The sequence below is a fragment of the Neolamprologus brichardi genome, chromosome 13 (genome assembly GCF_056152115.1).
Source record: "Neolamprologus brichardi isolate AB-2024 chromosome 13, ASM5615211v1, whole genome shotgun sequence".
Taxonomy (NCBI): Eukaryota; Metazoa; Chordata; class Actinopteri; order Cichliformes; family Cichlidae; genus Neolamprologus; species Neolamprologus brichardi.
Genome location: NC_142116.1, coordinates 18,515,865 through 18,804,222, shown reverse-complemented (window position 1 = coordinate 18,804,222; position 288,358 = coordinate 18,515,865). Strand labels below are relative to the sequence as shown.

The 288,358-nt window shown below is 40.3% G+C and overlaps 11 protein-coding genes across 20 annotated transcripts; 5 read left to right on the top strand and 6 right to left on the bottom strand.

Annotated features, from left to right (window-relative positions):
• The first annotated feature begins 2,059 nt into the window (after positions 1-2,059).
• On the top strand, positions 2,060-8,327 carry agpat4 (1-acylglycerol-3-phosphate O-acyltransferase 4 (lysophosphatidic acid acyltransferase, delta)). 2 transcript variants are annotated; one of them, XR_004843946.2, is made up of 9 exons: positions 2,060-2,821; positions 4,657-4,837; positions 5,081-5,250; positions 5,336-5,497; positions 5,616-5,769; positions 5,896-5,998; positions 6,077-6,152; positions 7,014-7,339; positions 7,868-7,956. XR_004843946.2 is itself a non-coding variant. In XM_006800779.3 (9 exons), exons 2-9 carry the CDS (start codon positions 4,660-4,662, stop codon positions 7,957-7,959), a joined length of 1,134 nt encoding a protein of 377 aa, XP_006800842.1. In that variant the 5' UTR covers positions 2,063-2,821; positions 4,657-4,659; the 3' UTR covers positions 7,960-8,327. The 2 variants fall into 2 exon arrangements, 1 of the variants encoding a protein (XP_006800842.1); XM_006800779.3 differs by having other exon boundaries at positions 2,063-2,821; positions 7,014-7,212; positions 7,868-8,327.
• Positions 8,328-13,648: 5,321 nt separating this feature from the next.
• Positions 13,649-36,601, bottom strand: map3k4 (mitogen-activated protein kinase kinase kinase 4). Of its 3 annotated transcripts, none has more exons than XM_006800776.3 (27): positions 36,378-36,601; positions 29,041-29,231; positions 27,529-28,934; positions 25,874-26,134; positions 25,555-25,707; positions 25,317-25,474; positions 25,063-25,179; positions 24,854-24,953; positions 24,594-24,677; positions 24,221-24,490; positions 23,970-24,119; positions 23,447-23,608; positions 22,761-22,894; positions 22,165-22,243; positions 21,996-22,074; positions 19,673-19,769; positions 19,256-19,378; positions 17,872-17,972; positions 17,699-17,779; positions 17,386-17,577; positions 17,228-17,298; positions 17,009-17,125; positions 16,771-16,930; positions 16,550-16,672; positions 16,062-16,168; positions 14,655-14,834; positions 13,649-14,564 (listed from the first exon to the last, which is right to left on the bottom strand). In XM_006800776.3, exons 1-27 carry the CDS (start codon positions 36,407-36,409, stop codon positions 14,544-14,546), a joined length of 4,749 nt encoding a protein of 1,582 aa, XP_006800839.1. In that variant the 5' UTR covers positions 36,410-36,601; the 3' UTR covers positions 13,649-14,543. The 3 variants fall into 3 exon arrangements, with proteins under 3 accessions (XP_006800839.1, XP_006800840.1, XP_006800841.1); XM_006800777.3 differs by lacking the exon at positions 36,378-36,601 and adding an exon at positions 36,105-36,269; XM_006800778.3 differs by lacking the exon at positions 19,256-19,378.
• Positions 36,602-41,680: 5,079 nt separating this feature from the next.
• kcnk1b (potassium channel, subfamily K, member 1b) lies at positions 41,681-50,310 on the top strand. Its single transcript, XM_006800775.3, has 3 exons — positions 41,681-42,559; positions 45,058-45,453; positions 47,539-50,310. Exons 1-3 carry the CDS (start codon positions 42,205-42,207, stop codon positions 47,793-47,795), a joined length of 1,008 nt encoding a protein of 335 aa, XP_006800838.2. The 5' UTR covers positions 41,681-42,204; the 3' UTR covers positions 47,796-50,310.
• An 11,732-nt stretch (positions 50,311-62,042) lies between these two features.
• On the top strand, positions 62,043-113,224 carry slc35f3b (solute carrier family 35 member F3b). Its single transcript, XM_087850506.1, has 8 exons — positions 62,043-62,221; positions 63,255-63,469; positions 99,437-99,776; positions 105,582-105,801; positions 109,334-109,459; positions 110,375-110,567; positions 110,677-110,766; positions 111,050-113,224. The coding sequence occupies exons 1-8, from the start codon at positions 62,043-62,045 to the stop codon at positions 111,289-111,291; spliced, it is 1,605 nt and encodes a 534-aa protein (XP_087706632.1). The 3' UTR covers positions 111,292-113,224.
• On the bottom strand, positions 113,096-117,074 carry LOC118454909 (5-hydroxytryptamine receptor 1D). 2 transcript variants are annotated; one of them, XM_035912067.2, is made up of 2 exons: positions 116,978-117,074; positions 113,096-115,213 (listed from the first exon to the last, which is right to left on the bottom strand). In XM_035912067.2, exons 1-2 carry the CDS (start codon positions 117,068-117,070, stop codon positions 113,918-113,920), a joined length of 1,389 nt encoding a protein of 462 aa, XP_035767960.2. In that variant the 5' UTR covers positions 117,071-117,074; the 3' UTR covers positions 113,096-113,917. The 2 variants fall into 2 exon arrangements, 1 of the variants encoding a protein (XP_035767960.2); XR_015719917.1 differs by lacking the exon at positions 116,978-117,074 and adding an exon at positions 115,853-115,904 and having other exon boundaries at positions 115,147-115,213.
• An 858-nt stretch (positions 117,075-117,932) lies between these two features.
• tarbp1 (TAR (HIV-1) RNA binding protein 1) lies at positions 117,933-131,174 on the bottom strand. Its single transcript, XM_087850266.1, has 29 exons — positions 130,174-131,174; positions 129,967-130,064; positions 129,803-129,872; positions 129,471-129,619; positions 129,321-129,373; positions 129,113-129,210; positions 128,873-129,008; positions 128,688-128,784; positions 128,339-128,428; positions 128,105-128,252; positions 127,760-128,026; positions 127,218-127,315; positions 126,958-127,116; positions 126,651-126,874; positions 126,293-126,524; positions 125,982-126,170; positions 125,675-125,874; positions 125,523-125,594; positions 125,287-125,407; positions 124,663-124,773; positions 124,434-124,583; positions 124,250-124,336; positions 123,951-124,153; positions 123,780-123,861; positions 123,524-123,695; positions 123,243-123,428; positions 122,154-122,278; positions 120,721-120,857; positions 117,933-118,501 (listed from the first exon to the last, which is right to left on the bottom strand). The coding sequence occupies exons 1-29, from the start codon at positions 131,096-131,098 to the stop codon at positions 118,321-118,323; spliced, it is 4,860 nt and encodes a 1,619-aa protein (XP_087706392.1). The 5' UTR covers positions 131,099-131,174; the 3' UTR covers positions 117,933-118,320.
• Positions 131,175-131,364: 190 nt separating this feature from the next.
• zgc:172136 (FERM domain-containing protein 6) lies at positions 131,365-140,985 on the bottom strand. The gene is made up of 14 exons (XM_006800773.3): positions 140,847-140,985; positions 138,388-138,573; positions 138,146-138,236; positions 136,879-136,958; positions 136,655-136,731; positions 136,279-136,474; positions 136,030-136,185; positions 135,578-135,643; positions 135,050-135,118; positions 134,768-134,942; positions 134,011-134,295; positions 132,818-132,949; positions 132,650-132,720; positions 131,365-132,566 (listed from the first exon to the last, which is right to left on the bottom strand). Exons 2-14 carry the CDS (start codon positions 138,463-138,465, stop codon positions 132,276-132,278), a joined length of 1,767 nt encoding a protein of 588 aa, XP_006800836.2. The 5' UTR covers positions 138,466-138,573; positions 140,847-140,985; the 3' UTR covers positions 131,365-132,275.
• Positions 140,986-142,126: 1,141 nt separating this feature from the next.
• fam135a (family with sequence similarity 135 member A) lies at positions 142,127-158,597 on the bottom strand. 2 transcript variants are annotated; one of them, XM_006800770.3, is made up of 21 exons: positions 158,336-158,597; positions 156,301-156,430; positions 154,014-154,093; positions 153,381-153,520; positions 152,312-152,382; positions 152,027-152,200; positions 151,629-151,755; positions 150,506-150,659; positions 149,869-149,946; positions 149,494-149,543; positions 148,878-149,036; positions 148,677-148,750; positions 148,366-148,520; positions 146,276-148,217; positions 145,994-146,154; positions 145,811-145,902; positions 145,607-145,704; positions 145,230-145,381; positions 144,961-145,071; positions 144,730-144,843; positions 142,127-143,268 (listed from the first exon to the last, which is right to left on the bottom strand). In XM_006800770.3, the coding sequence occupies exons 2-21, from the start codon at positions 156,375-156,377 to the stop codon at positions 143,063-143,065; spliced, it is 4,215 nt and encodes a 1,404-aa protein (XP_006800833.1). In that variant the 5' UTR covers positions 156,378-156,430; positions 158,336-158,597; the 3' UTR covers positions 142,127-143,062. The 2 variants fall into 2 exon arrangements, with proteins under 2 accessions (XP_006800833.1, XP_006800835.1); XM_006800772.3 differs by lacking the exon at positions 149,869-149,946.
• A 1,750-nt stretch (positions 158,598-160,347) lies between these two features.
• LOC148099932 (collagen alpha-1(IX) chain-like) lies at positions 160,348-163,718 on the top strand. Its single transcript, XM_087850505.1, has 6 exons — positions 160,348-160,359; positions 161,345-161,431; positions 161,624-161,756; positions 162,092-162,488; positions 163,471-163,554; positions 163,695-163,718. Exons 2-6 carry the CDS (start codon positions 161,392-161,394, stop codon positions 163,716-163,718), a joined length of 678 nt encoding a protein of 225 aa, XP_087706631.1. The 5' UTR covers positions 160,348-160,359; positions 161,345-161,391.
• Positions 163,719-163,844: 126 nt separating this feature from the next.
• On the top strand, positions 163,845-178,832 carry col9a1b (collagen, type IX, alpha 1b). Its single transcript, XM_006800769.3, has 32 exons — positions 163,845-164,081; positions 164,499-164,561; positions 164,666-164,701; positions 164,784-164,846; positions 165,778-165,831; positions 166,178-166,213; positions 166,382-166,405; positions 166,515-166,568; positions 167,477-167,530; positions 167,729-167,761; positions 167,843-167,899; positions 167,992-168,045; positions 169,576-169,629; positions 169,749-169,802; positions 170,877-170,930; positions 171,491-171,544; positions 171,667-171,720; positions 171,819-171,872; positions 171,990-172,043; positions 172,478-172,522; positions 172,646-172,699; positions 172,779-172,832; positions 172,935-172,988; positions 173,586-173,657; positions 173,827-173,862; positions 173,967-174,011; positions 174,125-174,157; positions 174,278-174,424; positions 176,137-176,191; positions 177,100-177,288; positions 177,410-177,487; positions 177,716-178,832. Exons 1-32 carry the CDS (start codon positions 164,007-164,009, stop codon positions 177,910-177,912), a joined length of 2,040 nt encoding a protein of 679 aa, XP_006800832.2. The 5' UTR covers positions 163,845-164,006; the 3' UTR covers positions 177,913-178,832.
• Positions 178,833-179,396: 564 nt separating this feature from the next.
• col19a1 (collagen, type XIX, alpha 1) lies at positions 179,397-280,998 on the bottom strand. 5 transcript variants are annotated; one of them, XM_035912041.2, is made up of 54 exons: positions 280,908-280,998; positions 277,918-278,039; positions 277,230-277,304; positions 277,042-277,141; positions 272,221-272,344; positions 271,855-272,130; positions 269,486-269,566; positions 268,761-268,880; positions 266,314-266,370; positions 258,769-258,813; positions 256,140-256,184; positions 247,613-247,666; positions 245,817-245,852; positions 242,066-242,095; positions 241,935-241,961; positions 241,401-241,454; positions 225,374-225,418; positions 223,771-223,806; positions 219,580-219,642; positions 219,454-219,498; positions 217,322-217,354; positions 214,053-214,091; positions 213,848-213,892; positions 212,015-212,050; positions 211,484-211,528; positions 210,743-210,796; positions 210,211-210,264; positions 208,476-208,556; positions 206,681-206,722; positions 205,278-205,355; positions 204,878-204,913; positions 204,645-204,698; positions 204,344-204,397; positions 203,538-203,579; positions 201,102-201,206; positions 200,885-200,938; positions 200,370-200,423; positions 198,336-198,389; positions 198,191-198,244; positions 197,659-197,703; positions 196,729-196,761; positions 196,535-196,579; positions 195,577-195,603; positions 194,386-194,439; positions 193,745-193,789; positions 193,357-193,401; positions 193,197-193,259; positions 192,726-192,761; positions 191,227-191,271; positions 190,585-190,728; positions 189,555-189,621; positions 189,330-189,458; positions 186,181-186,258; positions 179,397-182,552 (listed from the first exon to the last, which is right to left on the bottom strand). In XM_035912041.2, exons 2-54 carry the CDS (start codon positions 278,003-278,005, stop codon positions 182,452-182,454), a joined length of 3,372 nt encoding a protein of 1,123 aa, XP_035767934.1. In that variant the 5' UTR covers positions 278,006-278,039; positions 280,908-280,998; the 3' UTR covers positions 179,397-182,451. The 5 variants fall into 5 exon arrangements, 4 of the variants coding, with proteins under 4 accessions (XP_035767934.1, XP_006800827.1, XP_006800829.1 ...); XM_006800764.3 differs by lacking the exon at positions 280,908-280,998 and adding an exon at positions 280,402-280,590; XR_004843943.2 differs by lacking the exon at positions 280,908-280,998 and adding an exon at positions 280,402-280,590 and having other exon boundaries at positions 182,493-182,552; positions 186,181-188,944.
• Positions 280,999-288,358: the final 7,360 nt, after the last annotated feature.

Genomic DNA, 288,358 nt, shown 5'->3' with positions numbered 1-288,358 from the left:
ACCGAGGCATCCAAAATGTCTGTCACTGTGAAATAATTAGTTGAAGTGTGCTGTTATTAAGTCCCCATATACTCAGAAATATGTTTTGTCTATTTTTACTTCGCTGCCATGTTTCACCTTCACTGCACATAATGATTTTTTCTCAGACTCTCTCTGCAGAGCTTAAACCCGAGTTTAACACACACATATGGAAGAAGGATTTTTATGGAAACACAAAATGACTGGAAATTAGTCCAATGTGCTGCTTGTGGTGAAATCTGAGAAAAGCATTTCAAGAAAGTGGGAAAAAATCTCAATAATTGTTGCTTATGAGTATTTTAAATATGTAGTAGTGCAGACTAAGATTCTGAGATGCTTTGCCTCATAATTTCTGTGGTTACAAAGTGGCCTGCGTATCCTAGACTTCCCTACAGCCCCTTTGCTCGGCTTGTGTTTAGCATTTGACATGCCATGTGGATCTGATGCATTATAGGACCTTAAAATGAGAGCCAGAAACACCTCATCAACCCACTAGGTCGGACTGTAATAAAACACCATCAGTCTTCTTACCGAAGCTTTGGGTTACAAAAGAAAAAAATAGAAAAAAGAAATGTATGTTTGTTGGCTTGATGGGTCCATTAAGGATGGCATATCACACTTTTGCAGATTAAATAGAAAACAGATTTGGTATTTATAGCATAGGGAATGACAGGACTATCTATCCTGAGACACTTTTCTTTTCTAATGGAGTCGTGTTTAGTGAATCTTTACTACCCTCTGGTGTCAGCAAGTGGTATTACGTATGTACGTGTATGACGTATTCTTTTTGCGTTTTCCACATTCCAGCTAATCAACAGATGCAAGGATACTGATGGTTACACCCATTTAAGGAGGATGTACACTGTATCACAAGATACAATAAGATAGTTGATCAAACTGTTCACTAACTCATCTACACAAAGGATTTTGTAGAGGGTGCAGGAGCTGTGGCAGTTGTTGGAGGCAGTTGTTTCACTTAAAACGACAACTTTAATTGCTACATTTTGACTTTACTCTCAAATAGTGCTTTGAGTTTAATCTAAAAATTTCTGTGCTGTGCACAGCAACGGGGGAACTGTAGCTGAACTGAGCAGAGAGTCCAGAGTTTGGAGAACTAATACAAGCAGGGTGAAAGAGTTAAATCTAAAGTATATTAGCTGAATCAAATGGGTTTCAGGCAGAGGAGCAGAGCTGAGACAGAGCAGAAGTAGTGGTTGGGTGGAGTGGTGGAGTTGAGGCAGTTGTGGACAAGATGTTAAACTTTTTTCTTCTGCTCAAATTTAGTTTTTTAAGGGGGCTGGAGCCCTGCTGCCACGGGTGACAGGGCAAGGTTCACCATGGACAGGTCTCCAATCCGTCGCAGCCAACCTGTGCTTAAACTGCCTATGTATATCAGATTGATAGCAGACTTACTTCGTATGATAGGAAAATTTATGGCAGGTTTTAGGTACAATGTTGGTATGCCTGACAGTCTCATTTTGCAACAGAAAAATAAAGTGAGATAACTTTATCTTACTGGATAAAACAGACACTGACAAAGTCTAACTTTGCAGATATAATAGTTAAAGAAGGAGATAAATTGCAATATAGTTTAATAACTGTTAAAGTTGGATGCAAACCCAGAACCACATGTGCTACTTTTACGATAATAAATTTACTAAAATATAATATTTAATTAAAGTCATTAAAATGTATTTATTATGTTTTCATCAGTGTTGACATACATTTTAAACAGTTGTTCTGTTTTGTTCATAAAAATGTGATATATTTTACCTTTGTGACCTGTAATTAAATGATATAAATAATTTCTAAAACTAATAAAATCCCTTAAATTTGACAGTTAATGAGTCCAGATATTTATTCACTGCATTTATTTTAAGATCGATTGCTCCTTTAAGTAAACTTTTTTCTTCTACGTACATACACTGCATTACCAGCAGGGGGAGCTGGCCGCATGCACTCCATTAGCTAGTGGCAACGAAAGTGATTTCAGCCAATTACATTCAAGGGACGCCCACTCTGTGTGCTGCTAAATGCTACATTAAAAGACACGAGGACGCCTCGCCGTCGTTACTACTCTTACCCACCCAAATCGAAACAAGGAAGCGACTTACGACGTTTCTTGGGTTTTAGAAGAATTTATTACGTGTATGACGAAGGCGTTGCGCCGCCCGTGCCTCCCACGCGCTTCCCGCTTTACCTGTGACCAAATTTGGCATCGGAGCTGGAAGGGAAAAGAAGAGGTCTCACTCAGCCCGAGTTTGTGAGACCAACAACAAAAAAGAGTGTAACCGCACCAGGAAATGTTGGGATATAGTATAACTTTCTGTTAAAAACATTTTGTTTTTTAAAGATTATGTCAGACATAATAACTATATGAGAAGAAAAAGTCTATTATTACTACGTCATATGTGTCGTTGTATTAGTCATATGTTCCACTTCATTATGTAGAGAAAATCCTGTGTTTTTATTGGGCCAACAAAGAATAGACGATCTTCGCGCGAGGCTGTTTCTAGAAGGTGGCGCAGGTTCACACATGTCTTCATCCCGCGATCCAGGTTTGGCCGGCGGATGGGTGTGGTTCCTCATGCTGAGGGAAGTTTCATCAGATGGTCGGGTTGGTGCATAGTTCTAGGCCTGCGCACTAACAGCTGAAGGACGAGTGACATCGCGAACTAGAGGTGCCATGGACGCGTAGTGGGATAGTGGTGTTTGGTTGTCTTTTAAATTTGTTCATTTACACTGTTTGGAAAGGTAGAAAGGTGTCTGAGGCAGGAACATTGGGCGCTAATACAGAATCAAGGTAAGTGTCACGTGTTTGCAGGTGTGTGGGTTTTGTGTTTAAGCAGTTTGGTCATTTTCCAGTCTTAGAGTGTTTCTCTGTGGTCTGAAACAGCCGTTAACCTAACAGTTTGCGTAAGGAAAACTCAGTAAACACAGAGATGGCCGTTGTGGGATTGACTATGAATAGTTGGTGATACGGTTTTCCCTGTTCCTGAAAAGGTCATGTGTTGTTAGGAGCAAACACTTGCCCTCTGATTGGCTGTTTGGCTCTGGAATGCATCTCAAAGACACTATTCAGAGGGGAGGGGAGTAAAAACGTTCAAAGAAATCCTTTATGTCAGACTCGATCCATGTTTTAAAAACTCTGAAAACAGTTTTGATCACAGCCTGGCTTTGTGTGGAACAAATTAATAATAGTATATAACATATTTTGCTTCTTTGTATTTTATATCCTGGTTGCTTGTGCCTCAAAGGTGGAGAATGTACATATTATTCTTTATTATTGTTTTTCAAACGTTTTAAAACAGGAACTATTAGAAAGAAAGAGTTGGGAAATAGGCTAATATACCGAATCATGTGTCTTATGTATGGAAAGACAGTATATGAGACAAAAACACAAGTTGATAATTGGTATGATCATCTTTACTCTTCAACACAGCGTGAACGCTTTTATGAAAGATTTCTTGTATTTTATTAAGCAGTCTTCAGGAATAGTTCTTCAGAGTTCTTGAAGGGCATCCAAAGCTCTCTTTTTTTGGATGTTGGCTGCCTTTTGTTACATTTTCAGTCAGGATGATCTCACGCTGCTTCAGTGTCGAGGTCCAGCCTCTGGGGAGATCAGTCTCTTGATCGAAGCTGCTGTCATTTAGAAACTTCCCAGATGGTACTTTGTTGTGGATCAAAGTCTGATGCCACTTTTTTGTCTTTATAATTCAAGTCATTCCTACACCACTGTCGGAAATGCAGCCCCAGACCATGACAGAGCCTCTGCCATGTTTCGCAGATAGCTGTTGATACTCCCGGTTGTACATCTGTCTACTGATCACTGAAGCCTCATGAAAAGATCTCAGTTAAAGGGTGGCTTTCATTCTTAAGGAAACAGGGAGAAAAGGACTATAATGTGGATTGGACTGAAAGAAATATGGCCCGATGGCATGATGAATCCAGATTTGAAAATTTTGGTTCAAATCGTTGTCAGTTGAGGAAGGCCCACATGCATCTCTCAGGTCCTGTGTCTGGTCATTTATCTTTTGTTTTTTTTTTTTTTTAATATTTCTCAAGGACACAATTTTCGAGTGCTGTCACTGTTTGCTATTTGGTTTTTTTAGTCCTGTCATTACTTCTTTTGTCCTACACTCGTCCAGTTTCCTCATTTGTTTGTTGATTCTTTTTTCCCCTCCTTGATGGTGCAAAGATACTGTTTTTATCCCTGTCAAACGGTGTTATCTTTGACATGTTTCATAGTTTCAACAAAAGAAATGGGGACACATTATGTGTGTTTGCAACAGGCTGCTAGAATCAGAGAGACACGGCACTGGTTCTAGAGTTGGATCCTTTTTTTAGTGGCTTGACAAGCAAAAAAACGGAAGAACGCTTATTTTAAAGTGGTCATGTACAAGGACTGAAAAGCCTGGTGAATTGTTGCTCAAAGCTTCTTTTTAAAATATAAAAAGGTCGGGCTACTTGCAAAGTATAAAAAAATGAGGTTGGTTCCAGACTTTAGGACAGTACAGTACTGTACATAGTTTCTCTATCTTTGAGACACAAGCAATCAGAAGCCAACAAAAAAAAGAGATGATTTTAATTTATTGTTGTTACCTGATGTAATTAAATGTGTCTTATGAACTTTTACAGAACATGGGGCTTCTTCAGCTGCTAAAATCCCAGTTCTTGTGCCACCTGATCATCTGCTATGTCTTCCTGGTCAGCGGCCTTATTATCAACCTGTTGCAGCTTTGTACTTTACCTGTGTGGCTGGTCAGTAAGCAGCTGGCCCGCAGAATCAACATCAGACTGGCCTACTGCATCTCCAGCCGTATGTATAACCTTAGCTGTACCATTACAACCTGGCTGTTTCCCAGAAGCAGAAAAGTTTCTTCTTCTGCTTCTGGGAAGAAGAAACTTTTATTTTCAGTGGTTTCAGTGGTGGTGTTGGTGTGATGTTGTGATAACCCTCTGCTGCACGAGTTCCCAGAACTCTGTACTGCATGGCATCGTTTCACAAAAGCAATCCAGGCGCCCTTTACTCACATGTACCTGTTTGCGTCTTTGTCCTTAGAGATGGTTGCTATCTTGGAGTGGTGGTCTGGGACAGAGTGCACACTCTACACTGACCCAAAGAGTTATCCACTGTATGGAGAAGAAAATGCCATTGTGGTTCTCAACCACGCTTTCGAGATAGACTTCCTGTGTGGTTGGACCTTCTGTGAGAGATTTGGAGTTCTTGGGGTAAGTGAAAGTAACCCAGAAAACTTCACCCACCCTTCAATTCAATGCTTCGCTCCAGTTCTTTCAATGTGTTCTCAACTTCCAGAGCTCAAAAGTGTTAGCCAAAAAACAGCTGGCTTATGTGCCGATCATCGGCTGGATGTGGTACTTCTTGGAGATAGTTTTCTGCAAAAGAAAATGGGAGGAAGATCGAAGGACGGTGAATGAGAGTCTTGAGAAACTGCGGGATTACCCAGAAAACTTCTGGGTGGGTTTCAGTCTGTGGTAATTTTAGAATCAAGAGAAGTGAGAGTGATATTTTTGTGGCCATAATTATAATATAATTATATAACACCCAACTTTTTTTTTTTCTTTTTTGTCAAAAGTTCTTGCTTTATTGCGAAGGGACACGCTTCACACCAGAGAAGCACCAGGTCAGCATGCAGGTGGCTGAAAGCAAAGGGTTGCCCAAACTAAAGTATCATCTTTTGCCCAGAACCAAAGGATTCTGGGTAACAGTTCAGAGCCTCAGAGGGACGGGTGAGTGTCTCTTTGTCTATGTATTTAAATGTGGCCACCCGATCAGTTTTATGGGGCGAGGGGGTGGATTTGCAAATCAAATGAAAAGTGGCGCTGACTAACCGCCGCATGTTCCATGTTGTGCAGCTGCGGCTGTTTACGATTCCACACTGAACTTCAGAAACAATGAAATGCCGACTTTGCTGGGGCTTCTTAACGGGAAAAAATATCACGCAGATTTATATGTGAGGTAGGAACTGATGTTTGACACACTTGTTGCTTTTCATTTCCTGTGTGCTGGTGTAACCTTCATCTCTGTGACATGCAGGAGAATTCCTCTAGAGTTGATCCCAGAAGATGAGAAGGAGTGTGCTGAGTGGCTCCACAAACTTTACCAGGAGAAGGTGAGAGTCTTAAATATTCTGATGGATGCATGATTTCCAAAAGAGACGCATTAGGTAGAGGTACTAAATCACCCAGTTTCTTATTACTGAAATAGAAGCCATACTGATTAAATATGTAGCCTAAAATAAGTGCCTCTTCTTTTTTTTTCCCCCTGAAGGCTGATGCACTGTTTCACACTGAATAGTAGTACTATAAATAAATGGGTGGCTCCATCCTCTTGTAGGGGTATTTTTGGTGCTGCAGGAACTGGTAAACAGTGTCTTTGAAATTTTTGATCCAGCCACTGATCTTGCAGATATGCCCAGAGAGCCAAAACCTGGATCTGGAATCATCTCGGATTTGAATTCCACATGAAAACATAAAGATTTTGGTGTAATTTAAAGAAAGCAGCTCCAGCAGAGAACACAAACAATATTAAAAAGCTGGAAGCTTTTGCACTTGAGTGAAAGATTAATGTGAGGAAACATTTATTGCTCACCACAAATGGCATTAGTGGTAAAAAATTAACTTTGAGGGTAGGAACAGTTTGGCTCGCGGACCTTTTTATGGAGATAGAGTCAATGTCATTTAACAAATTGACCTATTATTATACACAGTTTTGAAGGTGTGGTGAGCTTATCTGTGTTTTTGGCTGACGGCCATGCCACCTTTTAATTACTTTTCAATCCATGCACTTTATAACTGAACTCTTGAATCTGAACTTGGGAATGTTAAACTTTGTACACATTTGGTTCCATTTTAGCTCTTACTGTTTTTTTTAGACACACGGCAGCCACGTGGCTTTAAAAGAACCAACTTTAGCCGTGCTTCCCTGTTGTGGGTTTTGGTATTGAGCTGCCATTGCATTAATTTGTTAACAGGATAGCTTTCAAGAGCACTACGCAAAGACTGGGCGCTTCCCGGGCCCCATAATGAGTCCTCCTCGTCGACCATGGTCCTTGATCAACTGGCTATTCTGGTCCTGCCTGCTCCTGTACCCTCTAGGCCTGCTGCTCACTCAGCTGATCAGCTCTGGATCAGTATTTACCATCGTAGCTTCCGTGGCTGTCTGCTCTGCAGGTTTGTGTCATCCATTCACAGGCAAGGTCAAGCCACCCTAATATGGCCTAATACGGCCCATCCCTCACTTTAACCAGCTCCTTTTTGTCCAAATGTTACATAAAGCAGCAGATTTGACACCTCCAATGTAAGTCTCCCTCTTTTATGTTATTAATTTATCAGTATTGGGAGCATGTCCATAACAGCATTCAGGCATGTGCTTAAAATATCAAAGTTAGATATCAAGTCATCCACCTGATTCTTTTTATTATTATTATTATTTCACCGGTTTCACTGTTAAATGGAATTAATCACTCTAACAGCACGGGCATGTTGCAGTTTCCACAATAAATAAGAGGCCTTGATACAGACTTGGAGGAGATGGCTTAGGTGTTATCAGTTATTTAAAAAAACCAGTTAATGTGCAGCTAAATGTTAACAGTTGTAACACCTTGCTTCTCATTTCAAAGTGACTATTCAGCCACGTCACTAAATTGTCATAATAAAAACGCTTGATAATTAAAGAGCATATGCACCACATTCAAAGTCAAATTTACTGTGGAAATAAAAATGTCCCATTTCAAAACCTGTCAGCACTTCTTTGTGACTCACTCAAACAATGCTGTAGCTTCTCTGAATCCTGTGGTGATTTTTTTCTTTTCTTTTCTTCCCACAGCTTCACTGGGAGTTCGCTGGATGATTGGCCAGACTGAGATAAAAAGAGCCTCAAACTATGGGAATAAGGAGGTTTCTCTAAACAACAACTAGTGGATTCTGGAAACGGCCTCTTTTTATTGCAGAGCTACTAATCTGCAAACTGCCGTCAGGAAAACTTGTGCCAACACAGTCCTGCCAGACTGCCATTTACAAGTGCAGACCTGCTTCAAAGCAAGCGCAGACAGAATAGTTTTACACTAACGCTATGCTGCGAAAGGCTGGAGACTTAGTAAGCAGGTTAAACGAAGGAGTGCTAAGATGAAATGCAGATTAAAATCAGAGTATATTTGAGAACAGCCAAGACCAACATTTGCTATAGAAACAAATTTAATTCAACCAAAAGGCAAGTGGACTACCTCTATGATTGCACTGTAATGCACAGATGACATTTAGGAGGTGAGAGAAAATAAAAATTTTGCACAAAAAAGTGGCCTTTGTTGTTGTTTGTACTTAAAAAAAAAAAAAAAAGTAGTGAATGAATGTTATGACGAAGATCAGGGCCTTTTTTTTTCTGCTCAAATTTGGCCACAATCCAGACTGCACTACACTGGACGTAATGTAGAAACTCGTAGTCAGTTTATATTCTTCAGGTAATGAGTGAGATTGACCAGCTAAATTACATCTAATCTACACGTGTGGCTTTCTTTTTTTGTAAATAAATCAGTAAGTGAACCGATGTGCCGCACGGTTCCATAAATATAGTCCGTCTGTTTATATGTTGGCAGTAAAAACAAAAGTTCCAGTAACTTTTTGTTGACATTCATTGTCTTTCCATCTACGGCTGTGTGACAAAGTAATTGAAGTTGGTGCGATTTGCATGGTCTGAGAGGACAAAGCTCAAACTCCATGTGTCTCCTGTTTGCCCACGACCATCATCCTTAGCGCTTGTCCTGACCTTTCATTCGGCGTATGCTGATAAAGAATGAGAAAAGGGTAAACCACAGAGACACCTGGTGGTAACACGCCAGCAGGACGCAAGCTAAAATTTCTTACCTGCTGATCCTGATGTCCTCAGGTGCTGGTTTAATGTAAATAAATAAACAGTGAATCAATATCTTCAATAACAGAATTAAAAATATTAATAGGGAGGCTGATGCTGAACGCCTCAATTTAGACATATATGAGAAAGAAGTGTATCAATAAGTTTGGATACAAACTCAAAGCTCAAGCCTCATATTAGCTGATGTTATGAAAGATGGTATCTCTGCACAGCTCCATCAACTTTATTTTTGGGAAAAGTGACCTACATGTGTAGGCAATGGTTAAATTAATAAATCAGTATGAATAATTTTATACAGGAAATGGTAACTAAAAATCAAAACAAAAGATGAGTAAACCTCTTGACCTTTGAGAAAAAATCACTTAAAAAATTACTAAATTTGAGCCACTTGAAGCACATTAACACATGAGCTCTGTATGCATCACAGGTCTTTTAAAGTTCACACATTTGCAGGTCAGGCCTCTGAACGTTTTCCAATGCAAACAAACGTGCCCACAGTCCAGTAGTGATTCATCATAATGTAAACCCATTTTCCATTTACACAATATAAAACATGTAGTTAAACTCTCAAAATCTAACCTTAACCTGGAGGAAATTCTCAGAACATTTCACAGCATAGACATAGGTTGTTTTCTGATTAACTCTTAATCAAAAGATAAGATATGAAACCCTGGTCAAGTGCATAAAACAGAAATCTCTCACACAAAGTAAAAAGCCTTAGAGAACTCCTCATTTCTGTATATTTAACTAAAAAATTAGGACTGTGTGCAGCACTGTACTGAATCATTTTCCAACATTTGTGGAAACACAGTATAAAAGGCAAAAACAGAGTTTGTACAATTCCAGCAAGCAGGAAAGTCAATATTCGGCATTACTGCCTTTATTCTTAAACACGGCCTGAACTCTCTTATGCAAGCTTTCTTCTAATTTCTTTAAGCACTCTTCAGGAATAGTTCTCCAGGCTTCTTGAAGCTCATCTTTGGATGTTTCTGCCTTTTGTTCAGTTATGTGTTAAGACCATCGCACACTGGTTCATTAATATTAAGGTCCGTTCACCACTGACTTTCACAATTACAGTGTTACACAAGAACTGCTGTTGTGTAACTTGACACAACAACCATATTATTTTTTTCTTTTGAGAAACTGTAAACTGTAAATTATTGAATTTCTGTCTTATTTTTAAGGACATGAGAAACTGTCCATCTGCTGCAGATAATTGGAACTGGACTGAAAATGAGTGAAAAAGAAGCCAATGTCCGAAGAGAAACTTTGGACATTTGGAAACCTGGAGAACTATTGCTCAAAACCACAAAAAAGAGCCTGGCTTCTTGCAACCAAAACAAAAAGAAATGAGTAGTGACTCACAACAAATGGTGTCAGATTTGTCCTTTCTTCGAGTTTAATCTGTAGCTTTATGTCATAGTGGCCTGAGGTGCTGTCACACCTTATGAAAGCACTAGCCTTGAGCTGATAATGCTGTGCCTCGCCCATCAGTTCAGGCGTGTGACATGAAGACGTGGCTGTGTTTTACAGCTTTGATTCGTGCAGTAAAGCACAATAGACCTACTGCAGCTGCTAAAATCCCTCTTCCTGTGCAGTATAATCAGCATCAGAATGGCCTATTGCATCACAAGCTGTGTACACTAATGCCATTCTCAGCTACACAGATCACACTTGGATGTTAGGTGTTGTTGCTTAAAGGAAGACTTGTGTAATTTTATCTTGTTGCAGTAAACAAGTCCAAAAACAGTTTTGTATCCAAAGACATCAGTTTGCATAACACATGACACCAGTTAAACGACTTTAACAGCAGTACTCTAAAATAAAACCTTTAAAGTGATAGCAGGATTTCCAGCTTAGTGGTGGTTCATTTCAGAATGTTCACTATTCCCAGATTGTTTATGGAAATTCCTGTGAATATCGTCACAGGTCTTTGAGCAGAAAATGCTAGCTGTATATGTAAATCAAATGAATTTAACAAATGGTACTTCCAGTTGTGGTCAGAAATTTATGTGCACTTGTCATGGGCATGAATGTCATGGTAATTTGGGGTTTTTGATGATTTCTTTGAACTTTTATTTTTCCAGAAGTCAGGAAGCTCTTTCAGAGACATTTCTAAACAACTGCAGATTCCAAAATCATCAGTTCAAATAATCCTGCATAAGTAAAAGTTATGCAGATGTGTCACAACTTTGTCATGGTCTGGAAGAAACTGTTACCCTTAGAGAAGAGAGAGGAAATTGGTTAGGAAAGTTCAAGCGCGCCATGAAATACAAACGTGTAGAATGGCACCAGTCACTGTCCAAAATGAAGCAAGTTTTACATAACTGTGGTCTGAGAGGGTGTTTCAAGAAAGAAACCCCTGCTCCAAAATAGACAGATTCAAGCGCAACTGAAATTTGCAGCTGCCCACATGGACAAACCAAATGTTTGCTGGAGGACCGTTTTATGGTGAGATGAGACAAAGATTATGCTGTTTGGCCACAATGATGAGGCATGTTTGGAGTGAGGCTATCAAACCTAAGAACAATGTGCCAGATGTCAAGCATGGCAGTAGTAGCATCATGCTCCGGGACTGTTTTGCTGGCACTGGTGAAGTGGATGAAATAATAAAGAAAGAGGAGTGCCTCCAAATTCACCTCAAATCAAAAGCCACATAACTAAAACTGGGACACAGTTGAGTGTTCCAGCAGGGCAATTATCCCAAACACACATCAAAACTGGTTTTGGAGTGGAGAAAGCAGGCTAAAATTAAGCTTCAGGAGTGGACTCCCAAAGCCCTAAAATCCTATTGAAAATTCTTTTGACTATGAACTAACTTCAAAGTTGGGCCCGTGCCAGGAAACCAAAAAGTTTAAATAAAACTTAGGGATTCTGCCAAAAGGAGTGGTCAAATATGCAACCAAAATCATGCCAGAAGCTTGTTGATTGCTACCAAAAGCCATACTAAGTTGGTTGAGATCCAACTTAGTATGGGACATTTTAACCACACTTCTGTGCGGGTCTATGTATATATTTGACCCTGTGTGGATTATGGCCAACCTAAAATAATGCATTTTAATTCTCATTTTCTAAAGTCATTAAAGATCTATCATTCCACCCTGGAAAAGAACAGTTCAAAGAAACCATTAAAAATCCGAAATTACAACATTCCCATGATGAGCGTATGTAAACTTCTGACCACTTCTGTAGCTGCTGCTGTCTTCGCTTGGGGGGCTACATCTGTTTGCAATTGCGTGCTAAACATCTGAATCAAAAGATGGCTCATTGGGGTAAAATACAGCAAACACTATCATACAGAAAATAAGACCAGCGAATTAAGGTCTATTCTTATCTGTTTATCTTATTTATTCACGTGAAATGTAGTTTTCTAATGTCATTAGCTTGAGGAAACACAGAGTATTTATTGTAAATGCAAGGTCAAGGACACATTAAACTGATGGGTTATTAAGAGTTGATACAGGCACAGACATAACTGGGTTCTTGGCGCTATATTTTCTTCATGTATTGTAGGAAAAATTCACATAAAGAAATTTACTGTGGGAAACGTCCCGTGCAAAACTGTCCTCCCTTCATTCTGATTTGCTCATGTGAAATTCTAAATATACTCTCAGCTCCCCTGGAAGTTTGACTGAGACTGGCAGAGGCACTTTGGTAATACAAAGTTCAACACTTTCCTCCAACTCAGAGATGATTTTACATTAACAGCTACCAGTTTCACCACTTGTGTTTTTCTTGGCACTGGTCTTCAGATGTTGAAAATGTAAGAAGAAGAAAAAGCACAGAGCTGTTTTGCTATGGATCAAAGATTGCATTATGAAATACACTCACGGTTCCACTGCTTGTTCACCAGTCACATGGCAACAGCTCAATGCAATTTGCCATGCAGGTCAAGATGACCGAACATCACAATAAGGAAGAAAGGTGATTTCAGTGACTTTTAATGTGGCACGGTTGGTTGTTGGTGACAGATTTGCTGGTCTGAGTATTTCAGAAACAGCTCATCTACTAGGATTTTCCTGCCCAGCCATCTCTAGGGTTTATAGTTGATAGAAAGGCAACAGCAACTCTAACAACCCCTTGCTGCAAACAAGGTATGAGGTAAAGTATCTCTGAATGCACAACACATCAAACCTTGAAGCAGATGGGCTACAACAGCAGCAGAAGACCACACCCCAACCCCTCCTGTCAGCTAAGAGCAGGAAACTGAGGCTCTAATTCACACGGGTTCACCAAATCTAGACAACTAAAGTTCAGAAAATATTGCCTGGTATAATGAGTCTCAATATCTGCTGCGACATTCAGATGGTACGCCCAGAATTAGTCCTAAACAACATAAGGTGGGGGATATTTTCTAAGCACATAGCCTACCTGAGTATATTCGTTCCCCATTTCTATCCCCTTATAATGAAAGCGCATCAATCTTCTTATGGCTACTTCAAACACGTCACAAAGCCTAAATTATGTCTGTTTCTTTTGAACATGACAAAGAGTTCACTGTAGTCAGATCTCAATCCAATAGCGCACATTTGGGTGTGGTAGGAGGGGAGAGTCATGTCGTGGTTATAGAGCCAAAATGTCTGAGGAAAGTTTCCATCACTTTGTTGAATCTAGGCCACAAAGAATTGAGGTATTTCTGAAGACTATTTCTGAAGACTAAGTCTGACCCAGTACTAGTTACTGGTGAGTGGATAACACATAATAAGTTAAAATTTCACGGCGAGAGACAGACAGAACAAATTCTTTAAAAAAAGAGAGTTCATTTATTAATATTGTTTGTACATGGCAAACACCGTGAGAGCAGCAGAGAACCAGAAGTTGTGTGTCAGTGTCTGTGTTCGGCCGTGAGGATGTTTTATGTTCAGCAGCAGGGAGGAAGAGCAGGCCCCGTTTCTCCTTTTCTTTGTAACGCCTTAGTCACATGAACAGCTCTTCACTGGCGGCCAGTAGACTTGAACATTGCTCCAACTTGACATTTTCTCCTCAGCAAAGGCAAAGAAAAATAGAATAACAAAAAAAATATCCTTCCCAGTGCCCACGCTTGCCAAATAGCAAGCAATACGATTTGTTGATTACATTTGGATGGTTCGTTTCATAAAGGTAAAGCAGCCTCTCCTTCCATTCTGAGGCCTACCACACCTTTTCAGTCTCAGAGGGACAGACAAGCAGTAACTCCACTGTCCCCATGGGTAAACAGTTTAAAAGTGCTATAGGTTTTGCCCCACCCCCAACCACCTGTCCATTCCCCTTTGTTAAAAAAATGAAAGGAAAAAAACAAGTATTCTTCAATGCCTTTTCAGAGATCTCTTCACCAGTGAGACCAAACAAATGTGGCAATAGGTATTTAACTTTACAATATTGTTTATACAGGAATTAAAACTAATTCTTTTTTCTGTTTTTACAGTATATACAGTCCCACCCGTCCTCTCTCAGTCCATAGATAAAGACACAACAAATCAATACTATATAGATCCAGTTGTCCTCTGAAATGATACTGTATTACTTCCTCAGTTTAAATCCATGTGCCTTCAGCAGTAACCTCCTGCTTCTCCGTGTCCACAGTTCTCTTTTCTTATTTGAACATGTACAGTAGTGCTTTAACTTGTAAACTTTAAAGCCACACAGGAGGTTTCGTTTATTCTTCATCCGTGCAGACCTGAAACAGATGCGAGGTCGGGATATAATGTGAATTCCATGGAAATATTTAATTACAACTTAGAAATGTTTAACCTTCTCAGCATCTCACCTTAACAAATGGGTGGTCAAGCAGCATGCTAGCTGTCCAGCGTCGTTTGGGTTCACTCTCCAGACAGTGACCGAGGAAGTCCTTCCCTTCTGTGCTCAGCTTCTCGGGGATGGGAGGTTTGTGGCCCATGCCCACTTTGTACATGATCTGAAAGTTGTGCTCGTACTCATGCCAGGGCCTCTGCAGATAGAAAAGTACAAACACGAGTTACTTTTTTTTACTTGTGGTTTTGAATTTTGTTAGGTGAGTTTCCTGAAGTGGTTTACAAAAAAAAAAAAAAAAGGTTAAATCATGCTTAACAAGCAATATGTTTTGTAGTTTGGGGACAAACATGTCATTAGCAACAGTAACCATGCTCACTTCACTCTGGAAGTGGTTTTTGCACAAGTGGTCACAGCTCAGACTGAAACAGCACCCTATAGCTAAACACTAGAGCTGCCAAAGTGGGTCATTTTGACCCCCTTACGCAGTTTCAAAATTGTGTAACTTTTCCTAAAATAGTATTATTCAAAAATACTGAATTTTAGACTTTAGACTTCAAAAAATAAGAAATGATGACCTTTACCTCAAACCATGGAGGATGACATTTTGACGCCATAGAAAATAATGTAAAACCACTACTACGGCATGCAGGTTTACAGATTGTTTACAAACATGATGTGCTGCCATAACATGAGCTACAGCTACATGTGATTGATAAATAAATATGGAGAGGACTGTAGTTAATAATTGCTGCCAGGCTGAGGATGGGATTTTGAGCCAGAGCAGAGCGGGTCAGAGCGGAGGAGTGTGTGACTAAACATGTGGAGAACCGGGCGAGTTGCTGGCTTTTCTGAACAGCGGGGGAACCGTAGCTGAGTCCACAGTGTGGAGAACAAATCTGAGCAAATAAAGAGTAAAATCCACAGAGCAGGGGCAAGGTGGAGCAGTGTGGAGGCTGGATGAGGTTGCATGTTTGGTGGCAGATGTGGTGGATGTGGACAAGATGATAGGCTCTGATTTTTGTTTTTTTTTTACTTTTCATTTTTTCCATTGTAATAATGTAATTGTTTAGATGTGTTAGCTGTTGTGTTATATGTTATATGCTTTGTTTATTAGTTTATTCTAATGTGTATTTTAACGTTGCAATCAATGATCTAAAACATTGATAAAACTAATAAAACCTCTAAAAATTTAAACTTAAAACACTCATTTTGTAAAATTCTAAGTTAAAATTAGAAAAGTTAAAATTAGAAAACAACAGCAGTGGTGGTCACTGCCACCAGGATGGCTCAAAATGACCCCTGCGGGCAAGCTCAACATTAAACTTAATTTCCTTTCTAATGAAGTAGCTTACTAAAACTTGGAAAAATACCAGAGTGAAGCTTTGAAAGTGTGAAAAGGAAAACCCTCTCTTTAGCTTATTACCTTTCCAGTCACCATCTCAATAAGGACGCAGCCCAAACTCCAAATGTCTGCTGCCCGCCCGTGACCTTCTCCCTTCGCTCTGGTGATAACTTCAGGTGCCATGTATGCTGAAAGAATATCAACACACCTGATATTAATAGCAATAGTATGATATAATGCATAATAACAATGCAATAATGATTTGACAGAAATATTAATGCAGCACACGAAAATGTGAAAATTATGCAAAACTGTAAAAATCACACATTTTCTACAGGAGACTGCGAAAAAACAAGAACTTTCTGTTATTTAATTGTTTATCTATTACTTTTTTACTTTGGTGTTGTATTAATGTTCATGGGGGAGGTCTTTATCAGAAGCAAAAGCTGCAAAATGAATGAAAACACAGTGCTCTTTCACATTTTTCAAAGCCGTCCAGTGAGCCAGACTGAAGTCTGTGGCGGGACGATTATCATATTTTGACACTGCAGGTTTATGTAATGTGTTACCTGCTGTTCCCAGAGTGCTGTTCACCTCTCCTGGCATTGTGTGAGTGTTATTTCTCAACTTCACTGAGCAGCCAAAGTCACCCAGCTTAATCAGGCCTGATGATGTCAGAAAGATGTTGGCTCCTGATGGGGACGAAAAAACAAAGAGGAGGGTCAGGAAACGGTTGCTGATCATAAAAGGGAAAAACAACAGCGAGATAGAATAAGTGCATGGCGCTGACCCTTAATATCCCGGTGGACAATGCCGTGTTCATGCAGGACGTTGATGGCTATAGTGATCTGTTTGCTGTAAAGCCTGATGACATGCTCCTGCAGCCCCAGCCGGGATACCTCCTCCAGAGTGCCCTCGTCACAGTACTCCATGAAGATGTACATCTCCTCCTACAGGTGAGCAAACAAGCATTAATACCACACCACTTCCACGTGCCACAGGTGGCTTCCTGAACTGACGCTTCTTACCCGGTGAAGCTCGACTCCGAAGTAGCGCACGAGATTCGGGTGTTTAATGCCTTCGAATATTTTCAGCTCGTCTGCAGTCTCCTTGATTGTTTTGTGATCGTTTGGTTGGAATCGGATCTTAGTGGAGGCAAAAAAAAAGAGAATGAGAAATGTCTGTTAACATCAACAGTCACTATGATCTGTTAATACGATTGAATTCCAACTACATGAAGCGCATACCTCCTTCATAGCCATCAGCTCGCCGGTGTCAACATTGATACAGGTATACACCTTCCCATACTGGCCCTCACCTGTGATCAAGCACAATGGCATCACATTTGTGTTTGCAAGAGTGTTAAACTGCATCGTAATCAACAACAGTCACACCAAAGTCGTACCTATCTTATTGCCCCTCTGCCACTTGAAGGTCACTTTCCTGAGCCCAACTTGCATGACGTTGTCGTACGACTTGGGTGTGTGGCACACCTGGCCGATGATGTTGCGTTGCTTCATCACGGCGTAGCGTTTCTCTTCGAATTTGCGAATGGAGAGACGGACGGCCTCCATGGGGCTTTGCCGCGCTGCTGTGTCTGAGAAAGGAGACAGGATTAATGTTTAAACCTCGGAAACATTTCTGCTGTGTGATTTAGTTAATAGTAGTTCTGTGACTTGTAGCACCAGATTTTGGTACCTATCCCTAAATAATCTCACCCTTGGACTGGCTGATGAAGGTACGGAGCTCCCAGCTTCTGCGTGAAGAACTGTTAGGGTCTCCCTTAGGATACGAAGGTTCTAAAGTAAGAAAGGAAAAGAAAAGACGATTCAGACAAGGAAGGCTAATATGCAAAGCAGATCAAACAGCATAGATCGCTGAAAGCTCCCACCTTCTCTGTCCTCTGTAGGGCTGGAGTGGCGGCTCAGAGACCTGAAATTCAACTCTGCTGCAACTGATGACAGCCGGTCATTCTCATGGAAACTGGATCCTCTGCAAAGACAAAGAAGAAACTGATGCAATGCTGTGATTCAATCAAAAACTACTTATTCAGATGGAGTGTTTCGCTCTGGCGCAAGTTAGTGCAATCTCATCTACCAAGAAGGAACTTTACTTTATAAGCTTTTTAACAGTACACTCTAGATACATTTTGCACTGAATGTTTTCTTTATCTTTAAATAAACGGAGGAAAATGTAACATTTTTTTCTAAAGGCATCTTAATTAAAGCATTTTTCCCAGACTTGCGTGCATAATGAAACTTAATACTGTAAATTACATGATTTAACAGATTACTAAAAATTCAGAGGAAAAGAATCTGAATTCAGGAGATGTTGAAGATTTAGATTAATTAGAGAGGGCCTTATGAAAGCCATTAACAGCTCAGCATTCATCAGTGGCATTCACACTTGAAGATAAGACCTTTAGTATGCATGCTCTGATTTCTGTACTAATGCACCAGGAATTCTAAAAGCAGTCAGTCACCAGCATCAAAGCAAGACAGATGTGGATAACACTAAAAAGCAGAATTCATAGCCAACTCCTTCAGTGAGGTAGTGTTCATTTTCACACCATGCACAACAATCACAGCCTCTTCCCTTAATCAGTAGACCTGTGGAAGTCTTCTTTTTTTGGAGTTGTTGACATTTTTGCAGGACTACATTTTAGGAGGCTACATTTTAAATCTGTTTTTTTTATAGCCATGCAAATCACTGTGTATCAAGCCTCGAGACTAGAATAATTGTAATCTTACAGGCATGCTATGAATTAATTACAAATACTTTAAGGTAAAATGGAAATGCCTTGTTATTTCATTTGATCTGAAGTCAAATAGCTTAAAAACGTAAGCAATTAAACTAAAACAAACAGACTGATCATCTGCATCTGTGATGCCCTGGTGTGGAGCCTGTGCGTGACTTTCATTGTACAACAGTCAATCGAATATTTCACAAAATTTCTCAAATATTGTTGGTTTATATGCAATCAGAAGGTTAGAAGTGTTTCATTCTTTACATTTTTTTAATTCACCGTTAAGGACATACACTGGCAGGACATCCCAGATTTGATAAGTGGGTAAACTACGTTTTGGCTTTAAACTCTTCAGTACAGAACGAAATGTCCTGGATCTTGCAGTTAATAAATAACATGAAGCATTTCCTCCTCCATTTACAGAAGCCTTACAAAAACATTTCTGACAGCTTTTGGGTTTTTTCCCCCTTTTTTTTGACCGAGCTGAGCTCTGACAACAGTTTCTTCTTTGGGAGGGGGGCAAAGCTACCTGACGTCATTGGGGGTGCTGCCGGGTGCTTTGGTGTGGCTCTGTTCCCCCGGTCCCTGAGGGACAGGGCGAGGGCCGTTTGGGAACAGCTGGTTCCGGAGATCACAGGGGAGACTTCGAGAGCTGTGTGGTGAAAAAACAAACTGAGGAGCGCTGCCTTGGGAGGTAAGGTGGCTTGCATGGGATGTGTGTAGTTATATGTAGGTATGTGACTGGGTGGCTGGTTCACGGACAGATATGCACACTCACTTACACACACACAGAGCACACCACACACACACACGCACAAACAAAGAAGCTCAAATGTTTCACAAGCTTAACTAGCCAGAAAAAACATTAGAAGGTAAAAAAGCAAAGCCATGCAGGACAGAGTTTAAACATTAAAAGAAAAAGTGTTGAAAAACTGCAGTCACCCACCTGAACCCTTCAGCATTAGGGATGATCAGAGGGGGGTTTGGTGGATCACTATGGCAACGACCCACCAACTTTACAGGACGAGGACTATTTCTGGGACCTGAAAAGAAAAACAACAAATGCTAAATTTATTCAATTGTCCAAACCCTCCCCCCAAAAACAGATCATCACTGGGTTTAAATCATGGGAATGAAAAATTAGTTAGCAGCAACAAGATATCTAAGTCATGTTTTTATAACTCCAGTGTGAAAAAAGTTGGAACACTGTATTAAACTGCAATGATTTACTAATCTCATAAAGCCATATTTTATCCTCAATAAAACACAGAAAACATATCAAATGTTGAAAGTGAGGCATTTTACTATTTCATAAAAGTATTAGCTCATCAATTTGATGGCAGAAATACATCTCAAAGATATTATATTGGGGTGAGAGGTAGACGCAGCTGGAAAGGTAAGTGGTAATAAAATAAAACTGCTTGAGAAAGCTTTGCTTCTAATGAGATTAATTGGCAGCAGGTCAGTAAAGTATTTTAGAGAGGCAGGATTTCTCAAAAGTGAAGATCAGCAGAGGTTCACCAATCTGCAAAAGACTGTCTACAAATTACAGAGCAAAAATCTAACTTAATGTATTGGAAGTAATTTAACTGATGATGTAATTTAATGTAAACTTTGAATATCTCATTATCTGCAGTTCATAATATCATCAAAGGATTCAAAGGGCACAAAGAGCAAGGTTGAAAATCAACTGGATACCGGTAAACTTTGGGCCCTGTGCCCCAAAAACAGACATGATCCTGTCTGGCTGTGAACACAGTTTACTGTAGGAGTCACAAAAGCAGGTTAAAGCTTTAACACGCAAACATGAAGACGTGAACATCGACGTGTGATCTGGAGATGCTGTCGTCTTCTTTGGGCCAGAAATCTTTTTAAATGAATTGAAGCAAAGCACTAAACTGTTCTGGGATCAGATGAATCATAATGTGAAAGTCTTTTAGAAAACCATGGATGCCACATCTTCTGGATTAAAGAGGAGAGGGGCCATCTGCCTTGTTATCCATGCGCTGTTCATATCTGATGGGTAATTTCAGCGCCTATGGAACTGGCAGCATCAATGCAGGTTTTGGAGTAACATATGCTCCCATCCATATGACTTCTTTTCAGGAATATTTCAGCAAGACAATGCTGAAGCGCATACTGCAGCTATTACAACAGTGTAGCTTTCTAAAAGAAGAATCTAGGTGCTGAACTGGCCTCCCTGCTGCCCGGACCTTTCTCCAGCATAAAGCATTTGGCACACCATGAAACAAAAAATATGACAAATAAGACCCAGGACTGTGGAGCAGCTAGAATCCAGACAGGACAATATCAGACAAGAATGGGACAATAGAGCATTTGTACAGGAAGAGGGGATGTTATGACTGTCCCCACTTTTTTGATTCATGTTGCTGTCATCAAAGTTAGTTAATCAATTTCATCAAATTAGCTTTTTTTCTACGCTTGATTGTAAATAAAATCTGGGTTTATGAGAGGTTTTCTTTACATTTTACACAACATCCCAACTTTAATTGATGGTCTATAATCAAATACCACTGTGCTGAACTACTTTACTCCATCAAAGACATGCATGTAGCAACATTTTGCTTTATTCTGGTACTAGTTTGCCAACTTCATATCTAATTTTCCAATAACATAACACCTTTTCCATAAAAACATTATTTGGTGGTAGAATTATTTTTCCATAAACACTTAATGTGCATTATGTAACAAGTAATGTCATAACAGGACTCCTCAGATTTTCATATTTTTACTCATTTACTTTAACCTCCTAGGACCTGGCGCCCACATATGTGGACAATCACATTTTGGGTTATTTAGACCAAAATACTCAATTTTGCTCTACAAGGGCCTGATATCCACTTACGAGAACATTATGCTGCTACTGTTCTATCAAAATTTTAAATGAATATCCTCATGTGGCTCTTATTTTTCCTAAAAACAAAAATTAGGTAAAAAAATAAATTTAAAAATCTGGTAATTCTTTGTTTTTACATTCATCGGGTCCCAATATGCCCAAATATCAAAGAGAAATCAAAAATGCATGCCGTGGAAGAGTTCAGCACTGAGGAGGTTAAAGAAGTTAAAGTCAACTTCAAGTCACACACACACTTTTTTAATATTCTATGTGAACTGAACTGTAATGTCACTGCTGCTGTGTCTGCTTTGTGTAGCAGTGTCCTCTCCATGGCATCCAGATTGTAAACTTGCAGCGTATAACCTGAAATCAATCCTGATATGGAAGATGCTATCGTGGAAAAGCTTCTTACCAAAGTACAGGCCAGTAACAGGGCTATGGGGTTTTCCAATCACATGTCCAATACATTCATTCATCAAGGCTTGTAAGTTCTGAAGAAACAAAACATAAATTTTCAGTTAGTATAAAAATACTGTATTCCAAGCATGCCTATTGTTTATGTCGTAGGAAACTATACTTACCAGGAAGTCATCCTCTGGTAATGCTGATATAAAGGCAGGCTCAATAGCTTGAAGAAAGTCAAAACCCTGAGTCGCCCACCTGTGGAAGCGAAACATTGTTAATCCGTGCATGCAAAAACAAACAACAACAGAATGTTTAGTTAATGATTTATGGGGGGGGGGAGGTTGGTTTTTTTAAGCATTTAAGACAGGAAGCACTAATATGACAACTGACTCATACCCAGAGTTAAGCGGGACTGTTTTTGTTTTGAGTATTTGTCACACTATTATTAGACACTATCCAAAATGTCATGCTTCTGTCAAATTCTTCACAGCATTAAGAGTGCAAGGTTGCCATAGTAACGAGTCATGGCTCAAAGGAAAAGCTCTTGACAAAGAGGACATCTTTAATGAACATTGTGATTTTTCCACAGTAAATAAATATGGCAGCAGCAGAATAAAAATCTTATAGCTTAATACTCCACCAGTAGGCCTGGATTTAGCTACAAAAAGCATCCCTGAGTAGCATATTGCAAACCAGAAGACTACCAAGCAGAGCAGATACTCAGGAAGGAGCACAGTGAACAATGTGTGTTCAGCTGATAGGAACATCTTACCTGGGTTTGGTGCCCCTGCCACTCTCACATTTGGTCAGAACATAGGTCATCCATTTGCGGGCAAAAGCTATGTAACGTTCCCCGATCCTCTGCCTGAACTCTCCTGACATCAGACGCACCACCTCCTTGTGATACTGGAAGCAAAAAAAGAGACTGATAAGATGCTAAACAACTGTGCAAAAGTCCTGAGTCATTCCTTCATTTCTTTGTATTTTGCTTCTAGGGAGCCAGACTACATTACAGTTACATTACAGTGGTTCTCCTGGCTTTTTGAAGGTCTTTCAAAGTTTTTCTTTGGGCACTGGCTCCTTTTTTCATTCATTTTCAGTCCAGTCTTTATACCTGACTGTTTTCAGAGGAAATTTGTTTCGTTATATTTATGAAATAAGTCATAAAAAACTGAAAGATTATCAAAGTACAGTCAAGTTGATTGAGAATGGAACAAAAGGCAGCCAACATCCAAAGAATGCCCTTCAAAAAGCCTGAAAAACTATTCCTATGCCTTACCATGCATTTCCATGTATGTTTCAATAAATCACTGCTTCTGCTCAAAGAGTTTGCACAGTACTGTATGTAGCTGTACTTCTCCGTTTGAGTGCATTTATGTACTTAAAATAGCAAGCGTGCGGCAACAGGAATTGAGACACAGCATCTGCCACACTTTTCCATTTTTTCCAGTCTTTTACCTCGAAGGCAAAGTTGTAGCCTTGTGTCATCGCCTCCCTGTAGTAATGATTCAGAGTGGCTGACTCGGACTCGTCGATCTCGGCCTTAAACTCTGTGGTAAACATGTTATCTACGCGGTCAATGGCATGCCTTATCTTAATGCATAGCTGCAGTGCCTCATTCTGTGAAAGGAGAGAGAAACACGAGAAAAGAAAGAGACATGTTTAAAACCTTTTTCATAAAAATGATTATTAACGCATGTGTTTATTATCAAGTGCAACCGCGTGAGATTTTTATTTTGAAAGTAACAGATAAAGTTGCTGAAAGTTTAGTGGCTTCCATTTAGGAAGCACTTCTAAAATATGACCTGAAAATGACTCTGTTTCTTCTTTTTATCTAATGTTAATAGGGCAGAAATTCAGGGTAGCTGACAGCAGTTGCTATAAAAACAGATTTGAAAGTAGGACACCGACATGCACCTGTCTGCACAACAACACAGAATAAACCATGGGTTAGATGTCAAGCATGTGGTTATATAAGCACCTTGAGCTCTTCCAGAGCGCCCGCGATGAGGGGCTGACTCGATGTTTGCTCTCGGTTAGGAGTAAGCACATCCTCCATGGACTGCTGAAAAACCTTTCTCTGAACCACCAGGTGAGCTGACTGCATCACTATCAACAGCATGTTCTCTACCTGAAAGCATATCGAACCATCGTGAGGCACATAAACGTCAGGTACAAACAGGCAGATGCACACACTTGCACGCAGAGACTGAATTTAGAAATGCCACAAACCTTCATGGCCCTTAAAGTGTCAACAGTTTCCATCTGTGGGACCAGCTTGAGAAGCTCTCCATCCCACTGAGCCCAGTCAGAATCAGTAGTGGAATCCCCAGCTTTGTGTTTACTCATGAGCAGGTAGGCCTCGTCCTCAGCGATTTCATCTGGCTCTTTAGAACAGTCTTTGCCAGCTGCAGCATTAAGAAGCTGCAGGATGACGGGTCGCTGATTCATCAAGCCGCAGGGGACAAAAACCTGAAGCTCTTCCAAGCCCGGAATCTGAACCTGAGGGGGGGGAGGTTAAACAGTTACATAAATAACCCCAGGGCAGAAGGAAGATCAGAAACTGGCAAAATAAAATGTAATAAAAGCAAAACAAAATAAACACCTTGACATAGTTTCTTTTCTTCAGTGCCTCGAGGAGACAAGTAACACCGTTAGTGATAGTGAAATCTGCAGCAACCTCCAAGTCCTGCAGAGAAGGGTGCAAACAAACTATGTGTCAAAACACACAATCCCGGTGCTTCGGTAAACAGAGAAAACAGGGTCACAGACAAACTGCAAAGCCAGTACTGTTGCATCTTCTTTTTTTCTTTTTAAGTCAAGGAAGTGAATATTCTGTCAGTTTGTCAGTTGTCAGTTTCTCACCTTACGAAGCATTTTGGCAAAGCCCAGGGCCTTAGATGCTCGCTCTCTGGCCTCGTGGAACAGCTCTTTAAGAGACCGACTAGTCTCAACAACGGACCGCCTGCAAAAATCAAAAGCTTCAGAGTTTAAAATCAAAATGCACTGGGACAAAAACATCAATAAAAACTTGATGAAATCTTGAAATCTAACAACTCCATCATCGTCCTCACCTGATCTCATCTGAGGCGGTGCTGTCATCCGCACTTTCCCAGAATTCATTATCGCTCTTTTTCAGACCAGCATCGAGGAACTCTCCAGTGGATTTGAGCAGCATCCCAGCAATGTCACTGCAGAGAGCAGAACACTGCTCAGTTTTATATAAATGATTAATAAACTTCTGCAAGCAGGCGCCGTGACTAAAACAAGAATGCGGTCACTCGGTTTTAAAAATGGCACATTTCTGACCAACTGCGGGTTCACTCACCAGAAAAGCTTCCCAGACTGGGCCTCTCCTCCACGGATGTAAGGAGTGATGACCTTGGTGAAGTGCCACTCCTCTTCCAACAGGTTCTTCAAGCTATGAGAGGCCTGAGGCAGCTGCTGCAACATCTGGATCCAGCTGTGCATGTAGTCAAAGTAAACCTGCACAAAAAGCAGCACACGGTGAATAATCACAAACTACAGTTTGAAAATAGAGGCGGGAGAATGGCTGGGAAACTTACCACCAACATCTTGTGAAGATCTTCTTCAAACTCATCAATATTGGCGTTTATTTGCAAGCCCTGAGCGTCAGTCACCACACCATGCAGCATGAACTGATAATACTGCTTCATCAGAAGACCTCCTTTAAGGACCTCTTTACACTCGCGCACCAACTGCAGAGGACAAGCAAATGCATGTAAGAACACTTGTGTACAACAAATGTTAAGGCTAATTGTTCACCAAAAGTTTAAACTGCATGTTTGCAGGCATCACAGGACTGTTGAGAAGTTATAAACTAAAACCGAGGAGAAAAAAGCAAGGACTTGGACAGCTGCTTGCCTGTTTGATACTGAGCAGCGAGGGCTCTCCAGCGGGCCTCTGTTCAAGTCGCAGTTTAAGGCATTCATGAATGACGTTGAGGAGGACTCTACACAGTACGAGGAACGCTGGCCGGAAGGATGGAAGATCCATGTCCAGCAGATCCGCCCAGGACACCTGGTCCGCTCCGAGCTCAGGGTCAGCAGGACCGCTGCACTGACCATGTCGTGACAGCTCAGGCAGGTAATCGCTGTACAGCATTGGGTCTGGAAAGTCTGCAAACTACAAGTGGAAGAGGAGTGTGAACTTAATTAAGAAAGTCTCGGGGGAAGGGGACTTCTCGTAAGCTCCTACCTGTAAGAACTTCTCGAAATGAGGTTTCCTCAAGTGACTAATTAAATTATATTAACATACAAACAATATAACGAGTTGCTACACTGCTTCTGTGGACAAAAATGCTATTCAGCTGTTTAGAACTAATTTACTGTATCATTGCTTTAACTGGGAAAAACACACACACACACACACTGAATTCTACTTCTGTCTGCTCTGTTATTCACAATGGGTTGCAACGGCAGGCAGCTCTGCATGTTTGATTTTTCTCACTGATGGAAACCCTAAAAGGAATTGTTTCTCCGCGTGGGGTCAAATCAGGGATCTTTTGCTAGTGCAAAGCTCTATACTACGTACCCTTTTGTCTACAAAGAACGTTGTTACTGAAAAATGCATTTGATTATCTTATCTACCTGGATGACTGAGAACCTTCACAGACATTTGATTATCTTGTTTCACTGTTAACAATAAATTATGATTGAACAGATGTTTGGGAAATAGTCTGTTACAATCCACAGCATGCAAACAATGCATAATATAAACCAATATATTAATTGGCAGAACCTCAAAGTATTTTACTTTAAATAAATTAAACAAAGGAAATAATTAGCCTTTCATCAGCATCTGAAAAAAAGTTGGCAAGCAGATGTCCAGCTAACCACATCTCACAGACTACACTCCTTAAGGGCAGCGCAAACATAACCCCCCTACTTAAAACTCTATACATATGCTAACGACGTGCCAGGTAATGCAGATGAGACAAGTCAGCCCAATTGTTTGTGACTTGACGTGAGTAGGGGGTTTTACCTGGGCTGACTTGTGAACCCCTTTTGAGTATTTGGTGTTTACAAGCCATTACTATTCTCAATGACAACTTAAACTACCAATCCAATTTTAGAAATCAATGTATCAGTATCTATCAGTAGAATGATACTGATAAATCTTTTATATCTTTTTAATCTTTTCTTCTTTTATATTAAAGATTCAAATGACCAAAACAGTCACAGCAGCTTAATTAACCAATTATATTTAACATACAATGACGATCACACTTCAAATAATTCTGTTGCAGAGCTTGTGGTAAAATTAATTTGGTTTTAATTTGTTTAATCATTTCTATAACTTGGTTCTATTTTTATTTTGTTTATAAATATTTTGTAAACAAGAAAAGGCTCGATCAGTAAAAAATAAAAAACAAACAAAACATCATATGGCTTTTAATTGATTTATAGAAAAGTAACTAAGTCATTAACCAGCAGGGCCTGGATATATGACACACCCAGATGTAGCTTTACTAATGGGACTCCTTTTTATTACTAGATTTCTTAAAATAACAGCCTCACCTCTAGTGCAAGAGTGTGGCGGAGCAGTGCTGCTCTGGACCTCTGAAGAGAGCGATCCATCAGTTTGTGCAGTCTGAGGATCAGTTTACGTAGTCCCATCTGTTTTAGAGCTTTATCCACAAATGGTCTGTAGATGGATGTTGGGCAGAACACCCCTCCTCCCACGGATGCTTCTGCATTTCCTGAAGTAGCATTTGGAAGAAATTCATCTTCGGACAACAAACGGGCAAATTTAGGAGTCAGGGTGGGAGACAACTCGCCCTCTGTGACAGGACTCGCTTCTCCATTGTCCTCGCCATATCTGTCCTCGACGTCACTTTCTGTGGTAAAAGTGGTTATCGAGTCGTTCTCGTCGTCGTCGTCATTCTCTTCATCTTCGTTTCCGCGAGAACAGCGAGGTGAAGGGATCTCAAAGACGGGCCACCCGATACGGGATAAGTCATGGATGCCCAACACTGTGGCCATAACGCGCAGCTTCTGGTTTAGGTCCTGGGTGATATTGAGCCACAGACAGAGCGCCTGCACCCTGCCTTGAAAGTCTCGTGCTGCATACTTTTCGTAGTCCCTTTGTAAGGCCTGCAAAGAGGGGTACAAAGCTTCCACAGACTCCAGCAGTTCCATAACTCGCTTGACCTGCTCAAATGCCAGCCGCTGACGTTGAAGATGCTCCCTGCAATCAGCGCCAGAGCCAAGAGGCTCTGCTGCATTCATTGTTGATGAGGGGCAGGCCCTAAAGCCCCAGGGATCTACTCCACAGTGGTTGCTCTCTGCTACAGTAGGCTCCCTCTTCTCTTCACAAACTAGATCAGGGACTCTCTGATAGTCCTCCTGAATTGCTTGAGACTCTGAACACTGAGCCCCTCTCAGGCTGTCATAGTTGACTTTAAAGTGCAGAACCTCGTTAATGATGTCAGGGATAGCTTGGCGGGCAGTGAAAAGGAAAAGGTCTTGGTCACCGGTGGAACGCCGTGCGTGCCATGCCTGCAGCTCCAGCCAAATAACCTCATTATTGTGACCCAAGTAAGGCATGTTCTCCAGGCCTCTCTGCTCCTTCTCTTTCCTCTTGGAGGACATAGACGTGAGCTTGAGCAGCAGCCGCAGAGTTTCAAAGAATTTGAGGCGATCAGCAGGACAGTCTGTCCTTGAGGTCTGCCGGTGGGTGCGGGACATATGGGGCATAGACACAGGAAGACTGCGACTGCAGCCCAAACTCAAGTAATGTTTTCTGGTTTCCATGAGGGGCTTTGAGAGGGGATCCAGCATAAATGAGCCTTCAAATGTCTTCTTGTGGTCTCTCTCTGTGGAGCGCTGTGCAGACCTCTGCTTCTTGCCCTGTTTGTAGCTGTGCTCCTTAGATGTCTCCACTGCCTTGGGACTGTCCTTCAGGGCAGATGAGCTGGCGTCAGCTGGGAAAAGAAGCAGACTTCCAGTCAGAACACTGTGTGCAAAACCTACATGTAATGTGGGGTTTCTAAGTACACATTTATCTGTAAAATCGATTTACTAACTTACATTTGTTTGGAGACCCCCCAGCGCTCCTCCCCTGACTGTTCCTCAGGTGTTTGCTAGACATGTGTTTCACCTGACGGGCGTTATATGGAGGTGATGTCCCATACAGAGCTTCCTCTTCCTCACTGGGAGAGTCACAGGATTCAGCCACTTCTTGGCTCCGTAGGGATGCATCTTCCACTGGCTTGGCCTGCCTGTCAGGCATGAATGACAACAGAAAAGACAACCCATTGGTCTGAGCAAGATCTGCATATTTAAATTAGACTGGCCTATATGCATAAGAACTGTTACTGGAACAGAAACTAGATTTGGAGACACAACGACTTGGCATTATGAAACCATTTCATTCATATCACAAGCACGACCTAAGAAATGTGTGCACAAGGTCAAACAGTGCTTGTCTGTTTGCACCAATAACAGACTGTGCAGCAAATCCCGAATGCCACAGGAGACAGGCTGCTAAAATGCAGCTAGACTGAACGTCTGCTACTACCCACAGCAGTGACGACTTGTCTGCCCTGGAGGGGGAATCTCTCTGGCTGCAATAGTCTGTGCATGACCACAGGCATCCAGGTGCAGGATATCAAACTGTTTGTGTGTGTCTTGGTAAACATATAGCTTGACCAAAAAGGGAGTTATAGTAACCCATCATTAAATCTGTCTAAGTCATACTGCACAGTCGCATGCAAATATGGTTCTTATGCAAAACAGCATAACACCCCCAGGAGATTCCAGTAAATCTTGAGGAAACAATAAATATTGGATACCACAGGCGCTTACCAGCATTCTGAAAGGCTGTAGCAGCTAATTCTGCAGAAAGGAAAGATTACAAACACTCGAAACACTCCCTTGTGGGAAAAAAGGGGGAAAAGGGGAGGGGTAGTAATGTGGAAGAGCACCACGCCTTTCCAGATTACAATGTCAAAGCTCTGTGCCCTAAGACCTTTCTGAGAGGTTTTTTTTAATAGGATTAGAGAGAAAGGTTACAAGGGCTGACCCAGCCAAAATAAAACAATGGGGAAGAAGGGGAGGCAAATGAAAACAGGTGATATCTATTATATTTATGCAAGTCACCATGTGTGCCTCTGCTGATCACCTGACTCAAAGGCATTCCCCTACACGTGCCTGTTAGCCTGTGTGCCAGCAGCTTCAAACGGGGGATGGGTGTGTCGCTGTCACCTGGGGAGTGTGACAGCCCCCCCCCGCAGAATGCCTATCACACATACACATGCAGAGAGAGAGAGTGTGGGAGTAGCTGTGGAGCTACAGTGGGGCAAAAAAGTATTTAGTCAGCCACCGATTGTGCAAGTTCCCCCACTTAAAATGATGACAGAGGTCAGTAATTTGCACCAGAGGTACACTTCAACTGTGAGAGACAGAATGTGAAAAAAAAAAATCCATGAATTCACATGGTAGGATTTGTAAAGAATTTATTCGTAAATCAGGGTGGAAAATAAGTATTTGGTCAATAACAAAAATACAACTCAATACTTTGTAACATAACCTTTGTTGGCAATAACAGAGGTCAAACGTTTACTATAGGTCTTTACCAGGTTTGCACACACAGTAGCTGGTATTTTGGCCCATTCCTCCATGCAGATCTCCTCAAGAGCAGTGATGTTTTGGGGCTGTCGCCGAGCAACACGGACTTTCAACTCCCGCCACAGATTTTCTATGGGGTTGAGGTCTGGAGACTGGCTAGGCCACTCCAGGACTTTCAAATGCTTCTTACGGAGCCACTCCTTTGTTGCCCGGGCGGTGTGTTTTGGATCATTGTCATGTTGGAAGACCCAGCCTCGTTTCATCTTCAAAGTTCTCACTGATGGAAGGAGGTTTTGGCTCAAAATCTCACGATACTTGGCCCCATTCATTCTGTCCTTAACACGGATCAGTCGTCCTGTCCCCTTGGCAGAAAAACAGCCCCATAGCATGATGTTTCCACCCCCATGCTTCACAGTAGGTATGGTGTTCTTGGGATGCAACTCAGTATTCTTCTTCCTCCAAACACGACGAGTTGAGTTTATACCAAAAAGTTCTACTTTGGTTTCATCTGACCACATGACATTCTCCCAATCCTCTGCTGTATCATCCATGTGCTCTCTGGCAAACTTCAGACGGGCCTGGACATGCACTGGCTTCAGCAGCGGAACACGTCTGGCACTGCGGGATTTGATTCCCTGCCGTTGTAGTGTGTTACTGATGGTGACCTTTGTTACTTTGGTCCCAGCTCTCTGCAGGTCATTCACCAGGTCCCCCCGTGTGGTTCTGGGATCTTTGCTCACCGTTCTCATGATCATTTTGACCCCACGGGATGAGATCTTGCGTGGAGCCCCAGATCGAGGGAGATTATCAGTGGTCTTGTATGTCTTCCATTTTCTGATGATTGCTCCCACAGTTGATTTTTTCACACCAAGCTGCTTGCCTATTGTAGATTCACTCTTCCCAGTCTGGTGCAGGTCTACAATTCTTTTCCTGGTGTCCTTCGAAAGCTCTTTGGTCTTGGCCATGGCGGAGTTTGGAGTCTGACTGGTTGAGGCTGTGGACAGGTGTCTTTTATACAGATGATGAGGTCAAACAGGTGCCATTCATACAGGTAACGAGTGGGGGACAGAAAAGCTTCCTACAGAAGACGTTACAGGTCTGTGAGAGCCAGGGATTTTCCTTGTTTGAGGTGACCAAATACTTATTTTCCACCCTGATTTACGAATAAATTCTTTACAAATCCTACCATGTGAATTCATGGATTTTTTTTTCACATTCTGTCTCTCACAGTTGAAGTGTACCTCTGGTGCAAATTACTGACCTCTGTCATCATTTTAAGTGGGGGAACTTGCACAATCGGTGGCTGACTAAATACTTTTTTGCCCCACTGTACATGCAGGCAGACACAGGTCAGAACACCTGCTGAAAATGCTGCATGTGCAAGATTAGCTGCAATCACGAATACCTGTTCTCACAAAACAACCGTCATTCTCAGGGTCACTGCAATAGTACAGCCAGTTTCTGTTCATGGAAAATGTCTCGAATTATTTAAGCACTTAGAAGCTCCCATCTTGTGAAACAGCCTATAAACTCAGATGTTAACTTGTTGGACCTACCGACTTGAATGCTTTAGATATGTTCTCGTAACTTCACTGGAAATAAGCCCTTTTGTTTTAAAATATTTGAAATTTTTTGTCAATATCTCTAACAACCCATTAATCTCTGTGACAGCACAACCAGCTTACCCAGAACAGTCGCAGAACAAATCGCAGATCAACCCTTAAATGAAAGCACACTGACTTCATTATGAATGTACTCTATGAGTGTACTGTGAGGGAACTTGTTCTGCAAGAGACGGACAAAACGCCGTGCAGTACTTTTCAGTGTGCATGCACAGTAGGCAACTGTGTTCCTTACAATAAAGGCATTAATCACAACAACAGACACATGAGTTTGGTTTTTGTTATGCGATAATTGAGACAGGTATCAGGAAGCTGCAAGAAGAAAGCAGATTTACAAAAACTGCTGAATGCTGAAATACACACCGTACTCCTGCATTAGTACAAGAACGCGTTTAAAAACCTGTAATGCTTCAAAAACTCCTACGGCATTGTGTGTGCGTGCGTGTGTCACAAGTGATCACATTGTGTGCGCATTTGTAAACATTCGAACGCCTGGATGTGTGTGTGTGTCCATGTGAGAAAGAGGACAGAAATAGTACATACATGTGAGCGAGGGAATGAGACCAAGTTTTAAAAACGTACTCCTCTACGCAGAACAGAGTGATTCAATCATTCAGGAATGAGAGCGGAACCAATGACGCAACTGGGGCCGGTTGTTTGTTAGGTTGCCATGACACGCTTCGAGCACAGGCTGTGCCGTTGCAGGAAGGGATACGCAAATTTGTCTTGTGAATTTCTTAACCTACTTACAGGCTGCACAAAGTTACCAGCATGTGTGTCCTGCAGTTAACCATAGCAGCACTGTGGTCTTCAAGCTGTCCCTGCCTGGCTGCTGATAGTGAATAATCACTGCAGATGGTGTCTGGCTGCTCTCAATGGCTCATCTGATGGCTCATTGGGGCTCCCATAAAGGCCAGTGGAATGCTAAAGCCCCAGGCAGAACACTAAGTGAATAATAAACGGCACAAAAATCGAGAGTCTTTTCTGTATAGTGACTGAAGCAGAGATACCAAGGGCTGCCAGAGTCGCGGGGGGGCTGACCTTTGACACCAACCATCCACACTATTGTACCAGCAAGGGGCTCTCTATTGTATAACGGTGACACGTGGCCCGTGAGGCCCACGGCTGAATACCACACAGCTGGTTAGTGAGCACACTTGCTCACAATGCCCAAACTAAAGGGGACTTTTGTTTTTGTTTTTTTTTCCACAGAGAGGAAAAGGAGGAGAAGGTGGTCGGGTTTTTGTAAGAGCACACTTTGCTTTAATTAGGTCATGCTGCCATAACTGATGCCTAACTGGTAGGCTAAATACAGTTTTGAATTACCCCCCCACCACTGTAAAAAGCATGCATCTGCGGGGTACTAATTTCAAACCATCGTTCACCGCTCAGCGCATAAGATTAAAAAGCAATTGGTGTGCTCCGTGGAAATGCATCACACGTGTGCGCAACATTAAGCATTCCTGATGTGCTGTTAACGCCTGATAAACTGGCAGAGCTGAAGCAGCAATCAGTTTTTGCATCGTAAGCTGACAGAATTCAGAAACAATGAACAAGATGTACTTCACCACACCCTTTGCTGGAACAGCGTGACCTCCCAACTTCTCCTGCATGCACTAACTATGCAAAGCACACTGTTAATGCACAGCTAAGAAGTTTGATTTTGTCACTAAACGCACCCTGATTCATAGCTCCAGAAAAAAAAAGTGAACTTATTTCTAAAACACTGCTTTGATTACTATCTGGACTTGTACTTTGCTCACCACAGGGAACAGTCTTGGTCTAAGAAAAGACTGCACCAGCGGCAGCTAAAGCAGACGCTGTTTGCACACTGTCGGCTGGAGCGCGAGTTAAATGCTAAATGGTGTAATGACATGTTTTTCACCTTATGACGCATGCATTATAAATGCGGTGAAAGCAGCAGTCTGCTCCACCTTTGAAACGTAATCTGAAACTGCAGAGAGAAACAAGCAACACCTCTTTTAGTTTCAAACTTGCACCCTGTCCTGCAGCTGTGCACATTATAAAGCATGTATTCAAAATAGACAAACATGGTATTCAGCGGTGCTTAATCATTTTTATTACACGGTCGCTCTCCTGCATTAGCAACATCAGTTGCCAAAGTTCAGCAGTTACAAAAGTGCTATTGTTTAAAAGGAAATGACAGATGAGAGTGGCAGCCTGTGAGAGTGTTAGTTTCTTTCTCTAAAGCAGGTGTGGGCAAAGACAGGATGCAGATAGGAAATGCTAGAGGATGGTCCATCTGTATTCTACAGCCTGTGCTCCTGGCAAAAGCGAGGCATTAATGAGTTCTGCCCAATGCGCGCCTACGGGGCTCCAGGCAGCTATCTACTGCACATAGCACACCACATCCTGAAATCTCTGGAATGCTTGTGAGCCACAGTGTCTTCAGACTGACTTTGAGAACAAGACATTATTGACAAAGGACCTCTGTACTTGCAAAGATAGGGATAGCCTTCAACTGCAGAGAGAACACATAACTGATGTTTCTTAAAATAGCTGTTGGTGCGAAACAATCTTATATAAGCTCAAAGAGGTAGATAGCTGAGAAGACTAAAAGCAAACTTATTTGTTGTTGTCTTTTCAGTCTGCAGTTTAAATGTATATGCAGAGCCATGCATCATGGAGCATGCTAGAGACTGAACTAATGTTGCTTCTGTGCAAACCTTGCAGCCTGGAACATGTAAACTCTGCTGTTTACAAGTTTTGCTGGCAGTTTATAGTAGTCCCATTACTATAGAAACAGCAGGAAATCAAACTCTGCAGGAGAGACAGATTTAGACTCACTTAAAACATTTGTTAACTAGTAAAACACCGCTGAGCGTTTGCGTGAGCTCCCCTAGAGCAACGGTTACCTTTTCATCTGCTGATGCACAAACTAAACGTGGCCTAATAAGCATGTAAGTAACATCAACATAACCAACATGCTCTCAGCAATAATGTGGCCACTGGCTCATCAACTTTCTTCATGCAGTCATGTCGGACAGCAATAACCCTAACTCAGGGCCAATGTTGCACAATCACGCGAGCTGTTTGTGTATCCACTTCGACTGAGTGACCACAAAAGCGCAAGGTAATAACAAGTGGCTGCTACGCAATCATTACCGAAATAGCCACCAAAAAGGAAAAGACTGGCTATTTACTCAAAAAATGGGATTATAGCAGATGACAAGAGCTGATCCAACATGAAAAATGCTTCTCGCTCTGCCCCCCCCCCCCCCCCCCCCCCTCCCAAAAAAAACTGCATGAGAGGAGGAGGAGGAGGAGAGGGGAAGACACAACAGCAGATTCCTGAGGGTCTGTCGCCAGCGGTCAGGGGCAAACACTGCGGCATTTCGATTACCAGATGCGCCCATATTGAAATCTCCTGAGACTCTGGTTAAAACGCGGTCTCCTGCGCGATTGCACAAAATATATCGCGCACTAACTTTGCACTTGAGTGCATACAGTACGCCCAAACATCCGCAGCGCGGCACGTTTGCGACATGTTATCAACCACACTCTTATTCCTGCAGTAATAGTGAGCCAACATGAAATGCACCAAGTCTGAAAGCGCAGATTCAACGTCCAGCACCGGCGCCGAATGTACCCACGGAGTTAACAATAACAGTGAAGCAACATGCTAGCTACAGTAGCGAAGTTTTTGCTTTTCTGTTACTGGAAGGGAAATGCACAGCTCGGCGAGACAAAATAATAAAAAAAAATATATTCAAGTCCCCATTTAGAGCCCTGCAGTGCAAAACTAACGCAGTTTCAGCCTCCTCAGTTTCTGTCAACAAACTTGCGCCTGAACAATAAACTGACCAGCGGCGGCTAATGTGGATGTTAGCTAGCTGGGACTGTTGCACTGTTATAGCGGTTGGTAATTGTTAATAACGCTACCTCAGCATTTGATGAGCATTTTTGCCTCTCTCACGGCCAACAGAGGACTGCTTGGGAATAAATTATATGCGGCAAGCTCCCCCGGAAAGTGTTTCTCCAAAAAGTTTACAACTAGTGTTCTGCAAATGCATTAACTGCACGGGTATCACTATTTGACAGGAAGTCGATTTCAGCTGGATGCGCAAGCGCTCCGACTGCAGTGTCATGGCTAGCTCACTATTCGGCAACTGCGAAATCCTGGCGATAAAGTGTCTGTTCAACGAAATCGCTTACCTGCTGGGCTTGTTCCGATCCGGCGGCTCCATAACAAAGCGGTGGCTCCTTATTTCAAGCTGTGCATGGGCTATACCATGTCTTAGCTATATCAAATACACTTTGCACCGCTAAATCTCTGCAAAGGAGGTGGATTTTGTCTCTTTACAGCACTTTTTATCCGCCGGTACAGTCGACTCTCGCTTGTGCGTATGCTGTCGCCATCTTTCCACCGTTCATTGAAGGAGGAGTGCCACAGCCTTGCAGCGCTACGGCAACTCGGAGTGATCATCTTCGGCCATCAGTGCAGGGTCGGAGTGCTCGTTTTTATCCTCAGAGAGCAATCGCAGTTGTCGCACTTACAACAGTCATCACATTGTCACCACTTGACTGATATGATGAATCCTCGAAACCACTTGTTATACAGAGCTGTGAAAAAAAAGTGTTCATTGCGTGAAAAGACTGTGGTTGCGTTTGGTTATTTTTAATTAAAAGTCCACGAGTGGGTGTGTTTGCGACAGGATAGAAAAAAATAAATAAATGAATTATTATTAATGAATTTCATCTTCATTGTCATGGATCCTGTGTAAAATCTGGTGAACATTCATATGTAATTCGTGGACTAATGCGAGAATTACCTAAATAAAGACAATATAAAAATACATGGCTTCCTTTCTTTCTCCTTTGTAAAATGTATAAAATGTAATGTACTAATGTATGAATCACAACACTGAGAATGACTGGATCAGTACCATATGTTCTTTCTCTTTAAGCAGGAAAGTGAACTGCTGACATTACTGCTGAGATAAACAGCCCTCCCATTTTCCAGAGAAGACTGCAGTGATTACTTCTCTGTGTGTGTGTGTGTGTGTGTGTGTGTGTGTGTGTGTGTGTGTGTGTGTGTGTGTGTGTGTGTGTGTGTTCATGTGGAGACGCTTCACTTTTGCTCTGTAAAAACTTAAAAAATTTTAACATTGATATTATGAATATATGATATATGAGTATGAATAAGAATAAGCACAAATCAAATCAAGTGCCTTTTGAATTAAGGAATGGCACAGGGAAACATGTTTTAAGGCAAGATAACAATCAGATTAGTCCTCATTAAAGAAGAAAATGGGCACAGTTTCATGAATGAAGTGTTAGTCTCCTTCTTCAGTGATTATTAACTTCATCTGTAACCAGATAAGGGGACTAGGCCATCTTCATGGCTACCAAGGTCTCCATAATCATGTTGTGTAATGAAATCAAAAGTTGTTTTCCTGTGATTAATCACCTTCTTATCTGTGTTTTCTTGAGATAAGAAGATGACTCTCTTGCCTCATCAAGAGAACATGCATGGCAATAGATAATGTAATTAAGAAAATCATTCCAACCAATCTCAAACCCAAACTCCGTCTGCATCAGTTCTACTTGTCCATCTGTGAGAGTACAAGAGCATCTGATAAAGTTATAAGGCTTATCCCGGATTGTTACCGCAGCTTTATTAGCTGGAAGTTTAGTAGGAAATCACTTCAGTGTGAACTGCTGACACACAAAAACACGAGTTATAAACCTGGAGTTGTCAAAATTAGAATCCACTGAGCACATCATTATGTTCTTATTCACACTGATAGAAAACTTCCTTGCTGACCAACTTAAATAAAATGTAGTGTTTATTTTTGCATAGGATTATTATGCAGATCTTAATCTATAGTCTTTGTATAACAGTTTTCTTTAAAAAATAAATAAAAGTAAAGTCAGCTCAGTTCTATTTTTTTCTTTGGTCTTTGTACTGGAGTGTTTAATATATTTTACTTTTTATATTACTCAAAGTGATATCCTGCTTTTTTTGCAACTCATTACTTTTGACTTGCATGAGAACATGAGATCATCTGATCCTTGTGAATTTAGGAACTGGCCTTACTCATGGTGTCACGGATTTGCTGATGCAGGAAAATAAATCATCTGACCCGAGCAACTGAAATGTAAACACAATATTTATGAGGACAGTTTCCTTAAGCTTTTATCCACAATGTTTTTTTTCTTTACCTTTAAAATAAGACAGAATATCCTGGAATTTAAAAAAAATTAATTCAAATAATTCAAATAATTACCGGCAACTGCAGAATTTTAGCAGAAAATGTGATCCAGGACAATCCCATCATATTCTCCCAGTTAGCAATTATACTGTAAAAGAGTAGGTTGAACAAGAGACTGTGTGTGTACCTGAAATGATTAGGATTACACATATCAATCGTCTTGTTTTTTCAAGAAATAAAGGTAACATATAAAAAAACGGTACATTCATGTAATTATACAGTAAGTATCTTTAATTTTGTGACAAAAACTCCCAGTGCCACAGTAAATGTTGCATGTAAAAATAGGTTAGGTTAAGATTAAGGAAGTTTTTGTAAAGTAAACTGTCTCTAGGGGTGTAAGAAAAAAACAAACAAACCAAAAAAACCTTCTGTGAGCAAAAGTGTAACAGGAACAAAAAAAAAACCACCCAAACAAACAAAAACACCCAGAAGCTGTTGGTGCTGATATGGTTAAAGAAAACATTTGAGATCCATATGTTAGACGAAAATTTAAAAAAAAAAAATGCTAATTTTGCAGAAGATCTAATGATCTGTCATTATTTTTACTTTCTCAGTTTTGACAGCAACAGTTTTGGTTGCATAGAACTGAAGAAAGCCCTTCTAATTGTTGACTCATGCCTGCCACCTGCAGGTCTCTTGCTGGTATGCCTCGCCTCTCAGTGACAATAGATTTGTGCTCTCTGCGTTCAGGTTTTGCAGCCGTGTACCTTGGTAGCCCAATGTTCGCTCTGCTGTTCCAGTATTACCTGGTATGTCATCTAATAGAGTTATTACTGTTTCATATCAAACCCAGCAGCATCTTCAATATCCTTCATCCGGCGCCTGTGTCTCTGGTAGTAGAGCAGGTTGTCTACCAATCAGACTGATGGTTTGATCTCTAGTCCATATATCCTCAGGTAAGATACTGAAACCCAAGTTACCCCCACTGCATCCATCAAAGAGTGAGTTTGTGTGTGAATGTAAGAAAAAGTGCTTAGATGTAAAGGAAAAGGATTGGGTGAATGAGACTTGCAAATAGAAAGTGGTCTGGGTGCTCAAACTGAGTACAAAGGTTGTCACTCGGTTTACTTTCTAGCTGATATAATTATGTTATCTACATATTGCTAACTCAAGGCATCAACACCCTGCTGTATTTCAGATTGTAGTTAAATATTTTTATTTTGCAAACACAACATGGAGCCTCAAGATATAAATTCATATTTTAAATTAATGCTTTATTAGGAGATTGGATGTATGCAACTGTATTCAAGATTCAAAGTGTTTATTGTCATGTGTCACAAGAAAAAAGGCATTTCTCTGTGCAATGAAATTCTTTCTTTGCTGTCCATCCACAGATGCCGATTAATATATACAATAGAAATAGAACATATAAATACAAATAGTACAAATAAATAAATGAAGACAGAAAAGCAGACAAAATATGGAGATGTGAAACAGAGATGTGTGCAAAAGAGCTTTAGCTTAATATGCTGGCTTAATTTGCAGGATGACTTGATGTGCAAAAAATTTTAATATTACTCTTCAAAAAAAGGTCAGCTGTTCAAGAGTCTGATGGCAGTGGGGAAGAAGGAGTTGTTGAGTCGAGATGTTCTGGATTTCACACTTCTAAACCTTCGTCTCGAGGGCAGAAGTGTGAACAGTCCATGTTGGGGGGGTGTGGGGTCTTTGAGGATGGAGACAGCTCTCCTCCGGACTCTGCGATGGTAGATGCTCTGCAGAGAGGGCAGCGGAGTCCTGAGGATCTTCTCCACAGTTGTTATCACTCTCTGCAGGTGTTTGCGGTCCATAGCAGTAGTGCTGCCGTACCATGCAGTGATGCAGCTGGTCAGTGTGCTCTCCACAATGCAGCTGTAGAACCTGCTGAGGATCTTGGCTGACATACCAAATTTCCTCAGCCTCCCCAGGAAATACAGCCACTGCTGAGCCTTCTTGATCAGCTGTGTAGTGTTCAGTGACCAGGTGAGGTCCTCAGAGAATTAGACACCCAGGTACCTAAAGCTGATCACCCTCTCCACTTCAAGGCCCTGGATTAATAGCGGCTGATGAGGCCTCCTCTTCTTCCTCGTGTCCACTATCATGTAATGTAATTCCTGCACTTGTTACAAAGTGTGTATGATGCAAAATCTGAGCCCTCATGCAGGAATAACACTGGGTGACTATCAGAAATGCCAATTTTTAACTGGGTGCACAGTTCTCAGTATTTATACACTCGAAACTAACTATTTATGCCCAAAATGATGATTTTATGAAATTTAAGTACATGTAAATTTAGTAATTTTTTCCATTAGTACTATGGAAAACGTTAAATTAAATGGAATCTGGGTGCTCTACCGGTCTTATTTGGATAGGTGGCGCTCTTATTTGAATTTGTGTTAACCTAGGTTAATTGCATAGTCTTTTAATAAATAATTTATTGTCATTCCTCTCCCATCGGTCTCAGTTACGTGACCAGGATCTCTCCTGTTCTGTGGAAAAAGAGAAGCAATTAAAGATTTAGCTACTCATTGCTCAGGCGTTGGAAACAAAGTGAAGAGTTTTATATAATCTGATTTTAAACGGTATATTGTACAAGCAATCCCGCAAAAACTTTTAAAAACTTGAAAAACTTTTAAAAAATGCTGTGTGACAGGAAAACACTTCCAGTAACGCAAAAACATATTTTCGAAGGGCAGGTAACTTTAAAGAAACAAAAGTAGATGTTTGACAGGGTAATCCATGCATAATGACGGTTGATGCATCGTTGTAAACCATACCACACCTTTGACTCAGTATTTTTCCTTTCTATGTCATCAATGCAAAGAACACTCTTCAGTAAGTACAACTGTGAGTCGCCCTTGCGTATTTCGGCTGTATGTTGCCTGATGGTGATATATATATATTTACAATGGAACATATTGGACATGTCACTTCTATCTGACATATTTAGTTGTTATGTCTTCCAAAATATTCTTGTTTCATTTTTAATAACAATGATGTAACACCCATTCTACCTGCATTAGCTTTAACTTTGATATTTTAGGTATTATGTCACTACAAACCTCAGTTCATGTGATTGAGATCTGGCAGCCAGGAGTGGACCAGCAATGGGCCGTCATTCTGTATGTAGGACAGAATAAGTGTTGGCTGTCACAGAACTGGGCCAATAATAATTTAGCCGTTTGGGACCTGAGTCTCCACGCCTCAGTTAACCCCAAGCCCCCCTGTGGGTACACTGGGGCGTTTCTTCATCTACCCAACATGACAGCCATCTCTGGTTAGCGAAAATATCTTTTCTGACGTCTCTCGATTGTTTTGACTAGAAATCGAAAGACAGGCTCGGCTACCTGCGGGGGGAGAAAGGGGAAGTTCTTGCGTCACACGCCGTTTGTCGCCGCCACATCATTTGATGCTTTCAGAAGCGCTTGAAGCTCGGATTTTTTCCCATAGAGTAAAAGCTAAACGCTTAGATTAGGAGTCAGCCTCTTAACAGTGTGCCTTTTGGGGGTTTTATCCAAAGGATCTCCAGTGACGACAGCGTACCAACTCGATACGCGTTTGTAGTATAAACACTCTTTTTGTAAAGATATTACGTCGAGATTACCGACTGCACTTGAAAGCACCAAGTGGCAGGTTTCAGTCAGGGGAAAGCGGTTCCTCGTTTTGCTCTTTGTCTCTATTACATCCCTAAGTGTAGGATATATGCTGTCAATTTAGGACGTTAGACGGTCAAATTAACACCGTAGACAAACGTAGCTTAGTATCATACCGGTGTGATACACCTCTTAAAAATGCTCCAGTCTTTAGCCAGCAATTCCTGTGTGCGTTTGATACAGACTCACAAATCGACGTGGTATTTCGTCTCCCTGGTGGTGGGCTACCTCCTCTATCTCATATTCGGCGCAGTTGTTTTCTCATCGGTCGAGCTGCCCTACGAAGACCTCCTGCGGCAGGATCTGAGGACCATTAAGAAGCAGTTCCTCCAGGAAAATGACTGCCTCTCCAAGGAGCGGCTGGAGCAGTTTCTTAGGAAGGCGCTGGAGGCGAGCAATTACGGGGTATCCATCCTCAATAACGCCTCGGCCAACTGGAACTGGGACTTCACCTCAGCGCTGTTTTTCGCCAGCACGGTGCTGTCCACCACAGGTAGGTCCTGGGCAGGCCGGGTGATGTTGCAGCCGAGCATGGCGCAGAATAGCGCAGAAAAGGCGCCTGACAAGGCCACACAAACCACGGGTCTTAGTACAAATGGGACTTTATATTTTTAAATATATAATTTTTGTGTTTTGCGTTTATGTCGACACCGGAAACCCCGTTTACAAACATTAACCCACTCTGAAAGAGCAACACTTGCTGCAATACACACACACACACACACACACACACACCATATATATATATATATATATATTTACAGCTAGAAATTTAGATAGAAATTTAAATATCTTCTTCTAACAGCTATGGCTGTAGAAGCAGGCCTTAACCCTCCCAGACAGCCACACATATTCTGCTTTAGGCAAGTGCATCACACACGTGGTTTTCTGTCATTTTTTTCAAGGTGTAAGAAATAGCTTTGTTAAGTTAGAAGTTGTGTATTTCTTTTCCCATATAACTCCACAAAGGGCGTGCCTTGCTGATCAGTCAGCGCACAGGAAGAACTTTAGCCTGACAGATTGGCAGTAGTGAGGTTACAACATACACGGTAGTAAAGGTACCCTGTGCCCCAGTTGCTTCCTAAATGAGAAAAAATTATCGCATTATCTTGTTTTAAGTCTCAACAGAACTGATGACTGTAAACAGGACCTGACTGAGGTCTGCGTTTTTGCCTGCGTGTCATTATCCCATTCAGTGTCAGACACTCCCTGTTATTGTTGGATATTTTCTGTTGCCTTTGTTACCTTAAAAAAAAAAAACACATTACTCAATAGATGTGCAGTGACAATTATGGTATTACCTAGGGCAGGTCTTATTCTGAAGTGATGTAGTTACACTGTAGCTGCTAACTAACAAGCGGAAAGTGGAGGTGAACTATTTTGGATTTTTGTCACAAGGAAACAGTTTTATCATTTGCATGTTTTGAGGCGGTAGTCCTGTGTTTTCAGGCTCTTTTTAGGTGTGGTATGTTTTCACACCAATGCAAGTTTAGAAAAGTCAGCCCAAAGTTGTTCAGCATGACTTAAACTAGACCGCAGATACTGATAAAGCTTAAGCAGACAGAAACATGACTGCAGAGAAGGTGTAGGAATGACTGTATGCATACATATAAAGCGTGATTAAAATATAAATGCTGGAACTGGAATTTGCAAATCTCATGGGCTCATGTTTAATTCACAATAAAACACAGAAAAAAATAAAATGTTTAAAAATGCATCATTTTAGGAAAAATGTTTGCTCATTTTGAATTTGGTTTGCAGCAACATGTCTCCAAAAGGTCGCAAAGGTTCCATGTTTTCCAGTGTTTAGCCTCCCCTCTTCTTTTAATATAAGTCTAAACATCTGGAGACCAGCTGCAGAGACATACTTTTTGGCATTTGTGGTGCTTTCCCAGATGTGCGCAATGTCAATTCCATAGTCACTGATTCGCACCCCCATACCATCAGAGATGCAGGTTTTTGAACTGATCACAATCCAGATGGTCCCTCTCCTCTGTAGTCCAGAGGATCCAGTGTCCATGTTTTTTTGTTTGTTTTTTTAAAAAAAAAACATAACAATTTTTTTGTTACATTTGTTACAAACTTACAAAATGAGATTTGGCTCAGACAGGACCTACTTTAACCTGAAAACTGTGTTCGCAGACAATGATTTCTGGAAGTGTTCCTGAGCAGATTCAGTGATTGTGACAACAAAATCATTCCTGTTTTTATTGCAGTTTCACCTGAGTGCTTGAACATTATAGAAGTCTGCTACTGGTTTGTAGCCTTGTCTCTTGCACACAGAGACTTCTTCAGACTCTTTTGATGATGCTATGTACTGTGTAGATAATAGGATGTTTATAGCCGTCACAGTCTTACGTTTAGGAATATTATTCTGAGATTGTTCCACAGATTACAGATGCAATTTCTTGCATCTTTACTTCTGAGAAACTGTGCCGCTATAAGATGCTCTTTTTATACCCAAGCATGTTATCTACCTGTTGCCAAATAATGTAATTAGTTGGAATAAAATACTACTCACTTTTCAGACTTTTGAGATCTGTTGCTGCTATAAAAGCCAAAATTAGCTCATATATATACTTTTTTTAATGAAATAAAAAAAATGTTCAGTTATCTTAAATCTAGATTGAAGTCCAAGACAAACTGCGTTAAAAAAAAAAAAGGAAATTTGTTGCGTGCCACAAAATGCTAAAAAAAGAAGTCACAACTTTTATATCCTCCATATTTTTGGTTTACTCAGTAACTGTGATGCAGGATGTTGCTGTTAGTTAAATTGAGCTCTCTTCCAATGAAATACAAACAAGCTACAATCTTACAGTGCATTTACGGATCGCCTTTCATGGTAAATATTTGCGTGGTTCCTTCCTGCAGTCACACCTGACGTGGCAGGAGAAAGAACAACAGACTATGATTTATAGAAGTGATTACAGAAGCGTTGAAATCCTACATTATTCTGCAGCAGTTGATGGTCGTAATGTTTTTCCTCTGCAGGGTATGGGCACACAGCACCACTCTCAGACGGCGGGAAGGCCTTCTGCATTATTTACTCCGTGATCGGCATCCCCTTCACCCTTCTATTCCTCACTGCTGTGGTGCAACGGATCATGGTATTTAGCACACGGAGGCCCATCACGTACATCCACACACACTGGGGCCTGTCCAAGCCACTGGTGGCCATTGTTCATGCCACTGTGCTCGCCATGTTGGCCGTCTCTTGCTTCTTCCTTATCCCTGCTGCCATCTTCTCGGCGCTGGAAGAAAACTGGAACTTCCTGGAGTCTTTCTATTTCTGCTTCATTTCGCTCAGCACCATTGGCCTCGGAGACTACGTGCCCGGAGAGGCTGCCAATCAGAAGTTCAGGGAGCTCTACAAAGTGGGCATCACTGGTGAGTGTCGCTTTTGAGAGTGTTATTAGCTGACTGTCCACTTTGATTCTTATCAGAGGTTTTTTAGTGATATTATATAACAAAATTATTCTGTAGATCTATTATTTTGGTCTAATCACTATTAAGAAAATACATTTTTGGATTACGGTATCGTTCTTAGTGCCTCTGATTCTCAAAATTACAACATCCTTCATAAACTAGGACCTGCTTTGTTTGCACTTAAAAACAGCACTCGCTTCCTAATTAAGCTATAAAGTGAGGAAAGAGCCTCAACAAGTCACACATAGTGCCAGAATGTGTAACATATGCTAAAGGGATAGTCTTTATTTGTTCAACTCTCATTTGGAAATAACAGCTGTAGAATACGGCCAGAGTTTGAGCTCATTATCACGGATGGATTAAATTGAGGGTGGTGTAAGGGATAAAACAGCAGATAATGCAGGACAGCAACAGGACTAACACGTCAGCGGGTGAGACAGGAACTTATGCTGTTTAAATAGACCAGCAGATCAGAAGGGCGTGTTTGGTACGATGAAAGCAGGGCAGTGTTATGTGTGGGTGAGCCAGTTGCCTGCCCAAATTAGCTCACAGGCTTCGCTTCATTTAAATTGCAAATGTGTCAGAACGAATGCTGTTATTTTTCCGATGTGAGAAAAATCACTTTTAGCGGGTTTTAATATGGCCAACTTTGATCTGCCTCTTTGTGACACAGTTAGCTGGGTCTGTCTTTGACCTGTTTGTGAAAATTACACCATGCACCGTGTTGGGAGTGCATGCATCAGAATTACAGGCACACACGTTAGGATTTACAGTGCAGCTGTAGGTTTTATGTCATCATCAAAGAAGGGCCATATACACGTGGTGTCTAGGATATAGTTTTTCTACAGTAAAGTAGAAGTAATCACTGCCTTCTACTTGAGTCTGCACATTCAATTTCTTAAAACCTTCAGTTAAAATTGGCAGTTATATGCATGTTTTTTTTATGTGTTTAAATAAACAAGGTTAGAGGAGTTTTAAATCTGGATGATAACCTACTGGAGAAAGCAGGAAGGTCTTGCCTGCATTTTCTGGTTGTCTTGTGCAGCATATTCTTAGCAGCACCGTTAAAGTTAAGAGTGCAAAAAAGTGAAACTCAGTTTAAACCCATAGAGTCTCGGCAGGGAGTGCGTGCACACGAATGTCAAATGTTACTCCACTCGACTGTCTCCAGCATTTGTGATGTGGGTGTGTGGTCAGAGAGCCAGAGAGAGAGAGAAAAATAGACGTCAGTTTGTAGGCACAATGTGCCAGTCTGTAGGAGGAGACGAGGCAGGAACAGAACGTGTCTGTTTGCATGAATGGCTCCAGACACATTTGTACAACTTCCTCTGTGAAGAATTACATGCAACGGAAGTGATGTGACCATAACTGTGTTACCGTTGTGATGTAAGAGGAACAACTAAAAAACAGCAGGCGTTTTGTTCAGTATATACTGAACAAACTACCTCATTTGCTAAAATCTCTTCAGTCTTGCCTTTGGGGTTAAGCAGCCACTCCTTCTGTGAGTTGCACTGTTCAGTGCATTCTGTATGTGTGCATTTTGCCCCTACTTGAGGCTGAAGAAAATGCTGTTACTTAAACTGATAAAAACAGTAAAGAATAGCATTTCCTACAAATGCCAGGCTCTGTTTTGATATGGAAAAAAACACCAACTATCAGTGTTACACTATCCTTTCCATTTTCTTTTTGTTTCAGTATTCTAAAGCATGCTCCATGTTTTTGTTAACATGGATGGTTTGCACTGCCCTCTTGTGTTGATCCATAAAACAACAGTGTTTATGAGTAAATCCACTGGGTTTGTATCAAGTAGCAAAACATCATCTGCAGCTACCATGCTGAAAAAATATGCTGCATTATAAATTATAAATATGCTGCAGGTATGCGATTAAGTCAGGCTTTAAACCTCTATTTAAATCCAGGGGAAGTGATTTCACATCAGGATTAAAGAAAATGCTTTTAATATGGTGTTAATTACACTAAGCACTGCAGATCATTACACATATGCCTCCTAATCCTTGCCTGTTCTTATTTTTTTTGTCTCATCAGTCTACCTGATCTTGGGCCTCATAGTCATGCTAGTGGTGCTGGAGACCTTCTGTGAGCTGCAACAACTGAAGCAGCTCAGGAAAATGTTCTACCTGAAGAAGGAGAAGCCGGTCGACCGCCTCGCCATTTTGGAACACGATCAACTCTCCTTCACTACAGTGTCCAACAGCGGCACAACCCAGGGCCAGGACAAATCCCAGATGTTTGTTAGCGTCCCAACTCTGGCCTCTCCCAACGACGATCCTATGATCCAGTAAAATTCACTTATTAAGGGATTAAAAATGTAGAAGTGAGGCTGAGAGAATGAGTAGATCTTAGCTGTAGGCTTTGTTTAACACTCAGCCCTGCAAATTTTAGTCGTAAAAGAAAAAAAGAGACTTCTCAGATCAAGCAAACGTTTTCCTTTAGTGAACCACAATACTGACAATAGTGTTACGCAGCAGAGATTAAAATTATGTATATTAATAAGGCAGAAAATGAATATTGTAACAGTGGCTATAAATACAGAGGCAGTGATAAAAGAGAAAAAAAACCTTCTGCTGTATTTCTGTCCTACAGACGCTCAGCACCATTGAAAGCTGCATTATTTATTGCATATTTAGGAATACTTTCAAAGTTAGGCTTTTTTGAATTTAGCTAAAATGCAGGACAAATCTCTGTTGTCTGTCTTAAAATAGTACATAAACATGTGTGCATCTTGTAAATAAAGATGCTTGACAGATATGTGGAATGTACATAATCAGGTTAATGTTTGAAAATGTAAATGTGACACCTCCAATTATTCCACGCCGTGAAGATGATTCAAAGTGATGTTGATACATCTAAAAGGAAACTAATTATTTTAAGCTGTTTACTTGAAACGTGTCATCACATTTTTATTTCAAAGTTGTTTTTTTAAAAGTCAAATTAGATTATTGCTCGGCACAGTTTGTGGCGCTCCTCGATGTTGAATTGGCTCCTGCTGAGTTTCAGGTTCCTGTTTCCATTGCATATTATGTTTTTCACGATTGATTTATGAGGTTGACATCAGAATACATCCTGAGGACATGATCGTTTTGAGAAAGCTTTTTAAAAAACAGGCTTTTTTTCCCACAGCGGACTTCCAATTAGAAACACTTTACAAGCATGTTGTTTCTCTTTTTAAGTGTGCTTGGGTCATTTTCATAGAGGTGTTAAATATTCCGGTCGCAATCCACATTGTCATATTACATTGGGAAAAACATCGGGAAAAACATTTGTGGATTTTCTCATGCTGCAGCTCTGTTTGGGAGTTGTTACTGTGTTAAGCACTATAATTTATTGATTCATCTGAATGACTTAACGTGTGCTAAAGTGTCTGAAAAGGGATGTGACGCTAGCCCGGTTCGAACAGAGAACTGCAGAGGGCTGACCCATGGCATTTTACTTTCAACAAAGAGAGCTCAGTTTGCACAAAGACCTGAGTACAAGAATTCCTGAAAACCTTAGATTTTTTTTATTTTTTTATTGGAAAGACTTTTTTTTTGTTCATGGATACTTCGTAAAACTTGAGAGTTGCTCTAAGCTAGAAAAGAATAGTGTTGAACAGCACATTTTTTAGCGTATGTACAAAGTTTGAATAAAGAAGGGTACGTTTTTGAATATTAACTGGGGAAGGTTTACAAAATATTCTCGGTAATTAATTCAAGCAATTCATTTCTATACACGGTGCAATAGGAAAAGAGGAAATTATGAACTCCAGAGTAGGAGCGCAGCTAAATCCCAGTTTTTATCCATTGTCTCAGATTTAAATTGAATTAAGTGACTTTAAATGAGCGAGTTTTAGGACTGAGGGAAAGTGTTATGTCAGATACAGTAGTTTCATGGTCATCATCCGTCCTCTAATCTGTTTGGTGCAAACAGACGACCGCTCAAACAGTGACGCATGCTGCTGTAATGAAAAACCTCGTTTTCAATCACAGCACCTCCCGTTTCTGTGAACAGTGACACCGGCACAATCTGTTTTATAAAGTTCTGACCTCATCTTTCGCATCAGGTTACAGCTTTTCATCAGGTTTTGAATGTAATGTTTTTCAATGCTTTTTTTTTTTTTGGCTACATGACATTTAAAGCCCCGTGAAAGTGCAGAAAAACTGACTCCTCTGCTGACTCTAAATTCAGTTTCATTTGTTTGGAACAGTGCATACAGGTGTCATGACCTGAAAGATTACCACTTGAGTTGGTTCACTGATCTGCAACAGTGTGTTCTGTAGATCAGTGGTTTTCTCTCTTTCTATTTTTATGCCAGTCTGATCCTTCCTGTGAACTGTGAAACACTGATCTTGTTCAGATTTCTTCAGGAGAAGAACAAGAACTTGTAACTTTGGGGTTACTCGCCTTATTTTTACTGTAAGATGTTTAATTGCTTTGTAGACAGATTAAGCTAATTGATGCTAAGGCTTTGATCCTACATGTTATATCAAAGGCAAAGGCTGTCAGGTGAGGTAGTTCTAGCTTTGATTCGGGAATAAACATTGTATGAATTATTACAAATGGAAGTACACTGACGTTATTTATTCATGCTGAGAAATGGCATGTTTGGAGTATTTGTATTCATGAGTTTTTGTACATATCTCTTCAGTGGTGGATGCTATAGATTCACATTTCTTGTTAAGTATTTTAGTGTTGCTAGACTACGATTGTACATGAATACCATTGTGTATCAAGGTTTTACATGAACTTCATTTCAGCATAGGAATAAGAAACAAATAAACTGTAAAAGTGTGTCTTAAATAAAGTGTTTGTTATTGATTAATTGGATTTCTTTGTTTTGTGTCATGAATTGCAAAGTACAGACCCAAAATGCTGGCTATCAGGATGACACAAGTAAGATAAGATAAGATAAGACGACTCTTTGTTGTCATTTTACAGTCGTACTTAGTACAACAGTACAACAAAATTGGAAACTGTCCATGTTGGCACTAAGCACAATTAAACACAACAAAAATGCAACACAACACTTTAAAGTCGTGTTTTTAAAAAGTGTAAAAATGTAACAAAACACTAACCTTTTGCAATTGCAATGTCCAAAGCCAACAAAGTTAATAACAAAATCCAACACAAAGTTGGGCAAGCTAACTGATTCTAAAGTACAAAGAGGCTGGTTGAGAATAGTGGTTAGTACTGTTTTCTCACAGCAAGGTCCTTGGTTCAAATACACCATCTGGCCGGAGTTTATTGTCTCCCCATGTCAGTGTGAGTTCTCTCGGGATGCCTCTGCAGTTATTGGGATTAGCTTAAGTGGTGATTCTACATTGGATGTTGGTGTGAATGCAAGTATGAGTGGTTGTCTGTCTCTTTGTGTTAGCCCCAAAACAGGCTGGCAACTCTCAGCCTACGGCGGCCAGGATAGGTTACAGCCACCTACCCGCAACCCTGAAATGGATAAGCAGAGGCGATTGGATAGCTGGGAGAACACGATGTGACAAAGACTAAAGGGGACACTGACCTCCCTTTACACAAGACAGCAATTAAGGGGGTAAGTGAACACAGCTGGGTAACGAGATGTAGGTGATAGTAATCAAAGACAACGAGACAGGAGAGAAGGTAAAACTAAACGTAAGATCCTAGAAATAAAAAACTGCCACAAGTGACTGAAGAGAGAATGGAAGTGATAACTAAACAGGGAAACACAAACATGTAAGCGAACTTAATATAGGGGAAGTGACACATGAGGATGGAACAAAAAGCACTGCGGGAACAATTAAACTGTTATGCAAAGAGGATGTAAGAACTTACGAGTAAATTCCCTAAACAAATACATAAAGTTGCAAATATAACCACCAAGCAAACTCAAATGGAAAATATATAAATAAACAAAAGTTGTAATAAACTCAAAAACACTTGTTCAAAGACCCAGGACCATGAGAGGCATTTCATGCAAAATGCTGTAAAATTTAAACACAGGAAAATTAAGTGTTAGCTCATAGGAAATGTGCCGCGACACCTGTGTTCTCTTGTAGAAACACATGATTATATGAAGGGGAAATTTGCAGTCAGTTTCTGCTGGTTTTGTGTAGGAGGAATTGGAAAGTAAAAGCAGAACAAATAACCACAGGGTCTTTTCTAGGCTTTTTATATATTGATGCTTGAATGCACCATTATGACCTTAAAAATGGATATGGGTGTTCATCACACTTTGTTTCTGCCAGTAATTCAAGCTGGAGGTGAATACGAGGCTCTGCAGGATCTGAAAGAAGTGATTAATCTGAAACTATTTCTCATTTCAGAAAAAAAAAATATATAGTTAGGCTCCTGGGAAACTTTATGAGAGAAAGGACATTGGTAGCTGTTGAAAGTGATTACAATCAAAATCTTCCCACAACATCATGCAAAAGATTTGAATTTGCATAACATATAGAGACTTTAGGACCAGACAATATCCGATACAATGAAATATATAAAGCAAACACAGCAAAACTCTTGAAATATTTGTTTTGCATCTTGGTTTGTCCGTGATTTTGTGATGCCCTCCAGCCTCACCATCGATCCTACCTATTATATTGCTGTATTGTTGTTGTTGTTGTTGCTGTTTTTTTTCCTAGCTGCAGGTGGCACATATCTAAGGAAAGTCAATTTAATTGTGCAGTGCTTCTGTTTTATTAAGCAGCTGTAAGCAGCTTCTTGTCAAAGAGAAGTGTAACCAACTTTGACATGCAGGCACCTCTCACTTCAGCAGCCAATGAGCTGACATCCATGTTATTAACTCCATGAATATAGAATACGCGCTTGAAGCAAGTATTTATTCGAAGCCAATTGTGAGAGTGCAATTATCTGTCTTCAAACTGTAACAGGAATAGCTGTGTCTTATCTATCTATCTATCTATCTATCTATCTATCTATCTATCTATCTATCTATCTATCTATCTATCTATCTATCTATCCGTCCATCCGTCCGTCCATCCGTCCATCTTCACTTTAATCAAATTCTCCATCTCCGTTGTTAAATAATGCCTGTAAATTATGGATGACATTTAACTGCCAACACAGAGAAAACAGTGCTGAATAAAAAGTAGCGAGATCGCCCCCTCACTGAAAATGAAGCATTGTGCATGCACAAGCAACATCTGTGCTTACAGCAAAATGAGATTGGAGTCACTCCAGACTCCAGATACTCCAACCAAATAGCTTCCATCTTTGGCTAAAGCTTTACTTTCCCCTCTGTATTTGCCTATTACCAGTTAAGATGCTTCATCCATTGTTTCAGTTTGTGTGTTTTTTTATTGCTATTAATTTGTACCCACGCTGGCTGCGTCTTTTGACATACGTATGATTGTCAGAAGACGCAGCCAGGCTGTCAGTCAAGAATGTAACGGGGCAGAACAGAAGCATCCCCTGAAGGTTCATCTCTACACACTTGACTGAAATTTACCAGCAGTTTCTTGTCATTAATATTGCCATTTGACCTTTTTGTTTTTAACATGATTTATGAGCATACGGGAAGCTGTCTGAGGGATCCAGATCCAAACAACCAGATATGAAGTCTCATCCTGACAGTGTTACCTATCATGTAAAGTTTGTTTTTAAACAGTCCTCATCTGGTGTTAATTGCACGTCATTTAAGACTGATATGTTTCAGCTTAAATTAAACACTCGTTCTCACATAACTTAAAAGTAAAACTTGTTGTAGTAGCACCCAGTCATATATTGCATACTGCTTGACATTTCATCTTGTTTGCTTTTAGAACAATTTTGGTCCTCATATGCTCACAGTGCCGGCACTCAGGGGTCAGGCAGGACAGGGGTGGGTTGGGCTAGATTGAGGCGACGACTGGCATCTACCCTATAGCACCGCTTTCTGATGGTGGAGCAACTCTATTTATATCCTGAAACACACGCTCAGACACACAAACACACACACTGGGACAATGTGAACGCGAGAGGCCTCCAGCACAACTATTCCCCACTGCTAAGTCTGCAACTGCTCTCATTTGCTACAGCAAACACAACATGTTCATTTTACTGACATACAGTGGGTGTTATTTATACTTAAAAGGTACTCAAGATTGATACCACTGATTAAAATCACACCAAGCAATGTCTTTCAGGTTGCAGTTTTTTTTTAAAGCTGTGTATATGTAAAGACATTTGCAGATTGCTCCAGTTAACTATGTGTTGAATGAATAAGAGGGGAGACAGACTGACAGTACCAGAAGGGAGGAGAGAAGAGAGGAAAGATGCTAATTGGATGATGTAGCCACAGGCGTTTGTTCTCTCACAACTATTCTGAAGTGAAAAACTATCTCTGTGGAGTGTGATTTTTGGAGGACATCAAGACTGAGCTCACATCAAGATTCGTGCAGGCACATATACTATATAACAAACATGAGTGGATGGGGAGGGAAAAAGCAACTGGGAGAAATTATTTGTAATCTGCTCTGGTTTTCATAGGAGATGAAAAACAAAACATGAAATATACTGGCAGTCGGATTAAATAGATATGAATACCCAGGGAATACAAAAAAACTCTTGGGAAAGCAACAGCAGAGGGCTCCTATTCTGTGTTTTCCTCCTTTATATCCCTGTAAGGAAGAGGACTCCCTTACTACATTTATTTATATAATATTATCTGTATAGCACTTTAGAGCACACCTTTCACTTTATTAAAAGCACCTTATCAAGCACTTTATTTAGCATTGCACTTTAAGCATGGATTTGCACACAAGAAGTTTAAATATTTATTGCCTATTTATTGGGAATTTTAAAATCAGTTGGTAGCCTTATTTCAAATCCTGCACAGCTGCTCCTCATCAAGGAATGTGGTGGTCGTCTGTCAGGAGAGAAGAATGGTGATTGAGATTGTAATTAAGGTTTACCAGTAAGCAAAACTAATGCAAATGTGTGTGTGAAATCTAGGAATAAAAGTGGTGCAAATAAGTGTTTGTAAGATGTTTCCCTGGGGGTCCATACACCATTTAAAGGTTCCGGGAGAGACCATTGGTGAAGAGAGTGTGGTGAATCTTTTTGTGCTTGGGGTTTCTGGGTTTTTATAATATTGGGTTTGGTGTAAAATTAAAGTGTGAAATATTTAGAATATTTATGTATTTATTTATTCTATTTGATATATTGTATACTGTGGTGGAAGGTTGGGATTTAAGAATTTACCTGAGAGTGGAAGAATGGGTTAGTCTGTGACAGCTGAACATATTTAAGGCTGCCAGTTGTCATTAGAGAGCGGGGATTTGTGCTGTGAAGAAGCTCAATGAGTTAATTGTTGTAAGGAGAGCTGTATAGCAAATAAATACTTTTTGTTGCCTTGGTCCATCTCACTGTGTTTCCAGCCGCTAAGGGCCGCCCTGTTACAATCCCACTAAAGCTGTACTGAGATTTGATGTAGAGAAGATGCTGTGGACATTAATTAGATGACAAAAGTTACAAAATGCTCTGATTTGCAGACTATCCTCACTCCCCACAACTTGCAAAAAAAGAAGAAATGAATAAAATAATTAACAATTGGCTATAAATATGAAGCCATTTGTCATACGCCTTTCTGGACCTGAAGCATGCTGCTAAGTGTTCCTTGTGCAGCATGGGGCGATTAGTTGTGACCAGCTATCAATAATACTAACATGGCTGTAATGGACATAATAATGTGTTTCAGCTGGGAGAGGCTAAAGTTCTGCCATTAACTGAATGACTGCTGTCTGACTGAATCTATAGAGGCATTTGTTTGTTGACTGTATACAACACAGAGGGAACTTTCTGTGGTTACTTTATTCATTTGTTTGTCAGCAAAAGTAAAAAGAGAATATCTAATAATGGAAATCAGGGCAGTTCAGTTTTGCCAGAAAAAGAAGACGGTTGATGCCAATCTTTTCGTCCCATCGGAGCTGTGCTGCGGCACACTGGTCCATGATGCTGACGCATAGTAGCATCAGCAGGAACTCTAATCCTTCAGGAATCTGCTTCTTCTCTCCAGCTGTGTGTCAGCCTTACCAGTAATGGCAGATGAATAACAATTGCACCCTAAAGAAATAACACACGCCTTTGGAACTGCAGGGGTCCCGCCAAAAGTTGTGACAGAATTCAGGGTTTTAAAATCAGAGAATATTTTACATCTGCTTTCGACAGGTGTGGGAGAGACGGTCAGTGGGCCACCATATTACTTTGTTTCTTTTCATAGCTATGATTATGTAAATTATATTTTAAATGCACCTAATTCACTCACACAACAGACAGATAAAGTCAATAGTTATTGATTAAATGATAATAAATATATTTATCTATTTTATTCATTCCAGTTTTAAACTTAAACCTTCAAGATGATGGTAAATGGACTCATTCTTATATATTCTAACTCAGCTATTCACACAATCACTTTTTTTTTAATGCCATGCTTTCTATCTAACATTCACACTCCAGTATTAGCATTATTATATATACATATATACATATTAGCATTAGAAGGCACACAGACTGGAGCAGACGGGGATCGAACCACCAACCGTTTGAACAGTAGGTGACATGCTCTAACTCCTGAGCCACAGCCACCCCTGATGATGTGAAACGATGCGTGTCAGATTTTGGTAGCAGAGTAAATAGATCACAGAAGATCACAGAAGAAAATTCTTCTTGGGAAGAAGGGGCAGCTTTGACTGGATGCAGAGACTGCAGCACACATGACTAGATGTGTTAAGATCTCAGAGTGGAAACGATTAATAACAAAGCACTCAGGGAAACAAAAAGGAAATTAAATATGACCACTCGGAATGAGAAAAAGAACAAGGCCTAAGGAAGAAAATCGCACATCAGTCCATGCTCCCCTGAGCCTATGCCATTTAAATGTCATGAAAAAAACATTCAGTGCACCACAAATAATGCCTTTCTACAGTAACAAAAACGAGAGACGCCAATGTCAAAATGTCATCTGTTTTTTAATGCTTTTGAGAACAATGTCAGTGGTACAGTTTCCTGCAGCAGTACATTAAAGGTCAATCAAAGGAACTTGTGAGATGCCGCCAGCACATCACTCCAGAGAGAGGATATGTTAGAAGCATATTACAGGAAAATGAGTAGGAAGTTGCATGTGCATTGAAAAGGGTCTCGGTCATCAGAATGGAAGATGAAGAGCTGTTTCTTCAGAGACTGCTCTGCACAAGTTAAACGAGCTTTAGCTCAAGGAGGAGTGGAGAACTTCAGAAGAGATCCCACCAGAAAGCCATATTCAATTACATCACACACACATTCATTAAGAGACAAAGTGAATGGTGCAGCGTACCCACTGTTTAGTGATATAAACAATATTTCTTCCCCTTTTGACAGCAAACAAAAGGGGAAGAAAAACAAACAGCTTCACCGCAAGTGGAAAACAAAGAAAACTCTGCACAGAACCAAAGAAAATGAACATATTGAAACAGAGAGGATGACGTGACTCTGCTGCCGGGGACACAGACTGCATTTGCGTCACAGACACGAAGGCATGCAAAATAAACATATGTTTCGTGATGTAAAATGCTTTGTGCTTCGATCGTTTGTGGACGTACCAGCACAAATTGCGAAAGCAGATCTGCTCCGCACGATGTGGTCTCCAGCATCCAACTGCACTGCAGATTCATACATAAGAAAAGAGGCGTAAGAGACAAAGAATATATGTTTCGTGATACGTGCTGGTTTCTGTTCTGATTGTGTGTTCTGAACGCATCAGGAAAGACTGTCAAAAAAACAGATCTGCTCTGCACCATGTGGTCTCGAGCATCCAACCATAAACAAAAAAGACAAAAGACTTTTAATAAACAAACGATGAAACCAGATGTGCCAGTGGGCAGCACACTGATCCAAATCAAGTCCAAGGAGGGCAGCTGGGATGTTACCAGCCGTGCTTTCTCAAAGCAAGTGAGTGCAGTGGAATCACCTGAAGAGGGCTTGATTAGCTTAGAGTACTATTTTCCTTATGGAAAATAGATAAGGAGAAAATTGTAAGGACTGGAGGCGACTAATTTATTGGAACTGCCAAAGGCTTAAACAGAGGAGTGCTGGGGGAACCATTCTGAGACACAGCTCTTCAAGGACAGCCTCATTTGAAACGTATGTAGTTTTAAATGGAGATAAATGTTTTTCATTTCAGCCTCTCAGCAGCTCTTAGTTTGTTTCCCTGAGTCTCTACTGTGCGTCCTTCATAAAAGTTATGAGCCCTACTGGTTGAAATAACTGTGTAACAGATGATGCCTTCTTTAGCGATGGAGAAATAGATATGTCTGTTTTCATTAGAACAAACCAAAATGCTCCTCGGTCAAACTACAGCGTGATAAGAAATGTAAAATGTCCATAAATCCTCTTAAATGCACAGTAATAAGTGTGACCTTTTTACTGGTTCAGGGTTTGTCTTCACTCTCATCATCGGCCAATCAGCAGTGGCCTGTCGCACTGTTTCCAGGCTGAATGTTGCATTAAATATTGATATTGAGCAGAGACAGGGTTTGCATCATTCTTTTTTTAATGGTATGAAGCTGGACACCGAATGAGGAATAACACAAAAGAGTGAGAAAGTAGATCAAAGCTCATAACGTGCAGAACAGAAAATAGCTCAAATTGAGCTTCTGCTGAAGGATGGGAAAATCTATGACTACTTTTCTATCACTGCATCAGTGCTGCTACTTTTCCAGGAGCACCTTGTATTCAGGGAGAACAGTAATTTTGGATTCAGTGTCCTTTATTTTGCAGTCATTCACAAGGTCCACTGAGAAATTCGCCTTAAGAAAATAGACCTGAGTGGAAAAGAGAAGGTGTAAATCGAGAAATTCTTAGCTGATTTCCATTTTTCACTGGCTCACTTGCTCTCTTTCTTTCTAGGACACTCGAACAGCGAGGATTCATGATTAATGCACCAGTAACACCTGTGCTTCTCACAATTAAATCTGTTCTCCTGTTGCATTCATGAAAACCACTGCGTACTTTCTAAGAGGATTTCTGAGTCCTTTATTAGAACCACAAACTACAAAACCAAGTTACCAAAAAGACTTGTCACTTTAAAAAGGAGAAAAACAAAAACATACTGGGGCAATATGGGTCACCTCACAGCAAGATGTTCCTGGGTTTGAATCCACCAGAAAGCTGGGGACCTTTCTTTGTGGAGTTTACGTGTTCTCCAAGTGATCATGCTGGTTCCTCCCACTGTCCGAAAACATGCATGGGGTTAGGTTAACTGATCATTTTTAAGTGGCGCTAAATGTCTCTCTGTGTTAATCCAGTGATAGACTGGCGAACTGCCCAGGGTGTCCCCTGCCTTTTGTCCAGTGACAGCAGGGATAGGTTCCAGTAACCCTGAACTGGATAAGTGGAAGAAAATGGATGGATGGATGGATGGATGGATGGATGGATGGATGGACGGGGGAAATGTGTTGCTTAATTTACACACGCATATCCTTATTAAGCCAAAGAAGCTTTTTTAATTCAATTCAATTCAATTCAATTTTATTTATATATTGCCAAATCACAACAAAAGTTGCCTCAAGGCGCTTTATATTGTACAGTAGAAACAGAGAAAAGCCCAACAATCATATGACCCCCTATGAGCAAGCACTTTGGTGAGAGTGGGAAGGAAAAACTCCCTTTTAACAGGAAGAAACCTCCGGCAGAACCAGGCTCAGGGAGGGGCGGCTATTTGCTGCGACCGGTTGGGGTGAGAGAAGGAAAACAGGATAAAGACATGCTGTGGAAGAGAGACAGAGGTTAATAACAGATATGATTCAATGCAGAGAGGTCTATTAACACATAGTGAGTGAGAAAGGTGACTGGAAAGGAAAAACTCAATGCATCATGGGAATCCCCCGGCAGCCAACGTCTATTGCAGCATAACTAAGGGAGGATTGAGGGTCACCTGGTCCAGCCCTAACTATATGCTTTAGCAAAAAGGAAAGTTTTAAGCCTAATCTTAAAAGTAGAGATAGTGTCTGTCTCCCGAATCCAAACTGGAAGCTGGTTCCACAGAAGAGGGGCCTGAAAACTGAAGGCTCTCCCTCCCATTCTACTTTTAAATACTCTAGGAACAACAAGTAGGCCTGCAGAGCGGGAGCGAAGTGCTCTAATAGGGTGATATGGTACTACAAGGTCATTAAGATAAGATGGGGCCTGATTATTTAAGACTTTGTATGTGAGGAGCAGGATTTTGAATTCAATTCTGGATTTAAGAGAAAGCCAATGAAGGGAAGCCAAAACAGGAGAAATATGCTCTCTCTTTCTAGTCCCTGTCAGTACTCTTGCTGCAGCATTTTGGATTAACTGAAGGCTTTTCAGCGAGTTTTTGGACATCCTGATAATAATGAATTGCAGTAGTCCAGCCTGGAAGTAATAAATGCATGAACTAGTTTTTCAGCGTCACTCTGAGACAGGATATTTCTAACTTTAGAGATGTTGCGCAAATGGAAGAAAGCAGTCTTACATATTTGTTTAATATGTGCGTTGAAGGACATATCCTGGTCAAAAATTACTCCAAGGTTCCTCACAGGTTCTTTTTAAGATTAAATCTAATCCACAAAAGTAATATACTCTCTCTCTCAAGGTTAGAAATGTAACATAAGATGATTTAAGGGAGCAGGAACTATGAAATAATAGTACACCTTTCTCTGTGAAAAAACTGTAGATACTTTTTTCATGACTTACTATTCGACGTGTTACGTAGCAACAAAACCCACCACAGACGTCACATATTATTAATGACTGTGCTCTATTAAAGTGGGGCAGCTCCATGCAGGGCCCTGCCACTATGAAGGCGGGCTTTGACATTTAATGGAAGGGAGAAATTGTAAGTAACACCTCTGCTTTTCTTGAAATGGCAGGACAAAATGTCAGCTATGTAAAGGTTGATTGGACCTGCTTTTAGGGAAATAAATAGATTGTTTAAGAATTTTCTTTTAGCAAAAAAAAAAACCTGGGCTAATTTTATGTTTCTTGGCCTTGAGCTTTGGCTCTCATTTCAAGACAGAGCCATATTTAGAAACGAGTGCAGTGTCCTGTAGATCGGGGCATCAATTAGATCACTATCAGAGGTCTGCTGGAGTGGAAGATGGTGTACTGGATAGCACAGAATGACTGCTTTGATATGTACGACCCACGCATCACAGGGATTTTGCCCACATGATTACGTTTTGGCAAAGACGAAAGTCAAACTGTGAGAATCGATTTGGCCTGGGCTGAGCTGTGAAGTTGAGAGGTGCATTATACAAGATGAACTTGAGCCTCTCCTCCCTGAGGCTGTCAATGAGAGGTGTTGACCTCCTTATCGATGACTCGACTCTACTTTCTTTTTGCCTCAAGTAAAGGCAGGTGCCCTTGCCAACCACCTACCACAACTCTGTGTGAGGTGTGGCTGCATTGATCCATGCAAAACCCGTCTTCAAAACACAGTCGGCACACTGCAGTGAGGAGCGCACAGCATGCAGATGCAATGCAGCGGGTGGAGAACAGACCTAAGAGGTATGGACAACACTACCCAATTTAAGCAAGGTAGAGTTTCAGTCTCCGTGACTGCTTGACCTGCATGTACTGTTTCAGTTTATTTAGGAAGAAGAAGAAAATGAAAGACTTCATTTAAACTTTGTCAGATGTTTAGAGAATGAGCATCATGTTTAGGCTGAACAGTGAAGACGTTTCTCATTTAATAAATCCACATTCATCTTATACCTTGATCGTCAGGACTATTCTAGTAAGTTGATTTGAATTTCCTAGTTGATACAATCACCATCAGTGAGCAATTATCTCACTGGCTATACTTCTGATTGGATGTAATCAACCACATCAGACTGTGTTTGATTCTGTGTTCGTGGAAATAAGCCAGATTTCTCCTCTTTTTGAATTTCTACCACTGTTCACTCAGAAATTTGAAGCGCAGGCCTTGCTATCGCCTTAAAACATTGTTGGAGATCTTCGGTAAAGTACTTATGAATAATAGAACAAAGCGAACCCCAGAGGCTTGTCAAATCCGCAGTAATAGTTGCTGGACAAGATAGCCTGGTAAAGATGTTGGCAGCGTGCTAAGAAGCATCTTGAACAGCCTGGATGTGTGTAGCTTATATTTCTGTGACAGCCCAAAAATTCAAGAAGGAAAATTCAATCTATCCCCTGTACTGGAAAAACAATGCAGGAAAGAAAAGCAGTACTGCTGGGAAAATAACTGAGACTATGTCAGATTTTTGTGCATTTCTGTAGGAAAAACACTTTTGTTCTGACAGTTGGGTTGATTTATTATTATTCTGCTTCACTGTCATTTTAAAAAAAAAAAAAGCTTCAGAGGAGTTGATAAGGCTCTGAGACAGAAATAGCTGACACAATTAATAAATACAAGAAACACTTCACATTTAAAGCAGGTTTATTTGTCTTTTTTTCCATCTTGAGCTTGGGGAGACTGACTGGTCCTGTTTGAACTATTTAGGGGAACTGTTAAAAAAGGAGAGACTAGCTCTAAAGCATTGTAGTTGCTACAACCTGTAAGCTGCAAACCGTGCTGCAATGTACAGCTGCCACACAAATGTCCACTCTGCATGTTCCACATGATGATGCTTCCCGTGAATCCGGCAGATGACGCTGTTGCTGTGCCTCCAGGACTCGGCATCATCCAGAGCGCAGCACTACCTTTTAATGTTGAGACAGTGTGTGCTGTAGAAGCCAGGCAGGCATGTGTTTGTGGTGATGGGAAGAAGCAGGACGATGCTACTTGTTTCCGTAAGCCTTGGTGAGGATTTGGATTCACAGTAGCTCCCTGCTGCATGGCCCTGAGGATGTACGGCGATGGAGAGGGCACTGTGTGGGACCGGGTCGGACGGCCCCATCGGGACTGTATGTGCTACCTTGGACCTCCTACCACTTTAATGCCGCTGTAAGACATTTAAACTTTTACTAATGCAGTGAAGCCAATCGATAGGAGACAGGGCGACCTGTTGCGCACTCGATTTCATAGCTACAACGATCAAATAAATTTACTTTATTGAGCTGAGATGTAAAAAATACAAAAACAAAAACATATCCAAATCCCGATCGATGCTTTATACTTAACTGCTTTTGCTGCCTCGTAGTAATTGTTTGGAGCCATATTACAATTCTGCAATGGTTATACGGTCTGTGCTTTAAGAGATGTCTGCACAGGGGCACATTTTCCACACCAATTTTCTCTGAGTGGGTCAGTAAATCATGTTTTGTTGTCACATTATGCCAGTAGAAGCTGTCAGGTCGTCGTTACTTTTTGCCAGGTACTCCATAGAGCAGAGCCACAGTGCAGATTTCGACCGTTCTTCTTTGTGGTGTACAGACGGCACCAAGTATGCATCTCGTTTGCGTGATAAAAGCACATTTGTTGTAGGGTAGGCGCAGTTTTGTGGTCCAGTGCCTACATGAAGCTGTCACAAATGTCGCTTCTCCATCTCTACAAATCACTCGAGATCGATTCATTAGTTTCACACTCATATAAGTTTATAATAGGCGCTGCACAGTGCATAGTATACAACAAGTGCAGGAGCCGTCACTCTTGCTTAGTGTCTTCACAGTGTTGCCGAGCGCAGGGCCACTGAAGGATGATGATTTCTGTACTGCACGAAGGAGGCGTTGCAGCGGCCCTTAACCCCGGCCTCTGTGGAATATGCAACACCGACTTTCCTGTTTTACCCAAGGAGAAGTCTTACATCATCGACTCATATACACGCTTTACGGACCCACTTCCCTTTGCCAATTGGCCTCACTTTGTCTCAACACCCCTTGTGCTCTCTTTCCAGCGGGATGCGCAAGTCACCCGACGTGAGCCCGAGAAGGCTTTCGGACATCAGCCCTCAGCTCAGGCAGCTCAAGTACCTGGTGGTTGACGAGGCTATCAAAGAAGACCTCAAATCCTCCCGCTCAGTTGAGGACATCAACAGCGCGTCGATAGAGGAGCGAATATTGCGCATCACCGGATATTATGGATATCAGCCTTGGAGTGCAAGCTACAAGAGTGAGTTACACCTGGAGCTGTTAAATTTCTCTAGCTGTCATGACTGTAGGGGTTTGTGTAGTGGCCAGAGAGGTCAGGTAGGCCAAATATAAGTACTACCAGATTATAAAGTCCTTCTTATCTTGGACACTGGCTTGGCTTTAAGACTATGCTAATGTTGAGTCTTGACAGATTTAAGATCAGCCTGGTGTGTTCCCTTGAGTCCAACCCTCTGTTTCCCTTATGGTGACTCGGAACTTGGTACTATAGCATGTCCAAGCACTGTACACTATGAGGCCTTCACAGAGAAAGCTCATCAGTCGGCATCTTCGTTATTATTTACACTAATATGAATGCAGTTTTGTTCCATTCAGAGAATTAACTGTTAAAATCTATGTTTCTGGTTGCTGCAGAAGGCGGAGCTGATGTTTGCTTCAGTGGAGCTGGCTGAGCTTGAAGTCAAACAGGGAGAATTTTGCTCAGAGCAATTCATTCTTTGAAGAAAGAAAAGTTGCTAACGTGGCTTTTATTTTCATCTTTCATTTCCTTCTCTGCATAGCTTCACTAGATTTGCATATTTTCTTTTACACAGAACATCAATTGCTTGTAACTGCTCTATAGCCTGTTACTGATGATGGCTTGATGGTGTGCTGGATTGCAGTCTTGCTTCACCTGCTCTGTGGCCTCCTGGACTTCCTTGGCATGGTAGTGTCATGACAAACCAGTTTCTCTCCATTTATCTTAATGAATGTTTCACTGGGGTGACTATTTAGTAGATAACATTATGCTGACTGACACCAGTCAGCATAATGTCAGCATAAATTTCACAAGAGACTGCAATGTAAATCAGCTGCAAGGCTCCTTTAAAATTCACAGACCTATAGCCACCCTGAACTCAGAGCACTATAAAATTCAAAAGACAGCTTCTCTTCACATTCAAATATATCCTTACAAAAATAACATCTATATAGTATGAAAAAATATGCATGTTGATCAAAGGGGGCATGTGAGATGCTTCAATTATTCAAATAAAAAGTTTCAGGTAAATAATGGAATAAAAACACAGATATCAATAACTGACCCTACGTAAATTATTATTATTATTTTTTAAAAAGCCTACATTTTCTTCATAAAATCTTATCATCCATCCTTTTCTGCTTATTCAGTTCATGGCTGCGGTGAGCGTGGGGTAGGGGGGCATCGAAGCCTATCCCAGCTATGATAGGGCGAGAGGGCAGGGTGCATGCTTGAACAGGCCGCCACCTTATCACAGGGCTAACATGCAGAGACAGAGAACCATTCACACTCAAATTCACACCTATAGCTAATTTAGAATCACCAATTAAACTAACCCCATGCATGTGTTTGGCTGTGGAAGAAAGCAGGTGAAAACCATGCTGAACATGCAAGGCAGAACGGCAGCAGAATGGGTTCAAACCCAGGACTTTCTTGCTGTGAGGCAACAGTACTCAACACTGAGTGCTAACCCGGCCATACCAAGAGTAAACAAGACAATAAACAAAGACAAAGCAAATATAGAGAAATATTGGACTTGAGAACCTTATATTCATATAGCAGTAAGTCTCAAGCCTCCCTTTATTTCTTCTTCATTTCAATCATTTTGAATTTATCTTGTCATTTTTTAAAGTGGTCTTGAGCAATATTCTTCAGGATTTCTGAAAGTTTTTCTAGGGTTTGGTTTTGATTGTTTGCTTGTTTTTTTGGACATTGGCTATTATTTGCTCAGTTTCAGTCTAGTTCACATATCCAAACATTTTTTTGTTTGTTTGTTTGTTTGCCACACTGACCTATGAGTGAATAAAAAACCACCTATCTCAAGCGATGAACCAATTTAAAAAATTGTCTTTAGACACTTTGTTTCTAGCAGCCTGTTTCAAATCACATATTTATATAAAACCCATTTTGCAAGCAATGCTTTTTGTGTGCAGGTGACTTAAATACATCATTAAGAACTACGATTTAAACAATTTCAGCATTTCATTCTGCTCTATACAACTGTAGCTGCATAATTTTAATGTAATGTAATTATAATTATAGTAGCTGTTCTGGAACGACATTACTAAAAATTGCTTTTTAAACTGGAACTGTTTTTATATCAATTGATTGGTACCACAAATTGGATTCTTTTAGCTTTCTTCTGTTTCTGACAAAGCAGTCCAAAAGTAAAATTATTACAGGCCAAATCAATACAGCCTTCAGATCCTCTGAGACCACCGTGTCACAGGTGTTTTTCATGGGGTCAGAGGTCCCACTAGCCATCCTTTGCACACAGCTGCAGGCTACGTGTTGATTGGAGAGCAGCTCAAAAATCTGTAGCTAATGGCTAAAGAGTGGAGGACTGATGCTGAAAGCAGCCAATTTCAAGACAGGTGGGGGGACTGAGTACATCTCAGCAGAGTGCAAAGAGTTGCCTGTTTGTTTCATTTACCACCAGCCTTACCAAACTGGCACATGTGCTCTTTAACACAGGAGTGAGCACAGAGAGAGAGGGAAAGAGAGAAAGTGGGAGCTAGTAGTAAGGCTGGGAATGAAAGCTGTGTGTGTGACTTAATGGATCATAGCAATATCCTGAATATGAGTCTGCAGGGATCACACACATGCAGGATGCTGTAATAGCCCTCTGAGAATTACTGCATGTGCAACAGAGCACAGCATGAAAACCTTGCTTGTTTTTCAGGCCTGGCTCTGAGTTACTTTCCTTTTAGTGGTGTACATGCAAACTCACACTAGACACATTAATCTAGTGTTTTGCTTTTGATGTGTTAGATGCGCGTAATTTAGTTTTCCAGTTTATTCCTTATTAGCGTGTGATGGAGCTACAGCCGGGCTGTGTTTAACACGTGTTGATGTTCACACTTCATGCTCGTTTGGCTGCATACCATGTATCTTGAATCTCTTTTTAACTAATGTGGCATCTTTCACTTTAACCTTTTGTCAAACATGTAAATACCACTAATCAATTCCCCTCTTAGTGAAGATCAACAAATCGTTCCATTTTCCCTGCTTGGGATAAAAACACACTTACTCTGGCCACAGATGGAGAAATTGATGTCTGGATCAAAGGAAAGGTCACTGGTTACTGGGGAGAATATATTAAGCCGCGATATCTACAGTCAATACATCATCATAAAAATTTTCCTATGGTTTTTAGTAGGAAGTCCATATAATTGTGTACTTTGTAACTCAGATTAAAGAAGCCGTTACTGGACAGCACAGAAAGGAAAAAGACACTTTAACCAACTTCCTTTGGAACAAAGTGGAAGAGCAAATGTAATATCTTTTGACTTACCGCACTCATTTATGTGCACCACCAAGGGGCATTGCTTCTGCTGACTTTGAACAAAATGTGCATTTATAAAACCTGCCCTCATCATGATTAATTAACCGTAACTGAATGTCCTCTTCTAAGACTGATTAAAATTTTGAGTGAAGAGCGACTCCCTGAAGCAGAATAACTCTCAAAGGTACAAGAAAACTTTATTAAGAGAGTATCATCGCTTTCTTCTTTACCTCAGGAGCCTGCGAAACACACGCTAACAAAAAATAGACATATTTTATGTTTAATACCATTTAAACCATTTTAAACTATTTTTTTTGCAGTTACTTAAACTTCTTTCACCTTTGCTGGATATATAAAATGTGCTAAAATGTGAGGTGGTAGCTTTTGAACATGTTGAGGATATTTTAATGCGCCATCATAAAAAGAGAGTTTGCTTGCTGCTGATGCTCCTTTCAGAGTTTTGCTAAGACGTGTTTTCCAGGCGTAAGTTTGGTCTGCTTGTCATACTTCATCCCCACAGAGAGAAGTGCTGTTCTCTAAGATTAGACCGTTTCTTTTTCTGCGTAATTGCCTCCTTTGGTTTCTCAGGTTCCACAGAGAAGGGAACAATTTGTCAGACAAACAGACTTTGCTCTTTCTTCTAATATACTTGCACTATCTATCACAAATGTAGTGTCCCCTCTGGTGCAAATTTAGAGCTTCACGAGGCATGAAATGAGGTTAGATTCTATTTTGAGCTCAGGGTTTGGGCATGGTGAGACACAAACGCTGGAGCAGGTTGGAGAAAGCGCAGTCTATGCGCATATACAGATTCGCTACTCGCTGTAACAGGACAGCTGGAAGGGGTGGGCGAGGTGTGGCTTTACTGTGAGAATGACTCCTTTCAACTCTCTCTAAGCTGAGGGGAAAGATGGAAATAGTTTTGCAGATGCACTGTCTCACCTGCCCAGCTGCCTATGGATGAATGCAGCTTGCACACCAGCTTAAAACTCCTAAAAGACAGCTAAAGATTTCCTTTCCACATTAGTGTTCAACAAATGATGGAAGGCGTAAATGCAGTAAATGCAGCTTTCAATCAACAAAGCAAAAAATAGACATAGTGTACTTATCCTTAGGTTACAGCAATGTAGGGACCAGACTTTGATATCAGCTGATATCATCCCTGTTCATATTGATATCATATCTATCTGCAAATGACAATTTACAGACTTTGTCATTTCACCAATTTGTTGTTGGAAACATGTTCAAAGCTGCTGTGATGAAGAACTGACGCAAGAACCAACAAAAATGAAAAACAAACAAACAAACAAACAAACGGGAAAAAACTGGCATTGGCAACTCTCCATCACATTTTGCACGTCAGCAGTGATGTCGCCCCAGAATTGGTGCAGTCCAACTTTTTTTTTCTTATTTTAATATTTTATTTCTTGATTTTTATCCTGCCACAGCATACACAAACACACCGACACTGCCAGACACTAAAATACAGGCGACTGAAGATGTTGTGACCACCACGACAGTACTGACATTAAAGACATTATTTCATCTATTAAGGTGTCCAAACCCACCTGGCCATATGTTCAATTCAATTCAATTTTATTTATATAGCGCCAAATTACAACAGCAGTCACCTCAAGGCGCTTTATATTGTACAGTAGATCCTACAATAAAACATACAGAGAAAAACCCAACAATCATATGACCACCTATGAGCAAGCACTTTGGCAACAGTGGGAAGGAAAAACTCCCTTTTAACAGGAAGAAACCTCCAGCAGAACCAGGCTCAGGGAGGGGCGGCCAAAGACATGCTGCGGAAGAGAGACAGAGATTAGTAACAGATACGATTCAATGCAGAGAGGTCTATTAATACATAGTGATTGAGAATGGAAAGGAAAAACTCAATGCATCATGGGAATCCCCCAGCAGCCTACATCTATTGCAGCACAAAGTAGGATTCAGGGTCACCTGGTCCAGCCCTAACTATATGCTTTAGCAAAAAGGAAAGTTTAAGCCTGATCTTAAAAGTAGAGATAGAGATGTGAAAAAGTAACTGTCCCCTAAACCTAATAACTGGTTGTCCTAACCTTGGCCCAATCTTTTTTGCTGAATTGTTTGAATTCAGTCACATTGAAGGGTTTTTGAGGATGGACGACTTGTTTAAGGTCATATCAAAGCAACTCAATCACATTTAAGGTCCGCCTCCCAAGCCTTCAATGTTTTGAACCATTCACAGGTGGACTTGCTGGTTTGTTTTGGATCATTATGATATATATTTATATATACCATCTCATTAATCCAGTGTGATAAGGTGCTTGGAGAGATAGACTTCCAGTTTAAAAGAATAAGCCACTTGGCATCATTCCTAGATGCAGAGCAATGCAGGTTTTGATCAGATTTAGTCAGTCTTTATTTTTATGTAGAAGTCTTGTCCACAGATGAGTAAAACGGGTTTAAGGTTTTGTCTTAGAATTTTGAAAGGTACTCTGGGAAAGTCAATCATTAGCTGGAAAAAAATGAATAAATGAAATCAGATTTTTCTTATTTTATTCTCTGTGCCAAGTGGAATTATCACTGTGAAACCTCAGCTTTCTCCAATCCTGTAGCCCCTTTTCAGGTCAAGGGACTCGGCGCACAGAGCAGGCACGGGTCGTGATCGTGCTCAGTCAAAGGAGAACATCTGTTTACAGATTCACTATTAAATTTCTGCCTGTTCACATGCAGAGTCATCCACAAAGAAGCATAAAGGGGTAACAGGAAATGAGAGGGCAGCAGAGCAGTGCTTAGGTAAACATTGGGTACCCTGCACAGCTTCTTCTGTGAACTATTCTTCTTCTTTCGTGCATTCATTATTAAAACACTGCTTTATGTTTTAGTGATATGCATAACATAGAACACACTATAAAAAACCTAGATACCCAGAGGACTTTAAAATCATGACATATTTATTATTTTATTATGTAAATGGTCTAACAGTGGAGCATGTACAGTATTTATGAGTTTGAAGCAACTATTAGATCGTTGTGGTGCAAATGCTACAGTGGGATTGTTGGCACGCGCAGTGGGATTTGCTACAATTCTGGGTATTTAAGAATCTATAACAGTGCAGTCTTACAAATAACCAAAGCAGCAGAGGCATTGTGTCTGCAGGAGTACCAGCACTTAACAGCAAATTACCCCGCTCGGCTCTCAGTCAGCCAAAGAGACTGAGAAATGAAGAGTAAAAAGAATTGGCTCACTATTCAGTCCGAGAGACATTTCTGACAGTTTGTCCTTATTTAAAACAAGGTATGTGTATTTTTAACACAGTTTTTTGGGCTGATTCTGTTGGAATATATCAGGAACACATTTTTTATTTTGGTCCAACATGATCTAATTGGGCTACAGCCAAAAGTTTCAAATTGCTGTCCCCGCGCAAAACAATGTCCCTACTGTGTTTCAACAAAACATACGTTGACTCGAATGTTTCTAGTCTTACGTTGCGCCCAAGTGCTGCAAGCAAAAGCTCCCCTGAACAAGTGTATTTTTGGCTTTTTACCATCTCCAGTACAGTAGATGCAGCTCCTCTTGCGTAACATCGCATCCATAATTGAGGAGGATGCATAGATCATCACACACCTGCTCCTGAAGTCCAGCTTGTGCTTATTGAATGGGTGGCGCTGCAGTTCAGCTACTGAAGAAACACTTTGAAGATGGGAAAAAAAAAAGAAAAAAAAATCCAATCTTGTCTCTGCTCTCAGTGTCATCCAAAGTGGTGCAGATTACTGCAGAGAAGTGGTGGATGCAGAGGAGTAAATGAGTGTGCAGGTCCAGTGGGTTTTGACATAGTATAGTGTTAGGATTTGGTGCTTCATGCAGAGGGACTCAGAGAGAGGAGAGAGTTTCAAATGTATTGCATGCATGTGCAGTGTAGCTGTATAGCTGTTGTTGGTGGTGCTTGTGTTTTAAAGAATTAATCCTGACAACAACAGCCCAAACTGAAGTACAGCTGTAGTGCTCGGTTCTCAGTGCTCGCTCTTCCTTGTAATGGAAATCCTGCCAGTTGAATGCCAAATCCGTTCTGCTGTCAGCCCTTTCTTCTTCTCACTCCTTTTATCTGCTGTTAATTAGAAGTTGGGAAATGATGACTCCTACCTCTGCGTAATTAATCCAGGGTCTGCTGCGGCCTTGCACAGTGCATCATTGTCTGCGCTGGCCACAGAAGAGCAGTGCCTGAGAGCCAGAAGAGCAAAGTGTAAATGGGGTTGTGCGAGTAATTAGGAGGCTTATTTTGGGCAGCTTGATATACAAGATGAATACAGATGGCAGCTGATACACACAAACACAACGGTTCAGTAACTTCTCCAAACCACAACATGTTGATACATTGGACTTGTGTTTCCACTCACTCTGCTCATTGCCTTTAGACATCATTAAAAAACTGGTGCCTCATTAAAAAACAAGACTGGAATTTAATCTTGATGCTTGGCACAGATGTAAGAGTCAAGAGTGAAAGTGTGGAAAACTTAGAAAGGAAGAAGTTCCTTCCTTGTCAGTCCTGTGGTTTTAGGGAGCAGTGTTATATCTAGTTATAAAAGTCCTGGACTGTGTAATATCCTGCGGCCTCTTTTCTCACCTATTTCCATTTCTCACATTAAACGAAGATTCCTTTCATGTTCTGCCGGTTTTGCATGATCACCACATTATTCTCCCGAGTGCTCACTTTCTGACTACAGTCAGGCCTAAGAGTGCTGTAAAATCCAGCAATGACTCGGAGAAGTTAGTTACATACATGGAAGAGAAGTATGTCTCAAAAAAATTGAGGAAAACATTCAAGCTGGTTGCAAAACAACTAACACAGTTTATCATCTTTGGATTTTTTAAAAAAATATTCCAATCTTTTTCGAAACACTTAGAGACACAAACATGTTCGTACGTACTTTTATTTCTTCGCGCCTTAGCAGAAAATCTGTTGAATGACTGCAGCTGGCAGGCTTGCAGTCGTTCAACAGATGCTGGCAACAAAGAGATGGTATTACATCACCCCCCCTCCCATTTTGGTGTTTTTACGCTGTCTGCCAGTTTGTTTCCGAATCAATTTTAATACATTGATTATCTTTGAGACCCTACGTGGCCTTGCTCCCGGCTACACGCCTGACCTCTTAGCACCATATGCACTTTTGTTTTATTCTGTTGCTCTTGTAAAGCACTTTGCACATGGATTTTGAAAGTGCTATATAAATAAAGTCATTATTATTATTTTTATTTATTAATTTGTTTTAATGGATCAAACAGCTATGTACTATATAAACTGCAAAATTTAGATTTTATATAAAAGATAGTTGTAGTCACCCTGACATCACCCACTGGCGGTCTAATATGTTAAGCTAGCATAGAAACATATGAGAAACGTGTTTACAATAAAGTGAGATCTAATGTGCTTTCTAACAAAAAATACATAAAACTGTGCTTTCGCAACCAGATAAGTGCTCTCTGCTGCATATTAGAAGGAATGCAGGTTTAAGCCGCTTGCACATTGTCATTGCATTTCATTGCAGACCTGGAATTGACCTTTTTCTGTACTAGCCATGCAGACTATCTGCCTAAAAATGAGAGGAAAACTAAAGTATCAACCAACTAATAAACATGGTTAAAAAGTTATTTTCCTGAGGATAAGAGAGGTAAAAGGGAAGGATGGATTTTTAGAAGTGGAATCACAAAATAATAAATATATTTGTGTATGTACTAAAATACTGCAAGAGTTTTGAAAACCTTCTTTTGTGAGTATAGTGGCCTAAAGATAATACTGTAGATAAATATATTACATGTGGAGGTACATTTTTAGCCAGCTTCCAGGAGCAGGACCACAGTTAATGCTGTCATAAATCTATAAATGCCTACTTGTCCTGCACACCTGCTTAATATCAGTTTAGAGTTTCCTACCTTCCCCCTCCCTGACTCTTTTTTCTTTCTTATGGGATTCCCAGCAACACTTGGCAGCTGCATGCATCACTTCTCAGCATCACACTAAAGTCTGCTTCAAAGATCAGCTGTGTGCGAGCATTAAGGCTTTATCAGTGAAAAAACATGCAGTAATGTGTGTCATCTACACCAAAAACAAGGTAATTATCCAATAAGCAGAAAATGCGAAACGAGCCCGTTTACCACCAGCGAATCAAAACAAAGGGCAGCGAATCTGCTGAACACTGTTGTGAGCACACTATCTACACACTCTGTGCAGTTTCTCCAGGGTCAGCGCTCCTCTCATCTGCATTAGTGAGTCACGTTAACCAGAGGCACACCGCAAAGAGCTGATGACTCATTTTCAAGTTCTAATTTGTGTTTGTTTTAAACCTGATACTTTGTCCCCGGGAATAAACACCGATGTTGATAAATTGCACGAAGTGTTTCAGCAGGATAAAGGGACAGCTTTTAAAGGTCATAGCTGATTATGATCACTTTAAGTAAGCGAATAGTAATATTGTGCTTGAGTGTGCTAAATTGATGTGTTGCTGCAGATATACGGTCAGTATTTAACTGTTTGTTAGAAATGGATACAACTTTGTTGATCATTAACATCGGGCTGTGAGACTGCATCATTGCAATCAAGACTGTGTGAAGGGACCGGTTCTTATAAAGCGCTTTTCTACTCTACTTGAGCACTTTTATACAACGTGTCTCATCCACTCATTCATAAGAATTTTTTTTCCTATCTAACATTCACACACATTCATACATAGAGCATCCTGGGGTTCAGTACCTGCACAGGTTCTCCTAGTTTTGAGAGCACAGTTACATCAAACCTTATTATACAGATTAAAAATACAGTATTTCATAATGGATCTGTAGTTTTTATTTGGCAGCATTGCTGATTTACAAGCAACTTAAAAATGCCCAACGACTGAACCAGTTATTGACTGACCTTAGCGGTGGCATTGACACACTCGGCATCGCTTTACCATACCAGAGGGCGTTATATGTTTGGATTACATACGGTCCAGATACAAGACTTTGCTGGTAGCAAAGATGCACAAAGCCATGGCCATATAGTTTATGGTGCATGATTATCCACAAAACTAAAGAACCTTTTCTTTTCTGGCACTGTAGTCATGCAAAATCTGCATACACCTCTTTCTTATTTACCTATTTAATGTATCTGGAAGTTATTTGTTATATATGTTAATGTATTTGTGACTGAAGCTTTGTAACAGAGAGAGAGCTGCAGTTTTATTGCACAAATGCCAGTAATATACTCTTGAAACTTGAAGTCCAGCCACTCCCAGCCACAAGCTCATCTGGCTTAGTGTCTTTACTCTTAAAGAGAAACTGGTCTGTACCATCACTGCTGTTGATCTCAGAATACAGTATGACACTTGAATGCATGTTCTGTGGTCTTTTGCAAGGGAGAGAACAGCCATGAATGCTGCAAGGTCTGGTAAACAGACTCATTTGGCACAATGTTTATTTATCAGCTGGTCTTAGCTGTGCTTTCTGTTGTCTTTAAAAGATGGCGAACAGTTAGTGCTCTGGGGCTTGAGGGTTGTAATCGTGCAGCCCGGGGAGAAGCAGGGATAAAACATTACAGTGAAAGCACAAGGAAGCTGTTGCAACTGACGGATAATTTTTCATGCTAACACTGTACATCACTCTTCACAATGAAGCAGCTTCACTCTTTGTCACTTTTCTAAATCCCAGGATTAATGGGCTTGTTTGACATTTTGGGAAATTTGCATACTGTTTTTTTCACCTAGGCATAAAACCCCACATTTTCCTGCCTCTGTGTTTTGTACAGATTTGTTTACACAGACATCCGTTTGGGTAATCCTCTTACCTGACTCTTAGGAAGAATGCGAGTAAGCACATCTCACCAAATGTCAAACTGTTCCTTCCAGTGTTACCTGATGATACTCGATGTGCAAGCTACTTGTGAATCTGTGAGACAGACTTGCTTCCTAAGAGAGGAACAAAAGCCACGAAAAGCCTGAACAGATCTGTCAGAGAAAAAGAGCGTGCTTTGGAAGAATAGCAACAATAAAGACTAACAGGATGAATCTATTTCTATATCTAGATGATAGAGACCTCCTATACACCCTGCATAACGTGTGATAGGCCACAGGCTATGATAGGCCAGCTAATGGGTGTCTCTGCAAGAGAAAATGATCACCGCTTATTACTGGTAAAACATTTGACAGCTGATTCCTTTTGTCTAAAATTGTTCAGAGGAGAATAATCATCAGTGAGCACTGCACAGGCAGCGCCTTTAATCTGTTTTGAAAGCGATATTTTGGTTTTATGGCCTGCTTAGAACGAGATCTAATTACAGTATTACAAGTTTGGACTTCAACCAGCCGAAAGGTTCAACCTAAATAGAAGGATGGCGGTGGTAAACTGAAATAGATAAGATTATACAGATGTAATACCACATCAGAATCACACTTATAAGGAGCACGCTGCTGTCAAGGCAAGTCTCTCAATCTCCTCATCCATCTCACAGATTATTGGCACGCTCGCAGGAGTATCACTAATGAGTGAGTGTAAGCAGTTGATTTTCTGTGGACTCTAGAAGCTATGAGCCACCAGACATCCAGCTATCTCTCTGGTTTCTCACTGCTTGAGTTCCTCAATGAGTTTCTCAGTGATGAATGATAACCCAATGTAAGCTTCGAAAACTCCCCAGATGACTGGTTTTTATGAGTGTTGCTGTGCTTTAAAGTCTCAGTGCAGTATATTAATACATAATTGAAAGAAAATGATCTGTACTGTGATTAAAGCAATATCAATGCATCTCAGTTGTCTTTAAAACATGCAGAAAGATTCAGTTTTATGCAAAGTCTGCACAGGGGGGATTAAAAAAGTATCTTCCTTGATTTGGTTCAGATGGTTTCATCTGAACTGAAACTTTTTGGTGTCTTCCAACAAAGTATATTTTCTGTGAGAAACACTCTTCTACAGCATAATGGGAGGATTTAAGTATTAAATTAAGAGGTCTGTAATGGGGCTGTAGTTGGATGGTGAGAGATGCGATAGCTGAGGGAGTGAATCTTCCCCGTGCATGTCACTATAAGTCATTATTATAGCCTTCCAGCCCTCAGCGCACAAAGTATCCAACGCTGGGTCAGGAAATCAGGCAATTAAAGGAGCTGTGGACGTGGATCAGAACTGACAACCAATCGGGGAGCGCAGAAGGAGCCAGGAAGGCTTAAACCTCCTCTACCCTCAGGGAACTGACTGGTCCACATCTCTCAGCCCACTACATGTACAGAGCAGCTACTTAATCAGAATGCTTATTCAAATCAAAGAAAGAAAAAGCCTCCATTTGCCCAAGTATCACACCGTCATTTAAAACCAGTACTCTGACAGATCAGTTCACAGGAGGAAAACTGTGTTGAGAATTTGTTGCTATTATTGTTTCCTGATCAAGAATAAATATGGTAACATATAATGAAATGTGCAAAAGTCTCACGCCTTAATTTCTTTATATTTTGTTTCCAAGGAGTCAGACTATCTTGTAACTTTTTAAAGTGGCCAAGCTTATAGAGGGATTTTTCCACATTTTTCTTTGGACATTGGCTACTTTTTCACTCATTTCAGCCTAATTCTTGTACCCGACCACTTTCAGAGGAATTTAAGTTTTGTTTTCCTTTGTTAAACAACTTAACACTGACCTATGAATCCCTCAAGCATGGAAAAAGTAACTCAAAGGACGGACCAATCTTGTGTCTACACCTAACAGACAACTTAGCAAAGAACCAATGTTAAATTGTATATTTAAATACCTGCAAACAAGCATGTTTATTTAGTGAAGCCTATGAAAAATGACAAAGATAAGACAGTTTAACGGGCATGAAGGAGAGACCTAAAGAATGATATTAGCGAAAAGCTTCATATATTGGCGTGCCATGTGGACAAAGGAGAAACAGCAGATGAACAGTATCTAAAATGAACTCGAGAAATACGCGGGACACCTCCAGGGATCTGCCCTTCAGTTGATCCATCTACTGTTCGCTGAAGCTTCGTCAGAAATGGTCTTGAGTCGTTCTTAAGGAAGGAAATCAGGGCGAGGTATTCCAAATTACACAAGAACTGGATGAAAATAACAGTCTTGTGGAGTGATGAATACCAATATGAAATTTCTGGCTCAAATATTTGTTAGTATGTATGGTAGATTTTTCCACAACACTAAATGGAACACCACCTCGAAAGCATTTAATGGGCAGACAACATCCAAAGAAGAGCTTTGAATGTCCTTCAAGCAGCCTGGAGAACTATTCCTGAAGACTACTTAAAGAAACTACAAGAAAGCTTGGCTAAGAGATTCAGTGTTTTGCCTTATTTATATTCTGTATTTCCATATAGGTTCCAGCAAAATGCTGCACCTATTTCCCATTTTCCTAGAGAACTTTAGATTATATCAGTTTAATGATTTGTGCATTGAATTAGTGAGGAGCATAGTGTTTATGACAGGCTATTGAGTTTATTGAGTTGTTTGCTATTTTTAAACAAGAGTTTTACATTTCCCCAGCTTGAAAATGATCACTTTATATCCTGGCTAAATGGCGTAAATGGTCTGAAAATCAGATAAGTCCTGAAATGCAGCACACCTCTCTTTCCTTTCCTCAGACTGAATCCAGGGTAATTACTGCAAAGAATGAAACATGATATTTTTCGCATATCTTTCTTACGCTGCGTTTATAATGAGGAGACTACCCTGTAATAAGATCTACTTTCAATTGAAGGATGAATTGCCTCATTTAGGAAACTCCATCAGCAGCTGATGAAGAAAGCAGCTCCTCCATAAATGCTATAACACGCAGACAAAGCTGTGCATTTTACAGCTATGGGAACACAAAGGCATCAAGCTCTATTTTTGTCCAGCACTGACTGCTCACTCACTGACTGGCTGCTCTTGGTGTTTGAGGTTGGAGTGAAAAAGGGGAGCTGGAGGAGAAAAAGAGTGTGAATATTACACTGATGACAGCACGCACACCTGCTGGTCTTTTGAAGGCTCTCCAAACACCTTCTGCTGTAGTGGATGGGATGATAGGTTTTGCTAGTGTTCAGAGAACCAGTTTGATCAGTGGTGCAAGCGATCTAGTTGGACCCGGCAACTAATCAACACTTCAAAGACAAAGACTAACAGATCAGAAGCTAAATAATAAATCTCTTTTTTTCGTTTGGCCTCTAACAAGAAAACACTTTTCCCTCCCTGGGAAAGGCTATTATATTGTTGCTGCTGCAACTGACAACTGTTTTTAACTGCTGCTTTCTGTTGTTTGAGCCTGTTCCCCGTCTTTGCATTATTAACCACAGACGATAGAGCCCTATGCCCAGTTTGTGTGAGTCTGTCAGCCTCAATTACGTTCAAGCAAATCTGGGTTTTACGTTCACCAAATCTGGGTGTAATTGAAGTGTAGAGTCTCAGGTGTATTGTTTCACTATTATTCACCGTTCTCATTTTGTGCCGAGGATGGGCGCACAGCTGTCGGGAGTCTCCATCGCACCATTTGGAACAAAGATGAAGATTAGTTGAATCCCTCATCTAAGGTCTCATGTTAAAGGCTGTTTCTGTCGGAGCACCGAGTGAAAGTTTTCAACAGGTTCTCCATTTCATATGCAGGATCCTAGGCTTAGCAGCTGATTGTCACTGTCATTTAAAGCCGATGTGCAGGATATGACTGGCAGCGAGCCAGGGTGTTTTCTAATTTGCATGTTTGGGGTTTGATCACCTGCCTATAAGTGTTGGGGAGACATAAATAACTCCTCACGCCTTCTGCAACCCTTTTAATCGACTGTGGTTTCCCAGTTTTTCGGTGCTGCATGTCAAATGAGAGAGAGAGGGTAAAATGCTTATGCTTTATGCTTGAGGGATCAATAAAACTATATCAAAAGTTCTGGGGATAAAAGACAGTCAGCGAAGCCTTATTTTGAAATTCGACTTGCCAAACTCTATTCATGTTATAATGAATCTTTTATTCAACTGCAACTTGGTGTAAAATAACTTTCAGCGTGCCTGTGCATGAAAGCTGCTGAGATACATGAAGATTCCTCACATATCCAGGGTGCAACAGTTATATCTTATATATCCATAATGTACTTGTTATTTATTTATTACCTTGTTATGCAGTTTTTTTAGTTAGGGATATGATATCTCTTATTTTTTTTTATTATTATTCTATTTTTTTTATAAGCAAACCCATGAAAAGGTGAATACAAGCATGAATTGTCTCTGGAGCTGCAGTGTGATATTGCTTTTTTCTCTGTGCCAGACTGTGCTGCAACCATATGTGCAACATTTGATTAACATCTACTGTGTCAAGCTGTTTCAATTAAGCTGTTTGACCTTTTAAATACATTTTGCTAATGCCACATTTGGCTGCCAATAGACTAAAATCTAACGTTATGTTCTTTTTTGGTACTGAAAGCTGTAAGGTTATTGTTTATTATATGTATATAACTGTTTTCCATTTATAGAAACTCATTAAAATTCATCTGTCTCTGTTTTATTGTGTCGATCTGGAGTCTCTGTAGCCTTTATGTCACCTCACCTCAATGTCTGGTGGAAAAGAGAAAGAAACACAAACCCTCAAATACAAAATGGGAGTGATTCCCTCACAGCATGACAGAGCTTTAACCGTGTCCCCAGAAAGGACAAGAAAGTGAGTACAAAGAGCTGACATGGCTTTTGTTACTATTTTTACCTGTGTGTGCCTGTGTGTGCATGTGTGTATTAATTTAGGATCTTGTCTTTTCTTCACCGTGTGCTAAAGGTGTTTATTGGTTCTTACACAAGTGAAGGCTATATGTGTGTGTGTCTCTGTCTGCTGTTTCCTGTGTATGTGGGTCACTTCATCACCTTTCATTACTGCTATTCCACTTTTTTTTTCTTCTCCACTGCTGGGCTGTATTTGGATTTTTTGGTCATTTTTCATCCACAGATTGAGCAAGTGTCATTTATGTATCAGCGAGTAGACGTGGTCACAGTGCCCCCTGCAGGCGCGAGGAGCACTTTGCAACGTGAGGATGTTACTGAGCGTCTAAACAACTGTTGTCAAATCAATTATCAGCAGGCTATACCCAATATTTTCAATATTTATTATTTATACATTAAAACGGGAATTTAAAAATACTACATGGCAGCATTATATACAAAATATGCTATTTGGTCCATGCATTTAGAGACTCAGCTTGGCGTAAGAGCTCATAGCCTTGAAATAATATTCAATTTTTTTAACAGTTTTATGCTTAATAAAGACTCATGTATAATAATGTTTTAGAATTTCATGCCCACACGTTTCCGGTTTGGGTAACAGCCTGATATGAATGCAAGTGGCAACGAGACGCTTTTGGTAATGCTGCCCCGTAATTACAGCAATTTAGAGCAATCTGAATAATTTCAAGCACTGCGGGATAAGTGCAGTCAAAAGAAGAGCAGCTTCAGCAAAAAATAGCTGTTGACAGCTCGGAAAATGAAAATGCATTAAAGGATATTTTTTTCTGCTTTTTTTTCCCAATTAAACACCGGACGGGTTTAAAATGAAAATCAGTTTAACATGTCCCAAAGTTTACTTTTTCCCCAGCTAAGCTACCCAGTAAGGCTTAGAGATGAATTATTCATAAATGGTAAATGGACTGATTCTTATATAGCGCTTTTCTACTCTCTCGGAGCACTCAAAGCGCTCTATACAACATGCCACATTCACCCAATCACACACATTCTCACAAGCACTTTATTTATACTTAGTGCTATCTAATTACATTCACACACATTCATACTCCGATGGACGCATCGGAGAGCAACTTGGGGTTAGTATCTTGCCCAAGGATACTTGACATGCAGACTGGAGGAGCCAAGGATCGAACCACCAACCTTCTGATCAGTAGGTGACCTGCTCTACCTCCTGAGCTACAGCTCATACTGTAACCTGACAACAGAGGGAGCCAGTGCCATTTAGTGGAGGTAAAATATCTTTCTCAGCAGACATAAACCGTCTCCTAAGGGAAACTTCTCACTCTAACCGGTAAGCGTGGTACAAGGATTAACGTCTCTGCTCATGTAGTGTGTCATGGTTAAATAACTTCCTCGAGCAGAGGAAGCAAATACAATCATGCAAATTATGAAACCAGAGCTCGTGGCAGTGGTGAGGCAACCTCAAACCGAGGTAACCTGCTCTTTTCATCAGTAGCTTTGTTAAGAAATGTGATGAAGATTGCAGTTAGAGACTAAGACCATAGAACCGGATGCTGAAAGCCATTAAAACAGATGCACAATGTTTCTGTAAATGAGAATAATAACAGTGATCTCATTAATAATATTAAGCTCAACCCTCAAAAATGCCTTCTTTACATCCTGCTTAGTGGCCACACACCTGAAGCAGAAATTGAAGCTGAACCAACATTACGATCCCTACTGCATCTCTTATATCCTCACCGCCGATGCCCTTGGTCTCTCAGAACATTCCTATCCGGTGAGGATTCTCCGCACTGTTCTTGATTTCAGTGATGTTTGCCATAAAAAGATGAATGCTTGTTTTATTTCTGTCACTGTCTGTCACATTTATTATACGTGTAAATAACAGATGGATTGTTATGTAGGTGAAACAATATCAATTCAGTTCACTTCAGTTCAATTAAATTTTGTTTTTAATAATGTCAAATCACACCAGCAGTTGCCTGAAGGTGCTTTATATCGTAAGGTAAAGAAACTACAAAATTCTGAGAGAAAACCCCAAAAAATAACATGACCCCCTGTTAGCAATCACTTGGCAACAGTGGGAAGGAAAAACTTCATTTTGAAAGGAAGAAACCTCCAGCAGAACCAGGCTCAGGGAGGGGCCATTTCCTGTGACTGGTTGGGCATGAGGTGAGTGAGACAGTGTGTGGAGGAGAGCCAGAGATGAGCAATAACTAATGCTTAAATGCAAAGTAGTAAAAAAGGCATGGAAGGTCAATGGCTCAGTGCCCTCAGCAGTCTAGACCTATTTCAGCATAACTAAGGGAGGATTCAGGGACACCTGACCCAGCCCTAACTATAAGCTTTAACAAAAAGGAAAGTTTTAATCCCAAACTTTAGAGAGGATGTCTGTCTCCTGAATCCAAAGGAGGAGCTGTTTCCACAGATGAAGGGCCTGAAGCTGAAGGCTCTGCCTCCATTTCACTGTTAGGAACCACAAGTAAGCCTGCAGTCTGAGAGTGGAGTGCTCTACTGAAATGAAATAGCACTATGAGGTCTTCAAGACAAGGCAAGACCAATTATCTATTAATAAGGATAGGAGTCAAGTTACATTTACAAGTAACCGTCAATATACCTGCCTTAGCATCAGTTTAAATTTTTGGCCCAAATCCTTCGTGTTTCACCACTGCCCAGTGTGCTGGGCTGTTTACAGGATTATAAAACCTTTTGGTGTTCGTGCACAGCTGCACAACAAATAAGACTTTTACACTTCACATGTGGTGAACTTGAAACATCCTTAATTAGGAAGGAGAAATGTGCTGGCAGGAGCTGATTCCTCTGGTGGGTTGTAAATTTAATGGAGACTCACTCTTCCTGATTAAGCGTGGGCCACCAGGACAGAGTGTGATTACAATCACTGGGTGGTATAACTTGATGGCATTTAAGAGATGCGGACGGACTTTATTAGCTGTGGTTGTAATTAAGAGGTAGTCCCACATTTTAAAGTGGCTCCCCGTCTGGCTCTCTGTGACAGTGTTTTGAGTGGTTGGAGGTCATAATCTCTTTGACCTGTTTACAACCTTTGCAAAGTGCTAGTCAGACTGTTTATTTTGATTTGCAAATGTTATTGGGCACTAATAAGCTGCTGAGAAATTAAACGAATAAAGTAAATATATTTGAATTTTTATGTAATTTGGCAGCTTTGATGTAATCATAAATAGATAAAGAACTAACCTGCTATCGGGATAATAGGATAATCAAGGTCACATGTGAGAATATGGGTTATTAGTTATTAGTAGTCCATTTTTATCAAACTCTATGATTATTTTTCCATAACTTCAGTAAAACAAATCATCCTGCCAGCCAAAAAATGAACAAGTCCACTGAAGAAAGATGTTGTGTTTGCATACTCTCAGACTGCACACACATTGCTACTGTGGGGAGTGCCAGACACTGTGGATGGCAACACCACAGATGCTTAATTATGTAGAAGCGCTGGATCAGAATATTATTGTTTATTCTATCATGAAATATTTATGGTGCTTTTGTCCTGCACAGAGAAAGAAAAGCAATAAGACTGCAATGCACCGAGGCAACAAGGGATTTGCAAAATCCATTAAAAATCATTTTGAATTTATATGTTGTGTAAACACATATTTTCAATGACTTTCAGTCTGTATTTTAACAAAAATGTCCCTGCAGCTGTGTTTTTAGTTACACTATGGCAGCAGAGATTTATAGTCCCAAGAGTGTATCTGAGATTATGTGAAAGACCAGCGCGAGCCTGTGCTGCCAAGTAGCTCTGCAGTGTCACAAAAACAGGGAAAGTGGTTTTGGCAGTGGTTTTCTAATTCTCAGAGGACCCCACTAAAGCCATTAATCCTGTGAATTGCCACTGTTTGCGGTACCTCGACAGCCACTTGCCTTTAGAGATGAGCTGTGTCTTTCTCTGAAGATGTAAAGGACCTCAGAAGAGGGAAAGTTAATTTGACTTGACCTTTCCGGTGCTGGGAACAAGCTGTTATTTAGGACTCTATGCCACAACCTCATCTTCTGTTTCCACACCCTGGGAGGTATTATTGCATAGCAAGACATGCTCTTTCAGATTTGTAATGAAGTCCCAGCCTCTATGTTTGCTGCTTTGCCCCGTATTCTTCTCTGATAATCAGGAGTCAGAAATCACCTGGGAGACAGAAATGGGAAGATTTAAAAAAAAAAAAAAGGAAACAAAGAACGAAAACACAGCCAGTACTTTACATCAATAATAATGAATCATTAATATTTATGGCAACATTAAATTTAATTGTCCTATTTTTTGTTTGTTTTGTATGTGTGTACTAAACCCCATTATCTTTGGGTGTACTGTGATTGTGCTCGATCATTTTAATGAAGTGGAAAAAGTTTGCAAAAAAGTGAACTTCTGGAAATTATCCAGTTTACTGCTGAATCATGAACCATCCCTGTGACGGCATCTAACACAGCAAGTTTAACTTGCAACATTTTCCACCTTTTTCCTTTACTTTTGTTGTAAAGACATTTAAAGACATGACTAATCTTTGATATATATTTAGGAAAACAAGTGCAATTTCAAAAGCATGTCTCAGCTTTTCTACATTATTAGAAAATGCTGCTGTACTAAACCAAAGAAACATGTCAGCGCAGCTCTTTTGGCTTAAATGTCAAGAAATAAAAGTGCAAAATTACAATACGGGCAGCTCATTCAGTTTTTATTTTCAGTACTTTGTCCTGTAATGAAAAAAACTAAGTTTTCTGTTAATTCACAGGAAATGTCGTTTTTCATTTTTATTTTGAGCTACTAAGGTCACAAAAAAATCATATTTCCCATGGTAAATGGTAAGAAAATGGTTTCTGTTACTTGATGGTTTATCTGTTACTTTTTTACTTTACTGTAGTGTACCAGGCTGTGGCTCTTTGTCAGTAGGAAGATTGTAAAACTGACCAAAATAAATTGACAGGCTAGTTCTGGCTCCTGGGTCATGTGTTTAATAAAATTACATAATGAACTGCATCACGTCCTTTAGGAGGTGACTGGGCGCCTCCAATATTCCCTTATTTCAGCAAACTGAGGCTTTCATGGTGTGAAGACAAGGAATTGATTTGTTTTGAATCAGGGTTTGCAGTGTCATTGGATAAGGAAATGCCGTTAACAAATCTGGCAGTGTCTGGCAAAGATGCACTACAACAGCTTGGATTGTCTGTAAGAAAAAAAACAGCTGTGCACAAATTAATCTGGGCACTTTTACTCATGCTGCCACTGTTACTTTGTTTAGGTAAGACAAGAAATCATTGAAACTTTTACTCTTGGACACCTTTTAGCAGTCCGAGTCAATCATCTTCCAATATCAAGTCCAACTTTTACTCCTTCCCATCCAGCTCCAAGTTTACACAGTCTGGAAACTGTAAAAGGGGTGAATACATGTTATATCAAGTAGGGAGTTAATATCAAAAGATTTGCTTCTTGTTTCTTCTTAATCCAAATCAAAAACTGCCCTTTGGTTATGAAGGTAGGTCAGTTTTCATGAACTTTGTTCCCCAGAGATTCTGCTTCAAACTACTTTCCTGTTATGATTTTTGCTGGCTACAAGGAAAACTTCTAGCTGGATTTCTGTGTCTTCCTTGCATAGCTGTAGATGTTTTCCCCAAGGCCACCACATTTTTTTTTTTTTTTTTTGGGGGGGGGGGGGGGGGGGGGGGTTGCAGTATCTCATTTCTTTATATTTTTCTTTCAAATGGTGACTTTTTGTGTGTGTAATTTTATGAAGTGGTAACCCCCCAGACTTTCTAGGAGCATTTGGAAGTTTTTCTTTGGACATGCTGTTTTTTTCACTCATATTCCATCCTGGCTCCTATGACTATTTTCAGAGGGCACACAGTAGCTTGGTGGTTAGCACTGTTGCCTCACAGGAAGGACTTCATGCGTTTGCATCTTCTCCCTCCGTCTGTGTGGGTTCTTTCCAAATACTCCAGCTTCACCCCACAGTCCAAAGAAATGCATGAACTTAGTTTAATAGCTGATTCTAAATTGACTGCAAGATGGATGGAAAGGAACATAATTCAAGGGAAGATCTGGTGTTGTGCATATATATAACAGGGAATTTAACAAAGAACCAATTTTGATTAGTCACTTTGTTACCAGCGGCCTGTTGCAAAAACACTCAGTTTGTTCCAATGTCTTTAGTTGAATCTACAGAAAATGCCAAAAGATAGCACAGTTTAACTGGCATAAAATAGTATTTTTGCACCAACAATTGATTCCCGAAGAGCTAATAGTTAAAAATTGGCATGTCTTCGCGTGCTGCACTGTGTGACCTTCAAAAACATAAAAAAAAAAAAATCAGACAAAAACAGGAAAAAGAAACAGGAAAAAGTCCAGTGAATACCTGACACAGGATGTGAGAGAAGAGGGAGAAAATGCTGAGTTATGCCAAATTACGCAAGAGCTAGATGTAAAATCTGTGATATATCCAAATTTTAAATGATTGTCAATAAGTATGGAGGAGTTCAGGAGAGAGGTACAACAGTGACTGTCTACTATGTTTCAATAATCTGCTACATGTATTTCCCAATTTCTTAGCAAAATATACAAAAATGAGTGGAGGCTCAAGATTTTTGCACACTACTATATGTGTTAATGTTGTTTTAGATCAAATATTTCCCTGATCTTTCAACACACAGTGGTGTTTGACGCTGCTAAACTGTGTTGTTTGAGCTGGAAAATGGCTACTGTAGCTTCCCCCATTATTCAGCATGAATAAACAAAAGGAAGGAAAGTACAAGCCGCTCTTTGGAGCACACTAGAACATTCCTGTGTACGTGGAAGAATAATCGCCTCTCTTTGCAGATCTGCTTCTTTTAGGGATAAAAGGATTCATACGGCTGTGTTGGTGCAGGGACAGGACCTCAAAGGATTTGGCTTTTTACGTGCCGTTACAGCTCATGCACACTGATTGCTGTAGATTGTTTGTTAGAGAGAGGGAGTTGTCATGTGATGTCTCAGAGCATGGACTGGTTTGATCCTCCTCCGTGTTTGCAGATAAAAGTCTGTGAGTCACTGACTGGGATCTGTTAATGATCTCACCCACTCCACCTGTTTCCACCTCCCTGTCTTTCCTATTGGTAATAACATGTATACAGTCTCTGAATCGTCATGTCTTTAACACACAAAGGCACCGAGAGCTGAAAACATCAGCTCGCAAAGACATCTGGCAGCTGCAGAGCCTTAAATACACACACCACAAGCACACACACACATACACGCTGTGGAATTTTTTACTGTGACACACAATAATATAATTCACAGGTGACATGTTTATAATGTTTATCCATCAAGCATCCTGTTCTGCTCTTTTAGTTCATTCATGGTGAGCTCTTGCACTTCATCCATTAGCCCTCATCCGCTCTCCCTGACATTTCCCTTTTTCAAACCCAAACACAGGAGGTATGTGTAGCAGTGGAAAATAGTAAAGGATCCAGTAGATCCAGTGCAGCATTTCCAGTGGTTGCTGAGGGATGCCAGAATGCGTCTGGGCAGAGTGTTTTTAGAGCTCCCTGTCCTAGTTAGCCACGGTCAAGGGATTGTTGCTTGACTGTGGATCTAAAAAGTGAATTATTCAGCACAGTTTCCTTTAGCTGGATCACACTCACATGTGAAGAGCCTACGCAGACACACTCTTGTATGTCTACAAAGACATTAACTCTGATAGTCACAGGGATCAGAGGCACTCTCTGAGAAGTATGGAGCTGGATAATTTGAACCGCTGACAGCTCTTCTCTGACGTATCCACCAATGGTTGCTCAGGAATAAAACACAAGCAAAACATGGAATGACATGACACAGATACACCGAGGCACAATTTCAGCTGACCAGCTGCTGCAACAGCAGCAGTTTAAGGACAGCTTTCAGTTTAAGAGAGTTATGAAACACACACAAGTCTGAATTGTCACTCCAGGCTTTAGAGCCAAGTTTTGTCGTTGATAGATCAAAAAGACAAGAGTCCAAGGAACTGGAAATGGTTTCAGCGCCTCTCGTGAGTCGTTCACCTGAAGAATCCAGATATCCTCGGCTCATTTCTGTTATCAGAAGAATGCAAACGGTGACGTCTTTATCAAATCACAGATGTGACAAGCACAGAGAAGAAGTATTAGGAGAACAACTTAGGTCACTCAGTTTATTTGTACACCTACCTGCTAATATGGTAATGATATGCTACGATATAATGTGCAATTTATTCATGGCTATGTAATAACGGGTGCAGACCATGTGCATTTACGTAGGTATCACAATGTTCTTAGTTTTCTTAGGTAGACGCTGATATGTCAGCTTGGTATCAGTGCAACTTATTAATTATTAGCCCTGACAACACCAATCCACAATAAGGTCATCAGTGTCTGGACGGTTGGAAGATGGGAAACTAGAAAAGAAAAGACTGGGTGGGTGCATTCCTCCTAAGAAGTTTGCAGTAAATGCAAAAACATGCAATTCCCTGTGCAATTTTGAGATTACATAAGACAACTAAATCACAAATAAAAATCATGAGCGTGTAAAACCACCGCGTTAAAAGCCCATCAGCAAGCTGTATTACAGAGATACTGGAAGCTTCATTAAGCTTTAATTGTGAGGATTTTACTTCATCAAGAGGGGAAAAAACATCATGTCATTTAATTATAATCATGAGCTATAGCTGCAGTATTTATAGACTAAACACACCCACACCAGCCTCCCACTTAAACTGTACTGGTCCCATCATATCTGTCACGGGCCATTTATAGCCCAGAGTTTTAACGCACGCCTCCGGGTCAGCGACTGCGTCTACTCACTCCCATGCAGACTTTGCTTTGTCCCGGAGGGATCGCAGCTGCTGGGAGTGGGGGGGTGGGGGGGAAGCCGAGCTTCGCGACGGAGGGTGGTGGGTGGATGGGCGTGGGACGTGGTTATGAAGCTGATTGCTGCGTGACGTTGGCGAATTGCAGCAATCTCCAAACTGTACGTGAAGGAGAGACCGGCCAGGACGCACTGGATACAGCAGATCTGGGGAGGGAAGTGGAGGAAGGGGGTGGGGGGAACCGACAGAGGTAGAGAGAGAGAGGGAGAGAGGGAAGAGGGAGAGAGAGAAAAATTAAAAACAGGAGGTTGGATGGATGTGAGGGGACAGACAGCAGGACACCGGCTCTAGAAACATCAAGGGTCCCATCAAGAGGTCTGGTGTCTGCACCAAATCAGCCTCAGGGATGTAGTCGAAGCGGTTCGGAGCTCTGCCCATCCGAGCTCATCATCATGAAGAAACACTCTGCAAGGGTTGCCCCGCTGTCCGCCTGCAACAGTCCGGTGCTTACCCTCACCAAAGTGGAAGGTAGGGAGTTCCGTTGAGACCGCCTGTACCCCCGCAAACTGGGGGCTGCCGGTGTGCCTCTGACAGAGACCGGAGCTCAGCTCAAATATTTCTGTTCACGAATCGGTTTTTTTTTTTTTTTTTTTTTTTTTTTTTAAAGACAAGGATCAACTTTAGAAAATCTCACTGTGAGCAACACGAAGCGACGGGAATCAGTCAAGCGCTCAACTTCAAATCAATGATGCAATATTTGTGGGTTGTTTTGACATCAAGGCTCAAGATCCATTTTCTTTACATGAGTGATGTCAGATGCTTCACTTGGATGTTAGGCTGTTTTATTCCTCTCGTTAAACGACAACGATGACAAATTTGTTCCGTTGCGTTTAAATGATTGCGTTATTGACGCACTGATTTTTGGGAATGAGCGCGACTCGCGAAGGCTGTGCCAAAAAAATTACTGGTCCTTGGGGAGGGTCTTAAGTTGTTATTGCAGCAGGGATTCCCCTCGCACTCTCCCCCCTGTACCCATCATCACAGGCTGCAGGAGTCTCTGCTTAAAATGCCAGCGGATAATGCCAGGGCAGCTGGGACATGAACCCAGCAGCAAGCGTGTTATCGGTGGTCCCATTAAACGCTCCGTGGCAGTGTCCTTCAGTCTTCCTCATAGCTTGATGTTGGGTCTCACTGGGTCTCCCCTGTCTCGTCTGAAAATCCCTCTGATCTGCAGGAGCGCTGGCATTTCCTGCTGACATCATTAAGAGACAACACCTCTTGGAGTTCTTGTGTGTGTTGAGTGTGTGTGTGTCTGCTGCAGCATTCTCAACACCTTCTTGAAAGAGTATAGTGTGATAGTCCCTTTGATGCCTGTACAGTATCCCTCCTATGATGTTCTCCTCTGCCTGATTCTTGTGCAAAGAGCTGATGTTATGCTCCCCCTCCCATCTATTACTCGAGACTACTGAACATCAGTGTTTTTGCAGAAAAGATGTTCACCTTTCAGCTGGATCAAATAGAGAAATAACTGCAATTATTTTGGTGAGTTTCATAGAGCCTCATTATGACAAACTCACAACATGAAACTAGAACCTCAGAGCTTTTATAGACAAACTCATTGTGTGACCATGACGGGTTTGGTGGCGGCTGTACTTTTGTGCAGTGCAGTATTGAAGCTCAAGGTGACTGATCATCAGTGAAGCCACTAAAAAAAGCTATTAGGTTACATAAAACACATAGATTTAAGAGGACAGTCACATAAATACTTGTTAAAATGTTTACCTCTCTGCCTCCGTCACGCAGGACTTGAGTTGTTGCTGACTCAGACTTAACTCTGTCTCTGCTCCTGTTGTTTGGGAGTTTGCTATAGTCTCGAGCGTTAATGTGAAACCCTCTGGAAATGCTTCATTATTCATAATCGATCACTCAACCAGCAGATGGAAGGTGAGTGGCCAATTTTTATGCAGGTTTTTAAATGGACATGGATGAAATCGACGCCCGAGGTGTTTAGTTTGCATTGCATACACTCAGACAAGGCGCCCCGGGTAACTTCAGAATAATCCGTGCTGCTGGATTACCAAAGATTTTAAGCTCATTAGTGTAAATTTCAGGCTCGACGGGTTTTATTTTCAGAATAGCTGGGATGGCGGGGTGTTATTTGACAAGCTTGTGTATACAGACTTGACAAAAACTCTGCTGTGACACGAGGCAGCGAGGAGAGAAAACGTGCATATAGGCGTCTTGTGTTGGGGATGAAATGGTATTGTAAATTTTTGAGGGGAGTCAAAGCGGTAAAGTTTGTGATGTGAGCGCTCGGCTGCTCGTTTTTAGCAGCTGCTTTGAAGGAGTGGTGGTGGTGGTGGTGGAGGAGGGGGGGATCACAGGGGGCCACAGCATATCAACATGCAGCTTTTCAGAGTCTCTCATGCTTATGTAACACCAGCACTGAAAACTCTGTTCTCCTCACTAACAACCTGCAGCAAACTGTCAAAGACTTTTTATCCCCCAGTCTTGAATTGTCAGTGGTCTGTCTTTTCTCTTCTTTTTTGTGTCCAGTGAACAGGCACACTTCCACGCAGCGTGAAGCAACAAGTACAGTATCTGATTTGAACATGAAATTCTATTTTTTCCTTACATTTATTGCTTAAATTGATACATTTACTGGATAGTAACCAATCTGTTCTTCATCACAAACCATTTCCATAGTCGTCCTATGATCTCCTCTTTGTTGGTTGACTCATGGTTCTGGTTATACAGTTCAATGTTGTCTCTTACAGCTTTAATTCATTCCTTTGGAGTATTTACTGCTTCCTCTGTGTTTTCTTCTCATAGACAATAATTATTATTGATTTCTCTTTTAAACGTATTTCTATCCATGGCGTCTTTCGGGAATGTCGGTCCCTTTATCATCATAAGCAGGGGTAAGAAGTTCATAAACGTCCCTGTAATCTCAGCAATTTAATTATATCCTCTGAAACTGTGCAGGCACGTTTTCAGAGTGATTCAGCACACATATGCCCCCCCCCCCCCCGGAAGCTGGTCACCAGCTGCCGTTATGGGCACACTAAATCTTTCCCAAAAGGCTTCATGCACTTTGACCATGAGTTTCTGTATGTGTGCCACTCGGACGATAGAAAATTAAAAGCCTTTGTTAGGAGTTCTTATTTTGACCTTACTGCTCTGCTTTTTTACGCCTGTGCATCTATCTGATCCAAGTATATTCATACGGGCCAACTTTAAAACATAAATGATTTGGACGATTCAAGACAGAGAACATAAAAAACTGAATTGCAATCATTGCTCTACAGAAAGCGAACACCGCATGTTTGCTTCAAGGACAAAATCTTGAATCTTGTACTCATTTGCATGTGTCTTATTTGTATGTAAATGTGCAGCAGCACCCTCAGTATGGAGATCAGGCTACATGTGCCAGACAGAGGTCAACATATTGCATGTACATATTGTGCATGTATTAGATACATCAGTAAAAAGATTACTGGGTGTATTAGTGGGATTCGTCTTACAGTTTCTTCCTCAGCCTTATTAAATTCTTCACATTCATTCTTTGAGCGTAATTGGAGTTGAAATTGTTGGTTGTCAGAGGAGCAAAAGTAAATCTTGATCTTTGTGCTAAATGTATTTTAAAAGCCAGTGAAACGGGTCTTTGGGCCTTGATAAGTGTGCATTGAATACACAGTGACAGGGCTTTTGTTTTATTAAGAGGCCAAGCTTTTGCTTAGGTTTATCAAGTACAGCATGCGTGTGTGCAGAGAGGGCTGTGAGCTGAAGCTGAACGTTATTGGAGGTTTGTTGCACGATTTCTTTTCTGTATGTTATATTTGTAATTTATATAGTAAAAGCAGTGCGTTTAAGCAAAGCCCGCTACAAATATGTGTAAAGACGAAGCTCCTCAGCGGTAATCCTAAATCGAGTGAGCTGATCCAAAAGCTTTTCGGTGAGAAGGAAGACTGCCTGTCTTCTCCAAATACACAATGCACCCAGCAGACTAGATGCTACAGCTGTGGTTGGGTTAACACGCTGTTTATGACAAATAATTTAACAACAAAAATGTAAAAAATTATATTTATTTGAGCCATTTCGACAGAAATTTGAATACTTGAGTGTGCAAACGTGCGTTTCATCTGTGAAAGCGAGTAAGCAGTTAGTTTGTTGAACATACTTTTTGATGCCATTAAAAACTCAATTGCCAAACTGCGAGTGTCTCACAGCAGTGAAACAATAAAAGGGTTAAGATGTGTTAAAAAAAAGGTGCAGTCGTGACTCAGGTTTGTGAAATTTGATAGAGTCCCTGTGTCATCAGTGGCCTTGGGGTGCAATAAAGGGAGTAAAACCACAGTTTGGGCAGACACTCAGCATACACCTGCTGTGGTTGCCTTTCCATTACCTTAACAGGAATGCTGTGGCCAATCTCTTAAATATTGATTTGTCGCAGAAAGTGCTGGGACTCTTGCCAGTCTGTTAAACTGCGGGTACATCACAGTGCAGTCACTGGTATAAGGCACTGCAAGCGAGGGAGGGCTGCTTCAGAACAGGGTTATCCTGTAGCGTACCCGATGCCAAATATGATTGCTATTACTCTGCTGCAAAACACAGTGCGCAGACCTGCACAATCACTCTCTGCTTGCATGCACGCAGTGTAACCAATAAGGCATGAAGGGGGCTGCAGCATTGACCTCTATCATGAGCATCTGTTGAACCAGCTGGGCAGGTCAAGGCAGACACAAACAACAAGTGCTCCTGGGTGAGGAAGTCGCCGCGCTGTCCTTTGAGGTTGAAGGAGAAACCGAGAACGAAGGAGAGCAGGATTAGTAACAGCTGACCCACCCTTGTCTGCCCTTCTGGGCCTTTAGTCCCCTCAGCCCATGTGGTCCTACCTATCAGCTGGTTGACGCAGCAGGGTGTGTTTTCCGCCTGTCTCTCTTTTGTGTTATTGAGTGGGACAGGCTTGTCAGATGAGCCTGCTCTGGTGTGTTGAAAGGACGCTGACTGACAGCTTGGCCTGACCAAGTTGTCACAGTCAAGTATCACAGACTCACACTGTCTGTCAGACTCTGAGGCCACAAAGACAGTAACTGCTGTCTGTGTGCTGCTTGTCTTTCTAGCTGTCTCTGCGATTAAATTACCATCCTTCTTTATAAAAGTACAGTTAATGGTTTATTTTTTTAAAAAAAAATGTATATATATATAAATTGCCTTTTTTTCCCAAGCAAAAAGAAAACAGTATTTCTAAAACACTCTGCCTCTGACTTATGTCAGACCTGACAAACCAAATAAGTCAACATGGATCTGAAGGATTTATTTTTATTGAGGTATTTATTGAGTGATTGATGCTGTGTGACAGCAATAAACTAGTTTAAAGAAGAAGAACTGTGATTGTGAATTTGTTTGCTTATTTTTTATTATTATTTTTCAGAGAATTACAAAAATGTGAAAGGTTCAGTTCAACCTACTTAAAGACACCTCAGTCATACCTTACTATGCAGGTAACTTTATTTAAAAATGAGAGATTTTCTTCCCTCAGTTTTGTACAATGACACTAAAAAGTACATGTGTCAAAATTAAGATGATCTGACTCCTTAAAGTTTTTACACAAAGACTTCATGCTGTAATGTTGACTTGAGTAAGTTGAACTACTTAATTTGTATTCATCACCAAGCAAAACCAAAGACAGTAAATAAAAGGAGAAGAGTTTCTCTGAAGTGTGTGTGTGTATGATTGATCTGTTTACCCTCTTGAATCGCTGAGGCAGAGCACTGCAGAGCACTCTTGCTCCCACGGAGGTGTTGCCAAACAGACAAAACTCTCCTACCTCTACGTCTCCCCTTGTTGAGGCCCCAGGTAAACACTCCCTACTGTTGCACCCTGCCGCCCTGGCAAACCAGGCTTGGGCGGTGGCCCGTTCAGGGAGCAAAGACAGGGACGTATCGAGACTTTCTCAGCCTGTCACGGCCAGGTTCTGTGAAGTGTGAGAGCAAGCAGTCAGGCAGGGCTCTGCTGGCACGTTTGGGATTTGCAGCTATCAGCAGGAGAGATCTGCACTGCAGAGACTGCAGAGGGAGGGAGGATAGCAGAAGTGGGAAGGCTGGCTGGGAAGCAGGGAAACACAGACTTATGAGGGAGACGAGCTGGAAAACTGGCTCAATAGTGACAAGATTAATCTCAACATCCACTGGAGTCCTCTACTGGGAGTGGGATGTATGTTCAGTATCCGGCATACGAGGTGCTCAGTGAACTAAAATACTTAAGGCAGATATATGAGCTTGCAGCACAAAGATTGATTTACTGTGCAATATTTTAACAAATATACACTTGTAGATAGATAGATAGTAGGGGTGCAACAATACCCGTATTGATATTGAACCGTTCGATACAGCGCTTTCGGTTTGGTATGCATATGTATCAAACAATAAAAAAATTTAAATTTATTTTATCAACTTTTCTTCTGACGATGCTGTCTGTGTTGAGAGCTCAGTGGATCTGCATTCGACTACTCTGCCTAGGCTGCACTATTGAGCGCAGATCCACTGAGCGCAGCACAAGCTAGCAAGACAGAAGCGAAGCTCGTTGCAACATGGCAAATTTAACCTCCCCCACCCTCATTCAGATCTGGCCTTTGGAACTATTTTGGTCTTCATGTGAAGTATGACCCTGAAGGTAAGCGCATCATGGACAAAAGTAAAACAGTATGTCGGATGTGCCATGCAATGCTCAATTACATGGGTGGGAACTACTGCGTTAGCGCAGTTTGCTGTTAACATGTTGACACCGTCCAGCCCCACCCAGGGGGCGATCCACGGTAGCTCGTTAACGGATATTTGCCGTGTTGTGGCGTTAACGTCATTTCATATTAACGCAGACAGCACTAGTGGGAACAAAATGAATATGACTGCACATTTACTACGACATCATCCTAGTGCAAAGACAAGTGGAAGCAGACAAAAACAACAAGCACTCATGCTACAAACTTTACCCGAGTCATTTAGACAGCCGTTAGCACATGATTCTCCTTATGGGGCCTGATATGTTTAATATGCTGCTGAGAGTATAGCCCAGAAGAAGCTTATAGTATAGCTTTTATTTTGGAAAGAGCCATTTCTCTGTAATAAACTCTCTTTTCCAAAGATGAGTGATTTCTCAATCAGATAGATTTATTATTTTATCCCTTTGTTGTTTCAGCAACATTAAATTTAAAACTGTACGTTTGAGTTAAAAAATATATTTATAATTTTAATAAATGACAAATTAAAAAATCATGAACATTTTTTTTGTATCGCAAAAATATCAAACCGTGACACCAAAGTGTCAAACCGAAACGTGAATTTTGTGTATTGTTGCACTCCTAATAGATAGATAGATAGATAGATAGATGCTAATAGGCTACTAGTTTACCTGTGCTTATTAAATCCTATGATTCTAGCATGCTTTCATTCTACCGAGCAGTAGGGATGACTGTATCTGAGGAAGCAACAACAAGAAGAAGCCATACACAGCTGTCAGAGCAGATCACAAGCTGCCCCTAGAAACACTTTCTTCTTGTCTCCAGCAATTTTGCAGATGTCCGTTAGCATCCAATGAAGTACATTTGGACATAGAATGGGTTGAATAAATGTAGACATTTTCATCCAGGGTTTAATTTTTCTATCACAGTAATCTAAAACTAAAACTAATTTGCGATCCAGTGCAGGCGAAGGCTGAGATTAATTATTAAAACGTCAGAAATGCACTGTTCCTGTGCTACAGACAGCTTAGTGTGACAGACTCACCTTGACAGTTGACATTAGATTATGAATTAAAAAGGTGAATCATTTAACACTTTAAGAAGACTCGGTCTGAGTATTTCATCTATGGTCATAATAGCTTCAAATGTCATTAGCGGAGAGGCCCTTCGATTTTGCCGGTCCACTCCATCAACTCAGATCCAGCACACGGATGAGTTCACTCGATATGTTAGTTACTGGCATTCAGGGTTCATAGAGCATCATTAGTCACCGTCAGTCTAAGTGTAAAAGAAGTGCACTCTGTTTTAAGTCATTAGTCTGGGAAGATGTACTTGAAGCTCTGCATTTAATTACAGGGGCTTTAATTAGTATTTTATTGCATGACACATTTTTATTTAATAAGAGACATACTATTGTATTTAAGTATTGTGGTAACTGCCACAACCTGGAGTACAGGCTGTATAATATCACTAATGTTGTCACTTCACTAAGTGTGCCAGAGCTGATAATGCTTAGCTAGGCCCCAGAGTCTGCCTGGGGGCTGATTGGCTTGGTCCATTATCACATTTGAGAGATTAAACTGCAGTGTAGTCCAGAGATGTGGTCAGAGCCACGGGATGCGGGACGGAGGCCCAGGAAGGACACAAAATGGGCAGCACCAACAAAGAGATGACCTTCAGAAGAAGACAAAGAGGCCTCAGAGCTCAGAATAGAGAAACTTAATTCTCACCCCTGTGCACAAGACTTTGATAAACATCCATGTGTGCCTGTTTCTTTTTTTGGCCACTGCTGATTCATCACTTCATTGCGGTGACAATGACAACGATCTCGAATCATCTTTAGTTTTTTTTTGTGCCTCCGTGCTGTCAGATCCGTCAGTTGCTTTCGCAGCAGCTGGGAACATTGTTCAGGTTCCTCTAACAGCGCTGCATCTTAACTCCATCTCTTTTTGACGTTTGCGATAGATAAACAGAACGTGAATCTCTCGTGCAGCCAGTATAGGTAGCCCGGGGAAGCCGGGGCATTAGCATAAGAGGCGATAGTCATCAGGGGAGTTAATCTATGGTATGATGAGACCACCTGGAAAGGTCAGAGTCAGCTCTTCCAGTAGCAGTGAATTGCCTCATTGGGTGTGATGGATGACCCCTTACACAGCTCTTTTGTAAAATATGCAGGTTATATTTGACAAGGTGGTTTTATTTGTTTTGTTTTTTTAATTTTTTTTATTATTACACAGATCACATTCACAGAACTGCAGACAGTGCCTCGTATACAGCAACAACTGATACGGCACAGCTACAATATTATGAGAGCCGACTGTCCTGTTGATGCCGTCAGACAATCATTTCCACAGCATAATCAAATCAAGTTAAATTTATTCTTCCTCACCGAGGCCCTTTGACGTGCATTCAGTATTCCAGTCAAGAGCATACAGTGTAGTGATGAATTGGCAAAAGGCTCCCCGCAGCACATCATTACCACTGGACGCACCATTAGGGAGATCGCTCATTTTCAACATTTTGGAAGGTAGGAAGCGACCGAAGATGCATGATGCCTATTATGCAGCTGTTATGAAGTAGAGCTGATATGAGGTTGTGCTGTTTATTGTGTTGAACTCTCACTAAACCGATTGCAGAGTTGCGGTCATGTAGTTTTGCTCTAGGTGGTGCGGGTTTAGCTACACGGTCAAAAAGACAGCCTAAAATGATTTTAGGACTCTGCCAGGGATAAAGGGAGGGAGTATGTTCTGTTTGTTTGTCTGTTTGTTAGCAGTCCAGCATCCACGGCTCCAGCTGACTTAAGTGTGGTCAAGGTCGCAACAAATGTGAAAATCAGTAAAAACTTTATGTTACTCACAATTTTTTACTGATTGTCTTTGAACATCACAACAATATTATAGGCCTCGGGGACGTCAGTACATAAGTTGGCTAAGCGTTTGACTTTGACTGTGGTTTTTGACTTTCAAGGTCAAAGTAGACCTTTAAAAAAAATTCAAGAAACCATATTGAGTAATATGTCATATGAAAGGGCATGGAGAGGGCTGTACAATACACTTTTTAGTTTTTCAGTTTGACGCCATATAATGTCATAATCGCGCCATAACAGGCTGACGTCAGCATGAATAAAAATATCATCGGGGGGAATTGTGCTATCTGAGTGAGAATTAACCCCCTTAATGCCCAGTGTGTCATATTTGATACATGAATTTTTGTTCTGTTTTTAAGCAATAATTTTTTTTTTAAAAAAAGGTCAAAAGTAGCGAATATGATACAATTAAAACTCATATATGTAAATTAATATTAATACATTTTTATTTTATTTTTTTTAAGGTTCAATAACTCCTCCCATAGTCAACAAATTTGAATTTTATGGCAATTATTTAATTGTTCTGGCTTTAACGGGTTAAGAGCTCCCATAAATGTTGCATTTGACTGTCATATTTTTGTAAAACACTGTGTGTCATATCCATGATCATGCAGCAGTGTCTGAACTTTGTAGAGGACACAAAGTTTGTAAGTTCAGTGATTCAAGAGAACAAAATGATCTTGGTAAGCAAATTGGTTTTGAAGCACAGAGTGGGTGAGAGTGGGGCCGAAAACTGTACGCAAACACTTCGCTTCAGTTCTCACATTAGTGAAGAAGTATGGAGGCTATCAGGTTTTGACAAGAGAAATAGAAAAGTTAAGTGTTGCGGTGTGTGTCTTTGCACGCTAGGGCAAACACACATGCCGCTGCAGCTCATGCGGTGGAGAAGAGGTCATCTTGGATTGGATATCACGTCTGCCCTCATATGCCCTCTGTTTCACTGCCGCCTGTCACACTTGATCGCCACATTTCTAACTCGGATTGATTACTTTCAAGTTCAGTTTAAGTTTGAAAGCAGCTATTTTTATCCGGAAAATGATGACAAGACTGGTATGATCTGGAGTCAGTTTTGCTGCAAAAGATAATATACTATATCCACATGATGCTTAGGGAGAGAGAAAAAGCCACAACTTGGCAACCCCTGAAGGCTGTGACAAAAAGCACTTTATGTGACATTTTATCAAAATAATTTGATCAAATCAGGTGTAAAAGTAGGCGTCAGTGAAGCAGGATGTGCATGGGAGTGGAAATAGTGTGGAAGTGCTACAAGGTGCTGAAAAACAGCATGAAAGAACTGAAAAGAAAGTAAGTACACGCAGAAACTCAGACGCCAGGCAGGAGAGAAAAAATCAAGTGGCATGCCAGCAACGGTTTCATAGTCTGGAAACACCAGGCCCAGATGTTCCCATTTGGCATTGATGATTTCCTGCCCACCAGGCACCCAAAGCACATGCAGAGGAAGAGGAAGTTGAGAAAAATTCAGTAATAAGCAAGGACAAATATGTTAAAATGTGTCAAATAATGAATGAGCGTACAGGTCTGCAGCATCGGTGTGTTTGGACATCAGTCTGTCATGTATGTGTCCGTCTTTAGGGGAAGATCGCTCCAGAGAGAATGTGGTGGGCACCACAGACGCGCAGTCGGCCGGTGCTGCAGGAGCAGAGTCCGGCTCCAGCAGACGGCGGCTTCACTGCTGCATCCGAGTGACAGCTGTACAAGTGCGGAAGGCTCTATGGGGAGTCGCCATGGTGATGTGCGTGTGTTCCTCCTGGGCAGGCTCCACCCAGCTGGCCAAGCTGACCTTTAAGCAGTTTGATGCTCCCTTCACCCTCACCTGGTTCGCCACCACGTGGAACTGCCTCTTCTTCCCTCTCTACTACATCGGCCACCTGTGCAAGAGTCCGGAGAGGCAGACAGCCAGGCAGAGGTTAAGGTTAGAAGACACTCTCTCCTTTAGAGTGAGCTCCATTAGAGGTCCAAGCACTAAAGCTGCTGTCACATTATGATCATTCTTTTTATATATATATATAAATCGGCTTTTGTGCTCTGACATGTTGTGATCATCCTTTTAATCTCAGAATTTTCCACATATCCTCCTTCTTTACATCCATGAATCTTCTCCATGATCTTCTTTCATATCACCTCCATATTCAGCATCCCCTTTTTGTTTAATTTATGGGCTGGTCCATGGCAGCGACACCAGCCTGGGTGCTGTAACTCTGTTATAACTTTAGCCAAGACTAGTCATCCTGTGACCAGTCTTACAGATGGTGGATTTTAGATGAATTAACACTTGTTTGACAGATTTTGATGCACTTAAAGTAGGCGATAGCAGTAGGTTGTCATCAATTCTAGTCACCGTTTCTCTTTTTTCTGTCTCGCCTTTCCTGGTGCACATGGACTGTGAATAAAGTCTATACGGGTCTGTGCCCCTACCCACCGACATGCACAGTGACAGCGGAGGAAACAAACGATATAAAAAAACCCTTAAGTGACTGTAAAGTGCAGTACAGGCTCTCACACTAATTCTGACTTCAGTCAAAGGGCATTGTTTCTTTTCTAAGGTCAGAACATAAATCAATTTTTGCAACAGCAACAGCAGACCAGCACAGCACAGTCATTAAAAATTAAAAATCAAAATCAAATCAAAGTAAAGTTTCCTGTTGATATATTGATAAAACCTACAACCTTTAAAAATATTATCTCAAGTCAGACCTGAGGGGTCATCAGATCATTAACAAACAATTAATCTATCTGTATCAGCATTTGTAATGGCCCATAAGTTAAAAGCTGAAGTTTTGGCTACGCAGCCAAATGTTTGGAAACATCAACCAGCTGATCCGAGCAAAGTTGGGCTTCGAAATTTAAATGTCAGTGAAATTTGTGCCTAGCATCAAAAAATATCCTCCGATATGAAGGAATATCTAATGTTTAGATTGCCCAATATTGGTATCAGTATCTGTATTAAAAATCCCATATGAGTTTTATTCTCTCTTTTTATTTTCTATCCAGTTTTTCTAGTTACAACAAGTATACAACTAATCGGGATTTACCAAAAAATCCATTCAAAAGGTCAGTTTGATTCCCCAACGAAATTAACCACCACGTAACATCTAGCAGTGTACCAGTGAGATGATAGAGATGTACTAATTGAATTTTTTCAAACACTGTGTGACAGTTTCTATCCTCTTTGTATTTCACGGAACAAACGCCACATGTTCAGCCTGTTTCACCAGCTGCTTACAGTTTATCATTTAGGTCCATTGTCAATCTCGCTGAATAAGCTAATTCTGTTTTTGCTTGTCAGGTAAACACAGTCATCCTCTCTTCAGATTTTATTTGCAAAACGCCGCCACACATTTACCTGTTTGGAAGAGCAGGCCGTGCCGTCTCACATACCCTGCTGACGAGACTGTAATCCTAATTGTGTTACAGTGGCTTTCACAGTTGAAGCAGTCCATTAATCATGGTCTTTAGACAAAAGTTTTATCTCTGCTACCTGCAATGCTACGTTAGTGCAAAGAGAAAAAAGAGAGCGGTAGTTTAGAAGCTGTGGTGTGCTGGTGAGCTCGGGGGATTGGCTCTGTATTTCAGATGCTCCTCTGTGATGTAATCCTTCCTTTTTTTCTAAAGGCCTACATGAGGATGTGGGTCTCCCACTCCTCAGTTGGAGCTCATGTGAACTGACTACAAATTACAATACCGTTTTCTGTGAACCTGACAGTGCAGAGAAATAGAAAGGACTTGACTTTAGCAGTATATCTGTGAGGAGAGGATTTTAGTGCACTCATCAGCCCTGTTGTTGAATAGACTTGATATTTACGGACAGATCGTAGCAGCAGTGGAAGGATTTATCTCTTAACTCACAAAGTGTCATTTTGCACGTTCATCTTTTAAATTCAAGCTTGTAGTTTGAGACCCTCTGGCTGCTCTTGGGTAATGTTAAGTCAGTTTAGATGTAAGTATAAAAAGGATGGATTAACTCTGTTTGTGCCAAATTCTAAAGAAACCAAGTAAAAGTTCTGTGCAGGCACTAGAAAGTGATACTAAATCATTCTGGAAGTGCAGCGCTTAACTGTTTAATCCACTCGCTGCTGGGTGTATTAATATCCGCTGCTGCAACACTTTATTTGGCAGCTTTGCAGAGGTTTGACATATCTTAAAAATCACTGCGGGTTACAGTGCACAAGTACACAAGTGCAGGAATAATGCGTGAACAGTCACCGGTTTGGCTTTAAGGTGGTGTAACCAGTGTCTGTAATGAAACGCCGATAAATTGGTTGTCGCAGAATTAGTGTCGTGTCCACAGAGGAGGTTTGAGCAGTGTGTTCTTAGTGCAGACTCAGCTCTCTGGAGCTGATTCATAGCAGCGCTGCTCTACAGTATCCAGCAGGACACCCTGGCAAATATGCTACCTGCCACTCTTCACTTATTGCTGCTTCATCACTTTTCACTGAGCCAGATGCGCTCAGGGTAAACGGTACAACTCTGTAGTAATTATAACAATAGCAGTCCGGTGTGGGTGGAGTCACTCAAGTTGAGGGTGAAACAGAAAATTCTTGTCGTCACAGCAGAGCAACGCAAGGTCTGACTCAGCAGACGATGTAGTAACACGACAGAGCAGGACCACTATGCAGTATTCTGATACTGATACATAATGTCATGGTTTGGTTCCTCTGTTGCATTACTGACTCATGCCAATAGCTTTTGGACCGTCAGCTTTTATTCAAGGGTATTTTCATTTAGCTTCTTGTGCGTAGTTACAGCGCCTGAAAAACATGAATAGTGGATGACTAAGCCTCATGCAGAAGCACTTAAAGATTAATCATTTCTTCAACATAGCAGACTGCCAGACTGACTGTTAATCATACGTCTCCAGATTTAGTGGTTTTTTTCTCAGTATTTTCTGTTAAAACTTGACTGGTTAGAATTCCTCACACAATCAAGGTATCGCTTTTAGCAGCAATAATTTGAAGTAAACATTTTCTGCGTGACTTTATCAGTCTCTTACCTTGTTGTGGAGGACTCTTGGCCCACTGTTGCTTCAGTTCATTGAGGTTTGTGGGCATTTATGCTCAGCTCTGTTAAGGCCCCAACACAGCATTTCAATCACACTGAGGTCTGGACTTTGACTGGACCATTGCAGCACCTTGATTCTTTTCTTTTTCTGCTGTTTGCTGTTGTGCTTGGGATCAATGTCCAAGTGCATGACCCATTTGACCGTAGAATACTTTGGTATACAGAGGAGTTCATGGTCGACACAACAACCACAAGGTTTCCAAGTCCTGTGGCTGCAAAACAAGCTCAAATCACCACCCCTCTACCCCCGTGCTTGACAGCTGGTTTGAGGTGTTTGTGCTGATATGTGCTTGGTTACTACTAAACATGGTGCTGTGCATTATATCCAAACATCTCCACTTATCTGTCCAAAGGACATTGTTACAGAAGTCTGGTCGTTTGTTTAGATGCAACTTTGCACACCTAAGCTGTGGGTAGGGGTGCAACAATACTCGTATCGTATTGAACTGTTCGATACAGTGCTTTCGTTTCGGTACACATATGTATGAACAATACAACATTTTAAGTTTATTTTATCAACTTTTCTTCTGATGATGCTGTCTGTGTTGAGAGCTAGGTGGATCTGCGTTCGACTACTCCGCCTAGGCTGCACTGTCGAGCGCAGATCCACTGAGCCCAGCGCAAGCTAGCAAGACAGAAGCGAAGCTCGTTGCAACATGGCAAATTAAACCTCCCCCACCCTTATTCAGATCTGGCCTTTGGAACTATTTTGGTCTTCATGTGAAGTATGACCCTGAAGGTAAGCGCGTCATGGACAAAAGTAAAACAGTATGTCGGATGTGCCAAGCAATGCTCAATTACATGGGTGGGAACTAGTGCGTTAGCGCAGTTTGCTCGTTAACGTGTTGACGCCGTCCAGCCCCATGCATGGGGTGATCGGCGGTAACTCGTTGACGGAGATTTGCGGCGTTATGGCGTTAATGTCATTTTAACGAGATTAACGCTGACAGCACTAGTGGGAACACAACGAATATGACTGCACATTTACTCCGACATCATCCTAGTGCAAAGACAAGTGGAAGCAGACAAAAACAACAAGCACTCATGCTACAAACTTTACCCGAGTCATTTAGACAGCCGTTAGCACATGATTCTCCTTATGGGGACCTGATATGTTTAATATGCTGCTGAGAATATAGCCCAGAAGAAGCTTATAGTATAGCTTTTCTTTTGGAAAGAGCCATTTCTCTGTAATAAACTCTCTTTTCCAAAGATGAGTGATTTCTCAATCAGATAGATTTATTTATTTTTTATCCCTTTGTTGTTTCAGCAACATTACATTTTAAAAACTGTACTTTTGAGTTAAAATATATATAATTATAATTTTAATTAATGACAAATTAAAAAGGAATGAACATTTTTTTGTATCGAAAAAATATCGAACCGTGACACCAAAGTATCCAACCGAACCATGAATTATGTGTATCGTTGCACCCCTAGCCTAGCTGTGGGGTCACGTTCTTTTTGTAACAAAGAGGCTTTCTCTCCAAACAAGCCATATTTGTTCAGTCCTTTTCTGATTGTAGCATAAACCTCAACATTTAACTAACTCAGACCTGAAAATTTTGAGATGTAGCTCCCAGAGTCTTTTTTGAGGTTTCTCTGAGCATTGCATGGTCTGACCTTGGGGTGAATTTGCTAGGATGTCCGCTCCTAGGAAGACTAACAGCTGCCTTGAATATTTCCACTTGTGAATAAACTTTCTCACTGTAGAATGAAGGATTTAAATTGATTGCCAGCAATAGTTGCTTCTCTAAGATCGCTGCTGATGTCGTTCCTCTTTGGCATTGTGTTAATACAACGTCTTAATTCCTTTGGAAGCGATAAAGGTGTAGTTAGTTTTTCACACACATCTTCTACATTTTAGCTCAATTTTAGTTAAATAAATAATGTCATGGTGTAATATGTCATGCTTTGTAATTCACCTGAGGTTTCATTCAACTAAATCTAAGACCAGATGTTTTTTTTTATCATATCATTATCATACATCAATTGCATGGCTGTTATCTGAGTCATTACAAATTTGCCTGAGTTATTCATCACATGCATCAGTTACAGCAACATTTATTTCTGTCCCCATTTTCCCTTCATGTTTAAGTCCATACGGAAACGCATACCCAGAAGCTGAACCCCCACAAGTAATGCTGAGAACGGAGGAAGATGAAAGAAGACTTTTCTGAGTACATTAAATACATTTCTGCCTGTTGTCACTATGAAATACCAAACAGCTTTTTTCTTCGATTTAGTCATTCAATATGTCCTGTTGTATCCCATTTCTTTGCTTTACTGAGATATTTGTCAGATGTAACCAGACAAAACACCTGAGGACCAAACAGGTTGTTTAATTTCTTAATGGGGACAGTTGAATATTTAACTTTAATGCCTTGCCGCAGATCTTAATTTGCAATTAAATATTAAATCATTCTTCTAGTAGGGTAGCATTGGTCCCACGTGTCTATAATGTGGGACAAACATAATTTAGATGTAACTGTTGAAGTGGGAATTACTGCAGTCACTCATTGGCATTAAGTGTGTTTTTCAGATTGTGCTGTTTGTGTTCACTGGTGTTAATTGGTCCCAGAGTGATAATACTTATCAGCTTTAAAATCATACTGCATTTTTAGAAGGTTAACAGTCTTCATTTTGGTCGTGCACACAGGGAGTGCTGCAGGTTTTTCGGTGACGATGGCCTGACACCGAAGGTGTTTTTCACCAAGGTAGCTCCTTTTGGCCTGCTGTGGATCCTCACCAACTACCTGTACCTGCAGGCCCTCAGGAAGATCAACACAACAGATGTGTCAGCGCTATTCTGTTGTAACAAGGCCTTCGTCTTCCTGCTGTCATGGATCGTGCTCAGAGACCGCTTCATGGGGGTCAGGGTGAGTATATCTGCATGCCTGTGTTTTTTTTCTTCCAAGGGAAAATTATGAGTCTTTAGTTAAGATGTCTAACTCGAGCACAGGACACAGAAAGCAAGGATTTTCACACTGTCCCCTCTTGGCTTGTAAGTTTTATTTGCAGTAAACAAGCTAATAACCAAAAGCGTGTCTTTTGAATTCGTTTTTAGGCAACAGCTGTAACCACAACTCACCCCCCAGACAGCCAATGAATGATTTATAATTACATCATTGTAGGTAATCGACGAGCTGTGGGATGAGCACATCAATATATATATATATATATATATATATATATATATCTCAGTATTGTATGTTGTAAAGCAGTTTTGCACTATCATCTGTCCCACCATCCTGTTTTTAGTGGAGTTGTTCTGTAAAACAGGGAATTAATAAACTGGAGTTTCTGTTCGATTTTTCATCAGTGGCCAGATACGTTAATGTTATAACATCTGCTCAGGCTTTCATTGGGTCTTTGTTGTCTATGAGAAAAAGTAGATCCATAACAAATGACAGCAAAAAGGAATAGAGGCACACTGAGTGTAAATGAAATGATTGTAAAGTCTAAATATCTTTGCTTTTCCGTGGGTGTGCATGGTGAGCTGCGACGAATGGCTTTAGTCGCTCGCTGATGCGGTTGTGAAGAATACTGCAAGCTGCTATCAGCCCGTTCTTCACTCCCACGTTTAGAACGGGCACTGCACTTGTATATTTTTTGGTGAGATGTTTGAGCGTCCCATTTATCTTGAATCTCACTGATTATGACGAAACTTATTTAAGATAAGAGCGTGGCCAATATTGGCCCCACAGGCGGACTGTCACACGTTGATTTATGTGATTTATAACTAGGTCCACCAAACATTTTATTTTTTTTCCTTCCTAGATTGAATCAGTTTGATTATGTTCAGATTCCCAAAGATACAAAAGTATCCTGTTCATCATGAGACACGAGACAAGATTGGGGGGGGGGCAAATTTTTCATTTTGTGTAGCAGGAATTTTTCTTTCTTCTCTCTTCCTTACAGGAATGTAAATGTCATCAGGGCTTATCTTGTAAACCGATGCACAAGTTTGGGTCCTGAACCCAAGTTTGATATGGACAGATTAAAAATTTATCTTTGTTTTTCTGTATTGTTTATTATATTTTGAATATTACAGTATAATCTTATGAAAGCTACTCTTTAACAAGGTTCAAGGTTCTTTATTTGTCACATGCATAGTTATACAAGTATAACACACAGTGAAATGTAACCTGACACGCTCCTGGACATGTGCAAAAATTGTGGCATGACATGACTCTACATGAGATGGCAACATACCTGTGATTAGTTTATGACTAGACCAAAAAGAAAATATGTATTTTCATCATCTCCATATTGGCATTTGAACCCATACATTACAAGAAAGCAGTAAATCCCTTGGAAAATCTAAGGACACTTTATGCATTGACTGTAGAGACTTCTCAGTCACAGTGGCCCACCCTAAAGCAGACCCTGATTTACTCTCCTTTTGGCTTTTATCAGGATCATACTTTCCAACTCTTACTAAACTTGGAACAGATGATTGACACTATAAACTTATCAGGAAAGTGTTTACTGAGGTTGTGATGTCATACATGTTTACTTTACAACCAGATTTTTTTTTGAAACCAGAGTTGCTGCCACCTACTGGCAGGTTTAAGGCAATCCTGCAGTTTTACCTTCTTAGAAGCTGCGCTCATCTCTAATACTGTCTTCTCTGGTCAAATGTGCGTTTAAGTTTTATACTAAACTCAGTTTTACACTTCATCAGCCATCATGACAAAAAAAAGTCTCTAATCTGCAAAGAAATGCTAATTTGTGATGACTTGCTTTGACTGAATTTCCATTTGAATCTGTGAGCTACACACACAGCACGGTTGAGTAGAGAGCAGGCTATGAGCACCACGGGATGATTACCTACCGGTGATCACAATGTCATTCAAATGTGCTTCCTGGTCTGTGCATGTGTGTGTTAGCCGGCAAGTTTGTGACTGATAAAGACAGAGAAGCAGGACAGTAAGGGGTTACTTACCTTTGTGAATTAAGATATCGGTTTATCTCCTCTCACTGTACGCCTCAGATGCTTTCACATCTGCAGCCGTCCCGCACTTTGCACGATGCCCCCTCCTTTTTTTTCCTCTCACACACTCACAAGCACCCCGTCTCTCCCTTGTGTATGCCCCGACTCGTCACCCCCATTATTTGTGATGAAAAGCCTCGGTAAGAGACAAGTACAGTAATAGTCCCGCTTCACTCACTCGCTTACACGCCCTCCCCTCTCTTGCTCTCTGTTGCCTGGTAGTAAGGATTGCAGTGTTTGGATGTCTGCAGTAATGCAGAGGAACTTGAACAAGTTTGTCATAAAAGTGAAGGAGGAGAAACAGAAAGGGAAGAGAGAGAGAGCGATGAGGTGGATGCTACATCAACCTCGTTAAACAGGGAGGGTTTTTTCAGTGGTACTTTGTGGATAAAACCAATGACTAGCTCTACTTTTTTTTCCTTTTTGACCCATGTCTAGATTTATGATTTGTAAAAAGTGCAAGGTCCACGTGCTGCAGTTATGCCACCGTAATGACATAAGCTACCCACGGTCATGCCTGCCCGTTGCAGAACAAGGTTGGGTGAAGCCACAGTCCTTCCTCCCTCTGACCCTCCACATTGTGCTGAAGCATCTTAAATTGTTGCTGACGCCGTGAGCAAATGGCCATTTCCTAAAATGAAAGGTGTAGCAGTGACTGACAGGCAGCCTGCAGTGCAGAAAGAGACATTTAGCCAGACTTGCCTAAGGTGCTTTGGCCAAGCAAAAACACGCGGCTCATTTATCTTCCCGACACCTCCTTAATGCGGTGCTAATCCACTCAGCTGGGCTGCACCGTAGCCCCATCACTGCTGTACAGTTCTCACATATACACTATGAACATATAACCCAGACAAACCAGATTTTAATGCAATGAAACACAAGAGGTTTGCCTTTTACGCATCACAGTTGACCCAGAGCAGGGTGAAGCTGATGGATTCTTGCCATCTTGAAGCTGTGATAATTGAAGAGGCGGGGAGTGGGTTAGAAAAGCAGGGGCCGCTGGACTGAGTGGTGTGAGGGGGGATTTGGTTTGTAAACACAATGGCTTTGTAACGGAAATCAATGTCACACAATCAAGCCAACACTGTAAAAGCTGCCTGTCCTGTGTTGGAAGCGCTTACAGGGTGAATCTGAGAGCAGATCCTTTCTGCACTGCACGTAGAAAATGTAGATATCAAATGAAAAGCTTGTTTACTATGAAATAACAACCCACCCAGTAATTAGGCTGCTTCAAGCCTGGTTCTGTGAGGCTTGTTATTTCTGCACTGAATAACAAAGCTGAGGCCATGTGGGCCTGCTGTGTCCCTCCGCGGCGGTAAGGGGATAAGGTGCCTTTTTCACCAAACTGTGAGCAGCATGTTGTCCATCCTTCAGTCACTGATGCTCTCTCTCTCTCTCTCTCTTTCTCTGTATAGATAGTAGCTGCTATCTTGGCCATAGCAGGCATCGTAATGATGACCTATGCCGATGGATTCCACAGCCACTCGGTCATCGGCATTGCTTTGGTCGTGGCCTCTGCTTCGATGTCAGCGCTCTATAAGGTATTTGCTGTGCGATACTGCAGATTTTGGTATCGACGTGATATCAACTAAATCCAGGGCCAACATCGCCGATATCGATACTTTTAAACTATAGAAGCAGCTTATGATTTATGAGATGAATCATCATCAATATGCAAATTTATTTTCCAGAATAATTAGGTGATATAACAAAAACACACCTTTCAGCTACTCGTGCATATTGAAGCTGTTTGTCTCTGAAACACTTTGGGTTCTGTTGTTTCAGTGTGCTATAGACTATACACAAAAAGGACATTTTTCATATTGCATGTTTGAGGTACACTTTTCCACACAATTCAGTGAGCTACATACTGAACTTAGAGGACATTCTTTTATGCTAGTATCGATCACATACAATGCCAACGTTGGTATCGATACTATCGGTATTTAGATCGATCCGCAAAACCTCTAGGATTTGATTGCATTTCGTCAGTGTGTATTGTACCGCTGAGCATAAAGTTCCATTGTAGTGCCACTTTTATTCACGGTGGAATAAAAAAATAGGTAAGCATGCTGTATGTATGGACACGTCTCTGTAGCTTGCCCTGTCTAGCTCCCTTCTAATTATGTAACCAGGTGGCAGAAGACAGAAGGGGATTATGTAGTGTGAGACTCACCTTCCAGAAGTACGCAATACCTACGCATTTGGTTGCAGGCCTCAGGCTGTGTTACCCTGATCAAGGGGGTTACAGGACAGATATTATATAGCTATTTTTGACGGGGTCTGGGCTCCTTTGCCCTGCTGTCTGTGCCGCCCTAATGTGATAAACAGACAGCAGTGGCCCTGGGCCAGAGACATGGCAGATACTTGGCAGGCTTTGCCCTCTGTAATATACCTCAGCTCCAGAAGAGGGCAGATTCGATGTACGCATCACTCTCCTTCCTCTTTATTCTCAGGTGCTCTTTAAGATGGTGCTGGGAAGTGCCAAATTTGGAGAGGCTGCACTCTTTCTGAGCATCGTTGGAAGCACCAATTTTGTTTTCGTCAGCTTTGTGCCAGTCATGCTGTATTTTACACACGTGGAGTACATCGAATCACTCAGAGACATCCCATGGGCCTACCTCTGTGGGGTCGCAGCCCTGCTTTTCGGTATATGGCGACAGAGCAGTAATGTGCACCGGCTGGTTGTGTAATCTACAAATAGCAACATTCTCATTGTGTAGTCCGCTGCTGCTCTAATTCTGCTTTGTTCCTACAGCTTTCAACGTCCTGGTGAACTTTGGCATCGCGATAACTTACCCGACATTAATTTCCCTTGGCATTGTCCTAAGTGTTCCTGTAAACGCCAGTAAGTCTCTTGGCTTTCCTCTAAGAGTTCTAGCTTTTTATATCTGGTCACCATTTAATATTTGATGGCACTGGATTCTCCCAAAGGTTTCTATCTATATTTGATGAAAGACTCCATTTAATTTTCAAACCAGGCTCCCTCTCGATGTACAATTAACCATTTTTATTTCATAAACACGCACAGTTACAATTTACATTCATTTACATAAACCCAGTTGTTTTACAATATTTGCAAATTCCCTTCTATTGACACAGTACCTTTTTATTTATTTGTTTTTTTACAGTGGTAGACCACTACACGTGTGAAATTCACTTTAACTCGGTGCGCCTCATTGCTGTGTTCATCATTTGCTTGGGTTTCCTAATGCTGCTGTTACCAGAGGACTGGGACCAGTGCATTATCCAGCTCAGCCAGAAGCTGCGCAAACGCGACGAGCCAGCAGAGGGCAGCGGAGAGGCCGGAGCTGGCACAGGGCTCAACTGGAGAGGGAGAGCCAGGACCTCCATGTCAACATATGCACTTTGAATATATGAAATATCGTCACACATATACATGAGGTGGGAGGGAAATGAGGGGTGTTAACCCACGTGATCTGCCTGGTTCCTTGCCTTTTGGACTGCCCTCTGATCTGCAGCTTTTCAACTGAGGGGGAAGATGAAGGAGGCTCAGATTGCGTTTCATTCATTTGGCATCATTCCTGCTCACAAGTTAACCAAGTCAGTGCATGGACTTCTATCATTTGTAATCCTTAAAATGATCAGGTATAACTGATTGAACCATGCATTTATTTTGCTGTACCTCTTAATCATTCCTCTGAACCTCGCCTCTGGGAAGACTCGCCAACTTGCCTGATATATTTCAGTGAGGAGGAATAAAGAGGCAGACATCTCTTAAGGCAGCCCTAACACCTTGTAGACCAGCTGGCTTTAACATGTACACATTTACACACCTCTAAGATCCAAAGAAGAATGCCTACAAAGCTGAATGCCTGAAAACAGAACACGAGGCCCGGTAGCCTTCTGCGGGTGTAAACTTGGTGACAAATACCTGCCTTTTGTGCACTTGTACATAGCTATATTTCACACCTTGGATGTCCCAGAGCTGTGGACCTGTGAAGCTCATCTGGTGTGAAGGGACCTGTCTGGACGTCTGAGGATCAGTCTGAGCTGAAGAAGCTTTCACAATGTGTGTCTCTCTATTCACTCTTAGAGAAGAGGTCAGTTTCATTTCATCCGCACTGATTGGCTCCCCGTGGTTATGTGCTTTCCTTGGGCTAGACTCCCACTTCTGTCAACACTCACTCATTGTTCGGGCCCCACAGTTTAGTCACGCAATATCTACATTCACTTTCAATGCATTATATCATTGAGGTGTTTGTCAAACAGTGGGATTGCTTTCAATCCATCCACAAAGCAGTTGCCTAACATTTGCTTTATGTTGCCAGCACACCAGTAGGAAATAGTGTGAACATTTTATTAACCAAGCAATTTAAATAAACACATTCAAATATTGTTAAAAGCTTTGATATCTCAAAATAAGACTGACAGGTTAATGGAACTACCCCTTTAATTACTTTAAACACAGCTATCTCTGAGCCTCTCTTTTAACATTTTAGTATCTCATGCACACAGACAAATGTGCAGCAGTTCAATTACATCGTTTCATTTCGCGTGGGAATTACAGACTGTGGAAAACTGTCCCACTGTGGCTTGAGGAGAGGAGTGCTGACACACGGCTCTTCTAGTGATCAAAAAAAAGAAGAAGAAAAAAATAAACCTTTGTCTGCTTTCGTTTATCACATTTCTGAGGCAAGCATCACAGCCACCGTGGTGTGGTTGACCCCCGAGAGAAACTGAGGTGCACGCCTTGTAAAGCAACGGTGGAAACTCTGCCTTGTTGTGAATGTACGAACATCACTCGACCACACGCACGCTCGCAATGTGCTACCTGTTTTTTTACAGTGCCACCACAGACTGCTGCACAGAGACTGTTTAATACTATCCTTCTTATACTCATCTGAATGATTTTCTTTTTCCTCCTTTCTTTATTGAGACAAACTTGACACATTTATATTTGTTTGCATTTGGTTGCTGACTTAACCTTGAGAAGACAGCGAGTGACGTCTTGCAGAACGAGCATGCACGTACTGTACGAGCAGATGCAGCCGAAAAAGTCCACTTCACTGCCTTTTCTTTGTTTCGCAATAGAGTACATTAGCACTGTTTCCCATTGTCATTCTGTATGACAATAAATAATAATAATGTATTCCTCTGGAATTATTGCTAGACATAAATGTAAACCTTTGTAAGGAATGACGATTTTTACACTGAGATGCAACATATGATTATCACATTTGAGGAGGAGATGTTCCGAACATGAATAAATGACGGGTTTATTAGAGCTACTGTTGGGTGTCTTCAAGTGTAATCACATGTACTATATAAAAATATTTCTTTTCAATACATTTCCTTGTCGAGGTTTTTTTTTTCTTGCCCCCTCTGCAAAAAAAATGTACAGTTCATCAAGTAAACAACTGAGTGACAAACCAAACAATTTGGCAAGGTTTAGCAAGTGTTGGGTGAGACAGCACACTTAAAATTACTTAAAAAAATAAAAAATAAAAATCAATAAACCTGGAAACCAATTTAGAAGTACACCGCTTTTTTTTGTTATTTATATAAACAACTGTAGTCTTGGTTACAAATCAGTCTGATTTGAGCTTATCAGTCTGAGTTATCCAATAAAGCCAAACTAGAATCAACAATTAGCTTAGCATGCAGGTATCTGTGGAAACCTAACCCAAACAGGCAAGGAGGAGATGATGCAGACTCCACACAGAAAGGTGCTGGAGACTTTGGATTGTCCAGTGACTACTTCCATTTTTTTATTCTAGGACAAATTAATTATTTTTTAGCTTTGATTTTTTTACTGATCTTCTGTGATAATAACGTCAGTTTGCTTGGGTTGAAGACTGGTGGTCAGACAAAAACAAAAAAAAGGAAGATTAATCAGAAATTAGGTCAAAATAGGATGGACATTTCCATTTTTCTTACATTTTCTTGACCAAACAATCAATTCATTGCCGGATAAAATAAAAATAATAAAATAGTTGTTAACTGTGGTCTCGTGTCTGATGCCACAGGTATCCTGACTAAGCAATATCATGCTCAACTCTCACTGTTATCTGGCCATAGAAAAAAGTGGCCTGCCGCTCCTCGGTCACAGCAGAAAAGGGTAGTCTGCTGCCCTCTTGTGGCCGGGAGGGGACCTGCAGGCAGTCTGCTCTCCTGTCACTTGCTGCATCTTGCCACATAGACCTCTTTTGAGGATGACACACACTGCACAGATGTTTCTTAGACTGATGTTTGAAGTCGGTGCTGACAGTGAAAATGGAGTGAGAACACAATAATCTGTTGCTCTCAGAGCTGGAGGCCAGCGCGGGATGGGTGGTGGTCAGCGTGCTGGGCTCGCTGCTCCTTCCATCGTCTCCCTCTGGTCTGAGCTCATTTCCCCTTCCCACTACGCTCCCCAGACGAGTGCTTATTTTTTGCCTGAGTCCCCGAAGAGCGTTTTGGAAACGCTTGCTAAGCAGTGCGTACAGTAGAGGATTGATATCAGAGTTCAACAGCACCAGCCAGTAGGAGAAAGTAACAGCAGAGTTTGGGACGAGGGTGGACTGACCTGAAATTGCAGTTTCTGTGGCCTGAACAAGGGCCACGCTTATGTAAGGTGTCCAGCAGAGGAAGAAGGCTGCAATGACCATGAAGAGCCGAACCACACCATGGTGGCTGTGATGCTGCTGGGAGTTCTGGAGAGGAACTTGGGAGGCACTATGAGCCAGGAAGGAGAAAAAGCGCCTGGACGCTGACCTTCTCTGCTCTGTGGTAGCTTCAGGAAGAGCATCCTTGATATAATCTTCTTCCCCTGTACCAACTTGAGATACAAACTGTCCACTTATGTGGTAGATCAGTGTCGATGGGGTGTGGTGGCACCCGCTGTGCTGATTGGAAGAATCCCCAGGAGCATAGTCTGGGAGATTCCTGCAGCGCTGCACAGAGTCCTCGAGAGTGTGGATCCTCCTGGCGTGGCTGCGGGCCACCTTGACAATGTTTACGTAGCAGAAGAGGATGACCACTGCAGGTAAGACGTACGAGAGGAAAGCCATGAAAGCGGTGTAACTAGGACTGCTGGCCCAGTTCACTGCACAGCTGTACATGGGGTCCACATAGCTGACTGAGCTCCAGCCCAGCAGTGGGGGGCAACTGGTGGCCAGAGCCTGCAACCAGATCCACAGGACCACAGCACAAATTCTCCACAGAGTCCAGCGGGAGCTGTAGCGCAAGCAGTCTATGATGGAGTAGTAGCGGTCGAGGGCAATGGCAGCCAGGGTGAGTACAGAAGCTGTGCAGTACACAGAGGATGTGTAACCCACATACGAACAGAGGTCCTGTCAGACAGAGAGACACAACCTCATCACACGTGCACACAGTGGAGCAAAGCAAAAACGCCGTTTCCGGTGTTGTGCCAAAAACTGATTGACCTTGTTCACGAGAAAATGCTAACTTCCTGGTTTGAGACCGGATGTGGGGTTGTGCATTCCCGGTAGCTTTACTTTGCGGTCAATTGCTACTGCGAAGATATACTCCAAAATCATGTCCAAAACTCGAAAACGGAAAGATCGCGTTAAGTATCAAAGAGCAGAAGGTGGGAACACTCACCACTGTTGTGTCATAAAAAAATCTAATGATCAATTTTGACGTTTAAAGCGTTTAGATCGATCAGTTGTTTACATCACTCAACACAAGCAGAACTGCATTACTGCATGCAAAAGACACATCGTCCACATTCAGAAGTATCTCTGTATAGTGACTGGTCTTATGATTTAAACAGGCAAATGTTCAGCATTCAAACTACAGGTGATGAATAGTCAAACCAGATGTTTCCCCGTTATGTTGATGTCAGCTAGTCAAGTACACACCTACACAGCATGTTAACAAACCGTGAAAAAAAGCCACACAAAAAAATGAATGATTGCTGGTAAGGGTTTCTATACATTAGTATTTACGAAGGGTATGTTGTGACTTACCTTCAAAATTACAGCGGTCCCTCTCTATAACGCGGTTCACCTTGCTGTTTCGCGGATTTTTTAGTGCAAGTTTGCATGCTTTTTTTTTTTTACGTCACTTTGTGTCCTGCGTCCTGATCGCTGCAGACGATCTCCTCCGTGACGTCTCTCCTGTACAGTACAGAATCGTTGCATCGATCGCTAGCAGTGTGACTCTGAAGTGCAGTATGTCCACGATGTCCACGAAACGTTTTGCACCGTCATAAAATAAAATTGGCTACTTGATTTCACCTATCGCTGGTTATTTTTAGAACGTAACACCCGCGATAAACGAGGGACAGCTGAGAAATATAACATTTGAATCCCTTTTCTCTTTTGCTCTGAGGCGCGGGGGAAAATATCGACAAGTCGATGAACATCATTTACAGATATATTGGGTAAATGCCCAAGACATATATAGAAATGTAAATCGCTGCTTGATTCATTCATTTACTTAACTTGTTTTGGACCGTAAACAAGGCGCGAATAGGACACCGGAAACAAAGCTCCCCACAGGAGTTTCCGCACCGGAAGTAGCATATGCTAACGTGCACATAGTCAATTGCCTGCCAAAAACTGATTTCCAATGTTTGCGTGTGTTTTTTTTTATGTGTAACATCGTTACGTATGTTGCTAAATAGACTTTGGTGAACAGGTATTACAAAGGGGTTATATATAAAATTACAAAATTACCTGTTTCTCAAGTATCTTTATTATAATCAATCAGCTCCCTTTTGGCCGCGTAAAATATATTCACAAAACTATTTTCGCATTTGTTGCAATTTCAGCTGTCCTCTTGGCCAGATTACTCTTAAAAGAGACTTTTTTCAAGTCAACAATATTTTTGTTTAACTGCATAGATAAAGGATACATAAAACTCACTGCCAAAAACTGATTGCGGCTTCTACCTTGTTACAGGAATGTTGTTTGTTGCTCAAGATGACGTGATATCATTCATGAGGGATACATTTGACATATGTTTCACATATTATACACCAACGAGTTATTTATAGCAGTTTAAATACAAGCAATCAGTTTTTGGCAAATACCGGAAATCACTTTTTGGCACAAAATTTAATCATGCTAGACTGGACACGAGTGACGTACCGTGCAATCCACCCATCCACGGTTCATGACGGACAGAGCAACAAACGGCATGACCCCGATGCCCACCAGGAGGTCGCTGATGGCCAGGTTCATGATGAGCACCGACGTCACCGAGTGGAAAGTTTTGGTTGCAGCCACAATAACAATAACAAGAATGTTGCCTACACAGAAATACAGCAACACAAGCACAAACACGCAGTGACACACGGGTCAGACTAGTGGGTGGATATTAAAGTATTTGTTTTATTTGTGACCCGGACAAAGAGGCAGAAATTAATTAATTCTAATTAGTGGATACTACAAGCACCATGTTAACAGAAGATCCTATAAACACCTAAAATACTGAAATGCAGGTAAATTAACCTTTAACAAATCTTTAAAGCTCTACTGTGTCAATCAATGAATTGTTCTGGCACTGAAAGTGCTTTTTTTCACTTTATGGATATGAGAAGATCACAAAATCCTGTATCTTGTATCAAAAATTTTTTAGTAATTAAAATACCTTAATTGGCAATTAAGTATCAGTAGATGAGTCTGTACCTGTCACAGCGCCCAAACACATCAGCACCATGAGGATCTCCAGGACCAGCTGGGTCTGCTTGGACACCCTCAGCTCCGAGCCTTCAGTCCAGTTTGCACTCACAGTAGTTGCTACCTGCAGGAACAACCTGGGCTTCAACCAGGAGCCATCCAGATCGTCCATATCCCAGCCAAATAACTGCTATCCTCACATGATGAGTCAAGTTCAAGCCAGTCTCGACAGAAAAATACACAACTGTTATCGCATGTAAGCTACTCCATCTGCTCCTGCTCTGCCCGGAAGGTGAAGGTTTAAGGGGAGGGAGGGGGCGTGTGAGCACCTGCTGTACCTTATTTAACTCTTTCAGTGCTGAATTTGTTATAGAAAATCACAAATCATTAAATACAGGTCAACATAAAAAACAAGAGTCATGTTTATTTATACATTTAGAAAAATCCAAGCAGTATTTAAAGATTAAGTACATCTCATTGAATACTGTCATTATAATTCAGTCCCAATGCTCCATAGTCAGCCTCCAAAGGGGAAAATTTCCATTGATGCTTTGGCTCTTCTAACACAGACATTGTCTTCATTAATATGACAGCAAGCAGAGTGGAACATTTAGACATAATAGCCAGGGCTGATCTTTATTCATGACTCTCATTAAGGCCTGAGAGCAGCGGCGATGGCTCCTGACCACGCTGTCTCGACAGAAAGCCCTTGAGGTCATGATGTGAAGAAGCTTTACGCCTTCATTTAAAGTCTCCCCAGGAAATACTTTTCTCAGGAGATCAGCAAGGGAGGTCAGCATCAGGTGTCTTCATCAGCAGCGTTTCGAGTCGACCTCTGCCGAGCCAGAGCTGAGATGTTGTCGCGTGTATTCCCAGATTAACAGGGCAGCGCTCACGTGCACGTTGAGTGAGCGGATGATGCCTTGTTGAGGGATCTCCACGCACACGTCCAACATTTGTAGTAAGTTGGCAGGAATACCTTCACGTTCATTGCTAAAAGGAAGAAAAATAAAGAGGGGAAAAGAGTGAAGAATGTAACAAAGCATACATAAATATCTAACACTAAAATTAATTTCATTCAGATGAATCGTCTCTAATTCAATTCACATAAAAGCAGAGCACATAAATCTTTACTCAAATCCAGATTAACCTCTTGAGAAAGACCACTCAGTATATTTTCAGCAAGTGGAGCATTTGGGATATGCTACTATCTTATAACTAAATTACACCTCAGTTAGCGAACTTGCTGCGCATCCTTTCCACAAAAACTTCTGTGAAATCATCCTGTGCAGCATGCAACTAGTGAGTATACTATTCAGTTCAATTTTATTTATATAGCACCAAATTACAACAACAGTCACCTCAAGGTGCTTTATATTGTAAGTTAAAGACCCTAAAATAACAAGAAGAAAAACCCGACAATCAGTCAATGCCCTATGAGCTAGCACTCATAGAGAAGCGGAAGCGGGAAGGAAAAACTCCCTTTTTAAAGGAAGACACCTCTGGCAGAACCAGAGGTTCAGGCTACGTCCACACTAGCCCGTATAGATTTGAAAACGGCGTTTTTGTCTAAAAACGCTCCGCGTCCAGACTATCGTTTTCAGTCATTTTCACAGAGTTGTGCATCCACATTGAAATGGCCGAAAACGCTTACGTTCCAGTACTGCGAATGTGTGAAACGCAAGAAGATTTGGCCTGCCTCGTTTAGTCTGCCGTTTATTTACTTTCCAGCTCTTTAAAATGTCGCGGCAAAATGTTGAGGAAAAGCACCAAGTTTTTTTTAAATGGGCTAACAATGAGGTGGAGTTGTTGCTTGAGAATTAAACAATTTGAAGAAAAGCTATCTGAAGCATGTACAGACTGATATTAATCTTTAACAGGGCTGTCAAAATTGAGAGCAAACAAAACAACTGCTGTATAATGCCCTCCGATATCTTAGTTTAATTGGTCACATGACTGTTTTTGAAAAGGCTCCGGGTTCGCTGTTCACACTGCGACGCGAAAACGGCGTTTTCAAATCTATCCTCTTTGGAGAGCGTTTTCAAAACGCTGCGTTTTCCTTGACTGAAAACGCCGTCTCAGTGTGGACGGAAGGCCAAAACTAAAACGTATTAGTGTGGGCATGGCCTCAGGGAGGGACAGCTGTCTGTCATGACCATTTGGGGGTGAGGATAGAGCGACGGGACAAAGAACCAGAGATTAATAACAACAACTGATGATTAAATGTAAGGTAGTGTCTACTGCAGCTGATGCTTTTTTTTGAAACTTTCCTGTGGCTTTGTGACGCTACCCATATCATTTCATTTAAGAGCTCTTACCAGGATCAGCCTTCACTTTCTCAAGTCTTTACAATTATGAGTGAAAAAGCTCTTAATACAGACAGCTAATGAGTGCAAGTCCAATTCAAACTTTAATCACATGAGCTCCAGCAATACAGGCCAAGCAAAGCAAACACAAAGACTTAATGACTTTGACCCAGTCTCTACTGAGGGTGCTGCACAGTAAGAAAGCGTGATTTGATGAGCTACATTTATCTTCGCTGTGAAAGTGGGTGACATAATAGCAACCTGATGAGAAATTACAGCTTGGCCATGCTGCGCTGAGGAGAGCACAGCTGTGAAAGCACTCACATGGGTGCTTAAGCTAACAGCGCTGCTCACACCTCAGCGCCTAAAGGGTTCGGTGTGAACAAAACCAGACACCCACACAGAAGCCAGCACTATTACTCTCTCCCTCTCTGCCAGGGCAGCTGCACAGAATGAGGCTGGCTGCTAAAAAAATCTCGTCACGCAAGCTTCTAATGCCTCAGTTTGCTACAAACTGTAAAAACAAACACACGCACCGACTAGGAATAATTAAATTTTGGGCCAAAATTAAGACATTTCTCAATCATTGCACTGCTTGTGCTGTTCTGTATAATTCATGGCTTTTCCTCTGCTTCTCGGGGACAGCCAATTATATCTCAGCATGCCCAGACAGGTACACAATTGAGAGGAGATGTGCAAACCCCACAGGGACACACACTAAACTGGCGAGATAAAATGAAATGGCCTCGTCAGCGCTAACCGTTATCTATGTGACAGTCACAATGGCATGGGAACACTGAGGCCTGCGTATGTTTAGGCACAGCTGGTTGGGTTTAGGGGACTGAATGATGGAAAAACACCACACAGAGCCTTTTTGGACTGTGACAAAATTAAAAGCTGCCGTACCCTAAAAGCAACAGGGTCTTTTCAGGGAACTGGTACTCCTGGAGGCTGTGACTGTTGGCTGTTTGCTCCACTCCCACAATGCAGTAACCTTCACTCTTCTTCACCTGCAAGAATTCAGTGAGCTCCATCGGCTTCACCTAAAGGACAGAAACAGCGTAAGATTTTAGAGATTGTTTACACAAATATTCTTTTAAAACAACAATTCCAACAATCAAGGTGAGATAAACTGTCCTTGTATATTTATAAGGACAGTAAATTCAGCACCCTTCTGCTACAGACTTTCATGTTGTGATATCAACAGCAGATTTTTCTGCTCCTTACAGTGGATTAAAAGATGTTTCAGACCAATTTAGTTTTTCCTGAGGAAATGCACCAGTCGCCTGGAATTAAATTGAAAGCACTTTTACATTAATACCAGAGGTTAATTGGTCTGGAGGGCCAACTTGCATACAAATCTTAAAAAGACTTGAGCTCAGTTTAGAATGTGAGCTTCTATGACTTGAACATCATCCCAGCAGCAGGATCAATACTGCATCCTCTCTGAGAGGAGCTTTGTGCAATTTACAGAGCTGGCCCAGAAGATCTATTAGGAACTTACATCACTTTTTTGCACATATTCACAGGTTCTACAGTAAAGATCACAGGCAGTCGTGCTGAGAATGATCGAGCATTTTTCATTTTCAGCAAAAGTCCAAATATTGTTTCCTCCAGGGAATGATGTATCAAATTATCTGTGACAGTCTCCAGTTTTGCTGCATAATACAATCATATATTCTAATTCTAACATATATGGCAAGCACTAAAAAAACCCACCAAAACCCATCACAAGGCAAAAAAGAGCTTAATGATGACAAATGGTCTGCATGTATACACAGTGTTTTTACCTTAGAGTGTTCCCTGTGTTTTAGTCACACTTTGTGCTGGGTTGCCATCAAAAGCAACCTGGAGCTCAGTTTCTTCAGGATATTTCAAAAACATTTACCACTTTATCACCCGACTCACTGCTTCATCGCAGTCAGTCACATTTTATTACACTGAGCCCAGAAGTTACTACTCATTCTTTATTGTACTCCATATAAAAAACATTTTTACTTTTATTTAGTAGTGCTGTCAGAGTTTTGTGAACCACTGTTTAAATTAAATACATGTATTAAAAGGCCTCTATATTCAGAGTGTTATGGTACATCCATCATTAAAATTCCCAAACAGTACAGAAAGAATGAACCTTTAAATACAGAGCTACTGTAACTCTGAATAATGCACATCTACTGATCAACTGAATAAACAGCATTATTTCTACTGCTGTCTGGATATTCTGTGTGTGTGTGTGTGTCTGCGTGTGTGTGTGTGAGAGATCCTGACAATCTATTTTAACCTTAATCTAACCATGTGCACTTCTGATCGTCAAAATAAGTTTATTTTCTGCACATCACCTCTAACAAAGGAAGCCACAGCTCAGCTGAGACGCTCAGGGACTGGAAGTTTTTGTCATTCACGTGGCGGAGGCTATCCAGAACCAGAGCGCTGGCACCGAATATTTCACAAGTCCGGCAGAGACCTGCAGCGACAAAGACAGTGTGTTTGATTTGGGTGGGTTTTTTTACAAATAAAAATGCTCCATGACATCCAAAGCACAGGAGGTTAATAAAAAGACTGTTCCAGTTTTGAGTTTCCTAGAACACCACTGTGTGTACAAAGAGATGCAAATTGAGTCTGGGATTCAAAGTAAAACATTTACAGAAGGACCAGGCTAACAGTCTTTCTTGCATTACACAGTATCAATATTGGCTTAAAAAAATCTTTTTCCTCTATAAACAAATTCTCATTGTGTTCGTGCCTTATCACCTGAGACAACAGCACTTGAGTACACTTCCAGAGAACATATATTATGTGCTTGATGAAGGCAGGTGCAAAACCGTGTAAAACCAGATAAGATGGTTCAAATGGATGTGTTTCTCTGTTCTTCTATATCATTGTTACGAAACAGAAATACACTGACATTGTGTAAGGGGTTTGTGCAGGGGGAGGGGCTTCCACACAAGGTAAAACTGAGAGCAGAGATCCAGGGAAGTGCAGAGTAATTTCAAGTCATTCTGGAAAAGCAGCTCTCATAATCTAGCTAAAAGGAGTTTTCAGTTGTGGTTTCGAAACTCCTGATTGGCTTCATTTAGGACATAAGGGCAATATGAGTCAATTGTAGTCGTGCTACTCGTGACCTCAAGTTCTCAATCTGTGGAAACTGCAATAAAATTGTGGTGCTCTCAAAATAAACAATAAAAGTAATAAAAGTTGGTTAAATGATTTATTATTTAACAGCTCACTTTGTGTTTACTAGCAGCAACACGCACATGTTGTGTGTATGTATCTCTACAGCTGTCTACCTACTGTCTACATGTGAGGTGTTCAGGGGCCGTCTGTAAATTGCAGCTGCAGAAAACAACTCTGCTTACTCGCTCCCTAAACATAACCCGTACTAGTAACCAAAAATGTACAATAATACATTGATGCGTGGTGCTCCTGACCTCCCAGATTGGTGGGCTTGTCGATAAGCGAGGCCACAACCAGCAAGGCACCGTGCAGTTTTCCCAGTCTAGCAGCCCTCTGTGGTGGAACCAGCTGAAGTTCAGGCTCCTGCTCCTGGATGCCCAGTCTCCAGGGCGTGATCTTCTTTTGCACCTCAGCCCAGCGTTCCTCTTTATCCTGCTCACCTGGAAGACATAAAGCCATGACGGTCAGTAAGAGAAACCTTATCACTGACTGGGGCTTAAGAGTGTTACTACTACTGCTACTGCTGCTACTGTACTTCTGTCTTGCTGGATCCAGTCTCCAGGTTGAAGCTGGTTCAGATCAGGAGCAGGATTTCTCAAAGGCAAAGATGGACCTTCTGAGAAATATGAGAGTTTCTCAAATTTCCAGGGTGGTATCCACTCATCATCAGCCAACTCAGAAAGACTGGGAAATGTACAGAATATTGTCTAGGAAAGCAAAATAAGAAAGAAAACAAGCATGTTAGACTGTGTTACTATATTTTAGCAGGATTTGATTGCAAAATAGCGTACTTCAATACTGTAATCCCTGATTGGATGAAAGGCACCAAAGAAGAAGTGCTCCTGAATCCTCGTCCAGTTTTTGTTGGCATTTCTACATGTGAGACAGCAAATATGTACTAAAGCATATTAGCGTGATGTATAGAACAAAACCTGCCAACATTTGAACCGCTCTGCTCTCACCCAGTGCTCTGCATGGCTTCAGCCTGGTTCAGACAGGCCTTGATCACAGAGGAAAGCCCCCCTAAACCATCTGCCTCTTCCACATGGTTTTCCGCCAGGCTCCACACCCTTTTCAGAGCCAGTAAGGCATACAGGCGCACGCTGAAGTTATGGTTAAAACACGACTGCAGGATGACATCTAGTGCTTTTCGCAACTGCGCCGCCTTAAGAAACAAAAGAAAAAACACAATGTGAATACTCAGGAGTTGATAATAAAAACAAATACTGTCTGGGTGGGAAAAAATAATTAGAGATACTACCTTTTCTTCAAAATTAGGAAAGATGACACTGAAATGTACGAGAACAGATAAGAAAGTGCAGACGCTCGTCTTAGTCTTTTCGTGATCCTGCACAGAAACAAGCACCGGAAGTGGTTTATAATTTAATTTAGAATGAAAAACCATTCACTCCAGTTCTACAGAGTTTGAAAGAGCTGGAGCTCACCAGGCTGAAGCAGGACCAAAAGCTGTCAGTGTGTTGTGGATATCGGACAAGGATCAGAATCATCATCCATTCGATCAGGTACTTGACAGAAGCCTGGTTACTGCAAAATCCCGCTTCAAACACACGACCCCACAAAGTGGCAACAAACTCCTGCAAATGAAAGCGCAGTCACTCACAGAGGAGAGCAGTCGACCCTGGAAGATTTAAGGTGAGTGTGTGACTATCTTACCTCTCGGAGTTTGGGCAGCAACAGCAGCAGTGTTTGCCATACTCGGTTTTTAACACGATGTTGCAGGGAGTTGCTGTAGTAACGCACTTTTGACCTTGATATATCATTATCCTTAAGAAATGAAACAAAAATCATGGAAAAGGATGCAAAGTGGCTGTAACTGCTACTTCGCCATTTATTTAATGGTCCACAATCTATCGCAATTCCCAGGTTATTGCCCGTAAAACGACAAGTGTCACCTTGATCTTGAGCAGAATTTGGGTGAACATCTATGAGATGATCATTGTGTGTAACTTTGATAAAATTATGACCAAAACTGTGGGTTAATAATTCTTGTGAACTGTGAAAGGATGGACGGATAACAAATCCTCGCCGTGGAATAAGCTCTAAGGCTAATTCTGCATTCTGATTTTCTTTCTTCAATTTAATGCCTGTATATATTAATTTGCATATATTTGTGATCTCCAATCAGTCACAACTGATGGATAAAGAGTAAAAAAAACCTATCATCATACAACGATCCACTTTGGAAGTTTGATTGCTGGCAGTCATGTAGACCTGTCCCCACCACACCACAAAAAAAAACAAAACACACTGCTGTGAACCTGACAAGGCCAAACGCACCTTTTTCAACAGCTCCATTGCTACTTCCTCCATTAGTCTTTGATGCTGGAGATTAGAAGAATCCAGGTGGCACAGGAAAGCCAGAACACATGTGCGAGGCAACTGATCATCTCTGTTATCACTGGAAAATAAAAACAGTTGTTCAGCTGTGGAAACATCCACACAGCAAGAGAGACCTCTAGTGGCACTATTTTAAATCATATCAATAAGAAGAGAATTTTCACTGAATTGTTTACCTCGCTACTGCGACATTAGCTGCACACTTTTCACCAAGTTGCTCCACATATATTTGGACATCCTGGACGAGTCTTGGAAAGAGCATGATTAAATAGTTAAAACAGCTCTAAGAAGCTACTAAATAAATGTGAAAAATGCTGCTAAGCCTTACCGTTGATCTCTCCTGAACACTGGACCGTAAACACAAGCTTCTGTAATTATGCTGATGTGGTTGAAAATACTAGAAAACACTGTGTCGGCCTGGTCACCGCTGCCTCCACCTGCAGGCAGCCACATCTGACAGCAGTGTTGAAGCAGTACGCCAAAAACTCCACTCTTTGACTGAGACAACTCCATCAGATCACGGGCAATCTAAAAACAAACACCAACACAACAAATATTAATATTTAATTATTGAAAATACATTTTCAAAGTCCAAATTTCTGTCTCGCTTCATTTCCTGCTGTGAGGTGAATCACCTGTTTCAAAGTGGCCGCCAGGGTCGGAGACTGAGCTTGTGTCAGCTGAAGCAGTTTATGGTGGAAAGCTGTGGAGATGAAGCCTTTAAGTGCCGGCCAGAAGTCATTGGCATTAGTGCTCAGGCCTTGTACCAGCTCCCAGCTCAGACTCACAGCCTCCACACACAGGGCCTCTTCATCACGCACTAACTGGAATCAAATGTCACCACAACAGACGCACCATGAGGAAATCGCTTCATTGGCAGTTCATTTACAACAAATTATTCACATAAAAACTGGAAGAAAAATGACTGAAATGAAATGAGCCTCACTTGCGGCAGGACTGTCTCCATAAAGGTGAATACAGGGAGCACCAAGTCACTGGGCAGGAGAGCCAGGGCCTCCACACTGCAACTCAAAGCAGCCTTGAGAGTCTCAGCTGCTTCTACAGACTCAGGAATTCCAAAAGCCTTAATCAGGAAATTCAGACAAATCCACTGGTCTCGCATAAAGTTGGCAGAGAAGCGTCCCCAGTCCTGTAGCAGATCTTGAACTTCCAGATCACTACCAAAAGAAGAAACAGGCCCATCGCTCATTACGGCAGCCGAGAACTTATATTCATCTGAATTAAAGTCTTTAGTTAGTTACTTTAGTTAAAAATTTTTTTTTAAAAAAACAGCTTCCACTAACCAGTCTATTGTCTCTGGTTTCAGTAGACGTTGATTGACATTTCCTAGAGATGTCTGACTGTGTGAGGAAGGCAGCTTTGGGTTGTAGAAGTATTCATTCAGTGATTTCAGAGCAGAAACTGTCTCTGGTTGCTTGTCAATCACTTCATGCTCCATAACACCACACACCGTGGCCAGCGACGCCATAGTAACTGCTCTAGTTACCTGGTATGCTAAAGAGGGGACCTGGCAACAACAATCAGTGAAACAATCAAAATGGTGACTGAAATCCTGCCTAATGAGAGAGACATTAAAGTTTAGGTTGGTACCTGCTGGTCTGGTTCTCGCAGCACTGTGAGGCCGTACTTTATCAGTTTAGAGAAACCACTGTGAGGAATCTTGTTGTGGTATTGTGGCATAGAGCGACACATGACAACCAGCTGCCTCAGGACATAAAGATAGAGCTCTGCTCGCTCGATATCAAACACCTGTTAAAAAAAACAGACAACATACGTGCACACGTCAGAGTTGGCCACCAGGGGCATCTGTGTAATTGGACTGAGACTGGCCTGCTTGACTTGCTAAATACCTCCTTCAATTCTCCACACAGCCGCCTAAAGATGAACTCCTGGATGGAATCAAGAAGCCTTAAAATCACCATCTCAACAGATACCATCACACTGTCCCCTGTGAAACAGAGAGAGAGGTGGAATGTAATGAATATGACAGCGACGGTTCTGGACAAAATACTCAAAAAAAAAAGGGATAAAATCAAACTATAAATCAATATAAATGTCCAGTGTTTCCTAATAAAGAGGTAGCAGAGGTACTGGGAAAAACAGCTTAATAATCAAAGGCAGTGATATCAAACTCATTTCCCATTGCACGCCACATACAGCCCACTTTAATCGGATATCATAAATGTCACCAATAGATGAAAGAAAAAGATTAAATATGCAGATCTCTCACCATCAAATAAATGGATGTAAAAGTGACATTTACAAGGATGTATGTTATACAATATAACACCAAATAATAATTTGGGAGGACAGGTTTAATGATTTGTTCAGTGAATAAAAAAAAAATCAGATGGAACAGCTCGGACAATAATTCAGCGCTATCCTTACAAACCTTGCTCTGCTCCGTCCCGTTGACTCCTTGGGATTTCTCCGAGCTGGAACAGTCTGAGCACCAGCTGCAGGCTCTTGTCACTCTTACGCAAAGGCAAGTAGATATTGGTGCTGACTCTGCTCAGGGTCTCCAGCAGTGGTGATAAAAGCGACTCCAGGGTGTTGCTGATCTCTGCCCCAGATTGACCCCTCTCCATGTCCACACACAGCAGAATAGCTCTTGCCAACTTATCGGCCTCTCTGGAGTCAGGTAACCTCTCGGTCTGACCTGGGGAGAAGATAAAAAGCCTTAAAATATACACACACCAAACCAGCAGATACAGCGACTGTATCACTTCAGACTCACCTGTGCTAGCTGGGACTCGAAGATAGGAGACTATTTCGCCTTGAACATAAGCTCTTACGGTTTCCTTACTCGTTGAAGCACCAGTGCAATCTTCATCTGTAATCCTGGGCTTGAAACTGCCTTCATTTTCCAACAGCCATGCACACAGCTGCAGTGATGCCCCAACATGTAGGATAACGATTAGGTAATCACAGTTTGCAATCTGAATCATGTTCTATTGTTGATACAGCGTACCTGCTTCCAAAGCTGCGTCCCTCTACACAGCGACTCGTCTGCACGGAAATGCGTCAGGAAGCTAAAAACATCATCGAGGGTAACTTCACTCTGACAAAAAAAAAAAAAAAAGCACAAAAGCTCAGCTATTGCACTGAATAACTTAAGCTATAGTCTTACAGAAAATCTAGTAGATGAGATCGATAAAAAGAGTCAATTAAAGTAAACACATCCATGTGATGCTGTCATGGCAATATAGACCAAAATATCAGATTTTTTGGTCGTAGAAGGCACAAAAGCTTGATCAACTCAGTACTTGGAAAATGTACTTAATAAAGAGTCCAGTATTTTGCGTCGTCTTCTGTCTTACCACAACTGTGAGAGAGAGGGCACTGTTAAGCAGGAAGCACTGGGCAGCTCCTCTTAAGAGGACTTGATGAGTGATCATGGTGTAGCGCAGGACATCCCTGTACAGACAAAAGACACACAATGACCACTTTATTAAGTGTCACCAGCTTCAACAGAGTATGTCTAAGTGTAACCACTGTAAGTTACCTCAGAGCAGTGAGCCCGCTGGTGCCCAGCAGTGGACTTGGGGGAAGTTTGGACAGGGCCTGACAGAGGAAGAGGAGGGGAACTGCACACCAGTGTTTAGAGCCCAGCTGCTGAATCAGCTGAAGCAAGACACAACCTACAATGTGAACACAGTAGTCAGAGGTGGATTTAGCAATTTAACCATGAGCTGTGAGAGGAATTTGCTCATAAGTGTTCGCTGTGGCTTCTGTGACCCTTTACCTCTATGCTCTGTTGGCAGGCTACTGAAGAAGGTAGCCAGAAAGACTTCGAGTTTAACCCCCAGTTCGGGACAGTCTCCCACACTCTGACCAACTGACCTATATGTGGAAAGAAGCTGGGTTAATTAAGGCTAGTGCAAAGCAGTACTTAACATAATAATCCCTGCATTACTATTATTTCCTATTGTTAATGAATGTTAAATTCTCACCTGTGGAAGAGGGACGTTTCCGAGAGAACATCCATAAAGGGGCCAACGATGAACTTAAGAGCAAAGCAACAGAAGAGGAAACTTTAATGCACGCTTTTAACTTTGTACTGAATGAAAACAATCAAGGGCCAAGGAACAAATTAAGTCTACCTGAGAAAAGGCCAAAGCAAAAGTCGGCTGCTGAAGAACCCGGAGCTCGAGCAGATGACACACTCCTTCTCGCATTAAGGATTTATTCTCACTGTGGAACATGCGCTGGTACACACACAGCAGCCAGGAGGGGTGGAAGAGTCCTTGACCTGAAACATTAGAAACAAACTACCACTCTGAGATCTTTCACACTTACTTTACAGTTAATTTACTTTTCAAAGAATTTAAGGGATTTTCTACTTGACTTATGTACTTCTGAAAGAAGATATAACCAGTTCAGCCCATTTCATTCACAGAGGCCTAATAAGCTGGAAGTAATGTTTTTTCCTTGCCTCGATCATCATTCGCTGTTGTTTGGATCAGTGTGTCTATCCTGTTTAAAACTGGCCGGACCACGTGAATCTGCAGAGGAAGAAGAGAGGAGGAACAGTAAAACAGATGTATCGAGATGCCCTCCTTGGAAAAAGCAGTCAAACACTGGGGCAGGATATCCTACTTGGTTTTCCTCCAGAGTCTCCATCACCAGTACGTAATCCTCCCAGAACTCTCTGAGCAGCTTGCTCTTGCTGAAAGCCCATTTAAACAAGTTCTCATCTGCAACAGGTTAGGGAAAAAAAGTTGTCTGACAAGCCATAAAATAACAGTAAACCTAAAACTGGCCTAATGTCTGCTTTCAGTGTGTGTGTGTGTGTTTTTTTTATACCTTCCCTTGTTGCAGAAAGAGGACAGTCTAATCCATCCTCTTCAGACAGGGCTGCACACCTTTTCAGCAGGAACAGTGCTCTCTTTCGTGACACGCTGTCTCTGTGGATCAGTCCATCCTGAACCATCCTCCAGAACTGAAGGGACAGACGAGGGTCGGGGTCAGAGCAGCAGGAAGAGGGGAGGTGGTGGTGAGGTTTAAGGAGGTGGTCTGACAGGGCTGTCAAACACAGCAGAGTGCGCTCTGTAACTGCAGGAGTGCGGTCGGTGGAGTGCCAGCTGCATAGATCATCCAGGATGAGCTTGAGGATGCTTATTAACCGCTCACTGCTGAGGCAGTTCAGCAGACTTAAGATGACCCTGACTGGCTTGGAGACCAGTGCATCAGGGAGTGTCCTGATGGAGGAGAGACTAGAAGACACGGTGGTGTGTGTGAGCTGTTCATCTGCTGCCAGAAACGGCAGAAGAGCAGCTACCACTTCACTCGCAACCTCCACACTGAGTCTTCCCGGAGAGGTCAGCTCTTCCTCTGACAGATGGAGTGAGGGCAGGATGGACTGACAGACTCGCCTGCACACAGCCTCGTTACAGAGAGGTACACTCACACTCAGTAGTCTGCACGCAGCTGCTGTGCTCTCCCTGCACCGCACACCTTCACCTGCTTCAGCCGAAATTCTGGAGAGGAAAGGCAGACACTTGGTCCAAAGGACCGACTCAACTTTATCTAAAACACAGCGTCTCTTTGCATCTGGAAACGAGGTCAAATCCGGCTCGGTCAAAAGCGGTCCGAGTCCCTCAATGAAAGCTGTCAGCGCCTCCACCCGCTCCGTGTCTGGCCACGACTGACTCGGCCAGGAAAGAGACTCAAAAAGAAGGTCGTAGTCAGGCGAGCTGGATAACACTGCGTTAATTAAAGCGGAATACATTGCGAGCGTCTGTTAAATTGCTAGGTATGAGCATGGCAAGCGAGCTGCTACCGGCAGCACGTTTAGGTAAAACAGAACGTAAACTTCCGCAAACGTAATTCCCCAACTCTCGCGAGAAATGTGAGGCAGAAAAGAATAACGCTGAAAAAAAATGCAAACTGCTCAAATTTAAATAGAAAATTAATAGTATATCGGTGGCACAGTACAAAAACGACGTTTTGGTTTATTTTAAGAGCGTAAAGAATTTATTTTCACCATTATAAAAAAAAAAAATAAAAAAAAAAATAGTGCTTTCAAAAATATGACATTGACTTTATACTTGTTCAGTTTACTGGCATTTAGTCAAAGTTTGTGTTTAATGACTGGGAACCTCATACAGGTTAAATACAACAGTTCATTTGAACACTAATAAAAAGGAAAAAAAGAAAAGAGAAACAAATGCTCTTTGTTCGTGGGTTACATAATACAAAAATACTGTAGCTTCATTATACATTTATTGACAACAGTGTTTCACAAATAAAATTTTTCTATAGTAATCATCACAACAGAAGGCAAACAGATTTGGAAAGCTTTGGCTGAATACACTGAGCTGTAAAGAAGTTCAATTTTCCACATCAGTAGTTACAAAGCTGTAAAAGACGTGGGAGTGCACACTATACAAAAGTGTGTGTTAAAGTAATAAAAAAAATGAAGATAAAACAAATCAACAGAGCTCAAACATGGCTATAGATAAAATGAGTAAATTTACATACAGAGAGGAATGCAAATCATGTCGTATGGCTGTCTGATGCATAAAACAACTGCATGGCGGTAAAATTTCACCATCAAAATTTTATGCCCCTGATATAAACTGATTCTGCCACTTCAGGAAATGTTTAAAAAGTGTGAAATTTACAAAAGACAAACTTGATTAGGCATTTTTCAGTATAGAAAAGCTGAAATGTAATAAAATAGTGCAAGTAATATATACAAAATATACAACATTAATAAATATGAACTGCTTACTACATGAAATGGTGCTGAAGTAATCCACAGCTTTTAAAAGAAGGATAATGTGTCTGCTGTTTGAAGTATACACATCCATCTTTACAGAAAAAACACATGCTGGCAACCTGTGAATTAAGTTGCACTGTACAAAAAGAAGGAGGACAGGTATACTTGTCAGCACTTGATATGTTCAAAATATGTATTCCATGAACTGTTCATCGCCCAACATGTCCAGGGAGAGGCAGTTGGTGGACCTGCGGCCATAGAAGGTAGGATTAGGCTGGCAGTGCAAGAAGGGGTAATAGCTGTGATCAACCGTGGTCTTTGTGTTTGCTGAGGCATCTGGTAGTCCAAAGGTGTAGCTGTGAGAAGAATCAAGTGGCACTGCCATCCCCAGGGGCGCAGGAGGAGGGACGAGGCGGACATCATCTAGGCTGTGACTGTGCCGATCCACACAAACTTGCGCTTTTGATTTCAGAACCTGAAAGAAAGTTAAGAACAAAAAGTAAGCCAATGCATGAAAGAGGCCAAGGCAACCAACCAAGGAAAGAAAATATGACCTACCTCTTTTAACATATCCTTGTTATACGATTTCCCAGCATCTTTATCACTGTGTAGAGCACAGCCTGTGTTTTCTGTGAAACACACAGCATATGATTTAAAAACCTAGCAAACAGCATGTGAGCGGAAACAAACAAACCCAAATGTTTGCAGGGTTTAAAATATTTATACCTGGTGAATGATTCTTTGAACAGAGTTCTCCACAATCCACCGAAACTCCTTCCAGAAGATCAGCCAGCTGGAACATCTCATCAGGATCATCCACAAGAACCTCGTCTGGACTTTGGACCCTGGTCTTGATCTCTGGACAAAAAAAGAAAATGAGTGGGGGAAAAAAAAAATTAAAAACGTTTTAGAAATTTCATAAAGGGGTGCCCATATAACTCACTGGAATATTGCCTGGGTTTGAATCTGACCCAGGTCTTTCAATGTGCATCATCTCCCCATTGTCTCTGCCAGCTTTCCTGTACTCTCAACTGTCCTGTCCTCATAAAGGCCAAAAAGTACAATGCTTAATTTTATTAGTCCACCACCAAATGAAAGGTTTATACCACAGTTACCCTAAATTAACATTAATGTTTATTACCAAAATAAGTTCTCATCTTTCTGTAATGGTTAATCCACCAATGTGCACAAGCTCTTTAACTGAAATGACATTTTTAATGCTAAAATATTTCATTATCTTTATCCATGAATTTTCAAATTTAATCCCCCCAAAGCAGGAAAAACAAAACAAGACAGTAAAGTACAATATAATTTTTTTCATTCAGATGGTAATGGAATGCTAATATGTTTACTTGCATTACTGAAAAGGAAAATATTTTTTGTTTAATGTGTTGCCCAGACTTAAAGGAAATTTCATAAAAAAATTAAAAAAAAGAAGAAAAAAAAAAAAACCCCGGAAGAAGCAAAGACCCAATATTAGATAGGACATTGTAATGCTTATTAAAACACAAATAAAGCACAAGTTTTGAAATGACAACACCATATTGTTTACTGAGCAATATGTTTTGCATAGCCAACAGCCTAAGAATGTGCTGTTCAGTTATGACAGTACTAGTAGCCACATTTCTCTTTGCACCATTGAAAGGCCTGACCAGATGGAAAAGAGACAGCAATGATGCAAAACACATGCTTAGCCAGTTTTATGTATGCAAAGTCAACATTCAAATTTCACATTCTGTAGTCCTATGATCCCACTACCAGCATGCATCTTTGAATGAAACACTGAGAATTGCACCATACTTAAGAGTAACAATGCTGCTAGATCAGGCTAGCAGACTGGAAGCATTAGTTTAATTCAGAAATATCTGCAGAAGGATGAACAGATCCTGTGTAAAGGTTTTATTTAAGAATGGTCTCACCTTCCTCTTGCCACCCTTCATCTTCTATTCGTGCTTTGCTGCTTGTGTCAAATCCTGAGGTACAGGAGCTGCCTCGGCTGGCTGCTGAGCTGAAACACTTCTCAGCTTGCTGATGACCTTCGTCCCCCATGGAGACCATCTCTGCGCAGATGCTGTGTTGGCGAGTGTCCACCTCAATTCCAGAGCTGCTAGTAGAGTGTCGGGAGAGACCGGGACTGCCTTCACTGCCTTGAGGATCCAAATCCAGATCATCACTGATGTAGGACTCTCTATAATGCTGCTTCTCTAAAAATGAAAAAATAAACATGTTTCAGTGGGGTTTTTAAAAAAAACAAACAAACAAACAAACAAAAAAAATCTAAGAAAGAACTAGCATCCATCTTGTTTTCAGAAATTGATATAAAGTACTAAAAACCTAAGTACTAATTATTACTATTCTATTTATTATATTACTAGTAGTAATAGAAGCCAATAGTGACTTTATAGAAGGTTTTTGTCAGTACACACCAAACTTCAGCTATAAAATCAGAAATATAGTTATATCTAAAATACTTAAGACCCATTTAAGGCATCACAAAAGTGCAAAAATGTTTTCTAGTGGAATTGTTACAAATGTGATTACAGAACAGTTTTGTTCTTGGAACAAAGTTTAAATTTACTAACTAACCTCCAGAAGCTACTGTGACTACAAGGAGCCACCAGCCAAACTGTGCTCTGTTACTTTTCTTATCCTTTGACATACTTTCCCCTCTCCTACCTTTGCTCTCCTCCAGCTGGTGTAGGTGTTTGAGGACAGGTTGAAGGCTGAGGTAGAGCTGATGGCTGTTGCTCAGGTGCAAGAGAAGGTGGCGAGAGCGGAAAGATGAACCAGTGTAGTAAACCAGCTTCCTGGCGGATGGCAAGCCATCTGGCTGGATCTCGAATTTCTTACCCTGAATGATATTAACACATTATACACAGTGTAAAAAGCTAGGGCCCATTAAATAATTACCAGAATTCTACTTCTTCTTAACAGAGAAAATGAGCTGTGTGTGCTTACCAGGAAGGTAAGACGTCCTACATTTGACCAGGGAAAGTCATATATTAGCTCAAGTATGTTGTTCACCTCCTGAGAATACATAAACACACATACACACTTCATTTACACAAAAAAAAAAAAAACCCCCAAAAAAAACCCCCAAAAGATTTGTGATTGTATAATCTACTTTGATGCTTTTAAAATTACAGATCAATAATCAACTGTCTTTTGGAGCCATCTGGACTCAAAAGAGGCCAAAGGCTTCTCGAGGTATGCCACGGTCTGTTGGCTTTGAAATCAGCCAGGCCTGGAGTGCTAATCCCCCCCCCCAGATGGCCCCTGACAGACAGATCAAAGAACTGACAGTCATGGCAGGCAGCTCCTATCTCCTGATGGACTGCTGGTGGTGGCAACCCCCCCCACATTCCTCACACATCTAGTCAGAGGTTTTATAAGACTACAGATACAAAAGAGCGAATCCCTGAGCAAATTAAAATGACTTTTCGCTTACATACTGTGCACTAATAATACGCTCACACGTGCACGCACCTGATAAACTTGCATTCCTCGCAGGGTCAGACCAAGCAATGCTGTTCCCCTCTCCTCCCTCTTATCCTGAAAAAACAAATGATGAGCTGTCAGAGAGGTGTCCCAGATAACACAGCTATTTCACTGTTACGCCCTGCTCATAGTTGGCTAGAAAATTTGAGTTGTTATTAGCAACAAATTGGAAGCAATAGCAGATTACGTAATAGATGGGCCAGGATTCAAAGTTTCACTCAGTGGATGAGTGCTTTATAAATAGGGAGGACAGGAACTGGTATAGAAGAATGGTTATATAAGTGCACTATAGCTGTTTGTCCAGAAATCAAATGAAGCGAAACAGAATGTGCTGGTGTTGCATTTGTTGGGGTATTTGGGTCAGAGGGAAGAAATATATGTGGAATAGATTCAAAATGAGCTTTGCATATGAAAGTGAGATGATTAGATTGACTCATAACCTTTTGCAATCTGTAAAACGTGACAGGTACATCCTCCAATTGGCATGCCTCTTTGATGAAGTGGAGCATTGCATCACGAGTAGACATGCCCCACAGCTCCTGGTGTACCTTTGGCCCATGGCAGTGGAGATATTTCACTCCACGTTTAGCTATAATCTGAAAAAAGGGAGAAAAGAAAGAAACACTGGCTTCAGAGAGATGAAAAGGCAAAAACATTTCCTCATATTTCTGCTATGTGGTGATACCTACCCATGGGGGAAAGTACTCCTTGGGTTCAAAATAACGGGAAAGCTTTACGCCTTCCTCCAGCACTGGGTGGTCGCCAAGGTCAGCCTGCAGGGCGTAACCCGCCAGCTGGAAGTAGACTTCCTCCTGCTGACGACATTCAGAGCGTAGCACTCGCTCCCGCAAGTCAGAGTAGTAAAGATGCCGTGCCTTTCGCTCACTGGAGGAAAAGAACAAAGAAAAAAACAAAAAACAAAAACAAAAAACCACACACCCAAAAACGAAAGGGAAAGGCAAAGTTGAGAGAAAGTAGGACAATGTTTAATGGGGAGAAATAAAGCAAAACAGAAGCATCCAAGAATTAAAAAGATGCGTGTAGAATGTAAACAGGAAGACTTACCAAAAAAGTCTGCCATTCTCTATGTAGTACTGCACTTTAAGGCAGAGAATCAGAGGCAATGATCTCTTCTGCAATCCCTGTAAAAAGAAATATGTTACAGTAGAGTTGTGTTTTGCTGACTGCACTTCAAATAAAAAGCTGTACCATACAGGCTATTAAACGCCCAATTAAATGATGTGTAGAGAGTGCTTTAGAGAGTGGATCAATGCCATAAACTACAATACCTTTCCTAAATCTTGGTTCCATTCCTTAGAAAAGTACTTATTGAGCTTCTCCTCCAGGTCTAAAAATATGTGCTCATTGTCTGGTATGGAAAAAAAAGACAATCGGGAAACAAGGAGACAGTTAGTAACCAAACAAAACAGTAATGTAGCCAGGCGTAAAATTTACTCAACAATGGGATTCATTAGGGTATGAGGAAAAGGCTTTTGTTCTTCTACTTTTCAATGGGGCTACACGAAAAAACAATGTCAACATTAATGTATCCATTTTCCAACTCCAGCATCAGCAAAGCAGCACAGACCAACCACTGCTGGTAAGAGCTGTGGGATTCTTTTAAGATTGTGCAGACACTTGAAGAGACAGGTAGATGCATTCAACAAACAGATTATATCTATATACACTGCTTTGGGTCTAACCTGCAAGCTCCCTGAATATAAGGCTGTGTTAAAGCTGTTTTAATCACCAATTCATCATTGGGCCAAAAACCTGTTGCAACCCTTTTCCAAGCACAAAGATGTCGTATCAATCTCCGCGTGGTTCTATGAGTCATACCACAGGCATTTTCAATTTGACCCAACTTATCTCTTCAGTTCACCCTTGTGTAGCCAAATCATGCCATTTCACAATTTTTTCCTTAAACCACTCATCTCATTCCCACTCTGACTCACTCTCTCTCTTTTTTACCCTTTGTTTAGGCCTTTGAGTAAGAATTGAGTAATAGTCTCCCCCTACCTTTTATTCCTCCTACCCTCCTCTTCCCATCATCAATCCATCCCTCCACAGTGAAGCAGAGGAATGCAATTGTGCATTCCAGGCTTAATGAAGTTAATATTGCAGGAATCCAGGACTAAGTGATCGCTGACCCAACACCACAAAAACAAAAGGCTGCTTGTTCAAGTGGTGAGCCACACAAGATTACCAAAGTATTTCCATCTATTTGTACAACAGAAACGCTGGAAAACAGAAAGTTTAGAACTTTGTTTAGCAGCTAAAGTGGATTACACCATTCAATTATGCAGACTTTGAGGGCAAAATTATTATTATTATTTTTAAATTTCAGTGAAATGGCTTCCTGGTAGAAGCGTTTCCCCAACATTACGTAAAGAAGCAAAAAGAGTAACACTGAAGTAAAACATTATTGTAACCTAAACATGACCCTCTTTAAAACCCTATATAAATACCTGCATCTTCTATAACTACTGTGTGATCTAGTGTGAAGAGTCCTGTCAGGTTCGCAGGCTTAAGGGGTCCAATGGGGATTTAATTTACCTTTAACTACTGTCAGGCCAAAAAAGTGAAGCTCTTTGATTCCAAGAAGCTCTGCCACACGATTCAGAACATCCTGGCCTGTGGACTTCAGCTAGAGTAGAGCAAAGAAAAAGAAAGTCTGCAAGTTTCACAAAATACAAATCTTTATCTAACCGGGGCCATCTGTAAAGTCCTCTTACTGAGCAGATTCTCTTAAGAGCACATAAAAAAAAAAAATTAAAAAAAAGATATTAAACACTCACCCCGACAGTGATGTCCAGCTGTTCTTTGTTGGGGAGCAGAACACAAATAGTTCTCTCCTGCTTTAGTGATGTGGACATGATCTCTTGTGCAAGTTCGTGATATATGCTCTGTCTTTAACACTCAAGTCTTTGGGTATCTTTACTCTTCACTTTTATCTCTTCCAGGACAGTTCATCCATATTGCATCTAAAAAAAAAGATAGATGACAAAAGAGTAAGAAGAGTAAAGAAAAATATGAGTAGAAATGTAGTAAAGTATTGGCATGAGTGTCTCATGACGTTTGAGAGAGAGACACAGAGAGAGAGAGAGAGAGAGAGACAGGGAGACAGAGAGAGAGAGAGAACATGAGTTACATTGTCTTAAAAATCATCTTCATGGAAATGTTCCACAAACGTGACAATCGTGTATGACTGAACTTGCTGATCCACTCATTTTTCGATGATCTCATAGTAACAGCTCATTCTAATTACCAGTCATTAACTGAAAGCAATCAGATAATCCTCTTGCATTTGTTCCATTCCAGCAAAACGTGCTAAAAATGAATTAGAATATTGCTCATTGTGCCTTATCAAACGCTACAAATAGTCACAGTGTAGGGCACTGGACTATCAACCTGAAACATGCCCCTCTACGCTGACCCTAAGCCCCAACTGGTACGAGGCTCATCTGATTAACGTCTAAGAATCAATTAATCAGGTTAATTACTGCCGTACGCCCACTCAGATTCCCTTAAATCCTCTGAGCGATAACCAGTTTAACAGGAAAAAAAAAAAAAAGTAGATATATGCACCACTGAAGGAGGAAGAGGGGGGGGGGGGGGGGGGGGATCTTGTGCAAATTATCTTCAGAAAAAATGGTTTCTTATGTCATACTTCTGTCTTTTACACCCTTCACCCTCCTTTTTTGAGGTGTGGAAGATTTTACATTCAAAAGCACTTGATGCAATGGTGTTTATCTTTGTTAAATGACGAGAGAGAGAGACAAACAAAACAATTTATGAAAAAAAAAAAAGGTGTTGTCAGTGTACAAAACAAGTTGTGGGAACTCTTGGCTTAAAACATTTGTTGTACCAAATATGATTTATGGGCATGTTCAAACACAGCCCCACTGACACCTGGGTGTCAGCGCAACAGACAAAATAAACCTGAAATACCAGTAGCTTCAACATCTGACTTACTATTGACAAAGTCAAATGAAATTGTACGTTTACACTGAAAAGTGGAAAACAAGTACAAAAACCTCACAGACACATGTACATTATCATGCATGTAAACATGTGTTACTTTAAAAAAAATATTATGCCTTTTGGGAGTCTTGGCTTGAAGTTAATTCACAGTAAATACACCAAATCTGATCAGCCAAATGAGCTATACCACTGCAAGCAGTACAATGCTGCTGCCATTTATGTAACAGACTATAAGTGAAACAGATGCAAGATAATTAAGCAGCCTTAAGGAATAGGAAAACACAGTTCAACATTACAGCTTGCTTTTTTGTTTAAGACAATGGAAGCAGAGGCTGCAGATCATTGCTTCACGTATGAATTTATAAGAGACATGTGACGCAATAACAGAAATTACGCTAATCTGAATGTTCTTGCCGTTTATTTGAGCACTGGCTCCGTTTTATAGTGTATTTTCAACAGCACATACACATAAATCATTTGGAGCCTTCATATTTTATGAACATATGGTTGAAATAAGAAACAGGTGAGCAACTACCAAAATCAAGTTAAACCATACAAATGTGACCCATTTTATCTACATAACCTAGACTGCATCCTGTCAACAAAACACATTTACCATCAACCCCAAACGGTGCCACTTGAAGTCTTCAGACATCCCCCAAGTTGCTGACCAATGTGGAACCTGGCATCCCATGTGAGCAACCATCTGTATGCTTTAATTCCCCTCCAAGATTGTTATAATCCCTGCGTATACTGCTGGCTGGTGGAAAAACAACATCTCCTGTGCAGTAAGCAAGCTTTCTGAAGGAGCAGGGATACTCACTGCCCGCTAAAACCACAACGCAGGGGGGTGGGGACCCCCTTTACACGCATCCCACCCTATGAGTAGCAGTTTGCTGGGACTAGTATATATTTCTTATGACTGAAAAAGTTCTCTTTTCCCCATAAAAAGCATAACAAAGTTCACCAACAGCTCGCTGATAATGGCATTAAAAGTTGCATTAGAAGGGTCCTCAACGCTCTCCAGGCAACTTAAAGTAGCTAGCAGTCGTTTAAATATAAACCTTGAGATGATTACACATATTTATGAGTTAGCTACAAATCAGTACAAGGCAAAAGTAGCTGACAACAAACAATTTATACCATTTACGTCTATTTTTCCCTCAGAAAAAACGTGCTTTCGGCCCGATAGAGTTTTAACGCGCAACAAGTGCATCACTAATAAGTCTGGCTTTTCTTTTAGATACTTAGGTAAAAGCGCTAAATTACTTACAATCACAGTATAAGAGATGATAGAGTTCAACTTTCAGTCGCACGGCTTCTCAAAACACATTTCTTCTGTAACCCACTTAAAGACATGACCGACGCAAGAAGCCCAAACTGCCGTTCACCTCCCTACCCATTGCGTGTTGTAGCTTCTTGAGGGCTTTGCTCAACCATCCCAAGCCTGGAACGTTTGAGCCAAACCATTTTGGATAGTTGTGGGGGTGCACTGCTGTACTCGAAATGTTTGTAAAACTTTCACTTCATATTTGATGAATATGGGAAATCATGTCACGTTTATATTTTCTAGATAAACAAGTCTCTATACCCATATGAACCTATAACATTCCTACAGCGGGTTGCAGTTGGATACTGTTGACTAGACGGGGCAGACTCCCCCCATTTTATGTTAGCGTAGTAAGACGTGCTAATTAGAGGTCCCAAGCACCGTCTTTGAAAACAGGAGCTGCACGACCTGTATATAAAACTTTGTGCATGCCTAGGTGTTAAAGCGGTTCAAATACCTTTCGTTTCCGACGTGTACTTCCACTGTTTCCTGCGAAATTAATATGTTGTGCATTAGGTGCGCCCAGAAATCACGTGACGTGAATGTGCATCATCCCGGTTAGTGAGCCGCGTTGAGTGTATCCAGGGTTTTTAAATGGGGCCCTATTTAATCAGACTGAATAGCTGATTTTACGGTTCAGGGAACTGCGGACTGAAATGACATTTTGTTTAAATGATTAGAATCTACTCAACACCACTTATAACGGGTATGATACATTTTGTCCGAGACTTTCATTTTTGTAGAATAAAACTACTCTAGGAATAACAACTTACTTACACAATTGAACTCCATTAGCAAAAATTCACAACACGCCTAAACCTTCTGGGATAGTTCAAAAACCCTACTCTCACGTCTTAAGAACAGGAGGCATTAATATTGTCACTTGTAAGTTTCAGAACAAGGCACACAACCTGTGGATCAAAACACTACACAAGAACCTCTATTGACACGTCAAACTGTGATGACACCGCCATCTGCAGGCTAATTGCTGGCACTGCATTGAATACGATCAATGAGCACAATCGAAAAAGAACAAGTTGCACATAAATGTTAAAATTAAAATAATATGCTACACAACCCTACTCTTAATCAAATTTAGCAGATTAAGGATGTATTACTTACTGACTGACATTTCAGAGATTTTGCCTACATGTACCAAATGCTTAGGAGTGACAACGCTCCCAAATCCTGAAATGAACTCCAGAAAAAAAAGACAAGTCGTATACGTCATAGTATGCATATTTAATGGTACATTATGATGATATATAAACAACTGTCCAAGAAACATTTCTCAGTTTCAACCAACACTTCCAGTTTAAACATAAATAATCACCAAATGATTAACCAAGTGCTTTCGATAAAAGGTTCATATTACCAACACGTGCTTTTCTTGAATCATGATCATTGCTTAAAACCCCGTAATCAAATGTCATGTTGTCGGCAAAGCTTTACGCTCCCAACGCCAGGCTGGGCAAATGTGCAGAATGCTGTAACTGTTAGAGACAGCATAAAGATTTCAACCAAAGCCAAGGCTGAGAAACAACCCTATTTCAAATGCAATCTTTGCCATTAAAAATGATGGAAAATTGTTGATAAAAAAAGTAACTTGTACAAATGACCATTTTCAGTACAAAAGCTTGTAAAATGTAGTTGTGGTGCAAATCAATGCAGTGTCTCTTAAATTTGGTGGAAAAAAAATCATTTGCAATGGTGAGGACAGTACGTGCAGAATTGACTTGGGCCAGCTCACCAAAACAGCCATTTCTTTTTTGTAGCAGCTACATTTCCAGTTCAGCATCTAAAATTAACTGAATAACTTGGAGTAAAACAATGTTTTAAGTAAAAACAAAGCACATAAATAACACTGAAAATATAGCATATGAGGGGAAATAATTTAACCACCCCTCCAAAGAAAAAAAAAGGAAAAAAAAAAAAGGAAGTAGTAGAAAAATAAAAATAACAAGATCCATAACCACTGATTCCAACATCATCAGACAGAAACCACAATTTTCCTTATATGAATGATAATTAAAAAAAGTTATATGCATTTAAAAACAAAGAGATAATCCAGATACTATAATCAGAATAAAATTTAGCTGCGTTGAGGTATACACTCCACATTCCTCTTGTCCAGCCAAATGTCTGAATCTGTCGCTGTTCTACTGAAAGAACTTGAGGCCCGCAACAAGGAAGAACTTCTCCAGGAAGATCTCAGAGTCGAGGACAGCGATGTGAGCAGCCCGGCCGATAAGGGAGTTGGCTGTGTTGGGCAGGGCGTGAATGACATCATATCGCACTAGATTGCAGTCTTTGTTCTGAAGCACTGGCAGCAGCAAGTTTTCAATCATCTCAGCGTACACAGGACCTGGTGTAAGCAAGACCAAAGAGGTTGGTTATAGTCATTTACTTTTAAGACAGGAGAATCATACACTGCTCAAAAAAACAAAACAAAAAAAACCCCCCGGAACTTTTCAGATCACAATGGGAAAAAAATCTTTCTGATAGCTATACTGATATGGACCAGGTATTGTTAAAGGATGTCACATTATTCGATGTAAATGAAATCTGGGTTGAGTTCATAGACCCCCTGGAATTTAAATTAAAACAAACAACCAAAACAAAACAATGCAGCAGGCTAGTCTATTTGCCAGAATTTAATTAGAGCAACTCAAAAATGGTACTCAAGTAGTTTGTATTTCCCAATTATGTTGTTATTCATGTCTGGCAATGTTGAAGCGTGCTCCTATTAAGATGACAGATAATGTCCTGGGGGATCCTCTTGTAAAACTGGACCAGTGCATCCCTGAGCTCTTGGACAGTCTAAGGTGCAACCACGAAGCATCGGACATTCATCCCAGTGGCCTGCTTTAGGTATTTTGTAGGGCTCTGCCAGTGTTCATCCAGTTCCTCTTTGCACAAAGAAACAGATACAAATCCTGCTGATGGATTAAGGACCTTATAAGACCTTGTCCAGCTCTCCAAGAGTAGCCATTTCCTGGAATCTCCTCTATGCTCTCGAGACTGTGTAGGAAGAGACAGCCAACCTTCCAGCAATGGCACATATTGATGTACCTTATAAGAGGATTTGGACTAACATCTGTATCCTCATGCTACCAGTAGTGACACTGACCCTAACCAAATGCAAAAAAATGGTAGGAAAAAAGAAGTCAGAAAAGAAGAGGGAAAAAATGTCTCTCCTCATCTTTAAAATTTAAAAACACTCCCTTTTAGGGGTTGTGTCATTGTTAGCCCTCTGGGGCACCTGTTAATTTGTTGTCAACACCAAAGCAGCTGAAACTGATTAACACCCCCCCCCCCTGCTAGTTAGCTGACCAGATCAATATCAATGCCACAGAAGTTTAAGTGACTTGATGCTCTGATTAGAGTGTTCCTTTAATTTTTGAGCAGTGTATAGACTAGCATTAGTTTGCCAACATCAATTAAAGAATAAATTATGATTTCTATTTCTTTATGTACAAAAAAGACAAGTAAAGACATAAAAGGAAAAAGGATGTAAAAAATTCTGAAAATGAGGAAGAAGGGAGAAATCATTTGAGAAAAAAAAAGAAAAAAGGCAGAGCCAAAAATAGTTTAGTCACTGTCTAAACACACAACCGGAACTGAAGGTCACACATTCGAGGGAAACTACACTACATGGTTGAACAATAAGTGTGCAGTGTAATTGTATGTAAAGTGTATTGCTTGGCGAGTCTGAGCCTTTAAGACTCAGCTTTTCAGGCTTTCTTACTTTTCTTCTGCATTTACCAGACATCTTGAACTTGCAAGTCGCATCAGTGCACATAGCAAGGATCTTGTTTCAACCCACCTGTTTGTTTGTCCTTTAATGCAGTTTTGCACATTTCTATTCGAGCAGAATGATAGGGAACATAGCGATCCTGCAGTGACCCCACTAGCACCACATTCTTGAAAAACTGCAAACCTAGAAAGGTGTATGAGTATAAGGTTTATATATATATATAAATCTGATCTTCCAAATATACAAGCTAAAACACATCTGGTTTAATTTAAAAAAAAAAAAAAAAAAAAAAAAGCTTACCAGATTTCTTGCTGAGCTTATAGAGGAAAGTTTGGCGAGGATCAGAGTGATCACGACATGTCAGCTGCAAAAGTGACCCAGACTTTTTCCACTTCTGCATGAACCAAAGCCCTAAAAACAAAGTTATATTAGTTATTTAACAGGATCCATCACTATGACAAAAGAAACAAAACACACACAAAAAATAAATAAACAGAAAACATCAGCTACCAATAAGCTGAATAAAATATGGAATCTCTGAAAATACAGTCAACTCTTCTGACGTTCACCTGTATTCACCAGAGCAGAGCTGTTGTATAGTGTCCCCAGGTGAGGCCCAGAAAGGGAAAGAAAAGTGTGCAGCTTGTTCAGGTAACATTTAAACCTGGGTCTGGTCAGCACTGAGCGGACTATGAGGTTTCCCAGCGAATGACCGACAAAGCTGCAAAGGATACATCGATAAAAAAAAGAGAAAAAAAAGAAAAGATGTAAAAACAACAAACAACATTAAAATGGAACAATTTCACTGACATACTTTAACAGCATTAGACATGCTTTTGGAAATCAGTTAACTGAATCACCAACTTAAATCTAAGTTCATTAAAATACAAGCAATTTCTTAATAATTATGTTATGATATTAGATTTGCATTAACAGAATGCATTACCTTATCTTTGACACTGTAAGGTTGTATATCTGAATGTACTGGACTATTTCATCCAGCAGTCGGTCCGTCATTGACTCAAAGTCAGCAAAGGTGTCATTCTGAAGATAAAAATAGTATTAAATAAACAAGGCAATGAAAATCTGACAAAAACAAAAAAACAAACAAACAAAAAACCATTTTCGAGGTTTATTTTCATATCTATACCTGATTCCTCTCCGACATTAGAAAGTCTATACGAGCACCAGGCAGTCCAAGCTCCAGGTAGGTCTTCACAAGTCTGAGGTCTGCACTGTTACCTGCAGCAATAAAGGGAACAAAATGCATCCATTAATTTTTTAATAAAAAAGCAAACTGATTTCAAAACCAACTCTCAGAACTTTTTCTTACCGTCCAGGCCATGGACACAGACTATGAGATGGATGCCTTCTTCACAGCTTTCATCTTCCTCCATGCTGAAATAGGGCACAGTGGATGCCAGCTCAGGCACCTCGCTGTACAAGAAACCAGGAAGCTTTAGCTGCTTCATTTCTTCCTTGGCCTTAATAAACCTACACAAAAAAACCCCAAAAGCCACAGGTGGATGAATATTCATCTGTAACGTGTGAAATTTGACAAGTGTGTGCATGAAGACATTAAGTGATATTTTAAAAAGAAAAAATGATGACTCACGCTTTCATCTGTGGTGTGGGTGCGCACTCATACCACTGCAAGCTTGAAGAAAGGGAAGTGGCTGAATAGGGAGGTCTTCCGAAGCTATATCCAACACTGCTGGCGGTTATGTTTGAGCAGATCGGAGCTTTTGATAAATCTTTTGTTTCATGGAGGTAGCCAATGCCAAGTTGTTCAAATGAAAGATTTGTCTCTTGAGCAGCTGCATCCCCAACCTGCTCATCATCAGCAACACCATTCACAAAAGCGTAGCCGTCACCTTCCTCATAGTAACCATTCTCTATCATCTCATGCTCCGTCTCATCCTCATCTTCCTCAACCTGTGGTCCTGCCTGAATTCCCAGTGTGATAGCAGATGTTTCTATAGGGCTGATCTCAGACACATCTGTGCTAGAGCATGAGCCGAAGTAGTTCTCAACCATTCCACGTTTTACCAGGTCAGTGCTACTGGTGGTGGCAGAGTTACTGGAGGGGCAGGCTGTATGAGGTTCACTACGGGACTCCTTATATCCAGAGCTGGCTGCTTCCTGTAGTCCCAAGTCAGAAATACATATTAATTTGGGATCTGTTTCCAAATCCAAAGAAGGCTTTCCAAGTTGGGAATCCCCTGTAACAGTGTCAGGTTTGCAGGCAGCATCAGGCCGTCCGCTGATATCTCCAGAAAAGACTAAACTCTGCTCCTGCACCAAGATGCTCGATTTCCTGCCACGGACTTCAGCTCCACTGGAGGCCCTAGAGGAGCCTTCACCTTCATCATCTGAAGGCAAGGAGTTGATGGAAGTGAGAGATGACTGGACTCCACTGACAGCGCTGATACTTTCTGGGTACAGAATTTCTCCAGCCCCTCCAGGCTTCTGCACTGTGCTATGCTGAACAGGTCGTGGTGCAGAACTCTGGAGGGCCCTCTCAGGCTGTGGGGCCGCAGCAACACCTGATTCCCCAACACATACGCCAGCACAGGTGTTTTGTCCTAGAACAAGCTGAGTGGCAAAGGAGCTGGGCTCACTTTCAATGCCTGAGTCTGAGAGGCGAGATGAAGCACTGGGGGCTCCTCCGTCTGTTAGTCGGATACAATCACTCTTTACCTGTACTGAGACTACACAGGACTGGCTGCGCTGCGCTGTCTCTTTACTTGGCCTTTCAAATACAGATTCCACAAAAGACTGTTGTGAGTCACAGAGGTCTGTCTGGGTAATCTCAGGAATATTACTGTTGACTCTTCCTTCAGCCTGACATGGTAGAGCCATTACTTTATCATGTTGGTATGGGTCCTTGTTACTTCCTTCCACCTCATTTTGTTTTAGTCCAGCAGACCATTGTGGCACCTTTTGGCCACTGTGGTCTTGTTTGTCTTTTGGAATCGGTTGGTTACATGTAGCAACAGCCCCAGTACCCGCCTGGGGATTACTCTGAGTGTCCAAGATTGTAGGATTTGTAAAAATACCTTTTTGACAAGCAGCATTAGTTACATTATTGTCCACAGCAGCATCATCAGCACGGTTTCCAGAATGTACTGATGTGACAACAGAGTCGAAAACAGAACTGGCATTAGTCCTTAAATGACTAGTTGTGTCCCCCAGTAAAGTACCTTGTTCCTCAGCTTGGTTAAGGGCAACTTCCCCTTCTTTGTACTTTGAGCTGCTGGCACCATAGGGAGCTTTGAGGTTCTTATAGCCCACCAAAACCACAGAGTCTTTAGAGCCTTGTCTAATCAGCTTCTTAGAGTTTTCAGCCTTTGAATTTTTCTTCAGTTTGACTGACTTGCCTTTGGACTTAGGTGGTGGATCACAGTTGTCAGGCCAGGGGTTATCCACAGGGGCACATCGTGACTCAGGTATTGGGCTGGCTGCTGCACTGAGGTCCTTTGCATTAGGCTTGTCTGTTTTAGCAGAAGCTGAGCCAGTCCTTGTATTGTGCATGCCCAGCCAGGGTCCATCCCGATCTTCAAGATTCAACCAAGTTAAACAAAAAAAACAAACCAAAAAAAAGCCCAAAAAGGACACAAAACAAAAATATAAATATATTTAAAAATCAGAAACATACCTAATTAAACAAAAATAATGACTAAACAACAAAACAATTTTACTGACCTTCAGTGATAGAGTCCAGGTATCTATCCTCAAAGATGATTGGTAGGGAGCTAACATCACCATCCAGGTCAGCACATTCCACTGGAAGTGGAGGCAAAGACAAGAAGTAGCTGGAGCTTTTGACCGCATTAGTCATCTGTTGGTGACTGTGAGCACTGAAGGAGGGAGCAGAAAAAAAAAAGAAAAAAAAAAGCAGACAACAACTCAGATAGAGAAAAGTTATAGTATGTCAGGCAAGTAAGTACTGGTCCAGGCCTGATAAAAGGAATGCTACATTTCACAATCAAGGCACGCATGCCAACTTGACTTACTGTAACTCCTGATATGCCAGTGCGGATTGTCTTGGATGTTCAAGACAAAAGAAAGCCTCAGCAAACCGCCTTACCTGTAATAACAGTATAAAATAAGAATTCAGTCTATACTGTGGAGGTAAGAGGATTAAAACAGTAAAGATTATCACCACTAGCAGATATCTAGCAAAATGTTTAGTAGGTTTAAAAAGTTGAACTCACTCTTAGTGTATGATGCTCCACAGCTAGTATGGCTGCAACATGCTCCTGCAGGGACACAACCTCTAGGAATTGTCCCCAGAGAGCCATGAGCAGAGAGCAGAGTTGAGCCAGGTTCATATTAACTAGTTCTGCCAGCTCATCAGGTGACTCTGCTTTTTGCTAGAAGTACAAACATACAAGTCAACCAACAGGGGGCTCAAGTTAGCAATAAACTAAAAGCAAGTTTCAAAATGTACAATTACAATATACTCAAAAAGCTCTACAAAACATGCTCTATTTTTAATGCAGAGAGGGCACAACTATCTGGGCCGGACTTGAGGGAGCAAACTGCAAAGGACTGGTTATCTGATCTACATAAATATGAAATACTTTCAGTTTCAAATGCTATTAGATCAACTCAGAAGCAACACAATGCCTGCTCACAAATACCACAGACGCAATGGTATCTTAATAATTTGCTGGCACACCTTGAGCCATTTGGTATAATAAAAGATTCCCATCCTACAGCAAATAAAGCTTTCTATGCAACCCCCCCAAAACAAAAAAACTAAACAAAAAACACAAAAAAACAAACAAAAAAAATACCCCACACACAACAGAAATGAACAGGCCTTACCTTGACTTGTTCACATAACTCAGTCAGACGGGCCTCTAAGTCAAGTTGTTCTGAGGAAGCAAATTCAACAAATTATTTAATCATACAGAAATCTTCTGACCTTGTAATCCGACCACATTAAGAAAGTTTTATCAGAGAGCACTCGTTTAAGAAAATCTTTAAATGTGTTATGAAACTCTTCGTCCAAAGCCTGGTTATTAAGGTGGAAAGAAAGGATGAGTATACAGAAATTAAAAAGATGACAGAAGCTTATTTTGCTTCTAAAGAGTGGGTTATACAGAGGCCATGGCGTTTTCAACAAGGAGGAAAGTGAAGTGAAAAGAAAAAAGCGGGAAAAAAGCAAGCGGAGTTGAGGTACAGTACTTTGGGACATACCTATGTAGACGTGCCTTTGACTTCGGGGATAGGGTCTTCTGAGTACTCGCTCATAAAGGACTTGCATGCTGGGCTTGGCTAGTAAGATTGCACATATAGTTATGTTTAACCTTTTTCATTATTATGGGTGACTATCTGCCAGTTGTGTGGATTGGGTTTCCCAAGCCATAATTACAACAGTGAGTTGTGTCTGGCTTTAATCTACTGGTTAACAGACTTCCCTACTGGAAGCAAGTGTTGTAAGTATAATGAACTAAGATCACCTGATTAGATCTCTATAACAACTCAGTAAGCTGCTTGTGCAGTCAGTTTAAAGGGCTTAATGTGATAATGTGTAGGGATCAAGTGAAATGATATGGCCTCACAATAAACTTGGACACAGCAAACACAAAAGAAAAACAAAACAATGACAGTCCACTGATTGCAAAAACAATGATTAAGAAGCTATAAGTATTATATTTAATTGTGCGTAACTCTGAGAAAATGTTTTTTCCTCAGAGGCTATAAGTTTAAAAAGTGTGCAAAAATAAATATAAATTCTTATTTAATTAAGTCTTGTATTTAGGGATAATGCATTGCTTTACAGCTTGCAGTAACAACACTGTAGATGCTGATAATAATGCACAATGCTGCATACCTAATTCCATACGATGAGAGGAGGGCAGGTCCTTAGTAATGGAGGTGAAGTAGCCAAAGAGGCCCTGGTAGGCTATTAGGAGATTGGAGCAAAGGTTATGGTGCAGACTGAAGGCATGCTGCAGACACTGGTCAGATACCAAGAATGTCCTGCCCTGAGGAACAAAAATGGGAAAGAAAAGGCTATAAAACATAATAACTCAGTGAACATTATTATTACCTTAACATTGTAGATAATTTGCTCATTAGCCACTGCCAAAACAGAAACTCTTGGACATAGGGGGAAAAAAATATACATTTGTTGCCTGTATTTCAAGTTTTACTACTCAAAAAAGTGCCCATGAAGAGAATGTAGAGGCACCTGTTTTTTTAGGGTTGGTAGAGCATTTGACTGATATATAACATCCCCACAGAATTATTCTAGAAAGAAAATGATTTAAAAATGCCTCATTACTCTGGTGTTACAGTACCTCCACAGAGCACTATGAATCATAACAGATTATTCTGAGTTACTTCCAGGCATTTGTTTTCCTTATAATAGTTACTTTACAGTGGCTGCTGTACACCTTGTTGTGAAATGTGTTGATGGGTTGTTATCCACATGCCCCATATTAGTGGATTGATGAGGGGAACTGCAAGTGTTCTGCCTGGACGACTCTGGTATAGTTACACTAATGAATCTTAGAAAAGGCTCCAACAGCCCACCTATCTCTTATAACAGATAAATGATTCCTGGGCATATGTAAAAGTAATCTGATACTTTTCCTGTGCCCCATTTATCAACGGTTTGACACGTCTTCAGCATTTTAAAAACAATTTATGCAACACACCGGTCTTCTTGATGTGTAGAGCTGTGAAATTCACCACTGTGTCAACATAATAATCAAAGTCTACATTTTCTTCCTTATAAGAGTATAACTAGGGTTCCACAACATATTGCACACTGAGTACTAGATTGCAGTAATTTTTTACTTAACTTAATGCAGTCTTTGTACTATTTGTGGAACAACACAATACGAAAAAAAGGATCGTATTTTTAGATCAACTCTGAGGTGCACAATCCTCTACAAATAAAGCAAATATTTCCAGATACATTTGGTTTGCTGTAAGACGAGACCACTTACATCTGGTGATACTTGCTTGACATAAGTGCTGCCAAACACGACATTCTCCAGAGGTGGGATGACTGAGTCTTTGCTCTGTGCTGGAGCATTGCGGTTAAGCCATGTAGATTTGACGGGTCGAGGTAAACTAGGAAAAGAGACGCTGAAGTCAAACTCATGCAGTCACCACAAAATTTTAGTAAGCTTTTGACTACTTTATATTTAATTCTAACCCAAAGTCATAAGTTATCTTAACTGCTTCAAACAGACAATCTTGTGGCATGTTTAAAAACAATTTTAAAAAGGCATTATGTTGAAGTTTGCTGCATACAGCAAAGCCAAATGACATCATAAAATCATGTAAGAGCTTCAAGAGCTGTGCTTGAATTGTCAGTAAGGTAAATCACCCCTTGTCTGACCTGATAAGGGGCTGATGTAGTGCCACAAGGGAGGCATGGATGGCTACCGAGATGACAGACAGGTGGAAGTAGTCAAACATGACATTGATGTGTTGGTGGATGCCTCGCTGAAGGCTAAAGTGCAAACGAAGTGTGCGACCACTGATATTTTGTAGAGAGTTTGGATCATCTGGCCTGCAGAAATTATATAATAAAGAACCTTAGAAGTGCCTTATTTGCATAAGAGATGCAAATGTCAAAATTATAAAACACTGTATAATGCACACGAAATATTTCAACACCTACGTGTAATCACCATCTGTGAAATATAAATCCAAGAAGAGCTGGAAATCCATATCATTGAGGGACTCTTCTACCTGAAGAGAATGAAAAACAGTAATTGGTGGTTAAATAGTGAACTTCAAAGCCTGCGTGCAAAAAGCAACATATGTGCCGGGCTGATTTGAAGCTACCAAGATGTTTTTTGTAATTTGATGGTATCAACTCTAATAAGCCTAATACATCTTGAAACCGTTGTTTGACCTATGCCCAAGAGCACACCAGGTGTCAAAGCAGTTTCTGCTGTTCTAACAGAATGCACTAAACTCCACATATCTGTTTATTCACTGGAAAAGCAAAGTGGCACAAATAACTTAGAAGCAATTTCAGAGAAGACATTCATTCTGACAGCTGCACTGCTTTGGGTCAGTAAGAAAGAAGTCTCCATTTCTGTGATATTCTGCAGACGCATCATGCTCATACTGTACTGCTTTTGGCTGAAGGCAGCATCTGGACTTCCAAATTGTGCTCCTGTGTCTGAAGGAGGAATTACCCAGCATTTCTACCAAAAACATGTTCCACACTAACTCTTTAGATTTTACTTTACAGTTAGGACAATGAGTCTATGATTCCTAATTTGACAAAAATGTTTTTGCCTGTTAAGACGATTTCTTTAATATAAATGCGTATTAAATTAACAAGACAAAATTGACAAAATTTGTTAAAAATTTTTATTACAACCTCTTTGCATGTTTGTTGCACATTTATTTTAATTTTCCTCTCTGCAGGGAGGGAAAAAAAGAAGAAAGAAATCTTACTCAACATCCACATTTCAGCTCAGTTTTTTTCCCTTTCCTGAAACACAGAATAGGGAAGCGCAACTCCAGATGGTAGATGTTTGTACGGAGGACTCGCTCTCAGTTTCATAAACCACAGACACAACAGTATCCAATACAGAAAAACAAGAAACCTTTAACGCTGACTATATTTAGCTGTGCAACAGCCGGTCCTGCTTCATGTGACGTATTGGCAAATACACTGTAATAAATAAATGCCTTGTATAAGTAAAAACAACATATTTATTTTCTAAACGTACCCTCTTTTCATCAAGCAGCATCATCACTTTGAAAAGCAGGACATCATTGACAACAACTTCTTCATTTTTATACAGGATCTGGAACGTTTTGCTGCAGATGACGTCATCTTGGACTGATGCAGGAAACGCCAGATCAGAGCCTAGACAAAACTATGATGATTAATTGCGGGTCCATGAAAAATTATCATTAAAGAATTATAACCTATTACTATTTCTAAAGATAATAGTGTTTCTATTATCGTTAGAAACACTAACACCATGCATGTAATGGTATCTCTACAAACTACATTGGAAATCATGTGACAAGATATATCTTATGTCTGTAGCTGCAGTGGCAGATTTGGTCCTAACAACAATTTTACAAAATAAAGATAAAACTGAAATCAAAACACCTATCCCCTACCCAGGATCCTATATGTCTGACACAAATGTTTTGTATTAAACAACAGTTACATTTTCTAAGGCAGATAAACAAAACCTTAGATAAACACTGAGAATAAAAATGGTATAACATACACCAAGTCTACCTGACTTTTTAGCAAAAGTTAATCAACATCACCTATACAGTTACAGGTATAAATCAAGCCCTCTGATGTTATCATTCATCATTTACATACCGCATTTTAAACTTACCTCCTGGGTGAAGTAGACTGGCCTCAACCTTGTGTGGGACGCGGGGTGGCACCTTAAGACTGGCACGCAGCTGGTAGAACCTGTAAATACATATAAATCTTTTACGTCTTTCCCCGATAAAGATGACATTTGACAACCTCCCCTGCACCCGACAAGTTTTGATATCCTAGCTGCACAGGCAGAGACCACCTTCATTAACGTCTGATGAACACCCAGACATTTTATTCTATAAGCAGGCCGGAAATATAACGACGACTGCTCAGTTCAGCAAAAACGATTCAGGTTTTTAAACCTTTAAAAGCCCACTAGTAGTAAAGAGCTAAAATGAAGACATCCATGAAAGACAGCTCTACGTGCTTGGTGAACATTATTAGACACGCTGTAAAAGGGGAACAAACCGCACAGGTTAGCTACAAGTGTTTCAACTTGTAAAAGGACACTTCACCTCTAATAAATGAATAATGAGCACTTTCTTTTGCAGTCACTCATGTAGTAAACCTAAGCTCTTAAAGCACTGATGAGTCAGGAGCTTTGGGCAGGAGTTTTATCTCAGCACTGGGACATATCATTACAGTGCTGTTATAAAAAATAATTTCCAGATGTTAAAGCAGCTTAAAAAACACAAGTCACTTTTCTTCCTTCCTTATGCTTCCATTAAACGTTGCACAGCGCTGGACGTCTACAAAAAGAAAAGAATGTCTACATGGGGTGTATTATTCCAAACTGGCAGGATGACGGAAACTTTGGACACCATCCTGCCCAGAGCCACGAGGAATTGTATTAGGGACCAGGAAGTAACAGCTCAAGTCAAAGGGGAAAGTTGGACTGAAGCTTCCAAATGAAGACAATAAAAGCCAGTAAGTGGTTTATTTAGAGCAATATGTGCTATGCTGCTAAGTGAGCTCAGCCCATAAAAATGATAAATGTATCTCTTAAATCTGACATGATGACCTCAAGCTCTGCCTTTACATTACTACTTAGATCCAGTCTGGCACATACATAGTATGCTGTAGTTAAAACAAAATATTTAACCAAAAATATACAATCGCCAATTTCTAGAGACACCAAATATTGGTATTTTAATAAATACATTAAAATACTTTGGGGATATTATGAATAAGAGGGCTCATCTAATGCACCACCATTCCGACATAACTTAAAACTGGGAAAACACTGGACACAAAGCTTGACAAAACTACGTCCTAATTCAGAGCAAGCAGCGGCTTAGTCACATGAGTAAAAATAGGACAGCAACCCCCTTGAATGCCCCCCCAAAAAAGTGGCCACCTGGTTATTGATTCTTTTCCCCTCCACATTTTGTGCCAGATTAATAAGTAACATATGTTACTGAAATACTCATAGTATAATCACTTATATTGTGACTTTGCATAACTGTAAAATGTTAAAATTGTAATAATATCATATTGTGGGGTGATTCCCACCTCTAATTAATTTGGTTTCTAAAATTATCACCAAATACAGCCAAGTAGCCAACCTGTGCCAGATCAAATGTTATTCTGCTGTACCACAGTCAGCTATCTTTTACAAAATTTAAGCACATTTGCAAAAACAACATTATCTGTTTTTGTTTATTCAAGTTATGTTTGATTGTTATTCACAGCATGCTATATTTAGGCATCCTAAAGCATCAATGCTCATGCTTCAATTAACGGTAGATCATTTAACTATTTTACCACGCCAGCGGCAATATGATAATCAAGATGCAAATTCAAATTTAATGAGTCAGAAAAGAGGAACTCCTCCACATCTGTATTCACATGGTATACTTCACTGCATGACTTCAAAAGTTACTAAACTTCTTTACTGAGTACTTTTTACAAACTGTAAAAATTACAGTTTAAATACATTTACAGTATGATCTTTATCTCCATTATCACTGTGGTGCAATAACAACAATTATCAAAACAAAGAGGTAGATTTACATATCTGAAAAAGTATAGTCAAGTACTGATTTGCATATTCTGTACTGTCTGTACAAGAGCATTTGTGAGTGCCCTGAAGGTCTGAACAACATTGCCAAGTGTCCTACATTGGCTGGGACACTCAGAGAACACTTCCTGATCCTCTCTAATGCAAACTGCAAGACAAAGCTTGTTAGGGTTTCTTCAAAAACATTCCAGCACAGTTGAACAATATTTAGCATAACACATTGTAAAAGTACATAAATATATTCTGGGGAAATCCATGTCATGGATAAAATCCCTCTTAGACTCATGCCAGGAAGAAAACATGGAATTACTTTTCCAAACACTCAGACAAAACTCACCCTCTCTGGAACAGGTCCACATTGTAAAACTTGTGGAGCTCCACAGAGAATTCCACTGTGGCCTGGACTTCAGTCATCTTGGTCTCTACAGGCAGAGGTGCCTTACATCATCTGGGATACACCTGTAGGCCTGCAGGCAAAAGAAATCAAATTAGTCATTTCAGTTCCAGCAATCAGGTTATTGCAAAACCTTAACACTTGAAAATACAGTATTTAAACTGAGTTAAACTGAATGAGAACATCTAAAAAGCTGTAAAACGACTCACCTAGGTTTACAAAAAGAAACCCAAGGTCAAATCAGTTAAAAGAAAACATCACCAGCAGTCACAAGAGTGAGTTTAGGAATATATAACAGTTGGGTTCATTTTTAGAGAAGTTATTAGGGCATAAGGTCTAAATTTGGCACACGAGGCATGCTGTCCTCTGGGCCTAATTAGTTAACAGCCCATAACAATTATAGAATTGATATGACAGGATAAGAGAAAATACTATTAATAACATTGCACAAAATAGCCCTGAAATACAATATTACCAAATGGTAGTGTTAGAAATACACACAGACATACTTTAGACCTTATCTAAGACAAGGGTGTATAGTATTTCTGGCCGTAGCTGAGACAAAATAAAGCTGGCAAAAACAATCATGCAGACGCTTGCTAAATTAGTCATATATTAAATTAATAAATCATCCACTGTGAGATATAATAGCTGTTCATGCCAGTGAAAAGAAATGAGCTACAAAAGACCACCATGAACTTGATCGGGTTAACACAGATGCCTGACAAGATCCAAGGTTAATATCCCTTTCTGAATTCTGTTGCTTTAAAAACACAAAACAACAACAACAAAAAAAACCTCCTGCAAATTAAGTGGGCACAACACAGAGGACATACAAGGACACCGTCGGGTAAATTTGCCTTTGTGGTCATGTTTGTTTTGGGTATCAATTCCCTTTGCAAGCCTAGCATAAATACTTTATGGTCACCCTGAGTTTGCAAGTCAACTGATTAACGAGTTTGTATGAATCGAGCAGCCAAATGCAATTCATACCAGACTAAATTAGATCAAATCAGTGACTGCAGCTTTTGTTAAGCTTTTGGTAACTAAGCTGCAAGACCTATAATAATGTGATGGAAAACTTGACATCGTTACCCTGTCAAACAGTTCCCCGCTGTGTAAATGTTTCAGTACACTTTGATAACATTATGGATTTATGATGCGCTGAAAGTTTGGTATTGGGATTGTAGCAGCAACTGGTCTATCAGGTTTAGTCTTTAGACAAAAGCCCATCTCCGACAAGGTATGTAAGCAAAGGTTATATACGTGGAGAATACAAAAGATTAAGTAAGGCGTTGACCGAAATCCTGAAGCATTGCTGTCAATACACCAAACAACCTGCCAGTGCGAGCTGTATCCAGTGAAACGTTTGTTCAAACGTAACAATAACACAAAACTGTCACTTTTAGAACAAAAAACACACCACCAAAACAAAATTACATATTTCCCCGACCAACAACCCGGCGATTGGTGATAAGACGATGTCTCCGGCACTTAAGAAAATGTAAGACACCTCAGGGAAAGTAAAATCTAAACATCTAGTTCTGTTAAAATATACATGACAAGGCCTTAAGACGTCGGTCGGCTCGATGGTTTCTTCTAGAGCCAACAGCTAAAACCCCAAACCAATACAGACAAGGAAATAAACAGCTGTTTAAGTTGTAACTTAGCTTTAAGATTTAGATGCTATAACTAGAAGGAGTGAGGCAGCAAAGGTCTCTAGCTGAAGGGTAGAGTCTTTGCAAGGATTTCATTTCGGTTACAGGTGGGAAGCTAACAAAACATATTTTCCCCAAAAAGGATCAGAAAATGTTAGGAAAAAAATCGGCAAAGACAATACACTTTAACAGACCACCCCCCTGAAAACAGTCTCCCTTGACAGTGCCTTCGCTAACGGTAACACTTAGCAGCGCTAGCCACCCACTGAACAGTTGCCACCGGGTAACATTAGCTGCGCAGTCAAGCTAACGCTACTCACCATTTCGCTGGGAAGCTAACATTAGCCGGCTAACCAACGTTAGCTCAAATTTCAGTCCTCTCACCGTCCTCTCACAGTGAAGTGCGGACAGAAAACAATGCCCCGCTGACTGATTCTCCTCCCGGCCTGGTCAGCTTGATAGAAAAATTGGCGTTAGAATGTTACACAGCGTCACTCCTCCATGTAGTTATGTCTGTGAGCAGTGTTTGCTAAGCAGGGAGCTAACTGTGCTCAATCTGAAGAGCTGACAGCAGACGCTGCTCTAGCTGTACGCCTCTCAACTGCGCGTAGCTGCACATACCGGAGACGCGGCTGACATGCAAAACTACTACCGTTAAATGGAACACCGCAAAGTTCAACAAGCACACAATAATAATAATTAAAATAAGAAGAGAAAAAAAAGTTTTTTTTTCTCCAAAGACGTTTGTTTATTTATGTTGTAAACTTTTGCATAACACTGTCACTTTTTGAAGTCATAATCCAGCCTGTTCATTGTTCTTGTGACCACATCCAATTCACTTACTCAGTTTAATTTACTTTCATATTAATTCATTTTATTTTTGATAGCCAATGTCACAAATAGAGGTGCAGACATAAAATCATTTTAGGAAATGTGCTCAGTTACATGTACAAAAAGAAATTTAAACAAATCATCCGAAATACATACATACATAAACAACCCCACACAGAGACTTACATATAATACAGAGGTAAAGGAAATAATTCATATATAAAATCCCTTGAAACACCAAATGCCAGTGTGATTAAAAAGATATGCATATAGTCTGTGTCTGCAAGAATACCAAACATGGCTGGACTCTGTAGGTGCAGGTGGTATTATTAAGTAGAAGCACTAGTTTGATGTCAAAGAAGATTTTTTGTTCCTTAGATTCAATAAAAAGTCCAGATAAGGTTGAGTCTAAAGGTCTCTGACATGATTTATGTATGCATTTGTTTAATTTATTTATCTCTTCTGGACTCTGAGAAGAAGAAACTGAGAAGAAGAAACTCGGACTTACCTTCCAAAAAGATCACATCACTGCTGTGGTCTGATCACCAAGCCCAGATCGAATCTAACTCATCAGTGTAGAGTTCACTTAATATATATCACTTCAAGAAGTTTTTTTTTTTAAATGACACAACAGAAGGAGGAGATGTGGGGGAGAAACACAAATTCACAATCAACAGTTTCATTTCTTATTCATAATCACTGGTAATCTTGGGGGGGAAAAAAGGTCCAGTTTCTTAGAAATCCACACAAGACATTTCTTAGGCTCTGGGTGTTATGACTACTGTGAAAAATGCAAGTCCTGCACTTTATTGCCTTCTTCTAAGAACAAACACAGCTTGAATACTTCCCTGGTCAGAGTCTCTTGATTTTCAGTTTGGACTGTACTGGAAACAATGTCGTCTGAATACCATGCAGCCACAGAGATCACAAAGAATGCAGTCCCAAAAGTTCAGGGGAAATTATGTCACCACAGGGTAACATGATCTTTTTCATAGTCAACTACATTTTATTTAGCATACACAATGATGCTCACAGAATTACAAATGGGGTACAATACTGAGGTTATATATGCCTGAAGTAACATTAAAGGCCTAAAATAAAATCCAAGGTGGGTGCAAGAGAACGGTGAAGTTGACACTGCAGAGACTGTTGACTCACTCCTGCAAATAAATAACAAAAGCCAAGCTTATAAGAGACCTCTCACTGAGACCCAAAGCTATTTACTTCCGCTGACCGAGCAACACTTCAGCGTTTTTCGGGGTTTTTTGCTCACTACTGGAAGAAAATCAGAAAATAAATCCTGCAGCAGGTAATTTTTTTAAATGGGTGGAATCAAAAGGTAAACTTTTTACTTAATTGCAACAGCAAGAATAATACGAGTTGTGTCTGGCTGTGCTGTCAGAAACCTGAACCAAGGATTTCTTCTGATTAACTTCCAGAAATATCCTGCTCTATTCATTGTGCTGCTGCTATGTGATCCCACTGTGCCTCTGCACTGGACTTCATTCCCAGAGTAAGTAATCTTCTGAGCTGTATGGTGCAATTGCTGACAAATCAATGACACATGAAGCTGGCATTTCATAAACCCCCCCCCCCCCCCCCCCCCCCAAAAAAAAACAGGAACAAAGTAACAAGATTACCAGAGCAGTGCATTGCCTCAAATATGAGTCATGTTTGGTATCTGTCAACCGCAGCATACTACACATATTAATCATTAGTTTGTGCTTGTGGCAGCTGTTCTTCTTTGCTGAAACTGTTTCTCTGAGCTGCATGATCTTTTTAACATGTTAAATAATTGTCACATTTTTGTTACTCTAAACAGTGTGGTCTGAGTTTATAGCACTCTTTTCTATAGCCAAAAGACTTGGACACCCGCATTTATTTTTATAAGTATCAGGAAATCAATAATTCGACATGTATTGACTTGGGCACTTATTTCATGACCTTCTTTCCCATTAGGTTTACACTATTTGTTTTCCTTCCTCTCTCCATATGTCTTCCCTCTTTACCGCATCCTGTTCTTATCTATATTTTATGACATATATCCAGCATATGGGTATGTGTAGAAGCACTAACATCACTTGGTTAGGAGTTTTGTTTTGTGGAAGTACATATAAATGTAGATTCAAATGTACACTGAATTCTCAAAGTATATTAAATTGCCAAATATATATAAGTGTAACGCTACAGCATCAACCCAGAGTTATACATCTGGGGGGAGGTGTTTTATGCAATGCTGAACCTCATGTTGGCAAACAGAAAAAGGAAAGATCCTCTTCACACTCGAGGAAAACCTTAAACTTTCTGCACAGATGTGTAAAAACAGGCAAATCTAGAACTGAAGTGTTAAAGAGAATATGGCAAACAGCCAGAGATAGTCTAATATTTATTCAAGGCACTGGTGCTGCTTTCCAAACACTGAGCTTTTATTCCCTCCTACAAAACACACACACACACACACATACACCCTTTGACTACTTTCTCTTTCCTTCTTGCAGCTGTGAGATTTTCATCTCATGTTGGTATTCATTTGGAGCAGCAGTCCATGTGCCCTCAGATCAGCATTGGGGAGGATCATTTCCCAGGTGGACTCAAAATATAATACAGATGAAGTAATGTTATTGTGAAAAGAAAAAAAAGAGTGTATAATGAGAATGACCCCAACATTTTCTCTGTAAATAGACATTTAAGGAACACTTAAATAGCACATAAACAATAAGAACTATTGTATTGTAAGCTGTATAAGATGTATATTTAACCACTCTTGTGTCCTTCAGGATTTTATATCATGTCACAGTTCCACATTGCTGAGTTGGCAAGAAGGGGCACTGTGAAGAAGGTGGCTGGACCATCTCCTCAGAATGTTGCTTATCAAATAGGCCCAGCATTCAACTTCAGAATCAACACAAGGTGAGGTGCTGTGCTTTGAAATGTGTGAGTGAACACCGACACCTAGTGGTTTATCTGGTTTAATGCCGTTTACCCTGTCCATGGTCCTGACCATCAAAGGCGCGATTACCTGCTTCACCCCTTTCCTTTTGTGACCCATCTTTAACTTCCACACAAATCACACACCGAATAAAACCTTCGTGTTGCAAGAGATGTCGATAGGTTTCATTTTATAACAGAGTCATTAATAACAGTCTAAAAAATCAAGAAAGTTCATACATTCTGATCGATCCGCTGATTTTTAATTGAAAAAAAAATTCTGAGGGTTTAATAACTGTGCACCCTTTATGCTGCAGATCAGCCTATCCGCTTGGATTGCCGGAGGAGTTTGTCTTTGTGGCAGTGCTGCGCATGAGTGGCAGCACCGTAAATCAAAACTGGAATATCTGGCAAATGCAAGATGTGAACGGCGACGAGCAGATGGCCGTCAGGCTCAACGGGGAATCCAAGTCGTTGGAGTTTACTTTCACAGCGCTTAACGGAGGGAGGCAGACTGTCGTTTTCAGCCCCCTGGGGTTTCTTTTCAATGACCAGTGGCACAGAGTGTTCCTGGAAATCAGCAGGGACTCTGTGGCCCTTTTCGTGGACTGTGTCCTGATCGAGTCTCAGGATATTCCACCCAGACTAGAAGTCAGCCTTGATGGCTTCACGTTAATAGGAAAGCTCAAGGATAACCCGGTGGTAGCAGTTCCGGTATGTTTCTTTTAGGACTAAATTTAGTACTAAAGTTGATGGAATTCGCCCACTTTAAGACCCATATATAGTAGGGAACAGTACTTTAGGATTTAACACCATAATTGGTCTTAGACCTAATATATTTCGATTCATAATGTTTCTTATTTCATTACAGATCATTTCCTTTTCTTTCTTTCTTTCTTTCTTTCTTTCTTTCTTTCTTTCTTTCTTTCTTTCTTGTTACTGTGGGCTATGGTTCAAGCTACACAGAATATAATATGGCAGATTGTTAAGTACATAAAAGACACACTTTCCTGATACATAATGACTTTTCATTATTTATAATAGAAAAATAGAATTCATAATTAAAGCCTAAGGACTGTTTTGATTGACCACCCACGTGACCCCAGGCCTACACTTTTTCAAATGTCTTCATTCTGATGTACACATCTTTTGCGTTTAGCATAAACGTCAATATAGGGACATTACAACTTAAATATTTTTCAAGTGATTGCAGCGCCAAAGCTTTTACTATGAAAACCACAACAAAAACGCCCCCAAACAGTCTTTTATTTATATGCACAGGAGTTCTTCCTTCCGGGCGCCCGTTAGCAAAGTTTTCCAGCATCCTGTTTGGTAGTCTGTGGTCTCCTCATCTAAACTTTACTTATTATTATTATTATACTTATTATATTTATACTTATACTTATACTTATACTTATACTTATTATTATTATTATTATTATTATTATTATTATTATTATTATTATTATTATTATTATTATTATTATTATTATTATTATTATTATTAATTGTTTATGTTCGGATATGCTCCCTGTCCTGTTCGATAGTTTTCGTTTTCTGGTTTTATTCTTTAAATATTTTTTGTCTTATCCTAACTGACGATATATTATTAAAGGGCCTAAACTTTGGGACACAGACTGTACTGTACTTTCACGGTATTGTGCTAATTAACAGTATTTTTTCCCTATTTCTCTAGTTTGAACTGCAGTCAATGCTGATTCACTGCGATGTGACTCGAGCCCGGAAGGAAGAATGTTATGACCTCCCAGCCGGGGCATCGGTAAGAATGATCAGTTGTAATGAAGAGGAGGGAATGGGCCAAAACAGCGCCCAAGATTTGCCCTTCACAGAACAAGTTGCGGACCACGATTATCTCTTTGTGTCTTTAATTTAATTTAATTTTTTCATTCTTATATAAAGATAAACGGTAACACTAAACGTTGAATAAAATTCATTTTGGGTCGTAGCAGAGGTTAAATAAACCGCTGATCCTGCCTATTGGTAGTGTCAGCAATGTAGCCCCTCCCTGTGGTGTTCCCCTGCAAACCCTCCAATCACTTCCTGTAACCGGTCATTGTATGAATATACATGAGCCACTGAAAGCTATGGGACCTTTGGCTGTCTAGACAGCTCTAGCCGGAGTCAGTTGGGTTGTTTTACAGGGGGCTCCTTCAACCCAACAAACCCCAGAGAAAGGACTACAACTTTTACCTTTCCTGCACAGGGGAGATCATGACAGGGGCCCAGCGCATTAAAGGGCCATTTCTGGTGCTGCTCTTGCAGCTTGTCCTTATTTGCTCCTCTCAAGTAAGTCTCATTATGTTTCTCTCTCTCCCTGTTTTCTCTATTATGTCTCTAGACAGATGTGGCAGAAGTGCTGGTAAGTTCTTCTGCAAGCGTGCATGTCAAACAAAAAGTTAATTTACCTGCAATTATGCTTAGACTGGGATTTCTTTCTTCGGTTAATTTGTTTGAGCATCAATCTGTTGTGGAAAATGCAAGATTTTCAGCTTTCATTTAAATTGGTTCTTTGTTTCAGTATTTTGTCAGCTACCGAAATTCTGTTTCAGTATTTCAGAGACAGCCCTGTCTATAACATGGCAGTGCACCTGTTCTTGCTCTTTTCATATTTGCTTTTGTCAGAGGGACAAAATTGTTGGGTATTTATCAGAAAGGTAATCAGATATTTTCCTATTACATTACAATTAATTTCATTATACATAGAATAACCAAGGACCCCCTGGCCCCCCTGGACCTGCAGGTGTCCCAGGAATTGACGGCATTGCTGTAAGTGCTTATAGTTTTTCACCATTGTCAGTATAATCTGTCAGACACTTTAAAAATAGTTCAGTGTTTGGACCCCTGAAAGTATTAAATCTCTTTTGTTTCAGGGAGAGAGGGGAGACGATGGCGAAGACGGTCCTCCTGTAAGTATTACATATAGTAAGAGATTTAAGTAATTGTATCAATTGTGTGTCTTTTTCACTGACTATCTGTAACCTTTGTTAGGGACCCGGCGGAGATGCAGGTAAACCTGGCTCTGGAGGATTACCTGGAATTCCTGGAAATGATGTGAGTGAAGTATATTTTGTACTATTAGGATCAGTATTATTTTATAAAGTTATCAAGAAACCCTGAAACCTGCAAAGGGGGTGGGACCAAGGTGTGTTCCTCCCACATTATAGGTCATGTTTGCACGTTAGACTTTTGGAGGGACCACTGAAATTTTAGATGTAGAAGGGGATCTTAGTGCATGTGTGCAAAAAATTTGAGGAATGACAGGATGAACGAGTCCCAGTTTCCTTTGCATCACGGCCTGCATGATTTAGGTTCCTTTCAGAGTTTAACAGTGGGTTAGGAAAACACAAAAGCCCATCTTATGCTTACATTTTGGTCTTTAGGTGAATTCCCTTTCACTTTAGACGTTTAAACAGACCAAATCAGTTACTTAATTCAAAATATAAGATAAAAAAAGTCACTGCCTATATAGAAACTGCACCCAAAGTGACAAACAATAGTAGCTTTGTTTGGCAGGCCACTGTTGGTGTCTCCTGTTGAAAATTCTCAAAACAGTGTGGAATGATTTCTTTCAGTGTCGTGTTTGAAAAGCGCCGGAGGAATGTTGCAGTCCTAAAGTTTTGCCCTCTGACCTGGCGCTTATATTTTCTTGTGTACTCGATAATTTGAAAACCCTTTTGTGGACGGAGCAGAGAAGCGTGAACTAAAATTCTGGGGTGTTAAAGTCAAGTTATTCCCACTTCCAACAGAATAGAGCAGAATTCCTCCCACACAAGTATTTTGATGATGTAACATATGGGGATCAGCTGATCAACATGGAAATATTGACTGGGATGGTGGGGTGAAAGGCATTTCCTTTTGACATCATAAGCAACATATTTAAATTCTGAAAGTGTCTTTTCAAATATAAGAGCAAAACAGGCACTTGATTTGTTTTGAGATTTGCCATGATGTGTTAATTTCACTCGATGACTCTTCTCTGCAGGGTTTGACTGGCCCCATTGGAGATCCTGGGCCTGACGGTCCCCCCGGACAGAAAGTGAGTGACTAATGAGCCTTTGCTTTCCTGCTTCAGAGACTGTCAGTGAAATGGTGCCAAGCTGCTGTCCAGTCTTTTGGCATGGCAGAAAGAGCCGCAGTGCATAAACCAATTCCTCATGACAAATGAGACTTAATCCTGCAAGTCTTCTGTGTAATCCCCATGAGGCACGAAGCCCCAACATCTTTCCTCATTAGGCTAAACATTGCTTGGCTGAGTGAGCCCAGCTCAGTCATGTGATGAGCTGAAGGAATGTTAATTTGAACTGTTTGCAGGATCAAATAGCTCAGTTTTACCTGAAAATGGAATTTCATACCTAATCCTGAAGTTTATGTTTGTTTTTTAGGGGGAACCTGGGAAACCTGGACCTCGTGGAGCAGCTGTAAGTAACATTTCCTCTTGAACCTCACCAGTCACAGGAAATAGCCAATCGAGGCCACCATGAAGTAATATGATATAGAAGCTGTCTAAATTTTAGTGTTTAAGTCATTGCTATGTTCACCAAACCCTGTACATCACTCATATTGAATCATATTATACGTCTCCTCAGGGTGCTGGGCCAGATGGACCCCCTGTAAGTAATTTGTTTACACAACAAATACAAGTTCCTGTAATTCTAAAAGTTTAAATTATTTTGTATTCAACACGTGTCAATAATACTGAATGGTCTGAAATGTGAGCAGGGGCCACCGGGACCTGGAGGACTTCCGGGTGAATTGGGAAAAGCTGGACCACCTGTGAGTAGAGGCAGAGAAAAAGGACCATTGTCGTTCTTTTTTTATTGAGACAGTGAGGAGGATACAAGAGGATACAAGTATCTTTCATGATTACAAACTGATAATATAAAAGAAGAAGAAACTACTGTTACAGCCATTTCCTTATTCACAAGAAATAGCCACAGCAGGTAGTTCCACATGTTTGATCTGGCAGCCCTTACTGATACATCCTTAAAAGGATTTTTGCATCCTTCCAGGATCTCACCGGGGGTCTTTAGCTTATTAGGCAAATGCGTAAACCACTAAAAATACATAAACATATAAAAGTTGCATTGTACATCTCTACACTCTGTAACGTCAGTGAACTGACAGAGGTACGATGCGTTAATACCCCTATAAAGCGACAAAATATATATGTGCACATGCAGAATGCATTCACACTCACACACACTGTTACCAACCCGAAAGTATCATCTAATCAATTCAGTTTTCTTTTTATTACAAATAATTATTTTGCCTAAAAAAAGTCAATCCCCAAAAGATGTAAATCATATTTTTCAATCAAAGATGGACTTTTGCCTTTTTAAAATAAATCATAATATACATTTCTAATCACAGTAAATATATTTTGTCCTATGAAACATGAAACAGTACATTAAATATCCAAAAGAAAAAGATCCACATTCCTGTGACCCAGCTGTGCTACAGCTTATTTTGTATATACCGATATAATTGACACAATCAGAATCAAAAAATAATCCACATCTTTTATTCTGAAAATCAAATTGTAAGCTGGTAATGGTGGTTTGCATTTGCTTAAATTTCAAGAAATACCTTGCCGTACTTTTATCCTCTTGCATGTTAGCAATTACACACCATGTGCACACCTTCCCTGTGTAGACTTGATGTGTTTACACCTCTTATCACAGGGGGCCATGGGTGTGAGAGGGCCACAGGGACCTCGTGGAGCAGCAGGGCCCAGAGTAAGTGATTAAAGGTTCATTTGGGATTTGATGAAATTTCCAAACTTTCTAGATATACACGTTAAAGCCATTAGGTTTAATTGGTTAGCTGCCATCAATAAACACTGTTGTCTTTCTTTTAGCGTATTTACAAGCTCCTCTAATCACTGATTATGTTGAATTATGAAAATGTTAACTGCAGTTTTCACTCCATTTCAGGGTGCTTCTGGAGTGCTTGGCAGCACTGATCTGGTAAAATTACTTTCCGTATTTCTTGTTTTGTTTTTACACTAGATTTTAGGAATACTTTCTGACTTTTATTGTGTTGCTTAGTGTCCCAACTCCTGTCCACCTGGGACCTCGGGACATCCTGGTCTTCCTGGCATGAAGGTGAATAGAAGTCACTTTTGTTTGCTCTGAAATCACATTAGTATCCCAAAATAGTGTTGTTGTCTTTTTTAATAGATCTGCCTTGTTTCTAGGGCCACAAAGGTGCAAAGGGTGAAGCAGGAGAACCTGGGAAACAAGGACACAAGGTAAAATATGTTAATGCTTGCAAACTGAAATCTACTTCATGACTATTTCCAGCCATATGAACTGATATAAACACTCGGTGCATAAACAAAGTGAATTTATACTCCTATAACTGTGTAAATAATCACTAAAAACACCGGATTTCCCCCCGCAACTGTCACAACGTTGCACATCGGGGAAAAAAATACGTGTGACTTAAACTTTAAAAAATTGATTCCCGACACCACTGAGACAAGGATTATTTGTGCTGCTCAATTTCAAGAGGAAGTGATACAAGCTTGTGTGTAATTTCTCTGACTCCTTGTCATGCACGGGCGATGATTTATTCGAAATGACATTCAAGCAGATCTAGCTTCTCCCTGTAATGTGTCCACGCACTATATAAATGGAAATGAGTCTGGGGCTATCTCCCTTTATCACCCCCATGCCAGGATATGATTTACTGTCAGCTTGCACTCCTTCGCTGAGAGTGATTTTCTCCTTCACTGAAAGTTTCATTTGAGGCGCCTTTTGCCTGCCTGCAATTCACACAACTCTCACACGCAAAGATATTTACAGTTAACGACAGAACAGCACTGTGCGGGGCTTTAAGAGTATTATCTCACAATATTTGTAAGTAATGTTGAACTAGAGAATAAGTAAATGTTGCGTTTATATGGAAGAAACTGGCATGATGTAGAAAGCAATGCTATTTATATAAAAGCATGGGGTGTATTTACATTTGAAGTCGAAGGAGACAATGGTAATCTAAATTGCATATTACATATGACATATGACCCGACTCCAACCTTCACCCAACATGAAGACTATTGTTTCATTAACTCAAAAAAAAAAATCCAATCACCAGAAAATCAAGACATTTTTTGAATGATTTAACAGTCTGGATAACTTTTATCTTCTTGAAGAGCAAGAATATTGTCCAAATAGAAGAATATGAATTCTGAATCTTACATCAGATGGTAGTTGATCAAGCACTACTAATTTCTCTCATAATAAAAGCAGCGGCTGACTTGTTTGACTGCATTAGTTTCGGCTTGTTATGTAACATTTCATTATCATCCATATATTGTTTACATATTTTAATTGCTGGTTTTGATTCGCATATTTAAAAGAATAAATTGCCCTTTTTAACAAGAGAAAATGTGCTCCGCTCTGGTCCTGATAAATATCTGTCTTAATGGATATGCTTTCTCGGGTGTACCACAGAGGCAGCAAATATATTATTTGTAATTTGCAAAGCTGGGGACCGGTTAAATGCTTGTCTGGTTTCCCCACTTGCAATCCATTAAGAAGTGGGTATTAAACACTTTTCAGAATGGCTGCCCCTATTTTCTAATTAACACACAGTGGATAAGAGCAACATCAATTTGTTTTTTTCTGCAAAAGAAACACGCTGATAAGTTGCCAGTGCCATCACGGTTCACAGTATGCCCACACTCTTATAATGTAGTTAAATTTGCAGCCCAATGTTTCATCTGATTAACTAAATATTGCTTTTCAAATGATTTTTTTTTCTTTTTTCACTCATCAAGGGCGCGGAGGGAGAGCAGGGAAGTCCAGGGGAGGTTGGAGCCCAAGGACCGAGGGTGAGATACAGTACTTAATCAGTGAATTAAGAGTCTTTCAAGCTACAATTTGTTTGTTACTGTTCTGTGTTCTGTTAATATGCTCACCAGGCATCTGCTTAACCTGTTTGTTGATCCAGGGAGCTCAAGGAATTCGTGGAGCTATGGGAATGATGGGCCCAAAGGGAGAGAGGGTAAATGTTTCTTTCATTTTTAAGCCCACGACACCATGTATGTAAACAGTAATTGGTAAATCATTTAAATAAACCCTAATTTTGAAATGAAATATTCTTAAAAGATAAAATATAAGTTCTGGAGAAAATATGAGTTCATTTTGAATTTGATACCATGAGTTCATTAAAAAAAATGGACCAGTAGTCACAAATAAAGTGAAAAAAGTTTAGCAATTAAAAAGAGATGAACTTATTTGATTGGCAAACGAACAGTAACATGATCCATAAATTGAATGAGTCCTGTCTTGAATAATATTGTTGAGGGCACTGCATTAATAAAAAGACATTATTCTATAGTGTAAATGCTGCAGTCGCCCACAAGCACATGTGAAAACAGTTGGCAGTAAACACAGTTTTTTTTTCTTGCATCCATAAATGCAAAGTGAAAAGAAAATGTTGTTCAATTGCAGTTCATCTGAAACAAAATTATCAATAACTATCCTGTGGTTGGAATATATTCCTGTTATTAGCACTTAGCTCAAAAGCCAGCATTGCTTATGGTATTAATGGTGTGACATGGGTACAACTGATGGGACATGGGTAACTTGCACATCTGTGAAGGCGCAATTAGTGCCAAATTATATTTCAGGATATCATATGTTACTATTATTCATATTATCATATTTTATGAGTATTGTCTTGCTTATTTCATCAAGACAATACCAAACTACTCCCATGTCTTACAGTAGCATAGCTACACAGTTAAAGACTGTGGGTGCTAGCTTAACTGATTGCAGTCCAGACATGTCACTGATTTAAAAAACACTGTGTTGGCTTTATAATATGCCACATTATAAAACCAACACAGGGTTAACATGACCTGCCACAACATTTCCCAAACACATTAGCTAGATTTAAAATTCAAGATCATGTGTTTAAAATGTTTTCTTGTTTTTTTTAATAGTCTGTGCTGTATTTTATTGTACTTAAAATATCGTAAAAAGACTTTACTAAAAAAAGAATCAAGATCAATCATGTTTAATTGGTAAAGTGTTGTAATTAAATGATATTAATACCTATTTTGTTCTCTGGCAGGGACCTCGAGGTCCTGATGGAGATCCAGGTCCACAGGGTGTTGCAGGGGCAGCTGTAAGTTTGTTTCAATGTAAATACATTTGTGGTTCATAAAGTTACCAAAACTAGAACGAGAGGCAGAGGGTTCATGGTCCTCTTAAGTTAAACTTGGGTTTGGGAGACAAGTATACACTCTCCTTTCATGATTAAGCTTAAATCTCTAAAAGCTTAGAGCTAGCGTTGGATCAGGTGACCCTGAACAATTCATTAGTTATGGTGCTATAGACCCAGGCTGCTGGGAGGACTTCCCATGAAACACTGAGCATTTCCTCTGCACTCCCCCTGTTTTCACTCCTGATTTGTTTATATGCAAATACTGAATGTCATTACCTTTAGTGTACTCTTTCTCGTAGTTTGCATTTTGTCCTGTTTGTTCTCCTCGGTCTCTACGTTCCTTTTTTCTCTCTCCTCTTTCTCTTATTGCTCATTGTGGATTGCCTGAATATTGAGGGGTCTTTACCTTGCTATATTGTATATAAGTCCCTTGGGCAGACTTGTTGTAAAACGGAGCTACATAAATAAGATTGCTTTGAACTAAAGATGACATGTAATTATAACCTGACAACTTATTTCAGGGGGATGTAGGCCAAAGAGGTGCTATGGGTGAACCTGGGCCTAAAGGCGAACAAGTAAGCAGCAGCACTTTATCATCACAGATATGAATATTGTCATAAATAAAACATAAGAATAACTAGACTGTTTGTTTACGGCCATTAGAAACTATTGACCGTTGGGTTGCTTTGTTGTTTAGGGTGCTCAAGGACCAAGAGGACTCACAGGCGTTCCAGGTCCCAAGGGCGAGTCTGTGAGTGTTGTATCAGTGATGACAAATAATCCTGTGATTATCAGATAGTGCACATTGTGAGCAAACCATGCATTGTTCTTTCTCTCCTTTCTCATCAGGGCTTACCAGGTGTGGATGGTCGTGAGGGTATTCCTGGAATGCCTGGAGCAAAGGTTTAGCATTATTACACTGTTTAATAGTTATAACTTGTGTTATAACTTGCAATATTATAGAAAGTAAACACATCTAGTTTTCTCAGTAGATTAATCTTTTGCTCTGTTTCCCTGTAGGGAAGCGTTGGGAAGCCAGGCATCCCTGGAGAGGTTGGACTTCAAGGGCTTCCAGTGAGTATGGTAGTCATTTCAACGGGTACAGTTTATCTAAGCTCACATATTTTCTCTGGGTTTACATTTCAGTAAAGAACTGTTATATCTTATAATGAATATCTTATAATGAATATCACACAGTGCGCATATAGTGGACGGTGCTGTCAGGTAGTGATTACTGTCATCATCAGGCACAACTGCCAGAGCAGAGTTTTGATGTGTCAAGTTTAGGGAATTTATGAGAATCATCTTGAAATTTCGAATGATTGCAAAAGCCTTACGAGTTATTATCTTCTTATTTGTGTCAAAATGTAATTATATCCACTAACCCAGCTTTTATCCTCTCTTACCGTTATGGTGATGTTCATTTTAAGAATGGTACATTGCTCCTCTGATTGAAAGCAGTTTTCCATTTCTAGTGTCGTATATAAATGCATGTCCTCTGTTTTTAGGGTTTGCCTGGTGTACCTGGACCAAAAGGCACAAGTGGCCCTAAGGTGTTTTTCCTAATCAATATATTAAAAAAAAACCCCCAAAGATTTTTCTGTTGTTAATTGATTTTTATTATTTTTTTTCTTAAATTGTTACTATCTGAAATAAGCTTTGATGTTTCTATACAGGGAGATTCTGGTAACTCAGGCCTTTCTGGAGCAATAGGATCTGCTGGCAAACTCGTAAGTATGAACAGGGATTGTGGAAACATCAGTATAGCGAGTGTCACCTCTGTTATGACACTGTATCGTGTTACTGCAGGGTGAGCGTGGAGAACAGGGAGAGCTGGGATCTGTCGGGCCCATTGGTGAACCTGTAAGTGTTTTTTTTCCCCAAGAAGAATTTCTGTTATGCTTGTGTTTTAGATTTAAACTTTACTCCATTTCACCTTCTTATCATCTTCTTTTTGACCTACAGGGAGATAGAGGACAGCAAGGTCCTGCAGGTCCCGCTGGAAAGCCAGGTCCCCGGGTATGTTATAAAGAAAAATTCATTAGACTGTAATTGTTAAGTGAATCATTTTGATTGGGAAAACATTTATTCTTTTTTAGCTTATATTAGCTTACATTCTTACCTTAATTGGGAAAATGCATCACTTTAAAAGGCCTGGCAACCAATGTGCCCCCAACAAACAACAACAGCAATCAGTAGAATAGCTGGTAGACTACATTCCTTAATTATCTATAGATTCTTTTTAAAAAACGTTGAATGAAAGAAACCAAAGAGAGGGAAACTTCAGACTCTAAAGTCCTGGCTGTTGTTTAGCAGGAATGTCTCAGAGAATAGATGGAGGCCGGATCTCACACAAGGTCTATTTTCACAGTAAGGGGAGACCAAGCAGCGGGCTGAAAGAGCTCTCTGTTCTCCTGGCATTCCTCAGAAAGCCGGACGGTGATCAAACGGAGAATGGCACACACACAAACACGCTGGAGAGAATGACTAGCAATGCTAAGCTTTATGACAGTTACTTCTAAGCATGGTGCCAGGGGTGCCTGTGCTGGACATTTTTTTTCTTTATCCTTGCTTAAATGTTTCAACTTCTCTGATGTACATATTTATTTTTTATAGGGACCCAAAGGTGACCCTGGTCTTCCTGGTCTTCCAGGTCCTCCTGGTCTGCCTGGAATAAAAGGAGAAAGGGTAAGTAAATAAAAAATTCAGACAATTTGCTTAAAAAATGCTAAAAAGGTAAAAATGGACTCAATAATCAACAACAACCAGCTGATCGGCTCCCTCTAGAGTATACAAATGGAATATTTTGTACTTCTGAGTTTTGCATGGCGTCTTCATCTGTTTTTATAAATTACAGGGAGATCGTGGAGAACCAGGACCCAAAGGAGAGCAAGTAGGAATGCATTAATTCTCTCTTAACAGGAAAATACTGAATTTAAATAACAAATGGGTTTCTTTGCATAGATTATTTGAAAACTTTTTCCTTTCTTTTCACAGGGAGTTCAAGGTGATGAGGGAAATCCAGGAGAAAAGGGGGATGTTGTAAGTGGTTACACTAACACTAACAGGATAAATCTGACATATTTTACACGTTCACTCTTACCAAAGCACATCTGTAATGTTTCCAACATTTGTGTTTGTTATTTTTGTTACAGGGTGACTCGGGAGAACCCGGCCCTAAAGGGGAAGTGAGTTGAAATTTGTTGTTTTTAACCTTTATAGCATCACCGTTTTCCTTTTGTGCCAAGTGACTGACAATGTGCTGAGGTTTTAAAATGTTTCTAGTCTAAAAGCTCTTGTCTTTTTAGGTTGGTAACCCCGGTGAGGCTGGCAGAATAGGTCCCGAGGGAAGTCGAGGACAGCCTGGCATTGAAGGACCACCTGGCACACCTGGACCACGGGGCATGCAGGGAAACAGAGGCCCACCTGGAGTCAGAGGAACACAGGGTCCTGCGGTAGGTCCAAGAGAAAGTAGTTACCACTCATGAACCAAACTCTCGGACCTAAGGCTTACAATTAACTGTAAATGTAATAAATAAAATAGTCAAATTGTAAATACATAAATAAATAAATGTTACTACGTAAAATAACAATTTTGTCTTATATAAATGGTTTTCAGCAGAAGTGATGTGAACCCAGCTAAAATTTCATTATCTGTCATTTTGTTTCTTCAAGTGGTTTCTAAAATGAATCAAGGATTTGCCTTATGTGTTACAGAGTGTGCAAACATGCCACATTTTCCACAGCTTTAGAAAGCAAAAACACGATTAGTCCATATAATGCAATGATTTCAGTGTATATTTAATGTTTTACTTAAAAAAAGCCACAAAGAATTCTAGGTATAATTAATAAGTGAATTAAAAAAACAAGATAATACTCAGATAGAACTTGAACAAAACTTTAAGACTGTGAAATGATAAATCTATAGGATACAACAGACTTATGGTGGCCCTGAGAGGTCAAATGCACTGCAACTTAAAAAAAACAACAACACAAAACACCAGCGAGTAGAAAAACGCTGCAAAAGCTCACGAAACAAAACAGGCATGTTTCTGAGGAGACAATAACGTGACATGCAGAAGTTGACAGAAACCAAAGCATGTGCAGGATCGCTCTGAGATGCTTTAAATAAAGCGGAAGATTCATTTGTGGAGAGGGAGAAAAAAATGCAGGTACTGTGTGTTTTAGTCACGATTCATTAAATACTGTAGCTACATGCTTTCTATTAGCCGCTTACTGTTAGCTTGTAACGCCTGCAGCTGTTCTGTCACGTAAATGTTTCCCAAAAAACACTTTGTTGTGTTTTTGTGATTTTCTTTTAAAGTCTAGTACTTTTGACCTCCCAGCGCCACCGTACCTGGGCCTAGATTTGAACTCCAGGCGTTGTTCCTTTGAGCTCACTGCGTCATCATGCCATCCATTTATTTTTTAGAAATAAATTTATGCATGTATGTATGTATTTATTTATTTTTTTAAATTTATTTAGGAAGTAATTATATAATCTCGCACATTTTTTCCTCAGAATAATAATAAGCAGGTTAATGAAAAAACACATTGTAAAGCTTTAAGTTAATATAGGGTTCATCACAGCCATACACACTTTTATTATTTTGATGGCTTTGATATACTAATAATACTGCAAAATAAATAATAACACAGACGAGTGTCATATAGCAACAGTGAGTACACCAAACTCCAAAATTTAAGATGCTCCTGAAATACTGTTTCACTGATATCTTTGAAGTTTCTGCACCCACCTGATACTTCAGTCTGCGTGAAGTGAATCCCCACTTGCCCCCGGCTTGCCGGTGTTCTGGCATCCCTCTACAGGGAGGTGAGCAAAAGGAATGCTTCCTTATCAAGATCAGTGAAATCCCAAATTCAAATTCAACACCTGCGCGGTTGTAAGGGGAACACTTGTATCTCCACAAATGTCAACTTTTCAAGAGAGGAGAAAGTAAGCCTCGTATTCTGCTCTACCGCTGTGCACTTTGTGTTTGTTAATCCTGTTATATAAGCCTAAGAACAGCAGTGTTTTCTCAACATAAAGAGGACTTAATAGTCTTTCATTTTAAGATAGTCTGCTTCACTGTTGAGTCTCTGCATTAAATGCCTTAAACTCTGTCATGAAATCTATTAAGTCGTCTTTTTCCTTCTTCCCTTCTAGGGTAAACAGCCAAGTGATCAGCACATCAAACAAGTTTGCATGCGAGTCATGCAAGGTAAGAAAAGATAGGCCTTTGACCCCATTTATCACTCCCCCGTGCCTCATTTCATGACTTTAATACGTCCCAGAATGCCTCATTACACAACCACACACAGAGCCACGGCTGCATTTTCTCATTTATCCGGGTGGTTGCTGAATACTCTGAAGTTGAAAAAGCGAAGGTCTCATAGCCAAAACATGAAATAAGCTTCAGCCTTTGTTTATTTGATGGATGAAAGATCCCTCCTCTGAGTTTTAGAAATGTTTCACCGAAGTCACAACCTCTGTTCTCTTCATTCTTTTGCTCTTACGTCTTCACAACTCATCTCCTATCCTCATGACTATTTTATACCCGATGTGCTGAAAAATTAATTTCACCTCCAGCAGACCTACACTCCTCTGCTCCAAGCAAAGAGTCTGCCTGGGAAGGAAATCTTTAAAAAAAAAAAAGAGCAGTCAAGCAGCTTCAGCATGAATTTTCATCAGGAGCCAGAAAACTGGAATTTTAAGTGCAAAATACCGTGCAGAAGGGAGCCACGGGAGTTTAATATTAGATCCTTTGCACCATGAACATAAATTTTCTGTCACTGATTGCTTGAAATAAAGAATATTATCTCCTTTCTGCTCAATTTACTGGTGTCCTATGGAAAAAGGTTGAAAGCAGGAAAGGCTTGAGGGATATCATGACCACACTTTCACCTCCATCGTGTCCAGTGCTCAAGTTTAAGAGCTGCCACGCGAGAATTGTTTCAGACCTAAGTGTGACATCAGTTTTTAGAAATGAGCCTTCTGGTGACAAATGATTTATTCTCAAGTGTTATGCCTTGAAAGTTCCCTTGATAACTATCAACTAGAGCTGTTGAGAAGCATTCAGTGACTGTTTTTCACTTAATGGCTCATCATCTTTCTGTCGCGCTTCCACAGAACAGCTGGCTCAGTTAGCTGCTAGTTTAAGGAGGCCAGAGTCTGGCATTGCTGGTTTACCTGGAAAACCCGGGCCACCGGGGCCTCCTGGTCCTCCAGGAGACAACGGCTTCCCCGGGCATGCTGGCTCAAGAGGCCTTCCAGGACTCAAAGGGCCACCAGGACAGATGGGAACAAAAGGACCCAAAGGTGATGAACGCGCTCTCCTTTTATGCTTTTTAATTAGACATCAAACAAAACAATGGCACAATTCTTTTTTTCTTTTTGTTTTTTGTAAATAAATCCATTCATTATATAATACGTCTTACAGGTGACATGGGAGACAGAGGGGCCAGAGGAACCATTGTTCGAGGACCGAAAGGTCAACCTGGACCACCTGGACTTCCTGGTGAGTACATTTTTATCTCTGTATGACTATTATCATGCACAATTACACATTACAAAAGTTAAACAACCTAAAAATAAAATAATAAAGCCTACCTTGCTAAATCTAATCTATTGAAAAGCAAGCAACAGTCTTTTATAATAAATCATGTGTGTAGCTGCTACATTAAGGATAAATGTTAACCTGTTTATTAAAGTCAGCAACTAAGTAAAGCATATTTTGTCATCACAGGGGAACCGGGAAGGCCTGGCTATGGCCGTGACGGTCAGGATGGGCAGAGGGGACCTCCTGGTATTCCTGGACAGCTCGGTGTGCCCGGGCCTCCGGGTCCAGCCGGTCCTAATGGTTACTGTGACCCATCAGCCTGCAACCTTCAGGCAGGAGCTGCGCAGCAGTCCTTGGATGTGAAGGGACCTGCAGGAAACTAAGAGACATTCTGGCAAAGAACAGAAAGACTGTCGAATTATCTCCCCTGAGCACACAGCATTTTTCACAGTTTCTTCCCAGGGGCTCTAGCTGGCACAGTGCCTTTGATTCGCTAACCTCTTGTCTTACGAGCATGTTTTGTGCCAGCCACATCTCCATCAGAAGCAGCCAGCCTCTTTGAGTCGTGGAAAAACACACACATATATATATTTTTTTATGCGCTGCAAAAATCTAGCCTGTTCTGGTGTGTTTTTTTTCTACCTGAGAGATGTTTTGATATATTCAGGACTGTGTTCCCATTTCCGACATATAAAAATGACCAGAAATGGCTGTTTATCCCACTCTTCTTGTACCTCTGCCTGAATTTTCTTTTTGTGGTCTCCCTTAACTTGTTTTCCGAAATAAAAGCTATTCCTTTTCCTCCACTTTTTCCCAGAACATCTCAAATAATTAACTAAATTAAATCAGGATGAGGATTTTCTGGGGGTGGGGGAGCTGAGGGTTTCAAACCATCATGGTCTCTATGAGCTGATCTTCCAAAGATAACCTTTCCGATACCCTCTTTTGAATATATAGTTTTACATTTCTGACTGTCTTTTCAGGCTTGCTGTGTGGTGTAAATCTGTAAAAACTGAACAGTGGTTACTTCTATTCCCTACAAACCCCCTGATGTGAGATGTTACCTCATTGTAAAAAATGACAACAGAGCACAGCTGTGCATATGTGGGAGTATGTTTAAAGGATGAGGGAAAACCATCATCAAAGTAAGAAATACACAGGACAGCATATGGAGTGTTTAATTTATTCTGTATACCGGTGTGATTAAAGATAAAAAGATATTTTGTAAAGAGTATCAGGAAATGATTCTTGACCATTTTTCCAAGAACCTCGGAGTTAAAAATAAAATAAAATACAAATGTCACAACTGACTAAACAGTCTCACAATCTACCAGCTGTTTGCACCTTTCAATCACATCACCAGATCCTCTGCAGCAGATGGTGCTTTCCCAGTAACAGAGATGCAAATTTCCATTTTCTTCTAAGAAATAAGCACTTTTCCTCATGACATAGTCAAAACTCTCCAGAGCAGCTACTACATAAATGTTGCAGTGACAATGTTTGCCTCAGTTGTTTCTCTGATGTCACAGCTGCTTAAATAAGTTCAATTCCAAACTAGTTTGACACATATCCCTCGCTATTAACGCCACCACATTTTAAAAAAACATGTTGAAAGAGTAAACTGGCTACCACCCCACCCCCCAAAACAAAAGAACAATAATTAACACAGAAACAGCATCAGGTTTGTGAATAAAGTTTTACTGAAAAGAAGTGTAAGTGCAGAATATACAAGGAAGTCACGCACTGAATAACATTTATTGCACACGTGTAAGGCAGATGCCATTAATCAGTGTAAATGAAAGAAGCTGCAAAGAAGGCTGTAAAGTATAACCTCTGATGCCTGGTAACCCCCCCCCCCCCCCCCCCCCCCCCTTACACTCCGCCAACAACAGGAACATCACCGCGCCTGTTCTCTGTCTTCCCATCAGCACGTCGGCTGATAACAGAACTGCAATATGTGTGTTTTTACATAGACATGAGGCTTTCATTTGCTTTTTCAGTTAAAAGGCAACAGTTTTTTTGGTGTCTCCCCCCCCAACAACAACAACAACAAATCTAATCATGTCGTTGTGGTAAACCAAGACTGAGGTAGGTGTTCAAACAAAGAACAAACATTGAAGTCACACGGCACAACATGAGCTTATAAAAGAGCAGAGATCAGTTTCACTGAGACCAGCAGGCAGACATTTTTAATCCTAGGGACCACGCTGAGAGTCTGCTACATATTACATCTCATTACAGGCTTTGCTTACAAGATTAGATCACATGTGGCAACCGGATCGACTTACATTACTGGAGAGAATATGCAAAAAAAACAAAGAAGGAAAAAAGAAAGAAACACGTGCACGTATGAAAGCGGCGTTATTGTTTTAGGATGCTTCAACCTTCAATGACTCTGTCCGCGAGTTTGCTTTCATCTGACATTTTCCACTTAGAACAATTGGAGTAATATGAATGGCTTCAAATTTCTAGTGAAGTGAGCTGTGTCATCAGCAGCCAATTTGTGTCCTCCCTACTTATTATGCTGTTTAGTTAAACTGAAGCCACAAACTGGTGCACATTAATATCAATTGAAGCTAAATTCAATATATGGAGGGAGGTGCTTTCATCAGCACGCTGAAAAAGTTTAGGTCACATTAGTTTGCTGATGCTGTCTCATTTGAATCTCATCAAGGTCAGTGTTATCGTCTCTGACGGGAACCCATTAAAACCGAATATGAAAATTACTTTGATGAAAGGACAGGAGCTCCTAGAAGGAGGGGATTTTATGTGGCCTACAAAAGCAAAGAATAATAGTTTCCCATTCACATTACAAAAGCAATGAAATACATGTCCAGCAGGGGGCTCTTTCAACTCACAAATGAAGTTTGTGGCAAGCGTTTGATTCAGTACTCCTCTAAAATTAAACCCACCCAGTCTGATAAAATTTAGCAGAGATAAAACCAAGCTGGCATGCTGAGAAAAATGTAAAAAAAAAAAGGGGAAAAAAAGCTCTCCAGATACTCTGTAAGATGCGAGTTAAAATTTACATGTATAAGAGAAGAATAATGACTGTGAAGTACAAAGGGAAAAAAGTGTCAAACTGCAGATGTTAAAGGAGAGACAGAAAGAACCGAGCTCTTAATGTCACAAAATTTCAGATACACACACAGAGCGTTTCAAACATGAATCACAGCAGGACTCTTTAAAAGTAAAATTAAAGCCTTTGCATCAAGCTCTAATTAAACAGAGCTCAAAATGAAAACCTGAGGAAACCAATATACACTACAGGCTAATTATCTTTTTCTTCTACACAAAAAAGTTTAGTAAGATTATAAAGTTTGAAAGAACAAAAACTTTTTAAAGAAGTGAATAAACTAAAATCCAATGTGTAAATGCAGGATTTTTAAATTTTTTTTTGTCGTCTTTAGCATACTTAAGTTCTTAAAATGTGTGTTTCTGCACAAGATCTACACTACAGTTACACGGCCTGTTTAGATAAAATGCACAGGCTTCAAAGGTTTCAGAAAATTCGTAGCACATAAATAAATCGAAACTCCAGTCTCAAAGCTCCCTGAAACCCAACTGTTAAAAACACCACGGTGCGATTACAAGAAAGTTCAAGTACATGAAAAGTTTGATGCGTCTGTTAGCTGTAGTGTAGTATTCTGATCTCCTTTGTGTTTCTGAAAATCAAAAATATACATAAAAACCAGAGGAATTGTCATACACGACACCTTGTAAACAATATGTGTTAATAATTTGCAGCACTGTGTGACAGGTGAGAACCTTAACGTGTTGTTACAATGACAAAAAATGGATGAAAATGATGTTGTCAGGTCCCTTAACTCACCCCATTACACAAGAAAAATGAAAAGGAAAAACAAAAACAAAAATTGAAAATACACAATATTTACAGATTAACTCCACAGTAAAGCTAAATGAAGGGTCATGCTACAATCACTGAACACAAATGCCATTTAAATTACATTCATTTCATGTGGAAAAAAATGATGTAAAAGGCTAAAAAAAGAAGCTCCAGACAAACAGTGTCACTGAGCTGTTTGTTGGTTTTGTCTTACAAAAGATTTGGCAATCCTCGCCGACGAGCGCTCAGTTAACAACTAGTGACTTGCAGAAAACTGGAAGACGCGTTAACCGACAATTATACGGCAGCTTCTTTTAAAAGTGATCATTGTACACGACGCAAAGGTGTCACCAGAGACTCCATCGGGATTACGGGTAATCCGAAAATCCACTTTCTAGTAACAACTATACTCAATATTCATGCTACATTTCCTACATTCATTATGACCATTTTGAAAATACATTCTTGCAGAATGCGGCTTAAAATAAATAATTTCTATATCAGACACGTCGGCTGCACTTTGGTTACATAAGGCGCTTCATAAATCTGCTATTTTCTCACACCTACACGTACAATAAGTACATTTGCTCAGCTAATCTGTTCCTCAAACACACAGAAACTCGTGCAAACACGCACGAGAACACAGAAACATGAGATGTACCTTCGGTCGCCACAACAGCTTATCTGAGTGCGAACAGAAGAGTGCATAGACATGCCCATTAAAGAGGCAAACGCATAATTAAGATGGTGTTTTTTTTTCAGACAGGAGTCATTTCATGGTCTTGAAAGACATGAGAGTTGACAAGGAATGCATCACGTCACAGTAGAGCATATGAAATTTAAAAAAAAGGAAAATAACTTAAAAGTACTGCATTGCAAAGAGATTTCAGCTGTATTCAAAACAAACCCAACAACAATCCCAGAAAAACAAAACCCAGACAGCATCTGAGTGTTTTAGTAAAGTGAAAAAAAAGGTCAGCGGCGAGTCTCTCCGACTTCCCCTGCTGTGTGGCTGCAGCACTGAGCTCAGAGCCGGATGGCTGTCTTCGTAATAGCTCAAACCCCTCTGCTGGGCTCACAAAGATGGAAGAAGACAGTTGCTGGGGTCGCAAGTACCGGGGGGTCCACGGGGCCCTGGAGAGCCAGGAGGGCCCCGAGAAGAGATCCCAGGTGGGCCTTCACAGAGAATTAGAGTGCATTAATTACGGCACCAGGCTGCACTTTATCATCATTCAGAAGAGCTTTCAATTAGTGATAAAGCAGGCACATGTTCCCCTCACAAACACTCACAGCCATTCACTGTCCATACAGGCGAGCTGTACAGAATCACAAATGGAGGGTAGCCAGCTGTGAACATTATAGTGCTTCTGCTACATTTAGATCATCGCCTGGAAGTCCCGCTCTCACCACTCACACGGACCTCGAAATTGCACAGAGTATTAAAAGTATACTATCTCCAAGTAAAGAAAGCTACACGAGTTAAAAATTAGCAGTGTGGTAAGATAAATTCGTTGTACAAACACATGTACAAATATGTTTATTAATGCTAAACCAAAGACAAAGAAACCCCTTCCATTCACAGAGCAATCTGCTTTGTAAGTATTTCCAGCCGCCAGCTTTAACCACCAAGATGAATCACTATTCTCAAGCCATTTCTTGTTAAAGTTGCATTTCCCCATTTCCTTCGACTAACGAGCGGGCTGGCTAGCAGGGCCTTTTTCTTTATTATTGTGAATGTATTGCAAGTCCTAACTTGAACTCACCACTGGAAATAAGCATCGGGGAATTGTGTATTCTTATTTTACTTAAATGCATTTTATTCTTCACATAAGTTACAAGCAAAAAGGTTAGCCAGTGTATCCAGGGTAGTGTTACCTTTGTACACATGTTTAGAAGAATTAAAACAAGAACCAGGCAGATTTTTACCTTTGGTTTGTTAGCAGATCTGCTCCATTTATATTCACTAATGTAAATGTAAGTTCTCACAGTCTCAATATTGTTTGTATGCATTGCTTTTAAACCAATACCAGTGTCTTTGAAATCAAGTGTCAAGCAGACGACAATTCCTATTGAGAATTTTTCATCAGCATTTCAAAGCACAAGAGATAAAATTTCCTGCTTAGTTAATTTAGCCAATATTTGATCAGAAAAGGACTCAGCCATTCTATGGTTTGCTGCTTCCAGTTTCTCAAAGTGTGAAAGACTAATTGCAAGGGTAATGAAAAATAAAAAACAAATATTAGGTGCAACTTCTACACGGTCTTTTTATTTTAGAACATTTTAAATTGCATTTAATTTGTTTTGTTTTAAAATCAATTAAAAAAAATCAGTCTGTAATTACAGTCGCAGTTCTTCTTCTTTACTTTCATTTAATTGAGAAATGCTCCTCTGATGTAATGCAAAGTGGGACTGCAGTGAGTATCAATAGATCACTATATAGCTGCATTGGAGGATCATTCAGAACTGAGGACATCTCATTTACAATTAATGAATTCTCCGGTTTCTCTGTAATGAGAATGGAGGAGAGAGGAAGAACACATCCTCGCTCTCTGATATGGTGAGGTCATCGCGGCCGATGAGACATTAGTATCTCATGTTACTTAGCAACAGCTTGCTGAAGTGTCAAAGCGGTCTGCATTGCTTCATGGTCTCTCGTATATTGTTCATATACGAAAACAACACCAAGAATAACACCTTCTTTCTTAGAAAGCCTGCAAAAAAAGACAAGAGACAAAAACAAAAAAAAGCCCTCCACTGCAGTCCTGCCACAGGAGTGTCCATTACATCAGTCAACCCATTCACAGCTCGAGGGAGCCTTGTCTGCACTATAGTTTGTACAAAGAGAATTGCAGGTACTGCCTTGTCCTTTACCTCCCTGCGAAAACACAACTTGCCCTTTCCATCAGAGCCACATCCATCTACTGCTTAAGTGCTCAGACAAACTATCCACAGTATCGTGGCGGTGGAAAGACACAGGAAAAAAACCCCTAATCATCTAAAGTACCTTATGTTCCAGTTTGTTAATTCTCTTTGTTAATACAACAAGTTTAAGTGGCTTTGTACAGCTGATAGCTTTACCCTGCTAATTTGGCACAATTCAGAACTAATGCACTCCAACGGCAGCACCTTCAGGTCTAATTACCATCAGAGCACATCAGGGAACGAACACGTGGGGGCAAAGATAGCAACTACAGTATGAGGTCACTTCTCAAAAAGAAAAACCCAACAACTTGAAAATACTGATTGATTAGAAGTGCCTTGATTCATCGACCCGTGGAGCCTGCCAGACAGATTTCTTACCCTTTATTTTATATATTTATTATATTATAACTGATAAATCAAAGCTGTGCAAATTTCATTTACGTGACTCACATATCCCAGTCTGAGTCTGAGGGGAACCTGCTCTATGCACGACTAGTGTCAAGAATACCACCAGGAAAAGCAGAGGAGTGGGGCAGCTCGTTGATAGCACTTAGTTTAAGCACTTTCAAGGTCTTCCTGAGACGTGACTACAGCTTAACTCTAACCCCCACCAGTTGAGCTGCAGGTGCTTCTTATAACTGTGTGCCTACAGACATGATGTCTTTCAAAAGCTGTGATTTGTCCTCTCCAGTGGAGCTACAGCCAAGATATCTTTCCCCTGCACATGCATTATGTGCATACATACACTCCTGCACATGCATTATGTGCATACATACACTCCTACAATCACAGGCTGAAAATCAGCAAGTTAACCCCACTTCTCATCTTCCATCAAGATATGCTGAGGTTTTGGGTTTTTTTTTTTTAGTTATTTTGCACGACAAAGGACATGCTGAAATCTTGGCTTGTCTCCTTTCGTTCACGACAACACCAAGCAGTTCATTTTATAGAGCGGAAGTCATTTTCTGCCACCGCCAAATTCAACCTCTATTGGGGTCCTATTTATGTCGCAGGAGCACAGGGGTTTTTTGAGAACATAATGCAATCTAGAAGCCAAGTTGACTCTAACATGCTGAGAAACCAATTGAAGGCTGAAATAGAATTTCCTTCTTGGGGGCAGCTAAAAAAAGCCTGATAAATAATGGCGAAAGGGGGGTGGTCAATGTAATGGTTATTCTTCCTGATCATTTTAATGCCTGCGGTATAATTAAAACACGAGGAGGGCAATTTTCAGAAGTGCCCTCATACATGCAACGTGCAAATAGCATAGTTTCTGCCATTTTATTAGTATATGGCTGATGGTTAGAACACTTTAAAACACTTTCTTATTTGAACATTTTAAAAACGCAGGACTGTGTCAAAAGAGGCAATCAGTATATAATGAGCTATGCTAAATCCAGTTGCTGACTGTGGCTTGAAACAATGTTGATAGAGGTGAGGGGGAACAAAAACAGTAACTTTGCAGTCCATAAAACTAAAACAATGAGCTTAAAGACAGTAAAATGCTCCATAGAACTGAGGAGAACAGCAGAGATGGGTGGTAATTCTCTGCATGTTCAGCACTATAATTGACCCTTTTGACTTTACGCGTTGTCCTTTGTTCCAGAGTTGCTGTAAAACTGCTGGTGATGGTGTAAGGTATTATATAGATAAAGTCTCCAATGTAAAAAAAAAAAAAAGCCAAGATGCCTGATGATGATTTTTTGGAAATCTTCAGGATTTAGAAAGCCTGGAAACTATTGCTCATGAACACTTAAAAAAATGACCAGAAAGACTCATTGGAAGCAAAATACTAACAAATGAGGGGTGGATAAAGACTTTTGCACAGCATATCAAATTAAACATTCAAACTAAAATGCCTCTACTCATAAGGTGTTCTTACCTGGTGGCCCCGTGGGTCCTGGATCTCCTGGTAACCCTAGTCCAAGCTGGCCTCGCTCTCCTTTCTGACCCCTGATTCCTGTGGACGCAAACACACACACAACATTGTGGCTGAGAAAACAAATACTACAAACCTAAAGCAGTCCTGCAGTCCTGTTGTGGTGCCATCTCTACACAGTTTGAATTACAGTTAGTAAGATTAGTACAAATGCCAAAGCACGACAAAGTGTCAAAATGAGGACACACTTGTGGAACCTTTATATTTGTCAACGGACTCCTAATAACACTGCACAGCTTCTCGATTATGTATAATCAGGATGACAGCAGTGTCAGGTATCAAGTATGCACTTATTTTGAGAGATGCACCCTTAGTAGGTGAAGTGGAAACAGACCACTGCATTGTGGATTTGTGCAGCTTTCTAACAACAGCACACATCACATCTTTGACGATTTCAAAACAGAGACAAGAGGCTTTTAACAATCAGAGATCAGACACGTGGGTCACTAAAGGCATTCAGAGAGTGGAAAGGTAGGCCAAGTCAAAGGTGAACTCCGCAAACAACCGAAAGCAATCGTGGCTATTCATGACAGACGCTTTACTCTGATGCTCATTATGTTCACTCTGTCCTATGCTGGAGACTGGCTGCTGCCTGACTACCTCCAAGAAAGAACACAAACCGTGAGCATGCTCAGTGTGTAAAAAGAAAATTCAAAGCATTCGCACATCTTCAAGTCAGACCAGGCAGGCGGTTGCTTTTAACTGTATGCAAACAATCATATTATTCAAGGGCTTTTTCAGTGCATGCAAAAACCAGTACGTCTACAGTTCAAAACAGCAGCATACCAAGTAAGAATTTGAGAGGCTGCAAAAAACATTTCCCCACGAGGCACTTAAAGTAATGGAGTCTCACAACCAGTGGCTGCATGGAGTGCATCAGAAACATTGACAGGAGTATCAAGCATTTCACTGCTTGGCCCAAAGGGGAAACGCTCCAACGCTTACATGTCAGAGAAAATCTCAGAAAAAAGGCTTATGAATGCTCCAAAACTGAATCTCAAAGAAATAAAAAAAAGGGGGGCTATCCACACATTGCCACAATAATGAGACTTCTTTCAACACTCACAGAGCCCGGGGCATTCATTCAGGCAGGAGACGTTCCACGGAGAAAAGTGCACTGTACCTTGAGCAAAAAAATAAATAAAAAATTTCTGAATAGCACACAGGGCAATAAGCTTGGGGGCCACGGTGGATTGGTGCAGTCTGATAAATCGAAAAATGCCACAGTGCGTACTTAGTTGAAAACAAATTGTGTCTTGGGGCACTAATGGACAAAGTAAGTTAACAAAATATAATACTGGCAAACAGTGGTTTTTCATGCTTCATTGAACCTGCACCTGTTGTACGCTGTTGTATACAATATTAAAAGACACATCTACTTAATCGTACCGTGTCTTACAAAAAAGAAAGAAAAAAAACAACTTTCTTTCTATTTACTGATATGTCCATCTCGCAGGAAGAACAGAGCAGCTTTAAAACAGAGCTTACAGACATGTTTGTTTCACTCAGTATAAATGTTACACAGAATGCATTGAAATACAAAACAAATGTTAAAACAAGAACACAAAAAAAGAAGCAAAATTGATGAAATATGCACTTCAGCACAATGGCTTTCATCAAAGAGAAACTTTGTGAAGATCCCAAAAGTGAACGATGACTCACAAATGAGCACTTAATTACAACAAAGTAGGAAATAAAGAAATGGTGTTCTCCAGCACGAGCCCCTATGGGCGTTCTCTTAACAGCTTGAGACTTTCACCCATGTGAAATCACACCAAAGACAGAAGAAAGGAAGAAAAGAAAAAACTGTGAACTCAACAGAGGGGTTATTTTTCTCCATAAACAATTCATTTCGGCATATTGGAGAAGAAGTCAAATTGGATATTCCAGAGGAGCACAGTCTCCAGCGGAGGATGACGAGAAATAATGAGGAAATATTACCCCAAACTCTCAAGGCCCAAGTCAACAAAGAAAAAAAAAAAAAGAAGTTGTTGAATTTCTGAATTATCAAGGGAAATAACTTTCCTCTTTGTTTTCAATAAATATTTATTGCAAAGCTGCATTAAAGATCACCTATAAAACACTTTTTTTTGGAAGCGTAAAAAAACAAAACAAGCAAAATAATGTCAAAGACATGTGTAAACGCCAGTGGCATTAACGCACAAATATTTAGAGTTGAGTAGCTGGCTAATTTGGAGACATTTGTGAATGAAAGCAGCCCTTTATATTATAGCAGTGGGTTAAAATGTAAATGGTCTTGAATAATGTGAGGTAGATAACAAAGCTCAAAGAGAACGGCCAATGCAGCGGTGCTTTTGATCTGCACCAACACAATCAAATCACTCCTCCTCTTTAAAAGTTACGATACCATAGTTCTGCTGCGGACACAGTACAAATCTAAGCAAGTCTGAGGTACAAAGCCTGCACCGGCAAACCATTAGTGTTGTATGAGCAGTCAGAAATTTGTATTAGTTTGATAAAAGAATGTCAACCCTCTTTCCTGACTACGCTCCTTTTGCATTTTAGGGGCTTTCTTTCCTGGAGTGAGGTATCAATACTGAGGTTCTTTCCTGTCCACATTGATAACACTTTCTCTTTTTCACAGCCAATTCTTCGTTTGTCTTCATATTTCCCAGAGAGCCGCTGTGCACCACACTCCCGGCCTTTCCTCTGCTCCCCGCCCCTCAGTCTGCATTGATATATGGGTCTATGCAAGAGAGAAATACCCATGAATCCGCACAAAATGCAAGTGCAAGCCCGACTCTAATCCAGCCAGTCTCCAACATTTCAAATCAACATCACAAAAACACGAGATGCTAACCAACAGGGTGCAACTCACAAAAATGTGACGCTTTCCTCTCTAAAATATAATTGGCTAAATGTATGGTTCGGTAAACCATACGGTGTGTTTGCTGAAGTAATTATAGGAGTACATATATAATTTCTTTTCATTAAATAAATTAAGGTTAATCCTGTTTCATTAACAGCAATCAGGTTTTACAAGTGTTATTTCTATTCATTCATTCATATTTAAATTATAGTATTTTTCCAGCAGTGGCATTAAGGTGCAGCCGTTCCGCCTGCCATCCTACCAGGAGGTCCACGCTCTCCTTGTGAGCCCGGTAATCCATCCTTTCCAGGAGATCCAGGAGGTCCTTGGATCTGCGACGCTAAGATGCCTGCAGGTGTCTTCTGTAGCCCGCTGTTGCTAGAAAGCTTCTCTGTGAAGGAAGAAAAGAATGCTTAGAGGTAACACAACACAAAAAATAAAAGTACTCCAAACTAATTAAAATAAACTTCTTTTTTTGTTTTTTTACCTTCAAAAATCCTCGATACTTCATTTCGGATAAACATCCGGAGTTCCTCTGTAAAGCTGGAGTCATCCTGCGAGCGGAAATAGTGATAAAGCGCTCACTATTTTAACACTTAACAAGAGAAACTAAAGCAATTAAGGGACAATAAAAATAAAAAGATACAAGTAAAAATGATAATTAAGTGGATATCTGGAACGTTTACTAAATAAAACATTTCTTCTACGCAGATTGTTCAAACCAAACTCGACAAAAAGCAGGGCAGAGTCATTCAGTTTAAATTCAGCTTTTAAAGCTTTCTCCTGACTTGAAAGCCTACCTTGCATTGCAGTTTAATATAACGTCTGAACCCAAACTCAGCAGGCGAATATTAAATTTGGTATTATAGCTTTAAAGTGGTGTTACTTTATTTCCAATTCTGAAGTAATGCACTGCCTATTTAGACTGAAAGTGCAGCTTGTCACACTGGCTCTATTTGCCTCCATATGTATGGAAAGATAAAGAAATTATATACATGCATAGAGCACGTACGCACAGAACACAGCACACGCCGTGTGAACCTTTCTCAGCTGGATTGTTGGTGCTTTTTTTGTGCCGTACCAGTTAGGAAGCCAAACAATAGTATCCCTGGACCTCGAATCTTTGCATTCAGAACAGTTTTTCATCACTGTGAATGTTATATAACGGTTGTGGCTGCATACAGTAAGTGTAAAATGTCTGTGACAGATGGAGGTGTTTTTGCTGCTCTGCAGAGCTTCAGGCACGCCCACATATCTGTCTTTCTTTCTGTTTCCGTCTCGCTCCCTCTCTGACCTTCTGTTGCGCCTAGATGATCAGGAGTGGGAAGCGCTGAGCAGAAAGAGAACAGCAAGTTCCCGTTGCACTGCCTTGTTTGATGTTTCATGCAGAAAGCTGTAGCTACACCATTTCCCCCCCCCAGTGTATGAGAACTGAGGTGGTAACTCGAGTTGCCCGGTAAAGCTTTTTAATTATCTGGGAGGGTTGTCTTTGTTTACGGTGAAAATTTTCAACTCACCAGGAGGCTTTCACTCCCCAGGAGTCCTGGAGGGCCGGGATCACCTTTTTGCCCCTGGGTACCGATGGGTCCGATTTGGCCGGGCTCTCCTGGGCGACCCCTCTCGCCCTGAACGCCTCTTTCTCCAGGAATTCCTGGATCACCCTGTAGCATTAAAAAAAAGTAGCAGCTCAGATATATCTCACCTGTGTATGATGTTGAGGCACCAAACATGTGAATGTGCTACAGCTACCACTCCTGCCTAGAAAAAGCTGCATCAGTGTCACTATAATCTTCAGGTCCTGCTGTATCACTTTACATACTGTGCACAATGACCCATTTCTCCTAATGTGTCCAGTTAGTTACTGGTCCTGGGGTTCTGCTGCCAAACACAAAGCTAAAACCTCATTTTGCATCCTCTATTAAAGGCGTTTGCAACAGATTACTGTGGAAGTGTGACCAAGCTTTTGCAAACACAATAGCAAACTGCACTGAGCGTTAAATGCCTTTATCTAGCGCTTATGTGCTTGTGGGGATTAGTCATATTTGTGCTGAAGTGAAGACTTTCATTACTATTCATTACTATTCATCAAAATCTTTTTGTTGTGCGTTATAGTTGGAGTCACAAAAATAGCTTCCTTTTAAGAAAAGAGGAATGCTTACACGCTCTCCTTTGGATCCTCTTTCGCCTTGTCTACCTGTAGCTCCCTTAGAAAGGAAAAAGGAAAAGATATAGTTGAGGTCTTTGTTGAGGAGTAAGAAGAAAAAAAAGGCAGTGAAACAGTAAAAGGAAATTATTTTGACCCTGAAACTTTTTAGTAGCTGCACACAAAGCATTGATGTTTGGGATTGTGTAAGGGCGCGAGCAACACTCAATCATTCTAATATGTTCATCTGGAATTTGTTCATTTGAATTTCTGTTAAATCCACTATAAGCGATGTTTGCAGAGGATTTTTATGAATTATTTGACTTTGAGGAATGCACACTTTTCAGATGACGCTGCACTGATTGCGTCTTACTCAGCTCAGGCATAATTCCTCCCCGTATAGTGTTTCACCTTCTGCAATGTCACGGATCCTCTGCATCACTCCTGGTTTGTATGACGAACGCCTTCCCACCAGCTGCCTCTACTGTACAGAGGAGCAGGGAGAAAATACCTGTCTCTGGTTTCGTGTCACAACATCTTGTGTCTTCCAATCCCTCTCTGTCACTCCTCATTGCTTCCCTTTACTCTGCTCACAGAAATACCTTTGGGAGCATCTTTGTATCAATTTCCTGCTGGATTACAGGAGCCATGCAAAAGACAATCTGGCATGATGTGGTTTTTGAAGCGGGCATCGCTTTGTGATGCCGTTCTCCCCTGCCTGCTTTAATCTGCAGTACTCTGTATTCCCCGCTGCCTGATGGGAGGCTTAAATCTATCATCTTGCCCACTGAAATGTGCTTCCCTGAGCATTACATTAAACCTCAAAGCAGTGTGCAAGGAATTTTGCTAAAGAAGGCAACTATACCATCTGCTAGATGGCACTGTTGCCCCACCAAAAAGTCATGCCTGTCTATAGAAAGGCTCTGTGTGATGCTGAGATTATGAACAAATGGAAGGAAAAAAAACAATAAAGTACTCGGGCTGTCATTAAGGTGTAAGGTGAAAAGAAAATTGTAAATCAGAGCAAAGCTGTAATAATCGCAGTCAATCGAGTTTGGGTATTAGATTGTATAATGTGCAGTGAATGGCAATTCAAGCCCATACTGTGAGACCATTCTGTGTGATTATGTAGTAAACAGTGTAGATTTGATCAGGTACATAAAAGTAGACTTTTATGCATATTTATTTCCATTTTGGCCAGGTTCATCAGGCAGAAAAATGCATATTTAATCTGAAGCGTCTACTGCCCTCTATTACAAACATTTTATCATTGCCTGAAAGCATTAACTGTATAATGAGGGTGAAAAGACTAAAAGTCAACAAAGCCTTAAATCTGCAGGATTCCATTTAGGTTTTTTTTTAATCGTTAAAATCTCAAATATGCAAATAGCTTTAATGCAGTCAGCACGCTGTAGCTTGAGGGGGGGATAAAAATCTGCTGTGCCATCTTTCTGTAGCTTGGCTGATGTAAAGCGCTTTCTATAAGGGGATTTGCGACGCGTTCACACAACTCACCTGGTATCCTGGAGTTCCATCTTTTCCAGGTCTCCCCTGCTCAAGAAGCGCAACACAAACAAAGACATTTTGTATCAGCTCCCGCCTTCGATTGGATCAGCGCTGTTGCACTCCTAGTAATCTCCACAGTTAATGAGATATCTCAACCAAGGGATAATGATCCTGATTGCTGTGCGAACATTGTTCCATTGTGCGCTTACAGGGAAAATTACAGAAACCATCTCTGATGGTAATTATGTGGAGCAATGTAATCATCTACAGGACAAGCGGAAGCTAACATATGTATTTTATTCATATTGTCCTTGAATCGTGTTGCTTTTGTTCCAGACACACACTACAATGGTAAAACGACTATGCGGCCATGTTTTAATAGCACTGTTTCTAGTGTGGACATTATTGGAAGGTGCTTTGTCAACATCTAGTAGTGATAATATTATTGGAAGAGCGACAGAATTTGTGTAGCATCCTTACAGGAAGACCTTGGGGTCCCTCGGGCCCAGGGAATCCTGTCTCTCCCAGCGGACCCCTCTCACCCTGTCACAGAACAGAGACAGCCAATGTGTCAGTCGGCAGTGACAAAGGAATGACGTACAGATTGACAGCTCAAAGAGAGTTAGAGGCTCAGGCTCACCGGCTCTCCTGGGATCCCTGGCTCTCCACGAGCGCCGGGCTTTCCCTGTCAATCACAAGTATGGGAAAAGAACAGACCGTGTTTGACAGGTCCTCGATAGTGTCATATCTACAGCACCCCTGTAACCTTCCATTTAAAATACAGAGACCAGCATACCAAAGCTGCACAAAAGAAACCTTCCCAACAAAACACTGCACAGACAGACTGCAGGTGTAAGGCAGCATTATTAATCAAAATAGTTTGGCGCTATAGGAATTGAGAGCTATTATTCTGTCTACTTTAAAAAAAACCCATCACTGACTTGTTGCCAGAGGCAGACTTAAATAACATAAATGACTGATCAGAGAGAAGTATGTCCTAAATTAATTTTAAAAAATGGAGGACTTACTGGAGGACCTAGCATCCCTGGTGGACCAGACAAACCCATATCCCCCTGGAAGCACAACATATTAGGTAGATAATGTACACATAACGTAAAAAATACTATAAATCACTGTCACATCAAGCAGACACACAGATAGTGGTATCAGAAACTCTGTATAATGAAAGCTGCTGGGCTATGTGTCTGGACAAGTGCAATGCAAAAATCTGAAACACTTAATAAAAAACTATAAATATCTCCTCAGAAAAATCACACACATATATTTATTATAAATGACTTCCTTAAGAACTTAGCTCTTCTTCATATCTCAACAGCAAATGCTTTGCATATGTCAAACCTTTGACAGCAGGCCCTGAAAGGATAAATTACTCTGGATGTCAGAGAAACCGAAATATTCCACCCTCATCAACCTTCCCCAAAACACACAGTCACACACCGCCAATCAGTGGAAACATTTCTGCACAGAAAAGGCAGGAAGTTGTGAAAAGATGCCTCTAGGACTTTTTTTTTTAATGAAGGAAAATTCATTAAGTAATTGTGCAAATTATTAATTATTACATTAATACTTTGGCTCCAGCTCAGAAAAACGTGGAATTCTCAGAATTTAACAGGCGGTCATCGTGAAAACTTTGTATCTTGATGTTTACCTTAGCACCCGGCAGCCCTTCAAGCCCAGGTAATCCCATGGGCCCTGGTTCCCCCTGTGAGATAAAAATACACCAACTGTTATGTTAAGACAAAAAAAAACCAACAAAAAAACCCCCCAACACTCCTCGCTTTCCCGTTTTTCCAACGAAGAATGAGGTTATTTCTGTCTCACAGTCCTAGAGTGAGGCTGGCGATAAGCGACTGGAAGGTAACAAGTGTCATTATAAAGCGACCATCATGCATAAATGAGCAGATATAGATCAAAAATGGATGAAGGCGAATAAATTTAATTCTGCAGGGGCCCAGATTTTACACATTTCCCGCTCTCATCTTGATAATCTCGGTCAGGTATTGAGAGGACAATACTTCAAATGACCTAGGACACATGCTGTCACACCTTGAAGGCTTTATATCCATTAGAAAAACGAAAGCCATTTGACAATCACAATCACACCTGCTTTCTTCACTAAAAATAGAGAGCCATTCCCAGTGCTAAAGCAAGTGATGGCCTCTATCCACCTCATCTTGCTCGCGCTGCCATGGAGAAATGCCATTACACAGAATAGAGGGGCGACCGGCACTGACACAGACGGATTGTCCAGGTAATTGTCACACATGTAGATTGTCACGAATACGTTACTCAGGCTATGGGAAGAGCGGGCCAGCCAGAGGATCAGCTGTGAGACGGATTGGGGCAATTCCACCAAGGCATTGCGGACGCTTGAACAATTTATTAAAATGTCAAATTAACATGCCAGTGAAAAATCACTGTGAAACAAAACAAACAAACAAAAAATAAAGAAAATTTAAAAAAAAATGCAACTGGGCTCGAGAAAAATTGATGATTCCCATGTCTGTGTGGACTGTTTTCAGGCGTCAGAGTCAGGGGGGATGGGCATTTGAAGTGCAGTGAGGATTTGTGGGTTCCCACTGGCAAGACAATATGGTACAAAGGTTTCATATTTGTAGGAGTCGAGATCATTTTTTTTTTCTGTGTGTTCGAGTTCTTCTGAAAGTGGTTAAGTGCTCGGGCTTGAGGCTGTATTGACTTATTTTATCCAGTAGAAAGCCATAGAAATAATTATAGCAAGCAACTGGCAACTCTGACTTCTCTGGATTTTTTTGCGAGGAGCACAAAAACAGCCAAATGCCTCAAAAAATATAGCCCACGATGAAAAGCTTCAACTTACTGCAGGTCCTTCATCTCCTTTGGGACCCTTAAAAAAAGAAAGAGAGGGAGAGCGGACATATTACCCCTGTGAATGTGACAACTGCTTCCATAAAAATCGTAAATATCATCTTTAATGGCATGTGGTTACTGTATGTTATTGTCATTTAAATTTATATTAGTCATTATTACTTGCCTTTTCTCTTATTTTCTGTGTGTAAATCACGCTAACAGTGTAATATTGTCTCAAGCTCAATTAAAATGATCAGGATCATATAATCCAGTCAAAAAGGCTTAAAACAACACAAGCCAGCAATTTTCCACATTAATAAGCACAAGCAATTATTGATGAATTGGGCTGCTTATCCTCCTTAACACTGATGAAGATGCTCCTTTATTTAGATTGCTCCTGTGGTGCTGTTGGCCTGTGATGGATGCAGTACAGGGAGAAGCATCCTTAAGATGTAGCTATGGCTCATGTCCATTGTGCACTGGGGATAGCAGAGTGTCTACTTTTTGTCACCACCTTAAGTGTTCGTTTTGGTGGATGGATCCCTGCAGGGCTTGTGACTGAATGTCTCTCAGGACTGGACAAGATTACAAACTGTCTGATAAGGAGGAGCAGGGGGAACCCGATAAGCAAATCGGGTCACTTCAGCTTGGCACTGTGCAGAGCAGCCGAACTTCTAAGTCTATTTTGCATTTCAATGATGTTGTGTGTCCTGGGGTGGATAAGAGGCACCTGTTTGAGAGTCAAGAAGCCTCTTGGCCTTCACCAACCACCAGATCTCAATGAGCATGATTGACTGTGATATAATAGCCTTAGAAGCCAAGATAACACCAGAGGGCTGGTCAGGCTATTTGTTATTCAGCTCTCCCAGGCTCTGCAGCTCAGACAGTATCCACACGCCTGTTTGCTAGTGTTACTCCACAATTCAGTGTAAAGGATTTGCTTCAGGCACAACAATGATTATACTTACCGGAGCACCGGGAGCTCCAGGGGGTCCTAAAATAGCTCCACCGCTCTGCAAAGAATTTTTTTATATTTTATAACACGGGCCAAAAACAACAAGCACAGAATCTTTTTCTAGCAAATTTGACTTAATGCTCTGCACAGCACTATGCATTCAGAAGATCCCAATGACAATGATCTGAAGTTTTTTAAAATCTTTACCTGTGGCTTGTACAGGCTGCCCATTCCGTTGCCCTACAACACAACCCAGAGTAAATCAGACATCTTCTCTAAGAGGCTCTTTTCATTGAATGTAAGTTCTAGGCACCGGGAGTCCTTACAGAAAACTGTACAGTAGGTCTGAAGCAGTTATACACTGCTAAGCCCTTAAAAGCTACACAAGAGAGATCAATAGCTCATTTGGTGATTACAGAGAGAGAAAGGAAGAGAGTGCGAGAAAGAGTGAGAAGTGAAAAGAGGAGAAAAAAAACACAGAGAAGCGTAGACTTAATAATCCTTGAGCCAGTCGTAATTCCAAAAAGACGAGTGCCTCAGAAATACAAAGGAGCACACTGATTAAAAAGATTTGGGTATGAGAACTAGGTAATCTGCTCTTCTTGTATAGTATTAGAACATATAATGATGTTTTTCCCATGATAGATTGGTAGAGGGTGGCTATTGTAAACGTAGAAGGAGTCAAGGTTCTCATTTAGAAGCAAGTGAATACCCGTGCCCTTTTCAGGCCACTGAGCCATCTCTTGTCCTCCCAGACTGCAGTTTATGAGACCAGGGTGTGAGGGGAGGGGGGCAAGGCAGGTTCAAGGGGACATCTGATGAATTATAGATTTGCCTTTGGAAGCGCTTACTCACTTTCCTTTTAAAGGAAAGAAACATAACTCAATGCCAGCGTGCAGGTCGTGACGATTTCATCGTATTTGTACCTGTTTGTCATTTATGCTTTTCCTGATACAATAAATACTGTTAGACTGAGGAAACATAAGTGCTGAGGACATACATTTAACTTGCTAACCATAAGAGTGTTTCCAAAAGGATAAAGTGCCAGTAACAAAATAATGTGTAATCTATTACCCTAATGTAGGTTTTGAGACTTATTATCAACAGATAGCACTTGTTGAGGCACCAGGAACTTACCGGAGGCCCTGGAGGCCCTGGTCTACCTGGAGGTCCTTCATTTCCCTGCCAAACACAAGCCAGAAGAATTTTTAAACATGTCTGTGAAAATGCAAATGTTTATCAGTCACAGTCCCATGTTAATGTAACCAAGTGAATCTCATTTGCCGACCCTGGGAAACAAAAAAGAATCTCATGAGACGTCTATCTGCTCTTTAGCACTTTATTGCATATATTAAAATTTGGGGAAAATCTTAAATTATTTCATATTTTCAAGTATTCATCAACTGCAGTTATTTTGTTTTTCTGTTTTATGAATCTGTCTTTAAGATTCATGATACCACACATGGAAACAAGAGGACAGTGCAATTTCATTAATATACTCTGTCAAAACAATTTACCGCAGGCTTTAAAGCAGTGGCTGAAAGCACTCATGTAACCAGCAGGTCATTTAATGTGCGCTCCCACTAACAATACACTGTATATAAAATCCAGAAATTCGTGCACTCAGCCTATGGTATGCAGAAAAATACAGAAATAGTAAAAACATTACTTTATCTCCTTTGGGTCCAGGCTGGCTCATTGGACCTGGTCTACCCATGAGTCCCTGCAAACAGAATAGCACACTTACTTTATCGTATGAAACAATTAAAGAGATTTTGCATAATTTTAGACCACATGGAGGACGGATTTCTTACCGGGGCCCCTGTTCGACCAGGCACACCTGGTAGCCCTGGTGCTCCTGAAGGCCCCTAGAGGAGACAAAATTAGTTATTATTTTTTTTAAAATTTACTTCTTACTATCATCAAAAGAATAATTACATTAATATTTTTCTGCATCACTAGTGGCTTCATAGTGTAGTGGTTTACACATGTGCAGAAATAGTCTCTGATTTCTGCGCATACTTCATCGATTTCTGGTAATAACTTTCTGTAGTTCTGAGTTCTGGTTCCTGCCTAGTTCTGAATTTTGATTTGTATTTCACTTCAATTGCTACTTTCAGTTTGTTAATTGTCTGTTTAGTTCTCTCAGTGTTTACCAATCTGTTCCTCCTTCTGTCTTTGTCTTTCTGCATTCCCTGAATGAGCTCATTTATGTTTTGTTCATCCGTCTTGTTTCAGTGTCTCCTTGTTACAGCGGTGGCCGCAGAGAGCACGAAAACTGGCTTCTGAAGTCCCACTTTGAAGCTTTCAGATGAACGTTTCTACCATCACCATCTTGGTTGCAAAAAAATAGATGCGACAAGAAGGGGTGGGTCTGACTGTGAAACCGCACACTCACTGGCTAATGACTTGTGATTTAATTTGCTAGCCAATGCACATGTGGTTACATAGTATAGAAAATGTCTCCAATTTGAAACATACATGGCCGAGATTTACAAAATAGACTTAATTTTTTATTTAGTATGAAGTGAGTGAGCCCATGAACTCAGGAGGAAAGTCTTTCCAGAGGTCAAGATGGAAAAACATTTCTCCATAGACTTTACAAAGTCTTATTTTCAACCACAGCTGGTGGCTTTCACATAGAATGTAGATTTTGGGCACTTCTGCACTGGCTTCATTTTCCTGACCTGGAAGCTCTTTGTGGCTTGTTGTCTGTCGTTTCTCATTCTAATTTTACTTCCTGTTTGTGCCCTAACTAGTCTCACCTGTATTAATTATGTTCAGCTGTGTCCTGTTCCCTACTAGTCTCCAGTTTCCTATCAGTGCTCAGTGTGTGTAGATAGAGCCATTCCTTCAGCCTGTGTATCCTTGTTGTTCCTGGCTCCCTGTGGTTTTCCAGGATCTCTATTAACTCCCTGTTGGATATAGTTATTGGACTTTTCTGTCAACCTAATAAAAGGCATGCCTTTTTTTATTTTGCCTACCTTGGAGTTCTCTGTTTGGATCCTATATTGTACGAACACTATAGTGCTGATGGAGAGTTATGTGGCCATGCTGAGCGTCAGCTGTGCTGCTCCGAGCACATCAAGCATATATTTTTAAAATGTGGATAAATTAAATTATAGGTCATTGTGGTGTCACATCTGTTTTGTTAAAATCTATGCTACATTTTAAAGGATGAATTCAAAAGCTTTTCTATACACTGTAATGACTTCTGAGCTTATTCTTGTATTTTCTTTCCTTTAGAGCTTATCTGAGTATGCAGAAGCAGCAGAACATCACATTTTCTACTGTGGGGCACTTCATCATGTGACACCTTTATTAATTTATTTGGCGACTAGGCCCTATAGTGTATTGTTTGCTATATTTTAGAGATGCCATTGCATGCATTTCTTTGATCACTGAAAGAAAAAAAAAAACTGCTATCTGACCAAAACATGTATTTTATTGAGCTGTTATAATCTAGTAGCAAGTGTGCCTGCTGGCAAAACTCTTCTGCCATGGCAGTTCAGTGCTGAAAGCTGACCTATGGGAAACTTCTCAGCTGCTTTCAACACTGTCTTTTTTTAAATGAACACACACAAACATGCAGGGCAGGCTTTGTTCTTCATAAAGTAGTTCCTTGGAGAGCAAGAGATAGGGCATAGTGCAAATGCAGCTCTGCGGATAGCTTTTGATAGCTTCTTTTGAAAACAGACTCTCAGAGCAGACAGACTTTAAGATGAGGCCAACATTAGAATATATTTACATCCGTTTGAAAAACCTCTTTCTCAATGTCACGGTGACTTCTGACCTGGTTAGATAACCACTGGATTAATTTGTTTAGACTAAACTTTTTCTTCACTCACCTCATCACCTTTATCACCTATAGGGCCTGGGAACCCTCTCTCTCCTTTTACTCCCTGCGGGAAAGCAGAAGCAATAAAGTAGGGAAAAGTGAATGTTTTTCCAAGGAAAAAGGGAAGAAAAAAAAACCTTAAACTAAAGTCTGATGGGTGTAAACTTCAAAATGTATCTTCCAGCACACAACTTGAAATTGCCTAGCCTGTTTCACCATGGTACAAGACTGTATCCATAGCAACAACTTCTGCAGTGAAAACCTATGTGTGTTCAGAATAATATGAGTTGTGGAACAGCTGCTTAGGCTTTCAGGAATAATGCAAAAATAAATTTATGAAAAGCTTTTTCAGTGCAAATCTTTGTCTAGCAGATTAAATGCACATTTAAGCAAACAATATCATAAAATAAGGCTATATCTTCTACACATTCTTGCCATGCTGATAAAATGGGTTATGGGTTATTTATTTTTATAAAATCTGTTTTTGTTATTTCACAAGTTTACGTTTGATATCTTCTTGCCTACCTTTGGACCTTCTTTTCCCGGGTTACCCATCGGACCTCTGACCCCAGGATCTCCCTGTTTCGAAAAGGAGTCCATAATGGATTTGTGTTCAATGGCGCAAGCATGCACTCAAAATATTCATGAAGGAGCACTGAAAGCATGATGTGCAATGCAAATCAAAGTCACATTTTTTTGTAAATTGTCTAAATTGTCTGCTATGCTAATGAGTCACTTGTACCTTTTCTCCCACCAAGCCCTCTACTCCTTGCACTCCAGGGGAGCCCTTTTCTCCCTTCTGTCCAGGCAGCCCTGGGACTCTCGTCTGGCACACACTGCAGGCATTCTACCAGCGCAGGCAAGGCAGGAAGCAAAAGTGGAAGCACAGATAAGATTTCATCAGGCTGAGCTGGAACACTGTATTTTCGCCCTTTATTATGTCACATCCCCTGGGTGGAGGACAAGACCTCAACTGACATAAAGTGTTCTCAAAATGTCCAAAGAGCAGAAATAATGTGAACCCACCTAGAGTGCCTCCAAGAGTGTCTCTCACTGAGGTGAGTGGTGAACTTTGTCAAACTCACTGACTGTGACATTTAGGTGAGAACCTAAATATCATTGGACCAACTCCATTGGCACTGCTGCATGTTGTGACTCGGACTTACTGTATGTGCAGCAGGATTAGTGGGCTGTTGCAATGCTGTATTTGAGTATTTTAAAACGAGTTTACTCAATCTTGATAAGGACTTTCCAGATATTTTGCTCAAGTGACTTTGAGCAGTGCGGCTTTACAGCTTTTACTAAGACCATTTTTACATGTGGATACTGGATTTTTTTTTTGCCAGCTACATACTTACGGCGCACATAAAATCTACAATGGCATTTCAGCACTGACCCCTGAAAAATGTATATTGTATCACATCTCATCTCACCGTATCTTATTGCATTACATTGTACTGTACTGCCTTGTATCACATCCGAGCCTAACGAACTGCATCACATCTTATCATATCACAGCATATCGTATCATATTACATCACATCCCACATATTTCATCCTATTGCATTGTATTATATTGTCCATAATGCATCACGTTGCATCCTATTGCATCCTATCATATTACATTGTATCATATTGCATCATATCGCATTGCACTTTATCGCATCTTGATCTATTCTAGATACACTATAGACTCTACTCCTAGCATAGAAAAGAATTAGGAAGTTTAAGTTGGAAGAAGGCAGTAAAAACAAATGCATTTCAAAAATAACAACAACAACAAAATCTCACTAAATTTGAAAAATAAAATGAAAAGCCATCGTTTCAATATTGCCATTTAAGCCTAATCTTCAAAGACTTCAACACAATGGCAAAATAATAAGAGCATGCTGTTATTGACATGAATAAAAAGAAAAACAATACCCGTGTTAAATGTGTTTAGCGCTTTTTTTGAAGGTGTCATCGAGGTGTCAAGAGTACTAATCACAGCAGCATTACGTGACTCTGATGAAGCCTGTAAACAGTAGATGAATCTAACGGAGCACTTAATGGACAAAATAAGTTGACTCTGAAGGAAGGGTTGACAGAAAATAATAAGTCTGCTGACATCTGGCTTTATCTATCAATGATTAATCATGTGAAGGCATTATATTTATTGTCAGAGCTGACGTATGTTAAGCATTAAAAAGAAAAAGCTTTAATTCGTCTAAGTGCTGTCCTGCAGCTAACGACACGTACTAAGGTGACTAATCTACGTCAGTGGAAAAAAAGAAATGGAAATTGCATTTATTTTGACAGAGTGTTTGCATTATGAAAGATAAAAGCTACTAAAGGAGAACTTGATCCCATTTTAACACTGTACTATAATCTCAGGAGATACTGAGGAGTGTCTGGTATTAGGTTTAACTGTGTAGTCCTGGTCCACATTCAGCACTGGTCAGAAAAGGTTGGGATCCTGAGCACTGCTGTAACAATATATATTCCAATATATGAGGAATATGTTAGAAAACAGATTCAAAGTGCTGCCTATCTGCTGATTTTGGGACAAACTTATATAATATGTCCCAAAAGTTAACATTCTTTCAGATTTACATATTGAGGGTTAAGGTTTAAGTAATGTAAAATGTAGAGAAGAGACAATTAAAACGGAGCTAGGGCAGAAGAGAAGTCATTTTGCGTGAGTGTTTTGAGGCTTTTGGATCGAGTGGTGACACATTGTTTGAATGGAGAAGTGCTATTTAGCAATTATTCTTCTGTAAAACTGTATACAATGCATATCTGAAGCCGATCTTATCTTTTGAGACAGTAATCTCTCTATAATCTTGTTTTTCACTTTATTTGCATTGCACTTGTGTGATATTTCAATATTTCATTGTCACACTGAGAGGCTTTACTAAACATGTTGTCACACTGTGCACCTCTGGTGAATGAGTAATCCTGGCTTTCTCGTGAAATTGTTTTCTTTTATTTTCTGGATCTCCTTCTCTCAGTCATCCTGATGAAGGCACTCAAGGGCTTTCTCACAATATCTCTCAAGTGATTGCATCCATGTATTAGTGGAATAGTACTGTTTCAACCCGGCAAATGCTGTTCATTTTAAATACCAACCCTCACGCTTCTGCATGCAATTGTTCTGTGAAAACAATGCAATTATCATCAACTATGGAGATATAAATACCTTAAGCAAAGCACCCATGTCTCCAAAAATCGGCAGGGCAGTCTGTTAGGAAAAAAGAAGCAAAAAAAAGCCTTAATTTCAAATCTCATCTTTCTTTTTTTTATGAGATTTCTGCAGTTGTTTATTTTTGCTCGACTGCTTCTTTTAATAAAACATCACAAGGCACACAAGACCAACTTACATGCCTGGAATGCGATTTTTTCCTTGAACATATTTAACAAAGTTTGCTTTAAGTGTTTCATTCTCAGTTTTATCTGGATTGCTTGAGGAAACCATTTAATAACTTTGTTATTTTGGAAGACATGATCCGCAAATCTTCAAAATATTGTTGTTCTCCGAAGCTGAGAAAAACAACAACATTTTGATGTGAAGCCCGTGTATTTAAAAAAAACCATAAAATGGTATAAATGGCTTTCATGCGTCTTTACAACGCATGAATATAAATGGGCTAAAATGCAAAAATTTCAAGGCTTTGATGCAGCAGCGGTAGGAATGGTGAGGTACTCACACTACAGCTATTAGCACTTTAGTAAATGCTCCTCATTTGAAACTCACAAAGACACAAGAAAGGAATAAAAAAATGCTCTAACAACAGGGGGCCGCCAATTTGTTGTAAACTGGAACATTTTCCTGAATGTGGTGTCGGTTGCTGAACACTAGAACTACAGCTACTTATTATCCCAAAACTGGAGCTACAGTCTGAATACTGAGTTTGACTTGGTGATCACTGAGGTGATCTCAGTAGGTCTCATGGCTGATCAGTGATGCTGAACCGCTGTAAGCAAAACAGAGATTTTCTTACTTACTGGTTCACCTGGAGGGCCGGCAGTCCCCGGTGGACCTGGCCTACCAGGGGAGCCCTTTAATTGAGACAGAACAAGGAGTTAACAGCACTTCTGGTTACGATATGAAGCACACAGGCAAGGCTATAAATTTCAGCTTTCACACTCTTCTCAGTTGGTGGGGATTTGTGTCTAGGAGCTGTGATACATTGTACTTGTTCATCCACAGTTGGTAGCTGACATTTCTCCATGCTTCTGGCCATCTTTTATCTGTAAACGTGCAAGGGAGTGGAAAACAGTGGAAGGACAGGCTGCTCTTACTCACCTCTCTTCCTGGAGCTCCAGGGGGGCCAAATGGACCCGGGGGTCCACGAGAGCCCTGAAAAATACCAAGATAGAGGCTAGCAGTGTTGCCCTATACAGTCACCCACAATTAGTGGTAATAGTGCTGTAACAAAATTGCCAAGGAGAGATCCATGGCTAATTGGACGAGAATTTTTAAAAATCAACTTGAACATCTTGTTTGTGTGTTGGATACAGAAAATTTATCGCACACACCTCAATTCCTGGCTCCCCAGGGGGTCCCATGGGGCCCTAAAAACACATCACACATCTTGTTAACACCACCTGCCCTCTAGCACCCAGGATCCAATAAAGGAATTGTGTTAGACACCTTTTTCTCTATTGATTCGCTGTCTACAACCCTGTGTTTCAAAAATGAACACAGACTCACTCACTGTCAAATCTGAGTTTCAAACTAGCACCCCAGAGTGTGCATGATGAGGCGAGAGAGCAAGTAATGACCGATGTTTCTAATAAAAACACATCTCCAGTATTCAGAGAGTAGCCCGTTCTTTCCACGCCTACGACAAAAGCAGGAATCTGAATGTTTCAAGGGTGCCACTAAATAATAAATTGTTTGGTGCTCACTGACCAATCAATACGACATCATACTCACAGGTGGCCCTGTAATGCTCTTCCCAGGTTCGCCCTTTTCACCGTGGTCTCCGGGCAATCCTGGGATGCCTCTTTCACCCTAACACAAACACAAGGGAGTGGTCAGTGATGATTTAATGATGGTGAATCCAGCTAAAGGAAGGGCTGCTGCATTGCTCATTAAGTATTCAAAGACTGCCAGAATCCATTTCCTGTTATCTTGAGCCTCTTTGCTTAAAGGGTAAAGAAAGAAAACATAACCGCGGTGAAGGCCGTTATCATGCAGATTTTAATTATGTCCATCATTTATGTATGATACATAAGATACTCAACTGTGCAATTATTTTTCCATGTCAAATCCACTGATATTGATAGTACAAAGTGATCAGAAAAAAATGAAATCTCTTTGATATCCAAGCATATTATGACAATTTCAGTGATATCAGTCATATTAGTGATTTCCAGCTGGTATTAGATGCACTTCAGGAGATATATCTTCATGTTTAAAAAAGTAAATAACATGGAAGATGATGTAGAGCAGTAAAAAAAAAAGTCTCCAAGAACCTCAAAACTTTATTGTGTAATGTTTAAGTGTAATCCAAAAAAGACCATCAAAGCAAAATTAGTTTGATAATAAACTTCAAGGTAGGTTTGTTGGAATAATGCGCTCAAGGACAGCAGAGAGAATGGTTTAAACGCAGTAGACCAGAGGCCAGTTTTAAGGAGAAGCTGTAAAGCAGTGTCCTTGAAGGCAATGTGTTCAAAAAGCTACCTTTCAACAGGGTAATAACCTCAAGCATACGGGTAGATTTAGCAAAGAATGGCTCAAAAAGAAGAAAATTAAAGGTTAAAGAAGGGTCTGGCCAAATAAAAACCACACACAAGATCCTATCAGAATCTCACTGGAATGCTTATGGAGGGGATTTAACGTGGGCACTGCATGCAAGAGCAACATTTTGCAAATGAGGAAACTTTACATGGAAAGGTGGTCAAGAAGTTGAGTGAGGCACAGTACGACAATGATGCAAAACACACTATAAGAAGTTATTTGAGCTAAATGGAGCAGCGCTACCGCGTAAAGCCAAGGCTGCACTTACTTTTTCCCACAGAGGAATATTGCATCAATAGATCTGAACAAAGTGTTCAGATAGCCACACAGAGCCCTAAGGTCTCAGCCTAGGATTACATAATGTTACATCATTACAGAACATGACACATGTAGTCAGTGTCAGGTTCTGTACAACAAAGCAAAGTGTGGACGTTTTCATTCCCGTGACACATTTTCAAGCTCATGCTATCCTGGAATTCGTGCCAGGTAAGCTATTTGTTACAACTTCTTCTTTTTTGTAGTACAATTAAATTTATTTAGCTGAATTGTTTCTTTTTCACTTTTTATTGCTTATTTGGTGATGTTGGAGGACCTACCTTAGGTCCACGAGAGCCTCTAGTTAAAGGCAACCCGTCCCCCTGTAAAAACAAAAACAAAACAAAAAAACAAAGAAGACTTTAGAATAGAAATTCACTGCACACTGATCAGCAATTCTCTTTGAGAACTGAGGTAAGGCCTGAGAAGCAGCCCTAGTGCTTTAATTCAAACAGGAGTCTTGAATCAGTATGAGCTACACACATTACAGTGTTGCCTTATGAGCACATGTTCAATACTGCTTACAACAATTTGATTAGTTTCACTGTACAGATGCAAGGTGATAATGCCGTACCACAGAGAGGGTGGGGGGTGGGGGAGAAAACAAAAAACCTTGATTGGAATCGAGGTGCGGGCATTATTTACTGTACCATCCAGATGAGACATTGATTTCTGTGGTCAGCATGTATTTGTGGTGCAAGTCCTACATTGTAAATTAGCTGGGCAGAAGCTGGGTTTGAGCCAACACAGCAGTTCTTACAGTTTTGGGGAGAAATGGACCAGTTCAGTCAAATGTAAAACACTAAAGTTTGGGAAGTACAGAACTTTTGAAACCAATGAGATCTGATGACATTAGTGGGGCACTTCCACTCTACTGAAACAGAACTTCTCCCTCAGTATGTGAGAGTAGATCATAAATTTATAGAAATTTATATAAACAGCATGTTTAAAGTACAAAGACTTAGCTGGTCATTATTCAGTTGAAGGCAAGCTCAACAAAGTGTGTGACATCTTAGTTCAGTGGTTTATACATTTGCCTAACAAGGAAACGATCGTGGAAGGAGAAACAGATTCCTTTGGGGTTGTGTCAGGAAGGGCACTGAATACAAAAATCTGCCAAATCAAATGTGCGGCGCTACCTGCTGTGGCGACCCTGCATGAATGAAAGTGGCTTTGTCCTTAGCTGTTTGAGCAGGCTAACTCGTTAAAGATACGTTTTGTTTATTTCCTTTTCCCTTACCTTTGTCTTATATGACAACGTCCATAAATGCTAAGGACATTTCTTCCTACATCTCCACACACTAATGGTATTTTCAAAAGACAGAAATATGTCTGCTTTAAATGAAAGCCATTTTTCTTAGTTTAGCTTTTTCACCTATTGCATACAACACTGTGAGAGGTCATTTTCACGTGGTAAACACCCCATCTTGACACCCACAGCCGTGTTTTTCAATCCCTTTCCAATTTTCCCAGTGCAGGAGAATGTTAAGAGGTTTAAATACGTCGGCCTGAACACAATCTTTCCTTTATTACTCTGCTCACGGTACCCTTGGCTTGCTTGATCAGTAGGTCTGCTGTTGGGCTTAATGTTCAGATTGGAGTTTCCACACACAAACAAACACGACTGTTTAAAGCTGCAGAAGCCCACAGGTGATTGAGAAGTGCGAGTGCCATCAACCGGGATTGAGGCTGTGGCTGCACATGCACAGCCTCTTTGGTAAAGCTATAATGAACATTTCTATATGCAGAGCCATGTCTATAAAAGAAACTGAACAGCTATGTGCTCCAATTACGAGGATAGGTGATTATCCAGGATGGGGATATGTGATGGTAGACTTTCTAATGATATTGCTACTTCATAACATCATTGCATCTGCGCTGCTGGAGGACTTAGTTTCTTTAACTTGCCTGCTGCTACTCTAGCTGTTTGCAGGTGATCTGCATTTCTGAAAGTCTCCTGTGTTTCCATCTGCTGTTTTATTGTACTGCATTAATGGTTTTTAATGCTGTATCCTGTGTCTTCAGGGCTGAACCCAACAAGGTGAGGTTACTGTCTACATTTGATATAATACCCACCATATATCCACCCCCAGGTTCGCCAGGCTCACCCTTAGGACCTGGAGGTCCTGGTGGGCCGATCATTCCACCAGAATCCCCCTACAGACAGAAAGGCAGATGCTATTTAGAAATTTCTCCATAAAAAAACATTAAACCAGCCCTGTCTTCTTAACAAGCCAAAGAAAGTGCAGTGTTAGTTAGACACAGTGAGGTGAAAAAAGGGTGAGAAGATGCAAGGATGCACATGTGAACGATGTCAACACCAGCACATCATGTTAGTGGGAGAACCTTTTGTTTTGCATATTTGTCACACTCACATGTTTTAAATCATCAAAAAAAACTATCCAAACCCACCTGACCCTATGTGAAAAAAACAACTACTCCCCTTGTTAAATCACTTCCACAACCATGTTTGACTATTGCTACGGTGATCTTTTTATGAAAGGGCATGTTTATTTTATGGCAGATGCATAGGGACTGAAAGCTTTGAAAAATTTCAGAGAATGATTTTCCTCTTAAATTTTAGGGATCATCAAGATGTTTTTTTTTTCTTTTTGGTCGGCAGTTTTCTCCTTGGATCTCTCCCACAGATGACATTTTTTTCCTGGGCTCTGTGTTGTTGAAACAGGAAGTTTCAACAACACAGAGCCCTCATCTTTGTTCTTTGCTATGCCTTTGCTATCAACCTCAACAGTGTTTTATTGATACTTATCAATTTTTAGCATGGTGGTAATGACTAGCTGCTACAAATTAGCATGTCAGTATTGTTGGGTAAAGACTGCCACCATGCTTAGCATTCATATAGCTGTTCTTTTCCTTTTTTGCTTGTTTTTGGAAAATACTGCTTGAAAAATAAATGAAAGAACTGTAGCATTTTATTGTTTTGTCAATAATATTAGCAGTTATTACTGCTCAAGAGACAGTCTTCCACAGTAAAGTCCCATTTAAAAAAAATCACGATTGCTTGATTGATTAATAATAATAATAATAATGGATTGGATTTATATAGCGCTTTTCAAGGCGCCCAAAGCGCTTTACAATGCCACTATTCATTCACTCTCGCATTCACACACTGGTGGAGGCAAGCTACGGTTGTAGCCACAGCTGCTCTGGGGCATTTTATAGCATATAGTATATATAATTATGCTAACATTTTTTACTCTAAGCTATGCTAACTGCCTTCTAGCCCCAGCCTCATATTTAAGCCACAGACGCTGCTTGTTTTTTTTCTCCCATTTATTCATAGAGCTCCACACGAATGAAGTGCCTCTTAGATTGGAGTCAGTATAGCAAATTTGACAAAGGAGGATTATACAATGGGAATTCAGAGGCTTAAGCATTTTATGTGAATGAATATAGGAGGCTTAAGCACTCTAGGTCTATTTCTCTGCTCTGGAGAATAACAGAGTGACTCTGGTGGGTGGGGAGAATTGAGTGCATCTTCATTCTTTCTGACAAGTAACAAACCCCATCAAATATGCATGTCAGCTGCACACTTTTCTAGTTTGCCACTTTCAGCAAAGTGTTTGGAATATAACTGCAAGAAGAAAAAAAACATTTGTGTACAAAAACAGAGGAGTGAGAGGCACCGGAGACAGGAACACAAAGTTACACAATGACTGAGGATTGGACGAAGGGCAAGTAATCTAAAAGGCATCTTTGCAAGTTGTCTGGCATGTTGAACCTGTAATAAAACATCATAGCTTCATTTTTCTTTGCTTTCAGGTGAGGACTTGATTTGAAGTTTACCTACCTTTTCTCCTTTCAGTCCATCGTTCCCAGGTACCCCTGGCTCCCCTGGTGAGCCCTGTAAATAGTGGTGAAAAGAGACACATCTATCACCAGGCCTTCATCTTCTCACACACATTTATCTCCTCCTCCTCACTGCTTCAGCAGGCTGCTGTATTCCAACATAATTTCCCTTAGCCAGGATTTATGAAATGCCTCTTTTCCCTCCCTGCTTTTGAATAAAGACAGATGCTCATTACCGAAGCAGGTGTGGAGAACAGATTGGGCCTCTGCCTCCGTTCCCAGCATAAAGCGCTTAGATTTGCCTCTTTCCACTAATTAATTCTTAAATTTGATTACTGATCGTCTGTGTAAAAATTCTGGACTTTTCTCCCCTACTTCTTCTCTATCTCTGCCTGCTGAGGTTTATCTATTTATCTCTCTATTTGGCTGGCGGCGTTAAGAAAGAGGACGATACGGCAAGGTGACTGATAAGGCGATGAGAAAAAGGAAGACTTGACATAAGGTGCTGGTGTTTATGATGCCAGGACACTTACTGGCTTGCCCGGGAGTCCTGGGGCTCCAGTGGATCCAGGAGGGCCTTGCTTCCCCTGGAAAAACACAAAGGAAAACCAACACTATGGATATTCGATTCTCTTTGTTTGGTTATAGATATGATTTCTGGGTTTTGGGTGTTCTTGCCCAGCCCAGCTACAATGCAAACACTGACTTTCCAAAGAATTTCATGAAAAGTTGCCTGAGCAACAGTATATTTGCATGCATGCGGTATTTCAAGTTAAAGCTACGCTGTTATTCTGTAAAAGCTTCTCATATTCACTTCCATTTTGAACTGTATTGTTTTTTATATATGAGGATGATCTAAATGATTCACATGTTACCATGGCAACTGAATTTTTACTGTATCTTGGCTTTTATCTCACAGTACATCTTTTACAGTAGCACTGAGACAGAGTCTTTTCTTAATTAACACTTGATATCATCATGAGCATTATTCAAAAGACTTCATTTACAAAACAGGCTTAGAAACACCAAAACTGCAGATTTAGAGTTATTTAATTTGGACTGAACTCTGAATTTCAGTGCATTTTATTTTATTTTCCTTCCATCAATGACCAAAACTTCAGCAGCTCTTGTTATTCTGCTCCTCGGTCAAAGCTATAATGGCCTTTCATGCCTATACGTGTATCGTTTTACCTTGTATTTAGCACATTTTTAGACATCAAAGTTTGACCTACTCTAAATGGCACAGCACCCCAGAGATAAACACAAAGCCTCACCTCTGGTCCTTGATCTCCCTTTAGTCCTGGCGGCCCCATGTTTCCCTGTTAAATCACAGAAAAGGGTGAATAAGACGCACACGGGAGGTAGGAAACTGCAGGAAAAACATCTTGACCTCTGTGCTTTGTCATACAGTGCTGAGAGAAAAACTACATAGATTTGATTTCTTTCTGAGTTCAGTGTTCAGCAGAACTTTTGTGTGCTCCATGAATGTTTTAGAGTATTTGGTGAAACCTAAACAACAGAAAGAAACTTTGGGCAGCACGGTACCCTCCGGTAACAGCTCAATAACATCCCCGGACTTCGTAGGGTTACTGCCAAGCTAACAAATATACACCGAAGACAGGATCCCTTCTAAAAAAAAGAATCTGACAGAGAAATCAGCAATCCCCTGCTGCGACTACTGGTGTACAAACACTGTGGAGAGTTACAGAGAGTACTATGTTGGACAGGAAGGAATTTTGTAGCCTTATTTTCTTGGCAGTAGATACTCAAGTTGTAGTGCAAAGGTTAAGTCTTTGATAAGTCACCTTGAAGCCTTGCGGTCCTTGAGCGCCTCTCTCCCCCTGCAGAAAGTAAAGGAAACAGAAAAACATCCGTTCTCAAGATGTGTATAAAGATCCAAGCCATTTCTCTGGCTGACTGTGGTTAAGGTTTAAAAAAAAAAGTCTTCAAGGACTTTCGTGAAGTTAGCATATGATGTGAAGGTTAAAACACAGAATATTTCCTTTGCCAAGTTAGGTTTTTTCTTGCACTGAGAATGTGAATATAATAAAATCAGCAGCTGTTGAGAAAAAAAAAATGAGTGTGTGAAATTTTTCTCTTGCCTTCATACCACACTGCATTTTTTTTTAAAATGTTTGCACTGTTCTTCTGGCTTTTTCAACAAAGAAACACCGAAATATGATTAATGTGGCAATTCTCAGCTTTAATTTGACTCTGACTATGATGTGTCGCTGTTATGACACAAACACGGTGCTCGGTGTTTACGGGTTGATTAGTAGGGGGCTGATATACTCGGTGACCGGCTGCAGTCTCCAGGCCTTCCCTATACTTCCACTTTCCTCTTTGAGTGGTCTCTCTGCTGATAGTCTGCTATCCAGTCTGTTCTTCAGCAAGTAGATTGCATCCTCAATCACACTTAGATTAGAGTATTTGACTCAGTCACTTGAGGATAGTCCCACTCTTCACCCTGAAAAGCTCTCTCTTACTTTATGTTTAGGATGTTTTTTCTGAATATTACCACACATAATGCTCCTGTACGCACTGTCACTTCAGAACTGCTACAATGCTTTACACATGAGGTCACATGACCTTTGATTTTTGAGCTATTCCTTTTTTTCTCCCCACTACATTCTCCTCTTTGTAACATTTGATTGAGGTTAATTTTGTGTCATTTTGTGTCATTGCAGAAAATTGTTCCACAGCTCTCGTAGCTTCCTATTGTTCTTTTTCTGGTCTGTTTTTTTTGTAAATTGCACACTTTTCTCTCCTATTTGCAGGGTTACCATGGTTTTGCATCCTGTTTTGAATCCTCTGAGGTCATGCTGTCTGAATCACTGACAGGGACACATGTATGCCACAAACATTTCTCACTTGCCGTGCAGTTACAAATGGGCTTTTTTTTTTTTTTTTTAACCACAAAAATATTTTTCCCAGCCATCAACGATATTTGTGTACCAGTTATTTTCCCACTTTGTACTTCTTCACGGCAAACAACCTCTGACGCCTCTCTGACTCTAGATATCCTTCATGTGAATGATGACCTCTTTATGCCTCAATCTGGCAGGCAGCTCCACTCTTCCGCTCTTCTGGCCGTGTCCACTTACTTTTGAACCCTTCCATTTCAAATATTTCACATGTGATTCTTTCAGCATCGACATAAATATACTTTAATTAAGGCAGAGACTTGACACTTTATTATAGATTTTCTAAAACTTGATGCACTGACAAAGACAGTCTGATTCTGCATCTCTGCTTGTGATTTGTTTTGTTTTTTTCTCTTTTCATTTAGCTGACTGTCTTTTGATGTTTTGGTCAATAGCTGTGTCAGTGGCCTTTTGTAATCTGCTTGCTTTCAGTAGATGCGTCTGTTGTTTTGAGGTCCAAACAATAATTGCATGCCAATTTATTCAGCGGCTCACCTTGTGCTTCTTTACAAAGCGCAAGGATGAAATTCAACTCAGAAACTGCACAGTAGGTGAAGTCCCACTGTTCTTTCAAAAATCAAATGTCAGTCCCGCTTTTGTTGACGCTACGTAAGAAATTGGTGTTTTTCACACTGTGGTGTTGGAGGCAATGTCTAAAACCTAATGCTTAGTTTCCTGTAGTTAAATTGTCTTAATAATGACAGAAAATCTCACCTCATCTCCTTTTTCTCCCTTTAGGGCTCTTTCTTTCATTTCGTCCTTAAAAAAGAAAAGAAAAGAAAACAAAAAAAGAACAGGAGAAAGCAGATGACTTCAAAATTTGACTGTACCGTACTTTGTGTGCAGTGTGAGCAAGGAGCTCGAGGAAATAAGACACTACATAAACATTTCATGTTCGGTGACATAAACAGCTGCTTACAGTTCCAGAAAGCTGTCTTAATCCATGTGCTGTCATCACCTAGGAGTAATGAAAAAGACACAGTGTTCTCTAAAAAGTTCATTGATCTCACAATTAGTGCAAGTGAAAACTGACATAAATAAATAAAATGAAACAAAGTGATTTGAGCTACTGAATATTTTAAGAATGCATGAGTGGCAGCTTCTATTTAATTGACAAATGGCTCTCCTGCCACCAGTCTGAACCCAGGTTAGATAAAAAAAGATTAAATCTGTATTTTTCCTTTCTCTTTCGCGGTATACTTTCAATACAGCTCAGAGATGGGGTGACAGTACAGCTGGGCAGAGCCTGCTACAACAAAATTAAGTGAAAAGCACAAGGTCAAGACCACTTGATGCACCGAAATTAAAGTCGCAAATCAAAGTGTTTGTACGGAGCTCCGAGTTTCATATTGTTAGACCCGCCATTAACGCACTCCCCATCAAATCAGATTACAGTTTGAAATGAAACGTGTCGATACACCTGTGAGCGAACTGGCTAAACTGCTGACAAATTGAAAACGAGTAAACAGTGACTCCACAAAATCCTTCGCTTTGAAAAATAAAGATGTTTTCCATAAAATCCAGTTTCACAAAAGACCACAATTGCCTTTCAGAGCATGCACACGCCGGGTAGAGGTGGCACGGTTCAGCCGGCGATGATACGAGCGATTGTTTCAGTTGGATTGCTCACAATCACATTTCAGTGCTGACACTGGAGACATTTACTAAAGGCAGACCTATCTGTGCAGATGCAGATACAATCTGGATATGAGCTTCACCACAGAAATGTTGGTATAAAGTGGACAAAAGGTTTTAAAGTGGATCTGATGTTTCAGGCCAAGTGCATCTATCTGCAATCATCAGAACTCATTATATCTGAATGTCCTCAGGCCTCTTGTGTTAACCATGTGTTTTGTGCCTGCGTGCAGTTATAACCTGGTCATTCTTGCAAGATTTAATGATATCAGAAGCAAGAGGAAACAGGAGCAATCTGGGGACTAAAAGCCATATCTGTGTGGGGAGATATCTGCATGTGCCTACAGCTGACATCATTTTCATTAGTAACCGGACTGTTTCTCATTTAACTTTGATCGTTTTTTTCCTCTCTATCCAGCTGTTCTTATTTCCTTACTAAATGTGTCTCTCAGCCTTTTGGAAATTTTGTTGCAAAGGGGCACCTTGGGGTGCTTTCTCTTCCTTTAGCAACAATAGTCAAACTAAGATTTGACAAAGATACTGAAACCTCGCATCCCTGCGCAATCAGTCAACCTTCAACTTGCATATTCTCAATGTCTTTACTCATTGTCATCAGCATGTGACTCAAGTTCTGTCCGAATTTTTACTTCAGAGCCGTAAATAACTGCTCTACATAACCTGGCATAACAGATTCAGTTTAATAGATTATAAGCTCTATTTTAAAGGCGGGGACAATAAAAAACAGCACAGTCTCAGAGCTAAAAAGACTTTTTTGCCACTTTAAGGACATTGGGGGAAGTGATGACCATGCATGCCTGTAAGCGCACTGCTCCTCCCTGTCACTAATAAACACAGGCACAAGAAGGTTTATGAAGGGAGGGTAATGATCTGAACCCTCGCTTCTGCTGTGTAAGGGAAATCAATGTTTAACTGCCAAAATTATCTGCCACGGGAAAGCAGAGAGCACAGACAGAGCCTGGTACTAAATATTCAAATAGCCTCATTTATCAAATGACTAATGTTTTCCTCTCTGCCGTGTGCTCTAGTACACATCTCCTATATCCTGGGTGGCCCACACTTCACTACACAACAATGAACACAATTTCTATTTCTGTTTCGATAGAAAAAATTCTTAATCCACGAGTAGAAACGAAATTCAGGTAAAAGAAAACAAACAAACAAATAAACAAAACGACTCTTGCATTGACGTACATTTTTATCAAATGACATTTTTGTTGGGTACACAGAAACCAGTGAAACCAGCAGAAATCGAGTGATATTTGTTCACTCTATAATTAAGTTGTCTAATTTCCTTATGAATCATTTGCTAACGAGCAATGAAAGTGAGAACGAGAATCAAAGCCATCAAACTTTGTTTCCAAGCTCACGTCTAAAGCCTTCAGAAGTTCAATAGGAAGCAGATCTTCAGAACAAAACCCATTAGGGCCGAGTCATCTAAATGTCAAAGTCTTTTAAGACACAAAGACTTTGAGACTGTTTTCATTTGATACTTTATCCTTTTTTCTTTCTTTCCTTTAAAAAAAAAAAGGCTACAAATAGTTGCTGCCTCCCTTTGGAGTCATTACTGCTGCCTCAGAGATCTTTACCTGATTCGTCACAGTGTATTTTTGTCTTTAAAATGTCTAAGCAATGAGTTCTATCATGCCAGCGCCACCCACTCTGTGTCACCTTCAGCATATGTCAGACATCCACTGTGACGTCAGTGTTTCTGTTTCTGATCTGCCTTTCAGCTGAAACTGTCGCGCAAATGGAAAAAAAAAAGTACGATCGGGGCTTGTAATGGTTTGTAATTCTGTAATTTAAAATTATGAGCACCACAAGCAGGCCGCGTACCGCGTGACCCCCATTACTTCACACGACAAAGACTCCCAGGCGAAGGATTTTAACATCTGATGAGTGTAAATGCGTTCTGTGGATGCCAGACACACAAAAAGTCACAGTTCGTAGCTTTTCAGCGCCGTGAAAGCTATTCCGTGCACAATTCCCAGATATGCATGTGGTTTATAGTTCACAGGGAGCTGCCAATTATCAGTGAATTCATTATCTGAAAAAAAAGAGGAAGCTATTTCCAGAGAAATTCAACATGACTAATCTCATCTGCCTCAAAAAGGCTGCCCATGTTTGGTGCCCTTTATCAACACTGATCTCCTGCTCATATTAAAAAAGAAAAGAAAGACAGAAAGAAAGAAAAAGTATATATTTAATGATAGAACAGAGCTGGAGGACTGTCAAAGAAAGGAAATTGGTTACAAGATGACATGCCACCATGGTCGAGGCGTGACTGCAAAGGTAAACACTGCACCGCTCTTGATTTCTTCTCCTCGGTTCCCAAATTCTATTACGAGCAGCTCGCTGACGTACAAACATCAGACATATTTTTGTGTTCGTCACAAAGAAAAAGTACAAACAAATGCTTTCGTGACTCATCCAGCACGGTGTGTTGTCTCTCAGGATGAAACCTAAGAATGCCATTTCATGCCAACTCATAGTAAAGACTATTTCTGTGAGGCGGGGTTGCATAGATTTACTTACAGGACCGGGAGGACCAGGAGGGCCGACATCACCCTGAAAATCCAACAGAAACATTGTATCAGTGGCTGCTTATGACGGTGACAGAGCGACAAGCTGGCAGTGACAAAAAAGAAGGAACATAAAAAAGCACTTGAGAAACCAGTGCTGAAAGCAAGCTGCCACAGGGTACCTGGTACAACTACATCAATAGGTTTAAGAGCAACAGTTAAGAAAGAAATAACATGAGCAGTCTTTGGTGAAAACACTGCCACAGCCAAAAGACGAGCAGAAAGAAAACATAATTCTCCTTAAAGAGCGTGCTGGGATACCGCCTCTCAGGTGTCTCACACAGAATGCTAATTAACGTTGTGTATGTCCATATCATGTAACCTATGAGCATTGTAATGGGTTTATTAAGTGCCCCAGGGAACCTTTTAATTTGGCAAAGCACGTGGGAGCGTCAGTTCTGTCATTTGCAATTTACAAACTGCAATTTTTGTGGTTGTAATAGAGCAAAAAAACCCAAAACAAACACATGTTGTACCTTACCACTTTTTAACATAAAAAGGTTTCCAGAGATTTAAATGTCAGTTTAAAAATACCCACATCTTACAAGTTAAAAAAGTCACACAACTCATTTGTGGCACGGCTCTTGGGATGCCAATGTCAGTAAGTCCATCGCTTTGGTCCAGAGAGAAATACCCCTGTTTGATGGATTGCTATGAAATTGCACAGAGGTATGCATTGTTCCCCGATGATGAATCTGGCTGACTTTTGGACTGTAAGATTTCGAGAAATATGGTTCACATTTCCATGCTGCCAGTGCCATATATCAAAAGACTCTGGTCATCCTTTAACTGTTCCTCTTTGAATACAAGCAAATGTTTGACTTTTAGTGCAATAGCTTGATAGCACTGGGATGGACAGCCATAGCCATAGAGTTAACCACATAGTACCAAGTTTTCCTCTACATGAACAGCTCATGTTTTCTTCTTCTCCTACTAAAAAAATTGTTTCACGTGTCTAACATTTGTCCTTAGACCTTTCAAGCATCGTTTTAGTTAGTTGGATGCCCATTCACAGTCCCAAAGGAGCAGTGGATCAAACTGCCAACACAGCCTACTGAGGCCAGGCTGCACCTCTGACAGAAATACCCCCACCTGTATGAACTGCTGTGGAAATTTTGAGTGCGATAAACCTAATCGAGGAGTTTAATCGTTTTGGTGATTCAACAACTCATCATCTAAAATCACCAGCATCAGACCAAAACTTCAATTTTCCCAGCTATCTAAAATAATATGCAGAACACAGCCAGAATTATACATACTCGGGATCAACATGACAGCACTGAATAATGGAAATGTCAGCAATTCAGCTCCAGCTTCACACCTCTGCAGGTATGACTGCTTTAGAAACAAACGCAATCAACTGAACTCCACATACATCTATTCAAAATCACGTTTTGCATGCATTATAAGCTGTGCCTACCTCTCAGTGCCTACCTATTGAAATTACAGAATGCAATCATTTTGAATGTATGTAAAGGAATTGGAATATAGGGCAACGCGGTAAAATAATTTGTTGCGTATTTGTTAAGTTCTTACAGTTTAAAAGTCAGGAGCTACTGTAAAAATATGTAAATTGCTCTGTCCGCTTGAACAATAATACTTCATTCTTCTTTAGACCTAACTTCCTGCTTAGTGACACATAAAGAGGCACACTGAGATAGATAATTAAAGAAAATACCGTACAGACACCACTGAGAACTCTGGTCCTGGTTTGTTTGTCTCTACCGCAAGAGATTTCTTCTGCAAATTATTGCTCTGACTCTATTATATTAACATGTAGAAAACACAAAAATACACACATACACACTCTCACGCATACACACAACCTGTCAGTAATGAGAAAATAAGCTGGACCATGCTTAGAGGAGCAAATGATACAAACAATTGCAAATGTAAAAAACAAACACGCACAACAAATCGTCGGCAGCTTCATTATTTGTTGGCAGATGATTTTAAAGATCACTGGAGGATAAACGGACTCGAAGAAGAAGAAGACAACTAACTCAGGAGGTTTAGCCTCAGAGTCTCAGGGAGCAGAAACAGAGGGAATCATCATATTTGCCACTTGACATTGATGTGACTTACTTTTTGTCCTTTCATGCCGCCGGATCCCTCGGCACCTGGCTGACCCTGTGGGAGAGGGAGGGAAGCCTCAGTTAATGACTCTGTAACGCAGCGGCATTGTAAATGTCAGTGCAGGAAAATACGTACAGGATCTCCTCTTTCTCCTTTCTCCCCCTTTTCCCCCAGGACTCCAGGCTCCCCCTTCTCCCCCTATATGAACAGAGCAGATCTCTGACAGTGACTGACAGCCAAAGCAGGACGAAAAGACACAAAGACACAAAGCTCTGAGAGTGAAACTTAGGTAAGGACAGTTGCTATGAATAAGTAATCAGAAAAAAAAAAAAACATTCAGTACCGTGTCATCTCAAAATCAAACGAGTTTGTAATTATGGAAGGGGCCAAAAGAAACACAGTGGCACAAGCTTCATGAGCCTGTGGCGTTATGTTAGACTTGCAGGATAATGAAAAACTTAATTCCCTGTTGCACTGCAGCACTTTCATGATGCCGTTCCCCTGCCTGCCAATAGATGGCACTTCATGACTGCCAGTGAGCTGCCCTTGAAGTGGTTTGACAGGATTTTTTTCTGTCAGTTATGTGGCAAATATACTAAATAAACAGAACTCTAAGACAAATGTGCTCCCTCCTTGGTCAAGACAGATAGTTAATGAATAATTTGTGATAAATATATATATATTTTTTGCAATTGTATACACATAGGAACTAGCTTTCTCACAATCTGCATACATTCAGCACCTACTTATGACCTTTATTGCTTATATTTTTTGTCATGCAAAGTCTTGGAGTCTTGGCTACATTTAGAAAGTGTGGCAAATATGTTGTCCGTGGCACATGTGTAAAGATTTGTAGGGACTGCTTCACATACTCTGTGCAAAGACATTATGGAACATCTGCTTACCAATGTAATATGACAAAAAGGCATCTGAGAAAGTTTGCAGCACATTTGTACGCTCACTAACAGAACCTGGACGCTAACAAGCAATAATTGCCATTCAGTCCCCCCCTAGTTACTTCGACTTGCTAATGACAGCCGTGGTATATTCATTTAATGAGACATAGTCAGTGTTTCCTCATCCAAATTAGGAGCTGTTATTAAGTCAGCAGTGGCTGCAATGTATGAACAGATGGATTGTCTTATTAATATTTTAGTCGGGGAGGAGGAACAAGTGGCAAAACTGACTTTGAGCACAAGTTTTTTGCAGCTTTATCAACTATGTGGAAACTCACCATACTACTGCGGAGACGTTGGGAGAAAATCAACTATATGAACGTTGGGAGGCTGTAAAGTAGGCCGCCAACCCACCATGCTGCACACAGAATTGTGGAGGTAGTTAACGGGTGAGTTATGACTGACATTCAGCGTAACACATAAGATGGAAAACTATTGTTACCCGAGTTGTCACTTGTACACTGTAATCTGGCGCAGACTCATGGCAAAGAAGAAAAAAAATTCTTTCTTTATCTTTGTTTGATCTCCACGGAAGATTATTCAAAGTCAATTTACTGGCAGAGGTGTATGTAACAAGTTAATAAACCTTTCAAACGAGATTAACTGCGCCACAGCCAATATTTATGTAGATTATGACTGTATTTATACGAAGAGAAAGCCCACCGTGTATAAGACAGGGAAGTGCTCCACCTGTGGGTGTCTGCGGGTGATATGTTGCCTCTGAGAAACCTTGACTCATCAAACTGCAATTAAGCCTGTCTTGCATCCTGCTATCCATCAATATCTGCAGCATTCTGTCAGAGCCCATTTGAGACTGTCAGTGGGAGACGCAGTTATGGAGATGTAATTCATGAGAACACCGTCTTCCCAGCACATCATCCACTGCAGACCTTTTTTTTTTGTCTCCTTTAAAACATTCACCCGCTGTTGAGTGAGTGAGCGAGCGAGTGAGAGGGGGCTCAGCTCACACAGATGTTGCACTAGCTACAGTTTAGTCTAACTTGCGTCTATTTTGTCCAAGTTAAAAAATGCACAAGGATGGCACTGAGAGGTACGGAGAATCCCCGGCGCTGTTCAATTATTGCTGCTCGCGAAAACTGTTACTTTTCATTCCTCTTGGAGGTGCGAGGGTTTATCTGCTCTCGCGTATCGTCCCCGGTTTGCTTAAATTCCTTTAAATGCATTACAGTTCTGTTTTTCATTATGGGAGATTAAAACGTGCAGTGATTCTCAGGGACACAAGTTTCCTTGTCAGCCACAGAAAGCATAAATTTATAATGATGAAGGGAAGACGTATCCGTGATGTAGGGGCATGACTGATTTATGGCAAGGGCAAGGCTGGCATGCACATTTAATGGAAGAATTAGAGCACGGGAACAATAGTGCTTAGCAGCGTATGTCTCATCTAACATCTACATAAGCATTAAAATGAATGCTTTAATCATGTCCTTTAATCAAAATGTTACGTTTAATCTAATCGCAAACGTAGCTTTAGTCTCCTGCGAGCGTTGTCCCCTTCAGGCATAACGCTACATTTAATAAGAATTCATTTTAATGTTTTAAGTCAGAGCAGGCCTGCAGGTCTACTTTCTCAAGCACTTGTAAACTTGTAGCACACGCCATAAACCCAAATGCTCAAAATTAAACAGATTAAGTTCATATTTAAGTTCATATTTGCTCATACTAAAGGAGGAAGGTGAGCAAAAGGATGGAGCTAGGCCTGTTTTAAAATCAAAAATGCTCTGTGTTGAGTTATAACTTGCTCCGGTCAGTTACCTTTGTGTCAGATTAGCAAAGGTGTGACACCATAAGTGAAGTGACATGTTGGGAGTAATGCTCTGCTGGGTGTGAAAATAAAGACCTGTTTGTCTCCATTGAGGTTTTGCTAGATTAAAAATAATGCTTATTCTGTTACAGTGTGATGCTGCTTAAGTCTGCATACAAAAATTGGAAGGACGCAAATAAATGCCTGGTTAAGGTAACACGGGTGTCTGTAAGTCAACTTATAATACCTGACAACTGAAGAGACGAGTCAAAAATAAGTTACGTTTTCCTTGTCAGCACCAATGGAAACATTTGACTTAAAAGTCTAGAGTCAAATAATCAGGACAGAATACTGTTTATTTTCTCTTCCTGAATCTCTTCTAAAATAATTACTTGTTACTGTTTTTTGGTTTTAGCGAGTCTTTTTCTTCTCTATGCTCAAACTTTTTAACAAAGGGTCTCATTAAAGAGAAGCAGCATTTGAAAATTAAAAAGGAAAGTTCCAAGACAACAATCGCAGGGTTATTTTCATTTCCGACAAATAAAATCTGGACTTCTATGGATTAATTTCATGATTCAAGTATGAACACTAAAGCTGCAACTGAGCAGTCGGTTGGTCAAACATGAAAATGCCTGTCAGTTGATTCACACGATCCCAATAGGTGCTCCACCTCCATCTGTATCTACTGCAATCCCATTTGTTTTGAAGTATAATAACTGTGTCCTCATATAGACAACTTTCTTTTTCAAGGTTGGCCAGCAGACACTTCTCCTTCCTCTGGGCAGAGGGAGCAGGAGGTTTTCTGCGGCCCAAGCTGACACCACCGCAAAACCATACACCTATACATCAAATGAACAGCTGCGGTCAAGAGGGTGTCCACTACACAATGGCTTTCACTCTCAGCATGATCACAAGTAGGCCACTGGAGGCTTGGCGGGTGGTGGTGGTTATTTTTTATTTTTTTTTGAAGGAAGCAGGTTACAAGAAAGACAACGGGAGGTCTGGTACAAGTTTTTTTCCCTTTACACTGCGTATGTCATGCAGCCTCTGGTGAGCTACAGCACCCCTGGGCTTCATGAAAATGATTGCAGGCCCTGTTTTTTTTTTGTTTGTTTTTTTGCAAAAGCACTGTATGTAATGACCATCTGTCTGTTTGGAGTGTGAGCAGTGAGTCATGCTGGGTTGCACTGCAGGAGATGCAGGGTGGGAACAGCTATTTAACTTGCACAGTAGATAGTGTACAATTGACTGAAAGGTGCCACCTCTGAAGAGGGATATCTGCTCTCGACTATAAACACACACACAAAAGTCAGTCAAGGGCAGAGCAGACTCTACTTCAGGTGGCACATACGTCAGACTTGTCCGGATGAGTTTCTTGGGACAACAACTTTGGCACATCTTTATACAGACAACACTTTGCAGATGATTAAACTCCTTGGCTATTCGGGAGGCTGCTACAGTGAACACTGCTCAGTCATCTTGGCAATTCACACTTGCTGGAAGTGAAGGTAAGGGCCAGTTTATCAAAAGCAGGAGACACCTCGAATCTACTTTAAACGCCGCTTGTCAGTATTTGTTTTGTAGTGAAAAATGTTTGGGTAATACCTTGGCACTTGCTCCTTCGGCGGCTCCTGCGGGACCCTGCGAAATAAGAAGACAATTATATGAAAACTCATGCGAGCGCCGCACATGTTATTAATCACAAATACATAACAATCGTAACCCTATCCTGACCCTTATGAAGATATAAATTATTCCTGCAAATATCCCTGTGACTGGCTTTTCCATATATTATATATTTTTTTAACCTTTGCACTGATGTTGCCTTTCATAAAGACATGGCCGGATCCCTCTAGTCGGCAGGTAATCTTTGAGTGCGTCTTTGTTATGCGCCTTTCACAGGCTCCCCTGTTGTCGTCAAATGCTAATTTGACTTTGAAAAATAACCGCTGCTTCCTCAACTGCGCACACACGTCCTGCTGCCAATGGACAAGAGAGAGTGATGCCCTGGAGTGTGTTTTGAATAGATGATTTTGCCCCTGAGATCTACCTCAGCAAAACAGGTGACTCATAAATGCCAATACCAGGGGACGGAGGCAAATCTGGCACATGCGAAGGGTATCATCAGGACATTGCCATTTAGAAATGTCACACCTTCTCCATCCTGCCTTTCTTTTCTCCTACGACTTTGTGTTCCACAACTTTACGAGTTATTAAAGAGAAAAAAAGGAAGAAGCAGGGGCTAAAATGAGTCACACGTGGGAGACACTGTTTAACAGTGAGTGGCTCAATTATAATGAAGATAATTGAACCTGGGCACCGGTAACAGACGCAGCACAGAATCTCTCTCAATTTGTGGATGGAATAAAATAAGACAAACCCTATGTCTCTGATCCAGAGTGTAATCAAGACAATCGTGCATGAAAATAATTGGACACCCAAAACATCAGAGTTATACAATCCCCAAACACTCCTGTTTGTCCTGGCATCAGAGCAGTTAAGCATCTGACAAGCTGTCTCCTTTAACGCATCACGGTGTTTGTGACCTTTAGTGTGTGGGTCACTACACAAACACACAAACGCCGTCTGGAATTGGCTCGGTCGCCTAAGGAAAAGACCATATTTCAAGGAGTCAATGGGCCCTCTAGGCAGACTTGTCCTACTTGTCAATACAAACATTCTAAAGTGCTACCTTAATATACCCCTTGTGGTTTGGTGCCGATAATGTAGCCTGTTTGTAGCAGTTTGGGAGAAGATTTTGAGCAAATCAATAAAGCACGAGAAAGCATGAAATTAGTTAACATAGAACAATGTCGGTGTAATTGCTCTTTTTCGGGGCAGATTTTGTATTCTGCAGCGCTGGCCTTATTGACTGTTTGCTTTAATATGTTTTTGTAGTTGTAATAAATTTGTAACTTCTTTAATGTGTCTGAATTTATTTGGATATCAGTAAAAAAAAAAACAAAACAACTTTTTGTGATCTCAGGAGAATTCCCGGTCTAATAAAGGTCGAGCCGAACTCTGTTTTCACTGCTGGTAATTGGGTGTTATAGGCAGACAGAGTAGATGTGCAAACCAAACAAATGATCTATTAAGTTGAAACAAATGCATTTGGATATTTTCAATAGTACTATAGAGCTTGACCTTTTATGTAAAATCAAAAGTAAGAGCCTATGTACACAAGTGAGAGTGGCAGTAGATAACTTACAGGCGAGCCTCTGGGTCCAGGATCTCCAGGTTTTCCTCTCCGCCCCTTAGGAAAGCGTAGGGGGAAAAAAAGTGGACCAAGATGAGTCAATATGCAATAACAGGTGTGGCTGGGCATGCATGCTGCCAGCAATTAAGGCTAGACAGCAACTCCTGTCACAGTCTCTAATTTGCTTTTAATTAACAACAAGAAAACTGCTTAATTGCTGCACCCTGTGTGGCCTGCTACTCTTTGTTCCCTCCTTTGGTTTACTGTCTCCTTTCCAGCTGTGCGAGTCCCTCAGTGCATCAATCAACCCAAGGAGTGAATACAGCAGCAAACAGGACAAGCCAGCCAGTGCTGTCCAGTGTTGCAAAACAAAGTCAGAACAAAGCCACCTTTTGAACCATTTTGTTCTGAGTTGTTCTTGACATTCTCTGAATAACAAACCCCCCCAGCTCTCTGATAATCTGCGAGTCTTGGAAAAAACTGAAATGTAAATGAGATGTATTCCTGAATCTGAACCAAACCAAAGTTGGTTTAATTTACATCAAGAGGGTTTATGTCCTAGTGAGAAAAGAGGATAAAGCTCTGTGGGATAGAACTGCAGATATCCACTGGCAGAGCATCGGTTGCTCTGTATTGAGGATTGCCTGAAACGAGCGCACGTGCACACAAAACCGATGTAAAATCGACTTATTTAAGAGATGACAATCCTCTGGTGACAATCAATGGTAGAAGTGTGAGACAATGCAGAGATCTGTAATCAGGCTAAACACAATTACATCTTTCTAATTTGAGTGTCATCATCTGACACAATGCTGCTATGTTAATAATATCGCAGTTCTCTTCTACTGTATGTGTCAGTACGGGCGACGCAAAAACACTGCTCTCCTCTTCCGAGTTAGCAGCTGGGTAGATCAGTGGAGAGGAAAGGCTCAGTGGCTGCTGAAAGAAAAGTTCGGAATCACAAAGCAACGCCCCCGACGCTTCCCTCTGACATTTCATGTGTGCGCACTTTGATTATCTGGGTCGAATTTGACATGTACGTTTGCCTGCAACAAAGACAGAGGAAGAAACTTCACTGAGAGCTATTGCTTTTAATCATCTGCGTGTGCACTAATGCTCCTACTCTGTGTGTGTTTCTCTCTCAGATTACAGCATTATGAAAAGGGGAGAAGACAAAGTGTAGTACAGTAAATATTAAACTTAATAATGGCACAGTAGAACCGATGTGTGCCTCCTCTCGGGAATTGTGTGCTTTCCTCTGTTCGTGCTGTTTGATGTACCAACAAAGCTCTGGCCAGCATCTTTTGATCATCAGTGTTAATGCATTTCTGAGGCTACTGTACGTGTGCTTTAATGTGAACGTGAACGAGGGCTACATAGAGAAGAGGTGGAAAGTTGAATTGCCTTGATGGGAAGAAACAGACTCTTTAAACCTTAAAATCCCTTCCTTCAAATGACTGAGATTATATATTATGTTGGAATAACCTCTTTGAAATGTAATTGAGGCTGGTTTCCTTTGTGGCAGAGTGGCAGCCGAACCATTCGGAAAGGGCTCACGCTTTAAGATGCAGATTCAAAACTGACTTGTATAATAGACTTCTATGTGTCACATTACAGCATTTCTGTGAGGGTGGATGGCGCTCATTTTTCACACTGATAATTCCTCGGCTGACACCGCATCACTGCTACGACTGCAAAAAAGATCAGACTGTTTGTTCTAGCCCTCTGTCCCCGCTGCTGCCCTTTCCCCTCTGAACATAACAACAAAAGCAGATTATACATATAAGTAATTTAGGTAATGAATATTTCATACGCTATTATTTCAAGTAGGTCATGAATTATGCAGTTTTCCAAACTATTTCTCCACATTTGCCCTTAAATCCCTTTTAACTCCAAAGTACGTACTAATTTTATGCCCATGTATTTGCATATGTTCATCAAAATAAATAGTGGAGCTCTGTATCTGAGGTTAACACCATATTACCAGCAACTTTCGATCAAAAAAAGATGCCGGTAGAAGATTGCAGGAAGATCAGGTCAGGTTCCAACCTTTTTCCTGTGTATAAATAGTCAATTTATAGTCACAGGTGCTTATACGCTAATAATGACTGAAGAATGGCACCGAGTGTGAGCATAAGGGAAAGTTTATAAGATGGTAGATGACCTGCTATGACGCATGGAGACAGCTCTACTAACAAAAAGTCATGAGGCAGAGGTGGAGGTGACAGAGTTGAAGACGTTCAGATTTTCATCTGCAGTGACCAGAATGGACAGGATTAGAAATGAGTGCATCAGAGGGACAGCTCAGGTTCAAGGAAAAGGTTGGAGGAAAAGGTAGAGAGGCGAGGTTGAGACGGGTTAGACATGATAGAGGAGAGAGTCAGAGGACATTGAATATGGAGGTGCCAGGCAGAAGAAAGGAAGACCTCAGAGAAGGTTGATGGATGTAGTGAAGGAGGACCCTAGAGACAGGGTGAGATTTAAGCAGATGATCCACTGTAGTGACCTCTTAATGGAGCAGGTATTAGAAGAAGAAGTAAAAGAAGAAGTAGAAGAAGAAGCAGAAGAAGTAGAAGTAGTAGAACTAGAAGACGAAGTAGAAGAAGAAGACGTAGTAGAAGAAGAGTATACACTAATAGAAGCCCAAATGATTAAGCAAAAACCTCCCATCATATCTGAAGACAGGTCAATATCAGTTAAAAGAGATTGTATTGGTAGCAATATGGATGATCTACTGGTGTATACTTAATAACTATAAATGCAATATCCCCTCCTTGTACAGAGCAGAGGAGTGCTCCATAAAATACTTGTACAGTGTACCTGTTTTTTGTGTGTACATGCTGCAAGACCTGAGAACAATCACAGCTCTTAGAATTCAGTCTTTTTGGATCTTTTGAGCTCCTTTCTCTGGGAAAGAGCACAAAAGAAATCTTTGTGTGCAGTAAATGAACCATGAGATGCCCAGATGGCCTTCAGCTGACATTTAAAACAAACATGTAAACAATGGTAAAGTGGCAGTTATTTAGATGACAGCTCTTAACATTCGTTGGTGGTGTCAAATTAAAAAAAGAAAAAAACAAAGAAAGGAGAGAAATGCTAAAGGTGTGTACTTCTTGTTTACCCTGAGGAAGTGTCCTGAAGGGCCTACTGGGCCTTTGAAACTACTGAATACTGACGTTATTTTATACACAATACAATAAATTATACTGTCCTCTGGATTGTGCGACCCTAGTTTAGTAAAAGGCAGACATCTAATTTAGCTATGTACAGATAAACTCAGGCCAGGATTTCTATTTTAGAACTACATGTCGCATTTCTTCTTTTATAGTAATTTAATATTTCTAAACACTTTCAGATAATCTTTTTCACGACAAAGTGATCCATTAAAACGATTACATCAGGCGACCTTGGGACTCAACTGATACTTTTCTGTCCAGAGGACCTCTGGTTAGTAAATCTGTGCACAGTGACAAGAAATAATTAGTGAGGAGCACAGCTGTCATCACCGTTTGCACTCAATTGACTCTCCAAACTGAAACACCTGCCAGTGACACAGCACTACAACTACCTCCAAGCAGGCATGCTTTTATTACGACACAACAACCACAGAGAGTTCATAATTATTTTTACAGGAGTAGATTTTTAACAATGTCACCATCTATTTTTATCTTAATTGGTCAAAAAGATATTATAGAACACATTCAAGTGTTGTTTAATAGTGTAACAAAAACTCTGGATTCACAATTAAAGCACATTTACTTTAGTCAAACTTTCCTAAATGTTTCTCATGCTAAGAAGCTAATCTGACTCTACAACCACCAGCTTTGTTTTAACTTAAGTGTAAAAAAAATTCTAATTTTACATTTGAAGCTAAAAAATAAGTGTTTTTTTAGAGTATTCATATGAAGATTGTTTTCTAGTTGAACTGTACATGATCATTTCCCACTTTTGTATAAAGTTTGCAACTTTATAAAGTTATCTTATTGTTTTAGACTCAAATTAGGAGGAGAAAGGCCAAAAGTGGAGAAAGAAAGAATGAAAGAGTTAAGGAAAAAAGCAAAGCTGTGACACCAAAATCCAACAAAAAACATTTTCACGAAACACCACCTGTACGCCAGTACCATATTAAACAATGCAAACACAATAATTATAAATTCAACAGAGTGACAAGTGTGCAAGAGCAGCCAGCAGTGTCTTTGAATCTTTTCTTTCAGCTAAGCCAACCTTAACTTTCTCATTTCCTTTTGTGCTTCTCCATTCCTAATTTATCTCTCCCTTTGTGTACATCATAATTCTATGACTCCCATCTCATCCCTCTCTCCCACTTTTCTTGTCAGCTCTCCTTCCTTTCCTGTCTCCTGTCACTCGCCCCTTTTCTCCCTCATCCAACTTCCAGCGCCTGTCGGATCACCCTGGCAATCTCTGTTGCTATGCAACGCTCAGTGTCCTATAAATTTGACAACATCCTACTGCTTGATTATTATTTGAGCGCTGCAGTGTGAAGCCCTCCTTCAGGTCATTGCAGTAGATTAGAGGGAGGGAGAGACAGAGGAAGGCAAGGAAGGAAATGAGGGATGAGAGGGAGGGAAGAAGGTGGAGGAAGATGAAGGGATAGTGGAAGAGAGGAGAGGAAAGGAGAAGAGAGGAGGGGGAGTCAAAGATGAGTTAGCTTTTTGAGTTAATGAAAGATAGGCTGGCACGACCAAACACATATTCACATGTACTATTTATCTGCCCCACTCTAAAAACCTGCAAACCATAAGTGTGAAAAGCAGACTGGATTAACTACTAATTCAATAGCTAAAGCTGGAGTGGGCACACATTTGAGCTGAAAAGAGGAGACCTCAGTAGACTGACAGCATATTTTGAACTCCCGACTTAATCCACATGGATCCGAGCGTTGACTTGCTTCAAGTCTGCTATGAGTTGTAAAGTGTAAAAGCAAAGCACAGACATGGGGCCCGGCTCAGTCCTGCAATACAAGCCCCAATCTGAGAGCAAAGTCAACAGCGACAGTGACACACAGCAGAGACACTCCTTTATGATGACTCCATAATCCTTATCCCAAATGTCAACATGTTCTCTGAGACATTCCATGTCTCGCAGCCCATACTGGGATAACTCAGTAGTATAAAATAGAGAAAGCAGAACGTGTCGCATTTCTTAGCAATAAAGCAGATATACCATCCAAAAGTCTCATAATCCACCTGACAAATGACCCTGCCGCGAAAGGTCAGTAGATAAGCTGAAGAAGCCTTCAGAAATGACCTGACACACAGTACAGAGAGTCAAAATGATGCTTTTTTTATAGGCAGGGATAGATATCAATGCTAAAGACACTTTATTTTCTTGTATTATTTGATCTCTAGTTTACCTCTTAATGTAAAAAGATAACTAGAGTCAGTTTAAAGACTTCTCCTTTAAATGGTTATACATCTGCACGAGTCTGTTTCTCCTTACATCCAACCAAATCTTTCACCAACCTGACTTTTGGCTAGTTAATAATCAGAAATGTGGCTTTTCATTGATAAGTTTGACTTATATGGCACCGTGGGACCTTAATGTCCTGAGTGGGAAACTGTCTGACATTGCCAAGCCAACTTGGTCTGCAACAATGTTATGTAGCTCACAGGAGAGATGACCTTTTCTTAACTGAAAAAACTCCCATGCCTCTCCCACTCTGCCTGTGCTGAGTCCCGTCTCCCTCTGGGGACATGTACTCGGGCCTCTCGAGCCTTTTTTGCTCTGCTGGGTTTAACAGGAGCTGACTGTTTAGCTTATGAGCAGCAGCTGCATTAGCTTAGTAAATAAATGTCTAGAAAACAGTGAAAATGATAAATTGTCACACTATCCTTAAGCTGAACGAATCATCCATAGGACAAAGAGCAGGAGGCTGGCTGTTAAAAATACACATGATGTCTTTTTAAGGGCCACCCCAGAAAAAAAAAGGGGGGAAATGATTGCTCACATGCTTCATGCAACCACAAAAACAAGTTAGAGGAGGCTTGCCTGTCACAATATTTATTCCCCAGTGAAAATGCTTGTCAGCTCCTGGCCTGTGAAAGATGGGGAAAGGGACTGACACGTGCACATGCATTTGATCCCCTCAGTCCTTTGGTCAAACCTCATGTTCCTTAGCAGCACTTACCGCATCCAGATCCAGAGGTGATACAATTTCAGCACTCCTGGCAAACGCTAATTTATTCTGTAATTAATGGCAAAATGTCATTCTGTCCCCTTGAAGGTATTTTCTCATCTCTCATTTAACAATTTGCAGGATGAACCATGAGAATCCGCACAAGCTAGGAAAACAGCAATTTTGTGCAGGGGGTCTGTAAAACATGGAGGTTTTGCAGCAACGCTGTGAGAGGTTCGGTTTAATTTTTTAATTTTTTGAAAATGTGTGGCAAAGTGTTGTGATTTTGAATTTTATGTTAAGTGTAAATTAAGTCAAATGGCCACATTTACATTCTCACTTACATTAGCCTAAGCACAGGTGCTCTTAGATGGTAGTTTCAAAATAAAAGAGAAAAAGCTGGTGGGAGGGAAATATATTCAGTAAATTCCCAGCAGCTATAGAGCTAAATATCCTTCACTTGTCCAAATCTTCACCAGACCTATTTTCACTGTGTCAAATCAGCTATCAACCTATGTAAGGCAAATATCGATCATGGCGCTTGCTCAAAATGTCACAAAACATGTTGCGGAGAACACAGCCCCACCTGCTTGTTATTAAGGATCCAATTAGAGACAGACAGTGCAAATTCCTTTTCTTTTTTTTTCTGGCTACCCTCGCTGGGTGCCATCTTAGGACACTGCACAAGCTCAGAAAATGCCTGGGCACTGGAGCTTGCAGAGATCCCTTGCACTTGGTAAAAGCCTCAATAAAATAGGATTTGTTCCAGTTGTTTACTGAGGGTTAAGAGGAGCGGCCGGGGCAGGAAGAGAACGGCAAAGCCGACAGCTGCCTGGCAGGGGCTCAAATGCAGCTTAGCATTTTTCACCATTCTGACTGGCACACAATGCTCTCTTTAACTCCCAGCCATCTAAATATTCAGGGACGTATAAAGAGATGGCTGACACTGCAGCCGACTTAAGACACAGCTCAGCTGGCCAAGATTGCACCTATAGTCTCTTGGCTTAAGCTTTCCATGAAGGCTTTCCTCACAGAGACTCAATCATAGACCTCGCGTGAATGGCTATTTGTACAAGTGCCACTAGATGGCAAACTAGTTTCATCACAAATGTTGTGCATGGCAGGGGACAGAGCCAATGAGGAAACTGTAAGTTCTCTCTAAGAGAGGATGGATGTCCTCAATGCATGAATGTATGATGTGTGTTGGGTAACATCCCTAATTAGGCAGTCAGGCAATTAGGCACTGAATACCGTAAAAGAGATTTTTCAGTGGAGGGCTTACAAAGATGAGAGAAGAAGGAAATGGACGAGAGCAAGAAGCTGCATGAGAGCCAGAGAGTGACAATAATTCTCATACCGCATTATGCCTCTTTTCAGCTGCCACACAATGGAAGGGGACACAGGTGGCACTACATGAGTACACAGTCACAGAACGCAGCATATCATTGGGTAAAATAACTATTATAGAGCTATTTCAGCAAACACCCAGCTCTTCACCACCACACAGTGTGCAAACACTGGAGCCGAAGGCAAACAGAGGAAATGCAGACAGTGGATGTCTATGGAAACTAAGCCCTGAAAGTCCCAAAGAACAATCAGAAACATCTTTTTACAACCGCCACATTTCTACCATATCTTCACAGATGAGTTTTAAGAGCTCATTGACTTTAACAACTTCTAAGGAGAGGAAAGAAGCTTGATGATATTATCTGAATTTGCATTTTTATGCGTCGAAGAAGTGATGATAAATCTATATTTAACTATGAGCTCAATTCCCCGCCGATCCGCCGAATGTCTGTGCAGCGTTTCCGCGCAAGCTGGTTGCCTATTGCGTTGGCTCCTCGCTGGGACAGCAATGCCTCTTGAATGTTCTCATCTCCTAATGGATGCTGTTATTAGTCTTGGCTCTTTCACAATTTCACAGTCTCATCTGGACTTTTGGCCGTATTATTCATCCAGAGCAGATTGCTCCCATCCTATGTTTACAGATACTGAGTGTTTCATTAATGCATTATCCAACAAGTGAATAGCAGAGGCTGGAAATCTACTTTGAATAAACCCCGGTTCATTTTACAAACCAAATATTGGAGGTCAGAGAGAATACACTGTGCAAAGATCCACAGAGCGCTCTCCCCGGGTACTGTAGCCTTCGGCGAGTCTTATACTTCATATCACTTGCCACGCATAACAGATTACACAAAGGTCCCTCACATTACCATCTGTATAATATCAGGCCACTGTCAATACACCGCTCCCTGGCATGCCATTAAAGTGGACGCAGATGAATGTATGTACGTAAATTGGTTGGAGGCAGGAGGAGAGTGTGGGAAATCAGAATATAGATGATAGGCTGCAACGGCGTGCTATAAGCGATGCAGCCTCCCACTACCACGCCTCTGTGTTCTGCAGTGTTCAGGGCAACGCCCCCCTCCTCACCGACCAGCCTTCGTCCCTCTGCGCTCCAGCTCTCACTGACCTCCTCCCTCTCCTTGGCCAACATGGCTCCTAGATAGCAAGAAATATCCTTTTAAAAGTAGTTACATTCTTAGAATTTCTCACACTACTGCAGCTGACCTAGCGTATCGGGAGGTATCTTTGCATATTGCCAGACTGTTCGGAGCCAAGAAATCCCAGTTGTTTGGATAACTTAGCCATGAGATCACGCTGTCACGAGGGGGTAAAATCACCTCGTGTCTACTTACTGTACATACCTCAACAAGTAAAGTGAATTCAGTTCAGCTGACCCTGTTTTATACATGGCACTCCAATGGCGGTGCTATGACCTGGCAGACACTGAAACAACATTTAAAGATGCTTGGAAAGCATTAGACACAGGCCTTGGGGGGCTTGCAGCCCATGAAGAATTTGAACACTAAAGCATCAGGGATACATATATTGCCTGCAGCGTCCCTGCTGAGCGGTACAACTCTGTCTCCTAAAAAGTTGTAAGGCTGTAGATGTGTGAATGAGGGCCATGCTCCATCCAACTATAGCAAGTCTTTCTAATGCTCAGAGGATGCGTTGACCTACATTACCCCTCGTTCAAGATCAGCTTTTCACACCTATTCCTACACACATCGACTTACGGGCGCCCACAAAAACAGGCAGAGAATCATTAGAAAAGCCAGCGAACAAGGTGCCATCAAAGTGGCCCTCTCAAAGACCTGCCCCCTGTATTCGTCCCTGTAATTAATTGGCCAATTAATGTGTGTTTATTCTGGACACCCATGGATGTAGCCAAATTGGGGCTCTTTGGGAACGACGAGAGTCAGACAGATAAATCAAAGCACCGTGCATCTGTCCTCGCATGTGCCAAACGCTTCCCCCTGTAACCCTCCTCTTTCCCAACAGGCCCCAAATGTGAGACCTTTTCAGAGCCAATCAGGTCAAATCTTTGTTTCATCCTCCCTCCCAATGCACTTGACATTGACAAGATTAATTGCCTTGTGCGCTGGGCAAACGTGTTACCCCCTGGTGCAGTACAGGTGTCAAAAGCACGGCTCGCCGAATTTCCTCAGTATGAGTTTCAACAAGAGAAAAAGGAGAATAACCTGTTTCACTTTGCTCGACAAAGGGTTAACGAATCCTCACCCCCTCGCCACCCCCGCCCCCCTCCTTGTAAAATCACACAGGGTGTAAATCTGGCCATAAAATCTCAGCTGTGAGCCCTGCTGACCTGTAAATTCTTCTCTCTATGTTTCTCTGCCACCGGGCTCCACCGGGTCAGGCCAAAACTGTAACTACATATGGACATCACGTTACCGCGTTTAAGCACAGCTGTGAAGTCACACGCCATCGCTGTGGTCCCCAACTGTACCCCTGTTAGTTTAATATACCACACGAAGTTGGTTTATGGTTAAACAGAAACCGAGTTCCAGTAAGTTTAACAAATATAAACACAAATCAGTAGGCACAGGAGTTTCTTTACATCAAAAATATGCCCCCAAAATGTCAGAACAAAACAAAAAAGCCAGTAAATGTATCAAGACGACACATTCTTCCTTCTGATTTCTTCGAGTACGGTTAAAGTTTTCCCAGTAAAAATCTAAATGTACACAGATCAGAAACATACCAGATCAAATCCCCATGAAGGCAAAGCACGGCAAACAAAACAATGCACAAATTGTCCTCTTGCATGTAAATGTGAGTCCACTAAGCAACTCTAACCTTGCCTTCTCTGAGAAATTAATTTAGCGTATCGTTATTCGGTATAGTGAACTGGACAACAAAGAAACATGGCTCCAATCAAATAGTTGCTGTAATTTCATGCGTTTACTGTTTCACCCCAATCAGTGGCAGCCTCCCGTGGAGAACTTCTGGCAGGAAGGCTGGTATTCTCACCAGGGACTCGTTACTTAATAATCTCACACTGCAGGTGCTCTGGTAGAGGTCAACAGTCTGTTACAGTGGCTGTTCATGTCTGCCTCCACCTATGAAGCAGCAGACCGCTGCCAAATGTTTCAGTCCCCACAAACTGAGCCATTACTCCTTCCCTATCACTGTCACTGCCTGTTTGTGTCTCTGCAGACACACCGACTGATCGAAATGAACCTTAGCCAAGTCCATTAGATACAATATGAATATTATATATGTATGCTGGAGTGGCTCAATTATTTCAAAACAACATTTGCTCTGTCCCATAGAGGAGAAGCATCTAAATTACAGTTAGAGCATGCATTTGGTTCTCAGAGAACTGCATACTCATTCAAATTAGGTTAAATGACAAAAGCTATCAACTGTGCAAGGAGGATACATGAATGCTATTGTATTTAATCTGGCACTAATGGTTTGACCTCAGCTCACCCACATGAAGCCTTTTAAAAAGAGAGGACTAGCAAGACAGTGGCCCCCGCTCTTGTGTCAAAAGAAAATGACCGCCAGTTTGGTAGCAGATAAAATGACGTAAGTGTAAAATTGCATGGCTTTTCCTTCGTCTGGGAGAAAACATTTGGCCTGTAATGTACATCTAATGGACTGACACTCTTTGAGACATGTGTCAACACAAGGGTGAAGAGGAAAATATGGAAATAGATATGCTCGTGCCTTTGGTCGGGACTTACAGACAGCTGTCTCAGTCATTCAGCACAGGGCATGAATGGAAAATATAAGCATGACTATCATTTCCAAAAGACAGCAATTACGTCCCTTGTCTGCAGAAAACTGGATCAGTCCATATTTCCAAGCAGAGACAAGACAGATGATCTTTTCTGCTGTTTTGACAGATTATACAGCTACAGTAAAGAGCTCAGGCAGCTGCCACTGATGTTACTTTCTCAAGATTTTTGACACAAGTGAAGGACTTAAAGTGTTTCTGCAATACAATTACTGACGTGCGCTGATCTGAGACTGTGATATCAGACGATATGAAGTGATGACAGCTGACGGATGTGATGCAACAGCAGCTGACGTTTTGAGGTAAAGACTTGTATCGTTTTACAGATCGCCATTAGCTTAAGGATCCTCTTAACTGAGAACTTGTCTTCCAACCCACTAATCCAAGTAGTGAGCATCATCTTCACACTTAAGCTGTCATCTAGTTTCACTTGACTTCCGATACAAGGGTCAGAGGTCTAACTAATCTCAGGTTCAGAAACCCAACGCTCCATCCTGTTGCAAGTCTGCCGTCACAGGATTCGGAAGTATTAAATCCAGTTTTATAAAGAACATTACTCAGCAAACAACAAGAATATTAACTTAAAAACCATCTTTACATTCATGAGGATAATTATTAAGGGGACAACTGCTGTAAACACACAAGAACTCGGAAATAAATAATTAATGATCTGGTGCACACTGTAATTAACACCCACGGTGGTTCTAAATGCACAAAGTCATAAAAAGGGAACTGACTCAACAGAGGATGAAAAACCTGTTAGTAAAATCAAAGCCCTGTCATCTTACAGCTCAACTCTATAATGTTTCTTCAGCAGGCATCAATAATCTGACTGGATTCTTTTATCAGCGGCATTGATGCGCCACATCATAGTATTTAGTGAAAAAAGATTCCTCCCGTCGCCCTTTTAATGGCTTTTCCCTCCACCTGATCATCTTGCGTTGCCTGCCTAGCAAAGACATCTAGGTGTTTTCTTCATTTGAACATTTTGTCCTCTCTTATCTCCCTGACATATGTGGCAGGTATCTTCTGTGGCACAGTGTCGTCCATCCACATTTCCAGCTGAGGTACACGGGCACATGACAAACACTATTTTTGCAAAAATAGAAACAAAAATAATCAATAACTGAAAGGAAGTCAGCTGAGCTTAGCAGCACACTACACATATCGTCTTACCTCATGCACAATAAAAGACGCCTGCATGTTTCTTACTGAGCTGCTAGCCCGCCAGCTAGTTATCCATATACTTAGTAACTGCGTCAGGTAGTTCACTGCCTAAATAAGAGCGGCGCATAAATAACCAGCTAACTAGATTTGAACATACAAACAAATGAATAAATGAGTAAGAGGATCTTGAGTGCATAATTCATTTGCAGAGAGCACATCTGTAGACACAGCAGTTGCAATGCTCTCCTTCCTCTAGGGCTTGCTGGAGTTTCATCATCTCTGCACTGGTGTAGCTATGTCTAATAAGAACAAACACTGTGCAGCGCATCTGTCAGATGTGTGCATTTTCTAAAGCAGGAGACTAGGAAACCTTGACACGGTATAAGCGCTCAGCTTATTACAGGAGGATTTCAAATACTCTGTATTTGCAGTATTTACGTTCTGCAAAATGCATAAAAGAAAATAATGTGTTGTCTGTCAATAAGGGAAATTCAATGTTTTACAGTGCTTACCAGTAGTTCCCAAACATTTAATCAGAACATATGACTGTGCTGTATTTTTCATAGAAAACCCAAGAATCAACATGACATTTGTCAGTGACTTCATGCAGGATTTAAATGTATTTCTATATACAGGTACATTTATACTGCTAATAAGGCTTAATGCAGTGTTAGGCATGGATTAAACCTCCAAGACCCACCTTGCACAGGGGGATTTCTTAAGGTGATTACTTATTAATCCACAGGAACCTACTGAGTTACCCAGAGACCCATGTCAGCTCTGAACCAACTCACAACCCTGAGCCAACTACAGAAGCAGGGCATGCTGGGAAGTCTTGGCACAACATGAATGAGCGGTGCTCACTCTGGTGCTTCTATATGTGTTGATGTTAAGGATAAATGTGCACTGACCAAATGTGGGTTTTCAGGTCTATTTTGAGCAGATGAAATGATGGCGTTTGTTACTTTTGCAATTCTTCCTGACTTTAAATCATTACTTTTTTATACATTTAAAACTTTATTATACAGTCACGTGAAGCAGACTTCTCTCCGACCTGCACACAAAGATCCCCCCCCCCCCCCCCCCCCCCCCCCGGTTCCTTTGCGCATGTGTGTCTTTCACCTCCTCAACTTCTGTAGGACAGAGCCAGCCTATAGTGACAACCCAGCACTTAGCACATCATTACAGAGTGTGATGAATATTTTAGCAGGCAATAGTCAGCGGGGGTACATATCCCTTTTACAGGTGCTCCCTATCTTCGTTTTTGATCGGCTGTAATGTACCACTGAATCCCAAAGTCCTACTCTTTGCCTGCTATTCTGTGTCAATTCCATTCATACTAGACAGAACCAAGTCATTTACATTACCATTAATGGTGATGTGTAATGTAGGGGCACTACATTCCCATAAACTCCTAGACATGGTTGGACTGGCTCATACCTCCACCCTGACAAACTTAAATAGCTCTCTATCATGTTAATAAAGTGAAATAAAGACAGTTAGGATCACAGGGGTCTGGGTGACTGATATCAGTTCTTGCACATGTTGCTTTAAGCTTTGGAGAAGGAGCAACGCAAACGGCATCCTTCCTCTTCTCCACCACCACAATGCCCTCCACATCTCCTTCAAGTAAAGCTAGATGGCTTAGAGTGGTTGTATTTTTTTTTCAACAACAAATTGAAGCAGACAGTTTGAGAGATGGTCTGGCTTGAATCTAAGGCTTTGTGAAAGCTTTCCACTCCCGGCTATTCTATGAAGGTTGCGGGGCGGTCAGTCTACATCACGATATTCTGCATCAGTCGTACAGCAGCTACGGCTCTCACAAAACCAAACGTTGCCTGCGTGGATGAGAGTTGCTAATTAGACGAGAGCATCCGGCTGTATCAGTAGGCCACTAGCTGGCCCCTGATGATGATCCATGCCCAGCTTCCTAAAATAGGAACGTCAAACTGCAGAAGCACAGGTTGGTCAACAACTTGGATTCCATGTGACTCCTCAAGCTAAGAATAGGCAGAAACCTTAGCGTGTTAACAGTTCCCATGAAGTCAGCCAGTCATCAAAGACAGTAGTTCAGGACGGTATCTTCAGCAACAACAACACCAGAGAGTCTGTGATCGCCTGTTTAAAGCCCTATGGCAGTTTTACCTGTAAAATCTTCAAAGAAATAGCTAGTGCAAAAAAATATTATGGGGATATAGGAGATAGGGATATAGGAAGCAAAGAAGCCGCAACATCAAACACGGAGAGACTCCCCTTTTTCTTCTAACCCAATTATGATTGAATGAAACTGTATTCCAGAAGAAAAGCACACACCATAATTGATGTCTCTGATGCTCGGTCCCTTTGACGCTGAGCCACTACTTAAGTCAGGCTAGGTATAAAATAACACACTGACTAATGAGGCCGAGGAAGCAAAAGCATAAAAAACAGTAACAACAAAAAAACAAACATCTGCACTCACTGAGATCGCTTTCGTTGACCGTGACTTCTCTCACTCACAATAGAGTTGGATACTTTATGCATTGTGGGAAATGAGCCATTGAGAAATAACACGGTCGATAATAGGTCATAAATTTATAATGGTATTGGAAGAAGTTTTGAGTCGGAATGCATTAACACACAGAAGGGTGGAATTTTTGAGATGCTCATCTCCAGATGTCACGAGTATTGTGCATCATCTTGGGTTCGCCTTAATCTGAAAAGAACATTTGCCTGACCTACTTATGAGTGCTCTACAGCTGAACCTCCTATATATTTTATGTTTTGCTGCAGTGAGCCAAATGTTTTGCCGCTGTTTTATGACCATTCTCTGTAAAACAAACACCAACACCGAGTGGCATGAAGCAGCTATTTTTTTTTATCACAGGCGAGTGTGTTCGCACCGAGTCAATAACGGCACACGCAGAAGGACATTCTCTCTACCTGTGCGCGAGAGCTGCCTTTCAGCTGTGATGGCAAGGAAAAATAACATTCTTGCTCTTGTTCAAGCTTCTAACCACAGTATTTTATGTTTATCTATTATTAATATCAGAACTTCATGCATGAATTAACAGTGCTCCAAAACAATTAAAGTATAATCAACTGGAAATCACCATATGCTCCCACGGAGACTGAAATTTTGTGTTAAAAAGGCTTTGAAAAAAAAATTTATTTGAATAAAAATTGTATTAAGTGCACATTTTTGCCAGCAAAATCCTGACCCTTATATTTTTAACCACAGTTATTAGAATAAGAGTTGACAAATAAATATATAACATTTCAGTTCACTCAGTAATGGATGCTGTGTCTGTCTCAAATCAAGCAGGCTTTTTTAAGAAACCAAATACTGTCACCCAATGGGACTGAACCATGTGTTCTGTCAGTGATATTATGAGTATATGTGTGTGTGTGTGTGTGTGACCAATTGACCATTGAGCCCATTCATTAATTGTCATACAGCTAGCCCACACCAACCCGTCTCCTTTTGCAGGCCCATTGCAATCCCCTTGCCACAGATCATCTTTGCCTCCTCTAAAACAACAACAGCCGTTCAGCTGCTGCCTGGCCTCTCCCCAGGCCAGGTCCTCTCTGTCAGTACAACCACAAGCCAGGCCACACAACTGGCAATCTGTCTGTTTACTCACCCTTTTGCCCTCTTTCCCCGGTTCCCCTGGACGACCAGGCACTCCAGCCGATCCCTAGGGAAAAGACATCTATCATGGTGAAAAGGCTACTACAATTGGCAAAGCAGAACGGTACTAGAACTGGTCTGTTCTCAACAGACCAGTGGATTGCTAGTGGGTTTATAGTGGGCTAGTGGGTTTATTTACAGTGATAGGAAATACAGCATTAGCTTAGTTAGAACTGCATGAAGGATAGAAGACACTAGATAGTGCTGTAGCTTTCATTCTCACTTCTGAATGGCTTTTACATGAGTAGTGTCTCTTGAACGGGTAATTTGCAGCCTCAGTTGATCAGATATTCATTCCATTACTCTACAAAGTACCTTGATAAGAAACTATTAGCAAGTTAATCAAGGTATCTGCTGAGCAATGTCTTGTGAAAGGGCATGCATATGGTGCTTCGGTAATTGGCTGCTAAACCAAATAGCTGTACTTTACTGAAAACATGGTATGTGCACCTTTTGCAGCAGCAAATTCAAGAACAATATTTGTTACCTTCTCTCCTTTTTCACCTTGGAGACCCTGAAAACAGCAAATTGTGACATTTATGCTTACAAAAAATGCAAGTAAAAACACAATAGTACAGGATGCCTCAGAGAAAATACAATTAAGTAAATTCAAAGTACCTGATCTCCTTTCAGACATTCTTTCTCAGCCTGTGATTCAAAGATATTGTATTTTAAAAAAAGCACTTCAGTCAGTTTGAAAATGCAACATGATTCACACATTAGGGGATAAAAATACATGCCACACAATTGTTCATGACATAATTATCCTTGACCAGAATGACCTGAAGAGAAATGAGGGCATGACTGCTACAACTCTCCTGACACCCTGCTGTTCACTGTCAAGAAAGGCCAAATGGAGTCGTCTCAGAACCAAAACAACGCCACGCACCACATCTCCGCTTTCAAATACAACCCAAATAATTGGTGTCGTCTTTCAATTGGCATCCACAAGTCAAAGACTGCTGATTTTCTTCACAGAGACAGCTGCACAGATGGACATTCATAACGCACGTCTTTCAAGTCAGTCAGACGCCTCATCCAAAGTAACAAAAGAAAAAAAAAAAGCTAACGAGGAGGCTGACAACTCTCAGACTTTTGCAGCTGTGTCCATAAAAAGAAAGCCAGCTCTGACCTGTGACACTCTCAACAAAACATGACTCAGTCCCCTGCAGTTCTTTTGCTAATAAATCAATTATTCATGTACAATGGTACAGTTTTGCTTGGGATTGTTAGCACAGAATCTTGACAATGGCTAACAAGCAGTACAATGCAAATACACTGGCAGCACGTCTGCACTAAAAAATTCCTCCCAACGTTTTCTGCTCGCGGACCAATTTACTGGCATGATGTTAGAAAGTTTGCTAAAATCCTGTTTGCCTGTCGGAGAAAGATTGTTGCTTTGCTTGTCCTTACAAATGTGAAATTAGCATTAGAGAATAGCTAATGAATGGTGGCAGTGTTCTGTGGGCATTGTAAGCACTTTGGTGACATAAAAGGGGCAGGCCAGAAGCAGTGGGACAGTTTTTGTAACAGACCAGTGCTGATTAAAACTGGCAGGCTGATCCCCTCATGATATGCACATAATTAGCTAACCACCCGCAGTATACTTTTACTCTGTATCAGCAATCAACTCCCTTGCAATAACGCATTGAGCCTACACACTGTGCCCACACAGTCACAATGCAGTTAGATCTGTAAGTTTTTGGACAAAGACGCATTATTTTTTTCTTGTTGTAGACATGCCTCTGCACACCTCTGCAGTGCATTTGAAATCAAATATGCAGTATGTGATTGAAGGACAGACTTTCAGCCTTAATTCAAGGGGTTTTTACAAAAGGATTGCATTAACTGTTTAGGAATAAAAGCTATTTTTGCTCCCATGACAAAGCAGAACTTTCACCATTAGCCGGGGGAAAAAGCAAAATAAACCTATAAGCAATCCAGCAAAAACTTTAAGGGCGTCCAAATCAACAGTCTGGTGCATTGTTAAGAAGACTGAATGCACTGACCAGCTCACCAACAAGAAAAGACCTGAAAGACCACAGAAGACAACTAAAGCGCACAATTGCAGAATGTTTACTTGGTTAAGGAAAAAAACTTCACAGCATCTAGCCAAGTTAAAAACAACCTCAAGGCGGTAGGACAGGGGGTCAGAGAGGGCCGGAGCAATCTGGAATGGCGATCCGATACCTTCGGTTAATGAGCAATTAAATCTGATCGGCAGGTTAATGCATATTACCCTTAAAATCAGTTAATTTTTTTGTGTGCAGCAGCCTTGCCTTGCTTTCGGCGAAGGTGTGGAGATACTCAGTAATATGCTCAGTAATAAGAAAATAATGACATCCCACGGCCTGCTTACACCTTCAATACATTCTTTTTATTCTCCTTTGCATCCCAGAGATGATTCATGGTGCACATGTAAATCAAGTTTCAATTGCAGTACTCATCATCTATCTAGTGTTACACAAGAGGAGCCAGCATAAACTCATTAACATTTTTCTGTAAGTGGTAGGTAAGAGCTCAACAAATATCACAAAGCAAACACACTGCATCTGCACAGTTTGTCACAAAATGTGTCTGCTAGGAAAAATGTACAGCTCATGTATGTCTTAGGGAGAGAAAGTTCATGCGTGGCACTCGGAGACTGAAAGATGAGACGAAGATGAGAGATTGTTCTCAAAGGTAAGCACTGCTCAGCAAGTTGAATTTTATGAACTGGAAATTTAAATCTTGCATGTAACGTCTGCATTCACTTCAGTTCTTAAATCAGATATTCAATCCAAATGTGACATGCTGCAGAATTATGTTTTTGTGAAATTGCTTGCAAAACAAATTGAAGCCGGTCTTTGCCAAATTTGTGTTACTCAAGCTGATTAGTTTAACTCACTGAATACTGAGTGAATCTGTACTGAGTGAATATTAGAGTACCAGCACAGGTCAGCTTGGACAAGAAAAATTATTATGGGACTGATTTCTAAGTGATTCTTTTCCCTGTCTTGCACCACCACATCCAATCTCAGGGTTCCCCCATCTGCCAAATCCCACTAACCCTCTCAAGTCTACAACAGGGGACAAAACCACTTGTTGCTATCAAGAATGGGAACATCAGATTAGACTTTGCTAGAAAAAATCTACAAAAGTGTGCACAGTTCTAACAAAAAAAATAAAAAATAAACAACTATTTGGATTTATGGATCCAGAATAATGGAAAGAAAAAAGCTATGAAGAAGGAGAGAAACACTCTGTCAAGATTGATGGAGACACTGTTATGGCATGGGCATGTGCTGTATGACTGCCAGTGGAACTGCCACTAGTGTTTAAAGATGATGTGACTGCTGATAGATGTAGTGGGATAAACTGTGAAGTGTACGGGGATATACTCTCTGCTCAGATTCAGCCAAACATTGAAAAAAATCCTGATCAAGCAGAACTCCACAGTGCAAATGTGTAATGATCCACACTGCAAAAGCAACCCAAGAGTTTCTCAAGGCAAAGACTGGATATTCTTCACTGGCCAAGTCTGAGCTCCATATAGATCATGCTTTTCGGATACTGAAGACAAAACTGAAGGCAGTAAAGGCCTACTGGAGCTTCTCAGTGGAAGAAATATGGCATTTGGTGATGTTCAAGGTTTCTAATCACATCGTGACTGTCTGAGTTAAAATCTACTGTGGTGGTGTACAGAGGCAAAACTACAAAAACTGTGTTATTGTCCAACAAATACTTGTTCGTACTGTAGGTGACTATACAAGTAAATACACTTAATGTATATGTGGTCTGCTACGGATTCTGTTTGGTTGTGAAGTGAAACTGGTTTCCGATTTTATGTTTTCTTTCTGCTAGATGTTGCCAAACAAGAGAAATATACAAGACGTAAACCCCGGTGTCATTTCTCATGGGTGTCTGTAAATGCAAAAAGTCTGCAGGGACAGATACCATTCCAGTAAGTGCTTGCCTCACCCGCGTAGGATACAGCCAGTGACTACCTGTCAAACTCCACACCCAGCCCGAGGCTTGGAGCTCCATTCTTCTCTGCCTGGCTGCTCATGCCTATCCTTTTTGGCTCCAGTGAAACCGCCCACTGAGCCCTATCTATCTGCTCCTCGTTTGACCCATTCCCAGGCGACGGTAATGTGACACAGAGAGCGTTCACCAGAGTGCCCCACTTTCCATCTCTGTGGGCCAGATGTTTTAACACTATCTGTAGAGCCTGCCAAAAGGCTGTGGTATTTACAAAGCTCGGTTTTGCCATTTCATGCATCTCATTTCATACCCTCATAAGTACATTTTAACATCACCACTTTATTTGAACACACACACACACACAGAGATGGCATAATGAGATGTAAATGAAGAAGTGTGAACTTACAGGCAACCCTGGAGTTCCAGGCAGACCCGTATCACCCTGTAAGAGAAGACAATAATTAAAAATAAATAAATAAAATGCGCAGCATTAACTCTTTATCATACTCAGCTAAATTTATAAAATCTTTTATTGACTGATAATCATTAAACCTAAAGGCCATCTATCATGTTTGTGAGAAAAAACCCTGAAGGTCAGCTCATGTAAGATGACATTTCATAGCAGGTATATTCAAATATAAGCACTATGTACGGTAGAAGGCTATTACCTGGTATTTACACTATGTCCTTACATGAAGCATGTCTGATGACTTTCACACTGGCAGGTGGGCCATTAAATGTGACAGGCTTTAAAACAAATGCAGGCACACTACATCATGAGAGAGCTTTGCAGCATTAACAAGGGGGAGGCATGATAACACTGTTCGCTGACTGTTACATACAGGCGGTCACAAAAAGTCATATAAGGAAGGAGAAAACACCTTTTGATGCCAACATAATGTAATGTAAGCAATGAGCTCACATCCTTTTTGCTGACTGTCTTGTTTTCTTGTTTTTTTGTCTTTTAAGATCACTGTTCACTATTACTGCCATCCTACCCCCTCTTCACAGCAGTCCCAACATTTTACAAAGCACTGAGCTGAGAAATAGATGACTTTACTGCTGCCAATATTCTTTTATCAGATGTGCATGAAAGGAAAAAAAAGAAGAAGAAGAAGAAGGTGTTTGTAGTTCATATCCATTTTGTTGTCTAAATGAATGTCACAGCTAAAATATGCCTGCTATGGGATATTCAGGGGACTCATTAATTTATGCTTCCGAATCTGCCTCTCTCTGTCAGCTTCCATACAAACAAACGCTCTCTCCACCCCCTCTTTCACCCTCCCATCCGGAAAACAGGATAAAATACGCTGTGATTCTCTGTTGTCTTCACAGAAACACACAGACCTCATTATAACTTCAAGGCTGGCAGACAGTGCATTGCACCTACAATTATGCGGTGAGTTCTACCAAAAGGCAACAACAACAACAGCAAAGAGAGAGAAAAAAGGGGGAAAAAGAACTAATAAGGGAAGAAAAATAAAAGAGCAAGAGATATGGCAACTAATTACAGGAAAAACATTCCAACTCATATATGGGAAATAATCCCACTGTGGCATGAAAAGAAAAGTTTAAAAAGACCAATATTTTCCACATCACTACAAGAGTTAATCTAATTCATGTCACTGATGAGAACAAGGTTTTGCATCAAACTGTTGTCTTAAACCCCAGACTTATGGAACCAGCTACAGCCACCTGTGCAGGGCATACCTATGCAACTATTGTATTCCTAGAATTAAAAACCTAATGTCAAATACTATTCCTATGAGTAGTCCAGCAAACTGCAGGCAATGTTATGCATTTCCCATTTCATCTCTAAGCTTCAGTATCAGAAAAGACCTGTTTAGAAAGCGAAAGATAAAGGAATTTGTTGGGCATGCCCATTACAAAAATATATCACTTTGAATATATAAATACTCCACAAATAGAGAGAGTGGACCATTTTCCCTCTGCCAGGATAAAAGCTACTCTATACGACCATCAATAAGGTCTTGCTAAGTTATGAAAGCCATAACGATACCCTTTAGTTTGCAATGTTTGGAGTAGCAATTCACAGCAGCACTTCAAACAGATGGACAGCCACATTATCGAGACTGCGGCTCATGAAAGTAAAGCAGATTCCCTGATGACAGAAAAGCAAACTACGAAAAAGATTATTGTTCTAATGTTTTCCAGCCCAGCATGTACAGCAGACTCACTCACTTTGGTTCCTTTGGGACCAACTGGACCAACTGGCCCTGAGTCACCTTTCAAACCCTGGGGACAAAAAATATACAACACATCTTTTCTTCATTTTTCCTTTTAATGAGAATTATGGAATTTAAAAAAAAAATGTAATGAAAAATACCCCGGATGTGTTACTGTATGTCAGTATGTTGACACTCAGAAAACAAATCTACCATGCAGATGTGAGATTCTCATGCCTGTCACAACTGATCAATGAGAAAAGAGCAGGTGATGTCAGTCACAGGACACTCAATGTAGCTGAACTATGGTGAGACGCTCATGATTAGCTGATTACACTGTCTCTACCCCCCCAGCCCCTTCCCTCTGTGTTCCCTTGTTGCACTTACGTTTAGCAAGGACAGTGACTGTCATTGCTTTTAAACCTCGAAGCAAAGAACCTGGGGGTGGGATTGAACCAACGCAAGCTCGGGGCAAAGTCAAACCTTTCGGTGGTGAACTGTGAAAGTACGAGGACGGCTCAGATGAAGAGTGATAGCTGATGAATGAGGCTTGACACATATTGACAGGCTAAATTTGCAGCGAGCCTTGTTAGGTGTGACACATTTGGGCCAGTAGCACCAACTCTTTGAAATAGGTTAGGGGGGAGCAGGGAAGATGGGGAGCGTGAACGGGCTGTAAAATGACTCAGAAATACAATAATTTGTCATGGTTAAATTTAGAGTCAGATAGGCTATTAATAGTGAATTATATATCTGGAGAGGATGATTACCTACCCTTATCACATTAAGTCTTGCTACCAGAGACAAATTCATTGCCTGTTCCCTGCAAGCCTTGTCTTCAGCCACACCATTCAGAAAGTAGACGCCTTGCTAACAGTGGTGGAAAGTTATTTTCTGTAAGATAATGACAGCTACAGTGAAGCCTCGCTTTAAGTTGCACCAACAGTGAAATGACAACGACGTGATTTTATCAGACTGCATCAATTTATGCGGTCCCTCAGCCCACATGCACTGTCAATAATAGAACAGCTGTCTCATAGTTGCACATGTGTGAGCTCGGTTCTTTCTTTAAATCAACAGCCTAACCGCTTTGCTGGGGCAATCTGACACAAGGGAATCCAGAAGCAAATTCCCCTCTTCAATATTACCAGAGCTGTGGCAGAAATTAAAGAGCATCGGAGCGCAAGGCTCATTTGATAACGAGAATGAAAACAACTGCAGATTCTGTCGATATGAGAGGACTTATTACAATGAAATGCCTTTTGTAATATAAACATGTTTTCTTGTTATTGTGATCTGTAACAGCTATTTCAGAAAAGGAACCATTAGGCTGCTTTTCACAGCTCTGTGTTTTTGGGTTACTGGGCAATTTTACGCACATATCTAACATCACATCACGACACAATATTTGCAATTTGACAACTTCTTGCTGAGGTCATTTTTGTTTTTGAGGTTTAAATCTGGGTTTGTTATCAAAAGAAGACGATTTAGAAATCATTACAGGTTTCTCACTGACAAGTGTTGTTAGGGGATGTTAGAGCTGCGGTTTGCATGGCTCTGAAACAGTAAGCTAACAAAAGATATTTTAGTATAGCTGTGCTTCATTCTAATTATCAGCCCCATTTGTTATCACTCCTCCATACAGCTTAAATCTATATGAGCGCAGGACATTATAGCTACAGGCAATTTTCTATTCAGTTGTCTGAAGTTGAAGATTGACTGAGACTGTTTTGTCAATCCCACGCTGCTCATTCCTGTAAGCCACTATTAAAAGATCATTAGCAAGCTCTCTAACAAAATGTTATCGCCCTCCTCTTCATTCCCATAGAGGATCGCTCCTAACCTTCAGACTCAGACTCAACCCTCACTCACAAAGTTATAGAAACATATTACTTACTCCTGCCATTTCCAATACATTTGTACATTTAAATTGAATAAGACCCATAAATTGGCATATTTTATGACAGTGTCACAGACTATTTGTTTGACTTTTTCATTATGAATTGAAATGAAGGATCCAAAGCTTTCCACTACACTGACACAAGATAGCAATGGATTGCAAGTTGTTAAAAGTGCATCATATAATGATGTAGCATGTCAGTCAGAAGTCTAAATAATCATCAGTTTCACAGGCTTCATAATGATCTTACCCATGGCATGCCATGCCACACAAAATAAAATTCCAGGGTTTTAAGTTTTGTATTTTAGGTTTTCTTTGAGATTGGTATGTCTATATTCTCAGCTAGTTCTGGGTTCACTAATTGCAGAATTTTGAACATTTTCCTAGTTTTCAATCTATTTTTCTGGTATTAGTATAGCATTTTAGCTATCAGCATTTTGTTCTGTTATGATGTTGTTCATTTGGCATTCCTGATAGTGACTTGTTTCTTGTATCATTTGTTTAGATTTACTCTGTCCCCGGCGTTTTTGTCTTGACTGCTGTCACCTTTTTCTTGTTTCCCAGATGTTTCCAGTCACCTCAGTAATCCTTGTATAAATAGCAGTATCTTTCACTTCTTCCTTGTCACGCCGTACTGTGTAGTTGCCTGTCTGTCTCCCCGCTGAGCTTCCTAGATTTTCAGCTCTCGGGATTTTCAACTCAGTTTTGCCTCCGTTTTAGATTTATGTTTCTAACTTTACCAGCTGCAATAAAGAATTGCCTTCCAGTTGAGGTCCGCTTCTGCCTGTGAGTTCTGCATTTGGGTCCTCAGACTTCAATTTCTCAAATATATAACATCATTAAACCACGGAGTGATGTTGATGCATTACTTTAATTCAGTATTAATAAAACAGCAGGATTTCTTTGCAATCTTATATTCGTGTCAGGCTGTTCACATGAATAGACGATTCATTAATTCTGAACTTTTCAGGATTTGAGAATTTCTTTACAATAAAAGGGGAAAATTTGAAGGAACTGTGGCCTTCTGTTGCAATTTTTCCCCAATTGTAGACACAAAACAATGTGTTTACTAAAGAGCTGACAGGGAACTGCCATAATTCAAACCGAATAATACAAGTGTGATAAGCTTCTGTAAAGTGGTGAGCTATTTTTCAGAGGCACCACATGTTCTTGTCAAAAATTCAGGTCAAACAAAAATTGAGTCAGCCCACAAGTCACTCTCCCACCTTATTTTAAATTATAGTCATTCACACAGTCAAACTCAGCTCTGCAACTGCCATAGCCAATCTGCGAGCAACAAAAATGTTTCCTTCTGGTAAATATTTTAATTAAAAACCTTAACAAAGTAGCTTTACAGAAAAAAGTTAGAATTCTTAATTCTTCCAAATACTAAAAATACACACTGTAGTAAAAGACACATTGGCTTAGAATATAAATTTGCTTGATCGAAAACTTGGCACATCTGTGCAATTGTTCTGACCTATAAAGGTTTATAAGATATGCGCTGCAGGCCTACACATCATCTGGAGAACAACCAGAGCAATTAAAAAGTAAGCCTTCATATTTTTTTGGATGACGTTTTTGGCAGCCTTGCAAATTTTTCGTTAAGCGTTTTTCACAGATGTACAAAAATGAAAAGATGGGGAAAAATTTACCAGTTAATAAGCTTTTTTCTTGTTTCACATTTCCCTACAGCCAATCAAAGTACAATTCAGAACTGTACTTTGAGTACGTTGACTAAAGCTTTGGTATTAAATAGCCATAATGTGACCTTGTGGATTTCAAACTATAGCACCAGCACCTGGTGCTTTAAATTTTAGATTAACTATTTTAAATAATCTCTTTCATAAAAATAGATGGAACCACTTTTTCCACTCAGCCAAAATCTTTTTTTTTGTGTTGATATTGTTACTGTTGCAAACACTGTACATTTGAAACCTACCAGTTTTACACAGTTGTCAGCGTGTAAAGCTATCCCAGAATGCTCTCTGAGTAAGTTAAATGTCAGACACAATACATACGTTTATTAATAGAAAAATGGTCAAATCAGATTCAGCACAAAAGTGGTTAAAAGGAAAAACAAATATACTATACTACCATTTGAATCCATTTTTTCATTATAAGTCAATGTGCAGTTTGAGCCATTCATGTACACAGTAATTACATGAAATATCTCCAACAATATGTAAAGTGATTCCTAAGAACAAGCCCGTTCTTAATTTATTTGAAGGAATGGATAAGATACTAAGTCAAAAACAAACAATTAATCAAAATGCAAATCAATGAATGTAGGCGTTAAAGAAGCGGTGCTTTAGCGATTGTTCTGAAATAATGCTGTTTAAAATAATCTCAGCTGACCGTTGCTAAATTGCTAAAATGCTACCTGAAGAGAGAGCATCTAATGACCCCTTAAGAGCAAAAAAAAGTGCATTTTTATTTCTTTTTTATTATCCTTCCTTCTACACTACAGCATGGTTAAGAAGCCTCCTCTCTATCTAATGGACTCAGTCGTGAGCCCATAGGCTTAATTTAGGTGCACGATGACAAAGAGCGAGATGCAGACAGGGGCCGGATATATTGTTAGCTTCTGTTGCAAGCTTGGGGCTTTGTTGCATTTACAGGGGAGGATAAAGGAGGCAGAAGGGGCTGGGAATAAGTTGGTGCTGACTGTGTGGCAGTTGTTCCTGCAGCACGAGGTCAGAACACTGTGGGGAGCTGTGTACACTTGCCTGCTAATTACACACACCACTGTGTCTCTTCGCTCAGGTAGCGGAGACAAGACAATCTGGCAACTCCCCAGCACAAGACAACTAAAGCAAGCAAATAAACAGAGCCAGAGAAGTAGGGATGAACAAATGCGGTCTAATTGTGTTTACTTTTACCTTTTACCAACTAGAGCAGCTGCAGGTCGGTGCCCTTGTCTAAGAAGCAGGAGAATGATTGCAAGTTCTAACTACTGTAAACAACTTAATCATCACAAACAAGGTTTGGCCTTATTGAGTGAAGGCTAAATTAAAAACTATAGTAAGTATTCTGAATGCAATGGTGGGGAAATGCTGTTACACCGAATGACAGGCCTTTAAAGCTCCATGGAACAGGATCTGTAAGTAACATAGATATCTTGAGTGCTGGCCTACAAATGCCATGGAGGTTACAGAAGGAAATGCCTTTTGTGACTTTCCCTTTGCTCAGCAATGCACTACCCCATACATTCTGATATAAGACTAATCACACTGGCATCGGGCTGTAGCACTGACAGCTTCTGCACTTTCTGAATAAATACAATTTACCCAGGAAACCCAAACAATAGCTCGTAGTACGAGGATATTAGACTACACTGTCACAGATCATCTAGAACAAGGGATATCATGTTTCATCGGTGTGACTAGTCCCTTGTTTTTTCCTATGACACTTCACTCTTCAGCTGAACATCCTGTCTCCACGAATGTAACTTGAATTACCCACAAAGTAACACGTCCCATCCCATAGGAGGTGTATCTGCAAAATGATACCGGAGCACATGCTCATACACAGAATTCCGGCTTCTCGGGTGTCTACTCTAGCTTTAAATAACACGCCAGCTTTAAAAATGGGATATGAGCTAATTGCAGTAAAAGGACAGATCAGGTGATGAAGTCTGTCACAGGAGTAGTCAGAGTAAATAGGCTAACTGAAATCATCAAATACATTTGTGCGCCATAGACAGCTTTTAATTTATTTACATTAAACAGACAACATCTTCTGCGTTGTTATTAAGCAGGGAGTGTGTTTGCCGTGCTCCCTGCTTCTTACCTTCTAAATAAGCAGAAACAATAATTACAGTATATTCATTGAAAGTGACATTATAATACTAAGGACAGTATTTATTTCTCCTGTTGGGGGCTGTTTATTCGCTACAAATGACGATTTTAGGACTTTCAAGTCTCTTAGCACTAATTTCTGTAAGTGATTAACTGGAAAGACGGCCCAGCTTTATTGCAGATTTATTTAGTCGATGAGGCTCAGCTTCATCCTCTCACCTGACACTGGGGATACTGGTTTTTAATCCTGTAATGCTCACTGCACACTGATGAGACATGGGGGTAGTTTAAATCCCATGTATTTGTCTACAGTGTCCTGCCATCGTATTATTCGAAATCGAATGCAAGTGTTAGATCAAGAAGTCAAATGACTCACAGAGAAAGCATAGCTGTGGGAAAAAAGGGAAAAACAAATAATGAAAGCTTGATTCGTACCATAATTTATTCTCTTTCTAGAAGGATACGTACTGGAAACATAATCCATTGTGTTGACGTTGATGAATGGCTGAAACTTGTGTGTATTTGAAGAAATTATCGCATGACTGCATGTCATGTAGAGCATTGAAGTCTCCCAGCTTATTGTCTTGCTTTAATGACACTCAGCATTGCTATTCTGGTTCAGTGTCACTCACTGCTGTTTTCAGCACCAAGTTTGAAAGCGTATTCTGTTGTTATCTATGCTGCAATAATTACAGATGACGAGCTAGTAGCCATTTCAGAGCACGCCGATTGAATTGGTGAAAATCTCAGCTTAAAACAACTGCTCGTCAACTGGTGGTGCAGGAGGAAGAAATATCGTTTCAAGGGTGATGATATAGTATGTTAAAGGATGTGGCTACAGCAGTGCCCCAAAATTTCTTGTGCAAAGAATCGAGATCCTAGCTTTCTAGCACAAATTTGTAAGTTTAAGTAAAGTGGGGCAGAAAAAAAGCAATTTAGTAAATAAAACTGTTATCACTTAATTAAAAATAAATACTCAAGGCATTTGGCATGATTTAAAGCTGTATCCACTGCAGAATAAGTTCTCTATACACTCCAGAAATTTGCAGTTCTCTAAGGAACGCGCTGACATTTTGGGAAAATAGACTTGTTTTCCTCTCCCAGCATCAGATGAAAAGATAGATGTCGGTGTCATTTCTGTGATTTTCTACAAAGACAGATCCAAAACATGTTTACGGACCTCAGCTCAAAGGCAAACCCCAGGTGCCTCTTGGATGTACTAGCGGCAAGCTTGCCAGATAACAAGATACAGCAGGTCGGACTCGTATCTTATTTTTCACTTTTGATTTAGCTAGAACAGCTGTCTTCAAGCTAAGCTAGGCTAAGCACGTCCAGGATCCATACGTTATTATTCATAATGGGCATCTGAGTTGCTGGACCAACATGCCTGCTAGAAGCAATGCTTCACAAATAGGATCTCAATTTCTCAACTTTTTCTTTGTTTCAAATCACTCAAGGAAGTAGGGCACAGTATAATAAATCCCTTCAGCACACGCATGAAAAGCCATTTGAGCATGACCGAAGAAAGCCCCGGCGCCTAGGGATGCACAAAGATCAAAACAAGTCACTTCTCTAGGAAAACATATATCCTTACACCAAACTAGTGGCAGAGTAGTTTACGACTGAGCACCACTAACAATGATGCCTGCCACCCAGAGAAAGAGCGAGCAGAGGGGAGCAGGATTGCCTCTCAGCAGACCCTTGGTCCAATCCTGTCAATGTAGCAGCTCACTGCACTTTTCAAACAGCCGATAGTGATGTCAGTTCCAAAAGGGACAAAACAGACTATCTCGTCAAAGCCAATCCTTCCTATTTGAACCACTTCTTTAAAAATTTCTTAGGAAATAATATAAACAGTAGATGGGGTTTTTGTGGGTTTTTTTTTTTCAGGTTTACTGTATGGCATCCAACCACACAACACTGTGCTTTTCTCCTTAAATCAGGAGCAGCGTGCATCATCGCATCGGTGTCTGACAGTCTGAGAACTTACAAGAAACAGGGAGGTAATTCTACCGGATTAAATCGGTAAATACTCTTTTGGCTGCGCACACTCATGTTTATCCCTGTTTTTTTTTTTTTTTATCCACTTTCTCTCTCTGTTATATGGCAGATCACGGGTCCACAGCCTGCAGGGAGGCTGATTTCTGTGGCAGCTGTTTGTTGACTCAAGTGGGAGATGGTGATGAAAAGAAGTCCCTTTATTAAGCCACTTTAAACTGACCATCTGCACAGCTTTCAGTACATCTACTGAGATTGTGCTATGTGAGCAAACAAAAGCAGTATAGCAAGAAACAACAAAGCGAGAGAGAAAAAAGAAAAAAAAAACACGCTTTCATTTAATTTATGCTTTAAAGGAAGGAAAACAGATTTGCTTGTGGCTAAAAACGCTTAATAAGATCTAAGTGGTGCTGTTGTTGTTTCTTTCAAATGGATATGTATTCAAAACAATTATCATTTAATAGTGCGCCTTATCAGAGTGTATATTACATACATTAGTCTAATCACTGCAGCCAGATTTAAGAGCATGCAATAAAATGTAACCTAAAATGACACAGAAAGGGCTTACAGTAATTTGGGAAATGAGTTTAGTCCATTAGTATGTCAAGCCTATGGCAGCATATCAATTAATTTCACTGCAGAAGGACAATGTAGAGCGCTCCTTGCTCTGCTTCAGATATGACAAGCACCTGAAAACAGCCACACAGAAAAACTCTGCTGCGCTCCTACCCCCAGGTCATCACACAGAAAATGAAAAGCCTATAAGAATTGATTCCCTGACGAAACCAGACCTGGTTGATGTGCTAGGTATGGAATATATGTCTGCTGAAGATAGTGGTACTTACTTTCTCTCCATCGATTCCCTTTTGCCCTTCTGATCCAAGTTCCCCCTGCAATGACAAGACTGAAAGTTAAAAGGTGCAGAAAAGACCCTTGAAAAGTTTATGCTTTCATCTTTTTTTCCCCACTCTGACACCCAGCAGCGCTAAAGTAGGGTTAAGGAGACACATGGAGGCTCAGAAAAGATGTTAGCTTTTAAAAGTTTTTAGTGTTTCATAAGTGGCTGATGAGACATTTATTGCATAAGCTAGGGAACACATTAGTCCACAAATACTTTTAATTAAATCATTAAAGAGTTATAGTGCTTTCCTTTATCCCTATAAAAATGTAAGTATAAGGTCCACCCCTCTCCTTCCCCAAGGGACACCACAATAATTATACCACTGTACAGATGCACTGGGTGGTGTATGATATTTATCATGTGCTGCTCTGGAGTTATTGTGTGGATGTTAATACACTCACATGAATACAAACAGGCAAAAAAAGGAATAAAGTTAAATACTGAACTTCAAAGAAGTTCTAAGAATCTAAGTTAAGGATCTTGGCGATGGCAGCAGAAAAACACACAAGAATTTATTAAGGAGAAGAAAGACCACACACACCACACATCCAGGAGTCGCATGCAGTATCTTGCTATTAAGCTCCCTGCAGCATTTCTGCTTCAGGAAAGTCTATAACATGTGTGGGATTATTTGTAGTCAGTAAAAAAGCTGTTAGGGGCTTATTTCCACAAATATCTTTCTGATCAGTGATTCTTCTCAGGCTGCCCAGCCAGTGATTTCGGAGAACTGTGCCAGAAATGTGTGAGCTGTCTTGGAACCTCTTGGCTCCATTATGAAAGTGTAACCTATACAGTTTAATGACCTCAGCTGGCCCATAAAGCTCAAGCAAACTGCAGTGTTACAGTGTCCAAGGGCAACCATATCATTACTTTTATAATGCCAACAGCTGCAGGAATTGTTGTTCTCACATTAAGACGACCAAAAGAGTCTGAAAATCTGTGTGTCTTAGCTAAAAGTGCTCACAGCCATCTGTAGACATCTCCGAACACGCAGCATGTATAGAGCATATGCACACACTGGATGCCCACAGATGGATGAAAGGCGAGTATAACAATAGTCCACACACACAGGTTTCAGTAAAATATGTCTGGGTCAGGAAGAAGCCTTATTGATGCAAAACTGAGCAAAGCTACAAAACACTTCAATACATGGCACTGTGCATTAGCATCTTTATCAATACTACTGCTACGGCTGGTGCTTTTCTTGTGCACTGTTGTGTAACAAAATAGCTTTTGCTGGCTCCTGTACAAGTGGAGAGAGCCATGCCATTAAGTGCTATACCTTATTTCACAAATCAAGGTTCCCGAGCAAATAAGTCGTCCCACAGTGAGCTTAACGGATATAGATCCAGGATTAAGCCATATTCCACATTCAGGAATAATCCTGTTTACTGACGATGCATAAACAGCTTCCACAACGATCTTCGGTAAAATCGATCCCTAAATTCAGTGTAGTATCTGGTGGATATATGTGTGTTTTTCTTGTCTTGTTATGCATTAGCTGTGTTTTTCTGAGAATAGAATCAAAATCCCACACCCCCTCTTTCCACTCCATGATATACTGCAAGGTATTCTCAGTGTAAGATATAGAGACAACACCCTTGTACCAGCATTACTGTAAGTAGTTGGCTGGCCTCCCAAAGCAGAGGAGATTAACACATGCATCTGAGATGCCACATTTGATAGTCAACAACCTAACTGATGACAATATCACACAACGCAATATGCAAGGGAATAAATAGCAACTGCAGTGAAATAAATTGCAAACACGGTAATTTTCTCAACCCTTCGGGAACGAGACTGGACTAGTAAAGAACAAAACAAGTGCTGCGTCAATCTGAAATGTTTTAAAAATGAAAGATATCTTCATTTTTCTTGCCCTCTGAAGTCACCTGTGAATTGCTTGTCACTCTTGAGTCCTAATTTTTACTCAGGGAGGCTGTACATAATTACATGTTTTCACAAATGCGCATGAAGTTATTCAAGTCACTTGTTTTTCACTCAACAGTGAAGGACTTCATTAAGAAGGTGCAACTGAGGCTCACACATGCAAGACATCTTCTCAGGACAGACAGCCCAAACATCTAGCGGGATTGCGAGTGCAATGGCAAGGACATGATCTCTCGCTGGCGTCCCACTCGGGAAAACTGCCAACTATGTCCAGTGGGGGCACACGGCCAAGCTAGAAATGCCGCTGGTTGGACGTGAACTTGGTTGGAATTGGATATCAGTAGCCGTACCGAGCAGGCACCTATATATTTAATTCGATTTTGATATTGCTTTGTTTTCTGTGTTGCTCTGATGAGGTCACCACAAGCAGGCCAGTAAATCAACCCAATAATGTTAGAAAATAATCTCAGAGAGGGGCACTGACAGATTCCATAAATCAAGAGCCATCTGCTATTTAAGCATCTGTATACCATACAGCAACACTAACTCAATTTGTAACTAAAACATATCTTTAAAAAAACAAAAACGTAGAGCCGGCGTTCCTCAAAGCTTTAGTCACAAGTGTGAGGGCAAAGCAACACTGAGGAGTGTTAGCTTTGCAAGTCATTCAATGAGTGACCTACCTTGGGTCCTCCGTTTCCTGCGGGCCCAGCCTCCCCTGTGTTCCCCTGCAACAGGAACAACACAGGGACCTGTTAGTGAAAGGTCTCTCGTTCACACATTAGTGAATAGCTTTATGAACACTTGTCATTTCAACAACGATCTCGCTCCTACAGCTGCTCCAAGAGACCTCAGCAGCTGCAGATCGGGATACTGTTTCTCAACAACTGGAACGTGCATATCTGAACCCCATTAGGAGTCATCATATTGTTTTAATAACTGTATTATTTTTAGAAGGTTAGACAAGACAGGGCAAAAAAGGAAGAGAAGTTTAAGTGTCTTGAGGGATATACTTTTATAGACAGTAAAGACAGACTGGAGAGAGGATAAAAGAAAAAGGTACTGTCCGCAGTGCTGCTAAGAGGAGAGGCTGGACTGTTATTTAGCAAATTAAGCAAATGTAGAACATGCTGCAAGCTAAGAATCTAATTAAGCATAATGTCCATTCATTGTGACATCTTCATTACGAGCCCTGTTTGCTGGCTCTCAATAGGTTTGTTTGGAAAGTACAAGAAAATGTTGCTAACTTAACAAATGAATTGCTTTCTAGGCTGGAGGATAAATGATGAGCCTTATTATTGCATCCATTATTCTGAGCATGTCCACTCTACCTTTTAAAAATACAAAACATTTGATAATTCACTGGTCATGTGAACAATTGTAGCATGTTAAGCATTCATATTAGACGCAAGACATTCATGCATTGTCCGTGGTATCTACATTTCACAATGCTATCACCCATTCATTCTTCACCCACTAAAGTTTTCTTTTCACCCACTGACACGAACCTTTTAAAAAGCTAATAATAGTACAACACTAATTATTACAATACGAGCAATGAAAGGTTTTGACAGCCAATCAAGTGTTAGTGAAATAATAAACCATCTTGAGTGAAATTCCTATTATAACTCACTTTAGAGGTAGAATGGGTATAAATTGAATTAGGGGGTACTAATTGAAAACACAAGCCATAAGGGCATGAGAATTGTAAATGGTGCAAAACAAATTATGGGTATTGTAAAAGGGAAAGAAGTTTTAATTTCGCCATTACGCCTCTGTTTTATTTATTTACTTATTTTTTGAGGAAGTACATGCAGGAGCTGTAAATCTAGTAATACCAGGGTTTATGTGCAAGGCCATAGAAAATGGATTTCCTTTCAAGTAAGCTGCATTCTTATAACCCACTACTTATCTGTTTAATTTCCTGAGGGATTCTGGATTAATCATAGCAGTTTAATCCCTTTGCACTGCATTAGAATCCTCCATCAAACTCTCACTGTAATGCGGGATAGTACTTTCTGTCAGAGTAACACAGCAAAAGTAATCCCCACCCATTTCCCCAAGAAACCCTCTGTGTAGGTCACGATGATTGGCCTGCACTTCTCATTTTGGTTGTTTAAATGCTCTAAATTGCCCAGATGTCTTTGATTAATCTCTACAAAGTCAATCTAAATTGTTAGTAAGTATACTATTTTTAATCTTACACAGAAGGAGATTCTCAAGTCTCATAAGATTAACTCAATAACAGACTTTTCTATGACTTTGTTACCCCTTGTTAAATGTATTGTAATATAAATCAGAGTGTCTCATTGTTTAACTGTCCCATGAATACTGGGCTAGCAATATGACAGCAACATGTGGGTCTTGCCAAACTAAACAAAGCGTTTAAGAAACCTATAGGTCTAGTTTTTATTATACTAATGTATAATTCCTTACATAATTTGTCCATTTTCCCATGATCTGAACATAAATTCCTATCTGGAATCATGGAGGAGCTAAAGATTCCTTACAAAATCCTGTAAGAGGCCACAATCAGGACGGAGAAGCTTGTGTTAAAAGGACAGAAACACAAAGGTATCCAGTATGCAAGTCTTTACATCAAGTGGCATGATGTGTAAATGTTGTCCCTCCATACACAAAACAATTTACTTTCATGGCACCAACTTTGTAGTGTTATATATAGGAACAAGCAAATAATATAATAGGAAAACAGTTGGTGAGATGAAATATAATAAGTCATCATCACATGTGATAAATCTAACACTTAAGAGCAGATAATAATTTAATTGCAAAGTGTGGTGGCATCACACGAAGCAGCAGTTTTTTCCCCCTTAAACAGTATGTGGTGTATCGTTGTGCACGTAACAAAAAAGCAGAAAATAAATTGCTTAGGGAAAGGTGCTTTTACATTTTAAAAGCCCCTAAAAAATTAGTTTGGTGAACATTTATGCAGTTTTACAGATATGCACAAGTCATAAGTAATGATGTCTCTTAAGACTGAAGCTATGGAGCCAAGGATTTGTAAGTTGGTAGCTACTTCCTTTAGGTTTCCATAATGAAAATCATTCTGGACCTTTGAAGCAGGCAAAGCCCTCCACTGCGCAAAATGAACTATGATGGCTCAAACTGCACAAACACTGCCCCATTGCTTGTGAAAAATCACACACTGAAACACACAACCTACTCTATCTCATAACAAATGGAAGTTCTAAATGTTGGCTTAGCTTAAAATAGATTTTTGTAAATTGGATTTTGAGCTCATACAGAAATGATTCTCAGAAAGCATCCTGAATGTGGTCTGACAACGCAAACCTTCAGCTTTTCTAAACATCTAGCTCCTGTAAGTCCACTCCACCAGGGAGAAACAGGTAGAAACTGGCCTCAGAAACTCAGGGATCAATGAGAATTAAATATAACGTAGAAGGAGTGAAATGCTACCATAATATACCACACAGATGAATCTACAACAAGGCCAGTGTAAATAATATAAAATAAATAAATAAATGACTATCAAAGCATTATAATAATATTATAAGAACAAACTGCCACTGTTTTTCCCTCACTTGTTTTTGAAAAGGAAAACCACTTTTGCCCAGTAATCAGTTGTGATTAAATATCTACTAGCAGTGTTGGAAAGGTTACTTTTAAAATGTATTCCATTACAGATTACAGAATACATGCCCCAAAATGTATTCTGTAACGTATTCCGTTACGTTACTCGATGAGAGTAACGTATTCTGAATACTTTGGATTACTTAATATATGCTGTTTACAACTACGTGAATGTACTATTGCTGTGATTTATTACTGTTACTGACGGTCCGCGGCTCCGAACCATAGTAAAGAGACCTCTGACTAATACGGGTTCATGTCAGGCTCGTAGCCGAAAAATAGCTTTACTTTGTTGTCTGGGTCAACTTTGTTAGCTAGAGACAGAGAGGCGTTGCAAGGCTGCTCCAACCGAACTTATTGTTTCGGAGGAAAACACGAACACAGTGTACAGTCGAGTCATAGCTTACTTACAACTGGGCTCGTCAGGCTCTCTTCTTGGCTGCAGTGGTTATTATTATATTTACATGCTTCCAGCTCCCGTTTTTGCTAGATGACAACTCATACTTTTCCTTTTTCTCCCTCCCTCGCTCACAGACACATAAGGTGTATGGCAGTCCATTCTCCCTGCAGTACGGACTACACTGTCTATGATGTTACATTCTTTAGAGCTATACCTGTAGCATTCTGCCTATTAGCTTAGCACAACAACAACAACAACAACAACAACAAAAAGGCCTCTCTCATCCAGGAAACACTGTAACCATGGCAACCATAACGCTGCCGCCTGGAACAACAGAACGTAGCTGTCAAACAAAACCGAAACAGTCCTGACCCGCCACAATATGAAACAGGAAAGTACCGCAGTGTAATCCATTTATTTCAACAAAGTAACTGTATTCTAAATACCACCTTTTTAAACGGTAACTGTAACGGAATACAGTTATTCATATTTTGTATTTTAACTACGTAACGGCGGTACATGTATTCCGTTACTCCCCAACACTGTCTACTAGTCTTGGTAGTCTTGATGATTCTGTCCTGGCTTGTGTAGAAAGGTTAGCTACTGTCAGTGAATAGAATACAGCCTACACTGTTTGACATCACATGTAGATCAGCCTGACAAATCAGAATCATAACTCTTACAGTTTCACAATTGGGTGACCAAAACTATTGAACATCTTTCAATGTGTGGTTTGTGGACTAATTAAAACGCCAAATTAGCTACATTAGTATATGCTCACTGGCAGCTTTATTAGCTACCCAGTGTTAGTACTGGGTTGGACCCTTGTGCCTTCAGAAAAGCCTTAATTCTTCATGGTATCAATCTAACAGCACAATGGAAAACTTTAACATAGATTTTTGTCCATATTGACACAATGGCATCACACTGTTGTTGCAGATTTGTTGGCTACACATCCATGATGTGACTCTCTCGCATTACCACATCTCAAAGGTACTCTATTGGAATGACATCTGGTGACTGTGGAGGCACTTTAAGTACATTCGAGTATAGAGTTTGAGATAATCTAAGCTTGTAATGTACTTTAATGAAATGTACCAAGAAAATATTCTCCATTCATCACCAGCCTGAACCATTGATAAAAGGCAGGATGGATCCATGCTTTAAGTTAGTTATTCCAAATTCTGACAATTTTCCAAATGTTGCAACAGAAACTCATTAGACCAGGTGACAATTTTTATATCTTCTATTTTCTGATTTTGGGTGACCCCATGTGAATTGTAGTCTCAGTTTTTCTCTTTTTTATTTGAGTGGTCCCCAGTGTGGTCTTCTGATGATGTCGCCCATCTGCTTCAACGTAACTTCAGAGATGCTCTTCTGCACACACTGGTTGGTCAGCTTAAAGCAGTCTGGCTATTCTCCTTTGACTTGTGAGATCACCAAGGCATTTTGATCCACAGAACAGCTGCACACTTGACATTTTCTCTTTTTCAGACCATTCCTCACAAATCCTGTAATTTTTTTAAGGGTTTACAGGATTTAAAATCCCAGCAGATGAGCAGGTTCTGCCTGTTTGGCGCTACCGACCAGATCTCTCAAACCAACAACATTCAAAGTAAATTAAACCACCTTTCTTCCCCATTCTTATAATTAAGTTCTAACAGCAGGCTGTGTTGACCATGTCTGCACACCTAAATACACTGATCTGCCATGTTGCTGCCATGTCATCAGCTGATTAGACTTTTGCATCATTAAGTGGATGAACAGGTATACCTAATAAAGTGTCCAGTGTGTGTATCTTACTGTCAGTACACAGATGGTTTCATGCTGGTATAGCTGAAGTATTGATTTCAATTGTCATCTGCATATGAACAAGTATTAAACTTGAATTGAAGATTATATTTTTATTGAAAATGTTTTTTGTAGCTCTGTGTCACACTAGAAAGCTGTCAGTGTGTACCGCAGCACTCACCCTACGGGAGCAGGGAAAGGCACCAGCTCCCACGTCCCTGAATTAGATAAGCATAAGAGAGCGGATGGATGGATGTTTTTTGTGTGTTCTGCACTTTGAGCAGCTAATTTACTACATCATAGCATTAATAAAAAGTGATTGAAGAGGTGAATAAAAAGATCAAGAAAAAAAGGTGAAAATAGAACTATATTAGAAATGCAACTGAAGTGTGCCTGGCTCTTAGTTTAGCTCATGTATAAGTTTCTATTCAATGTGGCTGCAAAATCACATTTATCTGATCAGCAGTCGCAACAGCTGGTCTAATATAACTACTAAAAAATCACCAGGGTTCTTTTTAGCTTCTGCTTTTAATAACGGTGGTGGGTTAACTGACTGAACGAGATGGCTTAGTCATGAATGTGTGGCCCCTGATCATGTCTTTGCTTAACGCCATTGATTTAGTGTTCAAGCCATTAATAGGATTTGTTATAAATTTTGTTGTTCAGTCAGTAAACAAATCTTGCCAAGTATTGATTTGTTGAAAACCTGAAATTAAATTTCAGGTGTTAACAGCATGAGTAACTGAGTCATAGCGCACGATGTGGCCTGCAGAAAAATAATAACAATAAAAAAAGGAAGGGCCCTGGGTAAGAAGCATGTTCATATTATTGTTGGTTCATTTGTAGACAGATAAAAGATATGTGCTAAAGTCCTATTTGGACATCATTTAGGTACCAGGTTAACACTTACTGGGACATTATAAGGCTATTTTTTGATGTAACAAAAGCACTGACAACTTGCACAGTGCCTGCTGAACCAGCAGCCTGTTACATTTTACCCACTTTAAATACCCACACCAATTACCAGAAAATAATTAATCACCAGCACTTCAACCACATTCCAAATGCACAGACACATTACAGCTTGAGAACCGATCTCTGCTGGGTCATTTAAGAATCATTAGAGGCCAATTATAGCACATCAACGTATTTGATTAGAGCAACCTGTTTTCCTTTCCTTCTTACTTTCTTTCTTAAACAAAGCTAGTTTAAAAATGATATTTAAATGTATTTGTTCTAACAATTACAGATGTTCAGTGTCTCCAGATTTTCAGTGACATTGTAACAACTGGCATGCAAAAGTGACGAAATATAGTCCTTTTTACTCTGCTAGAAAGAAAAACAATCTATAATCATATGCTTGCACACAGGCAGTACATTTTTGGTGCTGTTCAAAGGATTACCAGCACTAATCACGATGCCACTTTAGCAGCAGTAACAACTCACGGTGTAGAAAGCTCAAAAAAGCCCAATTACAAATTCCAGAGTTGGATGCTAAAGGTATAAATGATTTAAAATGATGCTTTTGTGCCTTGCAGAAATGACTGGTTTTTAACGGAACAAAAACTCTTACAGTCATCCTACATATCTTAATCCCACAGCCACATCATGGTAATTAGGATACTGACCCCCAAAAGCCATATATTCTTATCAGGCGTACAGTACCACCACCTGCTCGTCCCTCTTTTCATTCACAGCTTTCTCCCTTTTGTCACTTTTTAACCTTGTACAGGCAGCTAAAAGGGGATTTGACTCTCCAAACAATGTGATTTGTCTAGGGAATAATAACACTTTTTGTCTCGGTATTTGATGGTTCCTTCATGTTTTTCTTGTCCTCCAACTGACACGACACCCACAATTTTCAGTGACTGGGCATTTACAATTTACATTTCCACTTGTCTATTGAGCTGTCATGAATCTTTTTTTTAAACTACACCAATTTTCAAGTGATTGAACAAATGTATGATTTACCAATTCACACTGCTTGGGATATTTGGGAGAAAATGTGAATGCTTGCAGATAATTGCACAGTAGCCTCTCCAAAGGACCTTGACTGAAGAACATGGACTTTGCTAGGCATTCCAATATAGATATTTCCCTGCTGAAAGAAAGCTCTATTTCTCTTCCTCTAACAATGAAGTATAAATGCGTCCTACGGGGACTTGCTGTCTTTCTTGACATTTAGACCTTGTAGCTGTCCTGGAAAACCAGCAACACTGCCCAGAAAGCAAACCCACTGCTGCAGCTAAGAGTATCTGAGAACAAAACTATGGTCATTTGCAACAAAGGTGCGGAACACAATGCTGACAAGATCAAGTTGAAACTTGTGTGAAATCACTAACATTTCCTGAACAACTCCATTTTCCCTTGAATAGATGTCAAGACAAACGCATTTATCAAAAAGCACTAAAAATCTGGCCCTTACCTTTTCCCCTTTATCTCCTTTTTGTCCTGGCAGTCCAGCTACTCCTGGAAGACCAGCCTGTGCACACATAACATGCAGGACTGAAACTATATGTAGACACATTTATATCAACAGCATGAATCTTTTAACATACAGTTGCAGTCAGCTGTTTACTTACACACATCGTGGGTACAAATCCCATGGTAATACTGGGCTTTTAATGATTTCTTCGAAATTTTCTTTTTACCAGGGTGGAAAAATTGTGCAGCATACATCTTTAATGACTTTAAAAAACAACAATTGGGTGATAAAGTTTGAATTTATTTTGGATTTTCTCCAATTCACACAGGGTCAAAGCCTACACACAGCCTCAAATATCCATACACACCCACTAAAATTTGATTAAATTTCCCTTAGGAAGTTGCACCTCAACCAGGTGCTTTTGGCAGAATCCTGCAGTGTTGGGGAGTAACGGAATACATGTACCGCCGTTACGTATTTAAAATACAAAATATGAGTAACTGTATTCCGTTACAGTTACCGTTTAAAAAGGTGGTATTTAGAATACAGTTACTTTGTTGAAATAAATGGATTACACTGCGGTACTTTCCTGTTTCATATTGTCGCGGGTCAGGACTGTTTCGGTTTTGTTTGACAGCTACGTTCTGTTGTTCCAGGCGGCAGCGTTATGGTTGCCATGGTTACAGGGTGACGCTCTCTCTCTGCGTGTTTCCTGGATGAGAGAGGCCTTTTTGTTGTTGTTGTTGTTGTTGTGCTAAGCTAATAGGCAGAATGCTACAGGTATAGCTCTAAAGAATGTAACATCATAGGCAGTGTAGTCCGTACTGCAGGGAGAATGGACTGCCATACACCTTATGTGTCTGTGAGCGAGGGAGGGAGAAAAAGGAAAAGTATGAGTTGTCATCTAGCAAAAACGGGAGCTAGAAGCATGTAAATATAATAATAACCACTGCAGCCAAGAAGAGTGCCTGGCGAGCCCAGTTGTAAGTAAGCTATGACTCGACTGTACACTGTGTTCGTGTTTTCCTCCGAAACAATAAGTTCGGTTGGAGCAGCCTTGCAACGCCTCTCTGTCTCTAGCTAACAAAGTTGACCCAGACAACAAAGTAAAGCTATTTTTCAGCTACGAGCCTGACATGAACCCGTATTAGTCAGAGGTTTCTTTACTATGGTTCGGAGCTGCGGACCGTCAGTAACAGTAATAAATCACAGCAATAGTACATTCACGTAGTTGTAAACAGCATATATTAAGTAATCCAAAGTATTCAGAATACGTTACTCTCATCGAGTAACGTAACGGAATACATTACAGAATACATTTTGGGGCATGTATTCTGTAATCTGTAATGGAATACATTTTAAAAGTAACCTTCCCAACACTGGAATCCTGACTGGTTATTTGACCACTCTTCTTGGCAGAACTGGTAGAGTACATTTGAAGTGGTTGATATCCTGGCACAGACATAGTGTTTAGGTAGATTTACAGTAAGGCTGAGGTTGGGGCTTTTGGGAAGCCATTCCTCGACCTTAATGTTAGCCGGCTTTATCCAAAACCTTGGACTTTCCCATTTTTGTGATATTCGTCAGTTTTTTTATGCTGGCAAAGAGAAACTACCAGTTGTAATCAATCACGCTATTAGTGAGATGTTAATAGGACTTGGCTTTGTCAAGTCAAAGGACACTGTAAGCACCACCTAATCCAGATTTGTGTTTTGCGAATATATTTATATATTTGAGCTTGTATGTATACTTTTCACCTTATGTGGATGAAAGAAAATCCAAAATAAACTGAAACTTATGCACCAAATTCTTGTTTTTTTAAGTGATTAAAGATATATGTTGTACAGTTATTCCAACTTGGAAAAAGAACTATTCAAAGAAATTAAAAAAGCCCCAAATTACCACGACATTCACGTGCATGATGAGTGTGTATAAGCATCTGACCATAACTGCATTTGACATAACAGAAATATTACTTGTTTTTTTGCCAGTAAAGAAATATAAGTAATATACTGCACCTGCAGTAAGCAATGATGTTTTTAGTCATATGTTACTTAAAAATATAATCTTTTTTTTTACTATCCGAGTATATTCCAGTATCTCATATCTATTTCCACTGATAAAAGACATCACCTTGCGGCTATACCGTCTTAGTTTGTTATTGAAGGCAACATTAATATCTGCAGGTGAAAGCTTCACAGATCTATTGCACAGTGCATATTTGCCATGCTTGGGAGAATTATAGCTGCATTTGTAAATACATTTGGACTGTAATGTGTTTGGTTGGCATTGCAGAAAAATAGTTTTTGATATAAATGGTGTTTAACCATCTCTAGAATGCCCATATCGGATTGAGTACACGTGGCGTCAAATCAAAGGCTGGCTCAGTTTCAGCAGCCATTACATTCACTCAATTAGAAGCCCCTGCTGGGTTGAATTGAGTGTACCTTTTCAGCTGGACAGTGACATCTGTCAATGGACTGTGGGGCTGGCTGAGACAGCATCAAGGGGATCTGAGCTCTAACCAGGGGAGGGGCAGTCCCATTAAATGTCCTCTCGGCTCCACACTGGATCAATACAGAAATTTCACTACTTAGACGCTTTCCTTTGTGTTCTTGCTTCAGGGCAAAAAAACAAATCAAGCCACTGTCACGTGCAGCACACTTCACCCAGACAACCTTTTTATGCTTATGTGAAGCTTACAACCTGTCATAAGCACTTCTCAAGGTTGTGAGAATTCTCTAAGAGTAACTTTACACTGACATGGCAGGATGCTTAGGGAGAAATGCAATGACAAGAGTTCAAAGGTCACATCTCCATTTGGAATCACCGTAACATTAGCTCATAATGGTTTTATGATGATAGAAGTTCTATCTTATTACATTTCTAACTGGGGCCGGGCATTCTTGTGGATGACACAAAAATCTTCTTACACTTTTATGTAATGGTTAAAGTTGAGCCGTACAGTATGTGGCACACGATTACCAAGAAGCTTAAATGTCTTTCACTTTTTAAAGAAAAAAAGTCACCTAATTTATTTTCTTACTTGTGAAATGCATAACAAAACACAAATGTCTTTTTTTTACAGCTCATTACCTCTTAGTCTTTATTGTAAATAAAAATAATAATAATGGTAAGTTCAGTAGTTTTTTGAGGCGTTAAAGCGTTTTACCTTTGGCTCCTGGAGCTCACAGCAGTTTTCCAGCTCAGCTATGTAAGGGTCACAGTAGATTAGAAATTGTTTCAGTTCAATCTGTGGAGACAATCACATCATTATTCAACAGTTTCGTCATCTTGTCATGCTCCTCTTTTAACTGACAAATGTCCACACTTCACTGGCTCAGACAGCACAATTTGTTCACTTGTCAGCTACTGTAGCCTTAATGTCCCAACGCTGCAACTCCTGTCGCCTGCAAAGCATCTCCAAAGCACCACATTAAAAACATAACATATATTTTTAAAAAGCTTCAACTTCCGCATGACTTGCAACTGGTTCAGATGAGAATTTGAAACCTATGTTGTTGGTTTTTTTGAGGTGTTACTTATATTATCAGTCACAAAGGATAAAAAGTCAGCTGTTAATCCTTCTTAAGCCAAGGTCTATCCAGAGGCACGGTTGACCTAATGGCAAGGTGACCTTTTGTTGTTTTTGGCACTTTGGCCACCTCCGGGGCTGAAAAATGAAGCCAATGCGGAAGTGCCAACAAATGCAGTTCACTGAATAGTCACTTCAGGCTGACTCCAAAAGCAACCCAACAGACTCCAGCGCTAAAGTGCCTGACTTGAATAAACATGAATAAACATGGTTACTGCTCAGCACAGTAAACATGTTTCTTCTCCAGTACTGCATTATTAAATAAAAGTGAACAAATATGCTCTTTTTAACTAATTTCCCACTTTTGTAAAAGCTGTACAGGAGTTACTTTGTTTATAGGTCACCCATTTGCATTAAAAGCACTGCTGCTGCTTGAAGTGACAGGTGGGTGAAGACTAGGCTGCTAGTTGTCTGCTAACTCTACTCACACAGGTGGACGTAACTGGATCTCTGGACTGTTTCTGGTGTTGGTAGCCTTTAGATTATTTTTAATTCATTTATCTGAAAAATTATATGGCTTGCAGTGGTTACACTACACTTACACTACAGTAGAAGCATCCATCTATTATAGTATGGTGGGAAAGTCATGAGCCACCCCTCATTTTTTCGTTTTTGCTAGGAAAATTGGAAACAGGTACAGTGATTCATTAAAAAATGTGCAAACATACGTGGAAATATAGTTGCAATGCAACATATTATTCAAATGAGCTTGAGAGTCAGTATTTGCTATGACCACCACTATTATTATTTAATCTTCAGCACAGCCTGAAGTCAAGCTTACTACTAATTTGTTGAAGTACTGTTCAGGAATAATTCTCCAGGCTTCGTGAAGGACATACAAAGCTCTTCTTTGGATGTTGGTTGCTTTTTATTATGTTCCCATTCAAGATCATCCCATATCATCTCATATCATCCCAGTACTTTTCTGTGTTCATGATTCCATCAGTTTTGACAAGATCCCCGACACCACTCGTTGAAACCGTTACAGAGCCTCCACCATGTTTTACAAGTGATTGTAGACATTTGCTATTGTGCTTTTCTGCAAACCTGCTCCATAAATTTGAACCCCAAAAATTAAAATTTGGATTCATCACTCCATAAGACCTTTTGCCACTTTGTGGCTGTGTATGTAATTTAGCATAGCTAAGCCTTTTCTCCCTGCTCCTCTTCCTTGGCCATTTCTGTTGAGGCTTCAGTGAACCGTAGATGGATCAACAAATGGGCCAGATGCATCTGTTAGATCTTTGTTGCTTTCCCCCTCTATTTCTTAAGGACATGACTTTCAGATCATGTTCATCTGTTGTAAATAGCTGTGCTTTCCAATTGTCCAGTTTTCTGAAATTATCTGGTTCTTTGGGAATCACCTTATTGGTGCAAAAACAATATTTATGCCTGTCAAACTGGACTATTTGACAGGCATTTGAAATGGGGAAAAAATATGTGTTTGGCACCAATCTGCTAGAAACAATGTGCCTAAAGATATTTTTTTAAATTGGTTCTTTCCAAAATTGTCTATTATGTGTAGACACAAGATTGATTTATGATTTAAGTGTCTTGACAAATAAATAAAAAAAATCCCCTGAAGTTACAAGGAGTGGACTGAAAATGAATGAAAAAGTATCCAATGTCCAAAGAAAAACTCTGAAAGACCTTCAGAAAGACTGAAGAGCAATTGCTCGAGCCTGTCTCACTGGGAACAAAATACAAAGAAATGAGGAGTGGCCCAAGAGTTTTGTACAGCACTGTATGTGTTGAGTCTGTCGTGAACATATGTAAAACTGAAGACTTAAACTGATTAAGATGCACCTGACACATGTTTTGAATGTTGTTTGAAAGCAGTAGGGGGTGCTTTCATATTGGATAAGTGAACATATTGAATAACAAACTGCTAAATTTGCAGTTGAGAAAAAAAAATGTGCTCCACACGTGTTTATCATGGGACATACATCTACAGGCCGTCCATCCTCTATCCGTGTTGTGATCAGTGTGCGCCCACTGGGGTCAATGCTGGCCCTCTCATCAGTCGCTCTTCTTTCTATTAGCTTGCAGTCCATGTAAATGGAGACGGCGTTGGTCTGTACAGAAATGCTCAGCTTGTGCCACTGGCGATCAAACAGGGCATGGAGGTCACGGCTTTTAAAAGTGTAGCGGAGAGTGTTCTTCAGCAGGCTCTGGAAAGAAAACTCCACCACCTTCTTGTCGCCGTCAACCACAACATTTACCTGAGATGTAAAGAAGAGGACTGTCACCGCACCATATATGTGTACATACTCAAACTATTACACAGAATTCAAATATATATTGGCACTAACCTGACTGCCTCCTGACTGATCAAATATCTGCCAAAGATACCACCGATCTTTTTTTGTAGTTCTTCTTACCCGCCAGATGGAGACAAGGGAGTACTCACTTGGAAGCCCATTTGGAAATATGAGTCTAAAAAGAACATCAGGAACAGTTACATTCCAACAGAGCACCAATATTAAATTTAACTTTGAAATAGTTTTAAAAAATTGAATAACAGTGTCCGGTTTAATTTTTCAGTGCAGAATGTAAGGCACTTTGAAGCTTTCAGGGACTGGATAATGAACCAGCCAATCAGCTTCAGTGATCAATATAATTTCAGTATCCTCTTGCTGCAGAGACATCCACATAAATAAACCTGACAAACTTAATTCCATTTAGCTTGATGTATTTTATACAGGCTTCCCTGTCACTCAGATGGATGAAAGCATATAGACATTGATCCAAAGTCATAGAAGTCAATCTTTTACCTCGCTGACATACGACGCACACGCACAGTTACAGAGGGTTTATGTCTATGACCTCAGCCACTCTGTAAAGTCAAATAACACACCTTTCCTGTCCTCCAGCAGAGGAAAAATACACAGAAAAAAACTGGAATATATAAGAAAAACAATATCATATTTCAAATCATACCCACTCCCAAATGATTTACATCTTATTCACTAACTCGTTGCTCAGCCCACACCCTCACTCTCTTTCACTATTTTCTACGTTGTGCTAAAAAAAACAAAAACAAAAAACATTATATCCTTCAAAATACTATAACCTATAACCCAACTCCACACTCAAATTAACAGCCAAAAGTGGAAGAGCATAAACATAATAAATCAAGATCAGCAAAAATAATAATAATGCAATGATAAGGTCATTGAGAAGGCAGAGCACAGCCTGGGGGAGGAAGCGAGAGAGAGTGTTTCCTCAGACAGGTTGGAAATTAGTTTTCACTCCAATATATCATCTCCCATTCTCTCAGAGCTTCCTACCCTCTTCTATTGTGTCCCTTGAATTCTTTGCGATTTTTTTGGTGTGCACGGTACATGACTAAAATGATAAATGCGCCAAGTTAAAGCTCCTGAAAAATCAAATGCTTCCGTGAGGGGCCGAGGACTGGGAAGGTCATTTGTTGCCTAAGGGCTAAAGGATTATTTCAGCAGCAATTCAATATCAAAAGTGACGTGGCAATTTATAAAAGTGAGATTCTGAAAATAAATGCAGTGCAGAACATTTTAAGGCTGCACATGCAGTACCTATTTGTACTAAATGGATTACACATCATTATTAAGGAGCAAGAAACATCATAAAATAAAAGAGAATTCTTATTTGTACCACACTTTACACCCTTTTTCACAAAGTTCTTTCAGTGGGTTGGCACAGTTCTCTATGAGAGGCTAGAGGGTTAAAGGTCATGACATTGTGTTGACTGCTATGGCTAAGTGGCTAAACCTTGAGTTCAGAGTTGGTTACCTTGACCACAGTTTAATTATTTGGTAAAATGCTACTCAGCATGATTTAGTAGGTGATAATGAGTGAATTAAAAAAGGAAAAAAAAGAAGATTTCCATTTATTTCTACTGGTTCACTGCCAAAACAGCTTTTTAAAATCTCTGTATGTGATTACGCCAACCCTGACCTTGCGTTGACTGCCCCGGTGGTTAAGTGGCCAAATGTGGAGCTCTGTGTTACTTGTTTTGACACTGCTTGTCTGATTCTTTGGGAAAGTGTTACTCTGCATGACTTAGAAGGATTTGCATTCAATTTCCCTAGTACACATGCAAAACACTTCCACAACATACTGTAAGTGATCCTGCCAGCATTTTCTTTTACAAGTCCCATTTGAATAAAAATAATTTGTTTTGGGAAATACACTTTGGAACAAAAAGAAATGCATTCCAGATCACATTCATTAGTAAATCTTTGTTTCAATGCAAACCTTATAATGACTGCTTACTATAGGCTTGTATTTTACAGTGTGAAGAAGTAGGGTCTGGTTTCAAGCCAAAGCAATGGAACGTCCATAGCAGTAAGGGAGAGCAGAGGAAAAACACCTCAGAGTATTACAATAGTTTTGTGTGTGCACAACCATAATAAGAGAAGCACACAAGATCACGCAGAGTAACACCATGACACAAGAATTACATTCAGAGCTAATTCCATTTTTATAAGGAGTGATCATGTGCTTTCTGGAAACTCTCACCATTCTTGGAACGTGTTTTGACTGTCTGCGTTGCTTGGCTGACACAATGGTTTGACAGAATTATCACAGCAACACCACTTTTCTGGCAGGCAATCTTATGGAAGAGACTTAAGTCTCCTGCCTTGTAAGAAATCCTATCCAGGAAGAGTCTTTAAACTGAGCTAGAGGAATCAGATTGCTACAGCTGAAACAATCAAATCTCAAATGCAAGCCTAGTTGGCTCGCGTCCTTATCACTGACATTCAATCTCTGCGCAGTTCAAAGTTGACTTAACCGTGTCAGTTTTTACCCTAGATCCATCATTCAAGCGCCAAATGGCTATTACTTCTTTTACTGGCATGGATTTGATCTAGAATATAGACATTTTACTTTGTACAGCTGAGGTGCACGAAGGTAGCTAGGTTTTTTAAGACGAGCTCATCCTCATTCCTGTGGTGTCAAAGCCACTGGCATCCCAGAAGTATCCTTTGGCGTTTGTGGTGTTGTGGCAATAGTGAAGCAGCTTCTCGTCCAAATCCTAACATATGGACACTTGGTCAGAAGTTTAATGCACTGGCTGTGCTTAAAGCACAATTTACATGTAGGGCAAAGATACTAAGTGGGAGTAATTACTAATTACATGGTTTTGATAGCTCTACATAACCAAACAGCAAGTTAATGTGAAAGCAAAGAGGGCACTCTGCAACTTCCCAACCCAGGTAGAATGTAAACTAGTAAACTAGTAGACCACAGTAAGCCTGTATGATGAATAAGCTGCCACAACAGTTACAAATTGCTAAAACTGTCGGTTGCTAAACAAATCTCAGCATAAGCTGCATTATAAGATTTTGCAGTCACATTAAAAAGAAGTGCTGATTAAACCCCTGTTTTGCTTGATTTGCATTGTTAGCAAAAACACCCCAAAAAAGCTACAGTACCTGCTCAAAAGCAGAACTTGGTACCGATTTGAGCACAAAAATGGGGTCTATTGCAAATTCTACTGAAGCTTGAAGAGCTTGAGTTGCTAAACTATGTACAACAATATGTAAGACAGACAGTTGAGAACCATTTAAACATATTTAAAATGTAGTCCATAGACCAACATGCATTTCAGATGTGAGACACAAGTTAGTATATGATCCAAAGAGAGCCAGAGCAGACATAAATAAGCTATAAATATGCTGGGAGCAACTGCAACACTGCTTTAATACTCTATGGATGAATATTTGTTGCTTTTTGCTGGGCAAATGTGCTCCCTCACACAAATGTTCCACGAGTGTGTCAGCAGTGATCTATGAACCGTAATGTGTATTGTGCCAAGGAGTGGGCAGAACATCAGCCATATCTACGCATCTATTGCTGCATATGCTGCGAGAGGAGTGAGCAATGTTTTACTGGCTGTGGCAGGGGCACTGGGGCCTCCTGCTTCGTGCAATTGCCCTCGCTTTCCCTCCTCAGCTGACATGCAGTATCACCTGTCAAAGTACTTAGATAATTGGATATGAGAGGGATCGCAGTCCTGCCACTATAACCAATGACACTGTCAGCAGCGTCACCGAGAGGCAGCATCTTCTTGCACTATGGGCCCAGACTGAGTGAAGGGCTGAAGTGAATGTATTTTCAGCTGGTTGACTGAACAGGGAAGCAGATCACAAATCACCTGGCTCAAAGATTTTTTTTTCACCCAGCCAAGGAGGGAGAGGGGGAGACAGAGGGAGGCAGTAAATGTTTACAGTTGCATATAAAAATACTAAAAATATCCTGCCCTCCTGGAAGAATGACAAAGTGTTCTCTTTCACTGTTACAACCCGAGGACACAAAACAATGAATATCTCAGGATTCGTTTTTAAAACCTCAGTATAATTTATGCAAACCATCGCGCTTTCACTTATGTCCCAGGTCTCATGTGATACAAATGTAAAAAGGGCAATAGGCTTTTATAAATTCTATAAAATATGATGCTACTATACACGTCACATCAGCAGCAGCAAGGTGACGCCACAACATGACCCTGCCAGATGACCGGGGAATAAAGGTCTTCAGTAAGTGAATGTGTCATTTACATAGTCATTTTAATATTCCTGTCTTATTATACAAGCTTGGGACTTTTTCCCCCATTCCTTTATGTCCCAGTTTTTGCCCTTATGAGATTTCAAGAATAAAATGCAATATATATTAATTCAAATTATTCCCCCTCTACCAGCTCACCTCACTGCTTGCCCTTATTAGCCAAGGCAAATAGAACTATTGCTCTGAGCAGGGTGTATCTGGGTTGCATCAGTTCAAGCCTTCTGTGAAATTCAGTTATGGCTACACTGTTTATTTTTATTTAGATTTTCTTCAGCCAAATCCAAGAAAGCGAGCTCAAATTCTCATTATAGCCACCACAATAAAGACACACATTAGCAGTAAAATATCATAAGGTCCTGCAATATTTGAGTTATAAGAAATAAGCAGAACTTTATATTTGGAAGACGCACATGAAGGAGCCAGAGAGCAATAGCCTGCAGCTCAATACTGATCACAACCTTGGACACACATTTTTATAGCATGGTTGTATTGTGAGGTTTTCTCCCAGTGAACAATGCGAACATAAATAATGAAGAATGTACACACACATATGCACCCCTAGCACAGATGTGAATGCTACCTACTTTGTTGGCTTAATAAGTGGACTGCTTCCTAATCGAAATGATGGCAGGTCTTCTGCGATTGTTCCCTTTCGGAGAAGAAACGTTTCTGTGAGATCAAATCCTGCGGGACAGGATTACAATGCGTTACTAGATTTGAACAAGCCGACGTCTACATCCCCACAAAGCCACCGTGTTCATTCAGTACCTACCTGTGATTTCCAGGGGACGATCTAAAACATCAGAAAACCTGTGTTCCTCTACACTCAGAGGGGGGCATGAGCCATCTAGGGGAAAGCAACCGAGAAATTGTTTGTGTTGGGTGCAGATGTTCATTTATATTTTGAAGCACTTTTTACTAGGATATCAGAAAAGACAGCGAATCCATCACAAAATAATTTCCACTGTGCATTTCTTGTATTTTTTTAAGGCAAAAACTTCCTAAGGAGAAAAAACACATCAGACCAGAAAAATCAGTTAAAAGTTGTTGTTTTTTTCTGTTAATCTTTAAAAGTTTTGCTAGAACATTAAAAAAAATGAAGAAACGAGAGTGTCGGATCCAATTTAGAGACGTGGCTACATCAACTTCACAAAAAATGAAATGGAGATCAGCTTTATTCATTTTGATTGTTTTGTAACATATTTATCAATCAAAAGTTTGGATTCAAGTAAAGTCATTGCAAACTAAAATGAATGAAGATGGATTTGGACACAGACAAATGTCTATTGTTATAATAGAGTCTAAATATTTCTGTCTACATCTTCTTGAAATTGACATTAATAAAAGATCAGAGTCGAGAGCTGGTAGTTTATTCGTAAAATATCACCATCAATCATCTTATTTTGTTAAAAGGAATATGCTGTTAGAAGCAAAACGTTGCAGACAACAAACCCATATACCTGATTGTTCGCTCACTGCCATCCCCAAAGCGCAAGGAATGGAATTTAAAGTCCAAATGAGAGCAGTCCACCTTAACAAGCAAATCATGGCTCTGGCTCTAGAAAGCAGTCCACCTGAAAACCTGGATGGAAACAACATGGCTTTAATTTCAGCTTCAGTTTAGTTAAGTTAAACAATGGATAAACACACTGTATTACAGAGAATAGCCCAAGAAAACAATGCGCCCATTTTATTATAAGCATGCTATTATGTTGGGTAACAGTATCTTTTAATTTATTTGGATTCATTTAGCAATTTAGTGTAGAAACTTGTCTACATTCAAATGATGAAGAAATAATATACACACATCTGTCACATTCGAATCACTTCTTTTCATTATTAGAAATATGACTCCATTATATTATATGCAAGTTGTATTATTGCAGAATTGAATTCAGCACTAACATGTGCCTGATTTTCCTGCTTTACCTAACTCGCTTGTGCATTCAAATGTCCCTAAAGCCTTACTTTGGATTTATTTCCGTCACCATGGTGAAGCTGGCGAGTTGTTCGTTGTTTTGTTCTAATTAAGGTTTTCATACAGTGATGAATTCAGATGTTTATACCGCAGCAGTGTTTACACTTAGCTATGTTTCTCTTTAAGTTCTGCTTACCCATCGAGCCAAGCTTCTCCATTTACAGCTTATAATCCATTCAGTCTGTTCATCTACTCTCCTCTTTTTTAATCAATATTCCAAATTATATTTACAGTATGTGTGACAGTAATTGCACGATGGGATGGGATTGGCTTCTTGATCATATTGCCCCAGCCTTGATCTTTTATTTATGTAGTACTCAATCAACACTTTGTTCTTCAAGGATATCACATGCGAGTATCAAACCTGGAAACCTCCAGTTACAACAAAGTCCCCTGAACCATTTCACTATGCTGCCAAACAAAATCTTCTGGATTGCTCTCGTGCCATTGCAGAGGCGCCACACATTTTTTGGGTAGTCACACTGGATGGTGAGTGTTTGCTCCAAAGTACAGTCGGTAAAGCACCCTCAACTTTAGTGGGCTTTTCAGACTAACACTTTTAGAAACGACTAGATTGCTCTGCCTGAAAAACTGGTGCGCTGCCAAAATAATGTTGACAGATGAACTCAGAAGGTAAAAGAATTTCGCATGGCTTTTTCAACGACTTTCAAGGACTTCAAGTTGTACAGGTTAAAAAGAATCTGAATAGATGCACTTGAGGTACTGTGCATGATAAAATCTCATGTTTTATTGTGCTATATTAAAATTATGCATTAAAAGTATGAAGTGACCTCCTAATGAATAAGCAGTTTGGAGGATTTTAAATTTGTGGCAGCATAGTTGCAAAGACTTTATCTATTTCCACCATGGATGACAACTCTGAAGACATTCCTAAAAAAGATCTCAAAAGGCCCTAATACAGCTGCAGCAAATTAAAGTAATTCCAATATCTATCTTACAAAAAAGGCAATAGAAAGAAGTGCCATACATTTATATATACATACATAATTCCCATCCACCCTTCAAACCTTCCCCCACTTGATCATAAAGTTTTACATGCAGGCCTACAGTATCATGGCGCTCGATAATGAAGTGACCATGCCACTTCCTACAGCCCGTCTATGCAAGCGTCACAGGCAGTACAGAGGTATCACATTCCGTGTCTGCGTGGAGGAGTAATATTATTCTGGTCATTTCTGCAAATGCATGCAACAGACGCGGCTCTGCAGGCGGACCCTGCTGTCGCAGTTACTCCACACCTTTACAAGTCGCAGTCATATTATCAAGGTCTGTGCGCGAGTTAAGCTGCAACTTTAAACCCACACGCTCCCCCCGGTGCAGCAGCATGGTACACAGCTGCTCTATATCCGCATCAACTAAACGGACACAGGGGCAGTTTAAGGTAGTTACACGGAGGCTATGAGCCCGTATGTATCACAGGCACCAGGCAAAACCGTGCGCACTTAAGTTGTTCGATCCATCAGTCATTCAGACACTTTCGCTCAGAGGCAATAACTCAGTGCAACTATGCAATATTCAAAGAAGCGTGTTTCTATGCGCGACCGCTGATTGGCTGTGGGCTTTTGAGCATTTTTTTAATAAGTATGAAACGTAGCACTTGATATTCGTTCAGTGTTTAGAATATTACGTAATTTGCGGTTAACAAATAGTCAAATGTGGTGCGTGTTTACTACTGCAGAGCTGCAAGCAAATCAGAAATAAGCCGTTTCTAAGGCATGGGTCCCAGCACAAGTTACACGGATGAAGCCGGGAGTTTAAGTAGGAAAACAAATAAATAAAATAAAAAAACAAAAACACACTTTCATGAGAAAACATGCAAAATATGCTCGCTAAAAGGGGATTTTCAATAAATTCACAAGCTGATTTCTACATTAAGCCGTTTTTTTCTTCTTCTTTTTTAAAATGTTCGTTTACTGTGAAATTAATTTGATCCATAAGTACTTACAGTATCTGACAAAGTTTCCTCTAAGGCGAAAACAGAGAAAAAAACCGCGACAAAAGCATAGTCCATGTGTGGATACGACCAGTCCGATTCCGGATTCCAGGACTTGGAAATAAAAGTCACAGTGGGATCGCCAGCCCGATCGCTGTCCTTATTAGTTGCACCGAGTGGCCCTCCCACTCTGTCATTATTACTGAAATGTTCACTGACAGAGAGTTCAGCAAACAAGACTAGCACACAGTCAAACAGCTTTGATATTCAGTAAAATAAATGCCCGGTTGCAGTTCAAACAAACTGTTATTAAAAAAGCCAGGTGCGGGTATTACACGGCGTTTGATGTATTATGATTTCATCAAAAATCCCCAATAAAGACCCTAAGCATGTGGCTTTACTTGATAGTAAGGTACTTTTATATTAGCAGTAATTAGAATTATCCAAGTCAAGCTTAAAAGTAAATATGTGCAGAATACAAAACGTGTCAACGCGTATTCATGCTGATCCACGCTTACCTGGCTATTCATCACTTTATAAAAAAGACGTTATGCTTTATTATAAAGCGGAATGATGAGCAGGTTTAATAAAGGCAGCTTTCAGGGGCAGTCCTTGTGCTACAGCAACAAACTCAATCCACATACTATTTTAGTTAGAAGACCCAAATGCCATGTTGCAATACTATACTGCTATATGGTAGCCAACAACTTGTGTTTCAAATGCAGGTTTGACAGGCTTGTGAGTGTAGACTTTATCCAAACTTAGTGAGGGTTTGCTAATGTTTACCACTGTGTGAACTGAGTTTCGTCACATCCATATTATTGTAATCTCTTTAACAAAAAGAGCTGTCTTTGTTAAAAGTGTTGGTTGAATTAAAACTACTTAGTATCCTAAAGTTTTGTTTAAAGAAAAAGGTCAAGGCACCTGCTCAGTACAAACAGGTGTTCAAGATCCACACATGTAATTGTTTAGACAGATGATTTTCGTGCACCCTCCCCTTCACCACAGGGCCACACACTCCGAGATACACATTCAAGCATTGTGCTAAAAAGAAACCGAGAAAAGGGCTTGAAAGAAATTCAAATTCAAATGAAGCAGATGGCCATATTTCTTTGTTTTAGCACAAACATTTCTTTAGAGCTCCGGTAGTTCTTTTTATTTTGAATCGCTATAAGAACTTTTCTCATCTCATGCTTAAAAGTGTGACTTGGTGTGTTAGCACTGGAGTCACAAGAATCCAAATGTTGGAAAATTGTTTTGTGACTGTTAACCCCCCTCCTCCGTCCTTTTTTTTTTTAAAATGAACTGATTTATTTTTAATCAGAAACAGGCTCTGTACCACCTCCAGTATATGTGTGTGTGTGATTTGGGTAAACTTACTCTTAAAGTAAAACCAATAAATAACGAAATAATGAAAATGACAAGGAGCCTTAATGGTCCTTCAGGATACACTGCATTTATCAGAAATACACTATTAAAAGAGTTTGCATCAGTCAATTTGAATGTAAGCTCTTTGTTTGTATTATTGTATTATTTATAACAATAATTTGGTCTTACTCAGGAAAAATGGTTGTTGCTGTGGTAACCTAAAGGTGTTACTACTGGAAAAGCATATATACATTCAACTATTGCAAAATTATTTTTTTTATTTTCTTTGGACTGCACCAGTTGCAAATAAGATTGCTTAAGTTTATGTATTGGTAGAGCTGAGAAATACAATCCACTGAGTCCTACATCTATTAGAATAAGGAAATAATACAGTTTACAGTTAAACAATCATGTGCATATACATAAAATGTAACCTTAAATATATAGAATTAATTCACTGTTAATTACTCAGGTAATGTCTGGATTGCATATTACTGGCCAGATTAGAGATCACAAATGAGGTCGAGAACTTTTAATAAAAGTCCAGCATATTCTGTTCCACAATCTTTGCTTGCAAAGTAATCCTCTACTCGCAGTGCTGTGAAAAGCCAAGCTGTTGCTGGGTTGCTGCTCTGTGGGCAAAGACAGATTGTGTGTGGTGTATGAGGTTGGGATTTTTCTTTTGCTATCCTAAAATCCTCAGTAAATCATAAGCTGTCAAAACTTTTCAGAAGCATTTCTTTGGGAGCTCCAATGAAATCTGCTCATGGTATTGTCTGCAGATTATCCAGAGTAATCAGGACATTATTTCAAAAAGACACATAGCTGCTGATGTTGTTTTGTCTGTGAGCAGTCCATTTTAAATTCTTGTCACCTTTCCTCTAAAGCATTACTGAGGCAAACACAGAATTCTCAACAGGTTCCCGGATATATATATTTTCTCCATTAAAAATTGAAAACCTGAGGTTTTGCTGTAAACGGACACCTGGTCATCACTTTGGTCATCACGTTGACATTTATTCCCATTTAATATATCTTCTGTATAATTTTTAAAGAATAAAATGCATGCAACATGAACTGAGATACATGAAAATAAGTTATCAGTTCTTAAGCAGAAGTCACTGTCATTTAAAACTTGGAATACAAAAGCATTGTTTTTTTTAAATCACAAGAGAATATCCCTAGACCTTCTTATAGTTCTGGGGACTTGCCCTTTGAAATATTTTTTCCTGGCATTTCAGCTTTAATAGACAGTCAGGAGAGTCAGATAACAAAGGAAAATCGGGGGGTGTGGCAAGCGACAGATGCTCATGCTGATTCTGACCCCAAGATATTAGGTTTACATGTTCAGTGCCCTTAAAAATAATAATAATAAAAAAGATTCAAAGACATTTGACAGAAAGCGCCCTTTTAGAGATTTTTAACCCCTGTGATTTCCAGAGACCATGTGCTCAAGCACAGTACATGACCTAATCTACTGTTTTACTTGCAAGAGATGGTGTGGGTGGGTTAGGAAGATGACAGCTGAAAGCCATTTCTGCCTCATAAAAATGATTAATGTGTTATCATAAAAATGCAACAACAACAAAATGATAAACTAAATTTGTTTTTAGTTTCAGTTTCAGTGATTTTTCACATCAGATGAGAAATAATGTTATCAATTGCAGCCTAGCCCCACAACTCACAAATTCTTAAATTTTCACCTAATGATTGTAAAAACTTTCACAGAACTTCAGTTAAAATTAACAGAAAATAGGAACTGTTAACAACAAATGTTCTGGTTAATTGGTTTTACTTCATAAAAGAATTAAGAAAAGAAAAAATCCACACCTATATCATAAATTTTTTAGGGTAGCTAGCAAAAAAAACTACTGAAATTTCCACAACTGTATATTGCCTACATATACTAATCTACACAGCTTTAAGCATCATAAAATTGGGCAATTATACATGATGCACCTTGTACTAAGATAGACTAGCTAACTACAGTAACAGGTGAAAACTCTCGAGTCTCTAGCTTAACCTTCACCCTTTCACCCTCTTTTTAGCTTTGAAAAAGCTTCTTTTGTCAAATCCCTCCAAGTTTTAACTTAGAGAATTAGCGAGCTACCGTTGGTTGCTAACAATGACAAGCTGTGTAAACAGTGCACTCATGCCCAGCGGTCAAACATGCTGCTTGAATATATCCTCTTATGTTCCAAGAATAAGGACCGAGCTGGCATAATTTTACCTTTTAATATTATCTAAACTGAAAAACATGCACTCAAATTGTTAGCAAGACTTACACTGGGCTAGCTTACAGTTAGCTATAGAACTTAGATCATTAGCATTTCTTTCCTTTATTTTTTGTTAAGTAGTTAGCTTATTACTTGTTAAATTATTTCAAAAGATTGCTGGTGATTAAGGCAAATAAATTTTTCTCAAGAATAGGAATTATATTTTCAAGGTGCTTTTACTACTAAAACATGCTTCAATAACTTTAACAAATCTGTTCACCATAACGTCTGTATGTGCTAATTAAATTAAAGAATACATCTATCTTGTGGTAAGCTTAATATTAGTATGGTTAGGACATTATTTTTTTCTTAATTTAGGTAGTGTTTCATTACTCATTTGAGGGTGAAAAAAATGGGGGGTTATTAATGGCAGAGCAATAATCTTACCAATTCCTCCTTTACACACATATTTACCTGTAAATGCAGTTTGTAAATAAAACAACACAACAATTTACTTCTTGTAATCTTTTTCTGATTTGCCCTAATACAATATAAATGCTCTGAATTTCAAAATAATCTTTCAGTACTCTCCTCTTTGTGCGTACGTGTTTCTGCCTGTGTCGGTTTTTCATAGATATGCACATGCATAACCTCGGCAAATACTATTGTTTTGTCAAGCACCTGTTTGCTTTGAATATAATACTAATCGCTGCTCTGAACCTTCATTCATTTCACTCTTGTTAAAGTGGTTTAAGCGCAAAACACCTGCCTGTTTTACAAGATGATTAACTAAATTGACATATGGCAAAGCACCAGACAAAAACATCATATTGTGTGTCACTAATCTGTATGCAGACATAACCATTGATGTGTACCTTTCACGTGCACATAAAAATCACAGAAGCTATTAAGGAGTGTGTTTATCATTTCTGAGAGCTCACCTGGGCATGAAAGCTTCCAGTATGCAGACAAAAAAGAAAGTGAATAAAAAGATACAATAATGTGTCAGTTTTGCCTAGAGCTATAGATCTGTGGAGTATTTTTGTAATATGATCATATAATTGGCTTGCGTATTGAAAGCAGTGAAAGAAAATCAGTTGGTTGCCAACTGACTGTCTGCTGTCTGAAGTTGGGCTTTTATGTGGTACATACAACCAGTAGGCATCAGAATTTTAAATTAACTACTCCTATGTTATTATTACACCAATGGCATTGCATTTGACAAAAACATTAAACTCTGGAAAATATTACAGTGTATTGCACCTACTTTGTTTGTATATGCAACATTCTGCTTTGCAATTGTGCACTTTTTAAAAATATGTCTATATTGTGAATTTTCTACAGCCACTGAGTCACTTTACATAAATTTGCTTGTGATGGCCAACTTTATAATATGCAAATGATACACACCCTCTGTCTAGGTTGGGGGAAGGTAAAGACAAGAAACACTCAGCATTAAAAAACTATACACACACATGCATTCTGGGGCCCCTTAGTACCAGCTGAGGATCATTTAAATGCTACCAGAGCTGCTGACTATGTCTATCCCTTTATGACCACAGTACCTATCCTCTGTTGTCTGCTTCCAGAAGGATAATGAACCATGTCACAAAACTCAAAACATCTCAAACTGTTTTTTTTGAACCTGACATTGAGTTCACTGTACTCAAATGGATTTCACAGTCAGCAGGTCTCAATCCAACAGAGCACCTTTGAGAATAAAGAGAAGAAAAAGACCTTGTTCATCTATTATTACATAAACTTGATGAGATTTTCCATTTTAAATTGACTCTTTCATGGAATATCTATATTGGCATACAATGGCCAATATCCTGTGTCCTAGTGACACACTGTGTACCTAATGCAAGTGCGTCATAGTAAGAGACTGATTGATAACAACGATAATAACAATGTGATTAGTCAAATGAATACATATATTTGTATACATGTATATATACATATATACAAATATATTTTGTAGAACAAGTTTGAGAAGATATTTTTTAGCACAGCTTTGCAATTCAGGGGGGAAAAGACAAGAAAATTCAGCACTGACTAGCAGAATGACTTTAGGAAGTTAGGTGAAGGAATACAAAGAGCCAGAACACCTGCAAAGAAGAAGGTGGCGCTTGATGAATGGGACAAATGCAGTACTTTGATCCAGGACAGTAGATGTAATGTGTGGTTTTTTTTCAGTGTTTAATAAGATTTAGGCAACAAAACTATATGTGGTCAGGTTAAGAGGTCAGGAAATAACGTGTTTTAACTTTATGCCAGAAGATTTCAGAACAGCTGCCTTTAGTTATTCACTAAACGTTTCCCTCAAGCTGTAAACCTATGACCTCACAGCGGCATGGCTGGTCTATAGCGATGAGAGTGATGAAGCGACACTGATAATAATTTAGCAAAATAACCAACAAAGCTATAAGACCATGAGCTCCACCTGTTTTCTGACACAATAAGGCGGAGACTTCAAAGTTTACAGGGAAACAAAGACTATTTTGGCAGTACGCCTTGTGTTCTTCAGATGAATAATAAATGTCAGAATCAGAAGATTGTGGATGATGGGTGAATGTGATGCTATAATTTAACTGAAGCTGAAGAAAAAAGGGGAAAGGAAACAGCTACTGTTATAAAATCAAAAATACATATTAAAAAGAAAAGTCTACTTAACTGACAGAAGTGTGAACAATTGATTTCCTTTTTTCTTTAAAGAAAAAAAAACAGCAAGCCCACTTTTAATAGAATTTGGTAGATGGTCTCCATTGGGGCACATTGCCAAGCAGCACTAAATAAAGGCATTTGCAGTTTTGAAGGGTTGCATGAATTAAGCAGACCTATATACCTTCCCTGTACAAGTGAATAATGGGTATATATTTCATTAGTTTAATTAAAATGCAGGTGCATAAATGAAGCTTAGATATGGGGCTATTGATTTTAGTGAGTTGAATTTATAAGTGTCCAAACCAGTAGTGACCAACTAATTAACTGGTATGAATGTTCTTCATTACAATTAGTTGCAGGCTAATTTCCTCAATACAATAGATAGCTGGTGCTCATAGAGATGTATTATTTTCACTCTCTGAAATCTCAATGTCACCATAGGCTGCTCCAGTGTTCCCCTTGCAAAAGTAATTACTCAAGTAATAATTTAATTTTGCTACAGTAATTCCATACACGGTGAAGCATGGCTGCACATTCCTTGCCTATTGTAATTTAAGAAACAATATAGCTCATAAATGGAGTAGATTTATTTTACTTATTGCACTTAAAACTGTGAAAAGGGAGCCAGAATGAAAAGATGAAAATTCTTTATAGTGAGATAGCATGGGTTTCTGCATGCAAGATAAATTTGATAGGAACTGAAAGAAATGGTGAGTAACCTGGCAGAAAAAAAAAAAAATCCCAAGCACATTGTCACAACTCACACAGAGTCTAGAGTCTGGAAAAGTTTATATAGTCCCAACACTGCACAGGTTTGGAGCCCACAGTCAGCTGTTTTGAAAACGTCAGTGACATAGCTTTGAGGAGGTTACGGCTCCTCTAGTCACTAAAATGAAAATAAAATGAAAAACATTGTCTAGTAACACCAGAAATAACCAGTTGTTTCTGTTATTACACAGATATTACAGGTAGCTATTTGCTGTATGTATTTCTGAGGCTTAGGTGAAAAATTCAACAAACGCGTCAGACACATAAAACAGACCAATGTAAGTGCCTATATGACGGTAATGTACACATTCAAGTTACCAAAGCCAAGAAATAAAAAGAATAAGGTAAGTACATCATAAAAGGTACTCATCCAGTGAGCCACTGATCAGACGTATACTGTATACTAAAAGTACTAATTAACTTACTTTGATGGAGGCTAATTAGCTATATGGCTCTTTACTGAAAATACACTTAGCTTAGGGAATACTTTCAGCACAGTGACTATGGTGGTGTGGAGAACTGAAGTGTACAATTAACAGGTATACTCCAAAGATAGGCTCTACAAGGGAATGCAGCTTCAGGTGCACTGCACCCTGATTTCTAAAGCCACACTTCCTCCCGTTCAGCTAATTTAATGCTTAATGAACCAGATAAGTTTTCCAAATATACTGGACCAGTCCTGAATGTAAATTATGCCGCATATCAGTCTGAAAATGCACCAGCTCATAGCTGCTATTTGACACTTTACATTCAATTCTTTGTACCAGAAGAGCATTTGCAGGAAAAAAAAAAAGAAAGCAGAGAAAAATAAAAAATAATGGGATACAAAGAAATTATATAATTTCACAAGAATATTTAAATGGCAGTCTCCCAGTTCAGCTTACGTGCCATAACTCAAGGTTGAGACAACTGGATAGCCTATTTGCCACTCAAGTAAGCCAAAGTGCCTGTGT

What these genes read in the sequence shown, in the direction of transcription:
- LOC148099932 (XM_087850505.1), top strand. Translation starts at nt 161,392, where the DNA reads ATGTGCCCTCAGATCAGCATTGGGGAGGATCATTTCCCAG. An exon ending in ACCCGGTGGTAGCAGTTCCG is followed by an intron (nt 162,489 to 163,470) that starts GTATGTTTCTTT and finishes CTATTTCTCTAG; the next exon opens with TTTGAACTGCAGTCAATGCT. An exon ending in ACCTCCCAGCCGGGGCATCG is followed by an intron (nt 163,555 to 163,694) that starts GTAAGAATGATC and finishes TCTTATATAAAG; the next exon opens with ATAAACGGTAACACTAAACG.
- LOC118454909 (XM_035912067.2), bottom strand. Translation starts at nt 117,070, where the DNA reads ATGAACCTGGCCATCAGCGACCTCCTGGTGGGCATCGGGGTCATGCCG. An exon ending in GTGGATGGGTGGATTGCACG is followed by an intron (nt 115,214 to 116,977) that starts GTACGTCACTCG and finishes TCTGTCTGACAG; the next exon opens with GACCTCTGTTCGTATGTGGG.
- tarbp1 (XM_087850266.1), bottom strand. Translation starts at nt 131,098, where the DNA reads ATGTATTCCGCTTTAATTAACGCAGTGTTATCCAGCTCGCCTGACTAC. An exon ending in GTGTTCAGGAGAGATCAACG is followed by an intron (nt 125,595 to 125,674) that starts GTAAGGCTTAGC and finishes GCTCTTTCCAAG; the next exon opens with ACTCGTCCAGGATGTCCAAA. An exon ending in CTGGATCCAGCAAGACAGAA is followed by an intron (nt 123,429 to 123,523) that starts GTACAGTAGCAG and finishes TATGTCTTCCAG; the next exon opens with GTGAGCAGGATAAAGAGGAA.
- fam135a (XM_006800770.3), bottom strand. Translation starts at nt 156,377, where the DNA reads ATGACTGAAGTCCAGGCCACAGTGGAATTCTCTGTGGAGCTCCACAAG. An exon ending in CCTGGACTCTATCACTGAAG is followed by an intron (nt 148,218 to 148,365) that starts GTCAGTAAAATT and finishes TGAATCTTGAAG; the next exon opens with ATCGGGATGGACCCTGGCTG. An exon ending in CTGTGTCCATGGCCTGGACG is followed by an intron (nt 145,903 to 145,993) that starts GTAAGAAAAAGT and finishes TTATTGCTGCAG; the next exon opens with GTAACAGTGCAGACCTCAGA.
- kcnk1b (XM_006800775.3), top strand. Translation starts at nt 42,205, where the DNA reads ATGCTCCAGTCTTTAGCCAGCAATTCCTGTGTGCGTTTGATACAGACT. An exon ending in CACGGTGCTGTCCACCACAG is followed by an intron (nt 42,560 to 45,057) that starts GTAGGTCCTGGG and finishes TTTCCTCTGCAG; the next exon opens with GGTATGGGCACACAGCACCA. An exon ending in CTACAAAGTGGGCATCACTG is followed by an intron (nt 45,454 to 47,538) that starts GTGAGTGTCGCT and finishes TTGTCTCATCAG; the next exon opens with TCTACCTGATCTTGGGCCTC.
- map3k4 (XM_006800776.3), bottom strand. Translation starts at nt 36,409, where the DNA reads ATGGAGCCGCCGGATCGGAACAAGCCCAGCAG. An exon ending in TGGGGGGTCTCCAAACAAAT is followed by an intron (nt 28,935 to 29,040) that starts GTAAGTTAGTAA and finishes TTCTTTTCCCAG; the next exon opens with CTGACGCCAGCTCATCTGCC. An exon ending in GCCACACTCTTGCACTAGAG is followed by an intron (nt 26,135 to 27,528) that starts GTGAGGCTGTTA and finishes TTCCACTTGTAG; the next exon opens with TTTGCAGACTTTCCAGACCC.
- zgc:172136 (XM_006800773.3), bottom strand. Translation starts at nt 138,465, where the DNA reads ATGTCCACATCACTAAAGCAGGAGAGAACTATTTGTGTTCTGCTCCCC. An exon ending in GAGAATGGCAGACTTTTTTG is followed by an intron (nt 136,475 to 136,654) that starts GTAAGTCTTCCT and finishes CTTTTCCTCCAG; the next exon opens with TGAGCGAAAGGCACGGCATC. An exon ending in CCAGCTGGAGGAGAGCAAAG is followed by an intron (nt 134,296 to 134,767) that starts GTAGGAGAGGGG and finishes TTTCATTTTTAG; the next exon opens with AGAAGCAGCATTATAGAGAG.
- col9a1b (XM_006800769.3), top strand. Translation starts at nt 164,007, where the DNA reads ATGACAGGGGCCCAGCGCATTAAAGGGCCATTTCTGGTGCTGCTCTTG. An exon ending in ACGGTCCCCCCGGACAGAAA is followed by an intron (nt 165,832 to 166,177) that starts GTGAGTGACTAA and finishes TTTGTTTTTTAG; the next exon opens with GGGGAACCTGGGAAACCTGG. An exon ending in CAGGAGAAAAGGGGGATGTT is followed by an intron (nt 174,012 to 174,124) that starts GTAAGTGGTTAC and finishes TTTTTGTTACAG; the next exon opens with GGTGACTCGGGAGAACCCGG.
- agpat4 (XM_006800779.3), top strand. Translation starts at nt 4,660, where the DNA reads ATGGGGCTTCTTCAGCTGCTAAAATCCCAGTTCTTGTGCCACCTGATC. An exon ending in GGCCTACTGCATCTCCAGCC is followed by an intron (nt 4,838 to 5,080) that starts GTATGTATAACC and finishes CTTTGTCCTTAG; the next exon opens with AGATGGTTGCTATCTTGGAG. An exon ending in AGAGATTTGGAGTTCTTGGG is followed by an intron (nt 5,251 to 5,335) that starts GTAAGTGAAAGT and finishes CTCAACTTCCAG; the next exon opens with AGCTCAAAAGTGTTAGCCAA.
- col19a1 (XM_035912041.2), bottom strand. Translation starts at nt 278,005, where the DNA reads ATGATTTGCTTGTTAAGGTGGACTGCTCTCATTTGGACTTTAAATTCC. An exon ending in AAGGAGAAAGAGGAGATCCT is followed by an intron (nt 219,499 to 219,579) that starts GTACGTATTTTC and finishes CCTCTCCCACAG; the next exon opens with GGTCAGCCAGGTGCCGAGGG. An exon ending in CTGGAGCTCCAGGAAGAGAG is followed by an intron (nt 204,398 to 204,644) that starts GTGAGTAAGAGC and finishes TCTCAATTAAAG; the next exon opens with GGCTCCCCTGGTAGGCCAGG.
- slc35f3b (XM_087850506.1), top strand. Translation starts at nt 62,043, where the DNA reads ATGATGCTTCCCGTGAATCCGGCAGATGACGCTGTTGCTGTGCCTCCA. An exon ending in ACTTGTTTCCGTAAGCCTTG is followed by an intron (nt 62,222 to 63,254) that starts GTGAGGATTTGG and finishes CTCTCTTTCCAG; the next exon opens with CGGGATGCGCAAGTCACCCG. An exon ending in GGTCGCAGCCCTGCTTTTCG is followed by an intron (nt 110,568 to 110,676) that starts GTATATGGCGAC and finishes TTGTTCCTACAG; the next exon opens with CTTTCAACGTCCTGGTGAAC.